The sequence below is a fragment of the Emys orbicularis genome, chromosome 6 (genome assembly GCF_028017835.1).
Source record: "Emys orbicularis isolate rEmyOrb1 chromosome 6, rEmyOrb1.hap1, whole genome shotgun sequence".
NCBI lineage: Eukaryota > Metazoa > Chordata > Testudines > Emydidae > Emys > Emys orbicularis.
The window spans coordinates 93,844,868-94,133,225 of NC_088688.1; the positions used below are offsets into that span (position 1 = coordinate 93,844,868).

Genomic DNA, 288,358 nt, shown 5'->3' on the forward strand with positions numbered 1-288,358 from the left:
CAACAGTCTAACATTAGACAATGAACATCTCTAGTTAGCACAAGTTGTGGAACTTTGCACTTCTGAAAAAGACTTCAGAGACTTAACTCTTCAGCTCTGCTTTTATTTCTGCACAATAAATCTTAGCTATCAATCTGAGCTAGTAGTGGCTCCTTATCCCATTAATAATCTCCTTGGATATCTAGTATCAAGAATTTTTTTAATAAAGTTTTATTATGTGAATAACCTATACAATCTCTTATGCTGTAGTAATTAAGCCATTTCCTTCTGTACAGATGTTAATTAAGCTGATGAGTTGATGGCTTGACAGGCTGAAAGTTGTAGTAGTGCATACAGTATTTGACCCAGTAACTCACTGCAAAGTGTTACTGACTGTGCTTAAGAGAGTGGAAGTGACCTGGGAAACACCTATCTTTGATACATTTTCCCCCTTGGGTATTGATCGGAACTAAAATTAGCAAGAGCCTCAGAGTCATGCCATTGGTGACTGAGCTGAACATTGTGAACACAGAGATAGCAGTACTATCATTGGCTGAGAGGTAGCCTATCTGGGAACAATCTTCTCAGCAAGGACAACCACTTTGAGATGGTGATTGCACTGCAATATACATGGCTTGTTTTAAGGTATATTACAGTCCTCAGAGCCTCAGTGTAACAAATGTCTCCTGAACTAATGAGGGAATTAAGGCGTTGGCCATATTCTAAGGGAGTGAATTTCTTCTTCTAATATGAAGCATATTTTGTAAATTGTAGGATGCAAGTTTACATAATCTTACATACAGTTGCCTAAATCCAGGCACAAGCCATTAGAAGCAGGTGCCTTCCCACCTAATGTTGATACTAGAACAAAATTCACTGGTGCTAAATAAAATAATACTATTTGCAATAGTGTTCCTATTTTACATTGGCAAATCCTTAGAAGGTGAGGAACAAGTCTTTTCATGACAACAAATACAAGGAGGTGGGGAAATATAGTGTTTCTCCTGACACTTTTCCAACAGTAGTGTAGAGATTACTATGATTTCAGTGAGGCTCTGCATGGGCATAGAGATTTGCCTGTGCATACCTGCTGGCAGAAGCAGCTTTAATGATCACTTAACCTCAGAAATTTCAATGTCATGCCTTTAAAATATCCCCCCCCCCCCCCCCCCACACACACACACACAGAGCTACATAGTGATATTGTTTAGAAGAAGCAGTAACAGCAGATAAAGTATCATGGAATAAACAGAGTCCAAATAATATTTTTTTTCTACTGAAGAGTTTGTCTTCTCACCTCAAGGGGAAAAAAATCTTTTTTTAAATGGAAGAAAAAAGTTATTTGTTAACATAAGTGAAAATATACTCTATCCTCACACATACCCTTTTTCTCTATGCCTGCCTTAGACCGAGTTCCTTGGAGTAGAGATTGTGACTTCCTTTCTGTTTGCGTGGTGCCCAGGGAAATAGAAGATGAGATAAGAAGCAACTCTAGGCCCAATCCAAAGCCCATTGAAATCAAAGACAAAGTGATACTTTCGCACTTTGATTGACTTTGGATCAGGCCCTCTGCCTTCAGATGAAAATTTCTTGGTCTCAGCTCACAACAACCATCACTAGGGAAAGCAACAGATTACAGGCAGAAAGATCACAAAAGCCATAATCTACTTGGCAGAACTGTAGACTTTGCAAATCTATGGCTGGTGTGGTTGGTTGCTTTCTGAAAGCATTTCAGGCTTTTCACATTATACCCTTATCAGAGAAGCAGTGACTGAATCTCAGCTGCTTGCACTGATGAGGACTGAAAGATCATCTGGGGCAGGGGGAGGGGGTCCCTCTCTCTGCTGAGATCAGTAGTAAAAGATTTTCAGAGAATAACCTTGGAGTTTGTCTCTTGAAACCATGGCAACTAGCATTTCTTCCTGTAAAATAATTTCTTGTCTCACAGTCAGCCATTACATGTCTCCTTCAAACTCTGAAGTTGATTCTCTTTAACAAAAAGCAAAACCTGCTTTAGCAAGTAAATCTTCCATTGGTTATTCTTAATGCTAAAGCCTGAATTAATCAATTGAACAACATTACTTGCTAACAGCTAAATAATAAGCCACAGACCAGCCTTTGCACTATGGTCCCTCATTTTTTTCTAGATTACCATGATTAAGCCTGAAATAAATGCAGACATTCTTGGTGAATGACTGTTTGTCTTTTTAATTAGAATCTGACTGTGGATGGGAAACAGCATTCAAAGGTTACACTGGATGCTTTTGTTGTCTAGTTTGAGAATCACGAACACTTATTTCCCTTTTCTTGAAGGCATATGAAGGGGACAAAGGTTATCTGTTCTTCAGTTAGTCAACCAGTGTAATTCGCAATAGCTTCCCAAACTAAGGGCCATATTGTGCCCTCAACCTATGTGAATAACTCCCATCAGCATCAACATAGCAGTTGTGCACGGAAAGAAGGACCTTGTATGGCCCTAAAAGTTGAAAACTGAGTCTGTAGCAAAGAATTTATAAAGACTGGTACAGTCTAAGCAAGGGACCTGATCTTCAGATGCAACTTCTTCTGTGCTGTGTAAGTGAGGTTTTTTGCCCACGAAAGCTTATGCCCAAATAAATGTTAGTCTTTAAGGTGCCACTGGACTCCTTGTTGTTTTTATAGCACAGAAGGCCAATCTCCTTTCTTATTCCGGTGTACTGCGCCTTTAAATGTAATGGAGTCTCCATGCCTGCTGCAGGGCAACCTTTGAGGCATCTGCCATTTTGTGTTTCGTGTCACATGCAGAAAGTTACAAAGGAAATCACTGTGCTCTTTCATGAAGGTTTTATGTTTTTTATTTCCTTAATCTGAAATAAAAAGTTGTCTAGAGTGAAAAATTACATATTTTGCACTGTTAGGTAAAGACCCTCCCCCCCAGCCACAGTTTCAAACACTCCACATGTACCCAATCACAGTTTCAAACATGCCACCCTGGCCCTTTTGACTCTCATCTAAAATGTGTCTCCTAACCAGAGCAGCCTATCTTTAATCCCACACCTCCATGCCAGATGACTCTGCCCCTCGCCTCACCTCCCCACCCAGTTCACTCTCTGGTTGGTCTGCCCATTTAACACATCCCAGTGGATGTTAGCTGAGTGGCCACGGTCATCATCTTTCAATCTTCCATCTCCTCCTCCCCATGTATGAAGGCTTAACAAGTCCTGCTTTGAGTCTTTCTCCACAACATTTTGAAAATCCAACCCTTTCCCTAACTGCTAAGATACTTGTCCATGGTGATCTACCAGTTTGGTTACTGCAGCCTCCTCCTCTTTGGCCTTCCCAATATTCCCCTTCTCACTTCCCTATAATCCAGCCAAAACTCAGGTCCTAAAAACTATCTTCCTCACCCAGCCACCAGATGACACCACTTTTCCTTCACTCGTTCCCTTTGCCAACCATCTCTTCTTTCAAAATGGTAGGGCCTTGAAGGTAATCTCATTTCTTATTGTGTCCTCCTTTGCCCCTCAAGTCAGCTTGCCAGCACTGTCACCCTTTTCATTTCCTTTTTTCTTCTGCTGTCTTTTTATGCTGCCTTCCAAGCATAGACTGACATGTCATTTCCAACACACCAGAACCCCACCTGTTGTCATCCAAATCCCTTATGAAGAATCTCTCTAGCCACAAAGCCCATAAACACTCAGGTCAGTCAAATGTCTTTTCCTCCCCAATGTTACCTAGCGGAAGAATATGTGTGTGTGTGTGTGTGCGCGCGCGTGGTGGGAGGGAAGAGAAATACACTAGCTTAACAACTTTTTCTGGGTCTCCCCAGTACATCTTGCCTTATCCGTTAGATTGCAAGCTCCTTGGGACAGGAGTTTTATATATTTTTTCCTCCCTCATGCCCCACTAAGCACATCTCTGGCATTTAGTAGTCTGTTAATCCCCTGTTCCAATGGCCATCATAGGAGCTAGGCAGACAGATGGGACAGTGTTACTCAGATTTGACATTCCTGCATGTTACCCCAGAATTTAACTGTACAGCAGTCAGCAATTTTGTATGGTTTTCAGCTGGCTGTGGCTGAACAAACAGCGCATAGATAGGGGAAAAAAAAAATCTTAGGCCCTGAGAGGCAAGGCCAAATAACAAAACTGCAAACATGCAGTTATGTTATCAGAATGGGAGGATGGGATAAGAAGTGAGTGTCCTGTGAGAATAGAAAGAATGTTTGGATGGCTGACCTTGGTCTTGAGTGCTTCTGACATGCAAGATATTATTGTTATGACTACTCATTATCTCTTATCATTAAAACATTTCTAGTTTTGCTGAAAGTAGAAGAATTGGTGACCTATTAGGGGTTACTATGGTGACCCACTAGGAGTCACTATAGGTTATGTGCTTTGTTTGAAGTTAACTATAAAAGATTAGGTGAAAGAATTTGCTTTGGACCAGTCCGAGGAAGCTTTCTTGGGGCAAGGATCTGACAGCTGAGTTCCGCAGCGGCTAGATGAAAGGTGAGTCCCTCCCGCCCCTCACCCCAAAGACCAGCTGCTGAGCCCTTGGAACCATTTCAGACTTTTTGGGTAGCTAAAAATGTTTTGAAATGCTTTAGCCCTATTGTGACAACGTGTGTGCACCTAAAATCTAATCAGAAAGTAGTTTTAGATGAAAGCAGTCTTGCTTGTACCAATTATTTATCAGACAAATGAGCTGTGCCCCCATTGATTTATTCTTGGCAATGCCTGGAGAGAAACAGTAACGTTGCCACTGCTTTGGGTTCTGAAAATCCTGGGCAACAACAGATGGGAGGTAAAGGTAGTGTCAGGAGCTATCTGACACCTTCTTCACTTCCTGATAGTAGTGGGAGTACTTCTGAAGTCTGGATAAGTGTTTGGACACTTGCTCCACCTAGCATTGCCTGCTTGCCTCATTTCTTCACTTCTACCCCTTTCCTCTGCAGGCCAATCAAAGATAAGGGGAAGGGACATTCCTCAGAGACAGTCTTCTTGCTGCAGCAGAAAAGCTTCTGCAGAACCTCCATACATACCTGAGCACCACTGGAGCTGCTGACAGTGCTGAGATAAAATATATGGTCAGGAGTGCAAGCACATTGCAAGATCCTTATGGCTAATTTAATTTGCTTTCTTTTATCAGAAAGAAACCTCTCCACAACAGACGTAAGTATGATTCACAGTATTATTAGTGACAATTAAATGCAGTACTTAAAGAGACAAAATAAACTTCCATTTTATTGCAGGTCTATCTTCCTGGTTGTTTGGCACTAGTGCTGACTTGTCCTTTCTGTATTAAATCATCATTACAAGGCCCGCAGCTAAACAACAGTAGTTATTCTCTCAGCACTGGGGCTCCTTATCAAACTACCAGTGTCTTCAGAGAGAAATGCTATAAATATTCAGTTCTTCCTTCAGGAGGGGAGAAGGGACTAAGACGTTAACGAAAAGAAAGAGGTTTGTAATCATTTTCAGGGACACTCGTGTGCTACTACATAATCTAGCCCTGCTTTGAATAGCTACATATAAACTATTAGATCACCAAGTGACAGTTAAGGCAATGCTGCCAAAGTCACAGCAGCAGGGGGCCCACCAGCGCTCCTGTGATGTTTGCTGCTTGTGGTCATGTGCTGCATTGCGTGGAGAACGTACTGCCTTGTACAGACAGAGGTGTCTGGTGACAATTTTTGCTCTCCAGGGAACTGACTTGCCTCAGCATGTATGGTGTCCTTGGCTGGGGCACACCACAGATTCATCCCTCCTCTTTAAACTGGGAGCCTCTCATTCACACCCTTCTGAACCCATCCTCTTTCCCCAGGCTCACATGGCAGGAGGAGAGTCACATGCTGAATCTTAGTTCTTTCCATCAGGGTGGCCTCAACTGAATGGCTTTGCAGAGGGCCACAGATTGTTCCTGAGGGCTATTTCTAGCCAACTACACTATGGTCAATACAGTGACATCAGTGTAAAACTAGCATCGCCAAGAGGAGAATCAGACCCACTGCCTGGACTGTTTGCCCTAGTGACTTTCAAGGAGGGGGATGACTGTTAGCTTATGAATGATACAAAGAGAATCACAAAACACAGTGAAATCTTCATTAGGACAGATCAGGCAAACACATTTTACCTGGAATGATCACAGAATAAACATCCCCAACATTTTGGGGGTCACCTGAAATGGACTCCAGCAACACAATACTTGAAAATGAAACAGAGCTAGAAAAGAATTTAGAATAGTAGCATGTACAGATGGATGGGTAAAAAACCAAAATAAGAAGAGAGAGTCAAAAAATACAACAAGCAGATATGAAGTGAAAAATGGATGTTACAGTGTTATCATGGACAGGTAGAATAATAAAATAAAGATAAACATACGGAGATGAGTAGAATATGTTAGGGGAGGGAATGAAGCCAATATGTTCTTTCCCTTGATTTCTACCAATTACCAAAGCAGAACAACGTGGTATAGTATGGTTGGTAGGATTATTATGAGAGGTGACAAGAATAGATAAGAAATGGATATAATAGACTAGGGAGTGTGCAGGGGGAGGGGGAAGAGATGAAAATAAATAGATTTAAACTCAAGAAACCAGACTTTACAAGAAAAAGAATTATAGTGAATATCATAATAGAGACAGGAAAATATGCTATATTGGGCGGGGGAGGGGGTTAGTCAATGTTTTAAAGCACTTTGAAATTATGGGGGGGGGATACAAATATTAAATACAATACAGAATAAGAGAGAATATATGGGAGGAAGAGAATAAGGTAGGTTTTGAGGAGGAGATGGTAAGATAACACAAAAGAGAGAAGAACTTATGACAAGAGGAGAGATGGATGGAAGAACAATAAAGCTATGGAGAGAGTTGACTTTAGTTTTCACATTATTTACTATCCACTTTTGACCAGCGAATCTTTAAGATGTACAGTGCCTAAAATAATCAGGTCAGTCATCTCTGGACACAGATCAGGCTCTGCTGCACCATGTAGTATGTTTCACATAGAGGCCATGAGACTGCATGGCCACTACACTGTCACTGACAGAATTCAGGACAGACTGGGTTGAAATAAACTTCCATCTAGAGCGATGCGGCGCACCCTCAGATGCCACTGAAATTAATGGAAGATGAAAGCACTCAGCATCACCTTGCAGAATCTGATCCCAAGAATCCTCCTCTTATTCATAGGAGTTGAGAATTACTGCAGAATTCCATTGACTTCAGTGGCCAACATGAGTTAAGTGTGGTACAGTGAGCACTTAGGCCCATTCAAACATATACTTAAGTCCCTGTTCAGCAAAGCACTTAAGCAGGTTTTCCTTGCAACACAGGTTTAAGTCCCATTGACTTAAAGTTCATATGTCAGTGCTTCTCCGAATAGGAATGGATTGCTGAACCTAGTAATTCCTATCCCTTCCACAAAGCCAAAATATCATTGTGGGTTCTTAAAAGAAAATCCTCCAGATTATGTGTCATGCTAAATAGTTTTCTATATATGGAGAAATAGATTCTTTGGGCCTCAGTCTGCTCTGATTTAGACTGGTGTCAACAAAGAGCAACTCCGCTACAGTCAGTGGAGTTATATCAGTGTAAGTAAGAAGCGAATCGGGCCCTTTCACCTACCATCTGGAGGATTTGCCCAAGTGCATGAATCAAAGGCAAACTGTCAGCCTCACATATTCATTTTTTTTCATCCTGAAAGATAATTCAAACCTAGAAGAAGGAAGCAGGTTGAGTTTATATTGGCAGCAATTTAAAAAAAAAAAAAATGCTGCTACTAGGTTTTAAAATCACTTCACAAAACGGCTGACATCCTGTTAGTGCTATCAGACTACAAAGCAGCCAGCTACAACCTCTAGCTGCAGTGTCATCAGATGGCACAACATGGTCCTACTGAGGAGCAATACTATATATCCAGAGACATCACAGAAACTGTTACTGAAAATAGAAAAGAAAAATGAATCGATTTTCATTTTTCCCCATGCAAGATCTACAGGGTTGCCATGGTGTCACTGAGACTCAAGAGGGTTCCCCTGAACTCATGGTACAGGACCTGCAGTAATTGGGGTATATGCGTTTTTTCAATGGACTTCATCCTTCTACTATATCAAGGATGCATTTAAGCTCTGCATCATCTTCTCAGAAGCCACATTATTTATTTTTTCTTTGATTTAAAGTGAAAGGCTAGGAGACTTGCTAGATAGCAGCAGCACAAAGCAACAGCATGAGTGGAATTTAGATGACGTTTGACACAAAATCATTTCTGTGGACATTCACAGATTTTATCATCGCTATATAGAAAGTCCTCTGGTCTTGGATGCAAATTACTCTGAACAAGCTCTATAACATTTATTTAATACAGTGGTCATGGTTAACATTTTCCAGTTTCACCTTAGATTGTGGTACCTCAGCATTTGCAGTATTTAGCTATATTTTATATCTGATCTATTTCAAACATTTCTTAAAGTGCCTAGAGCCAAGGATATGTGCTTAAATTATAAAATGAAACAAAAAAACAAAAAAATAGTATAGGAAATACCTCAGTAATTGCAGCATTTCTGAATTCGCAGTATTTCTGAATTCACATTATTTAGTTACTTAAGACAATTGTCAAGTTTTTATGCTCAGCCTCTGTACATCTGCTTATTTAGAGGAGGGGAACAATATCATACTTTATTATTCACATTCACCCCCTCCCCCAGTTTATATTAAATATAGAAATACTACTTATTTAAACATCTTCACTTGTGATCTCAAAGAACTTTACAAAGATTAATAAATTATGCCTCTCAACCACCCTGCTTACTAGGTGAAATTTACCTAGTCTGTGAGGTGTGGTAAGGATGTTTTGAGATCACAAACTGCAGCCACCTCATGGGTGTACCGTAACAGCTATTTAACAACGCAAAGCAAAACTACATGACAGTTTAGGACAATAATTGAAGGAGAATGTTGTATCTAACTAAAATCAAAGGGGAATTTTGAAAGGTAAAAATGTAATTACCTGAGAACTTGCCACTACACTGGCACCTCCAACCCCAGTACTGATTCAGAGGACATTTGTCACCTATAGAATCACAAGCATTACTTCCTGCAGCAAATGGGTGTTCACTGGAGGTCTCAAAATACTGTTTAAAGATTTGCTTTACTCACTCTGGGACCAACTAGTACCAAAAAGTCTTTCTTGTCCATGAAGCCAGTGTCAGATTAAATACCCGTTGTTTTATATACCATCCGTGCTACAAATAAATATTACTCTACATAATACTTCATACACCACAGCATTTTTGTTTTAGACCTTAAAAATCATACACAATTGAAGACTAGTCTTCAAACTTGAATTTCAATGTGATTTTTGAGGCTGTTATTGCAACACCTGATACAAGAAGAAACCAGTGCTTTCATGTAAGTAGAGCCCTGCGCGGATGCAAATTTTGGATCTGCATCCATTCGCAATCTGCAAACATGGTCTGTGGATGTCTGCAGATTTGCAGGGCTCGACATGTAAGATTCATATATTACATAGCATCTCTACCAGTAACAGCTGGGCTAATGCGGTCTACTAAAATGTCAGAACTGAAGTAGAATAAACCAAGATGCTAAGCAGAAAGAACTAGTTTTTAAATCATGACTATTCTCTAAATTATAGAAATTTCTTCAATTTGGTTGTTACATCTCAATAGTTCCACCAAAACAAAACAACCCCACAACCAACACAAACAATAGCTCAAGGAATGAAGACAATATCAGAGAAACAAAATCTCCCCTTACTTTCTTTGGACCATTACAGATAGCGTCAAGCCCTGACAAGGAAACCGCTTAAGAATTCAATACCTTGCAGGATTGGGGCCTTTATGGGCCCAGTCCCATAGCAGTTCTGTACTGGTGGATCCCTGCACCTATGCAGAGCCCCATCAACTTCAACAGGGTCTGTGAGAGTGCAGGGATTCATCTGCCTGGGGCAATTTGCAGGATTGAGGCCCAAAATAACAGAATGGGATTTAAGCAGCCTTTCAGATTTTGATTCATAGATTCAAGGACTGGAAGGGACCTCGAGAGGTCATCGAGTCCAGTCCCCTGCTGGGAGAGGGAACCACAGCAAAGACCCAAATATTGGTTATTTAACTTTTAAAAATGCTCAGTATTTCTACATTGTTTAAATAAAAATACTGGAAGTGATTTTGTCACCTGCTGTTGGTGATTTGGAAACCCTTTGGTGGGAGCAGAACAAGTATTTGCAGCATGAGTACACTTATCAAACCTGTGATCAGAAAGAACAAAAAAGATTCAATTATGCTTTCCAGGGCAATGGATGTTTGGTATCTTAATTATGGATCAGCAGGTTGAGGACAAGACAGAAAAATAAGTCATACACAAATACTAGGAGAAAAACAGAAATTGCTACCTACCCCTTGAATACCTCTGCTATTTCTACCCTGAGAGGCTGTTGTTAATCTCAGGTCAGTACCTATAAATTTTCTGCCCCTACTCTGCAGCAGGTCTGAAGCAAGGGGAGTAGCCAATCCAAATTTTCTAATTCAGCCCCCTCTGCTTGCAGGGCAGATGTCATGGAACAATTTTTGTGAGGTGTCCAACTGTCTTGCTGCTACCCTGGTGCAGGGCTGATATTAACCTCACAGAGCTGTGCCCTATCATGGAGGGCAGCGGCAAAATTCCTTACAATCCATGGGAGTCTGGAAGGGACTTTAACATGCTTATTCACTTAAATTTAAGTCACACACTGAACTTTCTGCTTTGGCAATTTGAAATCACATTTTTTCCCCTTCCGCTCTGGACCCTGTTTCCAGCTAACCTTACCTTTAACCAAACCCCAAGATGAACAAGTATCTTTTCAACTAAGCAGCCAATTGTATTTTGTGTTAGTGTGAGCAGGACTCAGACACTGCCTAAATTTGATGAATTTTCGTGCCCACTTTGGGACTTACAACTACAAAGCCATTATGAGATGCTAGGAGGTATAGTCTCTCTTGGGAGGAAGACAAGTCACATAGGAAGCATAAAGACCCAGAAACGGCTGTAGGAGACTGGATGTGAAAGCAGCAGGCGCAGCTGCTCAGCACACCCAAGAGAGACTTTTATTTGTACTTTTAAATATTGTTTTAGGTTAACAGTTTGCTGCCAAAGTTGACAACTTCTTTAAATGAGCAACGTGCTTATATCATGCTAATAAGGGGTTAAGCCCCAGCACTGTTGTTCCCCAAGGTAGCATAGCAAATTAAGTGGGCTGCATTTGCAAAGCCGTACATCAAGCATTGAGTTCTCCTGTGGACTTTCCCCTTTCATATAAAGTTATTGTGTATTTGAACATCTCCTATTAATTAACTGAACACTCATGCCTGAAAGGGGGCCTCAGAGAGCTTTAACAGCAATTTGAGAGCTTGTCTGCCAAGAGGGTTTTGCCAATCTAGCATTACTTTAACAATTCCAGGCAATCAAAGTCTAATGGAACTGACAGAAGAGAGCAGGGCTAGAAAAGAAACCCTGGGAGTAATGTACAGTAACTGGCCCCATTTCACTCCACGGCTAGAACCCAGATTGCAGCCCTGGGTGCTGCAATCCAGTTAGAGGCAGTGAGTAGGGATTACAGCAGCTGGCTTTAGGCACTTGCAGGATGCACTGGAAAGCCTCTGCTAACAGGGCTCCACTGGAGCCCCAGGTGTAGTTTAAAGCTTCTTCCCTTGCAGTCGAATCCCTGGGAGACATCAGTGAGTCTAGGGATGCAAATTGAATGCACCTATGTGTGTGTGGGAGGCGAGAGGGAGGAGGATCAAGAGTTGGATATGGTAAACTTCATTACCATCGGGCCATCCTGCCCTCAGATACTCATCGGCAACTCCTATCGACTTCAAATAGAAGTTTGAAGAAATTAGTTCAGTTCCCTAAGTTAAAATACTGTGTGAAAACAAAGAGAGAACAATCCACTACATCTTTATCACAGTCAGACAATACTGGAGCATACTGGTATGGCATAGCTTCACTGAAGTCATTAGAACTATGCTGATTTACATCAGCTAAGAGATTGTGGCCCATTATTTTCCATGTGTTAGAGACTGCTGGTGTAAGTGCTAGGTGAAATAAAGTCATAAATGGGACACACCATTTTTCACTCATAATAAGTGGATTATAACCTGCCCCCCAATTTATATAGGCATTACACACACCCCATACTAGAGCTGTAAGACCACAAACTGTTATACACCTCACCAACATTTGTTAATAGCATATGAAGTTATTTAATTTGTGTTCCATAATTTGAATGCAAGAGAATTTAGATTTTTAGAATAGCTCAACCTGTTCCCATTGAAGTCAATTGGGAAATTCTCATTAAATTTAAATGGGGGCAGTATTGGGTCTACATTTTTCAAATTAAAAGGGTAAAGATTGTGCTACAGTGATTGTACTAAAAACAAAGATTTTTTTTTTTTTAGAAACGGGAATAGCCACTGTCAGGTTATTAAAGTTTATGGACATATTTAGGAGATAATGTTAATAGCACATGCTAGATTAGCACAAAGGAAAAGCTGAAATGTTTATTTTCAAAGCATAAGACACAGATCCTGTGTTATCCAAAGACTGTATTTACAGCTACAGTAACTTAAAATAGAATCAGTTTTCTGACAGATGCTAGTGCAGCTGGGGGAGATAGCCCTATTGTCTGATGCACCCCATGCTCTATCAGTTTAACCATCTCAGTAAAATCCTAGCACCAGCCAGTAAAAATAGATTGTTTCATAGACGTGGTATCATCAGAAGGTTATGCATGAAATGGTGTTTTAATCAACAGGAGTGTGGTATGCAAATGGATTCATATTATATTCTGATTGTCAGAGTAGCTACTATTTCTCATCATCCACTAATGGCAATTCCATAAATGTCTCGATCTCAAACTAACTATTCCTCCATCCTCTGTTCTGTGAGATGGTAGCGTATGATGCTCTGTGTGTGCATTGGACTCTGTGAGCCTATTTCATCCCTGATATAACTCAGGTTCCAGCTGAGTTATACTCCAGCAAAGAATCTGGTCTAATATTTATCTCCACTTCTCAAAATGCATACATTTTACATTTGAAAAATGGAAAAAAGGTATGGTTTAATGAAAATAGCATGAAATTATTTTGTTGCTCCTTTTCATTTTGTTTATGATGGTGAAAATAAAGCATGTTAAATGGATTAAGAACTGACTCACTGACAGATCTCAAAAAGTATTGGGGAAATCATCATCAAATTGGGGTTTTTCTAATGAGTTCTACGCCTGACACTATTCAACATTTTCCATCAATGATCTGGGAACAAATATAAAAAACACTGCTGATAAATTCTGCAGATGACACAAAGTTTGGTGGCTTGGTAAAGAATGAGCAGCACTGGTCACTGATGCAGCGTGATCTGGATCACCTGATAAACCGGGCCCATTCAAACAAAATGCATTTCAATACAAACAAATGCAAGGTCATCTAAGAACAAAGAATGTAGACCATACCTACAGAATGTAGGAATGTATCCTGCAAAGCAGTGACTCTGAAAAGCATTTATAGGTCATAATGGACAAACAACTAAACAAGAGTGCCCAGATGTGATCCAGTCGCAAAAAAGGGGCTAATGCAAGCTTTGGAAGTATAAAGAGGGGAATAGCCACTAGGAGGGGAGAGGCGATTTTACCTATATAGCTTTGGTGAGATCGATACTGGAATACTGCACACAGTTCTGGTGTCCACATTTTTGGGAACGGGAGAAAAAAGAAACAGTGTGCAAAGAAGAGCCACAAAAATTATTCAGCGGGGGGCGGGGGAAGCCTTATAGTGAAAGGCTCTGTTTAGCTTATCAAATTTAAAAAAAAGTGGTGATCTGATTACTGTGTATAAGTAACAGGTTTCATAGTGGTAGCCGTGTTAGTCTGTATCAGCAAAAACAACGAGGAGTGCCACTAGGACTCCTCATAGACACAAAAACAAAGTACTTTCACAAAGAGAAAATGCCAGGTACTAAAGGGGCTCCTTAATCTAGCAGAGAAAGGCATAACAAGAACTCATGGCTGCAAGTTAAGGCCAGACAAGTTCAAATTGGAAATGAGGCACACATTTGTAACAGTGAGAGTGATTAACCATTGGAACAGACCACCAAGAGAAGTGGTCTTCAAATCAAGACTGGATGCCTTTCTGGAAGACATACTTAGTCAAAACACAAATTATTGGGCTCAATACAGGGATAACTGGATGAAATTCTATGGCCTGCGATTTACATGAGATCAGACTAAATGATCTAATGGTCCCTTCGGGCTGAAAAGAAAAGAAAAAACAAACAACCCACCCACACAAATATGAAAACCCTTGGATATCTACCAAAAAGCCATTTATCCCACAAGGCCCACAAGCACTAATCCACATTGGCCAAATGCCTAACATCACAGAAGAGAAAAAGACAAACAAAAATGTCAAAGCTGAACCTCTTCCTCTAGGTCCCTGGCATGAATCTTGATTTATCTGGGTCTATCCTGAAAATGGTAAGCTGTGGAAGGCAGGAACTGTGTTTTATTTGTAAAGACCATTCATGGTACTTAAATAAAAATAGTATACAAGTATGTGATGTTGGCATTGCCATTACTGGACCAGGGACACTAAGAGAAGGATATTAGCTCCCCTGCCCGACTTGTTTTACCTGGATATGTCAGAGATAATTCAGATGCTGGCAAGTGCATTTAACTTCATTTATAAATTGGACCCAAACCACCTATAAACATAAAATGCATCAAGTTAATGTGTTTTCAGCATGACTGGTGACCTTCAGCTTGCAAACAGAGGTGTGATGAAAACAGTTACTGGGGAGTAGGGATCTCCGTATGCCTGAGGAGCATGTATATGTTGGCCTTACCACTGTAAAGTTTACAAAGAAAGGCTTTAGGAAAGCATGGTTAGTCCAAATTAGTGGCTTCTCTTGAAAATTTGGCATCCTCAGTTTCTGGATCCCCAACTTTAGACACCTGCAGCCTGATTTTCTCAGGTACTCGGCACCTGCAGCTCCCACAGACTTCAGCTGGTGTTGGTAGCATCCAGCATCTCTCAGAATCAGGCCTTAAGGGCCAGACTGTCAAAGGAATTGAGGCACCTAAGCATTCCTCATTGATTTCAAAAGTGCTAGGTGCGTAACCTGCCTAAGCACTTCTAAAAATCCCATTCAGGACATCTACTCCTCCACAAATGCTAATGGAAATGTACCACCAGAATAAGTAACAAACAGAAAGCATGGCAGAATTTCTGTACTTTCATCTAACATGTAGATGGTATGGAGCTGTCAAAGTTTGTGCAATTTATACACCATCAGGCATCAAAACACTTATGCAAAATAAACACTTATTGAATCTGTTACATACAGGAGAAGCCAAATTTGGTTTAACTTTCTTGGGTCAATGTTTTGAATGATTATTTTCCAGCTTCTCTCTTTCCTGAGTACATGATACATAAAAAACATGCCCATGCTTGTAATGTAGCTGACCCAGTGATACTTTACATGGTTTGATACTCAACTAGAGGGGCTTCCTTGGAGCTCCAGGAATGGCTGTAACAGCCACGTACAGGAATTAACCAGATTCAGGAAGCAGAGTTAGCATGGAATCTGGTGAAGTTCTACAGGACCCCTGAGGGGAGGAGAGGGCCTGACAGATCTCATTCACACCAATGCAATTTCAATTTAATGATTCAATTCCAGATTTACACAGAAGTAACAAATATGACCTTAGGGGTTCAAATCCCACAACCATCTCTGTGCTTTCCTGCATCGTTCCCCATTCCCTTCAACAGTGACTCAGATGCTTATATCAGCCTAACAACATTTTAGTAATAATAATTAAAAAAAAAAACCTAATAGGAACCTTACAAAAACAACTGCAGGATGTTTTGTGTGAGCCTGCTATAGGGATAGGGGAGGGTTATCTTTATCATGCCACATCCAGCCTAGACTGTAAGCTCACCTTTACATTTGGTCTGATTAGTTGGGAGCTACATGCATTGTTGGGTTTGGGCTGACAGTGAACTTGCAGACATAAGGGACCTCTTCTTTCAACCTTCCACTGGGGTTGGACTCTGGGACAGATGGCATAAAACAGATGATTTTGCCCTAATTTAAAAACACCCAACAAAATTGAAGAGAATGCTTAGAAGGATCAGAGGGCATGGAAATAGTCTAGAGACAATAGAGACATTGGGTCAAATTCACCCAATGCAAACACGAATGAACAAGTGCAATGCCCATTGAAATCCTGGATTCAACATTAGTCACATTGCAAACAGTGATGTAAGTCACACATCAATTGTAAGGGAGTCAGTAAATTGGTGTATCTCACAAAATAATGTAACCTGATCAATTTGGCATTCAGTAGGGGTTAAACTCCTGTTCCACTGACTTCTATGGGACCAGAATTTGGTTTGACTTGGACCAGAAATCCCTGCCTTTCTTGGAGGTTATCTTCCCTCTATCCTGCCTGCCTTCCTCAGGACAGGAAGGTTACCATGGCCTTATGGAATAGACTGACAAAATGCAATAGGGATGAAGACTAAGAACATATAGAGTTTAATAGACTACTGAGCCATCCTACAAAATTCAAATGTGGAGATATAATTCTACATTAAGTTCTATAGAATGTTTAAAAGAAACCTGGGTGAATCTAACCAGCCAATTGGAAGATAGCACTTCTAACCCATAATATTTTAATCTTAAAATCCTAAAAAGGACCTTTTCAGACACTGTCAAACTCCCCCAGGTAGCAGAGATAAAACATTGTGAAGATTGTGGTATAGCTGAAAATGCAAAAAAAAAAAAAAAAAATGTAGCAGTGTAAGGCTGTTTGAATTTGCCACCGTGGAGGGATTATCCTATCCTGCAGGACTGACTAAGAGGCAGTGCTCTGCAATGTGGAAAAGTCTGGTGATAACGTTCACCAGCTCCTTGGAGAGCTGAGCATGAAGCCTGATTGGTCACCAAATGCTACGGTGGCCAAAGATGCCACATGAGATGACTTAATCCCTAAGACCTCTTCTCAGGAAATCCACATGGATACATCAGAGTCAGAGTTAGGGCAGGTTGGAAGTGAGTCTAAGGAGCAGGGATGGAAAATAAACTACTTATAACTGAATGCTCATTAGTAAGAAAACCAAGCCCCTACCTATAATACTTAATTGGAAAACCCAGCTTGCAGTAAAAATATGGTGTTACTGTGGGCCCCAGATGAGCTGGAGGGCAAACACTTAACTGCATTTCTTAATCAGCCAATACCTAAGGCTCTCTAAATAAACACCTAAGGCCAACGTTACAGAGAAAGAACCTACAGACCTCCAAGGAAGACTTTAGCAGGCCCTAAGGAATGGACAAAACAAGCCACAGTGACTTGATGCAACCAGGAATACCAAAGAAAACCAAACATAAAAAATAATGGATCTATTTCTTTCCAATAAAGACCAATTAGAGAAAAAGGAGGGCTCCCTTCCCAGTGTCAGCAAACTATTCCAGGAGCTGAATGGTAAGGCCATTTTATTATACCTGACTAAACCTAAAAATAACCTAATACTAAATGAGGCTCGGTGGGAATGCAAGGGTCTGCCTGCACAGATCCATTGGCACGGTTGTGACCTTCGACAATTGTGTTCTCTTCAGGGTAGAAACTGTGTCTTCATATGTGGTTGCACAGCACCTAGCACAACCCAGCCCCAATTCTGATTGGGGCCTGTGGGCAAAAACACCAATAAACTACACATTATGTGATGTGAAATAAGCAGAGGCATTCAGGAGCAGCCTAGCCACATTAACCCCAAACTTATCAGCCACACCTAGAGAAAGAGCAGCTAGTAGCCTGAGACCAGCCTATGATTGACATAAGCAAAATGCCTCCCAAATGACACAGGTTCCAAAATTTGGCCTTTAGCCAAAGACTGGATTTTGGGACTCCGGCAGCTCCCTACTACCCACCCTTTTTCTACCTTTATTTCCATAGAAACAGAAACTAAATCAGTGAAAACAAGGTAAGGGCTTCTGAAAGCTGATGTATTAAAAACAGTGCTCACTTACCTAATTTTGTAGAAAGGAAATAGCTGAATGCAAAGCTTTCCACTATCAGATTCATCTACTTGTGTAGCTGTGAAAATGCTGGTTTCCAAAACTCAGTCTGTAGTTAAGTCTCTGGCATTCCTTAAAGAGTTAATTAGAAAAAGGCAGCTTTCATTAAGATATTAGAAAGTGTCAGACCTCAAAGCATGATCAGCCAATGAGAGTTCGTTATCACAAATTCTGATAATGCATAATTACTTCCTGCTTGTTTCATTGGTGTAATGTGTTGACACATGATATTCTGTGGGGAGTTTGCTTTCTCTTGAAACTCAAATACCCTCCAGCTGTGCAGTTCAATTAAACTTATTAAACTCAGTTTTGTTTTCCCTTATTTCTGGATATATATATAATTCTGGAGTAATTATAATTACTCCAACAAGAGCAAACCACCACTGAGGATGTGAGTGCCCAAGGGAGAGAGCTATAAAAGGCTTAATGTCAAAAAGTATTTTAATTGTAAAAGTCCCAAGGTAAAAAAGGGAAGGAGACCGCAAATGCAGGGTGCACAGAGTGTATTTCCTCCTTCCTCTTCTTATTTCAGAAAGTAGAGACCTGCACACTTTCTTATCTTGCCTCAGTTTTTGCTGAACCCAGAAGAAATCAGCAACGTTTGCTGAGGATCTCCATTTTAAGTCATGAATGAGAAAGCAAAAGCTTGGGAGTGTTGATATTTATACCCTCATACTGCACCAGCTAGTGACAATAATGAAGCACAGGTTTCAGAGTGGTAGCCATGTTAGTCTGTATCAGCAAAAACAATGAGGAGTCCTTGTGGCACCTTAGAGACTAACAAATGTATTTGGGCATAAGCTTTCGTGGGCTAAAACCCACTTCATCAGATGTGTGGAATGAAAAATACAGTAGGCAGGTATAAATATACAGCACATGAAAAGATGGGAGTTGAAGCACTGCAACTTCTCATTGGGGAGTGGAAATGGCCCAGTACTACTTTGTGTTTTGTTTGTTTCAACTCTGCTTTGTTCTGGTTTACAGGGGTGGTTGTTGGTGGTGGCTCCTCGACGTTTCACAGCAAGAAGTAGTAAGGTGAGCAAGTGTTTTTAAGTTACAACAAAAAATCAAATACAAAAATGAATGACTCAATCAGTCCATCAAGATCAGCATGGTAATGGACTAGCCAAATCCAAAGAGAAGTGGTATCAAGGGACTACAAAGCGGATCTCAAGCACCTAGGACCTCAGCTCAGGTCTGTTGATGCTCTTTTAGACTTACACCTGGGGTCTTATGAAAGCCGTGACTTTATACTTATCTTTTGTTACTGGAAATTTATAAATCAAATGAATAAAGTTTTAAAATAAAGTCTCCCTTTCTTTATACTTAGAACAGACTACTGTCTTCTTCCTATCCTTCCTTGCTGATTTTTAGACAGCCAACACCTCCGATGCCAGACCAGCAATATCATGACTCAGTAGTACCTTATGTTCAGAGGTGGGGAAAATGAAAACACACACACAGAGGTTTATTACAAGTTTAATGATTTAAAGGGAGAAAAAGAGTTCCAACCTGTATATACTGCATATCAGCAGAGCTCCTTTTCAGCTACACAAATGCCTCCTTACACAATACCAATTATTTATTTAATCTCTTTTTGAGGTTATTGCGGTTTCCAGGTGCTGGGGTATACTGGGATTCAGATTACATTATCATACTTTCATGCACTCAAACAGCAAGAAATGACTCAATTGCCACGGCAGGGGTGTGCGCAGACATACAGAACTCAGTAATGGGATAAAGAAAACTGAACAGTTTTGAGCTTCCAGAGAAGGGCTTTAGTTAGGACATTGTTATAAGCTGTGGAAGAGATTTGCAAATAGCAGTTATTATTATTTGTATTACTGTAGCACCTACAAGCCCTAACAAGGATCATGATTCCATTGTGCTAGGTGCTGTACAAATGCAAAACAAAAAGATAGTCTCTGCCCCAAAGAGCCAATGGCAGCTAACTGCAGGTAAAATGTGTTTCTAGTATTTATTATTTATATGATGGTAACACCCAATCAGGAGTGGGGGGCCCCCCCAGGGCTAAGTGTTGTACAAACATGTCAGAAGAAACACTCCCTGGTCTGCATAAAATGGATAAAAAACAGATGAAGGGTGAGGGAAGGGGGTAAAATATACAAGTGAAATGCTCAAAGGGGTGACAGAAAACATCTTGGTTGTTTTCCAGTGCATATAAAGCAACTGAAATGTAAATATCTTTTCTTTGCTCACAGGCTGACACTTGTGGTTTATTCCACATTTTCTAGTGTTCATTCCCTTCATGTTTTTGCAGTTCTGCCATGATTCTACTATTTTCTCTTCACCTCTGATAGTCCCTAGTAAGCTGACTTCATGGCTTTAATATTATTGCATTAAGAAACTGAATTGTCTGACCTATTGATATCTCTATCAGATCATCCTGGGCTATGGAGCCGCAAAGAATTTCTGGCTGCTTGGGAAAACCTGACACACTGAACCAGCACCTTGTTACCAACTGGCTCATACAGCTGAGAGAGAAAAGCAGATCAATAAACAGCATTAGCCAAGATTTTGACATTTGTAAAAAGTATATGGGAGCCTGAGAAAGGAAATTAAAGGAGAGCAATGGGTGGGAGAAAAAAATGAAAGGGGAACCAAAAGGGGACTATATCTCCTTATAAAGATCCACGATGCAACAGAATGATTCTATCGTCTGGTAGACATGAAAACTTAAAGTATCTTTAGGCAAACAAGTAAGCCAGCTTTCTATGTATGAAATGTAGTTTATATTTTCCTGTCAAAATTATAGTAATGTCTTCATTCTGTTCCTTCCAAAAGTGGCCGGAGAGCAGTGCTTTTCCATGAATCCTTTTTCTAACTCTCTGAAAAATCCTGTTAATGCTTTCAAATGTTGAACAAACTTTGGACATGTGCAGAACTGGAGTTTTGGACCAGCCTATTTTAGAAATAGAAGCCACCTGCAAAATTTGGATCCTGATATGAACTACCTCCAACGCTGGGTGAGTGTTCAGTAAGGTTTTGGGTTAGTCAGAACTGGGTTTTGGAGTACAGTTCTGGAATGGTTTGGCTGGCCAAACAGTTAGAATTGAGTTTGGCCAAAAGTCTGAACCTTGCCTAAGCACAGTTGGTTTAAAAACTTTATATATGGGGCTATAAACAAATGATAAATCCCAAAGAAAGAAAAATAACATAGCTGACATAGCTGCTCAGGTGTGATGTGATTCAAAGAACTAGTAGCTCCACTTCTACATCTTGATACAGTGCCAGGTAGACAATTCTGCTGTGTTGTTTGTCTAAGACCACTGTGCAAACCTGACAGGTTCAGAAATTTAACATAAAAGTGTAAATCAGAGATTCAGCTATAGCAATGTCTAAAAGTTGCAGAAATCCCTTTTAATGTTATAGTACATACTTATTTTGGAGGACTATAGTTGGTGGGCTTCATGGAAGAAGTGCATTTTCAGAAAGGATTTGAATGTATTCTGTCTTTCTTCTTTTCCAACATTAGCTTAAGCAGCCCTCCCTTCATCTGTCTCAAGCCTGCCATCAGATCTAATTCTTATTGCTGCCAGTACTACAGAAGTCTTTCCAGTTGTGATGTTGAAGTCCAGACTCTGCCATGCTACATTACTAGTGATGTCAGTGTGGAAGCAGCCATTAGGCTGAGAACTGGAGGAAACCATTGTTCAGTAAATACTAAAACAGGAGACTAGGTAGCTCAGAGGATTGGCAATAAGCTATGAAATCCATGACCTATAGGTTGCCAGTTCAAATTTAGCCCAAGTTACAAGGGACAAAAGTTGAGCTCAGGCGATGCAGACAAGAGTTGTTACCACGGGACATCTGTTTTATCAGCTACATGACCTAACTTGCAGCATAATTGCAACTTCTAGCGAACAAGTGTCCTCACCACGGACTGAGACAGCCTTGGCAGTCTAAAGAGACCAGAGACTGAAGGGGCACAATGGATGTTCTACTCTTTTATCCTATGGGTGTGGTTTCTCCGGGTCAGATTTCAGACTCTTTCGTAAAGTGACATGGAGAAGCTGGTTTCTTGACTACCCGTGCTGTACTTGCCAGTGAATAAACAAGATTTCAAGTCAATCTGGTATCTTACACAAGCAAATACATTGTCTGCATTTTTTTTCTTTTCAGTAATCTATGCACGCACTATTACCGCCTGAATAAACATGTCCCTAGATTTTATTTTGCATTAATTTTATCCACCAGTCTCTCAGCTTGGAGTCCCACAGGCTTTGGAATTCATGCTGGGCTATTCAACAGCATGTGCTACCTGATCTGCCTGTTCCATGGCCTGTTAGATTTACTCCTCCCCATCTCCACCCCTGCTATGATAATATAGCTCCTTTCTCCAGCACAGAAAACACATGAGAGTGTGGCAAGAGGAGATTTCCTTTAGTCAATTTGGAGGTGAACAGGATTCTTCAGAGATCAGTGAAGGAATGTTTATTAAACCCATCATTGATATGAAATAAATCTGTGCCTTACAGATAGATTGAAATGCTTCAATACAGATTAAAAACAGGATTCTCAGTCATGTAAACAGATATGCTATTCCAGTTGTAATATTTTTTTAAACTTCCTACTCATTGATTTTTTGTTTTAGTTGAAAAGCCCCTCAAGACTTGCTCTTAAGAAGGTCACATTACCCTTGCCTTGTAAAGTCAGGTGACATTTAAGAAACATCTGAAAGGATACTGCTTTTGACATGATTTACTAAATTGTAACCTTTAGTATTGAATACTGAGCATTTCTAAGGCCTGGTCTACACTACGAGTTTAGGTCGAATTTAGCAGTGTTAAATCGAATTAACCCTGCACCCATCCACACAACAAAGCCACTTACTTCAACATAAAGGGCTCTTAAAATTGATTTCTGTACTCCTCCCCGATGAGGGGAGTAGCGCTGAAATTGACATTGCCGGTTCGAATTAGGGTTAGTGTGGACGCAATTCGACGGTATTGGCCTCCGGGAGCTATCCCACAGTGCAACATTGTGACCGCTCTGGACAGCAATCTGAACTTGGATGTACTGGCCAGGTAGACAGGAAAAGCCCCGCAAACTTTTGAATTTCATTTCCTGTTTGCCCAGCGTGGAGCACACAGGTGACCATGCAGTCCAAGAATCGAAAAAGAGCTCCAGCATGGACCGTTTGGGAGGTCCTGGATCTGATCGCTGTATGGGGAGATGATTCCATGCTAGCAGAACTACGTTCCAAAAGACGAAATGCCAAAACATTTGAAAAAATCTCCAAGGGCATGATGGAGAGAGGCCACAATAGGGACTCACTACAGTGCCGCGTGAAAGTTAAGGAGCTCAGACAAGCCTACCAGAAAACCGAAGAAGCAAACTGACGGTCCGGGGCAGAGCCGCAGACATGCCGCTTCTACGCTGAGCTGCATGCAATTCTAGGGGGGGCCGCCACCACTACCCCACCCCTGATCGTGGATTCCGATGAGGGGTTACTCTCAGCCATGACTGAGGATTTTGCGGACGGGGAAGATGACGAGGAGGAGGAGGAGGAGGAGCATCTTGCGGAGAGCACACAGCACACCGTTCTCCCCAACAGCCAGGATCTTTTTCTCAGCCTGACTAAAGTACCCTCCCAAGGCGGTATCCCGGACCATGACGCCATGGAAGGGACCTCTGGTGAGTGTACCTTTGTAAATATAAAACGTGGTTTAAAAGCAAGCATTTTTTAATGATTAATTTGCCCTGAGGACATGGGATGCATTCGCGGCCAGTACAGCTACTGGAAAAGTCTGTTAACGTGTCTGGGGATGGAGCAGAAATCCTCCAGGGACATCTCCATGAAGCTCTCCTGGAGGTACTCCAAAAGCCTTTGCAGAAGGTTTCTGGGGAGGGCAGCCTTATTCCGTCCTCCATGGTAGGACACTTTACCACGCCATGCTAGTATCAAGTAATCTGGTATCATTGCATGACAAAGCCTGGCAGCGTATGGTCCCGGTGTTTGCTGGCATTCAAGCAACATCTGTTCTTTATCTCGCTGTGTTATCCTCAGGAGAGTGATATTGTTCATGGTAACCTGGTTGAAATACGGGAATTTAATTAAGGGGACAGAGGTGGCTGTTCCTACTGGGCTGTTGGCCTTTGTCTGAAAAGAAATCCTTCCCTGCAGTTAGCCAAGTGGGGGGAGGGGGGTGGCATTGGTGCTGAGCTGTTTGCGTTTGGCTAGCAGGGATCTTCCCTGATACCAGCCACACGGTGGGGGGAGGGGTAAAGCGATCATCCCAGAGAATTGAATGGGGGGGGGGAGTTTGGTTTCTGCTGCTGCTGCTGCACGTTAACACGAAAACCGCAGCACTCAACGGGCTTTGGTTGGTATGGGAAAGGAGGGCGCTGCTTTTATGAAGGTTGCAGAAGCCGAAAGACAATGCCTTACCATGGCCGCATGCAAGCTGAATTCTGTTGCCTGGACCTGCGTCTGTGATCTCTAACACCAAAGCCGCAGGGGGAGGGGGGGTTGCTTACAGGGAATGAGTCAATCGGGGGGGGGGTTCATCAAGGAGAAACAAACAGAACTTTCAGTCATGAAACTAGTTTTCAAAGCTTCTCTGATGCGCAGCGCTTCCTGGTGTGCTCTTCTAATTGCCCTGGTGTCTGGCTGCGCGTAATCAGCAGCCAGGAGATTTGCCTCAACCTCCCAACCCGCCATAAACATCTCCCCCTTACTCTCACAGAGATTGTGGAGCACACAGCAAGCAGCAATAACAATGGGAATATTGGTTTGGCTGCGGTCTGAGTGAGTCAGTAAAGTGCGCCAGCGACCCTTCAAATGTCCAAATGCACATTCTACCACCATTCTGCACTTGCTCAGCCTATAGTTGAACAGCTCCTGACTACTGTCCAGGCTGCCTGTGTATGGCTTCATGAGCCATGGCATTAAGGGGTAGGCTGGGTCCCCAAGGATAACTATAGGCATGTCAACATCCCCAACGGTTATTTTCTGGTCTGGGAAGTAAATCCCTTGCTGCAGCCGTTTAAACAGTGTTCCTGAAGACGCGAGTGTCATGAACCGTTCCCAGCCATCCCACGTTGATGTTGGTGAAACGTCCCTTGTAATCCACCAGTGCTTGCAGCACCATTGAAAAGTACCTCATGCAGTTTATGTACTGGCTGCCCTGGTGGTCCGGTGCCAAGATAGGGATATGGGTTCCATCTATCACCCCACCACAGTTAGGGAATCCCATTGCAGCAAAGCCATCCACTATGACTTGCACATTTCCCAGAGTCACTACCTTTGGTAGCAGCAGCTCAGTGATTGCTTTGGCTACTTGCATCATAGCAGCCCCCACAGTAGATTTGCCCACTCCAAATTGATTCCCGACTGACCGGTAGCTGTCTGGTGTTGCAAGCTTCCACAGGGCTATCGCCACTCGCTTCTCAACTGTGAGGGCTGCTCTCATCTTGGTATTCTGGTGCTTCAGGGCAGGGGAAAGCAAGTCACAAAGTTCCATGAAAGTGCCCTTACGCATGCGAAAGTTTCGCAGCCACTGGGAATCGTCCCACACCTGCAACACTATGCGGTCCCACCAGTCTGTGCTTGTTTCCCGGGCCCAGAATCGGCATTCCACGGCTAGAACCTGCCCCATTAATACCATGATCTCCAAAGCGCCGGGGCCCGCGGTTTGAGAGAATTCTGTGTCCATGTCCTCATCACTCTCGTCGCCGCGCTGCCGTTGCCGCCTCCTCCTCGCCTGGTTTTTCAGTTTCTGGTTCAGCATAAACTGCACGATAATGCGCGAGGTGTTTACAATGTTCATGACTGCTGCATTGAGCTGAGCGGGCTCCATGCTTGCCGTGGTATGGCGTCTGCACAGGTAACCCAGGAAAAAATGCGTGAAACGGTTGTCTGCCGTTGCTTTCATGGAAGAAGGGAGGGAGGCCTGATGACATGTACCCAGAACCACCCGCGACAATGTTTTTTGCCCCATCAGGCATTGGGATCTCAACCCAGAATTCCAATGGGCGGGGGAGACTGCGGGAACTATGGGATAGGTATGGGATAGCTACCCACAGTGCAACACTCCGGAAGTTGACGCTAGCCTCGGTACATGGGTGCACACCGCCGAATTAATGTGCTTAGTGTGGCTGCATGCACTCGACTTTATACAATCTGTTGCCAAAAATCGAATTCTGTAAAATCGGAGTAATCCCGTAGTGTAGACATACCCTAAGGCAGAGAGCTAACACATTTAAGTGAAGTAGACTGGGTCTTGTGTGGGTCCACACCACTGAATATGGAAATGCAATAGCTACTGAATGCGTGATCTTTACAAAGCCAGTGAATATTGCCTCCATAAAAGTACATTTTTAGACTCATATCTGAAGATCAAAATCCACTTTGGTTAAAAATACCCCGAGTAAATCTTCCAGTTTCCTTCTCTTTTTCAGCTACACCCTATGGATGTATTATATATGTCCAACAATGCAACAATCAGATCTCCCTACTGATATCAAGCATGTACAGTCATGTCAACTTTCATGCCCTTTGAGGACACAATCACTTCTTGTGTACTAGGTTCAACCTAAGCAGCTAACTAAAGGAGCTACTCTTGCAAATTCAACCGGTCATGACGCTTATTACACAAGTAGTCTCACTGAATTCAATGGGATTATGTACAATAATAAGCACTATGATCAGGCGTGTTTGCAGGACTGGCTTACAAATGATATGGAATACAAGATGGAGTGGTATAAGGGTTTTACTGGCATGTCTTAGGGTTAATAACTTTATTTTGAGTGATGACACTTCGAGTGAGTCATATGAGTCTTCTCAAATGAGGAATCTCCTACTTCCAATGGGATAAAGCTCCCATTTGTGGGCTCGCAGAGCTAGGAAAATGTGAATTTTAAAGCTGTGACATTTATATTTACAGAGAAGCTGTCACTCCCCAGGACCGCAGTTTGTTCATCCTGTGCCTGCGTAGGTGTAATTGTTGAAGGAGAAGGGGGAAACATTTCTCTAGCAGGCTGATTCTTTTTAAAGATGAGTCTTAGAAGTTGCTCGGGTGTTTGGAATGTCCAAATAAGTCCATGGCTTAACAACTGGTGAGCAGAGGGCAGGTGATATGGTCAAAAGTGAGTAAAAGCATTATTTCATACGTCTCCAATAAATCACATGCTTGTGCAATTTAACACTTTGTGACATTCCCCCGGGTACTATCTGGACTGCTGAACAGCTGTCCCCCCTCAATTCTCCAACCTGTGGTGCCTTTCACACTGCTTTGCTGTGAGAACAACCACTCCTGGCCTGTTCACACACAGCCTCTAGCATGCAAAATCACTCCCAGCTGAATGATGTGAGTGCTCTAGCCAATTACTCCTGAATTATATTGCAGAATGACACCAGCAAATTCCCAGTCCCAGACTTGTCCCCAGAAATTTGTGCCTTATACTGCCAAGCTCTTTCTCTCTGTGCAGTACAAGCTCATAGAAAGTCCGTCATTTCATTAGTAGAAAATGATATGCACAAGCCCTGTTATCTCAAATGGAGTTTGCAGACACTTCAATCCACACACGCGCATTTAGATAAAACAAAATAATTGACTACAGAAAAATTTTAAGTGATTACAAGTAATGAGGCATAAAATCAGAATTGGTTACAAAGAAATAAAAGGTAAAATGCAAACTAATACCTAACTCAACAAGATAAATGAATTTAAAGCAAAAAGATTTTTCTCACCACATGATCACAGCAGTCTGGATGGATATTTTCACTACCACATACTCCCCCAGTTCGATGATGCTCCTTTTGTCTTTCAAAAGTTGTTGATACCATGATTAGAGATGAGTGGAGAGAGGTGATTTGTGTCCTCTATTCCTCATTTTTAGATCTTTCCCTCCTCTCTGAGAATCATCTCCAGCTGGGGTTCAGGTGACAGCCACAAGTCTGTCTGCCAAGATGTAAATTTCTCACTCACGCCCTTCTTCCTGCCAAAGAATGGCTGCTTAACCTGGTAATAATCCACTTGATTATGTTGACACCCGGCTGAGGTGCTGGCTCACCTTTTGTCGCTGAGAAACTGGTTGGGGCTGCTTTCCTAACATGAAGCATGTCTCAGCAATGTCATACTGTAGAATCTTATAACTTTACGTACAATGTTGCTACACACATTTTATCAGGACAATAATGTTCAGTGGATGATGAGTTTTCAAATGATACCTTACACGGCATCCTTAGTACAAAATTTATCATGGTCTTTTAAAGTGGTGAACATAAGGGTACAGTCTGTCACATATGTATCATGTTCACGTTATATGTGTCTGTCATGCAAGACCCCAGTCAGTGAGTTAGCAATGCATTGGGGGCAGTAGTATCAAAGATTGCTTACATATTTAAAAGAATCATGAATATCTGTCTACTGTCCATCGCAGGGAGGAAGTTGCAGTTGTTCTTCTATAGCCCGTGCAAAAGGCGGAATCAAAGAAGTTAGACAACTCTGTATGTTACAAGAGTTGTCTCACCACAACCTTTTAAATAAGCTTTCCCTTTCAAAGGGAAACAATAGTAGCATGACGTGTTAGTGCAATCTGTCAGACTTTTATATTTCCTGCTGGTCAGTCTCAGTGAAGCTGCCTCTATACAGGTGCCTATATAGCCCTCATTACTAGAGTATCTCTACATTTAACAGTCATTCCTGGATTGTACTCTTGACACGGGGGGCATGGATCAGCATTCATGTCGTGCTCCTCATCAGTACCCAACCCAAACTGGGGAAGCTAATGAGCAAACCAGGGGACCAAATTCGATGATGAATCCTGGTCACGTGCCACCTAAGGTACGTTGCGCATACACTAAGAAGAAAACACTTGCAACATCCCTGTGAGATAGGGAAGTATTATCCCCATTTTACAATTGGGGAACTGAGATACAGGATAAATTAAGTGACCTGCCCAAGGTCACACAGGAAGGCTGTAGCAAAACCAGGAATAAAACCCTCTTGAGTCCCCCCCATCCCTCCCAACCAGTGTGTTATCCACTAGACCATCTCCGTAACCCCCGGCCCTTTACCACAGGTGACTGGATCTGAAAGAAAGCTTAATATTATCATTAAGAGGGCAGGGGGATCACACACAAAAAGTTAATGATCAGTGGGTCCCACCTTTCTAGATGCAGCAATGTCTGTGTAAATTGATTCAGTATGGCCATCCAGTCAGGTTGAGTGTTTCTACAGAAGTAAGGAGGTCATATTTTGATGAGAGTGTCCCTCATATACAATTGCAATGTACTGCAAAGTTTTAAAGACTTCTTTTAATTACAGTTTCTAAATGTTTATATGTACTGACAGGAGCACTTATAGTTCTACATGCACCTGCTCAGCTTCACTGCATTTTCCCTTGACCTTAAGATTTGTTGGAAGGCGCTCCTAGAACCATAAGAGTGCGCAAGCCTCACTGGGGTTACAGCCAACAGAAAGACATTACCACTAACAGCAATGTGTGCTGGTCTCAGAAAATGAGAAATGTTAAGTGAATGGCAAACGGGGGGTGGGAAGGGCATTTTTTCCCTTCCTCCTCTTCCATTCAGTGGACTGCTAAAAGGACACAGAGCTGCAGGTGTTGTGTGAGGCAGAACTGAACATTTTGCAGTATTAGCTGTTTAATTTCCAGAAGAACAAAGAGAGTCTAACACCCCTTGACATATCAGAAGATATGTCTGATAAAAACACACCTACTGTGCTGTTGAATGTCTCTGTGATTGGATAGAACAAGAGAGAAAAGAACAACAATGCCTAGATCCCTGAAGGGAGAATCCTACAATACATAATAAATCCTACCAATGTAACATGAATTGAAAAGGAAATTACTGAATAAAATCAGATTTAAATTGAGCTCAGCCAGAGACTGTTCCATCTGCTGAGAAAGAAAATGAACAGGAGCACTCAGCCAGTTTTATTTCCTTTGTAGTGGACATCACTAGCTATCTACCTGTCTATCTATTGCTTGCAGTGTTGTTGTAGCTGTGTTGGTCCCAGGATATGAGAGAGACAAAGTGGGTGAGGTAATATCTTTTATTGGACCAACTTCTTTCATGGACAAGGGACAAGCTTTAGAGTTTCACAGAGCTCTTCCTCAGGTCTGGAGAAGGCAACCAGTACGTCTAAACTAAGAACATAGTGGGACAGATTGTCAAGCACAAGGGGTTCACACATACCATAGGGGACCACTTAAAATAAGTGAGCACTAAGGGTTTGCAGGCAGTAAGTTGTGTTACAAACAGGGCCGGCTCCAGGCACCAGCTTAACAAGCAGGTGCTTGGGGCGGCCAAGGGAGAGGGGCGGCACCTGCAGCAATTCGGGGGAGGCAGGTCTCTCACTCCCTCTAGGAGCGAAGGACCTGCCGCTGAACTGCCACCGCCGATCGCGGCTTTTTTTTTTTTTCCAATTGCCGTCGCCGATCGTGATCGCGACTTTTTTTTTTTTTTTTTTTGCTTGGGGCAGCAGAAATGCTGGAGCCAGCCCTGGTTACAAATTGTTGTAATGAGCCATAAAGACCAGTGTCTGTGTTAAGTCCATGGTTTTTAGTGTCCAAGCGATCTTATGTGTGTAAGGTATGTGTCTTGGACATTCTTTTTGAGGTATATTCTGTGGTATCTGAGTGCCTGGCTATAGATAACAGATTTTTTGGTATGTCTGAGGTGGTTGCTGGATCTGCGAAGGTAAGTGTTGTGATCCATGGCTTTTTTTGTAAATAGTCATATGTAAGGTTTCATTATTGAAGCTAATCATGGTGTCCACGAAGTTGATGCTGGAATGTTCTAGAAAGAGTTTGATGGATGGGTGGAGGTTGTTGAAGTTGTGGTGGGAATCTAAGAGGAAGTTTAAATAATCTGTCCAGAAGATGAAAATATCATCAATGTATTTCAGGTATATTGTTGGTTTTGTGGTACATTTTTCCAGAGATTCTTCCTCAAGGTGGCCCAGGAAGATGTTGGCATATTGGGGAGCCATCCTAGTCATAATGCATGTTCATTTTCTTATCTCCATCTGTTAGTAGGAGGATATAACACCTACTGTCTGGACTGTCACATTTAGATGTGAGAGAAAATGCAACACAGCAGATAATTTGGGAGGGCCAAACACAACAGTAGATAAAATAAAGCAACAACAGAGAGTGTATGCTGAAAGGCACCTGACACTGTATGAAATGGTGGCCTTGAATATCCAATACACATTCAGGCACCAGCTGTTCAGGTCTGGAACAAGTTATCACGGAAATCTATTCCTTCAAGCTGTGGTTTTCCAAACAGACTCTTTGACTCCTTTGAGGGCTGCAGGATTCCTACATGTGCTCCTTGTGGGTCATTCTTCTCCAACACACATAGTATCAGGCTGGGTGAAAAAATAATTTACGGTCTTCAAGCTGAGCAGAATTCTGTTCACATCATCTCAGGTATGTGGATCCATAGATCAAATAGTTAATTGATAAAATAATAATAATGCAATATAAACATTAACTAATTAATACTCCCAACAAACCTATGAGGTTGGCATTCTGATCTCCTTTTACAGAGAATGTGAGGCACAAGATAAATTATCTTACCCAGCAACAGTGTCAGAGCCAGGCTGAGAATTCTGCTGTACCTTGTTCCTAGTCCAAAACTCAGCCGGCTGGAATATGTCTCTGTGTGTGTCACAGTATAATGGACATTATGTTCTGGTCCGACTCCTACCTAGCTCCAAAAAGCAGTATCACTGGAATATGTAAATAGATTGTTCAAAATATATTCTCATAACAAAATGCTTTAGGCTAAGTCAGCTATGGAAAAAATTATCAAAGCAGGGAAATTATTAACTGGCAATTGAATGTATTGTGGTCTTCTCTCATGCTGCAATGGAAGAGACACAAAGAGTTATGACTTCACCTAATGGAAGCAAGGAAGCAAAGATAGTTTATTTGTAAACACTAGCACCTCCCCTTCTGGCTCAGCTAATCAAAACCCCCACAAACATATATGTAAGAAAAGAGGCAGGAGATACAGAAGGGAGGATAGAAGAAGAGGGCCTCTGTTACTATATCCTACAATGAAATGGACAGAGACAGCCAGCGGGGCAAACAATAGGACAGAAAAGGGGAGATGAGTTTACATGGGGCACAGATTGCAGCAGCATCTGGATTAAATCCTCTTGCGACATGAGTGACAGGTCTGCCCAGCAGTGGTTGATGAAGAAATAGGAGAGGTCCAAGTGTCAACACTCATGTTTCAGTTGGTGCCACAGCCCTCCCTGCCTGTGAGGTGTTCGTACCCCTCACAGTGTGTCCTCTGATCAGCAGAAAGCTGATTCTGCAGGCTGTTTGTGTCCTTGATTAATATTGTCTTTGGCCCTATTGATCCTCGACATCTTGGAGTCTGTATCCCTTCTTAGGACCATAAAAGTGGAAACATTCTTGAATCTCTTTGTTGAGTATGAGCCAAATGACTGCAAAGGTTCAGAATATGAAACCTGCTCATGCTCAGGTTCCACCTCTTTTGTGTCACAAGTCTCAGGAAAATCCGGATCTGGGGATGCCTATGACCAGAGACCTTTCACACTAGAATACAGCCTGTGTGGAGGTGCTGAATGGTAAAGCAGATCTCTTGGAGGCGATGGAAGGTTTGGCTAGCAGAAGCCACAGAGAATGAAGGAAGGGAGTCTGAGCAGGAAGGGTCTAACCATGGAACATTGGGTGGGCAGCAACACCAGGGATGGAAAGAGAAGAGGCAGGCCAAGACAGATTGCTTAGCAGCACGCTGAGAACTCAGAAACATAGAATCATAGGACTGGAAGGGACCTCGAGAGGATTAAATATTATCTAGACCATTCCTGACAGGTGTTTGTCTAATCTGCTCTTAAAAATCTGCAATAAGGGAGATTCCACAACCTCCCTAGGCAATTTATTCCAGTGCTTAACCACCCTGTTAGGAAGTTTTTCCTAATGTCCAACCTAAGCCTCCCTTGCTGCAATTTACACCCATTGTTTCTTGTCCTATCCTCAGAGGTTAAGAAAAACAAATTTTCTCCCTCCTCCTTGTAACATCCTTTTATGTACTTGAAAACTGTTATGTCCCCTCTCAGTCTTCTCTTTTCCAGACTAAACAAACCCAATTTTTTCAATCTTCCTTCACAGGTCATGTTTTCTAGACCTTTAATCATTTTTGTTGCTCTTCTCTGGACTCTCTCCAATTTGTCCACATCCTTCCTGAAATGTGGCATCCAGAACTGGACACAATACTCCAGGTGAGGCCTAATCAGCATGGAGTAGAGCGGAAGAATTACTTCTCGTGTCTTGCTTACAACATTCCTGCTAATACATCACAGAAGGATGTTCGCTTTTTTTGCAACAGTGTTACACTGTTGGCTCATATTTAGCTTGTGGTCCACGATGACCCCCAGATCCCTTTCCGCAGTACTCCTTCCTAGGCAGTCATTTCCCATTTTGTATGTGTGCAACTGATTGTTCCTTCCTAAATGCAGTATTTTGCATTTGTCCTTATTGAATTTCATCCTATTTACTTCAGACCATTTCTCCAGATCATTTTGAATATTAATCCTATTCTCCAAAGTACTTGCAACCCCTCCCAGCTTGGTATCATCCACAAACTTTGTAAATGTACTCTCTATGTCATTATCTAAATCACTGATGAAGATATAGAACAGAACAGAACCCAGAACTGATCCCTGCGGGACCCCACTCGTTATGTCCTTCCAGCATGACTGTGAACCACTGATAATTACTCTCTGGGAACGGTTTTCCAATCAGTTTTGCACCCACCTTATAGTAGCTCCATCAAGGTTGCATTTCCCTAATTTTTTTACGAGAAGGGCATGTGAGACAGTATCAAAAGCTTTACTAAAGTCAAGATATACCACATCTACTGCTTCCCCCTCCCGCATCCACAAGGCTTGTTACCCTGTCAAAGAAAGCTATTAGGTTGGTTTGACACCATTTGTTCTTGACAAATCCATGCTGACTGTTACTTACCACCTTATTATCTTCTAGATGTTTGCAAATTGATTGCTTAATTATTTTCTCCATTATCTTTCTGGGTACAGAAGTTAAGCTGACTGGTCTGTAATTCCCTGTCTTGTCCTTATTTCCCTTTTTATAGATGGGCACTATATTTGCCCTTTTCCAGTCTTCTGGAATCTCTCCCATTTTCCATGACTTTTCAAAGGGAATCGGTAATGGCTCAGATATCTCCTCAATCAGCTCCTTGAGTATTCTCCTCAGTCAGTTCCTTGAGAACATGCCAAGCAAAAGCAGCTTAAGAGTGGGGAAGGGAAAGCCAGAGGGAAGTTCCTGAAATGGCTCTGCCCTCTCTTGGCTAGGAGACAGCACTGTATTCTGGTACAATCCACTGTCCTGAGGGAAAACTGATCAGGGATCAAGAAAGAGGAGGACTCCAGGCTCCCAAGAAACTGCTTAGTTTGCTGGAACAAATACAAAACCTACATGAAGATGGCTGGTCAAATGGATCCAGCACAATACTTGCTGTACTGGGCATGCATCTCAGGAGTCTTTCTTCCCCACGACTGGGTGGTGCCAGCAGGCCAGACAAGCTAGGCTGCAAGCACTGGTTTCCTCCTCTCCTGCTAACTCTGTGGCTGCTGCCTGCTTCCTGGGAACAAGCAGACAGATACAGTTTCAAACTAATGATTCCTTGCTTGTTACCGCCGCAAGGCAAACTGTCATGGGGCTTTTGTAGTGAGAGAATACTCATCTTTAATGATATTACACTGAGTATGAATATCACCCTTAATGTATAAAGACTAGAGTGTGAATTCTGTCTGTCCAGGTTCTCCTGCATACTGTGGTGCCCAGCTCCCACCTCTTCGCTGTAAAGAGGAAAAGTCAACTGTCCCGTGTTTTAATTAGTCCCAAATCATTTCCTTTTAGCTACAGCTTTCTTCTCACTTATTTCCCTTTCTACTTCCATCTAACAATGAGTTTCTGAGTGGGCGGCTTCTAAAGTGCTACAGGCTTTGGCTGCAAAGAAGTCAACCGCACCCCCACCCCCCATGCACGCGTGCGCACACGCACACACACACGTGCACACACACTTCCTGCCGCTCTCCTGAATTTGAAAGGATCTGAATTGGGAGCCTTAAACCAGTGTGAACGTAGGCCCTTACAGTAAGTGCTAGGGACCTGAACTGGAAGGTGGTTTAAATTTTTTAGGAATTTCAGAAATTAGGTCAGCAGAGGATGCACAGTGGGGAGGGAGAAACACAGCTTTAAAATCTCTCCTATGAACCTTTTCCTCTGATCCTTCTGTTAGGAACCATTTTTAAGGCCCTCTGTTTTCAGTTTTTTTCAAATTTCTCCCCCAAATGACCAGCTTTTGAGAAAGCAAGTATTTGGGGTTTGCCAATTTTAAGCTGCATTTTGAAAGAGCTGAAATTCTCCAGACTCAGCTCCCTGTTCACAATCCCTGCTGGACAGCACAGTGCACATGCGGGTAACTGCTGGTTGGTGGCAGCTGCTGCTGCACAGTGTGGGAGCGAGACAGGCTGGGAGGTGGGTTCTGGCATATGAGAGGGACTCTCTGCCCATTCCACTCTCCCTTCACCCAACTGACTGAGAGCCAGGTGATAGCCCTCATCTGCTTTCCCTGCAGGAGAGAGCCCCCTCCTGACCCTGGCTCTTCAGCACCGCCCCGTCCGCTTCCCCTGCACAGTAGGGGAGTGAGATCGTCAGGGAGACCACCAACTGCTGCAGTGTCAGGCCCACAGGGAGCAGAAGGCTCGCCCCCCTCCTGCCACCTCCTGTGAGTACTGGGCACCCTCACCTTCCCCTCGCCCCCGCTGGTTCTTTGTTTTCAGTTTTCATCGATTTTCTTTCTTTTTTTTTTTTTTAAACAATGAAAGCACTGGGAGATTTTAAACAAAATAAAAACTAAAACCTAAAGGGCCATAACTATTCTGTGCAGCAGAAGGGTGCATTACATAACTCCCTTCCCCACCACACAATAGTTTAGATTTTAATTCCCCCCCCCCCATGAATGAGCCATATCCTACTAGCAGTAAATCCCACCTGAGCGTACAGTGTGAATAAAGCCATTGGTGCACTTCTCAGGCAGTTGACAGCCTGAAGCAAAGGCATCAGACGCATGCACCACTAGCCTACTAATTGCACACCATTTTGTGGCTTATTGCTGTATCAGCTGTGCCTTGTGCTTCATAGTGCATGCAAGCTGTCGCAGTATTCACTGTGACACACCCTGTCATGTCTCACCGCCTAAACAACAATATACATTGCCAGCTACAGGCAGGAGTGGAGATTATACTTGGGGGAGGTGGGAATCCTTGTAGTCTTAAAAAAAAAAAGGATATAATGACAGAGAAAATGATTGTAGCAAATAGGTAGGAAAATCCCCATACGAGTCTGAAAAATAATCAAGACATTGCACAGGTGGCTGGACACATTTAAAAAGGAATGTTTACATGCATTAAAGCAAGTGGTTTTGCATATTCTTTGTTTCTTTGAGAAGGTGTGAGAGAAAGGAGGAGGAATATTAATCTGAAATATATTAAAGCCTTAGAAACGTTATTCATCTGACCCACTTACCACACTGTCTAGCTCCCAGGAGAGGCAGATGCAAACAGCCAATCTCCTAGCAGTTCTTTCGCTTTGCTTGCCTCCCACAATGCCCAAGCCAAACTGCTTCCAGTTTTATTAAAAAGGTTTGTTTCATATGTTAGACATGGTAATTCAGGCAGGAAATCAGCTAACTTCCTGCCTTTATGGGCTATCACCTGTGGAAGCAAATGTGTTCTGGATACTTTACATGTCTTGATTTCGTATTGGAAAAGGAATGTTATAGGAAGGGTAGACACTGACACGTTCAGCATGAGTTTTTGTTTACTACATACACAAATCAGATTTGCCTCCTCCCTTTTCTATAAAGAACTAGGAATATAATATTCGATTATGCTATCCCAAGGAAAAACCAGGGAAACTCATTTAGTATCTAATTTACTGATATGAATAGAAGATTACAGAGAAAAGGTCAGGAGCTGAATAAAGATAATGGGACTTGCATAAAAAAAATGGAGCGGTAAGGAGAGAAAAAAAAAAACCCAATGCTGGGGAAAGCACGATCTCAAGTCCCCAGGAGAATGAACAAGACCAACCCCAAAGGGGATATACTAATGGTTTAAAATGCCAGCAATAATTATAGGTTTTTCTTCAAACTCCTGAGTGTGTGAAATGGAGATTACTTACTTGTAACGGGAAGTTCTTTGAGATGTGTGGTCTCTATCTGTATTCCACACGTGGATATGCATGCCCTCCATGCGTCTGAGATTGAGTTTTGTAGCAAAATGTCAATTAGTCCGGGCCTGTGCAATTGCCCTCCTTGTGCTCTGAAACAAAGGTGGTCTCTCCAGCTTCTTCTCTTTGTGCGACTCAGATAAAATCTGAAGCAGAGGGGAAGGAGGGCAGGTAGTGGAATACAGATAGGGGCCACACATATTGAAGAACTTCCAATTACAGGTAAATAACCTCTATTTCTTCTTCCAGTACTGGCTCTTATGTGTATTCCACATGTGGGTGATTGGTAGGTAGTATTCAAACAAGGGAAGAAAGTGAGCATGCAGTTAGTATGGATGTCTGTAAAACTGCTGTCCCCACAGTTGCATCTGCAGATGAGGTCTGGACTAGAGCGTAATGCTCCCTCAAGGTGTGGATGGAGCTTGAGAGAGCCACCTTACAAATGTCCAGTATAGAACTTCATGAAGAGGTGCTGTAGTCCAGGGGTTCTCAACCTTTTTCTTTCTGAGGTCCCGCAAACATACTATAAAATCTCCATGGCCTACCTTTGCCACAATAACTGGTTTTCTGCATATAAACGCCAGGGCTGAAGTTAAGGGGTAGTAAGCAGGGCAATTGCCCATGGCACCATGAAGCTAAGTTGCTCAGGCTTCTGCTTCAGCCCCAGGTGGCAGGGCTCAGGTCCCCAGACTTCAACCCCATGCAGAGGGACTTGGTGTTAAGTTTGCAAATGAATTGTAGCTCTGCAGTTTCTCTTTGAAGTTTGTTTTTGAAGTTTTTTTTGTTGAAGAATGGCTACTTTTAAATCTGTTATTGAATGTCCAGGGAGATTGAAGTGTTCTCCTACTGGCTTTTGTATGTTACCATTCCTGATGTCTGATTTGTGTCCATTTATCTTTTTACATAGAGACTGTCCAGTTTGGCCAATGTACAGGGCAGAGGGGCATTGCTGGCACACGATGGCATATAACACATTAGTAGATGTGCAGGTGAATGAGCCCCTGATGGTGTGGCTGGGTCCTATGCGACACCATCCAAGAGAAACTGCAGAGCTACAATTCATTTGCGAACTTAACACCATTAATTTGGGCTTGAACAGGGACTGGGAGTGGCTGGCTCACTACAAAAGCAATTTTCCCTCTCTTGGTATTGACACCTCCTCATCAATTATTGTGAGTGGACCACATCCACCCTGACTGAATTGGCCTTCAACACTGGTTCTCCACTTGTAAGGTAACTCCCTTCTCTTCATGCGCCAATATGTATTTATGCCTGTATCTGCAATTTTCACTCCATGCATCTGAAGAAGTGGGTTTTTTACCCACGAAAACTTATGCCCAAATAAATCTGTTAGTCTTTAAGGTGCCACCACACTCCTTGTTGTTTTTGTGGATACAGACTAACATGGCTACCCCTCTGATACTGGGCAGATGTTTGTCCACGAGATCGCTCAGCTATAGTGACAAATTGGTTCATGTGAAACTCAGAAGTTACTATGGGGATGAATTTTAGTTGGAGGCGAAGGGAGACTTTTTCCTCTGTGAAACAGGATGTACAGCGGGTCAGCCATGATTGCTCCCAGTTCATTCACTCATCTGGCTGATGTGATGATGACCTAGAAGGCAACCTTTATGGAGAGATATGACATGGAACATATGGCTATCGGTTCAAAGGGTGGTCTGGTAAGAACTAAGAATACCAGGTTGAGGTCCCATTGTGGTGTGGGTTTCGCTATTTGTGGGAAGCTCCGAATGAGATCTTTCAGGAAACAAACTGGTTGGGTGGGTGAGTGAAGACAGAATGACCTTTCACTGTGGGATGGAAGGCACTGACTGCTGCCAGATGAACCTGCAGTGAACTAAGTCCTGGATGTCTTGAGGACAGGAGATAGTTTAAAATAGCAGGCACACCTGCCAATTCTGATAACTGTTTCTGTTGTGTTCAGGCAGAGAAATGCCTCTATTTAGCTAGATAGTATTTCCTGGTGGAGACTTTTCTGCTGTTATTAAGGACATATGGACAACTTCTGAACGTGACCATTCCAGGTCTAATGCCCATCCAAATAACAGGCTGTGAGATGACGAGGGCCTTGTTGGGTTGTCCGATCCTGCTATTCTTTTGAGCTAATAGATCCAGAAAAGGTGAGATATTGATGAGAGGATAGAATGACATTCATAGGTCTGGAAACCAAAATTACCTGGGCCAGTTGGGTGCCTTGGCCCTGTCATGGCAAATTTTCTGCAGAATCTGAGGTAGAAAGGGGATGGGAGGAAAGGCGTACCTTAGGCGGTCTGTCAAGGATAACAGAAGTCTTGGCCTAATGCTGCTCTGGAGCAAGAGGTTGAATTTCTTGTTTGCTTTGGAGGCGAACTGGTTCCAAGATGGTGTTCCCCACCCAGTGAAAATTTCATTCAAGACAGAATTCTGTATTTCCCACTCACTATCTGTGGAGTGGTGCCTGCTGAGATAGTCTGCCACACTATTCTGCATGCGTGGTAAGTATATTGCCAGGAGTGTATGTGATTTCTGATGCACCAGTTCCATAAATTCACTGCCTCTATGCACAGAGAAAGAAATTTCACTCCACCCTGTTTGTTTACATAAAAGATGGTTGTCATATCTGGAATTATGTGACTATGACAGAACTGTATATGGGTAAGCTCCAGGAAACTGATATGCATTCTGGCCTCCTGGAGACCAAGTGCCTTGTGCAGTGTGATTGTCCATGCGGGCTCCCGATCTTATGAGGGATGCAGCCATAAATATGGTTATGCTGGGTATGGGTGGAAGGAAAGGGCTTTGGGCTTGCACCTGTTCTGGTTCTGTCCACCATATGAGAGAGGTCCTGACCTTTTGGGGAATTGTTACTTTGGTATTCATAGTGTCCCTGTGAGTAGTGAGTAGACAGACTGGAGCCAGCCTTGCAGCAACGGAAACGAAGCCAGCGAACAGTGTTTTTTATATATATATATATATACACACACACACACACACACACAAAACACACACACACACAGAGCCACGTGGCCTACTAAAGAAAGGCAGACCTGGACTGTTGTGCAAGGTCTGAAGGTGACTTATGGACTGAAATCTGTCCATAAGAAGATAGGCCTTTGCTGAGGAGGAGTCTAACATCATGTTTATGAAATGTATAATTTTCATGGAAGTCAAAAGTGGACTTTTCATTGTTTACACAGATCCAAATTATGTCCTAAGGTGGAGTAAGAATAGGGTCACGAACTGGGTCTCCTGGACGAAGGGCAGGTCGAACCAGATATGGAAAGACAGTGTAGCTGTTGCATCTCATCTGGGCCGACACCACTGCAACGACCTTTTTGAAGGCCCTGGGTGCTGTCACCAGCACAAATGGGAGTACTCTGACCTGGTCGTGCTCTTGTTTAATTCAAATCTGGGAAACCTTCTGTGTGACTGGGGACTATCCACAGGAAAGTCGGCATCTTTAATGTCAAGAGCTGAAAACCATGTGTTCTCCTCCAGGGAGGGAATTATTGATGCCAGTGTCACCAGGCAAAAATTTGCTTTGTGAATAAAGATATTTAGTTGGTGTAGATCAAGAATTGATCTTCTATCTCTGTTCTTTTTGGGAACTATGAAATATGGGGAGTAAAATCTCTTCTTCTGATGTTGGGATGGCACTCATGCTATGACCACTCACTGAAGGAGAGTCCACCTCTGGATGAAAGATTTCTTCATGAGAGTGGTCCCTGAGAAAGGACCAGAAAGGGGTTTTGTGGTGGGGAGGCGAGATAAACTTGATTGTGTAGCCAGAATGGATGATTTTTAGTACCCGCTTGTCTGTTATTGCCCTGCAGTTGTGGGCAAAGTGGGCAAGATGGCCACCAAAGATTTGGAGGGCAGTCTGGCATTGCATCAAAACTGGTATGCGGTTCTCAAGAATCCCATCAAAATAAACCCCTGGGTGTTGGGTGGGGTTGAGCAGCAGCAGTAGGGATGGAGGAAGCTGCATAAATGGGTCTTTGCATCCTTTGTTGTTTTCAGGGGAGTTTGTAAGGGCACTGGTGGTAAAAATTCGGGGAGGGGGCTGGGGGAGGAGGATGGGGTCTGGACCTGTAAATTTGTTTGTGGTGTTTTCTCTTCAAGGCTGAGGTGTAAATGCCCACAGAGCAGAGGACTGTCCTAGAGTCCTTAAGAGAGCATAGAGATTCGTTAATCTCTTCAGTGAGAAGACCAGACTCAAAGGGCAAGTCCTTGATGGTATTATAGACTTCCCTGAGGAACATCAAAGAATGAAGTCACGATTTACACCTCACAACTATGGCTGCGGTGATGGCTCTAGACACAGTACGGATGCATCCACTGCTGCCAGGAATGATGTCTTAACAACCAGACTGTCCTCATCGATAAGAGCTTGGAACTGAGCCCTGTCTGCCTGGGGAAGTTTGTCTCTGAATTCCACAAATTTGGAATCATTTGTGAAATTGGACTTTGCTAACAGTACTGGTGATTGGCAATTCTGAACTAGAGGACCATTCCGAAAATACTTTCCTCGCCAGAAGAGCAAGGTGTTTGGCACCCTGGTCAGTTGGAGAAGACTTATGGTGCTTTATCCTGGACTTTTCTGTAGCCATCTGCATCAGTAAGGAGTTGGGTACTGAGTGGGTAAATAGAAACTCTGCCCCTCTGGGTGGCATGAAATAGCATTTTTCAGCCCTTTTCAGGATAGAGGCACAGGAGGCAGAGGTGTGACACACAATACTGGTAAAAACAACGATTAGTCCTTGTGGCACCTTAGAGACTAACGAATTTATTTGGGCATAAGCTTTTGTGGGCTATAACCCACTTCATCAGATGCATGGAGTGAAAAATACAGTAGGAAGATATAAATATACAGAACATGAAAAGATGGGAGTTGCCTTACCAAGTGTGGGAGTCAGTGCTAACGAGGCCAATTCAATCAGGGTGGATGTGGGTTGGTGTAGCGGGGTGGTTACCCTGCTCCTGCCTGGAAGGGCTTAAAACAGCTCTGGCATAGGGCTGCAGCTCTAAAAGCTGGGCTGATTGTGGAAGTAGCCACAGCTGGGCCATACCCCAATCAGGCCACAGCTGGCCTGTATAAAAAGGCTGGGAGCCAGGAGCTCAGCAGTCTCTCTCTGCACTCAGAGAGAGGCTGCAGGGAGCGAAGATAGAGTACCTGGGTGGAGCAGGGCTAGGGACAAGCTGGGGAACTCCATCCTGGATAGCCCCAGGCTGCGGCCTAGTAGGAGGCCAAGGGGTACTGGGGGTTGCAGAGGGCAGCCCATGGGTAGGCCAAGGCAGCAGGTCCAAACCCAACCTTGCCTGTGATGAGTGGCCTGTACTGCAGTCTGCCCCAGGGAGCGGGGGCTAGTTGGTGACTGGCAGTGGCCTTATTCTGAGGCGAGGTAGGGATAGTGGGCGGGGGTTCCCGGGGGAGGGGAGACCCTAGTACTGAGGGGTGTACTGCCAGGGGGCAGCACCCCAGATACAAGGGCACAGGGGTCCAGGCGGGACATGGGGGCCAGAGGACAGGAGGATCACTGGCCTGCAGGGGGTGCTCCAGGATGCTGGAAGAGCTAATTCCCAGAAGAGACCAGCAGGAGGCGCCGCAGGGGTGAGTCTGCCCCTCTACAGTTGGGAATGGACCACAAGGACTCCTCGTTGTTTTTGCTGATACAGACTAACACAACTACCACTCTGAAACATAATACTGGTGGGTTCCAAAATGTCCTCGTTCACTGGGAGAGCCACCCTACTAGGGCCAGAGGATTGCAGAATGATATGGACTCTGAAGGTCAGCTGCCGCTCTCTGCAAAAGCGACTGGTACTGCCTGTGGTCATGAGGTGCTAAAGGGATGATGGAGAAACTGCGTCATCAGGTGATGAGGATGATATATACCTGACAGAAACCTTGGGGCTGGCTCAAATTCCTCCTCTGCAGGCTCCGATGGAGCCAGTTGGTATCACCTGGGAGACGAGAACTGCTGATTCCTGCACAGATCTGGTAAGCATGTTTACAGATCCCATGGAGCCCAGTAGGAAGGATCAGGCATCTTGGTACCCAATGCCTTGCCTTCCAACTGTCCCCTGGGTAGGAGGGAAGCAGCTCCAAGGCCTCCTATGGGATCTGTCTGGGCTTCTCCTCCTTGGGGAGAAGCCTTGTCTGAAGCATCAGTTTTGTCTGATGAGTAGGTAGGCTCATTTTTATTTTGTTTTTTATTTGCCAGTGGTGCCACCAGTACCAGTGGAAGAATGCTCTAGCTTGTGGATGCTGTAGAAGATCCTCCTCTTCTTCTTCTTCTTGAGGTGTTTTAGTCCGGTGTTGAAACATCTCTGAGGAGGATCAGGCCTGACAGAAAAGGAGTGTGTGGATAGGGTAAGGTGAAAATATCCTCCAGTGAGGTAAAAGTTTCAGTCCTTCACATCGTTCGACATACAATCTTTAAACTCAACATCTATAGCTGAAATCTCCAGGTAGTATATGGTGAAGAAAATGAAGAGACATCAATGGCTGGATTGATTTCCTAGGAAATCTGCAAATTCTATTTGCTCCCACTAGACACAGGGACATTTTCTAAAAGAAAGGAAGCAGCGTTTTTATTTTATTGGGCAGTATCAAAACAAGCTTTGTCGCTTGAGTCCTTGTTAGCATTTTGAGTTACACTAATGTTTTAGGTTATGGTTTTTAATATACTGTATTTCTTTATACAGATATTTCTGCCTAATGCAAATAAGCTCTCTTGTTGTTACCTGTTTAGAACAGAGTAGCTTAGGTCTAAATACTAGGGCACTCATGCAACATAGTAAAAAGGTATTTTTATGGTCTTCTGCACTCATAACACAAGGCACATATTTACAGAGCTAAATTATTTCTTTATTATGAAAGCACCAACACCACATTCTTCAAAATTACTGGAATTTTATTTGCCTCAGGCTTATGACTTGCAACCAAAGACATTGTGCAAAGAAAGCAAAGATTAAGTACACTTTAGGGAAAAGGTAATAATCCACATTGGTAACATAAAAGGTCAGTTTGATGAAAGAAGCCATCCATTACACTATATAGATTGCAATATTCAATAGCATTTTTCAACCCAACTTTTTTTAAAATCAAGAGAGAAAAGCAAAGTTTACAGTAGACATAAATGTTATAGAATTTGAAAAGCATTTTTTTCTGGAGATAGAGCATAAAGTGAAAAAAATGTATATGGACAGGGTGGGGTGGAGGCTAACTACTGTACATTTATAAGCTTTTAAACAATGTTGCATATATGTACCACAGTGTAAAAAAAACAAAAAAAAAACAAAACACACAGAACAAATAAAAACCTTGAAAACTGCCTGATGAAAAATAAAATAACCAGCAGCTCTTCATGGCTTTTCCTGGTTATCAATGCTACAAAAGACATATTTTTTCGTCTTTCAGATGCCATTCAAAAGCATCTCATCAAATGATAAAACCAGGCACAATCAAACCATTACCAAGCTAAACCCAAACCCATAGAAATATACTATCAACCCACATTTTTCCATCAAAAGCTTTTTTTTTTTTAAATCTTTTGAGGCCCATTTGGTCACAATATGTTACAATTTTTTTTCCTTTTTTACACCATGATATCCATAAGTTTGTCTGGCACTACCCTAAAGCTAGTTTATAGAAGATGAGACTACAGAAACAACCCAATGTCTATCTGACAAAATGAATTCACTGGGTATAAAATGACAGAAGGGAAGGAGAGAAGAGATTAAACTCTATGGATCACTCATCGTCACTTCCACTTGCTTCTGACTGGTCCTGGAAGTAAGAGACAAAACAAAAAGGTCAGAGATTCTTTGCCAGCGATTCTTTGGATTGTAATACAAAAGGAAGAAGAAAAGATAGTTAAATTGACAAATCAGGATTGCCTTAGGAAAGGCGCCACACTGTTAATATTTCTGCTCCATGACATTTCATGCTCATTGCTGTGAGTCTCTTCAGAGAAGGGAAGAGCTGGAGAAAGCAGTGTCAGGAAACATTAGTTCCTTTCTGTCTGCCCAGCAAACTTGTTAAAAATATTCGGCAAATTTTGCCCTAGTGTGTTGGCATGAATAGAAACATCTATGGTAAATTCATAATCTTTAGCATTTTGGGGGTAAGGGTGAAAGTGAGAAAATCTTGTGTGCCCCATTTTTGAATTTTAGAAGTGCAAAGGAAAGCCTGAACATCTGAAAAACAAGCTCCAAAATAGCCTGTGTTCAGACACTTCTGTGCCTTCATTATTTAGCACTAACTCCTATTTCCAAAGGCTGGTTAAAAGAAAAAGTTGTAAAGGACTCCTTTGCAAGATTCACAGCAAAGTTCTTTTTCTCACTTCAGAGGTTTTAGTGTAAGTTCTTTGTGGATTTCTTTTAAGTCTTTTTAGAATTCAGGTGGCCCAAATCTCTCTCTCTCAAGCACACTTTGATGCACAAGTTTGCTTAATATTTCTATACACAAAGAATCGAAAGTTGTGATTATGGGTAGAATGGGGGAGAAGGGCAATAGCTGCAACTATTTCCACTGCCTTAGTGACTAAAACTTACATTTTCATCCTGATCCTCATCACTGTCATCATCGCTCACGACAGGCTTGGCTTTTACCCGGCTCTGTCGCTTCTTGCCTTTCCCTTTGTCCCGGCTTTTCTCATCCTTCTTATTCAGCTTGATTTTCACTTTCACAGATTTTGCTGCAAAAATAGACATGAATGTAACAGCTGTCATTACAGTAGAACCTCAGAGTTACGAACACCGGAGTTATGAACCTCTTTTGGAATTGAAAGTACACAATCAGGTGAAGTTTAAAAAAAAAAGATTTGACAAAAATAAAGAAACTGTTTCGGTGCTTTTTCATTCATATTAAGATGGTTAAAAGCACCATTTTCTTCTGCATAGTAAAGTTTCAAAGCTGTATTTAGTCAATGTTCAGAAGTAAATTTTTGAAAGAACCACCATAACGTTTTGTTCAGAGTTACGAACAACCTCCATTCCCAAGGCGTTGGTATCTCTGAGGTTCTACTGTATTTTCTTCTCTCCCCCTTTTCTCATTCAATACAGAAATTAGCTGTCTAGGACCACAATACAGCTTCTTAACACAATCTCTCTGTTCATGAACATTCTCCTCCTGTAACAGCCTGAAAAGATCCCTTCCCCTCTGTGTTCTTTATCATGCCTTTGGAATATCTGAAGTAGAGATATTTGCTTGTACTTGTATTTTCCCTGATAGTTCAATAAAAAATGTCGTTTCCTTGAGCTGATTAGCTTCATCCTCGCTATGCAATTAAAGTGAGTGGGGTGGCTGCAGGCTGCATTTGGTTCTGGGATCACTCTCTGATAACTGCTGTGCAACAGAATACATTTTATTTTCAAAATCATTTTTCTCTGTGGACAGAAAGTATCTGCTTTTAGTTAGAGCCAGGTAGTGCTGCTTTAAATCACACAAATACCAGATAGGGTAATTGGCCATCTTCAGGTAGGTAACTTTCTGAATAGAGCACTAGGGTCTGACTCCAAAAGATAAGCTCATTTCCAAATGGCGGAATCATCTCCTCTTATGTACTGTAAAATAACTGGTTGTTGCTAAAGGCAATGTGTTCTAAGTAATAAGGGTCCTATATGGTTAGCAGAGCTGTGATTAGAACATGTGAGAAGAAGAGGTTTGTATGCAAGCAGTAGCCACAGGGACATGCCATTACAATGGTCTGCACCAGAAGCTGGCAGTTTGCTAATAATTTTGGAAGTCATCCAAAAGTATTTCTGCAGAGAGTTTCAACTCTGCTTGGGTCTTCCAACAGCAGTTCGGGCAAGGAGCATATGTTTACAACCAACTAAACAGAGAAAGGTTTCAGAGTAGCAGCCGTGTTAGTCTGTATCCGCAAAAAAAGAACAGGAGTACTTGTGGCACCTTAGAGACTAACAAATTTATTAGAGCATAAGCTTTCGTGGGCTACAACCCACTTCTTCGGATGCATATAGAGTGAAACATATATTGAGGAGATATATATACACACACATACAGAGAGCATGAACAGGTGGGAGTTGTCTTACCAACTCTGAGAGGCCAATTAAGTAAGAGAAAAAAAAACTTTTGAAGTGATAATCAAGATGGCTCAGTACAGACAGTTTGATAAGAAGCAAGTGTGAAAATACTTACAAGGGGAGATAGATTCAATGTTTGTAATGAATCTATCTCCCCTTGTAAGTATTTTCACACTTGCTTCTTATCAAACTGTCTGTACTGAGCCATCTTGATTATCACTTCAAAAGTTTTTTTTCTCTTACTTAATTGGCCTCTCAGAGTTGGTAAGACAACTCCCACCTGTTCATGCTCTCTGTATGTGTGTGTATATATATCTCCTCAATATATGTTTCACTCTATATGCATCCGAAGAAGTGGGTTGTAGCCCATGAAAGCTTATGCTCTAATAAATTTGTTAGTCTCTAAGGTGCCACAAGTACTCCTGTTCTTTAAACAGAGAAAGAAGAGCACACAAGGAATACTACAAGGAGGTCAGTCAGTGGCAAGCTGGTTCACTGTATGGGTAAGTCCCCCCTATGGGCAGGTAGGAAAAAGGAACATTTCTATAATTTTTGTGGGTTTTGGGTTGGTTGGGTGGTTTTTTTGTTTTTGTTTTTGCCTAGAGATGCTTGAAGTCTTTGGCACAGTTCTAAGAGATGTGGCCAGAACAGAGCAGCCAGCCAACAAAGTCAGGGTTGAGAGAACCAATATAGCAAATTTGGTAACAAACTGCTTGCATTAAAATGGCCAATGGAAAGTCTGTAACCAGTTTCCACATACAAACTGGAAAGACTGAGTACCAAGTGAAACCTGCTTCCCTCTCTCAGATTTGAACTGGTGACTTACATTCTGACTCTGACTCATCTTCCTCATCATCTTCCTCATCGTCATTGCTTTCATCCTCGCTCTCATCCTCTTTGGCAATCTTCTGTCGGGCACTCTTGAAGACTGACTGGAGAACAATAGAATCCTCATAAATCTGCAACATGAAAGCAAACCTATGTCAGAACTGAAAGCCAAGCTTCATCAAAAATTCACAGCATGGAACATTATTTTCTATGCAAACCCACAGAGAGGGTGGCCCTTTTTTTCATAACAAGTAACAAAGCTTGTTGCATGAATTTTACAAGAAATGCCAACGTTGAATTTTTCATGATCCAAATGAAGAAGCCTGCTGACAGTGCATCACAAAATATAAGTCCCTCAATGTATTAACTTTTAAACGTCCAATTAGAGGGGGAAAAGTCCATCCTAGCACGCACGCATTCATTTTTCTTTTTATTGTATATTGTCATTACTACTCTAACTATAGTATATTTTCCGTTAGATCATAACTATTTTGGGAAGCATTCAGAATGAGTCTTCAAATACAAGCTCCCTAACTATGATCCGGATTATAGTCTAACAATATATTTAATGGTGACAAATGTACCATCCTGATACTAATTATCTTTAATGGTTAAGAAGTCCAAGCTGACTAATAAAAAGAATCTGTGCTAAGCAGTTTACTCCTTCCTATTGGATACAAAAAGACTAAAACATCAATGCTCATTTTTAAAAGGCTTCTTTATTAAAATTTCTGAGGCTGCTAAGCATCTTTGGTCCATCAGCTTTCATCTTAACCTTGTCTAAAGAGCATCTATGAAAGAGAGGAGCGTGTCTTACTTGTAATATTTTTATCAGAGTAACACAACAGAACTATCAATCTAAATGGCTTGCAAAAGAAGCACTGAAACTTCATAATCATCTTTGCAAATGAACTCGTCCATGCTGCTACACAGAATTTAGGAGTGATGTATTAGACAACTGAATGTATATTTCTACACTAGCTTGGATTATTCAGATAGCTCAAAGGTACTTTAGAATCACAAACATTTATCCTGACTAAACTTAAAACCAATTACTATAAGATTATATATACAAACATCTATTGTGGGGGTGTATTGGGTTTACTAATCATAATGATTGAGAGCCTTAGCACTCTTACTAGTTCACTGTATTATTTAACAAGTCCCTCTGTATGGGACAGGGGCAATTTGTGAGCAAGACAAAGCAGACTTTGGCAGCCATCACAACCCCTACTGTTTATGAACTGCATCACTACACAAAAGATCACCAAAGCTACATAATTCTTCTCTAATGCTTCAAATGGTTCTGATGCCAAGTGGTAAGGATAACCTGGATCATAATCTGTTACATGGAAAGATAAAATGAACCTTGCTTCAAAACAAATTACTACCTTTGGGCCAAATTCTAAATCCCCTAAAGTCAATGGCAAAACTCCCAGGGAGAGAGGAACCAGATTAACTGATTATAAAGCCAGAAAGGACCAATGTGATCATCTAGTCTGCCCTCTTGGATAACACAGGCCATAGGACTTCCCTGAATTAATTTGTGTTGGAACTAGAATGTATCTTTAGCAAAAGATCCAATTTAAATATTTCCAGTGATGTAGCATCCACCACAACCCTTGGTAAGTTGTTCCAACAGTTGTCCTCGCTGTTCAAAATGTGTGACCTATTTCGAGTTTGAATATATCTAGCTTCAACATCCAGCCATTTGATTTAGTTTAGACCTGTGTCTCCTAGACTGAAGAGCCTTCTATTATCAAATTTCTATTCCCCATGTAGGTGGTTACAGGCTGATCAATCACCCTTTGCCCAGCTCTTGGCTGAGCTCCTTGGGTCTATCATTAGAAGGTATGTTTTCCAATACTTCAATCATTTTTGTGGCCCTTTTCTGCACCCTCTCCAATTTATCAACATCTTTCTTGAACTGTGGACACCAGAACTGGACACAGAATTCCAGCAGTGGCCGCACCAGTGCTAAATACAGAAATTACATAACCTTTCTACCCCTTCTCAATATTCCCGTTAACACATCCAAGGATCTCATTAGTCCTCTTAGCCACAGTGTTGCAGTGGGAGCTCACGTTCAGCTGATTTCCATGACTGTCAAATATGTTTTAGTTACAGGTTGGGGGGACTCTATCCTGGGAAGCAGTAAGTATGGCCAGCATTATTTGTTTCTAGATTTAACACTTTACATTTGGCTGTATGGAAATATATATTGTTTGCTTATGCCCAGTTTACCAAGTGACTAGATTGCTCTGTATCAGTGACCTACCCTCTTCATTATTTACCACGCCCCTAAACTTTGGCCCATCTGCAAATTTTGTCAGTGATGCTTTTGTGTTTTCTTCTACGTCACAGATAGAAATATTAACTAGCGTAGGGCCAAGAACTGATCCCTGCGGGACCCCCACTAGAAACTTATCTGCTCAGTGGTGATTCCCCATTTACAATTACATTTTGAAACCCATCAGGTAGCCAGTTTTTAATCCATTTAAAGTGTGCCAGGTTAGACAGTACCAAGTCAAATGCCTAAGAGAAGTCTAAGGGCTTGTCTACACTGGCACTTTACAGTACAGCAACTTTCTTGCTCAGGGGTGTGAAAAAACACCTCCCTGAGCGCTGCAAGTGTCAGCACTATGAAGTGCCAATGTAGACAGTGCACTAGCGCTGCACTGGTAGCTATTCCCCTCGTGGAGGTGGTTTTTTTACAGCACTGGGAGAGCTCTCTCCCAGAACTATGCTGCGACTACACAAGCCATGTGCTTTAACGTTACTAGTGAAGACGTGCCCTAAGTGTATTTCATTAATACTATTCATCTTATCAGCCAAACTTGGAATCTCATCAAAAATATATCAGGTTAGTTTGACCAGATCTATTTTCCATAAACCCATATTGATTTGCATTTATTATATTATATTTCTTTAATTCTTTTATTAGTTGAGTCCTGTATCAGCAGTTTCATTATTTTGCCCAAAATTGATGTTAGGCTGACAGGCCTTTAATTACACTGGTCACCCCATTTACCCTTTTAAAATACTGGTATAATAATTTTCTTTCCGTCCTCTAGAACTTCCAAAATTTTCCAAGATTTATTGAAAGTCAACATTAATAGTCCAGGGAGCTCCTTTTCCAGCTCTTTTAAAACACTTGTATGTCAATTATATGGACCTGGTGATTTAAAAATATTTAACTTTAGTAGCTGCTGTTTAACATTCTCCTGAGTTATTGTTGAAATGGGGAGTATTTCATCATCATCATCATGACATGAATACATCCTACTTTTTGCCCAAATACAGAACACAAATATTTATTGAGCACCTTTTCTCTTTTTCTGCATTATTTATCATGGACATTTCTACCATTTCCATCTATTAATGGACCAATACCATTGTTAGGATTTTGTTCAGTCCCAATATACTTAAACTCCTCCTTATTGTCTTTAACTATGCTAGTCACTGAGTCTTCCTTGTGTCCTTTTTTCCATTTGTTGTTATATATAAAAACAACATTTATATATATAAATGTATAGCTGCTTTAACTTTTCCTCTAAGCCAGAATGACTTTTTAACAGAGTAGCTTTCTTTCTTAATTATGGCTTTTTGGGCCTCTAGTAAAATATTCCTGAACAGTTCCCAATTTTCATACTTTTCTATTTAGATTCTTTCTCCCAGACAATTTGGCTCAAATCTGTTGTTAGCTTTGAGAAACTGGCCGTTTACATTTATTTATTTATATATATATATATGTATATTATTGGTTTGTACTTTATTCTGTTTATACAAAACAAATGTAATCAAGTCATGATCACTAGCATCTAAGCACCACTAATGTTTAGATCTGAGATCAATTCCTATTAATCTGTCAAGAATAAGTTTAAGACAGAATTTTTCCCGGTATCGGATGCAATACTTCTGAGTTAGGAAAATGTCATAATTTTCAGAAATTCCAAGGACATTTTAGTGCTGACAACACAAGACATCCAGCATTAGACCTCACATTGTAATCCCCCATAACAATGCAGCTTTCCCCCCTACACACTATAGATCAGTGGTGGGCAACCTGCGGCCCATCAGGGTAATCCACTGGCAGGCTACGAGACAGTTTGAGCCGCTTCCCGCAGCTCCCATTGACCACGAATGGCGAACCGCAGCCACTGGGAGCTACGGGCGGCCATGCAAATGTAAACAAATTGTCTGGCAGCCTGCCAGCGTATTACCCGAATGGGCCACAGGTTGCCCACCACTCTTATAGACAGACGTTTAAGGAGCCAGTGTGAATTGGTGGCCGATAGCAGACACCAACTTGTACCCCATATTGTGCCTTATCTATTAGTACACTGATTCATAAGCATGCAAGATAATTTGCTTATGAGCTGTCAGTGACTTGGAAACAGGTAATGCTATTTTGACAGAATGCCTTTCTGTCTCTTTTTCTGCCCATTTGATCCTAAATAGGAAATAGTCAGTGATTACATTTCAGTCATGCAACTCTTGCCACTAGTTTCAATAATACCAACTAGGTCAAATTTATGCTCACAAATGAGTAATTCTAATTCCTCTTTTCTCTTACCCAGGGCCCTACAGTCGGTGTATAGGCAATTAAAAATTTTCTTCTCTTCATGTCTCTTGGTGCCTGGATTAATTCTCTTCTCAAGATCTTGATTTTGTTCTAAACGAGTGCTCATTTGTTCCCCCCTTTTGCCCTTCCCCTTTGTTGTTTGTTTTAATGCCCTCCTGACTAGTCTAGGAAGCCTTACCCCCAGAAGATTTGGCCCTTATTGTTTTATAAATGTATCTCACATCGAATTAATGGAGTATTTCAGTCTTCTCATCTGTCACCCAGACTTTCTGTATTCTTTCTACTAGGATCACCATTTACCTTTATGTCTTGCATTCATATGGCAGAACACAGACCTACGCATAAATCCATACCCAGCCAAATCCTGCATCCTACACCTGCCTGAGATGAGAGACCTATAGAATTGTCATAAGTGATCTATTCTCTGGACTTTAGCAATTCAGGGAGAATTCATTAATACAATCTTTCAAAATGGATGTCCTTCATCAACCAGCAATATCAGTAAAGGAATATCTACACAACACAAATTTACTGCAATGTACAGAGCCCACAAAGCACATAACTCCAATGGCACTAGGTGGCCATAAACTGGTTTTCCTCAGCAGAAGATTCTTCCACTGGAGGGGTGGGGATGTAGTGCCAGCTGGAATGAATCTGCTGCTGCACCATTCCTCTGCATCCTCGCTGCACTCTGGTAATCCCAAGGTGATAAAAGGATCCTTAGGGACACAGCCATTTAGTGTAGATTAGAACAGGCCCGTGACTGTTCTAAACTATGCCAGGGACAGCACAGAACTGTACCCAGAATCAGGGAGCTACAACCAACTCCTTTGTGGCCCTTTTCCTCCAGTTGTATCCAGTGCATACTATATGCAGTAGAGCATTTGGGCCTCTGTGTCTATCACAATTCAAACAGAATTTTAACAGAGGTCTTATACACAGAGTTATCACTGAGCAACAATAGAAATTCCATGATAAAGCACTAAAGACAATGGAAAATAAATGAAAAATACATGTATGCTTAATTTTAACACAAATGCATATGTGGTTTCAATCAGACCTGCGATCCCTCCAAGTTGAATGTCTGAGCATTGTGACACAGCAACATGACATCTTTCTCCAAGTCACCAAGGCTACGGTACTTATGGTTACGAATTCTTTCCTATTGTGTTTTTTAAAAAGGGGAAGAAAAAGAGACAAACAAAAGACAGGACAATTGGTTAACACTGTGTTGTAATCTTGAATACAAATATGAATGCATTAATATTAGAAATCCCTACTAGAAATGTCATAACTATGTGGAATGACACATATTGCCTGATTTTATTTATTTACTTATTTATTTAGAAAGAAATGTCTAAAACAGTTCTAAGTCGTGTAAGGTCCAAAAGCAAAGTAAAGTTATTCAACTGCTGTGTGGAGCTGAAGGGACAGAAGCAGCAGAGACTCTGCACTGCTGTGTGTAAGAAAAGAGATTAATACCAGGTATCTTTAGCTCACTAGGGAGATGGGAAACGGGGAGGGAATTTGTGGAAGTGCCAGGGGCATGGATACAGCATATGGATACAACATTGATCCTCCTGGCCACAGAGGTTCAATGGATTGCATACACTATCTCCCCACATACTCAACAGTATCTGGATGTAGCCCGGCTACTCCAGAAGTTGATTCAGATTTAGAAGGATGATATTCCGGAAGGTTGCCAGTGTTCCAGAAGAGGAACAGAGATGGCTGAATGAGAAGGGATGCTGGCTGAGACTGCGAAACTACAAGAAGTGGGATTATCAGAGAACCCTGAGAGGAGAGACTGTGAAACCCTAGGACAAAGGGTGAGCTGAGGAATTGTTTTTGTCTGTAATAGGCTTATGTTTGGACAAATAAACCTACATATAGGAGACCGGGCTTATCAATGAGTGCTTGTTCATCTGAGGAGAAGCCCCAGTGCATCGTGTACGGTGGAGAACACAGGCACCTCAATTGGCCCCGAAACAAGGGTGAGGTGGATCTTTGGTGCCCAAGGAAGAGGGGGGGAAACTGAGGAAGGGTGCTGCAGAGCAACCTTTGGCCACAAGGTTTTGGCCACTATATTAGATGGCAATTCCGTGTTTAAAATCTAGGCCTCAGAACATATGCCAATTTGTAATGTCCAAAAAGATCACAATTGGACAGCCCCAATATTTCTACGTCCAGAAAGAAAAGGTATGAAGAAATGCCCACTCCCAATTAAGATGCCTACCTTTATTTTTTTGAAGTCCACTGGTTTCCTAATTAACTCATAATATTCTGGTAATTCTTTCCTAGATGGGAGCTGAATGAAGACTTCACTTAGCTGCCGTCCTGAACTGTTGAGAAAAACAAAGACACAGTGCAGACAATTACTGTAGCTTTGCAGTGAAAGAAAAATGTACACAATAGCGATCACCAACCATAAAAAATAAGCACGCTTTTCTTTCAAAGGATCAAGGATCAGTTCTGTTCAGAATAATCACCAAGTTCAATCATCATGGATTCGTGATTTGATACTGTCCAATTTTTATGTTCTCAGCCATTGTGACTTGACAATTACAAGAGTCCCTGCCCATTGTGATATTAGAGGTAACTCAACCAATCAACACTCTTACTCTACAGCTAATTAAACAATTTAATTTGCTGTACAAGGGAGACTGCACAGATGGTTACTTGGCTCAACTACCTCACTCATGCAACATAAAATATCCTAAACACATGTAGCCCTTCGCCATAGCACACACCCTTCATTTGCCACCCACGCAAATCAACACTATCTCCCAGCATCTCCCACCCACCCTCTCTCCTATTTTCCAGAAAGCCAGAAACTTGAGCAGCAAAGCTGCAAGTCATCACTACTATCTATTAGCGCTTCTGTAGGTATTTGATAGTGAGATCAGAGTGGAGCAGCTAGTCTCCATAGGACAGTCTTCTGCTAAACCTGAAGCTATATCTGTCAAACAAGTCCACTGCAAGTCATTCTGTCATGGACCTGGGGGAAGTGACCTGGGGAGGGGGAAGAGAGATAGTGGGATAGCGGGGCACTGTTCTCCTTTGATGCCCTGTAACCAATACAGATATATGAACAACTAGATATCTGTGTTCTTGGGGGTTAGAGGATAGAATCCATTGGCTAGGGACCTCATGTTCTAAGGGAATGATGAGGAGTAAACAGTTTCTCACCTCTGCTTACTTTTACCACATGGTCCCAGATTTCTTAATCAGTTTGCTTTCCTCACACCTACTACTCTTGTGTCGTTGCACTCTGACACCCCTCCCCTTTTATATGCGGAATTTGATAGCGAGAAAAAAATAAGAGATATTCCAAGCACAGCTTCTTATATCATGGAAGAGAAAAGAGACCAAGACTCCACCAAGTCTACTAGGAACTTTACCAAGCAGACCTAATTTACCTCAGAAGCACTTAGATACTACAATGACAGGCACTACAGAAAATCTTAAAATGGACAGACAGATAATTCTATTCCAAAGTCTTGTTTTGACTTTGGGAGAATAACACTGAACTGTATTTAGCAGTTGCATGCTAAAGGGTACTAGTCTCACTGTGATACTCAGGATGGGAGGAAGAATTGCATGCATTTATAAGGGTTATGAGCACAAATCCTCTACGAGTTGCAGCCACCCATGGATCCATCCAATGAAAGTTGACTTCTTTGATGAGGTCAAAGGCGGTAAAAACGCACCCAGCAACAAAAAATACCTTTTAGGTTTACGTGTAGGGATTTTTTGGAGGCAAAGTTAGAGAGATTGTAAGAAAAACTTGATTGATGCCTTACTATGGGGTTACTACTACATTCTCATAAAATAATATGATGTAATACAATTAATTTACAATTATTTATATACATGTATAAGACCCTGGTAAGGATCCCATAGAGGGCATCAGACAGGCTTCCATGATAAAAACCCATTTGTCTGTATGTGCATATTATAGGCAGCACTAGTAGCGCTGCCTATTATTAAGGTTGCCTGACAGCTCCCAACGCTATTTTCAGTTACTTATAATTTTGTGAAACGTTAACCATTTGGGCCAAAATTTTCCACACCAGGTGTCTGCCTCAGGCTGATTTATTTTTATTTTTGGGGGGGGAGGGAAGAGATTTCAGCCTAAATGGTTCAACTGTTTGAGATTGAGGATAGGAAAGGATATGTTGTTTTTGCCCATTAAAATTTCTGGCAATCTTTTATTTGAAATGCTTTTCTTCTAAATTTGGCAGGAGGTGGCCTTTGTGTCAGAGGTACCTTTGCTGTCCCCATAAATATCCACCCCAATTTGGCCAAGTGTAGTGAGTCGGTGTGGCTCCCCTCCTGCCCAGAAGAGGGAGCACCCTTGCAGGCCCCCGAGTGGGCGGAGCCATCGCCGCCTGTTCCCGCCCCCCGGAAGTCAAGGGGCGGGACAGGAAGTATAAAGGCCGGCCGCCGGAGCTCAGTCTGGGCCCAGCCACCGCAGGGAGCTCCTGGCCGGGAGACCTCCAAGGCCCGAGGCCATTGCCCTAACTGGCCGGAGTTACCCCGGGCCCACTACGAGGAGGAGCCGCCGGAGCCCGTCCCCTCCCGTCGTTGGGAGGAGCCCGTGGAACTCCCCCACACAAACCCCGAAGACGAGACCGTGCCGGAGCCCCTCCGCCCCTGCTGTTACCCGGAGGAGCCGCCCGAGTGCAATTGGCCGGATTTCCCGACGGAGCTGCCGGACCTGCCACCAAGCCCCGGCCGAGAGGAGCCCATGCTGGTGGACTGGACCGGGCCCGGTGCCACGGACGAGGTAGGCCCTGAGGGGGATCTTGGAAGTAGCCCGGGGGTAGCCGACCCCGGTCAGGCTGCAGATGCATGTGAGCCAATGTCAGTGTGTTTCGGTCAGGATACCCCACTGACCGGCAGCGGCAGTAACCGCTGCTAGGGCCCCGGGCTGGGACGCAGTGGAGTGGGTGGGCCTGCGTCCCCCCCTGCCACCCCCACTCACGGGTGGCAGGCTTCCCCCTCACCCAACGCTCAGGTAGGAACCTGGGCCTGATTAACTGTTTGTTTGCTCAACCCCTGCCCCGCCCTGACCCAGGGCCTGGGCCCCTTAACTGCTTGTCTGCTCAACTCCTGCCCCAAAAGGGTTTGAGCTGTGATTGTTTGCCTGCCCAGCCCCTGCACCAGAGGGCCTGGGCCCCTGAACTGTTTGCCTGCCCAGCCCCTGCACCAGAGGGCCTGGGCCCCTGAACTGTTTGCCTGCCCAGCCCCTGCACCAGAGGGCCTGAGTCCTGAGCTAACTGGTTGCTTGTTCTGTCAGTAGGGAGTCGGTGTGGCTCCCCTCCTGCCCAGAAGGGTCGAGCCCCGGCACGAACCCTTTACACCAAGTTATAAACTTTTTTTGGGGAAAAAAAAAGTATAGTTTGTACCTACTCAGACACTTGCTGGAGCTTACCAGCTAAAATCTCTAAAGAGTCTGTCCTCACTGAGCATACTTGAGCCTCTCACAGCTCCTAGTACTGATCAGATAATGCATGCACCATCCCAGAGAGTGATGGAACATGCTCCAGCCCAGCAGTATGGGGGGGCAGAAGGACATTCCCTGTAATGGCTGCTCCAGGCTGGGTGCTGGAACTGAGAGCAGGCTGTCCCTTCTGTCCTCTCAATGACCTTCCTGCAGGCACCCAGGCAGCACAGAGGAGGCAGCTGTCTGATTCAAATGCAGAGGGGACAAAAGCTGGACCAGAGGGGAAAGAAAGGAGTAGATTGGGACAAGGAGTCTAGAGAGACTGGGAAGTGGATTGGTGGTGGTGGGGGCAATGGAAACTGCAACTGGGAGTTTGGGATGTGGGGAAACTGACACTAGCTGGGCAAGGAGATTGGAGCTGGCATGGAAGGCAGGCTGGGCCTGGGAACTAGATGACTGGGAGGATGACACACTGACATTGGACAAGGAGCTGGCAGGAGGGGAGAGATTGGAAATGGCTAGGCAAAGAGACTGGGACAAGGAGCCCGGAAGAGGGAGTGGGAATGGGAGAGACAGATTTGATGAGGAGCGCAGGGAGGGACATTGGGAGCCAGCTTGGGGAAGGGGAAAGAGATTGGACAAGGTGCTTGGAGAAGGAACTGATACTGGCTGGACAAGGAGACTGAGACAGGTTGGACAAGACAGGGCAAAAGGGGTCAAAGCTTGAGGGAGAATGGGCAGAAGAGTCTGTGTCCCCTAGAGCACACTCCCCTCCAGAGCCTAGAATGGAACCCAAAATTCCTGAGTCTCACCAGTTATCTGCTGTGAGCAAGTATTTGTGAACTCCACAGTCAAAGTGACTCATTCCCTCTGGAGCTGGTCCATATAGAGAATGACAAACTACTATTGCTATCAGTTACTCCATTAGCTCAAGTGGTACAGGTCTATGTGGAGGAGCTAAAGGTTCCAACCCTGGTGATGACCCACAGAGGTGTCATTATGATATCACATGATAGAATTTATATTGTTTCCAGTTTGTTTTTATACACCTAGGAGATTACACACACAAAAACTAAGAAATCTTTACAAGTGGCCACAAAAAGTGTATTCCTCATTTTTTGAGTGCTTGACTTAAAATCCTGGTGTCTAATTTACAAAAGTGCTAAGCACTCAAAGCTGCAAATGAAATAGGACTTGTACTTTGAACATATAAAATGCTGTATAATGCTAAATCATGAAAAATCATGACCTAGTGCAGGGATAGTCAATTATTATAGTCATGACTGGAGTACAGGTATTGAAGGCTATGTGCTGTTCAGGAAAGACAGAAATAAAGGCAAAGGTGGTGGAGTAGCATTGTATATCAGTGATGAGGTAGACTGTAAAGAAATAAGTGATGGAATGGATAAGACGGCGTCTGTCTGGGCAAAAATAGCATTGGGGAAGAAAGCTACTAGAGCCTCCCCTGAGATACTGCTTGGGGTGTGCTACAGACCACCGGGATCCGATTTGGATATGGATGGAGACCTCTTTACTTCATTAAAAAGATTAAACACTAATGGGAATTGTGTGATCATGGGAGACTAACTTCCCAGATATAGACTGGAGGACAAGTGCTAGTAATAATAATAGGGCTCAGATTTTCCTGGATGCGATAGCTGATGGATTCCTTCATCAAGTAGTTGAAGAACGTTTTGGTGAGTAGTGAGGACCTCATAGAAGAAATGGTTGTAGGGGACAACCTTGGTTCGAGTGATCATGAGCTAATTCAGTTTAAACTAGATGGAAGGATAAACAAAAATAGATCTGGGACTAGGGTTTTTGATTTTAAAAGGGCTAATTTTAAAGAATTAAGGAAATTAGTTAGGGAAGTGGATTGGACTGAAGAACTTGTGGATCTAAAGGCGGAGGAGGCCTGGAATTACTTCAAGTCTTACTTCAAGTCAAAGTTGCAGAAACTATCAGAAGCCTGTATTCCAAGAAAGGGGAAAAAATTCATAGGCAGGAGTTGTAGACCAAGCTGGATGAGCAAGCATCTCAGACAGGTGATTAAGAAAAAGCAGAAAGCCTACAAGGAGTGGAAGATGGGAGGGATTAGCAAGGAAAGCTACCTTATTGAGGTTAGAACATGTAGGGATAAAGTGAGAAAGGCCAAAAGCCATGTAGAGTTGGACCTTGCAAAGGGAATTAAAACCAATAGTAAAAGGTTCTATAGCCATATAAATAAGAAGAAAACAAAGAAAGAAGAAGTGGGACCGCTAAACACTGAGGATGGAGTGGAGCTTAAGGATAATCTAGGCATGGCCCAATATCTAAACAAATACTTTGCCTCAGTCTTTAATTAGGCTAATGAAGAGCTTAGGGATAATGGTAGGATGACAAATGAGGATATGGAGGTAGATATTACCGCATCCGAGGTAGAAGCCAAACTTGAACAGCTTAATGGGACTAAATCGGGGGGCCCAGATAATCTTCATCCAAGAATATCAAAGGAACTGGCACACGAAATTGCAAGCTCATTAGCAAGAATTTTTAATGAATCAGTAAACTCAGGGGTTGTACCGTACGACTGGAGAATTGCTAACATAGTTCCTCTTTTTAAGAAAGGGAAAAAAAGTGATCTGAGTAACTATAGGCCTGTTAGTTTGACATCTGTAGTATACAAGGTCTTGGAAAAAATTTTGAAGGAGAAAGTAGTTAAGGACATTGAGGTCAATGGTAATTGGGACAAAATACAACATGGTTTTACAAAAGGTAGATCGTGTCAAACCAACCTGATCTCCTTTGAGAAGGTAACAGATTTTTTAGACAAAGGAAATGCAGTGGATCTAATTTACCTCGATTTCAGTAAGGCATTTGATACGGTTCCACATGGGGAATTATTAGCTAAATTGGAAAAGATGGGGATCAATATGAAAATTGAAAGGTGGATAAGGAACTGGTTAAAGGGGAGACTACAACGGGTCATACTGAAAGGTGAACTGTCAGGCTGGAAGGAGGTTACTAGTGGAGTTCCTCAGGGATCGGTTTTGGGACCAATCTTATTTAATTTTTTTATTACTGACCTTGGCACAAAAAGTGGGAATGTGCTAATAAAGTTTGCGGATGACACAAAGCTGGGAGGTATTGCTAATACAGAGAAGGACCGGGATATCATACAGGAAGATCTGGATGACCTTGTAAACTGGAGTAATAGTAATAGGATGAAATTTAATAGTGAAAAGTGCAAGGTCATGCATTTAGGGATTAATAACAAGAATTTTGGTTATAAATTGGGGACACATCAGTTGGAAGTAACAGAGGACCTCGGAGTATTGGTTGATCACAGGATGACTATGAGCCGCCAATGTGATTTGGCCGTTAAAAAAGCTAATGCGGTCGTGGGATGCATCAGGCGAGGTATTTCCAGTAAAGATAAGGAGGTGTTAGTACCATTATACAAGGCACTGGTGAGACCTCATCTGGAATATTGTGTGCAGTTCTGGTCTCCCATGTTTAAGAAGGACGAATTCAAACTGGAACTGGTACAGAGAAGGGCTACTAGGATGATCCGAGGAATGGAAAACCTGTCTTATGAAAGGAGACTCAAAGAGCTTGGCTTGTTTAGCCTAACCAAAAGAAGGCTGAGGGGAGATATGATTGCTCTTTATAAATATATCAGAAGGATAAATATCAGGGAGGGAGAGGAATTATTTAAGCTTAGTACCAATGTGGACACAAGAACAAATGGATATAAACTGGACATTAGGAAGTTTAGACTTGAAATTAGACGAAGGTTTCTAACCATTAGAGGAGTGAAGTTCTGGAACAGCCTTCCAAGGGGAGTAGTGGGGGCAAAAGACATATCTGGCTTCAAGACTAAGCTTGATAAGTTTATGGAGGGGATGGTATGATGGGATAGCCTAATTTTGGCAATTAATTGATCTTGATTATTAGCAGGTAAATATGCCCAATGGTCTGTGATGGGATGTTAGATGGGGTGGGATCTGAGTTACTACAGAGAATTCTTTCCTGGGTGCTGGCTGGTGAGTCTTACCCACATGCTCAGGGTTTAACTGATTGCCATATTTGGGGTCGGGAAGGAATTTTCCTCCAGGGCAGATTGGAAGAGGCCCTGGAGGTTTTTCACCTTCCTCTGCAGCATGGGGCATGGGTCACTTGTTGGAGGATTCTCTGCACCATGAGGTCTTTTAAACCACGATTTGAGGACTTCAGTAACTCAGGCATAGGTTAGGGGTTTGTTACAGGAGTGGGTGGGTGAGATTCTGTGGCCTGCGTTTTGAAGGAGGTCAGACTAGATGATCATAATGGTCCCTTCTGACCTTAAAGTCTATGAGTCCATGAGTCTATTTTTTGTTAAGGTCCAAATTTCTTGGTCAAGGTATAGTCAAGGTCCAGACTCCAGAGAAAATAATAATACTAAAATAGCAAAAATGATAAGTAAATAAAAAGTTTTTAGGGCCCATTCAAAAGCATCTGGCAGTCCGGATTTGGCCTGCGGTCCGCCTACTCACTACCCCTGTCCTAGTATCTCAAATTGAGCACCCCAAATTAGTACATACTTTTGACCTTAATTAATCTGTGCCAAAGTTCCCCGTATGTAAAATGGGATAATGCCACTCTTCTCACAGAAGTGTTGTGAAAATCCATTATGTTTCTGAAGCACTAAGATACTACAGTGATGAGCAGCACAGAAAAGCTCATGAAGAAATTAAGAATTCTGTCTTCAAAGCAGGGTTTGAATAGAGTGCAGTAAATAAGGCCTAAGGCCAGACATTAAACAATGAGGGTAAAAACAAAATACTGAATAGCTAGCTCATTAATTGAGCATTATCCATCTGGTGCGGAAGAAAAAAAACCAGTATATGATTACATAATCAAAGACTATTATAATGCATATGCAAAAGGGGCCCAATTAAAGTTGCACAGGAAGCCTTACTACGTGTGTGTGTGTGTGTGTGTGTGTGTGTGTGTGTGTGTGTGTGTGTGTGTGTGTGTGTGTGTGTGTGTGTGTGTAAAATATACATATACTACACAGTAGGCTAATTTTCAGAGGATGCAACAAGTTGCTTGCAAAATGGCATGTACACCAGATAAAAAGCAAACAAAAACCTGCAGTTATATGTACAAAATTACTTATTTTGTGTAAACAAGTGTGCGTTTTCACAAGCTAACAGATGTGTGCCATTTTACAGACATACTTGTTATATTCTTGTTTAAAAATCTAGCCTTTTCACTTAATTATTTACACAATACATGGGGAGGGAGGGGCAGATTCCTTGTTGCAAAACAGTCATAAAAAGTTAGTAGCTTTAGCATCAAATGCTGTAGTTCACCACAGCCACACAATTACATCATACAGTGAAATACAGCCTTTTAAAGTGCTGAAAAAACCCAAACAGCTATTATTGCTAGCAAAGCATACCTGTTGTTCTGCCATTTAAAAGGTATGGCAAACCAAATTCACAACTCCTACCACTCCTCAAAACTGATATCCTGGATTAGCTCCTCAGAAGGAGTGAGTCTCACTGCTATGTTTGAAACTTTAGAAGCTTCGTACTTCAATAGAAAAAAAGTCTTTGAGCAGAGACAATGCAGTCCCGAGTTCAAAGTGAAACATCAAGCTGTTTTCATAGTGGATTGGCCCCAACTGTACTTCAGATTCTGACAGCAATTAAAAACAATTTGTAGTGATATCCTTTAAATATAAAGCAAAAAACTACTGAATAATCTGTGTTCTGTTCACATTGTAAACCACTCAAGCTTCTCTCTCTTGCTACTGTACATAAGAAAAGCCCTTTGATGCCTGTATAGCTTTTGTGTGTCATGGCTACACAAGTATATACATAGACAGCCTAATATTCACTAATTATGAAATTAAATAGTAATAAACTAAAATCCAGTATTTTGAAAAACAAGCTGGGGTAGAATTTTATCTATGGCTTTGGTCATAGATTCTATTTATCAAGCTAGAAATGCAACACAAACAATGAATTCCTTTGCAATTTGGCACAACTAATTACTACAAATTATTTAAAGTTATGAATAGGAAAAAGCATTAAGGACTGAAATATGCAGCAGATACAAAAGACTAACATCTGACTTAGTCTACCTAGATCAATGAGAGCACAGAGTTTTACCGTTTTTAACTGAACCTCCTCTCACAGAAGGATTCCATTTCCTATTCCCTTTGTACATGTATATCCATACCATAAATGGACAGGGTTAGAATATATTACAAAACACTTCTTTTCTAGAGAAGTCTCAAATGTCTGTGCTGTGGGTATATTGGAAGAAAATTGTTAATTACGAATGCCAGACTCCTGTTTTAATCCATATCCCCCCACTTTTATAATTAAAAATAATAACCACGACAGCTTCCACATAAAAAGCCTGCACGCAGTAAATCACTCCTGGTTGCCTAGCAACTAGCAGGATACATGCTGAAGAGGAAGAGGGACCTGCATAAATTAACAGAATCGATTGTGACAGAAAGAGGAGTGATAGTTCACTACTACTGCACTAGGCCACACATTTTTGTCCATGTGGGCACGCATGCAGATATAGATCATATATCATTAGAGAAGCGGTTCTCAAACTTCACTGAACTGCAATCCCCTTCTGACAACAAACATTACTACATGACCCCATGGGAGGGGACCAAAGCCTGAGCCCGCCCAAGCCCACGCACCCCAGGCGGGGGGGGGGGGGGGGGGGGCAAAGCTGAAGCCCAACGGATTCACCTCAGGGTGTGGGGGACTGTAACCTGAGCCCTGCTGCCCAGGGCTGAAGCCCTCGGGCTTTGACTTTGGCCCTGGATAGTGGGGCTTGGGCTTGAGTCCCAGCAATGGGGCTCAGGCTTTGGCTTCAGCCCTGGGTCCCAACAAGTCTAATGCCAGCTCTGGTGACCCCATTAAAATGGGATCGAGACCCACTTTGAGGTCCCGACCCACAGTTTGAGAATAAACTTAGACTTTTTTTTTTTTTTTAAAGCCATTCTGCTCACTGGTTGTTTTATTTCCATTTACCTTGGGAGGAGACTAACCTCCCTTCATTTTTTAAATTGATTAGAGAGGTGTTTGTATGTTTATGTTTGCAGAGTTACATCAAGGAAGAACTCGGTCCTATTTGTATGCATATATTGTGCCAGTTTTTTTCTCTTGGCAGAACGTGGTCAAAAGGAACAGGCAATCTCCCTTCATTGTCATGAGAGCTAGAAATAATGAGGTATTGACCTATCAAACTCCTCATCATTTCAGATATTTGAAGTTGAGGAAACCAGACAGGAAAACAAAAAAGTTGAAACTGCTCATATTTCTTTGAAGACTTTCACACATTTTGACAGAACAGGACAAAAATGACATTCTGTATATAGTTGGCAGAATGAGAGTCCTGAATGCTTGCATTGTACCCTGGAAGACCTCAACATGCAGCACAATGTGCTAATTACAGTTCCCTTTCAAGTGTAGCTCTGCTTATAGAGAAGCTGTCCTTATAAAAATAATACTTCATGGTAAGAGTGCGCCTCTGTATTTTATAAACTCCATGCATTAGTCCAGAGAAATAGACAGACTATGCATTTTTGTGAAAAATGTTTTAATTATTTCCTTGCAGACTTTGACTTTGCCAATAAACAGTGTGCTTTCATCTATTACTGAATCAGGAAGTACAATTTCTATTAATTTCCACTGTTGTCATTTGAATATTTGGACCACAATCTTGGTCAGAAGAGCAGACAAAGTGGTTCGTGTTGTGTATTTGAAAACTTCAGAATCCAGCATGGTTGATTCTGATAGGCTGTTCACATTACAAAACAGCTATAATTCACTCAAAAACACGTAATTCAAGGAAACTCCTTAAGCAACATGCATCAAGTCTTTCAATTTAAATAAAAAAAGTTTCTTCTCTCCCTAAGCTGAGTCCTGCTAAAACTGGTGTGCTAAAAGCACTAGCAAATATTTTCAATTTTTTAAAATAAAAAGTGGCAGTGCTAAAATGTTTACCAGGTACCAAACATAGAAAGCAACAGAAGTATTGGGAGCATAAGCTTTCGTGGGTAAGAACCTCACTTCTTCAGATGCAATTCTTACCCACGAAAGCTTATGCTCCCTATACTTCTGTTAGTCTTAAAGGTGCCACAGGACCCTCTGTTGCTTTTTACAGATTCAATCTAACACGGCTACCCCTCCGATACCAAACATAGAAAGAGTCCCCAGCACAAGCAGGAACCATGGGCAGTGTGGAGAGACCCTACCTTCCAACTTTCAGATCAGTCTTGGTAAATCTAGTTAGCAACCCTCTGCTGAGAGAATGAAGCACTATGAAACTGCCAACTACAGCCCTGCACTCACTTCTGCCTGAACCATACAGGCTGATCATCAATCACAGGAGCCCACCACTTTATACAATGGATGTGTACTGTAGCAAGCTCTGGTAAGAGTCCATCCCTATTTTCTATGAATCTTCTCCTTCTCTAATATGCGGCTGCTAACACACAGTTTCTGTCCCACCACTAAGTGAACAAAACATCCTGATACAATCTGACACAAGCAGAACAAAACATCTAATGTCCTTAGCAAACCCCTCCAAAAATTAATTTGTCTGTAACATAGGCCTGTAAAAGGGCCTGTTTTTCTTCAAGGACAGTCAAAGTCAATAACAAGCTCATCATTAAATGTAAAATAACAGCCCAGGGCAGAGTTTCAGATTCTCATATTTTTTGTTTAATACATAGAACTCTGCAACCTTTGCCACTGGCAAGGCAATGTAAGAAAAAAGGGAGAGAAATTGCTCTGAAGCTGTAGTTACTTCTTGGTGACAACACATTTGAGAGATTTTATACAGACTTTCTGTAATGGATCGCCACTTCAGGCACACATGCAAGTTACATAAGCTAGTAACAGATGTGACCAACTCTTAACCACTCAAGGCAGTTAGTGTGGCAGTGAGTTGGAGCATTCATTTTTTTCCAATTCTGAAGATCACGGTTTAACTCTTGTTTTAGGTAGTAGGTAAAAAGAAAAACGTAGAGATGTATTAATAAAATAATAGTTATAAATAGCAATGATAGGGATAGCCTACTTTCCATTCACCTACATCACCTTTCTACATAATTCAGCAAAACTGGCAGTCTTCATTCAGGCAGGGTCATCGCTGGAACAGGAATTTGTTCCAGCCTGATAGCACCTGTCCTGGACCATGAGGTCCTCGTTTTCAAAAGTTTTAACAGACATGATGGAAAAATTCTTTTCTCATTAATACCAGTGTAAATCTGGAGTATCTCAGCTATTACAGTTGTCCTACTAAGAGTTAACTGGTACAACAAAGCAGATTTCCCCCTCACACTTTAAAAAATAAAAATAAAAATCTCCCTCTAACACTAAAAACTGAACATCTTACACATATAATCTTTCATCAAAGGATAGATTAGCTCAAGGATCAGCCTTTCAACGGTATGTAAGTAACAAGTGGCAAAGAGAATGAGGCTTAAGTGAAAAAGGTTTGCCTCATGGCCCATTGCTTGAAAAATCCACTTGCCCATTGCAAGTAGAAAGCTTCCCCTGGTGAGTGTCATCCACTTTACAAAACACTTTCAATTTAAAAAAAAAAACAAAAAAAACCACTTCTAGCCCTTATGGTTGCAAAGAAAAAACATTTCAAATGTGAAAAGAGCAGAAACCAGTGCACTGCAATCTTTCCACATCTGCAGACAGACAGCACCAATGCCTGTGCTGCTGTTCAGAGTCCTGCCCAGATTCAACAGAGTGAAAAAAACAAAAACAAAAAGAACAGTTACCTTTTCTGTGACTGGTGTTCTTCGAGATGTGTTGCTCATGTCTATTCCACAATAGGTGTGCGTGCTCGCCACGTGCACTGGTGCCGGAAGTTTTTCCCCTAGCAGGACCCGTAGGGGAGCGCCCTAGCGACCCCCCTGGAGTGGCGCCTCCATGGCACGGTATAAGGGGCGCTGCGCGCTCCCCCGACCCTCAGTTCCTTCTTGCCAGACAACTCTGACAGAGGGGAAGGAGGGTGGGATGTAGAATAGACATGAGCAACATATCTTGAAGAACACCAATTACGGAAAAGGTAACTGTCTTTTCTTCTTCGAGTGATTGCTCATGTGTATTCCACAATAGGTGATTCCAAGCTATATCTGTTGAAGGTAGGAAGGAGTTCACGAACCCTCGGGACGGAGAACGGCCCTGACGAACCCGGCGTCCTCCCTGGTCTGAGAGACAATCGCATAATACTAGGTGAACGTGTGAACTGAAGACCACATGGCAGCCCTACAAACGTCCTGAATGGGGATATGGGCCAAAAAGGCAGCCGACGAGGCCTGTGCCCTAGTTGAGTGCACCCTCACAATTGGTGGCGGAGGGATTCCCGCCAGGTCATAACAGGTCAATGCACGAGGTGATCCAGTTGGAGAGCCGCTGAGTGGAGATGGGCCAACCTTTCATGTGCTCGGCCGAGGCGATGAACAGTTGCGAGGACTTTCTGAACGGCTTAGTCTGCTCCAGGTAAAAAGCCCGAGCACGTCGCACATCCAGCGTGTGGAGGTGGCGCTCCTCACTGGACGCATGGGGCTTGGGGCAGAGGACCGGCAGAAAAATGTCCTGATCCATGTGATAGGTGGAGACCACCTTCGGGAGGAACGAAGGGTGTGGACGGAGCTGGACCTTATCTTTATGAAAGACCGTGTACGGGGGCTTGGAGGTTAGGGCCCTGAGTTCTGAGACCCTCCTAGCCGATATGATCACAACCAGGAATGCCACCTTCCACAAGAGGTGTGACCAGAAGCACGTGGCTAGCGGCTCAAACGGGGGCCCTGTGAGACAGGCCAACACCGGGTTTAGGTCCCACTGAGGGACTGGGGACCTAACATATGGAAAGAGACGATCCAACCCCTTAAGGAATCGGCCAGTCATAGCATGGGAGAATACCGTATGGCCCTACACCGGCAGATGGAAGACTGATATGGCCGCCAGGTGCACCTTGATTGATTAGGGTGCCAGGCCCCGGGCTCTAAGATGAAGGAGGTAGTCCAGAATAAGCTGGATCTGGGCAGCCACCGGGGAAACACCCCGCTTGTCTGCCCATCTGGAAAACCGAGACCACTTTGTCAAGTAGGCTCAGCGCGTGGAGGGCTGCCTGCTTTCTAGGAGGACACACTGAACTCCTTCCACGCACGTCCTTTCCTCCCTACCTAACCATTGAGTAGCCATACCATGAGGTGGAGTGCCGCTAGGTTGCGGTGGAGAAGGGGGCCCTAGTCCTTGGAAAGCAGGTCTGGGTGGGATGGCAATGGCCACAGCGGGGCGACCGCCAAACCCGTGAGGGTCCCGTACCAATGCTGCCTGGGCCATGCCGGGGCAATCAGAAGGACCCGGGCCTTGTCCGTCTTTCTCTTTTCCAGGACCTTGCTGATCAGCGGGAACGGGAGAAAGGCATAGAGAAACTGGCTTGACCAGGACAGGAAGAAGGCATCGGAGATAGCGCCCCGTCCCAACCCCCCGCTGGAGCAGAACTGGGGACAGCGACAGTTCTGCCGAGTCATGAACAGGTCCACTTGGAGAGTTCCCCACACTTGGAAAAGTCTGTGCACCACCTCTGGGTGGAGAGACCACTTGTGCTGAGAGGAGAAGTCCCTGCTCAAGCAATCTGGGCGCCCGGCAGATGGAAGGCCTGTAGCAGATGTCGTGGGCTATACAAAAGTCCCACAGCCTGAGGGCTTCGCTGTAGAGGGCAGAGGATCGGGCCCCACCTTGCCTGTTGATGTAGAACATTGAGGCCGTGTTGTCCGTGAGGACCCTGACCTCCCGGCCCTCCAGGTGCGAGTGGAAAGCCATGCACGCCAGCCGTACCGCCCTGAGCTCCTTGATGTTTATGTGGAGGGTCAGATCCTGAGCCGACCACAGACCTTGAGTCTGAACGTTCCCCACGTAGGCCCCCTATCCCAGGTCTGACGCGTCGGACACCAGTTCCAGCGACGGGGCCCTGCCCCTGAAAGGGACCCCTTGGAGCATGTTTCTCAGGGAGGACCACCATGGTAGGGAGGTGATCACTGGCTCGGGCACCGTGAGGACTTTGTCCATTCTGTCCCTGGCCTGGGAGAACTCCGAGGCCAACCAGAACTGGAGGGGCCTCATCCTGAGTCTGGTGTGACCGACCACATACATGCACACCGATATGTGACCCAAGAGCTGGCTGTTGTCACTGGAAGCCTTATGACCGTGTTGATGAGCCCCTTCAGGGTCTCGAGCCTGTCCGATGGGAGGGAGGCTCTGGGCGACGAGGCGTCCAGGACCGCCCTGATAAACTCTTGGTGTTGTTTACCAACATGCCCAAAGTGGTGCACATGGACAGAAGGAGCGCCACGTGATCCCGCACCTGCGACCGGGAGCTACCCTCAACCGACAAGTCGTCCAGATAGGGGAAGATCTGGACACCCCCCCCCCCCCCCGACGCCTGATGTAGGCCGCCACCACCAACATACATTTCGTGAATACCCTGGGGGTAGTGTTCCTGCCCCACCGTGAAACAAAGGAAGCGTCTGTGCCCCTCGAATATATGAATGTGGAAGTATGCGTCCTGCAGATTGAGGGCGGCGTACCAGTCCCCGGGATCCAGGGAGGGGATGGAGGAGGCCAGGGAGACCATGTGGAACTTGAGCTTCACCATGTACTGGTTCAGGCCTCGCAGGTCCAAGATGGGCCTGAGCCCCCCTTTGGCCTTCGGGATAAGGAAATAGTGGGAGTAGTACCCCTTACCTTTGAACTCCCCCGGTACCGCTTCCACCGCTTCTAGGCCCAGGAGCCGCCCCACCTCCTGCTCGAGCAGAGCCTCGTGCAAGAGGTCTCCCAGGAGGGACGGGGGCGGGGGATGGTTGGCCGGGGAGGAAGTAAACTGGAGGGTATAGCCCTGGGAGATGGTGTTGAGGACCCATCGGTCTGAGTTCAGCCGCGACCACTCCGGGAGGAAAGCACACAACCGATTGGAGATGGGAAGCTTTATTGAGGGTGGATCCCTGATGAGAACTGGCAGGGGGCCCTGGGCATCCCATCAAAACCGCCTTTCCCCGCTTGCTTGCCCTTGGAGGACCCAGGCTGGGGGGCAGGCCGAGACTGCCTCTGTGGGCGCCTCTTATAGTCCCACAACTTCTTATAAGCGGTCTCATATTTTGACTGGGTGGCCTGAGCAGGAGTCTGCTGCGGCTTGAACTTAGGTTTAGTCGGAGCCAGAACATAAGAGACCCAGAGTCCGGAGAGTTGTGCGGGAGTCTTTCAGGCCATGCAGCTTTGTATCCGTTTGTTCCGCAAACAGAGCTTTGACGTCTAACAGAAGGTCCTTCAGGGAGGTCTGCGCCTCGCTAGACAGCCCAGAGAGCAGGAGCCATGACTCCCTTCTCATGGACACCATGGAGGCCATGGACCACGCGGCTGTGTCTGCTGCCTCCAAAGCTGCCTGCAGGGTTGCCCTGGAAGCTGCTGTGCCCTCCTCCACCAGCGCTTTGAACTCCTTCCTGTCGCGCTCCTGAGGGAGTCCTCAAACTTGAGCAGGGAGCCCCACAAACTGAACTCGTATCAGCCCAGGAGAGCCTGGTGATTCACCACCCATAACTGGAAGCTCGAGGACTAATAATTTTTTTCCCCAAATGAGTCCAGCCTCCTTGAATCTTTATTTTTCGGGGTAGGGGCTGGTTGGGCCTGCCATTCCCTGTGGTTGACCAACTCGACCACCAGGGAGTTAGGAGCAGGGTGGGTGTATAAGTATTCATGCCCCTTGGCAGGTACAAAATACTTGCGTTCCGCTCTCTTAGAGACGGGGGCCAATGAGGCCGAGGTTTCCCACAGGGCATTTGAAATTTTCGCCACCCCTTCGTGGAGAGGCAAGGCCACCCTGCCTGGTGCTGAGGAGGACAGTACATTAAACAGAGAGTCTGAGGGCTCCTCCATCTCCTCTGCTTGGAGATGGAGGCTTGATGCCACCCTTTTAAAGAGCTCTTGGTGGGCCTTAAAGTCCTTCTGCAGGATGGAGGGAGGAGGGGCTGTAATCGCCTCACCTAGGGAGGGTGAAGAGGCCGGCACGGTACTGTGTGTGTCCAACAGCACTGGAGGGTCCACCACCTGGTCGGTCTCTGGGAACGGTGACGAGGATGTACGTCCCACCGACTCCTTCCTCGGAGGTCTGGAGAGGGAGGCCGATGGTCCTTCTGAGGCTCCAGGCACCGAGCGAGCCCCCACCGGGGGCTACGTCGGGAGCCACGGTGCCCACTGGTACCATTGGGCTGGCAATGGGGCCCGGTGCCACAGCACCTGCTGTGGCACTGGCGGAGCCAGCTGTTCGGCCTGGCTGGCCGGGCCCATAGATGGACGACTATGAAGGGAGGCCGGACTCACATACGACCTGCCGCTGTCCCTGGACCGGGAGGAGCGGTGGCGCCGGGAGCGATGCCGACCACGGGACCGCGATCCCGACGTGGAGGACTGGTACCGTCAGTAACAGCTGCTCCATGATTGGCTCCGGCGGGCGGACCTGCAAAGGCGAGACGCCAGCGATCGATGTCCGGGGCTGCAGAGGTGGTGTCATGGCGGGGTCCTGGAGTGGGATGACAAATGGGAACTACGTCGACGTTTGGGCCGTGACCGGATGCAATAGCCCCTCCGAGACGAGGACCTTTGGCGTCGTCTGCCTCAGTCCTGTCAGTGTTCGCTCATTGAGGTGGAGCGGTGCCGAGTCTCGGTCAGACAGAACCCAACCAGACAGCCTGGCGGGCGTCGAGGGTGATCCATGTGGACTTTGCCCTGAATGGATGCTGGGTGGCGAACGGTGTCGGGAACGTTCCCTCGACCGAGACGGGTGCGACTGCAGAGATCCCAGCGGCGGCGGCTTGCCTCTGGAGCGCGGGGCCGACATCGGCGGTGCTCCTGGTACTGGCATGGACATAACGTCCCGGGCCGCCTGCAGGGCCTCTGGTGTGGAGGGCATCCGGGGAGGCCTTCTCCGAATGGGCCAGGCTACTCCACCCGACTTGAGTCGGAGGCCTAGAGGCCGGTGGGGATCGAGGACTGCCCAACATGGGTCTAGCCTCTGTCCCAGGTTTACTCTGGTGCCGCGGCGAAGAAGGCCTTTTCCTAGCCTTCTTGGCATGCCCCGTGGACAGGGAGCGGTGCTGACTAGTCGATGGTGCCGAAGGGTCGCTGTGCACCAACACCGCGGTGCCTGGTGCCGACTCAGAGCGGCGCGCCAGAGCTGGGGTCAGCACTGACTCCATCAGAATAGGCCAGAGCCTGATGTCCCTTTCTCTCTTGGTCCGAGGTTTAAACGACTTGCAAATCTTGCAGCGATCGTTGAGATGGGTTTTCCCCAAACAGCATAAACAGTCCGCGTGCGGATCACTCACTGGCATAGATCGCCTACAAGTGTCGCATGACTTAAAACCCGGGGCACGGGGCATGCCCTGGCCCGGGCGCTCTAGCTTAACTAAACTAACTAAACGTACCATACACTGAACGAACAAGCAGTTTCAGGGACGAGCTACAGCAAAGCTGGAGCAGAGCAGTTCCGAAGCACCTTCACTGGTGGCAAGAAGGAACTGAGGGTGGGGGGAGCACGCAGCGCCCCTTATATTGCGCCATGGAGGCGCCACTCCAGGGGTCGCTAGGGCGCTCGCCTACAGGTACTGCTAGGGAAAAAACTTCCGGCACTGGTGCACATGCCGAGCACACACACCTATTGTGGAATACACATGAGCAATCACTCGAAGAAGAACTGGACACTAGCCAGTGTGACAACACGTTTCTATCTGAAAATTATATACCTACTATTATCACAAGTAACCTCTAACGTTATTACAACTGAAATAAACTAGTTTTATTCACCGTATTTTTCAGTTTGTGAACTTGACAGCACTTGTGCAAGTTTCACTGTAGATGGTCAGTTGCACATCCTGACTCATGCACTAGCATGTTAGGGTCCCTCTCACATACACTGTTCCCCAAGCCCTGAAAGAGGATATTTACAAGTAACAAAGCAGTAGCGCGGCAGTGGTGTCCAAGTTTGGGTGTGGGAAGGAGTCTTTTTCACTGAGCCCCAGCATGGGATTGAGGAGCCGGGAAGGGTGCTATAGGGTCTTTCCATGAACAGGGCCAAAGAGTAGAGGGATCATAGTGGAGGTGCCAAAAGAACCTCTCTTCACCCTTCAGACACATGCACGGGGCATGGGAGCCCGAGGAGCCTTGATGGAGGGCCAAAGGAGCCACCCTCTTCACACCTCAGGCCTCTGCTTGAAGTCAAGAACAGTGGAAGCTTGGCATGGGGTTGGTTTTACACTCGATAGGTTTGCAAAGGAGAGGGGAAAAAATTTCTCTAAATGGAAGTTTAGAATTTGCAGAATATGGTACAATGCAGTGAAAATTGCCAGCAGACCCCACAGTTGCAGGACGGACATTTTATTTTATTACCTGTCCCAAGATTTTTAGTGGATTTCATTGTGCGCATTTCACTGAGAATCTCCTTCATGCAAACTGCCCCAGCAGTAGCTTGAGAGCAGTGCTCCGAGTCTGCCTAGCCACTGCTCAGGCTAGGCACAGTGGACCAAGATGATGTCATAAAAGGAGTAGGAATTTATTAACTGATATTTATCATAGATTCCCATAAAGCGTGTTCAGAAGTGATTTCTCAATAACCTATAACTATTTTTAGTTGTTCCCTTCAATCTGTTCCCAATCAAATAAAGGCACTAGTCTTTAATGACAACTATGTCCATGCAGAGTTTCCAACTTGAACTGTAATTTGCCATAGTAGTGTTAAAAAAGGGAGATGGGGGTTGGGAACGTACCTTTCTTACTTCACAGTACTTCAAAAAACAGCAGAAACAAATTTGCTCAAACTTAACTCCACTGACTTCAGTGCAGTTATACAAGCTGAAATTTGACTCTCACACATGTGCACACACAAGCACGGGACAACTCAAATATGACATTTCTGTAACAATGCCAATTTTAAGAAATAATAATATTCGGTGTGTGTGGCTGTGATGGGAGAGAAGAGATGTACCAATTCTTAAAGCAAGAACACCACAAAAAAAACAAAAGCTACCTCACACTTCATTTCTTTTTATGCCAACTGGACACAGACAACATTTCTAGGGAAATGTTGGCTTCATATATTCAAAATTCAACTATACAATATATTAGGGGGGTTGTATTCAAAGGCTTCAAAATAACCTAGAGCACTGCTAGCCTCCTATTACATCTTTAGCAAGCTCCACTGGATAAGAGATCTGTTTTTTAATACTCTGTCAGGGGACCAATAACATTATTAGAATTTTATTATGCATAAAGCCAGAGGGGAGTATTTGTGCACTACTCACATCACTCATCGCTGTAATTAAGATGTTCAAATTCTCAATCCTGCTCCTCTTATTTTGGTTTGGCAGAACGTACAGTGAAGGCAGTTGCCATTGATTCACTTCTGGGATGACACAGTTCATGGCAACTGGAAGCCATTTATATCCAAAAGGAATAATAATTAGAGATATTAAATCCTGTATCCACAGTGAAGAACATGGGGCTTAGTGGGTCTGAGTAGCACAAACATTGAGAACACATACCTGAAAATGCAGGTTGCTTACATGATCCATAACTGTATTGTTGAGTATCTGCCAATATTTTTCTAACAATTTTAAAGTTCAGATTACTCCAAATGGGAAACTATTTTAGATGACAAATACTGCAGTCTGTTACAGTACAGCCTTACTTACATAGAGGATTTGGGAGACATGCAGTTCCCTTTGAAAAAACAGGGTTTCAGATAAGTTGGTAATGGTCAGAAAACCCAGAACACATTAGAGATAACTCAATGGACACGCATGCTCACCAGATAGCTTTATAGAGGTTGTGCTAGTTGCAACTCAGTCCCTGTGAAGGCATTAGGCAAAACTTGACAGCACTCTCATCCAAGAGTCTAAAATCTGTATATTTATACAGCCCCTATAACACAACTGTGATTTATTGGGTATTGGTTGCACAGTTAACTTAGTGAGGGTGCATGTAATGGGACATGGAAATTATGATAACCCGTGTATTCTCTGGTGTCACTTCTCTTCCTTAGCACTGCTCCCTATTGTCTATGTAGTTAAATCAAAACTGAAGATGAAAACAGCAGCTCATTTGAGGGAGAATGGGGTGGTTAAAGAGGCAGAGAAAGGGAAAAGCAAGTAAGCTAAAGCAACTGATACCTAGTTGTTTTGTAATTCATCTGAGGCTGGATTCCAGCTTTTTCACCCCAAACCCATTAACCAAAGAAAAGACTCTTGGATTATCTTGGGTAGTTAGGTTGCTGCCTGCTCTGGTTAGTTCCTGCTTAAATGCCCTGACTAGGCTTGGATAATGTTAAATAATTTATAGACACCTTTAACAGAAGCTAAAGTACAAAACAGGATTTACTGTGTTGACATTTTTCCAGGTTTTTCCTAAAACAAAGAATTCATGCCAACATTTGCCTAAGACTTCCACTAAACACTTTGTGTGTTTTGTGGTCCTTTGATGGGTTATGTAGCAACAGCTAAAATAAAAAACAAAACCAAAAATCAAAATGTCGTCACCGGGGCCTTGAAACAGGAGATGGTGGGATGCTTCTGTCCCTATACTCCTTCTCTTGGCAATAACGAATTGTTACTCTATAGTCTAGATGTGAGAAGGGTTTTGTACATCTATCTCAAAAAATCCTATAGGTCCTGATAATTTCTTATGCCTCAACAGGAACCCAAAAGGAGGGATACACCTATATTGCTAGGTGGGTACAGGGCCCCGGCCCATATTACCAGAGCAACAGTTATATCATGGGCAGAAAGGAGATGAACGTCCCCACTGGACATTTGCATGGTAACAAGCTCAGTCTCCCTGTTTACTGTGCAAATCTCTCAAGATACCTTTGTGAAGAAGGCTCTATATGCTGCACTCAAGTGAGTTGTTCTACCACCCTCCAAAGTGCCTCTCAGGGCCTGCTGTGTTAAGTCTAGGGTAAGTTTTGCTTTGAGACATTCTAGATACTGACCTTAAGAAGGTGTATAATAAGAGAAAGGGGAATTTATCACAGATTTAATTTCTCCTAGTCCTTACCAAATCATCTTAGACATCCACTTGAGTAAGGAGGCTGCGAATCACACAATTGCTCCTCACCTGTAGGTTTTCCATTCCTTCCAACCCTCACTTAACCTGCCCTTTTGACTGTCTAGCTTTTAGGACATTTGAACAAGCAGGCAAACATCATAGGTGTTGGTTCCGAAACAAAGTAGGGGGAAAAAAGGCATGCTGCCTTCAATTTCATTTAACAAAAAAAGGACTATGGCAGAGCAAAAAACAAACAAAAAACCCCAGAAAACCCAACTATAACCAAATCCTAAAATAAACGCCCCAAAGAAAAGGAACAGTGTGTACCAAGTGATGAAAAGAGAAGTTGATGATACTGCAAACGATGGAGAGCAGCTTAAAAAAACAACTGATATTTAAATAGCATTTGATAGTGTCTCTTTATTACTGTGGTACAGGCATTATACACTGCAACAGGCTATTATCCAGCTTAAAGAATTGTATTTATTTCCAATTAAGCTCTGCTAACAGCTAAACCTCTTCCCACAAATAGAAAGGTTGGAGAATGCATTCCTTGCAAGAATGGACGTCTGAAAGTAGAAAATTATGAAGAGGGCATTTGGTTTGAAGCATAGCAGGCCAAAGGGCACCATTAAGTATTTACAATAGGTGAAGTAAGGGAAGTGACATAAGAAATTACAGGTGCGTGAATGGTATAATTTGTGTTAGTATTTCCATTCTATAATCCTCTCACAAAACAGGTTTATAGAACTCAGCCATAAAAAGAGTTCTAGGCTAGAAATTGGAATTAGCTGGCCAGTTATTAGTCCATGTATTATTTAAAAAATAAATCACTTTTATAAAATATCACCCACTCCTTCAAGGAATTATTGCACTGTGAAGCCTGGAAGAGAATAATGATATCATTTGAAGTAAACATACTAACTTCTATTCACAATGCCAGCCACAGGTTAATATTGCCTTTCTCCAAATCTGGTAGGTACATATGCAGAGGTTGGGAATCAGGGAAGGAATCTCAGAAGCCAATTAATGTAGAGAGCAATAGCTGAAATGGAAAGTATTCTCAGGAAGTCACAGGTTTATTCTCTCAGTGCATATGCTTGACTGTCACTAAATACACTAAGGAAAGATGTATGTGTGGATAAGGCAGAAAACTGACCCTCCCCCCCTTCACTGCCCCACCCCCGTGTACATGCATTACAGGAACACCTAGTCTTGGCTTGTTCAATGACATTAATAATATTGAAAAGCCAAACATCACCATCACCTTCATTCTGCCTTAATAACCTAAAACATTTTTCAACCACTTGAAAATATTGTTTTAAAAAAAAGGTATGAACTACCAGTAAAGATGAATAGCTGAAAGAGAATAATAAAAATCCTGAATTTGAGTTCTAGGGTAGTGCCAGCCACGTGTACAATGGAAGGACTATTGAAGTAGTTATTACTTAAATACTGAAATTTGTCCAAGTTCAGCCTGTGGCCTCATCCTGATGACTACAGCTGAGGAGCTCTCTGAACCATGGAATAAGAAAGGGCTCATACACCATAAAAACAGCTTTGCGGTCCTGGTAAATGGAGGTACTTCCAAACTCTCCACCTATCTAAGCTGCAATCCTGAATCACAGGCACTGGGAATCAGAGAAGGGGGAAACTGAGTGGCAGGTGGAGCAGTCGATTAGCTGGCTTGGAGTTAGGAGCTGAAGATGAGTGCTGGCCCACAGGGATTGTGAATGACAAGAAGAGAGGGAGAAGGATCAGAGAACGGTCTGAGTCGGTGCAAACCAAAATTTTTGCACTGAAGGAAACAGCACTACAGATTTAAAACTGACAATTCTTTTCTCTCTCTTTATAAGAGCCATATGAAAAAAATGTAGTTAGAATGTCCATTTCAAAACCACTCCTGGAAAGCTCTACACCAAGTGAACCTCTTGCTTTCTTTTTGGGATGGAACTTTTCAACTCCCAGTGTTGAGGATTTATCACTTGTCAAATTTATTCAGAGGCATAAGTAAACTGATTTTGTTTTTCACATTTTAAATGAATGACACTCTTATTAGCAGTTATCAGTTTATAATACAGTATATTAACGTCCTAAAAGCAACCAAAAAGCCAGGGCCAGAAGGTGAGGTAAAGAGACAAATTTATTTTGACCCCTGCAGATGGAGTTTGGGTGTGTAAACACTATTTGCCCAAATGGATTTGTGCATGCAAATGTTAAGATTTGTGTGCTGATGGAGAAGAACTGAACATTCAGAAATGGAAGCCAGGGTCTGTGAAATAAGGTTTTTCATTCCACGCTTCTCTTCCCCCCTACCTAGAATGGGGATGGCACTACTCACTTACCCTAAACCCCCTGCAAGGTGGAGGCGCAGTAAAAAGCACCAGGCAGTGGGGGACAGCAAACATGATTCCTGTATCCTAGCTCTGGGGTGTCTGACAGAGGCTGGGGGAACCCAACCCATCAGACACAAGACTGACAAAAGCAGTGCTTAATTTGTAATGAAAGAGGTGCCAGGGCTTAAGCAATTTTTTTACATTCATAACTGATGCTGCAAGCCCAGGGGTGCCAGGGCTATGAACTGTCAAGCTTAGAAGTGCCAGGGCTCAGCCCTGGCACAAATTGAGCCCTGGACAAAAGAAAGTATGGATTAGTGGGAGGAGTAGGAACAGGCCAACAGGCAACATTTATTTTGATGTCTCACTATTTGGAAGACAGTAACCCTTCATTGTTCACACTGAGGCCATGAGGAGAGGGGAGAGAGTAAGGAGCTGGTCAACCATTCATGTAGGGCTTCCTTCACCTTGTACAACAGATTATGCATGCAGTATGTGGATTATGAAAACTGTATGTGCACAGTGTGGTTTCCTGTTAGATGATGCTCCAGCATTAGTTCTTCTCCACCTCTCCCTGTCTTAAGTGTTTTCTCCCAAAGGCAAGGAATACTCAAGCCCAGGAAAATCTAATGAAGTTAATATTAAAACCAGCTACCCAATTGGCCCATCCCCCATAGAAACCAATGCTTTCCTTTAGAAAGCAAAACAGACCGTAAATGTCCACCTTGGGGGAGGGGAAGAGAGAGAGAGAGAGAGAGTATGAAGACAAAATCAGAAAGAGGAACACACTTTTCTGACAAGTTGGTTAAATAAGTCCAGAACACCACAGCTTATCTTAAAAGCTGCTGCCACAGAACTAAATAAAAACAGCGCACAATGCTACTACACAATCCTGTGGCCACTTCCACCCATTTTCACATTTCAACAAATAGCTCAAAATAGTTGATGGGAACAGCCAATTATTCTTTAATACTTGGGAGACTACTCATTCTCCCCGTTATGGTTCTGACCCAATGTTTCTCCTTATACATAGAGCTCTGTTGCAGGTTCAGACAAATTCTTCTGAGCTAAAACTGCCAAAGGTAATACAGCATGTCAAACTAGACAGGTAATTTTTTGTCTTTTTATGAGAAAAGTTATCCACTGGAAAACAAGCTGAGACTGTACTGTAATCTTAATAACCTTAAAACTATGTCAGATTGTTACCCAAGCAGAACTATACCCGATGCCCCCAAAATTTAGTTCATTTAATTTATCACAACATTGCAGCCCAGATGTTTCCAAAAATATTCATTTACTATATTGGCATTATAATATACTGAAAATGGACCTCTTGGATAAGAAATGGACTTCTTCAATCTCCTAGTACTTTATTCTGGCTTTTCTATATATATTTTTGAAAACTTAAGGGGACAATATTAAAGCTAGGCATACAGTGTTAGCCAGGTAGGATGACAGTGATGAATGATTATGAAACAGTGGGAGAGTCACTGGATAACTTAACTGCACATTGCCAAACATTCTAAAAAACCACTTACCTATCTGTACTGTAACTGCTGTTCTTTGAAATGTGGGGGCTGATGTGTATTGCCCTCAGGTGTGCATACACCCAGCATACTGAAGCTGGAGATCTTTGCTCAGCAGTACCCATGAGGAGGTGCTCATGCCCTTCTGGGCCTGTAGTCCCTCCCATTGTCATTTAAGGGCAGTGCTGCCCCATCCCACCTCAGCTCCTTCAGAACAATGTCAAGAGTTGAGACCCTGATGCAGAGGGGATGGATGGTGGGTCATGGAATATAAATTTGCACTCACATCTCAAAGAACAACAGTTACAGTACAACCAGGTAACAGTTTGATTCTTTGAGTGGTTACAGACGTATTCCACTCAGGTGATTCACAAGCTGTACTGGTAAGAGGTGGGGTTCAGAATCTACTTAAAGAATGGCAAAACTGCCTTTCCAAAGTTTGCATCTGATTTAGACACAGCTGTAACAGCTTAGTGGCATAGGAAGGACAGAGAACAGGTTGCCAAGGGCTCAAACAGAGGTCCCACAAGGGCAGCCAGCACAGTATAGAGGTCCCACAAAAGAACTGCCTCTTTCACTGGTGAAAAGAGACAAATGAATCCTCTGAGAAATCTCACTATCAGAGTTGAAGAAAGGTGACTTCCCTTGGATTGGAGGATGGAACGCTAACATCACTGTTATGTGGACCCTCACTGAGCTGAAAGACAGACCAGAGGAGTGAAGATGTAACAGGTACTCCAAAATGTCCTGAATGTGGGCTAGCATTGGTTTTGAGCATTTGGCCTGCTAAACCCAGGGTTGTGAGTTCAATCCTTGAGGGGACCACTTAGGGATCTGGGGTATTTGGTCCTGCTAGTGAAGGCAGGGGGCTGGACTCGATGACCTTTCAAGGTCCTTTCCAGTTCTATGAGATTGGTTAGTAGCCAGGGGAATTACCTAACTGAAAACCATTCCCTCTTGGCAAAACAGATAGTCCTAGTGGAGGGCTTTCTATTATTTAGTAGTACTTGTCAAACAGCTTCTGAACACCATTTCTCCTTATCTACCCATGCAGCATCCACCCCGTGAGATACAGACTGCTCAGAACTGGATACCAAATCTACCTGTGGTGCTGAATCAGTAGATCAGGATAAAGAGGAAGATATGGGAGGTCAAACAGATAGACTGAGAAGGCTGGAGAGCCAACATTGTCTTGGTTAAGCTGGTGCAATGAGAATAAGTTTGTCATGATCCAGCTTCAGTTTGAGAATAACCTGAGGAAAGAGTGGAAGGGGGGAGGGAGGAAGGCATACATCAGTGTCAATCCCCAATTCAGATAGAAGGCATTGATTAAGGAGCCTGGACTGAGACCTGCTCAAGAGCAAAACTGATGGCACTTCTTGTTGTCTTTCGTTACTAACAGGTCAATAACCAGAATGCCCATTCTCCAAAAATGGAGCTCAGCCCACTGCTCTTCAGAAACCACTCATAATTCTGTGAGAAATTCTTGCTGAAGTTATTCACAGCAGGACCCCCACCCCCGCCAAGTGAGCCGCTGTGGGAATGTTGTTCTCTTTGATGCACTACTGCCAAAATTTTATTGCCTCCTGACAACGCTGGTTGAAGCGGGCTCCTTCCCACTTGTTCACACAATACATTGAAGTGGTAGGGTTGGCAAATACATGAACCACTGTGCCCATGATCTATGCTCAAAAAGCCCTGCATGCATTTAAATGGCTCAGAGCTCCCGGACATTGATATGAAGGGAAGCTTCTTGTTCTGTCCCCAGATGTGCTCCTCAACATATTGTGAAGACATCAGTAAGTACAGTTCTGATCTGAACCAGTCATTGTGATTCAAAGCAGAAAGAACAACAACTAGGGTAATGACCTGGAATACCATATTTCTGATGTGCTTGTTGAGACCTTGATGATTGAGGCCTCACACTTCCTTTTGATTCGTGGGGCTCAAGAAATACTGTGAGTAGAATCTGTTTTCTCGATGCTGCAGGGGAACATCCTCTACAGCTCCCAAAGCCCGCAGAGTCTGGTCCTGCGGGAGGAGCGGTGACTTGTGAGAGAGGTCCCTGAGAAGGGACAGAGTAGGATGGTGGAAAGGAGAGATGGACAGAAATTGAATGGCATAACCTGATCCCACAGTGCTTAGGACCCACTTGTCTGTGGTTATCATTTTCCAAGCACTGTGGAAGTGAGACAGCCTGTCCCCAAAAGGTGGAGATATGGCCAGGATGTTCACAAGTGGAATGCTGCTCTTGATCTGCCCATCAAACTGGCTGCTTAGCCAAAGGACAGGCAGACTGTTTAAAATTGGACCTAGAAGGCCTTCTCTTCTGTGACTTATGTTCCTTCCTGGGGAAGTCTTGCTGCCTAGCAGGCTAGGGTGACTGCCAAAAGTACTGTGGGAGTGGTACTGTTGCTGATCTCCAAGAGAGATGTCATTCATGGTTGAGGTGTAAACCCCCAATGAAGTTCTAGTGGCCCAGCAGTCCTTAAATGAGTGTAATATCTCATCAGCTGTCAGAAAATAAAAACTGACCATTGAACGGTAAGTCCTTTATAATCCACTGGACTTCAGGAGCTATGTCAGAGTTCTGCAACTATGAGGCTCTTACTGTACTAGTGGAGGCCATAATTCTGGAAGATGAGTCCATCACATTCAGTGCTGATTGCAATGACATCTTAGCCACAAGACGGCCTTCCCCAATGAATGCCTTAAACTCTTCCTTGAAGGATTTAAGCAAGTTATCCACAAATTTGTACATATCCTCCCAATTTACAAAATCATATTTAGATAACAGAACCTGCTGATTCGCAATAAGCATTTGTAATGACGAAGCTGAATACATTTTTCTCTCCATCAAATCCAGCCTCTTAGACTCTTTGTCCTTAGGAATGGACTTGTAGCTTCCCTGACAATCTCTCATTTGTTACTGTTACCATGGGAGAGTTTGGGGCTGGATGTGAGTAGAAGCTCTCAAAACCCTACATTGGGACATAATACCGTTTATCATTATGTTTTGCTGTGAGTGGTAAGGAAGCTGGGGTATGCCACAAAGTCTTTGTAGGTTCCAAAGGTGCTTCATTTATAGGGAAAGTTACTCTCCCAGAAGCAGAGTACTGGAGAATGTCCACCAATTTATTCTCTCTCACAAACGTGGCCTGAATGCCCATGGCTGAGGCCAAGCACTTCAGGACTGGGCTGAGGATTTGGACCGTGCAGATCAAGGAACATTCCAGTGGTTCCAAGGAGGCCAGTGAGAATACGGATATGGCACTGATGGCCCATAAGCACTGGGCCAAGAGACTCTATCCCTACTGGGGGAGCAGTGCTGATCTCTGTACTGGTGGTGATACCCAGGATGTCTCAATGACTGAAGAGCAGTCCCTCAAAACCGATGGAGGGGGAAGATGTCCCCAAGCCTGACAAACCTTCCAAGTTGTCCAGTGGCAATGAAGCTGCCACAACAGAAGGAGCAAGCAAATGTCCAGACTCATCGAAAAGTCAATAGGCAGGTTGCATTGGTGCCCAGGTGACACCCTGAGTACTGGAAGGGGCATCACACTCCCATTTGGCACCAGAACAGACCTCTGCATCAAAGCTGGTGCTGGTACTGATCCCACAGACGTGGTCTGCACCAAAATCATCGTTGGTACCAAAGATATTACGTGTGCAGACGTAGGAGGAGGAGGCGGCGGCTGTCTTCAATTCTGCACTCAAAGTTTAGACAGTGTGAAAGATAGTGCTGATGACAGAGAGAATTCTGTGACCAGTCCAGGAGGCACCAAAGACTCAGCAGAAAAGCTACAGCTGCTGAATGCTCCTGAATTATTGGAGAATCAGGAACAGAGAGGCAGAGCAAGTCCCACGATGCCTAGAATGCCAATGGTGTGGAAACAGCCTGAGCACACTAATGTTGTCAATACCGGATTCAATGGGCATCCCACAAATGGTACCAAAGTTGCTGGTATAGTGTCCAACTGATCCCATATTGAAACCAGAGAGTGGTTAGACAGCCCAAATCACAAGGTTATGGGATATTCTGGGATGGGTTTCTCTCAGTCTTTCCTGTTGAAGCTGTTCCACTGCAGATAAATAATTAAAGAATCATTGGACTTGAACTTTTGTCTTCTATAACTGAGGGGACTGCCCGAACAACTAGGCTAGAGAGTCATTCTCTAGTCCACTATTTAATACAAAGTGGAAGGGATTCAACACGAGAGATTCACTCAAGAATATCGCATAGCCCTGTGAGGTAAGAAATGTGAATTCAAATCCCTGCTACATTTCAGGCAGAGCAGGGACCGAAGCTAGTTTTCCCCACACACTGGGTGAGTATGCTAGTCACTGGGCTAAAGGTTATAAGTGCAGTGGTAGGATTTCCTTCATTTTTTCTGAGAAAGGGCTTACACACTTAGCTCCAGAAGAGGATTCATGGCTGTGAATCCCAAGTGGAGATAGGCCCCTACCTCCCTTTGAAGAGCGGGGTTTAGCTCATAGCCCTCTCCTCAGCATTTCCTATTGGCTAGTGTAGGTAGCTCCCTGCTCAACATGCTGGTTTTTGTGTATCCAATTCCTAGGTGCCTAACTCTCCCCAGGCACTGAACAGAGTGGCTGAGTGCCTAGCTCAGGGCTGTCGATTCCATTAGGCAGCAGGGCGCCAAAATACTAGGCATTGCAACAGTGAGTTGTGAATCTAGCCCTTTTAAATGAGTTTGACAGTGATTTGCTATAGTTTAAGTTAAATTATAGATTTAGGATAAATTGATACAAAGCATTCAAATCGAAATCAGAGCATCTACACAAGACGGCTGCACTGATTTAACCAAATCGCAAAACTTTTGGTTAAAAATTGGTACAACTTCCTCATATAGACACCGTCTAACACACAGTTTCTTTAAGCAATATAGCAAGATCGCTGGTTTTCCAATTCTCAGCAGAAGCCAGACAAAGGAAACAGGAAAAAAACAAAAACACTTCCTCTTTGCCTCTTTCTGCCTTTCTGTGCCTTCTATTCATATCGCTGCTCGAATTACTCTTTGTTAACCTCTTCTTCCCATTTTAGCATGCAGTTTATATTAAAAAGTTGTTTCTATTATAAATCTTTGTAATTTCACTGTAAAAACACTATATAAAATAAAACAACAACAAATACAAATCTGGCGTATGTAGGCAAAGCTAGTTTAAAAATCCAAATAAAAAGTGATTCTTATCTTAGGAGGAGGTTTCGTGTGAAATATCAGGGGCTTTAGTTATTTGAGGAAGTTAAGAGAGGTGGCATAGCTTCAACCTCACTGATGGTGGGTTATAGTGCCATATAATATTTCTATAGCATATTCTTTGTCAGTTCAGATGCTCCTCATTCCATCCCTAAAGAGGCTGGAGAATAGTTTTAAGTGCCAACATGAGAACTTGTACTAATAAAACAGTAGCCATGTGTTGGAAAGATTTATAGCTAAATCATTAAGGTAAGAGGCTCCATTAGGCTAAAGGAATAGGCTGAGCCATCAGGAAGACTCTTCTTTAGAGCCCGTGGCTTCGGGTAGGAGTCAGGAAGTTAGGGCTGAAGAGATCAACAGAAATTAAGAGAAGGGAGAAGGTCAGGGATGTAAATGGAGTCTAGAAAATGAAAATATTTTGTATCTGGCTTGTGCTATTTGATTATTAAACAAACAAACAAACAAACCCCTGAGGTTTTGTTGGGATTATCTATATCTGGTTAATGGAGCGCATTGTACGAAGAAATACTTCTCTTGTACAGGGCAGTGGAATTTCCAAACAAAGAGGTTATATGCCTCTCTTGTAAATTAAAATCCATTAAAATCCTAGAAATGGTTTGTCAGCAACCCAAAAAGACTGGGAAACAACAAAGAACCAAGCTACAAAATTGAGAGCTCACCTGTCCTTGTAGTTTATCACAGTATCGATAATGGCGTTCATCTGTTTTGTTAGTTTAGGGGGGTTGGGTGACAATTTTTCTGCAGGAGGTCTGCCTCTTCTCTTCTTTGCCTTTTCTCCATCTTCTTTCCCAGAATCCTTATCCACATTTCTTCGTCTCTTTCGTTTTTTAAGCCGGACTTCCTCTTCCATTTCTTCCAAATTGCCGTCTTCGATTGCCTGACAACCATGGAGTCAGAAAAATTATATTTTTAAAAAACCAAAGATGCAAAGAAAAAAAAAATCACATTTTAAAAGACCAGCCAGATGTAGACAACTCAACACAATAAGTCTATTTATAAACAAGAGTTCAAGAGAAAAATCAGTGAGTGGCAATCAATAAGACACTAAACTTAAAGTAATTATAAAAACACCTTCACCACAGATGGACTCATATTAAACTGAACCCTCAGTTCCACCTTGCAAGTTACAAGTCCATATCTCTGAGGGCCTGTGGCAGTACACTGCAAGACATGCATTAATTTCTTCATTGTAGTAACAGTTATGTCCTAAAAAAGATTTTAATGTGAGTGTTTGCAGACAGGACAGTCCACATTAGGTATCAATGTAAGAAAGTAACACAGCTTTTCCTATACTTTCTTTTTAAGTAGGAGCACACTAGATTCAGCCTTCTCTTCCAAAAGAGTTTTCAAATTAATTTACAAATCACTTAAGAGTTAAAACCATCTCTAAAATATTGTGCAATTTTCATTCAATATAACAAGTGAAGAGGCAGAAGCAGTGACAATATGATGTTTTATAGTAAAGAGCACTTGTATCATGGCATGGAAAAAGAAAAACAAAAGCACAACCACAAACAATAAACACTAGTTCCAATTACCTGCAAACGTGTGCTTTTAACCAGAGCCAGCAGCACTATGCAGAGAGATAATAAAGTGTCTACAAAAACAAACCAGGTACAAAGGGAACCTGCTCATATACTGACAGATCCATGTGACAAAACAAGCTGAACTTTTTTTTGCTTTTGAAAAAATCTCAAAGCCCCCCAGAAAACAAACCCCCAATGGAGAGGGGGAGTGGGAGAAACAACTCCAAAATACCTAAACACAAACTGATTATAAGAAAACTGAAATTAATAAGGTAGTATAAAAAGAGACTACAAAAAATATTCAAAATCTTAAAATTAGGCTTTAGGATTAATGCTCTCTCAGAACATAACTGATGTTGATATTTGTCTCTCTTGCCTCTCAATATTGCCTTGAGTACATGCAAATGCTAATCAATCCTTTCTTGTAGCTGAAAGAGCTCTAATCATAAGGCAATTACCTTCATTTTTCCACAGCACCAAACATGGCTAATATTTATGATCATGTGAGTATAACAATCAATATAAAGAGAGTGATTACAGCCCAGACATAATTTCTTTCACTTGTGTACAATGTCTCTTGAAAAACGTTTTGTGAACAAAACCTGGTGCACAACACAAAACAACCTGGCATGTTAAAAACGCCAGTGGGATTTCAAAATCTGTTTCCTATGCATCCTCCGATGTGCAAATCCATAGAACAAACATGAACACAGAATCCTGAGGGACAGCCTGAAACTAGGCCTTAATAATCAAAAGACAATTTCCATCATGCTTCCACAGCGTTCAGATAACCATTATGAAGGAGGCTTGATCTGATGAGTTAGGAAGAAAAAGGAAGGAAAAAAAATCTGCACACAAATTCATTAATATTCATTTGGCTAAAGCAGGACACCCACTATATACCACTGCAGCTAGCGAAGATTACGAAAAGGAAATTTCTCTGTAAATCTTGGAAGCTAGAAAATGCTAATAATAAATACAGCATGCAAGGCTGTCAACAGTTAATGTTATTGCTCTCCTTAAGCACTCAGTTGCACACAGAAATACGGAGAACACCGGCTTTTGATGTGTTACACACCTACACATGCCTGTGATGTAGTTCTACTGAATCTTCAAGACAGCAATGAAAAAGGATATTTACCTTACCACTATCAGCAGGCCGGCTATCGGAAATCACAGTTAGTGGGGATAAAATTAACAAGCCAGCAAAGCAGCGAGCTGCTAGTCTCTTCATCAGCTGATCAGGAAAAAAAAGAGAGCTGGGGAAAGGCTATGTTTTCATATACAAGTAATTTTATTTTACTGAAAATTTAATACTGAAAGAATTGTGGATACTCAAATCTGCTGTTTCATTCTACCTACTACAAGGCCCGAAGCCTTCTTCCTTCAGCCTGCTTTAATATTGACAACTACTTATCATATTTTCCCTTATTATTCCTGGCATCCAAATAGATTTTTAGCTGGGCAGTTATTGATTCTTGTAATAATTAAAATGCTAACCACAAAACTGAACAATTTCACATATAATTAAAAAATGTGTGCATTTTAAAACTGTACTTATTACACAATGCAATTTTATTGTTCTCATATGAACAGATAGGTTCAGGTTATTGAGACAGATTATTTTTTTTAAATTCAGAGTAGTTTTCATAGTAAAGAGGTAAATATTCTAATTTAATTTGCTTTAGAAAATGGATATTTGTTAAAAATGAATATTTTGCTTCTAAAACAGGACTTTGCTTGCCAATCCTTTTTTTTTTCCCCCCCTCTTAAAACCCCCCAAACAAAAGCACTACCTCCATCCCAGAACCTCCACATACCTTACTTACATTTGCGCCTTTAATTGTTGCTCAGGGTATCTACTGTTACTTTTTAGGGGCTGATATAAAGGGTAATGGTAAAAAGAACATTTCAGTACATTTAAAGATACATTTTCAATCCCATCAAAACCAAAAAATAAAAACACAAATAAGCAAGCTGACATTTCCTCTTATGCTTTGTAAATCTGATTAGCAGACAAATGACAGCGAATTAATTGCCAGTACAGCACAAGTCTGCAAATGAATATTAAAAAAATGTACTTCAGTACTAATGTATAGGAAGCTGTTATTAAAATTAGCTCTCAAAATCATGTGCAAAGACATGTAAATTCAGACACTCTTTTCCTTAATTTAAAGCTGTAGTGCAGGCACCAGGAAACCAGTGTTACACTAATAACAGTCAAATACTGTAGCTAATGTACAAGTGACAACTAACTTTAACAATAATTTACAAATGGTAAATTAATATCTTGATTATACAGTAAAATTCAAAGCTAAAATTATGATTTATGCTGCCCAAAAAGTTGAATACAACTACACGTAAGTCAAATATCAGAGATATTTATAATCTTTTAAAATATATATTATATATGAATGATGATAGATTGATTAAACCAGTGCAGCTGACTGAGTTCTGTGCTAGAAAACCTTACTACTCAGGGCTAGAGTGCCAGATCAAACAGAATGCCCTTCCAAACCTTTACCAGCACGGTAATGAAACAAATCCCAGAAGCAAATCCCCAGTTTCTGACTGATGACGTGTTGCGCAAGAGTGCAAGACACAGCACAAAGACATCTCCCATGCTCAACTGCCTCTGGATTAGTGAGGTAAGTAGAAAGGGAGTCAGGAAAATAGTGTACAAATAAGAGTTTAACACTTTCCCTGCCTAAAGAAAATGAGATGTGTGACTACAATTAAGCTTGGACCCTATTATATTAAAAGAAACCTGCACCAAGCTCATACAGAGCCCAACTCTGCAAAGAGCTGAGCACCTCCTGAAAGGCACAGAGTGCCCTCGATTCTCAATGAAGCCAACAGAAATTGTGAGGACCTCAGCAGCTGGGCTCATACCGAGGAAAAACCTTTCACTGTTAATAACCATGTACTTATTACAGCAGGCAGTGCATTTCTGCAAGAAACCTTTCCTTGCTTGGGAGCCAAGACCCTGAGACTGCTCAGGCACCAGAATTCTAAGGAGATATGATGATGTAGATGTTGAAAATGGATGAAAGGGAAAAAACTTAAAATTGTCCTTTATGGAAAAAGTTTGGCCAGATATATCTTACAGTGTTTTCTAAAGGCAACCAGACAGAAGTGAGTAATAGACAAGTGGGCCTGCCACCAAAATGGCCTGCCCAATACTGTTTGGAATTTCATTTCTCTGATTAAGAAGGGCATTTTTAATCTCCTCTTGGTGGAAACAGCATACAAGCAAAATATGGAAGATCAAACCAGTTTACATTTTGTTTCATCCCTTTGGACAATATGCACATTATGGATGTATCCTCAACATTCACTTAGTTGAGAGTCTGGAAAATTTGAACATGTGAAGTGTGCTGAGAAAAATGGGCACACACTTTCACTTAAGAATTATGGCACCAACAGCTAGTAACATATATAGTCCTGACCCCTTCCTCAGGTCACTCCCATAATATTCAAGGGAATCCTGCTACAACAAGATGCATCCATCAGGCAAAATTAGAGTTTAAAAAACAAAAACACACCATGGGGAGACTATCAAAGATATTACATTAAACAAATTAAAGCTGGGTAATGACATACAATAAAATACTAAATACTTTTGTATTTACATAGCACCATTCATGAAAGGCTCTCAAAGCACCATACAAATTAATTAAAATTTAGAGCAGTAATTTTAGGTAGTGGTTAGACTAATTTTATGTCAAGCATAGATCCAGTAACTTGACTGAGATCCCACAGTGAATCAAAGGCAGAGTTGAGTATAAAACTCAGTAGCTTGACTTCCAATCCCTTTCTGTCATCATTAAAAGTCACTACCTCATAAGAGATTTGTCATGGACCAAGATATATAGTAACTTCCTTTGCTCTGAGATCACCATTAGGCACAGTTACTAGAAAATTAAGTGGCACAAAAAAACAGGACCCTAACCCAGTGGTTCCCAAACTTTAACAGCCCGCGAACCCCTTTCACTAAATTGTGAAATCTCGTGAACCCCCTCCTAAAAATGAATATTTTCAGGGATTTAAGTTTAAAATTTCCTCAGTGTGATGGATGCCCCAACCGCCCACCCCACTCTCCCTGGAGCTCGGGCTGCCAGCCCCGCGCAGAGCGCTGGGGTTTGGGCTGCCGGCTCCCCCGCTGACCGCCAGGACTCGGGCTGCCAGCCCCAACTGCCCGGCCCTGCTCTCCCTGGGGCTCGGGGTGTCTACCCTGCAACCGGGTCCCACCTGCTGTCTCCAATGCCCGGGGTCCTCTGTCTGCCATTAGTGAAATTTTTCTGGTGAACCCCCTGTAACGTTCTGCGAACCCCCAGGGGTTCACGAACCCCAGTTTGGAAACCACTGCCCTAACCTGAAATGGTGGGAACCTGCAAATGTCTACTTCAGTCATGGCTTAGTACCAATGTGATAAGACTCCTTGATAATGCTGAACACACTGATCATCAGGCAGCCTTTTTTGGATTACATGAGAAAACTGCAGGGAACAAGTATCTCTTCTAATGTCCCACTCTCATTCTCCCTTCAAGGAATACTGCTATAGTTGGCTCATTTACCTCCAGACATCAGTGCCTGTCATCTCTAAAAGCCACATAAAGAAATCCTGCTGCTATGCTAGAACATTAGTTGTCCAGTTAAATATTTTCACTGAAGGTGCCAAGTATCAGAGGGGTAGCCATGTTAGTCTGTATCCACAAAAACAACGAGAAGTCCGGTGGCACCTTAAAGACTAAGATTTATTTGGGCATAAGCTTTTGAGGGTGAAAAAACGGACTCCTCGTTGTTTCACTGAAGATGTACCAAAGGACAAGCAAAACAGAAAAACTTCAGGTCCTCAGGCCAAAAACAAAAATCTAGCCTGGAAGCACGGGGAAACCCTTCCTTCCAAATATCGATATGCCAATGATTGACTGGTCCTAGAGATTCCTCTTCTGCTGTGGTCTTACGGTGCTGCTTATGGCATTATTTTTGTTTTCCTCCCACCCCACTAAAAGCTTCTTTTCTCATTTGTTTGTGGGTGGTTTTGGTAGGCAATAGTCCCAACAACCTCTATGATGCCAGGAAGTAAGCTGGAGTACTAAAGAGGACTCTCTGATCCAAGGTAAACCATTGCTGGCCAGGACACAGACCCTTCTCTTGGGGCGTGTGCATTGTCAGTCAAGTATCTAGAGAAACTCATCATAGAACACTATTTTTTAAATAAAGCCTAAAAATTAAAACTTTTCAGAGGCCCATCAGAAATTTGATATGATCCTATGCTTCAATCAATAAGAAATTCTAGGGTTTTGAATTGGGACTTGGGAAAACTGAAGACGTCACTGTTCAACAAAAAAAGTGGGATATTAATGAAGAAATATCCCACTTAAAACCCTTCACTGGCTTCCCCTGTTTTTCCTTATTAAGTTTTCTAATTTATAATATTTTAAAACACAATAAAAAGGGTATACATGCAGAAAAATCAGCTATTCACGGATTATATACTTTGATATATTCTGACAGTAAATGAAACATCCATCAGAAGAGTGTTTCAGAGAAGGTATCCAAAATAGATATTTAAAGTATAAATCAATAATCAGATAACACAAAGGAGGTAGGATTGTGAAACCATCTGAGCTTAAAAGGGTAAAATCTTTCATAAAAGCAGAGAGTGGCTTATCCAGGTATTGCACCACCTACTGGCATAGAGATACTAAGCACTTAATGACAATGGTTTTAAAACACTTACCCAAAAACAGCATGACAAATGCCAGCATCAGGCATGAAGGTACTCAACAAGAAGTTATTTCTTCAGAAAACAGGACTCATTACCAATTTGGAAGAGGTGGCAGGAGAAGAGGACCCTAGCTATGGGAACGCCTTATGCCAAAGTGTAAGCCCACCTCTGGTTTTCCACATCAAGTTTATATCATTTGTCTTATCTTCCACACCCAGTGCAGCTTTCCCAATGCCGACACCTCCACTCTTTCCCCATAGGCCCTTTCTCCTTCCCCTCTCCATTTATGTCTTTGTTCATGTTGCCTTCTATGCCTGATAATGCCTCCAACTTCTTATGTGCCAAATGGCTTCCTTCTTTTTAAAATCCACTTCTGTTACTTGCTCTCCCAGATGATGTCTGCACCCTTTTCTGTGCTTAATGTAATTGTTTGTATATTTCTGAATTCATTTGCTAGCTCCTTGGGGCAGTACCCTTGTCTTAAGTGTTTGGAAAATTCTGTTTACATATATGGCACTATATTAATAAATCAAATGAAGGAGAGTAATGACCCTAGAAAGTCACCATATTCCAGGCACAACCAGACAAAACACAACACACATAAAATATGCTGTTGCTAGTACTATGAATAAACTTCTAAAGTTCATATAAGGATTAAAAGGATTATTTTAACGGAAATTCACCTAGGTTGCCTTTGTTGTTGAATGGCATCCTGCAATGACTAAGTAAGCCTGATTTTGCTGGGAGTAAATTAACAATATTGCTTTAATTCTACCACAAGCAAAGTTTTAATGGATGAACCTAGGCTTTTCTTGCTTCTACTGCTGACCCCACCCTTTTGTGGATAAGCTAAACTGACCAAAGACCTCCCAGATCAAGGAATTGCTTAAAAAAATCTCCTTCCAAAACTATGGTAGGTGGGGAGGAAAGAGTTTGAGGTTCCCCCCCCCCTTCACAAAGACAATATTGCTAAGCAAATGCATAAGCTATATCTGTAACCCACATCGCCTTCTTCCAGTATATTGAACTTTCAGAGGTCAAGAAAGCTGAAATACTTCAACCAGGCTATACTCCACCATCAAGTTTTGCAGTTTCAAGACAATAGGACTTGTGCTTCTATGTTGTGTTTGGGGGTTTTTTTTTTTTTTTTTTTTTTTTGCGCTTTTGAAAATTCCACCAACAGGTGCCTAAATATGGGTTAAAATCTAACTTTAGGCTCCTAAATTTGGCTTGTGTGTACATAAAATTTCACAATAACTTTATTAGTGTACTGAAAGTCTAAATAACTTTTCATTATTAACGCTGAAGCATTTTGCTTTGAAGCGACAAAGATTTTATGCCATGAAGAGAAAGTTTGTAACAGAGATACAATATTAGCCCTTGGTGCTCTAAACACTTGTGCACATGCTTACCTTTAAGCACGAGTGATCCCATTAAATCAGTGGGGTTATACCCACTTAAATGGTTGCAGGATCAGGGCCTTAAATTTCCAATATTTTGGTTATGTCTAAAACAGTTTTGTAAACGTCAAACAACAAACCCTCTATTAGTTGTGGCACATTAAACAGCATTTATAAGTTAGTTCATGATAAATATTAATCTTAAATTGCAATAGCACAAGTTTTCAAGTTAATTTTACAAAGCTCAACCTAATTTGATTTTTTTAAAAAAATCATGTGATTTAAGCACTGATTTTCACCACGATTTAAATCACTCTACCCTGATCTAGCAGCTGAAAGAGTCATGCAATATCCATTTAAAATTTTGTCTGAGTTGGAGAGAAAGAATAAGGTCAACGTAAAACTGAGCAATTTTTTTAACACCTTATTAAAAATAATAAAGTTAAACTCAATGGCCCATTTCATTCTCAAAGAGGAAATAGTAAGAGAGGAATTAATTTAACCACCTAATTGCAACATTCTGCAAGTTATTTTTAGGGCTGTCAAGTGATTAAAAAAATTAATCGCGATTAATCGCACTGTTAAACAAAACTAGAATACCATTTATTTAAATATGTTTGGGTGTTTTCTACATTTTCAAATATATTGATTTCAATTACAACACAGAATACAAAGTGTAAGGTGCTCACTTTATATTTATTTTTGATTACAAGTATTTGCACTGTAAAAAAAACCAAAAGAAACAGTGTTTTTCAATTGCCCTATTGAAAGTACTGTAGTGCAATCTCTTTATCGTGAAAGTTGAACTTAAAAATGTAGAATTATGTACAACAAAAAAAATGCATTCAAAAATAAAACCATGTAAAATTTTAAAGCCTGCAAGTCCGCGCAGTCTACTTCTTGTTGAGCCAATCGCTCAGACAAACAAGTTTGTTTACCTTTGCAGGAGATGATGCTGCCCACTTCTTGTTTACAATATCACCTGAAAGTGAGAACAGGTGTTCTCGTGGCAATGTTGTAGCCAGCATCGCAAGATATTTACGTACTAGATGCGCTAAAGGGTCATATGTCCCTTCATGCTTCCACCACCATTCCAGAGGACATATGTCCATGCTGATGATGGGTTCTGCTCTATAACAATCCAAAGCACTGTGGACTGATACATATTCATTTTCATTATCCGAGTCAGATGCCTCCAGAAGAAGGTTGATTTTCTTTTTTGGTGGTTCAGGTTCTGTAGTTTCCGCATCGGAGTGTTGCTCTTTTAAGACTTCTGAAAGCATCCTCCACACCTCGTACCTCTCAGATTTTGGAAGGCACTTCAGATTCTTAAACCTTGGGTCGAGTGCTGTAGCTATCTTTAGAAATCTCACATTGGTACCGTCTTTGCATTTTGTCAAATCTGCAGTGAAAGTGTTCTTAAAATGAACAAGCTGTGCTGGGTCATCATCTGAGACTGCTATAACATGAAAAATATGGCAGAATGCGGGTAAAACAGAGCAGGGGACATACAATTCTCCCCCAAGTTGTTCAGTCACAAATTTAATTAACACATTATTCTTTTAACAAGTGTCATCAGCATGGAAACATGTCCTCTGGAATGGTGGCCGAAGCATGAAGGGGCATACGAAAATGTTTAGCATATCTGGCACATAAATACCTTGCAGTGCTGGCTACAAAAATGCCATGCAAATGCCTGTTCTCACTTTCTGGTGACATTGTAAATAAGGAGAGGGCAGCATTTTCTCCTGTAAATGTAAACAAACAGGTTTGTTTTAGCGATTGGCTGAACAAGAAGTAGGACTGAGTGGACTTGTAGGCTCTGAAGTTTTACATTGTTACATAACTGCACTCAGAAACAAAACAAACAAACAAAATCTACATTTGTAAATTGCACTTTCATGACAGAGATTGTACTGGTATGAGGTGAATTGAAAAACAGTTCTTTTGCTTAGCATTTTTACAGTGCAAATATTTGTAATAAAAATGATATACACTTTGATTTCAATTACAACACAGAATACAATATATATGAAAATGTAGAAAAACATCCAAAATATTTAATAAATTTCAATTGGTATCCTATTGTTTAACAGTGTGATTAAAACTGCAATTAATCGCAATTAAATTTTTTTAATTGCGTTTAATTTTTTTGAATTAATCGCGTGAGTTAACTGTGGTTAATCGACAACCCTAGCTATTTTTTTATCAGTCAGATAGTGAGTTCCACATTGCCAGACCCTTTCTACTGTTGTGTTTATCAATAAGGAACATTGAGAGAGGCAAAGTAGATATTATTCCTTTAAATGGTAGAAGTATCCAAAAGATCCTACCACTTTACAGTTAATCCAGTCAGGTGCTGGGTGAAGAACAGACAGAGGAATCCAAGATGCCACAGGCTCAATGGCCTAAGAGGAGTTTAAATGGGGTTTCTTCTCAGAGGAACAGAAAGCACAGTGCGATGACAAAGTCCACTAGGAGCAACAACGTCCTTGCAATAAGCAGCCAAAAAGGAGCACCAACGCTTTGAGCTCCATCTTGAGATGTCTCATTAAATTTAATCCAGAGATAACTCAAATGAATGTCCAAAATACTAGTCTTCCATTTCTCCACCATTTCTAAGATGTTAGAATTCTCTCAATTTTAATTACAACATAAAATTCTAAAACTAATCTTGTTGATCTTTGGAACAACTTGAGGAGAATTTTAATTCTTTATCAACAAAATCATATTTCCAGGGTACAATAGACAGAACATTCTATTCATTTTTAGTACTTCAAGGTGAGTTAGAGGTTACATTTTTAAGAGCTCTCCCAGTTTTTACTTGCCACCAGATGGTTTTGGCAATTGTATCCATCTTGATGAGTCCAGTTTTTAACAGTGTTTATGCATGTTTGCCAATTGTATGTTTTTTATTGTTATATACTGGGACAAACAAATCTTGTTTATATTTAAATTACCCAGTAAGGCCCTGATCCTGCAAAGTCTCAAGAATGTGCATAATTTTACAAATGTGTACTCCCACTGTTTTTATTTTTCAGGTTTTACTGAAGTCCATAGGGTTGTGCTTGTGCACCGAGTCCCACCCAAGTTTGCTGGATCAGGAGCCCATGTGTTCTGCTTGGAAAACAAAGGTATAAAGGGTGCCTGTCTGCTTTCAAGACACATCACATTAAAAAAAGAAAGCCATTAAGTTGGTGCTAATGGTGAAGTAAAATATTGAACGTTTCTCTTTTTGCTACAGACTGAGGCTTTGTCTTCACTGCTGAAAGAGTGAAGTTTTTTACCTCCAAGTAACTAATATGCATGAGCTACTCGGAGATAAAAACAGAGAAGACCAGGCACTTTAGTTTTACCATGAGATGAACTCAGTAAGGCCAAGCCTGGAGGGTCCTAGGGCTGTTTATCTTGGGGTAGCTCATGCGTGGCAGTTACCTCAAGGGGAAAAAACAAAACAAAAAACCACATCTCTCTTTTGGCAATGAAAACAAGGCCTGAATGAGTATTTGTGGCCAAAACACATGACAAAAGCTGCTTGGAAGGTTATATGTAACCTCTTTTATAAATTCAAATCCAGCCCAGGAAACCCAATACTACTCAATCACTGTTCAGAACCCTAAGAATCGGTGGTGACAGTTCTGGTCCTACTACATTATAAAACCCACCATCATAATTATCAATACTGTTTGCAATCTCAGAGAAGCAAAAGATCCAATGATACAGAGAAAGAGGTAGCCCTCCAATATTGATCAAGGTCCATTAGCAGACACAGTGAGGCAGTTTGCATTGCCATTGCTTGTGCTGTCGTTATTCTGCAGACACATCTTAATTTCCAATGCCATAAACCCAGCACTTTTCACAAGCACGAAAATGCACTAATTAAAAGATTTTTTAAGAGGAGTTTTGCACACATTCTGAAAATCTAGCTTTCAAGTGTTTGTTTTTCTGACTCAGATCACAAAATACTATTCCATCTTTGTGTTTTTTAAGGGTTTAATGAGGATTTTCTCTTTATGGAAGTCTGGGAAAGGTTTAACAATAATTTGAGCACCACTGTTTCAGTAACTGTTTTGAATTTCAGTGTAAGCAATACCATCCCAGTTACCTAAATTGCAGGCTCAGATAACTGAGGGTTTCAAAATTTTGCCTGAGAAGAACTGACAGTGAAAATCTTGTCATTAAAACATAGAACTTGTAGTTTCAGTTCATGTTGGCTGGCTTTTAGAAACTCAACCTAGCAAAATAAGCTATCTTAAAAACCTTGTTCTAAATAGGTACGCAGCTCACTTTGGCTAAGGTCCTCAACAATGCTGCTCACAATGCTGTTGTTAAAAATACCAGAGGATGTTTGTTATTGCGCATTCCTTACCCGAGCACCTCCCTGTGGCGTTGTGCAGTGTAGCAGCCACTCAGCATCAGTTTCCCAGTTGCTCTTCCACTGCTCTGCCCAATTTCCAGTGCCCTCTGGCTTTGCACAGATTTAGCCCTCCAGCTAGGCCTCTTACAGTTCTACCCTTTCTGGGGCACTCGAAGTCAGAAACAAGTATGCAACAACACAAATTTAAACACTCCCCTTGCTCTGGAAGATCTGCTAGGCACTAGTTTTTTTAGTTCCTAGCCCTAGCCAGCCTTCTCTCTCAGTAAACCCGCCACATCTGCTCTTCTGCCTGCTCCCCTCCAACTGGAGGGTGGCCTCTTATTTTTAAGCCCTTCCCTGGAAGCCTGCTTCCTGCTCCAGGTGTCTTAATTTTGGTTAATTGGGCCTTCAGTAGCCCATTATCCCCTTCCTGCCTTGCATGGAGGCTTGTGTGCCCCATTACACATTGTTGCCACATTATTAGCCTAATGTTTCCTAGAGGAGAATGTATTCAAGGCACCAGTAGAAAAGAAAATGGAAAAAGAATCCCATTAACAAACCATAAAATGTTTTACTGCTTTTTGTTTCTCCTGAATGGTCACTCAGAACTTCTCTTTTCAAGACTTCCCTCCATAAAACCAGTTTCTTGGGACTCTGGATCTGTTTCCTGACAGCACATCCTAAATACAAAGCAGTATTTCAAGACTTGTTTGTTAAGTCCCAACATTGTACTTTTGGTACTGCCTCAAAATACTTACTGCAGAAGGTATCCAGCAGAGTAAGGACAGTTTATTTGCTTCAAAACAAATATTAGGCAGATAAACTTCTCTGGTTCTCATTCATCCTTCAAACTCACTATTTTCTAATGGACTCTTAAGGAAGGAAAGCTCCCTTCATCTAAAGTGTATCATTAGTTTTAATTTCATTGTAACTTAGAAGTAGCAGTCAGGACACCTCATTTCCTTATATTTTCTGGAATTGTCACTCAATGGAATTTCTTTCAACTGCAGCTAGACTTCAGTACAAGTAATATAAACAACTACTCAGGCTCCATGCAAACTTGCAAGCCATGGGCTAGCTTAATTTCCTTCCTCAATCTGCTATCAGTCGAACCATAATGGGAGAAGACCTGCAGTACTCTCCACCAGAGGGAGGGCAACATATTGTTCAATAGTCCCTTCTGCCAGTGGGAAGTAACTTACACCCAATTTCTGCTGCTCTGACAGATTGCAGTCCCACAGGCAAAAGGCTCAGTTTCCTATATTGCAAGGCAGGTTTGGTGCTTGTGATTTAGTGACTTCTATTCTGGAGTAATGGGTATCCATGGATTCAGGACACTGGGTCAGAGGGACACATGTTTGAAACAAGATAATTTTTTTGTAAAAAGGTTAATAAATTCAATCAGATATGCAATAAAGTACTTCACAGCACTCCATTTAGTTTGGAATGCATTTTTCTTCCAGTGCCCTGGGCAAATAATCACTTATTTGACTATTAAGTAGATATTCAGCAAGTCACTGAACTTTGTGATACAAAAGGAAGTTATGCACTGTAACCAGAAAGGGGAGAGGAACAAGGGAAGAATAGAAATCAGAAAAGATTCCTGTATAGAGTGTGAGAGGATTCTGCAGACAACAGCTTTTACCCGATTTTACAGATATCTATCTTTTATCTCCTATATCACAACCACCAACAAAGCTTGGGCAAAATATTAGGATTAGATAAATATAAGAGCCATTAGATGAAAGGCTAAATTGGAATGAATAATGGAAATAAGGCAGACACCCCACTGAGCAAATCTGTATTACCTAATCAAAACCACTATAAAATCAAATTAAGAGCCCTGGCTACAAAATGGCTGCTGGCCACTGGCTACAAAATTATACCTTAAAAATATCTTATTCTGACTGAATGTAAAAGTAATATATACAAAGTTCCCACATAAAAATAAGCCCTTACACAGCCTGATTTAAAGCAAGGGTGATCTTGGGGAGCCACACCCATTGTGAGGCAGATAAACTGGAGGGAAAGGAACTATGGGGCATTCTTCAGCTGCCAGTGATTGACAGGTCTAGTTCTGCCCTCATACTGCAAGCAGACTGAAGTATTTATTGTAACAGATCCGTGGGAGGGAAGAATGCTAAAGACAAAATGTCTTTCTTAATTTAGAATTTACTGGATCGTGTATATTTTTGGAAAGACTTAGTGTTACTTTGAAGCAACTTATTGGCTACAAGTTCTCATTAGCAAGAAACGGTTGATCTAAAATTTCTGTCCAATGTGCATGCGATCATGTTACAATGGCAATGCCTTGAGGGTAAAGCTAATTATAAACTCTGGTAGCTGTATATATTTAAAAATTGTCATCTCATCATCTATAATCCCCTAGGTACTCCAATTCACGGATGTAGGAAAACTTTATTGCTCAAATAAGAGGCAAAATTGAGTGGAGAACACAACACATCTCTCTCCCTGTCATCCCCCACACGATAAATAGTAACTAGTCAAATCAAAACTTCTAGTAATGAAACACTTGAGAAATAAAATGTATCAAATGTCAGATGATTCAATTTCCCAATATCCACACTAATTGGTCAGCTTTTGAATATAATATGCTCACGCTGGCAGTGTCCACTGCTGCTCTTGTTAGTCACACAGGTGTGCAATTTTGATACTTTAATAGATCACTGCCTACTTACTCAAGTACAGTAGGTATGTATATGCAGATTGCTGACTAAAATATACATTTTATCAATCCTTTCTTGGAATTCTAGTTGAGAAAAGAATGCTAAAAGTCTCTTATGTGGTTTTAGAAACACTTTCTGAAGATTAAACGTCAACTCCCTACCACCCTCAGAGAAATAATGATCTACTGAAAGGCTATATGCATTGAAGATTATTAGGTGTGTGCATAGGATGATAGGGAAATCTCAAAAGAATCAGAGGTGTGGTGTGAATAATCAGCTAAGTTTGGATTCTTGAGCCAAGGCTCTCTCCCCTGGAAATCCTGCAATAAACAGTCTCTTTTGGAAGTTTTCTGATCTCACTGGAACCAGGAAATGCACAGACACGTGGAAATGAAAGAAGTGTCAGAGATAAGACTTTTCCAAAGTTTTCTGGATTTCTAATTAAGCTCAGTGTGTTTTTGTGTCTTGTTTTATCCCACAGTAATCAGTGGTTTGACAGACAACATGAAAAAGCATCTGCATCACTGAAAAATTACAATAGTATGTGAGTGAAAAACAACTAGATCTATGGCAATAGAATATTTGCAACACAGAGAGCAATACTGATTCCAGGTCTAGCAACAGTGCCTGGTTCCAGCAACTTAACTTATATTTTTAATTCCACACATTCCTCTAACTCCAACTTTGTAATCATCACTGACAACCCCCCTCTACCCAAAAAACCAATACCAGCTGTCAGAAAGGAAAAATGTGGCACATACCCTGAGCCACTGTTTCTCTGTGAGAGCATCGCTGTAGTCCACATCTCTGCGCTGACGGGACCCCCTCCCAAATATTTTTTCTTCCTCTTCCTCACAGGTGAGCCTTTCCACTTCAGCATCATCTTTAATAATCCAGGATGGCAGATCATCCTCCTCCATCAAGCGTGGCTTGCGCTTGGGGTTTCGGGCATCCTCTCTGCGACGATCCATGTCCATACGCTGCAAGGGCAGTCATACAGTGGTTAAGACCAGTGGGGGAAAGCTGGGTATTTAATACTGTATTAAGTTTTACATAATGTTCTCTTTAAATCAGTCTGACTACATTTCCTCCCCAATTCTCCATACTTCTATGGAGTATTTATAACGAGGAATATCCATACATGATAATTGGTCATGAATCTTCAATTCAGGTTTGTTATTACACAGTGGCTTCTATTTCTGAGGTACTGAGAATCTACAGTTCCCACTGAAGTAAAGGGGAGGAGCGCCCCTGAAAATCAGGCCATAACAGTAGTAGGATAGTTACTGTTTAAAATGCTGTCTCTACTTTTGCACATATTTTATAGTGTATTATCGCTGATATAAGTGATTTACAAACATTAAAATTGTTTGATAACAACCCTTTGAGGTATTATTCCCATTTTACTGAAGGGAAAAACTATGTCCAAAGCTGCAGAGGGAATTAGAATAAAAAAGTTCCTAAACCTCAATCCTATTCAAAGGACACCTTGTTTCTTTGTTATCAGAGCTAGAATGCTATCCACTTGGAATGTTGATAGCTGTTTACTGGAACACCACATATAAATTTTAACCTCCCCCAAAAAACACCAGATTATGCTACTTAAAAAGTTAAGAATACTAGAAGTATCAGACTGTGTTACAGAACTAATATTTTTATGACTCAAAGAAATGCCTGGTTTATTTTCATACTTGGCAAGTGCTTGTTCCATAAAATGGGGTACACTGCTCAGATTATTCAAAGCTGCATATAGGATTTGGATTCCCAATAACTAAGTAATTGACCATTAGGTGGTTGCAAAATTTTTGGACTTCATATTTTGAAAAAACAATAAGAAAAAGTTAAAAACGCCAAGGTACTGTAACACTGAAAGCTGCTACAGCTGTGGTCACTGACTTGTTACAAGCCTTTTTACTCACAATCTATTCTTACCTCTGTTGTGGCTACGCACTATACTATATCTAGTGCAAATTGAAGAGCATCATCCTTTCACCCCTCTGGGATAACCAAAGCACAAGTGATCAAGTTGCCATCTTGAACCTCCTTACATTGCATGCATTTTAAATAGAACTCTACATTACACAGACTTTTGTATTCCCCTTTTTAAATATGGCAATTTCTGTATTAACTAACTGGCAACCTAGCACAGGTTTCAACTGTTGGCAGGTCTGGCAAAGACTGTACAGCTATAATCAGAGAAAAGGCCTCAACAGGCCTGTTTTGATTACTTAGTAGCAAGGATTAGTAAAGTACACTATTCCCATAAGTTGCATAGCTCAGCATCCTTTAAATAATTGACTTTTTATCCTTGTAGAAGTGCTTGATTTGCTATTTGCAAGACATGGATTGAAAGGCTAAGTTAAAATGCATATTAATTATGCTTCTTTTCTGAGGTAAAACGTGAGAGGAAAAAAGTTAAGCCACTCTCCTTGAGCCTGACTACAAAAGATTGCAAGTGGGGATTCTGTTCCCCCAAAGCTACTCATAAAAGCCCTTGTATTACTGGGACACCTACGATCAAATCTTCCTATACGTCAGTGACAGACAGATAAAACAATTAATGGTTCTATCTTGTGTCACTGTAACTCTGGTACTATACAGAGGTTATATACATGCACCCACAGCAACCTCGATTATGCCTGAAACTAACCTAGTGACTAGGGCTACGTCTTCACTACAGGGGGGGGTCGATTTAAGATACGCAAATTCAGCTACGCGAATAGCGTAGCTGAATTCGACGTATCGCAGCCGACTTACTCCGCTGTAGGGACAGTGGCAAAATCGACCTCTGCGGCTTCCCGTCGACGGCGCTTACTCCTACCTTCGCTGGTGGAGTAAGAGCGTCGATTCGGGGATCGATTGTCGCGTCCCAACGGGACGCGATAAATCGATCCCCGAGAGGTCGATTTCTACCCGCCGATTCAGGCGGGTAGCCTAAGGCCCCTATGCTGCAAACACATCCAGGTAAGTAAAAGTTGAGCATGTACTTGTTTGAATGATCAGGGCCTAAAACCGTCAGCTTCAAAAACACCCTGTGACCTATGAAACAGACAGCCTATTCCTTCTATATTACGACTGTGTTGGTCCTAAAAAGGAGCAACAAGGGGGAGGGCTCTCATCTGGAGCTTACAACTACTTATTTTTAGCATAAGGATAAATAATATACTGCCATTTTGGTTTTGAGAAGGAAAATTAATTAAAATAGCACAAATAAAGTATCAACTCAAACTTTTTGGGTCCTAGAATCCTATTTCAAAGGATGATTTTAGATTAGGAGTCCTTACTTAAGTTAAAAAATAGCACTAGACACGGCTTTATTTATATTATACTTTAACTAGAAACAAGTTTATATTTTCCCTTATTTTGTTTATCAAGTAAGGCAGGAAAAGTTAAAGATTTGTTGCAACACACTAATAAACATTTCAATGACACAGCTAATTTTCACTGCTGATTTTTTCTATTCTTGCTAGTGGTGCAACAAGAAAATAAGGTTGCTATCACTTGCAGCAAGTGACAAGAAAAGTCAATAATAGATGAGGGTTAGAGATTGTCCACAATATTCACAATTGTTAACTATCACTATGCACCCAGTGATATCACGCCACTGGGTGCCTGGGAAAAGGGAAGGAAAACACATAATTCTATCATTGTTGAATCAGGGGACAGATGTGCTTGAAAGCACTTGATGGGGCCCGAGTTACTCCAGTTTAAGTAGAAAACTTCCATTCCCTCTGTGTTGTTTCTCCTCCCTAAATTCAAGGTAGGTTTTGATCAGATTTAGGAGTAGTTGTAGTGGGTGGGTGGAAGGGAGGGGAATGAGGGGAGGGAATGAAAGAGTTATTTTGAATGTTAAATAACTGAAGGTGACACTAGACAAGAGCTTATTGATAGTAACCTGAAACTGAAATGTAGAGAATGCAGAGATCCAGTCATTTAGTTTCACAGACACCTGTCTTGAAGGCTGGACAGAACTCCAATGAGTACTGCATGTGTGTATACATTTATTTATTGAAATGTACACACACAAAAGCAACAAGACTTTGGCATTATTATTATTTTTTTTTAAATAAAAAAATTTCCGGCTGACGCCTTGCTGGCCATAAACTCCAGTTTAAGAATCGCTGCCCTAGGCAACTTCTTTAATATCTAATGCCATGTCTGGAAAAAAACCTGACAAAATGCTGGGATTTCTTTTTATTTGTCCATACGTACAAGTCCTTTAAATACCTGTGTGTAACGGAATTATAAGTAAGCACCCAAAAGCAAGAAAGAATTTCAATTTATTACTACCTTTCAAACACAAAGCAAGCATTTGCCTTGAAATCTGCCTATAAATCTTTACGCTGAACACTGAAGGAGGATTAAATGCAATACTTCTTGGCCTAGAAATGGGAAGTGCTTCCTGCTACTGACTCGGGAGATCCAGGTGGAGTGGGGAGGCTTATAGTAAATCTCAAAGACCCAACAGGTGGGTCTGTTTGGAATTCATGTCCTAAGCCTTTGGGCAGGCAGTGCTACCTGTGTGTGGAATAAGGAGTTGAAAAGATTCTAAAAGGATAGAATTATGGGATAAAAAGGAGGAGAGGCATTCCATTGATTATTGCAGCATACAGAAATGTTTATAAGACTTGCTACAGTGATAGTATACTACGGAGAAGTATTTATGAATAAGGTAAGGTAAGAATATCTCAGACACAAATATCTTGTTTTCTGGTGCTAATGACTTGGCTGTAAACTTGGCTGTATTCTTACTTAATACCAGTACAAAGGATATTTTCAACATAAAGGCCTGATACTGGGATGCAATGTGGCTGGGCACAGATGTACTGTTGTGTAACTGATTATGAGAGAATCACACCAGGGAGCTCATTTGGTTTGCTAAGTAGCTTCTATGACCCTGTGCACCACTGCCAGCATAGGAGGTATGGCCAGGAAAGTAATGTGGCTGCAGCTTCTTTACATCTCACTGATCACTAGTTGCCATATCAGCCCCTTCAGGTTTCTCTAAGTTATGCCGGAGGGCTGGCCTGGCACACAATTAGCCCTAATCAGGAAAGCAAAAGCCACTTTTGCACATCCTTTCCTGGATGGTTTTGTATGCTCTTCAGCTGCATATGAGGATTAGGCCAAGGAACAATTATAATCTGAAAATCGAGTGTACAAATGGTGCCTTCTTGCTAAATCAGTCAGCTCCCATCTCTATTCAGTCTGCTCACTTTCATGACTAAAATACATTACTACCTTTTACTCCTCGTAGCTCAGCTAAGACTGGCAGTTAAATTCTATTCCTTCTTATGTATCAATATAGCAGTTTGTTAAATTCCACTGTGCAAGCCCACTGAAGGGAACAGGATTGTACAGGCATCAGTGAAAGCAGAATCTTTATTACTGGTGATGATGCATGAGAAGAAAACCTTCTTCTTCCCAACTTGACTGAGATCTCAAGGCTGAGTATACAGGGCTGGCAGACAGAAAACAAACAACTTTTTCCTTGTTAACAGAGTATACCTAATATTAAAATTACTGAGAAAGCAAACATGGAACCCTCATCCCCAATGCTAATATGAGCATAACTTTTCAGACTAGAACTGCATTTCAATGTGTCTACCTATAATAGGTTACTTTATTAACAATTAAGCATTTCCTATCCACTAACGCTTGCCTTAACTCCTTGGGTTTTGAAGGATGTGTTAACTTCATTTCCAGACTTCTAACACTTAGTGTCAGCTCCTTACTTTCCTTCACAGCAGATAAAAATTGATGCATTTTTGAAAAAGAGAATCTGATTTTTATTAATGAAATCATGTTTTTGGTTTTGTTATTTAAATTATAATAAATTTAATTATAAGTTTTTCTTTTTAAAAATGAACTTTAACTGAAATCTGAATTTAATACAGAATTTGTTGGTCTAAACTTATTATAACCTCTTAAAACATTTAAATAAAAAAAAATGCTGAATCCATGAGCCTCTATCAAAAACTTTGAATAGAAGGCTGCTTTTCTACACAAAGAAAGAATATGGGGGAAAACATTCAACTTTTGAGGTCAAGCTTTTATGGCACAGTTGGTCATATACTGTATTAAGGGCTTGTTTGGTTTAATAAAACTAAATTTTATATGCAAGCAACGTCAATAGCATTCCTTAGTGGACACTTGTGAGTCTACTTAGGTAACTCTGGAAGATGCAGTAATGGCATAACGGTTCATAAATGTATGGATGGATGACTACACAGCAGCTCTGCAAGTGTCCAATATTGAGAAGTCACTGAGGAATGCTATCAATGTTGCTTGCACTCTTGTGGAATGAGCTAGCACCCTATGAGGGGTTAAACTGGCCCTGCACTGGACAGGAAGGGGTTAACCCCTTACCATGGGCTGAGGAAGCCATGCCCCCTCACCCTTGCTGGGCATGCTCCAATTGGAACCACAGTATAAAACGGAGCAGCCCAGCTCAGCCTGGGCTGACTGCTGAGGAGAAAGCCTGCCTGTTGCAAGCTCCTACTTGGGAGCTGCTGAAGCCCCAGACTGCAGAGGTCAGATGTGTCGAGACCCAGGCAAATACCAGGCTACCTACAGAAGCCATGAGGACAAGGAGTCCTCAGGATCTTAGCCTGCCAACTGCCCCGGAGGAACAGAGACCTACAGATTACGGAGCAGGTAGGAAGTAGGTCCTGGGGACCAGACATTGGTCTGGTTGTGGAACCGAGAACAGGGTCAGCATGTTTCAAACAGATCCCCACTGACCCAATGGAGAAAACTCTCACCGCTGATAGGGCCCTGGGCTGGGACTCAGTGGAGTTGGGAGGGGCTTGGTCTCCCTATCCCAGCTGCCAACCCACCCTCTTCCTGGCTTCTAGGCCCCACCACCTTGCGTGGAAGGGCAGTCCTACAGGCTCTGGCCGCTAGGCCCCGCCACCCTGTGCGGAAGGGCGGGCCTATTGGCTCTGGCCGTTAGGCCATACTGCCCCTAATCCAAGGACCATCATCCTGACAGGGTATACCCCATTGTGACACACCCACTGAGGAGGTGTAGCTGAAGCTATTTCATATGCAGTCTTCATACAGGATGTTATCTTTGAAGAGATTGCTTGACCCTTTGTGCAATCTGCATATGACACAAGCAGATTAGGCGAAGCAAGAAACAGAGAATTGTGCATAAGGAGGCTCTTGCGACTCGTACAGTCCTTTTGTGAATATTATTGCTACCAGGAACACAGTTTTCTGACACAAAAGAGAAAGGGACAAAATACCAGGGGCTCACACGGAGGTCCCATCAAAGCTGCTAGGACTGAGTTATGGTCCCACAGAGGAACCAGCTGTCAGAATGGAGGATGGAGAAAAAGAAGCCCTTCTAAGAATCTTGCTAGCATGGCCCCGGAGAAGACTGATCTTCCATGAATGGGGGATGAAATGCCAAAATCACTGTCAATGAGCTACGTACAAGTCCTGACGACTGAAGGTGCACCAGATACTCCAGGATGTCCTGGATTGAGGCCAGCGTCAGTTAGCGTCGGTTGAATTCCACTGGCCAATGACCACACTGAAAACCGCTTCCATTTCGCTGAATAGGTCATTCTGGTAAAGGCCTTTCTACTGTTGAGTAGGATCTGTTGAACAGCCACTGAACACCCTCTTCCTCCTCATTTAGCCATGAAGCAGCTTCACCGTGATTCTCTGTGAGATGGTCAGGATGGAGAAGGGGTATGCGAAGCTGAACTGACAGTGTGAGAAGGTCAGAGAACCAGCACAGGCCTTGGCCATGCTGGGGCAATGAGACTGAACTTGGCCCAATCTGCTTTCAGCTTGAGGATGACCGGTGGGATGATCAGGATCGGGGGGAAAGCATACACAAGAGCTGAATGCCAACTGAAATGGAAAGCATCAGACTGAGGCCACGTCGAGAGCAGAACAGGTGACCTTTCCTGTTGTCCCTTGTAGCAAACAGATTGACTGTTGGCATGCCCCAAGCTGTGAAGATGACCTGGAGGATGATTGTCTGCAGAGACCACACGTGACTCAGGGAAAAATTTCTGCTGACATGGTCCGCGAGATGATTCTGGACTATAGGCAAGTGGTCAGCTATAGGAGTGATACTCTCCTCAATGCAGGACTGACACAAACTAATTGTGTCATGGCAGAGCATCCTGGGGCATGCTCCCCATGGCTTGTTCACATAATACATCATAGAGGTATTGTCAGTAAGTGTATGAACCACTAATATGGTCCAGAAAAGTGTGGTATGCATTGTAGATGGCCTGATGCTCCAGCATGTTGATATGCAGTGAAGACTCTTGCTCCGACCACACACCTCAAACTATCAGCAACCCCCGGTTTGCTCCCCAACCCATAAGGGAAGCATCAGTGACAACAGACCTGTTAGGTAAGTGCTGGATGAAGGGAACACTCTGGCAAAACGTGCTCTGGACATATCCACCACTGCAGGGAGTCCAGGACCAGTTGAGGAAGACAGACCAATCTGTCCAGGGGGTGAACAGTCGTACAGTAAACTGTCCTGAGCCACATTTGGAGTGGGCAAAGATGCAGCCTTGCAAACTGTACCATCTGTGTGCAAGAGGACATATGGACCAAGAGCCATAGGAATATCCGAACTGCTGTGGAAGGCTGAGACTGCACACTGAGGCTAAGGTGGAGAATCGACTGAAAACAGTCGGTTGGCTGAAATGCTCTTGAACTTACAGAGTCTATTAAGTTGAACTCAATTTTCTGAGTCGGAACCAAAGCTGACTTCCTGGTGTTTAAGATGAAACCCAGAGGGTCGAGCAAGGGCAGTGTAGCATTGACATGAGCAAGATCTTCCTTGTTGTGACTACCCCTCAGTAACCAGTGTTCCAGATACTGGAAGATGTGGATTCCTTTCTTCCTGAGATACGCCATCACAATGACCATGCATTTGGTAAAAACCCAAGGGGCAGAAGAGAGGACCAGTGGAAGCACCGTATACTGAAAATGGCACTCCGCTATAATAAATCAAAAGAATTTTCTGTGCTCCGGCAAAACTGCCGCATGAAAGTAGGCGTCCTGGAGGTCCAGAGCAGCAAACCAGTCATTCATGGACAACACAGGGAGAACAGTCAATAGAATCACCACTCAGAACCTCATGTATCTGATATTTGTTAAGGCCGCAAAGGTCGAGATGGGTCTTACTCTTCCCTTGAATTTGGACACCTGAAATTACCGGGAATAGAAGAAGTAAACCTGGTGTTCTGGTGGAACCTCCTCCAGTGCTCCCTAAGCCAGTAGAGAGAAACTTGCGCCCGAGCAGTATCTTATGAGAGGGGTCCCTGAAAAGGAACGGGGAGGAAGGCTGAGGGGAGTGATGGAGAGGAACCGGATAGCACAGCCTGATCTGATACTGCTTAGGACCCAGCTGTCGGTGGCGAATGAGCCCCAAGCATTGTGAAAGCAGGCTAGCCTGTGCCCAAATAGAGTAGACGGGGAGAAAGTAGCAGTGACTGGAATACTGCTCTGGACCAACGAGTCAAAATGGGTGCTGGGAGGGTGTGTGGACTGTCCAAACCCAGGACCTGACTGTCTTGTCCTAGAGCAGTGGTTCTCAAACTTCATTGCACCACAACCCCCTTCTGACAACAAAAATTACTATGCGACCCCAGGAGGTGGGACCGAAGCCTGAGCCTGCCTGAGCACCCCCACCCTAGGTGGGGGTGCCAAAGTCAAAGCTCAAGCTTCACCACCCCAAGCTGGGGTTGGGAGGACAAACCTGAAGCCCAGGGCTTCAGCCCCAGCAGGGGGCCTGTAACCTGAGCCCTGCAGCCCAGGGCTGAAGCCCTTGGCTTGGCTTCGGCCCCAGGTGGTAGGGCTTGGGGTTCGGCCCCGGGCCCGGCAAGTCTAACAATAGCCCTGGCTATTGTACATGCTGGTGGTGCAGAGGTGCCACTAGTGGTCAACAGTGGCGGCAGCAGCAGCAATATTGTCTGCAGCACATATTTGAGCAGCCTTTCCTGCCCCAAGATAATGCGACTACCCCAGAAAAGCAGGGTTGCGACCCACTTTGGGGTCCCAACCCACAGTTTGAGAACCCCTGTCCTAGAGAATCTACGCTCTATTCTGGGGTAGTCGCATTATCTCAGGGAGGGAAAGGCTGCTCAAATATGTGCTGTGGATGATACTGCTGCCGCCGCTGTTGACCACCATAGTGGCGCCTCTGCACCACTAGCATGTACAGGACTGTAGGGTAGTGTCTGAGTCCTTACGGAATGGAGTCTCTTGTCCGTCTTTCCCACAACAGTGCTTGGCCACTGAAAGGCAAATCCTCTATGGCCTGCTGCACATTGGGAGCAATGCCTGAATTTTACAGCCAGGAAGCCCTTCTCATGGTCACTGCCAAGGCCATTACTCTGGCCAAAGTATCTGGGACATCCAGCATGTACTGCAGTGAAGTCTTAGCCACCAAGCAGCCTTTGGTGACAAATGCCCCAAATTCCTCTCTCGGTGTTTTGGGCAGCTGGTCTGCAAATTTAGAGATAGCTGGCCAGTTCACAAAGTCATACTTGGACAGCAATGCCTGCTGGTTAGCTATCTGCCTTTGCAAGGAAAAGGAAGTATAAATCTTCCTGCCCATCAGGTCCATTTGTTTAGAGTCCTTATCCTTGGGAATAGACTTAACACTCCCCTGCCAGGCTCTTTGTTCACTGCAGTTACAACCAGGGAATTTGGGGCCGAATGGGAGTAAAAACCCTCAAATCCCTGCACCGGAATGAAGTAGCAGTTTTCCATGTAATGTTTTGCAAGTGGTAACAAAGCTGGCATGCTCCAGAGGACTTTTGCGGGCTCAAGGAGTGCATCGTTAATAGGGAGGGCAGCTCTCCCGGGACAGACAGCTGCAGGATATCCATTAACTTGTGAGCGTTCTCCTGCAGGAACTCTGCTTGAATACCCAGGGAAGCAGCCACACATTGCAAAAGGTCCTGGTACGCCTTGAAATCCTCCAGTACCAAAGGGGAGGAAGAGGCAGGCACTACTGAATCATCTGGGAACAAAGATGAAGTGGTTAACTCCGCCAGAGCCGGATCATGCTCCAGGACTGATGGACTTGTATGGAATGACTCTGGTGGCTCCATGAGGTAAAGGCTCACCGGTGCCTGGGCCAGTGCCAAATTGACGGTCACTGCCACAGACCTGGTCGGTGATCTCACCTTCAAGCGAGACGAGGAGTGGAACTTCTGCAACTGAGAAGCATCCCACACATTCCATGGAGGCTACTGGCATGGATAGGGCATAGGTGGCCTGTAGGTGCCAGGCAAGGGCCCCTCAGCCCGAGCGTGAGACAAGCACCAATCCTGGTACCCATAGTTCTCCATGAACGGCCCCTGATGCAGGTCAGGTAATGGAAAGCGAGAAGAAGGTTCCATTCTGGACACCAAAGAGTCCTGGCCTTCAGGGGATAAAAGTGGAGCCAACCCTGAGTGTGTGAGCAACTGGTCTGACTCATTCGTAGCCCAGAATGACCAAGGAGCTGCTGCTGATGGTGAACCAGCGGCATCGAGTATGCCTCCGGCGTTTCCGGAGTTGGAAGTTGTGTCAACCCTGAAGTTGGCAGCGGTACCGAGGTAACTGATGGAGGCTATATTTAGCTGCAAATTAACACATTTTCATGGTTATATTAACCAATGAGAATGTACCTTTCTTTAGAAAGTAAGTGAAGTGGAAAAGTTGATTAAAATTGATGATTTAAATCGAGGCTTTTCACTTGGTGATTTAAATAGCCTCGATTTAAATCCTACTTTCCACCCTACTTTCCTTTAGAGGTTTTTAGGTGCATTAATATAGATAGTATGATTTAAGCACAAACAATGGCAAAACTGTCATGACTCCTGATCCCCTCCTTTTTGGTTGTTTTGTGATAATGCTCAAGCTTAATCCAAATAGAGAAAGCTTCAAAACCTTGTTGAAGTTAGCCATGAATTCAACAATGAGGTTCAACCTGCATTCTGGCTCCTTCCTTCTGGGCTGCTGGAATTAAGAAGCTGTTTCAGACAACAAATCTGCTTGTGTTGCACAGTGAAAAATACATATTTAAATTTCAGTCTTTATCTCTGATACAACAGCACCCACATCAATCACCATTTATCTTGCAAAGTCAACTACTCAGCTTGAACACAACAGGAGCAGCAGGAAATTGCACCAGGTATACAAAAATGTGTATCTGTGATGGAGAGCGGGAAGGAGCCATTTAGTTTACTACCATGGTATGTCACTATACACTTGACTAGCAGTGCTGGCAAATCAAACATTCTCCTCTTGGTTCCTGGCCTGCCAAACTCTTCACACCTGACTCCTATTGTGGGAATGTTTAAATGACAGAGAACTCCTGAACAGACCCATTCTCACATATATCACTTCTTTCAAGTCTTAAATGCTTCTCCGGCAACGTTCAGTAGAGCATAGCAGGGCTCGGCTGGCAGTTTAATAGCAATATGATGCATTGCCACATGGGGGAAATGTTGCCTCTGCCATCTGAAGTTTGGTACAAGTGACAATTCACACTTGTGTACAGTGCTTTAAGGCACATCCCTGAGCAAGATGTGGTGTGCAGCTGTACTACCCCAGGGATTGTCTCTCAAGCTACTACAGTCCCTCCCAGCTTTCTGGATATGTGTCTTTCTGTCTGTCAACATCTTAGAAAATGCAGTGGCCTGCTCGCTCCCCCAGTACAGGAGGGGCAGAATGCAATGATTCCACCTCCACACTTCCCCCTTTTGGGTGTGTGCTCCAGGGGCTGCATGAACACAGGGTCTGGGATTGTGACAGGCCCTTCCGTGTGAAGGTGTGGAGGCTCCCTTCAGCAATCCCTGCCTTGGATGCTCACAAAATGGCAAATCCAATAGCTGTGCTTAGGCAGACTTCTTAGCAATTCTCCCAGCAGCACAGCTTCCCTGCTACTAACAATGATGGAAGTGCTAATGTAGACCAGATGCTGGCATTTGTATCTCTGTATTATCTAGTCCTGCTTAAAGAATTGCTAAACTTTCTCAGTGCAGACAAGGCAAACTGGACCCTTGACATCACCCTGTGGCAACCTCAACCAATGATAGAAGCAAAGAGCACCACCATAAGCTCCTAACATACCACTGGTTAAACTATTGTATTTGCCCCCAGCAGAAACCCAGTAGAGTAGAGCCATTTAAAAATGAATAGTGTCAAAAAATCAGAGCCAGAAATAGTGACCAGCTGATATGCACTGTCTGAATTCTTCCAAGGCAACTCTGAATCCTCTTTCCCCTATAGTGTGTGAGTTAGAATGCAGTGGACACTACTTCACCTTACCACTCTTCAGGACTTACCCCTTTTTAGTCATCCAGTGAAGCTGCTCCCTTTTCAATGGAGATTACATTCTCTTTCAAATAGGGAGCAAAATAAGTAAATGCTCCTCCCTCTCTCTCAATACCATTCTATAGTTTGAATCCCAAGAGAGTAGCAGCTCTAGCAACCAAGTGTTAACAGGAAAGGACTACGGAAGAAGCTGTACTACTTATTGTCAGAGTTCCCTTACCATGAAGAGATCAAATTCCTCTTCACGTCGCGCAATCATCTGATTCAGAGTCTCGTCATCAGGAACTTCATCTTCTTCCTAGTGACAGAGAGAAAAAGATTTATGGACATGCAAAGCAGTGGCAGCTCTGACGCATCCGTTCTTACCAGGTCAGTGCTGCCGTGACCTTCCTTCTCCCCAAGGATGACACATGGGAAACACTCAAATTAAAACTAAAACTGAAAGCCTCTAGCTGATAGGCTACTCTGAGGAAACAGAGGCTTGACTTCATCAAAGACGCAAGTGGGACTTATTACCACCTTCATAAGTGTAGTATGAAGAAATGAGCAAACGTGCAACCAGGAAATTTTGGTTTGTGGTTTTCCTGGGTCACAAGCACAGCTTGTTATCAGCTCATTTTTTCAGTTAATGTACATATTTCCCTTTTGCTAATGTACAATATTCTCTTCATGGACTCCCCAGAGATGCCACTTCTCTCCCATGCTCTCTTTGCTGCCTTAGCAAGGCTGAAGGAGGAGAATCCTAACACAACAGTATTGCTAATCACAGAAAAAGGAACTGGCCAAGCTTTATTTCTTTAATCCAATGCCCCATCACAAGTTCTAACTTAAAGTTTTGCCTTCTGCTACTTGACAAAGAAGTTCCTTTATAGAAACATACCAAAAAAAAACCAAACAAACAAAAAAACCACCAACCTAAACACTGTTCACTGGTAAAATCTAGAATCTAGTATTCCATTCAACATGTTCTACTTCTGTACAGTCACAACACTCACTTTCAGCATGATCAGGCTCTTCAGTGCTCAGTTCTCTCTCTAAATATATTTATTGTTGTGAAAGATGTTGGTGTTCTAAGTCCACTTACTGGCTGACAAGTCTCCACATCAGAACTGGCAACCTTAATAGCAGTCTCAGAGGAGAGGCCACAGACTGAACAGGCTTGGAGCCCAAACTACCCTCTTACAGATGAAGATGGCTCCTCAGAGTCAAACTGGAAGAACATTCGCAGAGCACTGTGAACAAAGCTTGTACTGCCCCTGCTATACCTGTTCTCCAAAGAAAGGGCGTCATTCTCAAGAGCTTTCAACATGGTGGCTTTCAAAAGTGGTATGTTTAAAAATATAAAACTCTAGGTTTACACCTTATGCACTTTCATGGCTGAGCTGGTAACAACTGCATAGTTCCTTCAACAGGAAGCAGGTCCAATTTCCTTCACGGACCTTGGAAATGCCAGTATTTAATCCAATGGCATTGCTATAAAAAATTGTGCATTTAGCAACAACCCTTCCAGTCACAGTTTCCATCTGCAACATCCAGAACAAGGACACTAGCACAGATAAACACACTTGTATTGAACGTTAGTTTCGCCTACAATGTCACAGATTGGAAAATGAAGCTATGAAATACTGTTTGATTCCGATCTGTGACCTTAAACAGCTTTAAGACACTTCCTGCAGCTCCCACTGGCCGGGAACGGCGAACTTCAGACACTGGGAGCTGTGTGGGGGGGGGCAAGGCGCGTGCCTGCAGATGGTCAACGTAAACAAAATGTCTCACGGCCCGCCAGCGGATTACCCTGTTGGGCCGCATGCCGAAGGTTGACGACCCCTGTTCTAGGCACAAAATAGGAACCTAAAAGCACCACTGTCCATGGAAACTGCCTCCATAAGCAAGGAAGCATTAAGATGCAATAAATGCATCCCTTCTGCCATAATATATCCACATCCCTCAAATTTATCGTCTTTAAATCAACAGTGATGTGAGCCCTACACTGTACTGAATAGGACCACAGAAGTGAAGTGGCAATTAAAATACAAAATAGTTGTGGCGGTAAATTTAGGGATACCATTAATAGAAAATTACCACACACATGGAGCACAGTGCTACTGCTGCAACTGAGAAAGGATCCCACATATAGATGCTAAGTGTGCTTAGCTCTGGAATATGAATTAGGTCACTCATATACATTAAGAAATTGCTCGGTATTTGCATTTTATTAAGTCTTCAAATCCATATCTGCAAGACAAAACGGTTCTGGTGTTAACTATCATCTACAGAAGTCTTTTCTTTTTTTTTTTTTGGGTAGTCTCAGCTGAAATAGGAAATAGACTGTCTTTTTTTAATTAAATGTTTCCAGGTAGTTACAATGGGAGATATGGTGACCAGTGCAGTGCATGTTGCCCAGTAGCTTCCATTTTCACCTCAGTTTCAGTCACTCATAACTTTCCAAAACTTTCATCTTTTGGTCAGAAGTTCTCCATGCTTATTCTCTGCACAAAGGAAACTGTTAGTGGAAAGTCTGAGCAATTTGGGTGGTGGAGGAAGGGGGAGAGAAGAGAGGTTTGAGAGTTGGGGAAAAAAAAAAAAATCACAAAACAAAAAATCCAACCATACACACAAACAAAGCCCTACGTTAAGAGAACTACAAAGTTGCATAATTAAGCACTCAAAAACTCAGGATCGACCAAAGACAAACCTTAACTCTGCTTCCATGTGTATACGTTACAATAGTTTTGAATTCTACAATGACATACTATTTCTCAAAGTTTTGTTTAATTTTATTGTAGTCCTCCCTCTCCCCTCTCTCCCCCAATGTCCACAGATATACAGAACTACAAGATGGTTCAAGTAGATTCTGTGTGTGACAGAAAGAGAATCCATGAAAGTGATTTATAAGAGAAGTATACAGTAAATGGTACTTAAATGACATATGCTACATTTTGGTGGAAGTTTTCCAAGGATAAGATTTTCAATGACCTGTTTCTAGGAATTCCCAGACTACATCTCAGCTAGGCCCCAGTCTTGCCAACACTGTGTGTAATTTTATGCATGGGAGGAGTGCCACTGAGTTTAATATATTTCAGACCATGGAAGTTGTTGTATGAATATATGTAGTAAATTTTGAGAAACAGTGTGTGATCATATAATTCAGGTCTGTACTTAACTTAAACTCTGCCACTTGTGCATATTCACTTGTGTACATAAACTTCAGCATTTCCTGACTTTTGAGTGTTTAATGATACAACCTTATGTTCACTCAATATATTTTTATGGTAGCATTTTGGGAATGGTTCTTGTGAAAATTTGATTAAATACAGTTAAGATCAATATTTTAAAAGTTTATTACACACTGGCTGAGAAATGCAGGAAGTTTAACACTTGTTATGACGTATGCCAATTCATTATGCCACGGCATTGACTTTGGGGAGGGGTCTGAGATTTGTACTCATAAGGAAACACTCAGTACCAGACTAAAAGGAGAAACAGTTAAAGTCGATGTCCTACCCAAATGTTATTTTCTAAATCAGTGGTTTTCAATCTTTTTTCATTTGTGGACCCCTAAAGAAATTTCAGCTGGAGGTGCAGACCCTTTGGAAATTCAACCTGTGGTCCACAGCCCCTACCATAGAAGACTTAGACTGAAAACTGACTCTACAGAATGTAACTATAAATGTTGCGCATGCTTCGCATAGTGTTTGACGCAGCATGAGAAAGGGCACTAAACTGTGGGCTTCTACGGTAATGACAACACTTCTGGGTTTTGACCTGTAGGTGGGGGTATTCACATACTTTTGATTGATTAGAAAAATGGAATGTCTTTTCTGGGATCTGAAACTTTATTTTCATAAAAGTCACCTTTCACAGACACCTTAGAGACAGTCTGCAGACCCCCAGGGGTCCGCTGACCACAGGTTGAAAACCACTGTTCTAAGTACTTACACAACCACTACTGTTAAGTATTGGACTGTAGTTTGGACTCTTATTAAAACATCCATTCCCTGTACATTTTCCAGATATTACAGTAACAGTGTGGCAGGATGGCATCCAGAGAGCATGTCTTCTCATAGCACAGCATAGCCCTGCAGGCATGCCAACCTCAGTCTCCTCTTGCTTTTCCCAAATTACTTGTTCACAGCCAAAAGCGTTTAAACTAGTATTTCCCTTCCTAGGGTCCCATTCACTGAGACTTTATAAATATACAGCTTCCTTTGGCCCCTGGGGCCCAAACTCTCCTCCCCCATTACGATATTCCATAGCCCTCCCTTCTGGGGCTGTACAATGTTTCAAGCCAGCTTCCCCAGCCCACAGTACCCAGGTTCCAGCTCTGCTTCATGGAGCCGCTCTTCTCTCTCCCCCAGAGTCAACTAACAGCTGGTGTTTTATCATGTCCAGGAGGTAGCTCCCTGATCACCACCTAGCCACCATTCAACAGCTTGTCTATTGCTCCCTTAACACCTATTCCTTACAGGGGCCATGTCATGGAATAGGATCGATTAGTCCTGACCCTCTTATTCTTTAAAGGGGCCAGACTATACTTTGTTACATCAGATTATCATTTTCCTTCTTAATTATGTTAATACAGGGAAAGACAATTTACTGTTCTGCCCCCCACTCCACCTTCTTTATTAATTATGAATTGATCTGAACTATTCATTCAATTAAAACAAGTACGTATCTTCATTATTGACTCAGGTAACTACTTCTCATTCAGTTCTTTTTCTAAAGCTTCCATGAAGCTTGCTGACACATTTTACAGTGTCTATGCACGCTAACTGTATTTGTCTAATTCTGTTTATGTGCCAGACTCTTAACCCTGAGGGACCGGGCAGCTGGTGTGTACCTCACTCTTTTAGTTCTAATGCCTAACAGCTGCAGGTTCCCTGGTCAAAGTGATTATTAATAAAATCAGAACCAAGCAGAACTTCTTTACAGAAAAGGAAGAATAATTTCGAACAAAACGAAACAAAAAGAACATGTGGAGGTTAAGTTTGCAAAAAAAGAGTCCATGAGGCAGATGCTCAGCTGGTATAAATTGTCATAGCTGTATTGAAGCTAATGAAGCTATGACAGTTTACACCAGCTGAGGATATGCCCCCATATGTATCAGATGTTTGGCTACAGTCACATTAGGTTTAAATCTGTATGGGCAACTGTACAGCAGTTATTTAACTGAACATGACTGTTTTCTAGCCTCCTTCCTCCTACGGTTGTGGCCTTTAAAAGTTTATCCTGCAAGACAAACTCATTGCATAAGCAACATCGTAACATAATGATATTGTGCTGGGCCCAAACAATATTTTGTGACATTACTAGGTTGGCCCCATCCACCACAAAAATAATTTCAACTGAAATTGCAATTCAATTTTTATCCCTCTAATTTTTATTCATAGGCAGCAAGAAAAAGCCTAAGAAAGGGGAAGGTTGGATAATCTTACAAAATTCACTTGAGGGAAGTCTTCGGCATGAGTTCTCAATGAGCAATTCTGATAAAGATTTTAGGTTACCCAGTTATGTGTTAGAGATTATAGACAACTCAACAAAATACTCTAGAAACATATTTGCAATCTTCATATCTGTAACTACATCATCAATAAACTAGATTATTTAAAAAAATCCATCAAAACTATGACCTAGCCAAGCATAGTCTTGTGAATGAACTTCTTTACAATTTCATCTCTCTTTTGGCTTTAGATCAATTGGTTCAAACAGTAAATTACATGCCAGTAAAGTTTGAAACTGAATACAACCTCACAGCAAGACTGACTTTACTCATCTCACGATACTGTCTATAACCCAACATAAGCAGAGCCCAAGAAGTTCTAGCCTCCGTGCTGTGAGACCTGGTTTCCTACCACAGTACTTTACAAACCTCAATTTTACTATTAAGCTTACCTGCTTTTTGAGTAATATTAAAAACAGTTGCAGGTAACATGTTAATAGTTGCTGTTACATGACATGCGAGAGGTTATCATAATGAGAAAATGTATGTATTGTGGGATGATTAAAAAGCTAACGCACACACACAAAACTCCTACTGACTTTTGTCTCAAATTTCAGAATTAATAAGGACTTTAGAATCAGACTCTTTATGGACAGTAACCTGCACAGTGGTGGATTACTAGTTACTAGAATAATTTTCTGTTAGTAAAAGGAAGTAAGTGTAGCAAACATAGATGATATATAGTATCTTCACACAATAACATATTAGGTAGATCATTTTTAAAATAAGATATTAATTGTTGACGGTCATTTTCTAGTATTAATTAGTTATTTTAAAAAAATGACTCAGAGATACTGCAAGCAAACCTAGACCAAAGATGTGCACAACTGTGCTTAATGAATAAGAGGGAGATTTTTATTTAATTGGTTGCTCCAAGGGTCATCTGTCAAAGGAAGATATCCAGGAACCCTGAACGCCAGCTATGCAGCCAAACCCAAACCCCTACTATAAGATTTCTATTGATATCAATCTACTCTACTCATATTAGTTTTAGCTTCTTCGGTGGATGCTATTGACTGGGTGACTACTATATTGTTACTTCACTGTGAGTTAAACCGAACTATAATTGCACTGTTGAGTTAAAAAGAAAACAAAGGATTATTATCAAAACAACGTCATTGTGTGCAACCCCTTTCACATCTGTTATGTAATCAGTTTGTTGACAACCCACACAAAAAAACCACTCCCGCTTAATGACATACTAGCTTTTTCTAAGTGGTATATACCATTGATAACAGTTTATTAAACTAAGTCTAATTATTCAAGAAGTAATTTCCCTGACCATTGAGAAATCATGAGGCCTCCTGGAGAACCATACTTGCATGTTAATGAAAGCAAAGACTATAGGAGATGCTCTTTACTCAAGTACAACCCATACTCAGAAGCTAGTAAGAATATTTAAAGGGACAGTTTAGGCTTTTAGAGCCCTACAGTCTCTGACCATGTAGGAGGTTGTTATTGTTTTTTGGTGGTGGTGAAGTCACTGCAGAATGGAATTATTGGAAAAAGTGTCACGGATCTAGTATTTGTACAGAGTTCTGTTAGTGTGCGCAGTAGTTACTAACCTACTTAAAGGGAAGGGCGGAATAAGGTTTCCTCCACTCTGTTGCCACAATTCAAAAGGGGGTGGGGGCAGAGGCAACTTTCTTCTAATTTACTATTACACTTCTATCAATTAAAAGTAAAGTTTTGGAAGCTTTTTGCAGCAACCCATGGGCCCTTGTGGAGGCAATGCTGACAAGGAAATTTACAAAATGCTCTGGAATATCGAAGCTTCAATGTGACAAGGTATTACACTCTAGTGCCCTGCAGAAAGGAGGAGAGCTCTTCTGCTGGCTCACCCTGGGAACACATGAAGGTAGGGTTTGTTACTTCTGTTCAGGAACATAGAAGACAGAAGCAGCTATGGGCAGAGGCAGGGTCCTGCATTCATGAACATGCAAAGCTGCTGGGTTCTCAGCACTTTTGAAAATTAGGCTATTTAGGCACTTAACTATGGATTTAGGAGCCTCACCTTAGACACCTACATTTGAAAAGCGTAGCCTGTAGTTTTAGGATGTCTACTTCCCTATCGTCATGAAGGAGGGGAAGGAATGTAAGTTACAATCTAATTCTGAATTGAGGTGCTCTGATTAGCATTATAGGTACCCAGGTGATAATTTGACCACCCAAATGCAGTACTTGGAAGCCAAATTTGCAAACTGGGCCTGGTTTCTTTGAATATGCCTCATATTCTTATATTCTAGCCAATTTACTTTGAAAACAACCTCTCCTCTTTTTGGAGCACGTAAACAATATTCCAAGTACAGTACCTCATTTTCTTCCTCATGTTCCAATATAGCCTGTAGAAAAGCCCTCCGTTCATGGCTTGAAGATTTTTGATCGAACATGCCGGCCTGAATGACTTTCTGATCCACATTCAGTTTATACTTGGCAGCAGCAAGTATCTTCTCCTCCACACTGTTTACAGTGCACAGCCTCAGAACTCGAACCTCATTCTGCTGACCAATTCGGTGAGCTCTGTCTTGTGCCTGCAAATCCTGTTTGAGAAAAATACACTGCGTTATATACAATGCCTCTGTCTGCTATGCAAACCAGCTGTCTGGTCAGAGAAAACAATTCTCTTTAAAAATGTCTATGAGAATAAAATACATTAGTAGAAATGGGTCTGAACCAAACTCCTGAACTGAACAACGCTCTACCTGCCCCAAATTTTGGGTGCAAATATGAGGGCAGAAGAGTGAGAGAGTGAAATCCAGGCAGGAATGTTATATCTTAGAGAGAGAATATTGCTGAGACAATAGTATGGGCACTAGTAAACAAACACAATCATGACTAAAATAGTGCAGTGGCTTAGGCCACCAATCTTTTGGCTTTGGAAATGTGGGTTCAAATTGTCTAAATTTGGACTCAAGTGACATGAATTTCATGGTCTCAAATTAGAGATGCTGACAAATGTCTACTAAAAACTAAAGTAGCCTTTTGATTGGCAGCTCTACTCACTAGTCCCAGTCCCCGAGAGAACACAGCAGGACAAGGATTGAGGTTAATTTTATTTATTTAGAATTCTATTAAGATACTGCAATCCTATCAGCTTTCCAGAAGTCATAATCTTACTACAGCGGAGTCAGATACAAACAGTACTAATGGAGGGCAGTTAATCTAAAAGTGCAAGCATTGTACTATCACAATGTAGTGTTTTTTTACATGAGCTAGGCCTCTTAAAATAAGGATTAAAAGTTTTTTTTAAAAACCAGCCTGTTTCAATCCAGATGTTTGGGATTGCAATCACAAAGCCCTGCCTAGGCATTTTTTTGCTCTGGGCACTTTAAAATTAATAGAATGTTTTGAATTAAAGGCATATTTGCAGCCAGCGGTGGATAAAAGTGAACATAAAGTCACAGTATGAACACATTCATGCAATTCATTTACAGACTGGGGATCTCTAACAAATATTATTAGTATCTTCCTTTTAGCACATGCCTAATTAAAGTTAACATATTGCTTCCATCCCCAAGAGAAAAACAGAAATTGAATGCTACTTCACAGTTTAGTAGTTTGTTTACTTGGCACTCCAGCAAAATAATATTTACGGTTTGTGCATATTGCTACCTGGGTGCTGCACATACAGTGATCTGTACTATAAATGTCACACAACTAACCCAATGGAAATGTGAAACCAGAGTACAGTACATTTTGCGTTGCTTTCAGAAACCCCAAACTGGGGTCTCAAAGTCCCAGCCCGCGGGCCACGTGCAGCTCGAGAACCACCCCAGTGCAGTCCGCGGAGGAGAGACGAATGCAGTAGGGTGACCAGATGTCCCGATTTTATAGGGACAGTCCTGATATTTGGGTATTTGTCTTATATAGGCACCTATTACCCCCCACTCCCATCCCGATTTTTCACACTTGCTGTCTGGTCACCCTAGCATGCAGACATGCTGCTGGCAATGTCTGCTGCAGGCGCCGTCCCTCGCAGCTCTCATTGGCTGGGGGAGAGGGACAGAGACACTAGTCGCCGGGCAGAGTCAGCTATGGAGGCAGCATCATTAGTTGCTGGGCAGAGTCAGCCAAGGAGGCAGCATCACTTTTTTCCACAATGAATACAAACAGGTCAAAACACCGAACACAACTATCTGATGTACACATGGCTGCAATCCTGAAGGTTTCAACTGCTCAGTCACTGAGGCCAAACATCAACAAACTGACAGAAGGGAAGTGTTGCCAGATGTCTGGCAAACACTAAAAACTCTCTGGCAGGCAAATAATTGTATAAAGTTGTATGACAGTTTTATTATTTCTAAGAAATTTGAAATAAAAAATATAATATAAACGTTTTCTTTTCTGAACACCATCTTCAGTGACATTATTGGCCCGCTGGGAGGATTTCAGGACTGGCACTGGCCCTAAGGTAAATTGAGTTTGAGACCCCTTTTCCAAACCAACACACACAAGCTGTGAATTGTTCCAAGTTCCTGTTCAGGATCTTGAGGTTTCTGATCATCCTGATCTTTGTGCATTTGTGACAGTGCTGTTTTAAAGTTTTAAATAAACAAAATCTTTTCAGCCTCTCTCAAGGAATCCCTCCACTTAGTTCTGCATGGGGCACTTGACTAGCTAACTGTACATGCTATAAAATTATAAATATAGGCTTCCAATTCCATTCATATACAACCTCTACTTTTAAAAAATGTTTCACTAAGAGACAAGCACAGAACACACTTGCTTCTACTTGCTTTTTTGGCTAGCATGAGGTATTAGTTTGAACATCCTCTATCTGTACTCACTACTACCCATCTCTAGTTACTATGGCCACCTGTGACAGGGTGTATAAACCCCACGCTGATGAGGAAGGTGCCAGATAGGCCCTGTGTGCAGGGCTAGTCCCACTGCTCTGGTCCCATCAATCATGTATGGTAGGGAGGCGGACTTTAAAAAGGAGGAAACTGCAGTCAACTGGGGAGAGAGATCTGCCTGAGCAGGAGACTGCTGGAGCTACTCCTGGAGCCATGAGGAAACTCCCATCCAGAAGGAGATCTCCACCCCGACCCTACGGGGAGTGCGGTGAACTCCCAGGGAAAGCCTGACAGAGTGAGCCCGATTCAGCAGCCCAGCCAGAATGACTTCTCAAAAACCGCTATGCAGATGGCCCTTGAAATAAGAAGGTACTGCTGGCCTTTTTTCCTCTTTGAGGGGCTCTAGGAAGAAGTTATTCTCCGGTGTGCTGGACATTTAACTTTCCTTTTGATCCCCTATGAGAAGGGACTTAAGAAGGTCCACAAAGGGAAGGGTCTCCCTTGCAAGAAATAAGGAACTGGGGCCTGTAAATAACTGGGCATGACCAGAGTCTCCCACCATCTGGGAGGAAAACATAAGAGGACTCTTTTACACCACCCTTATTATGAAACTGCAAAATTGCTGTGGAAGTATTGCAATTAGCCTCTTGAGAGAGGGAATGCCTTGTACTCACTCTACTGCCACACTTCTAGTTGTTTAAAAGATCAGGATTCATATGCTCCAAAGGGAGCAATTTACTAGCTCCTTGACTAAGAGGATGAGGATAGCTACACTGTGGGAGTAGGAGACAGAATCCACAGAGCTCTGACATGGCAGGGCGGGGCGGGGGGCTCCCTGGCAGATGGAAAAACCCATATCACTTTACTGCTTTAAAACAAATAATTATTTACAAGTAGTTGTTTGGTGATTTATTCTCTACAAAGTGGCACTTGGAGGTACAGAGCCAATTTGTTTCACTATAAAATTTCCCAAATTAAATCAGGAAGCCCCAAAAGCATTTCCAATTCTCTTTGTACACTGCATCATTGATAAGTAAATAAAAATAACCTGGTGAGGATTCCAATCACTGTCAAAGATAATGACAGTGTCAGCAGCTTGAAGATTCAGGCCCAGGCCTCCCGCTCTTGTGCTCAACAAGAAGATAAAGTACTGTGACCCAGGCTCATTGAACTTCTTCAGCAGAGCAGCCCGATCCTCTGATTTTGTTGTACCTGAAAAGATATGCAAAGAAATCCCATGACACAGATCTTGTTCAGAAGTAATCCGCAAAAGACACAAGTTGATGAGGAAGCATGTGGGAGGCAAACCACTTCACTTGTCCTCAGACATCCTAGCTGCACTTCACATTGTGTAGACTCATTACTGCACACGTGCGCTTTGGCCAACTGTCTAAGTGCTAGGATGCTGGACAAAGGTTTCCACAAATGAACAGTGAATTTAACTATACTATACTATACATTTCAAAAGGAAGCTTCAACCAATCAGCCAGTGTTTCATGGCTATGATAAACATAAATATACATATATAAAATCATATATGTTTAGCTGTCCTCCCTCCACCACACTCTTTATACATTGCTTGAAACCAAAGAGAAAGAAGGAGATTTTTAGTTATCCAATACACACATATGAAGAGGAGAAAATCTGTCCCTTGTAAAGTCACAAACTGTTGACCAAAAACATTTGTCATTAAGAAACAGAGTGGATGTGAAGAAGGTGACACAGGAAGAGCGGCGGAAGGAGAGAAATATGAGATTTACTTTTGAACCATATTTCAGCCTGCAAGAATGTTTTGCCATGAAACTGAAAATGAAGGAAAACTGGAGTGTATAATAACATTGTCATCTTAAACCCAATGAATATTAAACGCAGCTTATTAAACAACCTGAATAACAGAGACAAGGTGAGTGAGGGAATATCTTTTCTTGCACCAACTTCTGGTGGTGAAAGAAACAACACTTTTGAGTGATGCAGAGCTCTTCTTCAGGTCTGGGAAAGGTACTTAAACACATAGCTAAATACAAGGTGGAACAGATTGTTTAACTTTAGTTAAAACATATTCTATGGGACAATTAACACCCCTACAGTCATAGGACCAAAAAAAAAAGGGGGGGGGGGGTTTAGTATGTTACAGATTCTTGTAATAAGCCATATATCTAGTGTCTTTATTAAGACCATGACTTTTAGTGTCTAGCAAAGTTATGAACTTACGCTCCCAGGCTCGTCTTTTGGAGGTGTTGTGAGCTTTCCTTTGAAGATGAGGACTGAGAACTCAGAACTCAGAGATGTCTGAGGACAGCTGTAGAGAAAGTTTTGGGGAGAGCATTTGCCCATGGGTGATTGTGTGTTTTATCATTTTTTTGTGAGAGTTCATTTGAGAGCGTAGTGATTGTCTGGTTTCATGCACATAGCTGTTATGGGGAAATTTATTGCACTGGCTGAGGTACACCATGTGTTGTGATAAGGTTGTATAGGAACCAGGGATCTTGAAAGGTGTGTTTTGGTGGGAACTGATTATCATAGCAGTGGAGATATGTTTCTATGTCCTGCATCTGTTGTTCTGGCATGGTCTGTTGCCGTTTTAAGTTGGTGAGTCCTGGTCTGGGGAGCTTGCTTCTGATGATAAGCCTGGTAAAGTTGGGGGATTGTTTGAAGGCCAGAAGAGGGAGTTTAGGAAAGATTTCTTTCAGGATGTGGTCCCCACCAGGTATGAGTTGTAACTGTTTAATGATACCCCATATGGGTGTGGGGTGGTAGGTGACAACTAGGGGTGTACGGCCAGAGAAGGTTATATTTCTGTATTGAAGCAGGTTCTCTTCGGCTATTTGGATTGCCCATTCCATTGTACGATCTACTTCTCTGGTGGAGTGTCCTTGTTTGGGGAAGGTGGTTTTAAGTGTGTTAAGGTGTGTATCGCAGACTTCCTCCTCAGAGCATATTCTGTGATGTGAGTGCTTGATTGTAGATAACAGTTGGTTGGGGATTGAGCAGACCTTGGTTGCATGTTGCATCGTCGTTGGGCTGGAACCCGGAGTGGTGGATGGACCGAGGTTCCCCTACCAGCCACTGACAGAGTGGCAGTGCCTGGACAACGGATCTGTGACTCTATATCCAGAAGAGGAAAACCCATAGCGAACTGGCTGGAGGACCAAGATATAAAGAGGAAGCTGCTGCTCCTGGAGTGAGATAGTGGCCGCAGAGCAAGGGAGAGGACAACGGGAGAGAGATCACAACGGGAGGCCTTGGACCTGAAAGAGAGCTATTCCCCAGAGCAGCCAGAAGGAAGCGCTACCTGTGGTGAGTGAGTACCCCGTGACACTGTCATTGTGAGGGATGCTGGTGTATAGGGAGATGACATCCACAGTGGCCAGGACGGTGTTTTGAGGGAGGCTATTCATGTTGCCAGGTTTCTGGAGGAATCTGGCCCTGTGTGTGGTGAGTGTTTTGAGAGGGCTTTCTATGAGATATTCCTTCAGTAAGAATGCCATGGCCAGATATAGAGTAAGGCTACAATTTAGTTATGAGTATTTTTAGTAAAAGTCATGGACCGGTCACGGGCGATACACAAAAATTCACAGGCTGTGACTGGTCTACGACTTTTACTATAAATACCCCTGACTAAATTTAAAGGGAGTTGCTGCTGGGGGTGGGGTGGGGTGGGTGGGCATCTGGAGAGGCCGCTGCTGGGGGGAGGCATCCTGGGCGGCAGCTGCTGAGAGCGGTGGGGGGCAGCCGGCAGCGGTTGCACCAGCCACCTGGGCACTGCTGCCCCGGACCTCCTGAGGAAGAGGCTATTCCGGCCGCCTGGGGATCATCAGCTGCAGTTGCACTGGCCACTCCGGGACCACTGCTCAGGCGGTCCCCGGAGCCAGCCGCACCGGCCGCTGCTTGGGCGGCCCTGAGGTCAGTCACACTGGCCCCCGCAGAAGTCACAGAGGTTGTGCAAAGTCACAGAATCCGTGGCTTCCGTGACCTCCATGACAAACATGGAGCCCTAGTAATGGGTCTGCCAGGGTTCCCTTAACTTGGGAAACATAACTTGGGAAACACGAAGATCCTTGGGGTTGGTTTCCGGGGGATGAGGTTATACAGTTTTTCTTGGAGTTGTCTGGGGAAGGACTTGATGATATCCTTAAATTCCTGGGTGAATTGTGGTGTGGAGTCTTCTTTAAGCTATGTAGTCTTATATGTGCTGGAGAGATTGTAATGGATGTGATGTTCACTAAGGAATACAGACGATGCAAATCAAGGTAATGATCAAGTGTGTGGTTCCATCCATCCACCGTGGGTGTCCGGCCAGATGACTCTTTTTTCTTATGACTGCTGGTTGTAGCTATGGGTGGTGCCTATCACAAAATGTTGTATACCTCATCCAGTGTAAAATGCCCCAATAATAACTATGTGGGTGAAAGCAAACAATCACTACGCTCTCAAATGAGCTCACACAGAAAAATGATAAAAGACAAAAACACCCCATCACCCATGGGTGAACACTATTCCCAACATGATCACTCCATATCTGACCTCCGAATCCTTGTCCTCAGAGGAAACCTGCACAACACCTTCAAAAGATGAGTGTGGGAGCTTACATTCATAACTTTGCTAAACACGAAAAGTCATGGTCTTAATAAAGACACTGGATTTATGGTTTATTACAACAGTCTGTAACCCACTAACCCCCCTCTTTTGCCCTATGACTGCAGGGGTGTTAACGGGCCACTTCACCTTGAAAGGTCCCTTAGAATGTGTGCACTAAACCTTCTATTCCGCCTCGTATTTAGCTGTGACACTTTAAGCACCATTCCCAGAGCTGAAGAAGAGTTCTGTGTAGCTCTAAAGCTTGTCTCTTTCACCAACAGAAGTTGGTGTAATAAAAGATGTTACCTTTCCCACCTTGTCTCTCTAATATGCGGTCTACCACACTGAAAAATGACAGGACTAAATGGTACTTACACATGTATGTATTTTCAGCAACATTCTAGCATAAGGAAGGATTAATTCTAAAGTAAGTAGTATACAGTGATGTAAAATGTCACAGCTAAGTCTGCTGTCTTGGCTGGCCACAGTATTTTGTTGGGTTTTATTATGTCAAAGGTAAAACTGAAGTCAATTGCACAGAGAAAGGATAGTCTTGTAGTTAAAGCACAGAACTGAGTATTGTTCCCAGCTTTGCCCCAGATTTCCTTTGATGCTTTTGGCAAGTCAACTTTTGTGCCTAAATTTCCCTATCTGTACAACTTACCCTTACAACTTACCCTTACCCTGCAGGGTATCTTGAGGCTATGTTCATTAATGTATCATTAAATGGAAAGTACTAAAGAAGTGCTTGGTATTAATAATACTTAACCCACCTGAGGGATGAAAAGCTTTGAATCAACTTAAAATTTGATAATGTGAGTACCCAAAAGTAACTTGAGCATTGTTGGCATTGTTCGTTATATTTCCCTATAATTGCTATCTTTTATTTGACTGAACACACTGTCCCATTAAATATTAGAGAGACAAAATGGGTGAGGTAATCATTCATTGGAATGGTGAGAAGAACAAAAGATACTACACATCACCCATCCACTCTCTAAATCCTGGGCCCAACATGGCTACAACACTGCATTAAATATTGTCACATTTGACACTGGAAGTAAGGAAGAGCCAACACTCAACTTGTTAGTAAGAGACAGAGGTTGTTACTGCTGCAGAAGGTTGAAGATCACTCTAAACATCCTGAATACTGTCATATGCTGTTGACAAAGAAATTATCTTTCAAATTCTAAGTTGATTATTATGCATTTCATCCCCTGAGTGGGATAAAACAGGCAATTTTTAGTTTTATGTTCTTTTAATACTACTACATTACATTTCTATATCAGATTTCATTCAAGGATCATAAAACACTCACAGACATTAACTAATTAACCTTCCCAACTCTCCTGTAAGTTAAAGTTATCTAGGTATCACTTTACCTGTCACAAAAATACAGCAATCCCAGTGGATAAACAGGAATGGGAATTTAAGTAGGTAGAAAGTAATTACTTCAATTGGAATTTGGCCAGAACAGTGTCGTTAACACCCCTACTCATAAGAAAATTGCCACAGGGACTTCATTTCTGACAAATGGTGCAAACCTTCATTTTACATCTTATCTGAAAAACAGTGAATTAGACCAGACCTGATGGATCACTAGATTAACTGCATCCTGGTAATGGCCTCAAATATGTTCCCAGTGTAGTATTTTGAGTGCATACAGACTAAGTATTTTAATATTTTATTATTAGGTTAGTGAGCAGAGGCACTAGCCGAGACTGAAGCCCTTTTGTGTTAGGTGCTGTACAAACTATAGCTTACAGTCCAAATATATAAAACAAAAGAATGGGAGGAGAAAAAGAAGCACAGAGTGGTGAAATGATTTGCCCAAAGTCACACAGCAAGATGGCAGCAGAGCCAGGTAGAGAACCCAAGTCTCCTGAATCCCAGTCCAGTGCCCTATCCCTTGAATCACACCACCTTCCAGTTTATTGTCTGTGCTTTGTTTCCTCTCTCAGCTTACCGTCAAGGCGAAGGTAAAGGAAATTTCGAAAAGCAAAATAGTCCTCCATAATGGTCATGAGGGATGTCATTTGACAGAAGAGAAGCACACGGTGATTAGTGGCTCGCAACTTTGGTAGAATACGATCAAGTAGTTCAAACTTCCCTGAGGCCCGATAAAGCTCGGCTCTGTTTAAGAGAAAAATAAAACAACACAATAAAAACCTTAACAAGCCTACTTCTAAAACTGTGTTTCTAATAATGCTGGCAGGTGTTGAGTTGGAGAGATTCCTTTATTCTGCCAAAGCAGAATTAACAGTACTTTTCTCTCTTTACAACTGTTATTGAAGGAATGCCGAGATCCCAATTATGTCTTCTAGCATTGGTTTTTTTAAAAAAGGAGGAGGGAATTATGTGAATTTTTGGAAAAAAAGAAGTTTCCCTTTCTTAAAAATTCAAAGCTCATTAAAATGTCAGCCAGATCCAGTATCTTCCTTTATATAAATCCAGTACTTTGACTAATTTTTCTTCAAGCAAGAGACATTTCTAGAGTAGGTAATATAGTTTCATAGGTAAATAAGTGCTTTCAGTCATTGACAAGCCTGCAGCCATAGGTCAAATTCACAGGCAATGTGTAATGTCTCCCTTAGTCATCCTAATAGCAACATACCAACGTGTAATCAAGCATAAGTCCAAACTGGTGTAATTTACACTCAGAGGAGCTGGAAAAGGGCTGAGGAAGGTGTAAGTTAAAAAAGGGGGCAGACTCCTTTAACCTGAACATCCTTTTATTACTAGACTCCTTTTGTCAAGCCCCTCAGCAAGTGACTTGCAAGTCAGATTCAGCGGGCTGAATCCAGAGTTTGTGTAAGAAGGGTTTAAGCTACATGTCAGTAAGAGGGTGAGAGTCTAAGTGCAGACCACAAGTTACCAGGTCTTTTGAGGCCTGCATATTGGCCTGTTGCACAGCTCCTATCTATTTAGAAGGCAGATGAAACCAGTGTGCAAGACAGGAAAAGCCAAATGTCACTCAATGCAGAAGCAGGAATCACACATACTTTTTGGGACAGGGAGGGAGTCAAGTGGAAAATGTAAATGAGCTCTCCAACCCTTACGCAGTACTAGACCATGTTCCGGGTCTGTTCCTCTGCTGGGGATATGCCAGGCATAAACATTAGTATCCTCTTTGTGTTAGGATAAAGAACAGTTACTTATCCTAGCCCACTGTGGTTCTTCAAGACATTGTACTTGGTATGGATCCTACTGTAGGAGCCCACGCACCTCATGCATGCAAAACTGGAGGTTTTTTTAATAGCAGTGTCTGTGAGAGCCACACATGCACCCTGTACTGACTCATGATTCCATACGAGGGCATAAAGATGCCATCCTCCCTCAGTTCTTTGGCAATCCTAAGTCCCTGTTGTTGAAAACTCTGAAAAGCAGGGATGGAGGGTGGGTCATGGTATCCACACTGACTATATCTCAAAGAACCAGCTATTGTAGGATAAGTAAACATTCATTCTTCAAGTATGTTTCTGTGTGGATCCCACTGTAGCCAACTGGCAAGGAGTATCTCCTCAGGAAAGTGGGCACCCAAATGCTCTCCCAAATTTGGCATGCAGCCTGGTTGCCACATCAAGTGCAGTCTTGAAACCTGGCTGTGTGTCAAGTGTTTAACAAAAGTTAGTGGGTTGCTCCATGTAGCTGCCTTGCAGATCCCAAGAAACAGACGGAAGATGCTGCTTCTTGCCCTGATGGAGTGCACCTTGATGTGTGGAGGGAAAGGTTCACAAGCCAGTTGATAGCAGGTGGAAATATGTGTGATCCACTTGTTGCAGAAAATCTCTGCAACAAGATCACTTAGCCTTTTGATGCACCAGATATGGCCACAGAGAAGTGGGGAGACAGCCTGAAAGACTTGGCCCCATTGCAGTAACAGAGAAATGCTCTGGAGATGTCCAAACTATGCATTGTTCAGTGCTGTTTTGGCAAAGAAATCAATTTATTTAGGTGGCACTTCCAAGACCACCTTAGGGATGAACTGGGGGTGTGATTTCAGCACTACCTTATCCCAATTAGAGGGCTTCTCATAGATTAAGGCCAGAAGGGACTATCATGATCATCTAGTCAGACCTCCTGAACATCACAGGCCACAGAACCACTCTTCTTATAGACCCACAACCTCTGGCAGAGATAATGAAGTCCTCAAATCTTGATTTAAAGACTTTAACTTACAGAGAATCCACCATTTACTCTAGTTCAAACCAGCAAGTGACTCATGTCCCACACTGCAGAGGAAGGCACCAAAAAAACCCCAGGGTCTCTGCCAATCTGACCTGGGGGGAAATTCCTTACCAACCCCATATATGGTGATCAGTTAGAGCCTGAGCATGTGGGCGAGACCAATTAGCCAGACACCTGGGAAAGAATTCTCTATAGTAACACAGAGCCCACCCCAGCTAGTGTCCCAGGATGTGTAAGGCTATAAAGGCTGACTGTGCAGAGGTGATGGTGACAAGAGAGACCATTTTGATGGTACGGTAATGTGCTGAGCACTCCAACAGTGGTTCAAAGGGAGACTTCAGGAGCTTTAAAAGGACAGCATTGAGGACCCATGGGGGAGTTGGATCTCTGACCAGAGGACAAGTGAGAAGGAGGCCCATGAAGAATTTTAATATTGTAGTCTGTCATTAGTTGTCTGCCAGCCAACATCCAAACCATCAGGTACAACAATTGCGGGTCTGGGGCCTGGTCTACACCGGGGGGCTGGTGGTGGGGAATCGATCTAAGTTACACAATTTCAGTTATGTGAATAACGTAGCTGAAGTCGACATACTTAGATCTACTTCACTGCGGTGAGTCGACTGCTGACGCTCCCCAGTCAACTCCGCCTGCGCCTCTCGTGCCGGTGGAGTACAGGAGTCGACAGGAGAGCGCTCGGGGGTCAATTTATCGTGTCTAGTCTAGATGCGATAAATCGACCCCTGCTGGATCGATCGCTGCCCACCGATCTGGCGGGTAATATAGACATACTCTGGGTGAAATATCTTACTCTGGTTCTGAAATACTACATATGGGAAAGCCAGGTGGTATATGGGACATCTGTAGCAGGTCTGAAAGCCAAAACTGTCTTGAACACACCATGGAGCTATCATGATGATCAAAGTATTGTAGCGTGAAATCTAAGCTATTACTTTAGGGATCGGGGCATTGGCAGGAGAGCATATATAGTCCTCACCAAAGAAAAAGGGGTTAGGCTGTGTGCCTGGGTTCACTGCTCTCCTGGGGCAGATGTTCAGACTAGGGCTGTCAAGCGATTAAAAAAACTAATTGTGATTAAAAAAATTAATCGCAATTAATCATGCTGTTAAACAATAATAGAACACCATTTATATAAATATTTTTGGATGTTTTCCATATTTTCAAGAATATTGATTTCAATTACAATGCAGAATACAAAGTGTACAGTGCTCACTTTATATTTATTTTTTATTATAAATATTTGCACTGTAAAAATAAAATAGTATTTTTCAATTCACTTAATACAAATACTGTAGTGCAATCTGTTTATCAAGGAAATTGAACTTACAAATGTAGAGTTATGTACAAAAATAACTGCATTCAAAAATAAAACAATGTAAAACTTTAGAGTCTACAAGTCCATTCAGTCTACTTCTTGTTCAGCCACTTGCTCAGACAAACAAGTTTGTTTACATTTGCAGGAGATAATGCTGCCCGCTTCTTGTTTACAATGTCACCTGAAAGAGAGAACAGGCATTCGCATGGCACTGTTGTAGCCGGCGTCGCAAAATATTTATGTGTCAGATGTGCTAAAGATTCATATGTCCCTTCATGCTTCAACCACCATTCCAGAGGACATGGGTTCTGATGATGGGCTGATGATGGGTTCTGCTCGATAACGATCGAAAGTAGTGCAGACCAACGCATGTTCATTTTCATCATTTGAGTCAGATGCAACCAGCAGAAGGTTGATTTTCTTTTTTGGTGGTTGAGATTCTGTAGTTTCCGTATCTGAGTGTTGCTCTTTTAAGACTTCTGAAAGCATGCTCCACACCCCGTCCCAATCAGATTTTGGAAGGCACTTCAGATTGTTAAATCTTGGGTCAAGTGCTGTAGCTATCTTTAGAAATTTCACATTGGTACCTTCTTTGCGTTTTGTCAAATCTGCAGTGAAAGTGTTCCTAAAATGAACAACATGCTGAGTCATCGTCCGAGACTGCTATAACATGAAATATATGGCAGAATGTGGGTAAAACAGAGCTGAAGACATACTGTTCTCCCCCAAGGAGTTCAGTCACAAATTTAATTAATTAACACATTATTTTTTTAATGAGTGTCATCAGCATGGAAGCATGTCCTCTAGAATGGTGGCTAAACCATAAAGGGGCATACGAATGTTTAGCATATCTGGCACGTAAATCTGCAACGCCGGCTACAAAAGTGCCATGCGAACGTCTGTTCTCACTTTCAGGTGACTTTGTAAATAAGAAGTGGGCAGCATTATCTCCCGTAAATGTAAACAAACTTGTTTCTCTTAGCAAATGGCTGTACAAGAAGTAGGACTGAGTGGACTTGTAGGTTCTAGTTTCACATTGTTTTGTTTTTGAGTGCAGTTATGTAAAAACAAAAAAATCTACATTTGTAAGTTGCGCTTTCACGATAAAGAGATTGCACTACGGTACTAGTATGAGGTGAACTGAAAATTACTTTCTTTTTATCATTTTTACAGTGCAAATATTTGTAATAAAAATAATATAAAGTGTGCACATTACACTTTGTATTCTGTGTTGTAACTGAAATCAATATATTTGAAAATGTAGAAAAACATCCAAAATATTTAATAAATTTAAATTGGTATTCTATTGTTTAACAGTGCGAGTAAAACTGTGATTAATCGTAATTAAAAAAATTAATCGCGATTAATTTTTTTTAGTTAATCTTGTGAGTTAACTGCGATTAATCGACAGCCCTAGTTCAGATACTTGGTATTGAGCTTTGTGGTGAACAAGTCTATGACACGAGTAATATTGGGTTTAGAATGGTTTTCTGTATCAACCGTTTGTGGTTGGACACCTTATGCCTGCTCAGGAAGGCTGCTAGGTCATTGCTGACTTCTGGAAGATGTAGAACTGTAAGGGTCACTCTGTGTTGACACCATGCCCAAAGTTTAATGACTTCCTGGCAAAGAGGGGGACAATCGAGCACCCCTTCCTTGTTTGTATATTGCATCACAGATGTGCTGCCAGGATTTGCATCATGGCGTTTCACAGATGAGCAGGAATGCTATGCAGGCCAGTCTGATGGCTCTACATGGGAACATCATGGAGCTGAGTTTCAGATCGTCCCAAGACCACGTGCCTTGCATCTGCAGATTGTTCTGGTGGACACCCCAGCCCGTCTTTGATGAGTCCCTGAGAAGAATCATTGTTGGGGAGGGGACTGAGAATTATGTCCCTTTTCTCATGTTCACCAGGGCTAACATCAAGCAAGGTCTCATAGAACTTGAAGCTACACTGTGATTCTCCTGTTCACACGATGTCTGAATGGGATGTCTACAGACCTCAGTCACAGCTGTAAAGTCCCTAGATGAACTCTGTCAAGTGGTGTTGCATATGTGCATGCTGACATGTGACCTAAAAGTCCCAGACACAAACATATTGTCGTCAGTGGACTTGTCTGTAGGTCGTTTACCACTGGTTGCCCTCTGGCAGGTAGGCTCTTGCCAATCTGGACTCTATTAAAGCCCCTATGAACTCTAGTGCCTGTGATGCTGTGAGAGACAATTTCTCATAGTTTAGAAGGAGTCCTAGTTAAGAGAACAGGGACAATACATATTGTAAGCCTGTCAGTTTCCTGAACCTGCCCCGATCAGCCAGTCATCCAGGTATGGGTAGGTGTGGATTCCCTGTCTTCTTAGATGCACTGCCACTACTACTAGGTATTTCATGAACATTCTCAGTGTAGAGTAGACTCCAAAGAGTAGAACTATGTACTGATTCCCAGTGGGGCCAACCATGATCTTATGTTCTTCCTGTGGTCAGGGTGGATAGCTATGTGGAAGTATTCATGCTGTAAATCAAGAGCCAAAAACCAGTCTTGAGCTTTGAAAGATGGAATGATGGAATGCTGGAGGCGAGTGTTACCATCCTGAAACTGAGACAGCCTATGTATTTGTTGAGTCTTCTCAGGTGTAGCATGTGATGAAGAGTCACTTCCTTCTTTGGATTGAGGAAATCCTGGGAGTAAAAATCTCTCTTCCCTTGAACTCTTTTGTGATCTCCTCTACAGCTCCTAGAAGAAGCAACAACTCCACTTCTGCTTGTAGCAGGCCCTTGTGAGAAAGGTCCCTGAAGAGTAGCCATGGGCAATGATCTCTAACACCCATCTGTGTGATGTCAGGGCAGACCACGCTGAGTTGAATGGAGTGAGGTGGCTTCTAAAGGTCATGCTCTCTCGACTGGGAATAATGTGGCTCTCTACCATTTTGTCATATCTGCTGATGCGTCAAAGTAGTGAACTGTGTTGCCAAGGAAAAGAGAGGCTGGCACCTCTTGTTTGTATCTCAGATGCTTTTTGGCATCATATTCTGTCTGTTTAGGGTGGTAAGTGTGCATTGTCTCAGTTGAGGTGAAGGACAACATGAGCCAAGGTGTAAACCCCCAGAGTACAGGATAGCTTTGGAGTCCTTCAGTGCATATAGAGCACTGTCTGTCTTCTCACTTCATAGCTGTCAGCCCTCCAAAGGCAACTCCTCAATCATGGCCTGCACCTCTCTCATGATGCCCGATGCTTGGAGTCACAATGCTCAGCACATGATCATCAGAATGGCCAGTGTCCAACATTTTCATCATCACCTGCAAAGACATCTTGACACTAACTGCCCTTCCTTAATTATGTCCAAGCGTCTCTCTGCTGTCATGAGGGAGCTTTGTGAGGAGGCATGTTAGCCAAATATGACTTCTAACGTGGGACAAGGTAACACGGTATGGCAGTTAGCATGCAGCCATAGCAAAGCTGAGGAGTACAACGTCCTCCCAAACAGATCAAATTGTTAGGGTTCCTTGCTTTTGCTTGACCTTGACTTCTCTTGCATGATCAGTACAACTAAGGAGCCCTGAGTGGGATGAGTGCAGAACTCAAACCTCAAAGTGTGTACCTGGTACCTCTTCTCAACTCAATTCACCATGGTGTTACTTTAGCTGATATCTACCACAAGGATCTGTCTGGATCGAGCAGCCCCTCTTTAATAGGGAGGACCTTCCTAGCTGGACCAGAGGCTGACAAGATGTCTAACAGCTTATGAAATTTGTCTAGGATGATCCATGCCTCAGTCTCCAGAGTTTCAGTAATCCTCACAAGGAGCTACTGAAATGCTTTAAAGTTGTCTTGCACCGGTACCAAGGATACCACCTCATCTGTCGATGAAGCAGAAATACTTCAGTGTGAGATGGGCACTGATGTTGCTCTGCTCCTGCATCTGGCTCTTCCTGGTAGTGAGGAGTCGAAGGCAGGGATGCCACTAGGGAGAGAGATCTTCCTTTTCCTCCATGCCGACAATGGCAGGTCACTCCTTCCCTCCGCCCCCACAGTAGGGCTACGATGGCATACCGTAGGAGTATGGTTGATTTGCTGGGTGTCGGCCAGTCAGTGCCAGCCTCGGTGGACTGATCAAGATAGAGATCTGCAGGAGAAGCCTGTAGGGTTGTGGACCTCAAGGGAGAGGGCTTTCTACTTGATGATGGGGTGAATGTGTCCTGGTGACATGAGGAGGAGTAAATCCCTTCCTGGGGTGGTTCCAACATGTAAGGTGCTCTAGGTGGGAGAATCTGTATAGATGCAGGTGACTCAGTACTACTGGTGGGCCACATTCAGCTGCAGTCCTATCCCCTCCATGAGGCTGGGGTCAAGGCTGAGGACTGCATCGCTGGTACCAGTGGAATTTGCTGCATCACAAGCTGCTCCTTCCCCAAGCCTTCAACACTGGGCAAGGATTGGTGGACTCCTCCCCAGAGGCTTTGATGTTTGCTCTTATGAGAGGATACCGAGCTCCTTCTCAAGCTTCTGCTTAAAGCAGCCCTCTCTGTGACTGACTTCAACACCAGAGGTGTCCATTTTGGCTTCAGCGTTAATGTTGAGATCAACTTTGATGTTGAAACATTCCTCGATGCCCTCTTCTGTGCTAGTAGGAGACACTGCCTAGCAGCTCGATGGCACACTCGATGATGCTGGCTTCTCCACTAGTAGGGTTCTGGAACTCATTTCTTCAGGGTCTGAGGAGACATGCATGGATTGCTCCAGAAGATGGGGTTTCAACCTTGCATCTCGCGATTGCTATGTAAGCATCTGCTCAGAATATGCAATTCCCTCAGGCAGAAGAGATATCTACTATGTCCATCCCTCAGGGGTATTAGGCACTGCAGCATGGACAGGTTTTGAAGCTTGCAGGTTTTAAATCTGTCACAATAAGGAGCTCGGTACAGGGGGGTATGAACAGTAGCGTTCGGTCCAGATAGGTTGGATCAGTTCATGGCAGTTGAACATAGTAGATTAGAAGTGGTTCTGAAGACTATGGAAGATACCGAAGAAGTTTAGCCTGAGCTAAAAACTAGTTGGTTGCACATTTGCTAGGTCCTGTCTTGCAGCCACGGATGGTAAGAAAACTGAGGGAGGGTTATGGCTGCCCCACTGTTCATGCCCTCATACAGAAGCACAAGGAGGGACAGTGTACATGGACGGTGCTATTCAAAAAACTCCTATCTCACATTCATGAGGCATATACACAACCAGAGTAGATCCACACTGACACATACTCAAAGAAGAATGTTTGTAAACAGATACAGCAAGGAGCAGAAATCCTTTCCACCCTACTCAATCCTTGGGATTTTTGTGGCGGAAGAGATCCTACTCCCAATCACTTGTCTGAAGTCAATGGAAATCACACACACTCATTGCCATGAGGAGCTCCTCTTAATCATTTGCCAGGCTAAACTCCATCAAGTACCCAGCCATTGGAAGTTATCTGCAAAACACGAAGCTCCTTTAAAGTCAGTCAAGGAAAAACCTGCTCCTTATTTAGATGTTGGAGTAGACATTGAGCCTGCCCTGACAGTCACAAAAACCAGATTGGAGCCTGGGAAGTCTCTAGTTACTACACGAGTACAAAAGCAGCTTTAAATTGCTGCTTCCAAGAAGGAAGCATCCCTTTGGAATAAGCAGCAGCCTCTGAGACTGCATAACTCCAGATGACATGAGGAACCATTTAGAGTACAGAGAAAGTTTTTAATTGACCAGGGTCTATAAGATACATTACTTCTAACTGTAACATTGAATTTGTTTTGCAAACTGCTTAGTTTTGATAACACAACTATTGAAAATAACATAAAACATCCTGCGCAATGGTTTCATTACAAATATACAATGAAGAAAAAAAAAAAAAAAAGATTTACCCATTGATAACACCACTTGAATAGCCCAAGTGTTCAGCAAAGGACTCCTGCAAATAATATAAGTGGATTATTAGACACTGAGATTATACAGTAATCCGAGAACAGTTATCTTTATATTGAGCACTATAATTATCTGTTGAATGCTAGGGTTCAAGCCTCATTACCACTCACACACCTTTGAGTCTGCCTTATGGTACAAGGGCGCTGTTAGAAAATGCATGGCTTGTAGGAATGATTTCCCTCAGTGTGCAGTTTACCAGATTTCAACTATAGTAGAACTTAATTTGCACTAATTACTGGGAGACCCATTTGCAAATTATTGAATTTCGTGAATTAGCAAGTGAGCAAACAAAAAACCCAATGATAATGTATCACAAGATGTACTTTGTTCATTTACTTTGTGAACTGTCGCTTCATTTTAATTATTTATAATAATAATTCATAATGTACTAGTACATTTATGTTTTGTAAAAAGAACAAAGGCTCAGTAATGTGACACCTTACTGCTGCACGGCTATTACATTTTTGCTAAACAATGGGGAAAGACCACCTTTTTTGGTGTGCCTTATGAAGGATTAGCAGAGTGGAATTAGTGAGAGTCCAGTGCAAGGGCATTTAAAACCAAAACTTGTATTTCCCATTTTAGGCAAGTTCACATATACATTACATATAACTAATGGAATGCAGTCTTGGAATCATATTGAATACAGAAATTCCCCCTAATAAGATGATAGCCCCCAAAAGAACAAGCCCCTCATAAGTCATTTAAAGATCCAGCTGAAAATCTGGTGACTCCACTCTTTCCAGTTATACTGCTGATCGGCATGCTGTTGCATCCACATCCACCTGTGCTGTTATGCCTACATAATCATGTGTGAAAATAAATCCAGAGAGGAGGAAAGATTGAGTGGACAGATGCACATTTGGCCCTCTTGCTAAGAGCACTTAATTTTGTATCATGGGAAAATTGGGATGTAATATATGTTGGCATCCATCAATCACATTTTTAAGGAACTAGCCAGAGCTCTGAAGCTGAATCCTTCCAGGCAGATATACCATAGGTCCCTGAGTGTTTTTATTTCTCTCAAGTAATGTAGCTGAGATCTGTAGGAACTCCAAAGTTGAGAGGACTCTGCGGACACCGTAGAAATACTGCCTAGCCATAGTGGTAATCAAATGAGTACATTCCCCAAACTTGCCACTTCCAGAAAAGTGACAGTGGCAGGAGCTTCTCCTACCACATATGCCTCAAAATCAAGAGAGAAGAGTGTATTTATTCAGTAGTAAGCACCAAGTTTTAGAAAGTTTCAGAACCCCTCCTCCTTTAGTAAATTGCAAAGAATAGATAAAAATTAAGTCTTGAATATGGCCTTGGTTAGACTTTCATACATGTGTAATTCTCTAACCCTGGTTTTCTATATCACTAGCGATCCATACAGAAAAGACTAAGCAAACTGAACATGACAGCCTTACCTCAATATGCTGAAACATATATGGGTGATTGCATATCTTTCTCAATTGCATGATAGTGTTCATAAGAGTTTTCGCCCCACCTTTTCCCTAAGGGAGGAAAAAATATAAGTCAAATGGCAAAACTGAATTGCTGGTAACTGAAGATTTTCAAAAATCTGAATTTCTAGGGAGGCATTCTATATTTCTACACCAAAGTTGAAGGCCATCTCATGCAATGAAATCTCAGAGTTGCACAGGAAACTCCCTGAAGAAGCTATGTAGTAAAATGAAGTTAGTTGTCCCCTCAAGTCCATGTGCAACCTCCATTGTCAGAGGTGGTGTGGTCTAAGAGAAAAAAGTATGGAAGATCTGAAAGAAATCAATGGAAGCGTACTGGGGTCTGGGATTTGTATCTAATTACAGTGGTTGAGTTGGGAGACAATGTCTGTCTGCCACCTAGATTTATGGGGCATATAGATTATGTGATGTCTAAACCCTACATGTAGGGCATGATTCTGTTCAGCTGCTTTTCACTTCTACAGTGCCTTCCTTTGGCAGTTACCTGAATCTATCTGCTTCTCTGTCAACCACAAGAACAACACATGGTTCTAAGCAGCTAAAATGCTCTAGAGGTAGCTAATAAGGGATGATAAGTCTTAGGTGGGGAAGGGAAACTAGTACTGGAAGTTGGAGGGAGGAGATTAGCACTGACTGAACAAGGAGCCTGGGAATCAAACGGGAAGCAGGAGGAATTAGAGAGTCCAGAGGAGTGGGATTATTATTTTTGGTGTGCTTTTCAACACTTTTAATAAATAACCTGATGCAGCCAATGTGCCACAATCGCAGTTATTTTACACAGGATTCCCTATTAGGTTTCAGCCTCTTAGGGAGGTTTTGTAACACTGCACCCAGAAATGCATCTTTACAATTATATATCAAAAACAAGGTCAGGTTTTGCATTGTGAACAGAGAACAAAGACAATTTTTGCTCAAACATTTCAGTTGTGGGCAAATTCTTACCCCAACTGACACATCTGCAGTAGAATATCCCAAAAAGTTTACTTCTTTTTTTAATAAGCAGGCTAGTGCGGGCAGTCATGCATTCAGTAAACACACCACCATAATGTATTGTTGTTAAGTATTATAGTTCCCTTTGTACCTTCTTGTCTTTCTCAGAGCCATCTGTGAGGAGGATTCCCTTCGCTTGCATATGGCGGTAGAGAATCTTCTGAAGAGCTGACATGTCGCATTTGATCACATATTCAACCTAGTGTGAAAAATAGCAATAGATAAATGGAGCACAGAGTTTTGCCAGGCTATAATAATGTTAGGATGATTTAACGACAGGTCTTTCCCCTCATAGGAACACCTATATCCCAGCAGCATCTTACATCTCCCAGGGAGAAAGAGAGAATTGTAAAGTGGCCACCCATACTCTTGGAATCCAGATCCACTCATTGTAATGGTTGTCTCCAAAGTTTATCTTTGGGTTCCATGTCTACTGTAAATTCTTTGGTCTCGCTGAGCATGAGCATTCAATGCTGTTCAGCAAAGCAGCCAAAAAGAGAGATTTTTATATTTTCTCTTTCTATAATTATACAAGAGCTCTCAAAATGAATGGCCAATAACTTGTGAATTTTCTTTATTACACTTGCAAAATATTTTTAAAAGATCAGTTGTGGTTGTATACCGGTCACAAAATAAATGAGGTTCACATTCAGCCCTAAGTATCATGCCATTCACTAATGTTTGGATGGAAATATGTTTTTTTTTTCTAAAACATACAAATAAGAATGAGGGAACTGTTTTCAATTATAGTAAAGTATGCTGTAACCCCAAAAATTCAACTCATGTAACACTGGCTGAACTAACTTGTCTTTAGTTTGTTCTGATCACGTATCAGCCTCAAAGCCAGTAATACAGGGTGTTTTTTTCCTATATAATTTTAAACACACACACTTTTCTACAGATTAACTCATGCATAAAATCTGGCTTGGTATATGCTCTCTGTGTTTTTAATAATTAGACTAAAAATCATAATACACACACAAAGCCATATTAATGGCTAGAAATCTTGAAGGATGTGATTAAAAGTAAATCAGCAAGCCACCTAATGTTTAATAAACTGATTAAAATATGATTGGGTTATTTTCAGCTCAGAGGATCAGGAGGATGAGGTCACAGATGAGAGGGAACTGAATATTCATTTAGTAGCTTCTTTACCAAGAACCTGTCAGACAAGATGGAACTGTCATTAGCCGTCTTGTGTCAACAATTCCAATGCACCACATTGGAGTTGAACACTGTTGTTGTTTTTTAAATAGGGGGATACAACCACAACTACCCTAAACTAACACTGTTAAGCATTTTATCAATCCCTCTTTTTTAATAAAGCTACTGAATATAGTGGCTCTCATTGACAGTCAATGGGGAGAAATCTGAACTGCAATACAAATTTAAATAATGGGATTGTACTGGTAGAAATTCAGTCAGGTCTCAAATCTGAGTATGTTCCAAGCTAAAATTAATCAAAAATGTTGCAAAGGAGGCTTGTATGAAGACTATATGTTGGGAGGGAGGAGGGCATAATTGCAATAAAGTTCACAACACTTAATTAAAGATGTGTATTATATGCCCCTTTCATTAAATAAATTCTACTACTGAGCTGGTTTATATCTTCAAAATGCTGATCCAGGTCAATGTTAGTACAATGTCACGATAAAAATCATGTAACAAAATATCCCTATTACTACTTACCTCTAATTGTTTTGGGTTTAACTGGGGAGTCAAATATCCCCCAACCTCCACATTTGAAGCCAGACCTGAATTTTACAACTGCCCCCTCTGTCTACAGTGGGACAAATTAAAACCCCGGATGCCTTCTCCCCACAACTTTCATCTGGACTTGAATGCTGTGGTTCTCACCTATTTCTCTTTCAGCATTTGTGCTGTTTGCATTTTGTTCGGATAAGACAGAGATTGTTAGACTGCCGCCGGCCAGAGAGGAAAAGCACTGGCAAGCCCCATTTGGTAGCCGGAGATACATAAAGGCTCTGCCTATTTCTTGTAATTAACACAGTACGTACTGAAATAAATGTGCCAAGCAATGTATCTAACATAACTAAATACAATGCCTCCTTGTTGCTGATTATTTGGGAACTAAGGTCGAATCTTGCCAGTTTTTCCATGTACTTCAGTGGGAATAGAACTGGGTCCACAGTAAGCAAGGGCCCACTGTGTCACATTTACAACATGAGACGCTGGTGGAATAACAAAGAAAATTAACAGAAAGACCTTTCCAAAATCTTCATGTTCTGTTTTGATTGAATTCATCCATTTGCCTCTATATTTACAGAGTTAAGTCTCGGGAGGCTGGAAAGCAATGTAAGCAGGAGTACCCCTCTTAGCATCTTGACAATGGCCTGGAGAAGCTTGTGCCAGACAGTCACGCCAGAATGGGCGAGCAAAATGGGTATAATTCAGGACTCCCTTATGCTTCCAGGCTACCTGGCACATATTTTGCCCTCCTGAAGGCTGGCTTCCAGGTCCTGGAGCTCTCTCATTCCCAGCACAGTATAACAGATTGCTAGGGTGAAATTTTTTCTGAATCACATCCTATATTTACAGGTTGCACATAGCATAGGAATGCTTATATAGGAACTGCCTGTGACTTTTCTGCTTCCCAGGAGTTAGATCTACCTCCTGCATAATGCTACTTAGTTTTCTGTGTGTGTAAGATCATTACTGAGGAAGTAAATGGAGGATTTACACTCTACCTTGAAATTCCCTCGGTATTTTAACTGTAAGAGCCTAAGATTCATGTTCTAATCAAATTGAGCCTTACGTATTTTAAAAGAAACGTGAGGAAGCAAAGCCAGCCTATAAATTGCTACTCTGTAATTAAGTCCAGGTTAGTTCTGTATTCTCAGTAAGGTAATGGAGATACTAGGCCACAAATTGCTAACTGCTGTGAAGTTTGGTTGTGACATATCCTCTGCTATCTGCCACATTGATCTTGTGTAATGCAGGAATGGCAAAATATAGTTTTCAAAGTTCACTTAATATCGGTGCAATGCTGTTCCTTTTTATCCACCTCTCTCCTCCATTGATTTGACTCCTGAATGTGCTTTCAGAGAGCAGAATTTTTGTATGTTTCAATCATATGCCCACTCACACTGACAGAACAGGTTTAAGGGAAGGGAGAAAGTCTAGAGTAATTGTTTTCTTTTGCAATATATTACTTTTTAGGCTTAAATTTTAGCTGTATATAATTGAAAGGACAGAACTAGGATCAGCATTTGGCACGGGCTTGGTGTGTCAGAAAGGTACAAATGGTTTGATTCCTGCATCCTCCAAATTCAGTTTGGGATTCTAACAAGGTAAACTTTGGCACTTGCACATTTATACAAAGATAAAGTAACCTAGAGGGTTTATATATGTCTCTTGTAAAATGTGAAACAAACCCTTCCAACTGCAGAAGGAGCCAAGTTGGATTTTTTTTTAGTTATCTGGCTCTGAAAAATTCTGAGATGCATGACAGCCTGGTTAAAAGTTGTGTGTAAGATTCAAAAAACTCCACAAGACACAGTGTTGGAAAGTTTCTGACTCCCTAATGCAGAATCAGTCTGTTACCCTGACTAACATGGTACTTTATGAGTTTCAATTATTTCAGTGCAACTACCAGAGGGAGTAAAAGTACTATTCAGGAGAGTAAAGGTGGCAGAATCTGACCCTCAGTAATCAGTCAGGCTGATTTTTATTAATGCCCTGAATATAAATACTGTGGAAATAAACATTTTATGTAAACCAGTTTTAGCAGACACGGTTAGCTTTAAGCTGTACTAAAACTATATTATGGACTTTAGTACTGACAGTTTTAGCAAAAATTGTCAAACACAGGATTTGGATGAAAGACTGAGCACACAGGAATCCTCTGCCAACTTCAGAAGTCCTCACTTATAGCTTTTTCTTCTTTGTAAAGGGAAATCTTAGTTAATTTAAAGATTTTTCTTAAAAATTAGCTGGTGGCTCTAGGATAACCTGAACAGCTACATTGTATGGTGGTTTAAAAAATAAAAAATTGTACAAAAATCCCAGACACTGGGGAACACGTTTTTCATGAAATCCTCCCTCCACAAACCTTTTCTGGCAGTTGAGATTCAACCTCTTTCTTCAGTCTCCTCAGCAAGAAGGGTCGTAACACTTTGTGGAGACGTCTGATGATCAGAATAGTCTCTTCCTCGTTTAAGTCCACCTTCACAAATGTAATTATAAGAGTTACTACAAGATAAATCTGTGAACTGTGTCATATTGTGACTATGTGGGAGCTTATACCTCATTACAAATACATGTGCAATATTTACCCCATGCTGTACTCTTGTATTTTATTATTAAACAGGACTCCGCGTCCAGAAAGAGAAATTTAAGTGAAGAATTGTAAAGCTGTAATGAAGGTGACTGTTACATTAGGATGATAATTCTGTGAGTACAAGGGACAGTTCAGACGCTATTCCTACATCATGGGTTCCATTTTGTTTTCATCCTACTGTTTATTTCTGATTAGATTTAAGCAAACCGTTCCAGTACCCTTTCTCCAGTCATGGCAAATGGAGCATTAAACCACTGTTCAAAGGTGCTGCAGCTCTTGAAAATGGTGGGGAGGAGGAAGTTGAGGAGAGCCCAAAGTTCAGGCAACTTGTTCTGCAGTGGTGTCCCAGTCAACAGAATCCGTCTAGGAGCCACGTAGTGGGTGTTCAAGACCTGAGTCAGCTTGCAGTGATGGTTCTTCATTCGATGGCCTTCATCTACTATCATATACTTCCATCGAATCTGCAACAGGAAAAAAATCTGGCCAAGTTAGTGAACTCAGGGAAAAGCGAACCTTTGACATGGAGATGAGACACTACCAGAATTAGTGCTAAGTGCTTTCCACCAGCATTAAACAGGAAAGAGAGATTGGGTCTTGGCTATTTTAGCTTTAGGGGTAGTGCTTGTTGGGGATCAAAGTCCAATATAGTGTTATCCAGGCAGCAGTGACCTTGTACGTAATGGAGGAGGAACAAATGGTTGCTAGGGTACAACTGTATCTGAGCCTGCAACTGTTAACAGCTCATTCCCCCATTAGGATCTTTCACAGGGTGGTGTCCTTAGGAGACCTAATACTGTAGGGTCAGGGTAGGAGTTATTAGGGGAATTGGAAAAACCAAGAACTCTAAATGAAGTTGTCACAAGTAAAAACTCAGAAGAAGCAAGTACACGTTTTCAAACAGGCACATAAGATAGCAACAATGCGCATTCTTTTAGTTCAGCCAAATCCTTCCATCTAACTTAAATGTGAGGAAACAAAACTGGACAAAGTAACCAGGGCATTTCAGGCACTGGAACTTCTTAATGAAGGCAGCCAGCAATGGATGTCACCCCAGGAAATTTCAGCTCCCACCATGAAAGATTTAATGCAGTCAGAGCAGATGTTGAAACATGGAGACCAATGCCATCTACAGCCTAAGAGCTGAAGACAAGGAACAAGAGTGGGCAAAAACTGGGGGACAGAAAAATGCTGCAGACACAAAACAAACTGTTGGGATTTAGTATTAATTATTTTTTCATGCATGCAAAGATGTACTAGGTACCTCCCCAAATGAGTCCAGGCAGCATCTATGCTCCAAAAAGCATGTAAACTACATTGAACATGACAAGTCAGTCTTAAACATACAAAAGAATGAGAGGAAGGGAAAGGAATGACAGGGTGACAATAAGATCACAAGGTCTCTCAATGAGGCATTTATGCACCTTGTCAGTCTGCTTTATGTATATCGAGAGTACTACTGATACCTTAGTTGCACATTTTCAAAATACATCCACTACCACTGAGGCATCAATATTCACGTTAGTTTGAGAGTTTTTAAATAATAACACCACAAATACTTAGGAGACATTTAGATTAAGAAAACTGGATCCTTAGGTGATGTAAAGTTTTCTGGATATCAAATTTTAGGCATAAGTTATTATGTGGCCACAAATAAAAAACACCACATAACCAGAAATTTTGTAATGGGGTCAGTCTCTGCCCAGAAACACAGAACTGGAATAGCAGAGGTCACAGATTGAAGATCAGGATAAATACTATTACAAAGTGTAGAGAAGATCCAGGGACTTTGCTTTACAGAACAGAGGAACAAATATGATCACACTTCTGGGAAAAAAGAGTTCAGGACAGTTGGTAATTTTTTAAAGAGACATTATTAAGGGTACCAATGTATAGGAAAGATAGTAGTATGGTAAAAGGCCACCCTGGCTTAATCAGGAGACCTAAAACTCAAAAAAGAGACGTAGAGAAAGTGGAAACTAGGTCAAATTACAAAGGATGAATACAAAACAATAACACAAGCATGTAGGGACAAAATTAGAAAGGGAAAGGCACAAAACAAGATTAAACTAGCTAGGGATATAAAGGGTAACAAGAAAGCATTTTACAACCACATTGGGAAGCAAGAGGAAGACCGGGGACAGCGTAGTCCAATTACCAAATGAGGACAGAAGACAATATCAAAAAAATGCAGCAATGGCCAAAGTGTTAGATGCCTTTTTTATTTCAGTTTTCACCAAAAAAGATAGCAGTGATTGAACAACTAACATAGTGAACATCAGTTTAAATGGGATAGAATCTGAGGCTAACACAGGGGAAAAAACGGTTACCTACCTTTTCGTAACTGTTGTTCTTCGAGATGTGTTGTTCATGTCACATTAGGTGTGCGCACACCACGTGCACGAGCATCGGAAACTTTTCCCTTTGCGGTACCCATCAGGCCAGCAGGACCCCCGCCTGAGCGGCGCCAGTGCGCCATGCATATATACCCCCGCTGGCCTGACCCCCTCCAGTTCCTTCTTGCCGGCGACTCCAACAGAGGGATAGGAGGGCGGGTGGTGGAATGGACGTGAACAACACATCTCGAAGAACAACAGTTACGAAAAGGTAGGTAACCATTTTTTCTTCTTCAAGTGCTTATTCATGTCCATTCCACATTAGGTGAATCGCAAGCTTACCTTTGGAGGAGGGTAGGAGTCACGGAACATTTGATCGGAGGACCGCCCTGCCAACCGCCGCATCCTCTCGGGCCTGCTGGTTGACCGCATAGTGGGTCGTAAACGTATGCACCGACGACCAGGTGGCTGCTCTGCAGATCTCCTGGATCGGGACCTGTGCCATTGGGTGGGAAAACACCGAGCCCCCTGAAAACCCTGGGTGGAAGGCAGAGATGGCCGCCAGATGCACCCTGATCGAGGATGGGGCCAGCCCCTGCTGCTTGAGGTGCAGTAGGTACTCTAGAATGGTAGGCACCGGAGCCTGGCATGGCTGAACCTGTTGAGGCCCACACCAGCACGAGAACCTCTTCCACTTGGCCAGGTAAGTTGCCCTGGTAGAGGGCTTCCTACTACCAAGTAGAACCTGCTGCACAGGGAGGGAGCACTGGCTCTCCAAAGCGTTCAGCCACAGAGCTTCCACGCCGTTAGATGCAGTGATTGCAGGTCAGGGTGGAGGAGCCACCCTCCATCCTGCGTGATGAGGTCCCGGTGTAGGGGCGGGGTTATCGGGGCTTCCACCGACAGCTCCAGGAGCGTGGTGAACGGGTGCTGGTGAGGCCAGGCCGGGGCGATGAGGATGACCGCTGCCCCGTCCCTGCGCACCTTGAGCAGGACCTTGTGCACCAGAGGGAGCGGGGGGAAGGTGTATTTCAATTCCACTCCCCACGGGATCGCGAACGCATCTGCTATTGAGCCTGGGCTGTGGCCCTGGAACGAGCAGAACTGCAGGCACTGGGTGTTGCCCCTGGTGGCAAACAGGTCTACCTGGGGAAACCCCCACTTGCGGAAGAGCAAATATACACGACATCTGTTCTGAGCGTCCACTCGTGCATGCGGTACGACCTGCTGAGGTGGTCCGCCACTTCGTTATGCACCCCCGGGAGATATGACGCTTCAAGATGAATGGCGTGGGCTATGCAAAAGTCCCAGAGGAGGAGAGCCTCGTGGCAGAGCGGCGAGGAACGGGCTCCGCCCTGCTTGTTTATGTAAAACATGGCGGTCATGTTGTCCCTCAGAACTGTCACACTGTGACCACTCAAAGTGGCATGAAAGGTCTGGCAGGCTAAACGAACCACCCTGAGCTCCTTCACATTGATATGGAGCAACCGCTCCGCTCCTGACCACAAGCCCTGAGTCTTGAGGTCCCTTAGGTGAGCACCCCATCCGAGGTCTGATGCGTCCATCACAAGCGTCAGGTCTGGCTGTTGTGCAGCAAAGGGGATGCCTTCGCAAACCATGGTCTGGGACAGCCACCACCGCAGGGAATCTAATACGTCCCCCAGGGCAGTCACTACCAAGTCCAGGGGGGTCCCTGCCTGGGCGGTATACACGGGTGAGCCAAGCCTGCAGCATCCTGAGTTTCAGTCTGGCATGCCTGACCACATGCGTGCATGCTGCCATGTAGCCCAGCAGCGTCAGGCAGCATCTGGCGGTTGTAGTAGGAAACTGGCACAGGGAGTTCACTGCTTGCTGGCTGGCCAGGAATCGTGATACTGGGAGGCTCGCCTTTGCCTGTACCACATCTAGAACCGCCCCTATGAATTCCACTCTCTGCGTTGGAATGAGGGTGGACTTGGGGACGTTGACCAGGAGCCCCAGCATGCGGAATAGTCTCAGGGCCACTTGCACGTGGGACCAAACCTCCTCTTCAGACCGGACCGCCAGGAGCCAGTCGTCGAGGTACGGGTAAACTCGGACCCTCTACCTCGTAGGAAGGCCGCCACTACCGCCATGCATTTTGTGAACACCCGTGGGGCCGCAGCTAGGCCAAACGGGAGAACCGTGAACTGGTAATGTTCTTGGTTCACAGTGAAGCGCAGGAATCGGCGATGCGCCGGGTGGATGGCGATATGAAAGTATGCGTCCTTCATGTCGAGGGCAGCGTACCAGTCCCCGGATCCAGGGAAGGGATGATGGTGCCCAGAGAGGCCATGCGGAACCGGGCCTTGACCAGGAACTTGTTGAGCCCGCACAGGTCCAGAATGGGTCGAAGGCCTCCTTTGGCCTTGGGAATGAGGAAGTAGCGGGAATAGAACCCTTTCTCTCTTAGGTCCCTCGGTACCAACTCTACCGCCCTCGCCTCTAGGAGCGTGCGAACCTCCTCTTCCAGGAGGTGCTCGTGAGAAGGGTCCCTGAAGAGGGACGGGGAAGGGGGGTGGGGGATAGGCAGGGAGGAGAACTGCAGCATGTAACTGCCTCGCACCATAAGTAATAGCGAACGGTCCGACGTAATGCTGGACCACGCCCAGGAGAAGCGGGACAGGCGATTCAGGAAACAAGGGGATGGATCCGGTGATTGGTCTGGTACGCTGTCCTCGAGCACACCTTCAAAAGCCTGGTTTAGGGCCGGGCTGAGACTTATGCTGGCCTTGGCTCTGGCCCGGCCTATTGGAGCTATTGTTATTATTATTACGCCGCCTCCGGTTATCCCCATTTGGCCTGCGGTAGGGCTCCTGCCTAGGACGAGGTTGGTAGTGACGCTGAGGAGGCGGCTGTGGCTTGAAGGGCTTTCTTTGGGTTGCCAGGGTGTGCACACCCAGCGACTTGAGTGTAGCCCTCGAGTCCTTGAGGCTATGCAGCTTTGCGTCTATCTGGTCCGAAAAGAGCCCGGACCCTTCGAAGGGGAGGTCCTGGAGCGAGTTCTGGCTCCTGTAGCCACGCTGAGCATCGCATGACCACGCCAGACGCGATTGTCCTGGCCGCCGCATCCACCAAATCCAAGGATGCCTGGAGAGAGGTCTTCGCTACGGCCTTGCCTTCGTCCACCAGTGCCGTAAACTCCCGTTGGGAACCCTGCAGGAGGCTGTCCTTAAACTTCCCCACAGTTATGTCTGTTGAGGATGGCCTGTTGGTTAGCAATCCTCAACTGGAGGCCCCCTGACAAACAGGTCCAGGCGCTTCGCTTCCTTGGCCTTAGGGGTCGGGGCCTGCTGCCCATGGCGCTCTTTCTCGTTTACTGCCAAGACTACTAGGGAACATGGGCTTGGGTGGCAAAACAAGAAGTCATACCCCTTTGACGGGGCGAAGTACTTGCGTTCCACACCTTTGGCTGTTGGAGCGCTGGAGGCCGGGGTCTGCCATATAGTCTTATAGTTCGACTGTATGGTCTTAATGAGCGGAAGCGCTATTCTGGATGGACCCTCTGGGCTCAGGATGTGCACCATGGGGTTCTCCTGCTCCATCGTCTCCTCGGCCTGTAACCCCAAGTTATGAGCAACCTTACGCAGCAGCTCTTGGTGGGCTCTGTGGTCTATTGGTGGCGGTCCTGATACCGCTGTGCCTGCCACCGCTTCCTCTTGCTGGTCCCCTTGGCCCCCTTCCCCCGAAGGAGGAGCTTCCAGCTCAGGCCCAGACAGCTGACCCTGGGGTGGCACCGGACTCGTTGCCGGTTTCTCCAGTCTCTCGCTCGGCGACGGTGCAGGTGGTCTGGACACCGTAGCTTCCTGCACGGAGGAGCGTCGGTGCGGGGACCGGGACTGGTGCACCAAGTAGCTGGCCCTGGAGGGAGCCCCTTGCGGCTGGTGGTAGGCCCAAGGGGTCCAGAAGGGCCAGTGTCCCGGCGGTCCCCACTGGGGTTGCCACCCAGCCTGGTATTCTCTGCTGTCCGGTGCGGGTAACTGTATCGGCCGGATTCCGGCGACGCTGAGCACGAAGGCCACGGCGGTGCCGTCGACCTGTGCTGGCGGGAGGCCGACAAGCGGCTTCTTGCCGATCTGGAACGGGACCGGTACCACTGCTCGCGGGACCGGTATCGGTGCTCCTGAGACCTGGACCGGAACCGGTGACTTCTGGAAGCCTTCGGCGATGGTTGGCTTGCCTTCTCCTGGTGCCGGTCTCTGGAGGGTGCCGGAGAGCATCGGGTTCCTTACACTAACCCCGTGCGCTGACTCGTCTCCGGTACCAAGGCTTCCTTCTGCGTCAGGGGTAACAGAGTCCACAGTCTCGACGCTTGACTGGGACCAACGCCGGAAGCGATGCCGGGAGGGTGTCCTCGAACAGCGCACCACTGCCGGCTTTCCCCTCGACGACACCGCGGGCCCAGGTGCCGGAGGCTTCTCCCTGATCGGGAGGGGACTCACCGCCAACAACCCGATGAGGTCCTTCACCGCCTCAAAGGTGTCAGGCGTGGAGGGCTGATCTATTACTCCCTCGAGCCCATCGTCCTCACTGAGTTCACTTAGGGCTGGACTCAGTGGGACCTGTGGCACCAGTGCCATCGGTGCCGGCCCCGGCACAATGTCCATCCCACTCTTTCCAGTGCCTGGGCCCTTAGATGGCACCGGTCTCCTTTGTGGGGAACCTCCGCGCCCTTCTTTTGGTTTGGTCTTAGGCCGCACTGTGGAGGATGAGCGGTGCCGTGGCCTACTTTTCTCCAAGGCCGACGGCTTGCGGTGCTTATCTGACACCGGGTCTCTTGACAACTCCGGGGCACTCCGCACTGAGGAGGCTGGAGCCGGCGTCGGGTGCTCCAGGCCCGATGGCTACAGCGCTGCCTCCATCAACAACTGTTTCAAGCGAAAGTCTCTCTCTTTCTTTGTTCTAGGCTTAAACGCCTTGCAAATCTTACACCTCTCTGTTTTGTAGGCAACGTAGACAGGAGTCGTGGGAGTCACTAACTGGCATGGACTTGCGGCACGTGGCGCAAACCTTAAACCCCTGGGCCTGCGGCATACCCCGTGGCCCAGAGTGGGTGCTGGAAGCCTCCAAGCACCTAATCTATTAAATGTCCACAACAATAGAATGCTAACGAACTGATAGCAGCTAAGTACTCTAAAGCTAAGGGATTGCTTCTCCTACGAGAGCAAGAGGTTGTTCCAACATCGCCACGGACAGTAAGAAGGAACTGGAGGGGGTCAGGCCAGTGGGGGTATATATGCACGGCGCAGTGGCGCCGCTCAGGCGGGGCCCCGCCAGCCCAACAGGTACCGCTAAGGGGAAAGTTTCCGATGCTCATGCACGCAGTGCATGCACACCTAATGTGGAATGGACGTGAACAAGCACTCAAAGAAGAAGAACAAGTTAAGAATTACTTCGACTAATTAGAAGTCTTCAAGTCAGCAGGGCCTCATGAAATGCATCCTAGAATACTTCAGGAACTGGCTGAAGAGATCTCTGAGCCATTAGGAATTATCTTTGAGAATTCATGAAGAATGGAAGAGAGACATAAGAACTGGAAAAGGGAAAATATAGTACTTATCTATAAAAAGAGGAATAAGGACAACATAGGGAATTATAGACCAATCACTTTAATTTCAGTATCCAGAAAGATAATGGAGCAAATAATCAAGCATTCTATTTGTAAGCACCTAGAAGGAAATATGGAACATTCAACACAGATTTGTCAAGAACAAATCATGTCAAACCAACCTAACATCCTTCTTGTGAGTGGTGGGAAATGGTAGAAGTCACATATTTTGATTTTAGTAAGGCTTTGAAACCATCTCATATAACCTTCTCATAAACAAAACTAGACAAACATAGCCTAGATGAACCTACTATAAGATGGGTGCACAACTAGCTGGAAAGAGTACTCCGAGTAGTTAGCAATGGTTCACAATTGAGCTGGAAGGGCACATCGAGTGGGGTCCTGCAGGGATCTGTTTGAGTCTGGATCTATTCAATATTTTCATAAATGACTTGAATAATGGCATAGACAGTACACTTATAAAGTCTGCTGACAATACCTAGTGGGGAGGGGTTGCAAGCACTTTGGAGGACAGGATTAGAATTCAAAATGATGTTGACAACACTGGAGAAATGGTCTAAATTAAATAGGATGAAATTCAATATGGACAAATGCAAAATACTACATTTAGGAAGGAATAATCAATTGCACAAATACAAAATGGAAAATGACTGCCTGAGAAGGCATACTGCAGAAAAGGATTTGGGGGTTACAGTGGGTCACAAACTAAATATGGGTCAACAATGTAATACTGTTGGACAAAGCGAACATCGTTCTACGATGTATTAGCAGGAATGTTGAAAGCAAGACACGAAAAGTAATTCTCCCACTCTATTCAGCACTGATAAAGTCTCTACTGGAGAACTGTGTCCAGTTCTGGGCACCACACTTCAGGAAAGAGGTGGACAAATTGGAGAAAGTCTACAGGGGAGCAACAAAAATTATTGAAGGTCTAGAAAACATGACCTATGAGGAAAGATTGAAAAAAACTGGGTTTGTTTAGTCTGGAGAAGAGAAGACTGAGGGGGACAGCGGGGGGAGAGAGAGACACACACACATAATAGCAGTCTTCAAGTATGTAAAAGGTTGTTATATAGAGGAGAGTGATAAATTATTCTGCTTATCCACTGAGGATGGGACAAGAAGTAATGGGCTTAAATTGCAGCAAGGATGATTTAGGTTAGACATTAGGAAATGTCTAACTGTACATGTCATTAAGCACTGGAACAAATTATCTAGGGAAGTTGTGGAATCTCCATCATTGAAGGTTTTTAAGAACAGGTTAGACAACACCTGTCGGGGACAGTCTAGATAACACTTAGTCTGGCCTCCAGTGCAGGGGACTGGACTAGAAGCCCTATCGAGGTCCCTTCCAGTCCTACATTTCTATGATTTCTATGGGCAACATAATAAAAGTTTCATGCAAGACACAGTTTGGTGACATGGAGGAGGGTTTGCAGTTAAGAAGGGAGAAAAATCAATTTTTACCTTAGCAAGAATGTGTTTATCCTTTATTATGTATTCGTAAGTAGTTAAAAGAACATTAAATTTTCCACTTCGAAGCTGAGGAACAAGTGAACGACGCATGGCAGGTGTCCCCTGAAAGAGAAGAGAAGAGAAAATAAAATAAAGGATGAAGAAAATAATTGTATATAGTCCTCTGCTATTTCTTACAATCACGGGTTAGCAGAGAAAAGGTGTTTGTATGAGTGAGTTAAAAAGCAAAATCAAACAATGTATTTGACATATTCCAGATCCCTTCAGAATGGTTTCCCCAATGAAGACCATGGGAGGGAGAAGAGAAGAGAAAAATTACAGTAACCTCATACCAGGAAACTAGCTGCTGGACTGCAAAGCTCTGTTTATATGGAAGTAGCAGCAGTCAGTCTATCTAGTCTCCTTGGTAACTGCTTGACTTTATAGGAATAATTGGAAACACAGTAGCCTAACATTAAAGTATTCAGCAATATACAAAATGTGTCTTATCATTTGTATTACTCTCATCAGAAACTTCGCAATATGATCATTAACAATTTTCTTCTGCATTTCACCATTTGAAAATTATGGTTTATTATAGTAATCTATTTGGGATGATTAACTGTCACTGTTTAGTACATGATGCACATGACAAAACTTTACAGCCAAACAGAGTTTACAGATTAGCTTGGGAAATGAGGAAGAGGAGGGTCTATTTTTCACTCTTTCAATTTTGTACACATAGAGAAAGCAAATCAAACCTTGTAAGAAATTTTCACCACAGAAGGAGCCCATTTGTCAAATTCATATGTCCAGTTGGATAAAGTCCTAGGTAAGAGATTAAGAATATGAACAATTCAGTATAATACCTAATTATCTGTTTAAAACTAAGGTATTATTTATAACTTTGTCACCATAATACCTCTAATGAAAGCTGAGTCCCCAACAAACTTCTTACTTACACCCACATCTTTGCCTTGAACATGTAGACTGAATATTAAAAAGAAAACATGCAGATTTTGATATGCTATATGAGCCATCTTCATTTGAGATGTAGGGGAGAATTGATTTGGGGAAAATGTCTTTAAGTTTTATTTAGAAGTCTGTTTTGGCCCTGATTCAGCAAAACACTTAAGCACATGCTTAACTTTAGGTTCATGTTAACACACCTACTAAAAAAGCTAGAATAGATGGATCTGCACAGAAAAGACATATCTGTCATCTCATGCTGCTCAGCTGTAACACGTAAAACTTGCAACTTCTCAGATATAGCCCCACAAAGTCCAAGGTAAAAGGTACCAGTACTGTTAACTTGTGATGATGAGCTATTAGCACCCAGCACCACTGCTGTGTCAGTCAGCCACTTATGTACCTTCATTTTTGCACTATGTGATTTCAACTGTACTGAATAGTCGTAAAGAAAAGCTAACGGAACTGGTAAAATACTCAGGGGAGCTCCTCCCCTTTATAAAACTTAAAAAAAGACAACAACAAGTACTTTAAAAACATCAAGTTTCAAGTCTCCGTTGTACTCTTGAAAATCAATTGCACCACTTCCTTCCCCTTGGAAACACTGTTTTAATAACAAGGCTCTCTCCCCAATCATGCATTTCTTTTTATGTTTGAGCCCGGCATCACTAGTGTCGGTAGGATTGTACACAGTTCTGGAAGTTAGTTAATGGTTGCTGCAGCAGAGCCAGAAGGTGGGGCACTTCAAAGTAGACCACATAAGGTATAATAATAATTAATATAACTTGTATTGTGCTAACACCTACAGACACCACCAAGCCCCAAATAACTGGTAACTTTCTTAGCCACCTTCTAATTAGAATGCCAAAGCCACTCCACAGCCAGTTGTAAGATATGTATCACTTAGGGACAAAAAAACACTACAGAAGTTTTACAGTACTCGATAATGTCTCTTTAAAACAATCTGTTTCAAGAAACCAAAAACCAATTCCTGCAGAGACCAGAGTAGAGCACATTCAGAAAAATCACAATAAATAAAGGGAACAAAATAAGACAAATAAGAATACACTGGGCAGAGGTTGGAGATCAATGGTTAGGGACAATAAGCAACTCCACATCAGACAGTTACTTATACTATACTTACAAGAAAATCCAGTGTTGTTAAAGCACAATTACCTAATATTTGGTGGGGTGCCTTTTAAAGATCTAATAATAGGCTGAAAGTAGCACTTTAAAAATTGAACAGGGAAAACTGCAGCATGTAATATAAAAGAGAAGAAAGGTACATTTCCTCTTTTGTGGATCACGTCAGGAATAAGTTACATTGAATAAGAGATACCATATAGTTGCCTGCTGAGTGGACAGCAAAACTAATGGAACTAAGTGCTTTTATCATCCATCTGGTCATCCTCGCAATGCCAGCCAATCAGTGTGGCAAAATAATCAAGACTAGATTGAGAGTACATACTCAATGTAGTCCCTCTGCGTGCTTCATCTCACCATTAAGTGAAAAACAAGTGAGTGCTGCTAATAAGCCAATTTGCAATGCATAGAAAGATAACAGTGGAATGAATTTCTTTACTTACGAAAGGGGAACAATGATGAGATAGGGGCCATTGAGTCTTTTGTGCTCCATCAGATACGTGATGAGTGCAATAGTCTGTATGGTCTTTCCTAGCCCCATTTCATCAGCTAAAATTCCATTCAAATTGTTATTATAAAGTGAAACCATCCATTCCAGGCCCTGGATCTGAAATGAAGAATAATCGCTTCAATTATCTGAGAGCTGCACAGGTAATTAATTCTAGTATTACTGAAGTAAGGCTTTCACTTCACTTACTGCTTTGGTGCTGGGTTTCCTTCAACAGTGGATGCACTGGGAACCACCAGCACATAAGTAATATCCCATCATATCTGCATGAAAGTCACTGCTGATATTTAGGTCCAATATGGACCAAGCTTCAGAGTTCTATTTTGTACAAGCAGAAGATTTTTTATATTATAGGCAGAGTTGGTAGCAATGCCTACAGTTGAAGTTGCCTAATACTTTCCATTACAAGACTCTGTTTTTCATTTGCTTACAACTAGAGTCCTGTGTTTTTTGCAAATGTGAAATAACACAAAATAAAGAAAAGCATATAAGATGAAAAAAGCCTCTAAAACTCACCTACAGCATCAGCTGCTGCCCTGTGCGGCAGGCCTGGCTCCCCACTCCAGGTGTTGTGACCCAGCACATGTCAAGCACCATTCAAGGTTTGTCCCGGTCACTCCTCCATCACAATGGAAGAGGGGAAGCTGGGCCAAATCTGAGTGGGCAACATGCACCAGGTCACAACACCTGTAGTGGGGAGCACAGGCGCTGGCTTCCTCCTTTTCCCTGTGGGTGCTCAACCCTGCTCAGTCCCAGGCCCCTCCTCCTTTCCACCCCCTCCCCCGAGCACGCCCTGTCCCAGCTCCTCCCTCTTCCCCCAGCACTTCCTGCATGCCGCAGAACAGCTGATCGTGGCAGGCGGGAGGCGCTGGGAGGGAGGGGGACGAGTTGATCGGCGGGGCCACCAGCGGTGGGAGGCGCTGCGGGTAAGGAGGGAACTGGCTGCCAGTTTTTTTTCCATGGTGTTCCAGCCCTGGAGCACCCACAGAGTCGGAGCCTATGGTGGGGAGCCAGGCCCAGCCCTGCAGGACAGGATCTGCTGCTGCGACGTGTGTGAGGAGGGCTCATTTTGCAATACCAACCCACAGGGCCTCTCGATCTCCTCCCCCAGGGGCAGGACCTAACTCCCCCACCACATGGCTAAAATGGATAAAACAAAATCAAACAAAATTCCCGAAAAATAAAATGAAAAATTATAAAAAATAAACAGTTTCGCAGGATTCCATTTATAACTTAGTCAAATTTGAACTGTTCAGGCTGAAATATTTGCAAGAATGAGATTACAGAAAAATATACTGTGTTGTCCACAATAAAAAATTCTTACAACTGCTTCATTGAGAAGCTCTACCATTCTCCATACTCTGGAGAGGGAACTCGAAATTTGGTGGAGCAAGGACTTGAAATTTGGTTATGGGGAGGTGACTGTCACCCTGGTGTAGGGATGTGACTTTTGTTGTCCCCATGAGAATTCATTAAAATTTGGCCAACTTATAAGTCTCTGGGGGGGAAAGTCATAGTTCACACATGCCCAGTAGAGACTTAGTGGAGTTTAATTGCTACATTCTCAGTCTTTACTGAGCCCAAGAGCTGCAAAGGCTGAGCAGGACTTTGTAATTTCTTTGCCTAGCTGCAGGTGGCTGCTGTGGCAGCAGAACGAAGAACAGGAAGAGTCACTCTTGTGTTCTCCATTGCCCACAGGCAGCATGAAGAAAGAGGAAGTAGCCTGACTGGAATACAGAGAGGGCAGGGGCGGAGGGAAATAGGAGCAGAGTGGTTCAGGGAGAGAGACAGAGAGGAGCATATGGAGGAAAAGAGGAGGGAGAAGGACTGGGGCAGAAGGTTCTATATCCACTAAGGCAGACTCCCCTCAAGAACCTGGGATTGAACCCAGGATTCCCGAGTCTCACCATTCCTCTATTGTCAGCAAATAGCTCTGAAACTCACTGGCAAAGTGTGCCTCAGTCCCCACTTGTGCTGGTCCACAGAGAGAATAACACCCTACTTGCTACAGCTGCCAGTGACAGCATTAACTCAATCAGTAGAGGTCTGTGCTATGGATCTAGGCCCCAATCTGACATGCTGGAATTTCTGAGTTTTTAGTTTGCATTTTAAAAAAACTACAAAAAAAGAATTTTTGCAAAGTCGATCACTGAAAAGTTAGGATGTGTAAGAATTAAGGTTGCCCTTCCTTCTAGTGTTCTATGAACACTTTAAAAAATATATATATATCTTCACATCATCCTTGCTGTTTAGATAAGAAAGTAATAGTCTCTATTTTTCAGGCAAGGAAACTGAGAAAGAGCCAAGTGATCAGATTGAAAACAATGCTGAGCACCTGCAGCTCTCAGTAATCTGCTAGGGAACTACAGATGCTCAGTGCCTCAAAAAAATCAAGCCACAAATGACTTTTCAGAGGCCACAGGGAGTCAGTGGCCACAGACTACGCAAAGGTTCCCACCCCCAAGTCCTATCCTCAGAGCACAATTCTCTCCATAGCCAAGCCAACAGCATCCAGAATAAAGAGGTTTCTGGATTCAACCGGTTAGTGCACTGAAATATTAGGGTGGCATTTTATAAAAAGTACTTCACTAAAACAATAAGCAAAAACCCAAACTGGATCACTACTGTTCTCCAATGAAGATGATAATTACAGGTACACTGAGAGCTGATATTATTATACAGGTGTCATGTGTGACATTTCCATTCGGAAGGCAGAATACAATCTTCTTTTCCAGACAATTGTTTTCTACCCAAATGGATATCTTGTGATTCAATGCAACACAAATCTGATCCACTCAGAGATGAAAGCATTTATTCCTACATACCTTCCTAATGTGCATAAACTTTTAAATATTATATTATAACATGCTTTACTCAATAAAAGCATATTATACAAATACCTGGCCATCATTATGCAACAGTGCAAAAGTCATGTATAAAGCAAGGGTTAACTGCAGGATTATAGCTGGCCATAAACTGAATTTTACAATTTGAGAAGGAAACTCCAACTAGGTTTCTTACCTGATAATGTTTTAGTGATCCATTAATAAGAAGAGCAGACTGTTTCTCCACCCTCTCAGCGATTGCATGAGCGACTGTATAGTAGGACTGAGATCCTCTAGCACTATATTGCATACTGTATTCATCATCCACATCTTGTTTGGCTGTCCTAGAAGATAGGTAAAGCAGAGTTATGATGTTATTCACACTATACCAATTTGTTCAGTGCTCTGAACCATCACTTCTTATTCAAATGCTCTTAATAAAAATAGGGGGGGAGGGATAGCTCAGTGGTTTGATCATTGGCCTGCTAAACCCAGGGTTGTGAGTTCAATCCTTGAGGGGGCCACTTAGGGATCTGGGGCAAAATCAGTACTTGGTCCTGCTAGTGAAGGCAGGGGGCTGGACTCAATGACCTTTCAAGGTCCCTTCCAGTTCTAGGAGATAGGACATCTCCATTAATTTATTAGGTAACACAGCTAAAGTTAAAGATAGGGTGGAGAAATCCACCTCCTACCCCCAGAGAAGGCATCCTAAAGTACACTCACTCAATGATCTGCTTAGCATCCTTCTCAGAAACGTCTTCACTGTTAGGATCCAGGAGTATTTTCTCATCTACTTCTTGTCTACTGGATTCCTCATCATCATCCTACAGAGGAGACAACAGAAAAACAGGAGAGGGGACAGAAAAATAGGAAAGTATCATTTTTCTTGGTCATAACATCAGCCAGACTTCATTCAGGTTTTTATCAACAGTTTTCATTGGACACTGCTCTACAACAAAAGAAATCCTAACGAGAAAAAGTTATTGACATCTCTTCTCTTCTGTCAACTGCAACCTTCTTGCTGTGATGTAAGTGAACCAAGGTAAAACTGCAAAACACTTAGAAAACGAATTTTCCCATTTTAATTCCATCATATTTGAAACATCTCTTCTTTTCCCGTTCATTGAGTAGATCATATATATACCCTTCTTCAAAACATACTGAAGATTCATAACATACACTCTATTCATACAAAAAAGCCAATCAAACTGACAAGATCCACTAGGTCTCAGCTGTTTTAGTGTTTGATATATTAAAATTGTCTTTAAATAGATTAAACTTTTTGTTCCTTATTTATTATTTACCTTCTTTCCAATTAATATTGCAGATGATGATAAATGGACTGAAAGGTTTTCAGATCTTATTGTGGTTTCTCCAAGAATCTCTGTTCCCTTTGAAGTAATGCTATTTTGTAACAACTTAAATTCTTATCAGTTAAAACAAATATCCCTATGCCTCCTGTAGGCAAACTACTTTTAGAATGATTTCTCCCTTTCTTTCTGCTTGTCACAAAACTGTACCAGAATTATAGGCACATCCCTTTCTACACAGAGAGTAGATCTTATCTAATTCTACATCTATGTCTATACTACACTACACTCAAGGCCCAGTATTGGGAGGTGCTGACAGCCCTTACCACCTACTAAGGTCAATAGAAGTTATCACTTTCATCACACCCATAGAGTTAGGTTATTAGGTCTCGATCTGCAAAGTCTTACACACATGCTTAATTGGACATACTGTGACTTCACTGGGACTACTCATAGTACATAAGACTAAGCCGGTGTGCAAGCCTTCGCAGGAGCCACACTTTAGTGTGTATTGTTAAATCAAATGTAAAAAAACAAACACTATTTTAAAACGTACACAATGCAATTCTATTTGCAACATATGTAGGCTGAAGAAATATCAACTAAGCATAATCTTAGCATCTTGCAATATTTAATTCAGGACCCTGCCAATATTTTCTGATTCTAGATTAAAATAGGATAAAAACAATATTCAAACAACTAACATGCTGAGTGGTGAGTGAAAATTCCACCATATCACCACTGCCTGCAATCCACAGAACTAAACGGAAAATATTTAGAATTGCCCCTCCAAACACAAGTTTTTATTTTTAAATATTTAATTTAAATAAATAAATAAATAAAACTACTCTAAGGTGAATTTATCCCCGCTACCATCGTCACATTTGCAGTAACTGAAGTCGCATTGGCCTCCTTATCCCTAGAGCACACCCAAGATCTGGTGATACAAGGTAGACAAATCAACATATACTGACATGTCATTGCTTTAATCAGCCCCCCTTTACAGTCTGTTGCCTGAAAGGTCACAGCCAACTACTCTCATTGAAAGATTACCAAGAAGAAAACAACAACAACAGCAGCAACAACAAAATCAGGCTAAATTGCCAAAAACTTACATTTATCTATAAAAAACAGATCTGTGTATGTGTTCTACCAAATGCTTTTAATACAATTTTGCTTATTACTGAATCAAACACTTGATTACCACAAACAGCAAATTTGTCTGTTCTGTCCTCCTCCCCCTAAATTGGTGGCTTTTTAATAATAGAAGGATTAAGAAAGTATGTCTCTTAATAGAAATACAAACCTACGCATATGGAGATAAAGTGGATTTGACAGATACAAGGTATCAGTTTATTCGGAACAGAGTCACCATATCTCCTGTCATAGAATATTGTTATCAAAAGGAATCTCCTTGTTTGTTCTGAATTACGATTATAAATAACCAGAAATGGATCACATACTCCTCTCTCCTCCTATGTTGCACTAAGGGCTAGTTTTTCTTGTTGGCATTATAGTCCCTCCAATTGTTTTCACGTGTTGCTCCTTTCCTTTATGAGATTTCCCCACCCCCCTTCTCACCAGAGAGAAAAACAAGGTTTTCCCCTCATATGCTCTTAGACATGAAAAAAGTAAGTACACATACCTCCTCCTCATATTCAGAGTCACTCTCCTCCTCACTGTCAGACCTAGGAGCTACTTCATAGCTGATCCAGGAAGACAAAAGGATAGGAGGTTAGAAAAAAAACACCACTTAGATTCAATATGTTTCCAAATCATTTTATAAAGAGCTGAATAAATGAAATGAAATAAGGTTGGGTAATGAAACAATATTTCTCTTGTTACAAGTATCAAAAGAAGTGAAAGTAATCCTGTTATGTTTATTTAGCTACTTACCCAGGATTCATTTCTAACCAAGCATCCAGCTGACTTGCTTTTGGAGCTTCTGGTCCAAGAAGAACTTTGCCTGTTTCAGTGTGAGTCACTTTGACTGGAAGGTCACTCATCTGACTGCTCTCATCAATGGGCTAAAAGTGAAAGCCAATGTCACAGTATAAGACATCTGGACTTTCTTTCCAATAGCGACAATGACAGCAAACAACAGTTTGAAAAGTTAAAGTTTCAAAAGAAAAACAAACTGAAAACCACAGCAAAAGTTTCTTGGTCAGCACCTGGGCCAACAGTAGGTCACAATATCTCCACAAGTATCATCCAAAGGCATATCCCAATATTAAGTGTAACTGAATGAGGAGACTATGGAGCCAGAAGTATTTACTGGCCTCTCTGAAGAGTTTAGTGTCCAAAGAACATGATGGGAGAAGTTTTCATTTGCAATTATTTCTGACAGACAAAGGAGCCATCACGACACAGCACATTTTATCCCATACTAAGAAGGAAACGGATGTGCTTGTCCGATGTAGGCTTATTTCCTACTAATGTGATAATATAATGTGCTATGCTTACAACCATAGTTGACAAATAAACTGTGTACTACACAAAGTCTTGGAGCTCAAGAAATCCACTTTTACACGTAGATGTGCACAAGCTGAAAGGGGTTTTCAGAATACTCAGAGATATATACAATGCTCCAGAGACTAGGCTTCAGACCTTTTTTAAAAATGGCTTGTACGGGAGGATAGTCAAGCTGGATATATTTTCTCCTGGTTATAAAAATGGATCTTTTTAGGCACTTCTGGGCATAATTTAAGAAGGAAGTTATAGTGACAGTGCATCCTATCTCACTGCAAATCCCTGCTCTAGGTACCTGAATGGAGTGGGCCACAAGTCTAGAATACAGATTAATCTATTACAGCTAGTAGGAGCCATAGCAAACTTTGGGAAAAATACAGGAAATCAAATTACTTTATAATAAGTTAAATGCTCAAATAAATCCTAATTTTATATTTTGATGTTCATTTTATTTAAAATGACCAGATCATATTTTATAAAGATAAGCTGGGATGACATATTCATCATAATTCTACAGTATGAGTTCCAAACACACTTTACTTATACTGTGAAATATTATAAATTGTGTCAATGTGTATTCATAAACTATATCTGCAAATACCCATGAGCCTGATCCTGCGACCCTTACCAATGCAAGTAGTTCCATTGTACTTAGTCCCTTGAAGTCAATGTGATTATTTGGGCAAGTAACGGTTCTGGGATCTGGCTCCTTGATATTTAACAACCAGCAATAAATAATGTGATTTATTTAGTAGGATCTACTCCTTTGAGAAAAAGGCTTTTAAAATTTTTACCTCTCCATCAGGACCAAGATCAGATCCCATTCCCTCTGCATTCTCTTCTGCCTTCTGAAATGAAAACACAGACAAAAATGTTAAGTTCAAACTAAGATGAGTATAACCAATCATGAATGATAAAATAATTTTCATATGTTTTGCTGTTTGTTGTTCCTAAAACAGCTTTGGCTTCCATACTGGAATCTTAGCAAAAGCTATTTCACTCTGAAAAGTGACTAGAAATGGTATTGTGGGGTTTCTGTTAAATATGTCTCAATAATTCCAGATCAGAGTCACTCAATTTACAATAACAAGACTGTAGGGCTAGCAGACAGAAAAACTGACTCCCAAGTCAAACTGGAATCTACGCTTCCCATGCATCACCACCAGTAATAAGCATGCTGAAAGTCAAATCATGCCTTAGGCTACCCCACTTAAGGCAACAGGGCAGCATGAGGGTCAGTGAAAGGCATGAATTGCCCCTGCACTTAGAAATTGGCTAACAATTCTATTCATGATGTGCAAGAAGAAACAGAATCCAGCTCCCTCTCCTGTTGCAGTGTTGGCTGTGCACTGCTAACAGGAGTATAATTTTGCCTTTGTCTCTACAGAAAGCAGATTTCACCTAAAATGCACAGGAAGAAGATCTTGTTAGTAAAAATGGGCTATTTTGACAGTCACTCTTTATAAGCTAGCACCTTATTTTAAGTAATGTGTGTGTTTAGATGGCAATGTGGGCTAAAACAAGAAAAGCTAACTTTTCTTTTTATAATTATAAAGACATTCAAGATTTATCTATCCTTCTGAACACTATGTTTACCCATCCTATCCTCAAATTGAGCCTGTTTGTTCAGCAGATTCTGGTGTTTCAAAGGAGTAGAAACTTTGAAGAAAGAAATAATGGTAGAAATACCTAGGTAATACCATGTGGGGCAAATTCTGCTCTCACACCAGTGTAATCTCAGTTCAGCCCTCCCGGGCAGTGGCTATTTGTGTTGACAGGAAGAATCTGAACGGTGCACAAAGAGGAGAGTTTACAGAAAGCAGGGAACAGGGTGATTCATGATGGCATCAGGATGATTCATGGAAGCACAGGTTTGACCTGGACTCCTCAAACTGCACTGGTTGACTAGGTTCTCCCCCACCCACTTGAAACAGTGTATTGGGGTACACCTGGAGTGGAAATGCATGATGGCAACTGTGTGAGGAAGATGAATCAGTAGATGGGAGTGGATGGAAAGAATGAAATGGAGAATTTAAAATTGTGACTGTTATTTATGTAGCACCAAAAATTTGCAGACAACAAGATGACATGGTCCCTGTGCCAATGAACCTACAATGTCAAGAGACAATGCACAGATTGGAGGGATGGGCTGCAATAAAATGGAAAGTGACACCACAGTGAAGTTCAACATGAGTTTTGCTAGTCTACATACATTTCCTACTGACTACTGAGAAACATTTGTCTGAAGAGGGACCAAGCTCTACAAGTCTCTCTGGACGTGTTTTAAGGAGTTACTGGGAGAAAAGAGGATCAAGGAGTGGTTGCCAGGCATCGGTGGCTGCATGGAAAAAGAGATGGAGACCAGAGCGAGAGAAAGGCAAAGATGGTGGTTAAATGCATGGCTTGGGGGGGAATGAACAGTGTACATAAAAAGAGATAAGAGCAGACATGTAGACAGGAATCATCATCATCTTACCTAGGAAGAAACTCTTTAATATTTATATGGTCTTGATCAACTCATTAAAGCCAATGAAAAGAGACCCACTAACTCCAACAGGAGGCCTTGCACAGCACAACAGATAATCAGTCACTAAGCCTCAGTGTCATACACTGTGTAAAGAGTAGTTTGTGCACAAGATAGCAGAGCCATTTACAATAAATGGTTCCCAAGGATTTGGATGTTGAGTGGAGGAAGCAATATGTAAATGTACTGGAAGAAAAAAATTTATTGCTAGCACTGTGCAAATCTATTATTTAACATTTATATCGTGGTAGCATCTATAATTCTCAGCCATGTCACAGTCAACTTAGGCACAGTAAAAACATATAGTAAATGAGAGCCCCTCCCCACAAGACATTGCAGTCTAACATAACAGGTAGATGAAACAAGCAAACCAGCAGGATGATATACAAATAAACAGGATTTTTTAGCATAGACTATCTGTGTGCACAACTTGTAGCCAATCAGCAGCAGTAATTATAACTTAACACCTGCCAAACTATTATCAGATGGCACAGATGCGCACATTCAGGATCAATAAATTACAGCCCACATAACCAGAAAACTCTCCAGACAGGGACAGAAACAACAATGAACCTAAGCAATGGTCCTAAAAGAGGGTATTCCATATTGGTTATTCAGTTATGCCACAGACAAATAGAGGATGACTTGAGGGGCGATGACAATTGTATAGAACTGAAGTATTTTTTCTTCATAACTATGGCTGAGAACTTCAGTGGGTGTAGTGGGACTAGGAGAAGGACTTGGAAACAATGTCCATCCTTGACAGCCAGTGATATGGACTGTTTATAAAGAGGTGCTTCTCAGCTGATCTCAGACACCAATATGCTTACAGAGCAGATGTCCCATTTACTATTTCATAAAGTAATGCCTCATCTTAGCTACGCTCCTGGTTATTCTGGCTCTACTCTATCTGCGTCCTCACAATACAAATGGAAAGCTGTGTACATGCAAACATATGAGAGGGCAAAACAGTGACACTCATGTACTTCATACTGAAGACATACTCTGCCTACATCACATATGTGCTTGGAGTATTTGAGAAAGTCAGCTACAGTCCTAAACAAAAGACTACATCATGAACTTCTCCCGTCTGTTTCCCTACCACTTGTACCGTATGAACTATCTACAGAACTTGAAAAAATCTTGGGCTCCTATCAGAAGCAACTCCACTGAAAGTGAGTGACCCAGTTCTGCACTTGTTCAACAGACCAGAGCAGTTCAAAAGGAGCTATTCCAGACAAGTGCAGAATTATAGCCAGAAAAAAAATCCAGAACCCTATTTCCCCAAGAGCACAAAATGGATTCTTTGTAACCAGTCTGGCCTCTTGGGTAAATAGGCTTCATTTCCTAATTATAAATAGTGAGGCTGAAAAGAAGTACTTCTGCACCATCCACTTCATCAGTGTTCACCCTTGGGAGCAAGCCTAAAGGACTTTTGTCCTGCTCCTATGTAAGAATGGAATACTTAATTATGTTTTTAATTGATTAAACCATATTTTCAATTGATTAGGTAATATAAGAACAGAGGTATCCAAAGTATATGGCTGAGAAACACAATGACAACTTGCTGGGTGACTGTGGGTCAAACTTAAGTAACAAATGAAATCACAGTTATAAATCAAAGCACAAACACAGCCATATTTATTAGGACTCATCTCTTTCTTTATAGATGAGCAAAATGGCTTGATGGCAGAGTTCACTAGCATGAAGAGGCTGAAGATGATCAGGGTAAAGCACAAAATTTTACTGCTAATTTTCCTTTATGTTTTGAGCTGGGCAGAACACATTGCATCAGATATTTATGGTCTGTCTGGACATGATTTTTCAGCATTAGAGACTTATGAATGCATTGACATCACCAGAAGATGCTCTCATCTGAGCACAGACTTATGCTAAGAAAATACTGGAATAGGGCCATTCACAGATACAAATGACACAAGAGTGTCAACAGAAATACTAAGAAACACTATGTTTATACCACTGTATAAGCCAAGCACAGTGATGCTGTGTGATATCTGTGGGGAGAATTAGGTGTGTTAAAATCAAATGCTGCTCTTGCCATGACTGTAGGCCAAGTACCCTGAAATCTGATTTTTATTTTTATTTTAAGATATTGCCTCCTCATTTTGGAGGGCTGTGGGCCCTTTCTGTTTTACAAAAGAATTCTTAAAGAGGCACAGCTGACATTTTTTGGAGGGGGATGGAGGGGAGGAAAGGGTACTTTTGAGGTCTGTCATCCTTAACATTGTCCAGTTATTATATTTTGGTGCTTGTTACTGTACTTAGCATGCTCTTACTCTATGTGGAGAAACCTAAACAAGCATTTCAAATTCTGCAAGGGTAAATTACCAGGAAAATTAGCAGGTGCACTCTTTGTTTATGCAGAACAAGCAAATAAAGTTCTGAGCCATTATTTCTTCTCTCTCATATTAAGCAGACTCATACCATGAGAATTACAGATAGTCATCTAGAAGGTCATCTTGTCCGTCCTTCAAGGTATGAAAGGAATTGCGGGGTCATGAAAATACCAAACTATTATTTAATGACTTCACTTACAGAATTATTTTATTAAGTAAATAATATTGCTTAACTCCCAGCCATACCCTCTCTGACTAACAAACAAATGTTTCATAGCATCCAAAGTGAATTTTAAAAAGGCTTATACTAAATGGTCAGAATGCAGATAGCCTGGAAATAGTGTTGTTTTCTATCTATTTGCACAAAATGGGCCTAAACAAAATGCTCTCTCTGGCTCTGTCCACTTGCCCTGTCAACTAAGTATAGGACTGAGCTGAGTTCAGAATTGGAAGGTCCAAGATAACTGTTCAGAGGGCAAACTGGCTGCAGGTTATCAAGAAGGAATATTCACTTTTTGTGCCTCCAGGTGAAACACTGCACAATTAGCAAGCACTTCATGGTGGTGTTTTCAGTCTCTCTCTGAAGCACATTATCCACTGCTAAAGCCACCTGATTTGATACACTAATGGTCTAGTAGTTCACTATGACAAATCCTATGTTACTACAAGAGACAAGGTAGGTAAGGTAATATCTTTTATTGAACCAATTTCTGTTGGCATAAGATAGCCCTTCTCTCACCTTCCCAATCTATAGAATTTAAGAGACATACACTTTATTGCTAATTGATAGTAGGTTGGCTAATTCTTGCCTATTGAATATTTATTAATAAATCAAGTTGATAACCCAGTGAAATTTTCTAATCTTGTCCCCCTTCCAGTCTATGGAATTATTCATGTTGATTAGTAAACTGACACTTAAAGAGCTAATTCAGTATTTGTATAGCATAAACCACATGATTTCTTATGCCAGACTTTTGGAACAAAAATGTATACTCATTTAATGTTAGCAATTTCATAGTTTATAAAATTTCAAGCAAGCTCGGATACATAAGACCAATGCAGAGTTTAGCTTAACAGAGAAGGTTCAGGGGTGACTTGATTCCAGTTTATAAGTATCTGTATGGGGAACAAATATTTAATAGTGGGCTTTTCAATCTCGCAGAGAAAGGTATAACATGAGCCAATGATTAGAAGCCCAAGCTAGACAAATTCGGACTGCAAATAAGATATATATTTTTAATCATGAGAGTAATTAACCATTGGAACAATTTACCACGGGTTGTGGTGGATTCTCCATCACTGACAATTTTTAAATCAAGACTGAATGTTTTTCTAAGATGTGCTCTATTTCAAAAGGAATTATTTTGTGGAAGTTCTATGACCTGTGTTATGCAGGAGATGAGACAAGACCATCACAATGGTTTCTTCTGGTCTTACCCACCAACAGTTACATTAGCAGGGCGGAGGGGGGAGATGTTAGTTGTAGCTCAGTTCTCTACTTGCCTTCTTTCTTCTCCTCCTCTTTTTCTTTTCTTTGGCAGCTTGTGCTTGCTTGTGCTCCCAAACCAGATTAGTCAGGTTGGCCACATACTCATCTGTCTGCTGCAGCAGGTATGCCAGACGTCTGTCTTTCTTCTGGTCAATCAGCTTACGGTAGCCTTCTTCATCTTCAGCCTACCAACACAGAGAAAAACAATATTCATGGTCTAGACACTTACAGAGAAGAAACACCACCACTAGCACTGGAACTATAGAAGTGTATTTGAAATGTCTTCGATTCCCATTTTTGAGGTACAGGATAACTTGAGGACCTTCTACAAAAGAAATGGGTCAGAAAGGGAAGAATTGTATACTTTTTGACACACTGAATGGGTAAGGCCCTAGGAAACTCACAGCCTTACAGAAGGCTGCAAAGGGGAAGATTTTCAAACTGTTCAACTCAAAGTGCAGTTAGGTACATAACTCCTATTGAAAGGTAATGAGAGCAGGATGTCTAATTCGGATTTGTGCTTTGGAAATCTCACCCAATATAAATAATAATCTTTGAGTATTATGAATTAGGAGGTGGATTTCCTGCTAGCATGTTTTCAAACATGACCATTTTCCTAGTCTAGACATGGTCTTTGAGGGGAGAAGAGACTTTTTAGTTTTTAAAAGATAAACTTCTTGGTATATAGGGTAAAAGATAAGTAAAAATGCCACTGATTTGGGCTACATTTCAAGAGAGGAATGAAATAACTACATAGCATAGGCCTGACTGACACTTAAACTTATATACATAGTTATGTTGGTCAGAGATGTGAAAAAACCCCAAACCCCCAAGCAACACAGCTATGCTGACAAAAAACCCAGTGTGGAAACAGCTAGGTTGACAGAAGAGGGCATCTCTTGGCATAGCTAACGTCATTTGGGGAGGCAGTCTTCCTACCCCAGCAGAACTCCTTCAGTCTCTGCTAGGCGGCTTTTCTGGTATAGCTATGCCAGCACAGGCTCTGTAGTGCACACACAGGCCACGTGTGCTCAACATGCAGTTGTGTCCTCACAAGACTTCAACTGTGAATTTGGTAAGCACTGGGGTAGTAATACCTGAAGTGTCCCTGACAGAAAATCTGATTGAAGATGACCCTCAAGTGATTTGTCCTTGAAAACAAAGATGACAACTCACAGTCCACAGGTAGATGGCCTCAGGGGCGAGCAGTGGATATTAGCATTCTGGGCATGTCTGAGGGTACATCAAGATGGCCGCTGCCCCTCACTTTTATTAGCGTTGACTTTGGACCTACGTGCTCCTAACATACAAATCCTGGACTGACATCAGCTCATTCACCTCAGGATGTAAAAATGTTTTTAAAACAGCGAGAGTACCTTTTTTCATCTACATGTTTTATTTCTGATAATTAACATGGCAACAGTTTGAGCAGCTAGTCTAAAGGATCTCTATAATGTAGATTGGTATATAACAGGGGTGGCCAACCTGTAGCTCCGGAGCCACATGCGGCTCTTCATAGGTTAATATGCAGCTCCTTGCATAGGCACTCACTCCAGGGCTGGAGCTATAGATGCTAACTTTCCAATGTGCCGGGGGGTGCTCACTGCTCAAACCCCTGCTCTGCCCCAGGCCCTGCCCCGACTCCACCCCTTGCCCCGAGCCTGCCATGCCCTCACTCTTTCCCCCCTCCCCACCACAGCCTTCTGCGCACCACGTAACAGCTGATCACAGCGGGCAGGAGGCGTGGGGAGGGAGCGGGAGGCACTGATTGGTGGGGCTGCCAGCAGGCAGGAGCCACTGCAGGTTGGAGTGGGGGGAGCTGATGGAGGGGCTGCTGACATATTACTGTGGCTCTTCTGCAATGCACATTTGTAAATTCTGGCTCCTTCTCAGGCTCAGGTTGGCTGCCCGCGGTATATAACCTTGAGAAAGGCCTCAGGGCCAAAAAATTTGTTCTTTTCCTCTGCAAATCCTTCATTTGTATTTTGCATGTACTTGTATTTTTCATTTAGTGATTTAAAACCAATCTAGTCAGCCCTTATAGTTGGTAGTGACAGATTTTGGACAAGCATTGAGGCTTTGCCCCATATCTTCACCCAAATTAGACATTTACTTGCTCTTTCACTAATGTTGTGCCTACAAAAAGTGTGTCACTCAAATGACTGTAAAAATTGAGAATAACTAATTTCCCAGTCATTAGATTTACTGTTGGTAGACCTCAGTGAATCCTATTGTTAAATAGAATTAGATCACAAAGTTACCAGATTTCTACTAATATTAAAAAGAAAATATTAGTCTACTCTAAGGTGATAACCATGACCAGCTAACACACTTCTAAACACAACTTGCCTTGTCTACGTTAGGTGCAAAGTCCTATATAAAATTATCTTCGTTAAAATGTGTTAATTAAGATGTTATAAAAACACAAGCTATTTTCCTAATCTAGACATGCCTGCCAATCAGTTTGACAGCACTCTGAAGAGACATGGTCACATGGGAAGCCGTCCCATCACACTTTCCCCTCAAAAGAAACGATGAGTAGTACTATTGTGAGGTGGTGGGGAGGAGGGAAAGAAGAAGAAAGATACTCTTGCTGCTAGCTTTCTTTGGACCATAACTCTGGGGATTAATGGTCAGATGGAATTAGTGTCGCTCTTAGACAGTCACTAATTCCCAGAAAATACTGTATTTATCATCATTGCTTAAATACGTATATTTTAAAAAGCCAGAGTGGGCTAGAAGAAACAGTGTGAAGAGAGGAGAGAGAGTTACTGCTACTAACTGAAATAACCTTTTTCCCTTTAACTTTTCTACAAAAATAATTTACACAGAAAATGTATTCTTTGGCACATAAATCATAATCAAACTAAGTTCCTGATGAATATTGCAAAAAAATAGAGGCATAAGTAGTTATTAGAACTATAATGAAAAGGTTAGAAAAAAATACATGGTATTCATGTGGTGAATATACTAATGAACTTTGCCACATACCTGCACTGTTGTAAAAAATGTTTGAAATATGAAATTAGAAAGATTAGGTGATTTAATGGAGGTTACAAAACAGCAGTTATACTGTCACGAGCAGATTACCAGTAATGAGGCTAGACAAATATACACAAGGGTAAATATGGCTCAAACAAAAGTAAATATGGCTCAAAGTGAACAAAGTCAAACAAATAATGTCACTACCACCACTATAAAGCACATACAACTAATCTCACAGGTATGTTTAGATTCATATTAGTTAAAATCTAATTGATCAGAGAGCCCTTATCATGCAAAGGAAGTATATGAGTCCTTGAGAGTATATATCAGGTATTAAATAGATACTGAATTTATCTAATATATACTTAGCAAACAGGCTGTTTGGCAGTCAAATCTGAAGACTGCAACATTCAGTATTTGCAGCAAAGTTTGATCAGCAATGCTCAGTTACAAAGTAACTTACACAGTGGCCTTCCTAATCCTCAGGAGCTCACTAATTTGTTTTTCCTAACACTTTCCAATAGTATAAAAAATATGCTACATCTTAATACAACACATTACTATCTCCCCACTCTCATATCATTAGAATTGTTACTATAGAGCATGCCAGAGTTGGCATTTTACCAAAAGACCCCTTACCATCAGTCTTCTCATTCTTTCTTTCTCAATTCGCTCAGTTTCCTTCTTCTGCTCACGCTCAGTATTGGCATGCCAAGTTGCCACAGCTTTAGAAAGTTTCTGAATTTTCCCAGCCACTGACCGGTGGTATTCTTTAAAATCTTTAGCATGCTGCAATATGCTGTTCAGATATTCCTAGAGAAAGAAAATAATAAAACAGCTGAGACATTGTAGTATAATTGACAGAACACAGTATTTAAAACTACGAACACCCAAATTCTGGACTCTTCCGCTTGCTTACTGTATCGCCTCTGGTAAGTCATCTCTTTGTATTCTGGGATCCCTAAATATAAAACGGTGATAGCTGGCCAAGCAAAGCAAGGTCTAACACTTACCTCAATGACATTTCTCTGTATCTGGAATACATTAATTTTGGAATAGCAGAGATTAAAATACCTGGTGCTTCTGTCTACGTTTTCTCTCCTGTTCTATTTTCTGCTGTTTCTCAAGCTTTTCTGTCATGCGGGCTTCCCTCAGAGTCTGGCGCTTGCTGCGCTTGTAGGCTTTGGAATTCAGTGCTGTCTCCAGTGTTGTGTCACGGCGCATGCAGGCCACCACCTCTTGTCTTAGCTACCAGCAAGAAGAGACAAACTTAAAAAAACCACCATTCTGCACACACAGAAGAACAATTTTAGTCACTAATACAGCATACAAAGATAGAAAGTTAACTTTTTCATGAGCTCTTCAATCCTGCTTCTCCCTTTCACTTTCCATTGAGATACTGAAAATTTAGATCCTGTAATCCTCAGATGCAGCAAGAAGGTGAACATCATCCTAAAAAGCTCTTCATTCTTTGTAGGATCTTCCTCTTTCTATACAGAGGTATGAACTCCACTTATATAAGCAGGTCCACAAGTGGTGTGTCTGATATTAGGGGTCAAACATGGCAGATGTCACACTCCTTCCTCCCTCACAAGCTGGTGTTGAAAATGATTGTCCTGCTGGCATGGAAGGGGCCAACCAAGATGAAAATCCATTTTAACAAAGCATGGTAGAACAAGATGACCTGTGTTCTGTTTTAAATCTGATGTTGAACTTGGTTGACCCCACACACATCGACGGGACATTCATTTTCAACATGAGATAGTGGGATGGCGGAAGCAGCAGGGAATTACTAAGGCTGAGAGAGGCATGGCCACACAGTTCTAAATGCACAGAATGAATAGCATGCTGCTCCTGAGAACTGGCCTCAGACAAGACTCTACCATAAAGGAATCAATAGGGGAGTGGGGAGGAGGATACACATAGCATGGTACACACACTACTAAACTGTACTAGTCCCAAAGATTTCTTCCAGGAACCAATTTTGGCTGGCCAATAGGGGCAGGGTCAAGAGCAGCCAACTGACACCCCTGCTGCTCTCAGGCCAGCTGGGAGAGCCAAATGGCAAGGGTCTAGGGAGTCTGGCACAGCAAAGCCCCTTTGCAAAATTCTTATGCTGTGCCTGCAGCCAAGATCTGAGCAAACTTATATCTTGGACATGCTCTTGTTGGGCCTAGCTGCACAGCCTGCACATTACCACAGGCCTTTTGAAAATAGGGGTCACTGTGAGGAACACACAATAATCACACACATGTATCACTGAGAACATGCAACTGGTTCTTAGAAAAATTTGACCCACTAGGTTTTAAGACTATCAGAAAAGAGACATCTATTACGATTTGTATTTGAACAAGGGGTTGTGAATTACTCTCAGTGATAATCTCACTCTCAGTGAATTATCCTGTCCTCCTTTTTGATCTGTTTGTGCCATCCCCATGATCTCCCTGAAAGACTAGATCATAAATCTAGGATTTTAAGGACTATACTGCAGGATTAAACAGGAGGTGGGGAGGGAGAGAGAGAACACACGCATTTTCAGTAATAAATGAAACACAAGATACTGATCATGTACATTTGATGTTTCTATGAATAGCGTTTTTCAGTTAAGTTTGCTCAAATATTGACATTCCTCTTTAAACTCAGTACTTTCGTAAATGTCTATTGCCAATATATCCTGTGCTGAGGAAAGATCACTTTCGATTGTGATCACTGTAAAAATTTCCCCTCAGTAAAAGGCATTACCTGGCGCTGAAAATTCAGTAACCTAAGTGCCTTCAGCTCGACTGTAGCTTTGGTTCGCAGATCAGGAGGCAGAGAGCCAGGTAAATTCTCCAGTTCCTGGATTCTGTGAGCAATTCGAGCCTGAAGTCTAAGATGATAAAGGATGTGGGAAAGATATCAGGAAAGATCTGTCAGTAGTTATCAATATTATATGGTAACATAAGCAATTTCTAATACCCAACTATTCAGTCAATTTCTAATACCCAACTATTCTGAATTAACATGCATTTCTAGGAATGGAGAGAAAATCAGACTTACATTTACTCTGCAGGAATACCCTTGATAACAAACAATGAAGACTCTCTCTCTTCCCTCCTCCCCTTAATTTTAGCTATTAGTTGTATCGGAACAGCAACTCAGCAGATTTATTCTACTCATGCTTTCAAGCATTTTGTGTTTGCAAGCCAGTTTGTTAAGCACAAAGAAAAATATTTTATAAAATAATTGAGTATTATTTTAGGTCTCTTTATAGTGTGATTGCAGTCAGAATAGTGGTTGTGTAAGAATGGGACATTCTTATTTAGCAGAACTGTTTCTTGTTGGTGATTAAAATCCTATGTGCTTATTCTACTGACAAAGTTTAAGTTTTCACTTTCTTTATTCTTTAAACAAACTGTTGGCATTGCAGAGCTATTACTGTGCAAGCTGGATTCTATTCCAGCTCACTCAGCCCCTACAGAATTAATTTCCAGTTGCAAACTCTTTTAAGACCAACCATGGTGCACAAGCCAGAAAGAACACACCTTCACTTTCAAATTCCAAACTGAGTTTGTAGTGCTGGTACTGTAGTTATATAATCTTTCTAAAGTGGCATTTTGTTTTGTTTTACTTGTAACTCGGCATATTTGATCAGGCAGTGAATGACAGACAAACATGGACCCCAAAATGCTACTTTTAATAACACTATCTACGTGTGGTTTAATATTCCTTTTGGCTTTTTGGCACTTTTACAAATACAGTGCTGTCTAACTTCAGTGTAATTTCAACCATGGAATTCTTTCAACTAGATAAAAATGGATTATAACCAATAACCAGTGAGAATTTCTGAATGAATTCTAAGTGGTCCAGTCGTTAAACATTTTGGGCCATGGTCTGCATTGCAATGCAAGTGAATCAACAATAGGAGCCAGAGGAGAGAATTTCTGTCCCCATTTTTTACAAAGCCATGGAGATGAGAATTTATCTAGTCTACTCATGCTACATGTGACATACACACTTCTGGAGATTTATAAGGGAAGTCTGATTACATAAATTAAAAGGCTGATCCTACTCCCTCCTGAAAAGGATAACAGACTCATAGCCAAACCTATACTATCACTCATCTTCTCTCCATCACAATATAATTCAGGTAAGAAATTGATAATAGCATTAATAGAGTATTTGGCAACCTGGTAAATGAATTTGCTAACAAAGCAAAACGTTAAGGATATTGGCTATGTCACACCAACCAAACTAAAGAACCGCTTACACCTAAAAAGCCAATTGTAACTTATGCTTTTTAAAGCCACATACACCATTCTATTCTACATCACCCCTGCTCCAAAATAATACATAAGAACAGCCATTCTGGGTCAGACCAATGGTCCATCTAGCCCAGTATCTTGTCTTCAGACAGTGGCGAAAGCCAGGTGCTTCAGAGGGAATGGACAGAACAGGCAATCATCAAGTGATCCATCCCCTGTCATCCACTCCCAGCTTCTGGCAAACAGAGGAACTAGATAAAAATGGATTATAATCAATAACCAGCAATATTTTCTGAATGAATTCTAAGTGGTCCGGTCGTTAAATATTTTGGACCACAAGCTGCATAATAGGTGGTGCAACCAGCCCCACGTATAATACTTTACAGGCACCCTGATGTAAAAAGGCAAAACACTAGCTCCAATTCTGGTGCCACTAAAGTCAGTGCAAGTTTTACCAGAGACTTCAATGGGAACAGGATTGGACATATTGACAGGTCAATTTTCTGCAGGCCCCAGTTTCCATGAAACTTAAGCAAAGCAAAGCAAAACAAACAAACAAAATACACTTTTTTTTTATAAAAGGTTTTTAAGGAAAAAATATTCTGCTGATGTGTATACAATCCAAACATTGCAATATTTTGCTAATACAAAAAAAAAAAAAAAAAAAACAGAATAAATCCCCCCCCTTTTTGGGGGGGAGGGGGTCACATAATAGTTGCTTGGGCAATCTTTCATTGTAGTAGTAGTATACAACATTATGTATATGTCTACGTTAAATAAAAATGGAAACAATGAAAAAAGTATTGACTAAGGAAGCAGATACAGTGGTGATATAAGTTAATTCTCTGTTGAAGAGTGCATTTACAGAATGAATAATCTATTAATGGTACTGTAGCAGGGTGGTCACCCGCTCCTGCCTGGAAGGGCTTAAAACAGCCCTGGAGAGGGCTGGGGCAGGGGGAAAAGCTGGGCTGATGGGGAAGCAGCCGCAGCTGGGGCCACACCCCAAACAGACCCAGCTGGCCCTATAAAGGCCAGGAGCAGAAAGATACTCTCTCTCACCTTTGGAGAGGGAGGGACTAGGTTGCCTGGGGAGCTGAGGAAGGTACTGAGGGTGGAGCAGTGCTGGGGAGCTCCAGCCTAGCAGAGCCCCAGGCTGCAGGCCTAAGTAAGGGCCCACTGGAGGGTACTAGGGCTGCAGAGGGGCAGCTCCGCTATAGGTAGAGGCAGCGGGTCCAAACCCAACCTTGCCTGTGATGAGTGGCTTATACTGCAGTCTGCCCCAGGGAGCGGGGGGCTAGTTGGTGACTGGCAGTAGCCTACGACTGAGGTGAGGTGGGGATAGTGGGTGGGGGTTCCCCAGGAGGGGTGATCCAGAGATTGAGGTGTGTACTGCCAGGGGGCAGTACCCTGGCGTGCAAGGGGCACTGGGTCCGGGAGAGACATGGGGGCCAAGGAAAGCGGGACACTGGCCTGCAGAGGGCGCTCCAACGGCTGGAGAGCTAATTCCCAGAAGGTACCAGCAGGAGGTGCCGCAGGGGTGAGTCGTCACGCATTGTTACAGGTACAGTTCTACATTATCATGCTATAAAATTGCCATTCATAAATATGTCACCAGAGAAGATTTCTTTTTTTAAAAAAATCCCTTGAAGAGATCTTAACTAGTCTCTTTGCTGTACCTTGTGTTAAATTAGAGTGGAAGACAATCACTGAACCCTAACATTACATAGAGAAGTAGTGAGATATTTTGAGGGCCTTGAACACTGGACTGGTGTTAAATTTACCTTTTGTTACAGTAAATTACCACAATCCACAGAGTTCACTGACCATTAATCTTGCACTTTCATTTCTGTGGTATAGTGAACCAACCCTGGCAGTCTGTCCATTACAACAGGAAGGCAAATATCTCAGTTTGGAAGGCCTGAAAACAAGTAATCTGTTAGAGTACTGGGGCTATTGGGATATACAAAAGCAATGATGACCCCAAAGTACCTGCTTCTATATGAAATGGACTAGAATCATACAAATGCTGACTGAGGGCATGTGGCCCTGGCAAAAGCACTCTGTGCAAAGCACTACTGCAGGTACATTCCTTAAAGAAGTTACCAGTTAGAACAGTGATGGTGGAAAAGGTGGGTGCTGCAAAGGAAAATTAGGAATCATATTGCACATGGATATATTTGGGTCAACCTCAGAAAGGGCTGGACTACATTAGAATTTCCCAGATACAGAAATGATCATATTCAGAGGTGAGTTTAACATTGGTTTGGGGTTTTTTGTGCTTAATATCTATATTTTAAGCACTGTTCCTCTACATACTATTTTGTCTCAACATCAATAGGATACAATAAGTAGTGTGATAAAGAGATACAAGATTTGAAACTTCCTGAAACAACAAAGGCTGGATTACTGCATAACTGCAGGAGACTCATTTAGTGTCCTCAAGAGTACAGAAAATTGAAGCAGAATTAGGTCAGTCAGGTTTTTCATACAGATTGAACAGTAAATCAAGAGGAGTTACTGTTCTGGCAAGAAAGAGTTCCATTAACGGCAACAGATATTTGTTCAGGTCCAGAGGAGAAGATTATGATTCCTACAGGAGAGTTATTTATTCAGAAAATAACACTGGGAGATTTTGTTCTTTCAAGTAACTATATGACACTACAAAAATCCACATTTTGTACAGCTCTAACTCTAACTGGACTTAGTGATTGCGAGGGAATTTCAGTGCTGTTACAGATGAAAAACAACTTGAAAAGTCTAGTGCAGGGGTCAGCAACATTTGGCAAGCGACTCGCCAGGGTAAGCACCCTGGCGGGCCGGGCCAGTTTATTTACCTGCTGACGCGGTAGGTTCGGCCGATCGCGGCCCCCACTCGCCGCGGTTCGCCGTCCCGGGCCAATGGGGGCGGCGGGAAGCCGCGTCCAGCACATCCCTCGCCTGCGCCGCTTCTCGCCGCCCCCATTGGCCCGGGACGGCGAACCGCAGCGAGTGGGGGCCGCGATCGGCCGAACCTGCCGCGTCCGCAGGTAAATAAACTGGCCCGGCCCCCCCGCTAGGGTGCTTACCTTGGCGAGCCGCGTGCCAAACGTTGCCGACCCCGGTCTGGTGGCTTCCCTACCTCCTGCCCTTATAAAGGAGGATTAGATTGACTATTGCACATCCACACAGACTAGCAGCTGATAGATGCATAAAGAGACTTAGGGCTCGTCTACACTTCTAATGCTGCAACATTGCTGCTGTAGCACTTCAGTGAAGATGCTGCCTACATTGACTGGTACGTAATCCACCTCCCCAAGAGCTGATAGCTAGGTCAATGGGAGAATTCGCTCATTGACCTAGCGCTGTCTAATCTGGGGTTTAGGTCAGTTTAACTGCATCGCCAAGGAGTGTGGATTTTTCACACCTCGGAATGGCATAATTATATTGACCTAATTTCCTAGTGTAGACCAGGTCTATAGTTCTGAAATGTTCACAGATGCCTGGTGCTTATTCTCATACTGATGAGTCCAGATCATAGCTATGATTTTTCTCAATCTCCCAGTCCCAAAATAGCTGGAATGTTTCTGCTGAGGCAATCAGCTATGAAACAGTTAAAGTACTTACTCTCTTTGGAGTCAATATGACTTCTGCTATGTGTGCAATGACACCTCCCCAAGCTATTGTTTTGACTTACTCAGTAAGGCATCTGAACAGTGTTTGCAGCCATGAGGGCTAAGGGCTTGATCCTATGGTCACTGAAGTCAATGGAAAAACTCCTACTGAGTTTGATGCTGCTGGATCAGGCCCCAGATGCTTAACTTTTAGTTTAAAACACAAGCTTAAAACTATAGGAACCAATAGGGACACCAGAGAACTGACACCACAGAGTATTGATATGCATCAGCTTAGCCAGACCCCTGGATGCATCTTCAATTTACTGAAAGGTAAATACTAATCTGCTAAATCTTTGAGTATTTTGGACTACTGCCCTGCTTTCTGACAAGTGAGACCCAAAAATGGGGCCAGCCAGCGCACTTAGGTGGAAACACATAATTTTTTCAAAAAATGGTTTGAACAGTTATCAATGGATGCCACCCAATGCACCTTCTCTGGAAGGGGTATAGTAACCCACGTCTTAAGTAGGACACAGGAATACCATATTGGATCAGACAAGTGGTCCATCTAGTCCAGTACCCTATTTCCAAAAGTGGCCAGTATCAGATGCTTCAGAAAGAGTTTATATACACCTCTACCTCGATATAACGCTGTCCTCGGGAGCCAAAAAAATCTTACCGCGTCATAGGTGAAACCGCGTTATATTGAACTTGCTTTGATCCACCAGAGTGCGCAGCCCTGCCCTGCCCCCCTGGAGCACTGCTTTATCGCGTTATATCCGAATTCGTGTTATATCGGGTCACGTTATATCGAGGTAGCGGTGTATCTCTTATACATTTAAAAAAAACACACACACACAATCCTATCTAATTTAACTGTGAATGTTTTCATTATCCATACCATCTTCATTTTCTTGCATCCCACTAAGTTCTTGGCCTCACTGATATTTTGTGGCAATGAATTCCACAGGCTGGGGATTTCTTGGTGGCTTTTTGTTTCTGTTTGTTTTGGGGGGAGGGGGGGTTATTTTTTTAAAAAAAAAAACACACAATACATAATTTATTTCCTTTTATTAGTTTTAAATCTGTTCTCTTTTAGCTGCATTGACTGTCCCTTGTTCTTGCATTACGTGAGAGGGTGAACAAAAAAACACTGGTTTACCTTCACTATATATCACTAATTATTTTGTATAACTGCAACTGGTTGGCAGGGTTTCTCTGACTTTCCCAGTGACCAGGTTGTTAGAACTGTAGTGAGACGCTGATTGATTCAGACCAATTCTTTCTGCCCGGCCTGAATTGTTAGCTGCACCCTAGATATAAAGAAGGTGGGAGTGGCTCTTTGGACATTTGCTGATCACTTCCTTTAATGCTCTCTGGGCCTGATCCTATTTTTATATATTCTGTATATTTAGATAGGTTGAACAGATTGAACTTATTCCAGGTAAGGTGTGCTTTATATAAATTAATGGTATTATAATATTTTCATCATCATTTTCTGTCCCATTCTTTAAATATTCTAACGTCATCTGTTTAATGTGGTGAAGTTTAAGAATTTTTCACTGAGCTGTTCACAATGATACCCAGGTCCTTTCCCAATATGTAGGAGTAGTGAAGAGGGGGAAAAAAAGAAACAGAGTGGGAGTTTGCTGGTAATTATTTTTCCATGTACAGCAATATTAACTTTTTAAAGAATTTTATGACTACCAGTTTTCACCTAAAGCAAATGCATCAGCCTTTTCTGGACCGTGCTCATCTTCTAATCCCTCGAACTGATAAAAATATATTGGACTATTCATCTTTTCAGGGGAAAATGCTAAAGGCTATTAAGTCATTCATTCATAAGAGGGTCAAGAAGAAAACAGCCTTTTTCAAGTGCTTGAAGTACTTACTAACCCTATTTAAAGGATACATTTAATTAATCTCTGCAGTTCAGCATTTTATCTTCATCTATACAGAACATGGCTATTGCATTACAAACTGAAGATAGAGATCTCCTTACAAAGTAGGTGATACTTACCTCTCCCTCACCAATTGGGGGTAACTGCAGAAACTTACCAGAGCACTGCAGGCTGTATGAAATGGATGCCAGGCAGCAAGCAAGAAAGCTTTATAAAAGGGAGACCCTTTTCAGGTAATAAAAGAAATCAATTTGACATAGTTTGCAGTGATCATAAATTAAAGATGCTGGAAAGTGCCATTTTTTTAATTAATGCTGGTGGGAAGGAGAGCCATTCCACCTAGTGGAATAACGTTAAATTACACTACACATTATTAGTTTTAGACATATTCATTAAGATTAAAGCAGCACTTTATTTCCAAGAAAGTATTAAAATGGAGTTTTATAAAATGGCCATATTTCAAGTAGCACAGCAAATTTAACAGCTCAACACATAGTAGTAATTTAAACTTTTTATAGCAATGGGTATTTTAAATATCCAAGTTTCTTTTAATCTACCATTAGTCACATAGGGATTAACAACAATTATACCCCTGATTTCATCTCACAGCAACATATGCTGCAAGAGCTGCTAGACACCACCAACTGAATTCAGTGGCAACATCAACTCCAAATTTTCTTGCTTTTTTGTTGATTTAAGCCAAAGCTTTTTAATGTCAAAATGTGGTGCTTTGGGGGGAGAAAGGGGGAAATCTATTAAAAGGAGAGTCTCCCCTTGACATGTCATCAGTTTCAAGGCTTCTTCGGTCTCAACAATATATTAATGAATCTATTACTGCTCCTCCATCTGTAGTGGTCCATTTAACAAATGGCTAACGGAGAAGAACGCAACGCTGCACCTTTAAGTGCCTACTTCGAGGAACTGTCAAATCAACCTGTATACCTTCCTACTGGAAAGGAAGTCCAAGACACAGGAATTCCAGTCACTGAGCAGATTAGATGCATTTCTTCAATGTAACAGCAAATATTAAAGAAATGTTTCATGTTTACATCATTCATAAAAAGATGACATTAAGTATTAGTTGCACAGTTAAGCACTCAAGTCAAGAAAGATGTGCGCAGCAGTACATATCCTATCCTGTGCAACTTTGGAGGTCTGCAAAAGCACTCCATCAACTTCTTACAGGGTGCACATGTGCTGAGGCTTAGTGCCCACACATACTTTCAGGTCACTTTTCAGTAGGCAGTTACATCAGCCATGAATGCATGTGCAGTATGACGTTCCTTAGTGTTACACTTCACAACCTAAGCAAGGAGAGCCCGTACCTGAGGCTACTGCACATACACAGCAGGCGATTACCAAAGCTTATAACTTGGTTACACCACAGGCACATATCCAGTAGGGATATATTACCGACCACCTGACCAGGATGGTGATAGTGACTGTGAAATGCTCAGGGAGATTAGAGAGGCTATTAAAATAAAAAACTCATTAATAATGGGGGATTTCAACTATCCGCATATTGACTGGGTACATGTCACCTCAGGACAGGATGCAGAGATAAAGTTGCTTGACACCTTAAATGACTGCTTCTTGGAGCAGCTAGTCCTGGAACCCACAAGAGGAGAGGCAATTCTTGATTTAGCCCTAAGTGGAGCACAGGATCTGGTCCAAGAGGTGAATATAGCTGGACTGCTTGGTAATAGTGACCATAATATAATTAAATTTAACATCCCTGTGACGGGGGAAACACCACAGCAAGCCAACACTGTAGCATTTAATTTCAGAAAGGGGGACTACACAAAAATGAGGAAATCAGTTAAACAGAAATTAAAAGGTACAGTACCAAAAGTGAAATCCCTGCAAGCTGCATGGAAACTTTTTAAAGACACCAAAATAGAGGCTCAACTTACTATGTTTTTTTAATTTGGAGTATACATTTAAGAGAACCAAAAAAGTGCCACCGTGGCCGAACAACAAAGTACAAAAGCAGTGAGAGTCAAAAAGGCATCCTTTAAAAAGTGGAAGTTAAATGCTAGTGAGGAAAATAGAAAGGAGCATACACTCTGGCAAATGAAGTATAAAAATATAATTAGGAAGGCCAAAAAAGAATTTGAAGAACAGTTAGCCAAAGACTCAAAGTAATAGCAATTTTTTTCTTTCTTTAAGTACATCAGAAGCAGGAAACCTGCTAAACAACCAGTGGGGCTTCTGGACGATCAAGATGCTAAAGAAGCACTCAAGGAAGATAAGGCCATTGTGGAGAAACTAAATGAATTATTTGCATCCGTCTTCACAGTTGAGGATGTGAAGGAGATTCCCAAACCTGAGCCATTCGTTTTAGGTGACATATCTGAGGAACTGTCCCAGACTGAGGTCATTAGAGGTGGTTTTGGAACAAATTGATAAACTAAACAGTATTAAGCCACCAGGACCAGATGGGATTCACCCAAGAGTTCTGAAGGAACTCAAATGTGAAATTGCGGAACTACTAACTGTAATTTGTAACCTATCATTTAAATCCGCTTCTGTACCAAGCAACAAAGAGTCCTGTGGCACCTTATAGACTAACAGACGTATTGGAGCTAAGCTTTCGTGGGTGAATACCCACTTCGTCAGATGCGTCACATGCGTCTGACGAAGTGGGTATTCACCCGCGAAAGCTTATGCTCCAATACGTCTATTATAAGAGAATGGAAGGACTTTCCTCATTGTAGAAAAGTATCTGAATATTTCAGTGGAACATAACATAAGAACGACCATAATGGGTCAGACCAAAGGTCCATCTAGCCCAGTATCCTGTTCTGTTCATTCCCTCTGGGGTACCTGGCATTGGCCACTGGCGGAAGACAGGATAGTGGGCTAGGTGGACCTTTGGTCTGACCCATTATGGTCGTTCTTATGTTATGTTCCACTGAAATATTCAGATACTTTTCTACAATGAGGGCTAGATGCCAAATTTTAAGTTTTGGTACTTGATGTCTGGAGTGTAGAACTGGTAAAGAAGTGGCAAGAATCTTTTTTATTATGAGGAAAGTCCTTCCATTCTCATTACCAAAAAAAGATGAATGAACTGGTTTTTACTCAAACGTTTAACAAAACATTTAAACTTCAGGCACAGACCAAACTAAATACCTGACCATTTCAGAGACATATCAGCAATTACGATGGGTTCTGAGAATGGGAATGCTTATACTACCTTAACTATAGCGGTCATGTCCTGCTCCCATTGTGCAAAAAGGCACATACACTTTATCTAACGATATCAAATTTACCAACAAATTTACTACAACAAAACAAAACCCCCAGCAGCATTCAAGAAAAAAAAATACACAACTCACCTACAAAAAAAAAAAATCCTTTCCAACCTCTCCTCATTCAGGGCAGCATACTCTCAGCCCTCTCCAAAAAACTATAAAATATGTCTTTGCAGATTACCCAAAAGATACAAAGTGAGGGTATTTCAAACTAAGCAGCCTTACAATGGATAAGATGAAGCAGTTGTTCAAGGTTCCTAACACACTCTTCTGTCCCTTGCACAAGGACTAGTCGCAGTCATATTCCTTGCACTCCAGGCTTAAAAACTGGGTGGAGCTAGAACTACCAGCCACCCTAAAGGCAGAGAATGGGGTCACGCCCCCCTCTTCAGAACTTGTACCCGTCAACATTGTTGACTAGCTGTGAAGAATACATGCCACACTCTTCATATCTTCCCATTCACACTGGGGAGTTCCCAAGGCACAATGCCTCTCTGAGGTCTTGCTGGGGTCGTGTGACTATGCAGCACCTTCAAGACAGGCCAGAGTCTTAAAGGCATGGTTTGAATCCAAAGAACACTACACACTAGCCTCTAGGTAGACACAGTCTGTTAATGCACTGCTAAGAGATCCACATTCAAATCCTGGATTAATTCAGGAAAAAGAACAGCTATGTGATCTCCTGTAGGTCCCCATTTGTATACATCCCTAAGCCATACAATCTGGCACAAATAGCAACCTCTGCTTCTGGAAGAAGCAGGGTTCAAAGAGAAGAAGCAGTTACAGATGAAGGCTGAGGGGCACCATCACTGATACATGAAAGTGTGTGTGGCACTGGCCCATAGGATTCCTGGCTCATGTCATAGCTATATCCCCTTCCATAAGAACAAAAGTTAAATTGTACTAAGCTTTGTATATCATATATGTTTTCTGAAAATGCTGTTACACTACAATAACCCTACACAATGAAACAGATAAGGCCATTCCAAGTTAAGGTAAAAGTGATGCTAGTGACTAGGGACTCAATCCAGCAAAACACTTAATTGCACACTTAATTTAAGCAAAAGCTTGACTGTTTTGCTGGATCAGGACCTGAAAAAACAGTTTAAAAAGCAGTACAGAGTGTACCGTTAGGCCTGTTCTTAATCATTAGTAAGATACTTTTTGCTTAGCATCATTACAAGTGTCATATTATGCAAAGTACTACAGATACTAAGTAGATCTTTGAGCAGCATCATAACTCTTAGTTGACAGGGCAGTTCTGTCTTACACGCTTATATACAGCATTCTAAAGTACCTCTAAACAACCTTCAAGGCAGTTAAGATGCAATAATGCAGAATCATGCCAGATATATTGTCCTCTGCAGGGTATTCCTAGGGAAGGTCTTCCCTATCTCTGCACTGTTTTCTAGTTTTGCTTAGGGTACTGTAATCACACTAGCCGTGCCCACCAAAACTGGGCTATTTCATCATTGTGTCTCTCAGAAATCAAAGCTTGGGACAAAGCAAATCCTGGAACTGCATCACAAAAGAGGAGTTATGGCACTCTAGATAAAACTAAGTTACCTACACTGTAGTGGTCTCTTCTAAGCAGAACATTAGAGTCCAAATCATTTTATTGTGGACACCTCACCCACTCACTAGCCCCCCTTCCTAGCACATTGCTGCTAAACATTTCATATTCCATAAAAGTTCATCTCAATCATCCTCCCTCAGATATCTATCTGTAAAGTTTGAGCACATTCCTGAAACAAATGTCATTAGATCCTGCTTTCCATTTTTATTTCCTTAGGCCTTTACCTTTTCAGTAATTGGAACATAGGCACTGGCATTCCAGATCGGACAAATGGAACATCTAGTCTGTAGCTTGTCACTGACAGTGACCAATATGAGAGGTTTAAGAAAGGTGCAAAACCCCTATAAATGGGCAACTGTATAACCACCACCTTCCCAAAGGGGAAGTTTTTTCTTAACCCTAGGTAGGCCCTGAAGACACCTGCCTATCATGCTGACCATTACTGCCATCTTGTTTCCTTATACTCCCCTGTATGTTGGTCTGTCTGCACCTGTCGTCTCTTGCCTTAGATTGTAAGCTCTCGGGGCAGGGCACAACTTTTTATTATGTATTTGTACAGAACCTAGCACAACTGGGTCCTGGTCCATGACTGGGGTTCGTTGGTGCTACAGTAACACAAATAATTAAATATTAATAATTACGTATGAAGGCTGATATGCTATTATAACAGACACTCCTGGGTCCTCAGCACTTTTTAGTCAGGACACTTTTATTTAAGAGCCTAAATATGAACATAAGGACCTCGTTTTTGGTATTTTTTTAAATCTTCATTTTGGCTTGCTTGCTTGTGCCCTTTACTCCCTGGTGGATCAGCCAACCCACATTCCATTGGACAAACTTCCTGTTTTTTATTTGGCTATTTGTTTTTTGACTTCCATCCTGGCTCTCCTAATTTCCATTTTACATTTCATCTGTTAAACCGGGTTCTCAAATGGGGGATCGTGACCTCTCAAGGGGTCGCAAAGTTATTACATGGGGGGTTGCGAGCTGTCAGCCTCCAACCCAGACTCCAGCATTTACAATAGTGTTAAATATTTTTTTTAAATGTTTTTAATTGATAAGGGTCACACTCAGAGGCTTACTGTGTGAAAGGGGTCACCAATAAAAAAGTTTGAGAACCCGTGTTAAACCTTGTTCCTTTCTATTGGAATCACTTGGGCTGAATGCCCACTTGTTGGAAGATATACTTGAGTCCTTGGCACGTAATGATCCCCCTCCCCCGTCCCTGGATTCCAGCTGTCTTTTTTTCCTTTGTTTATAATTCTGAATACTTTTTGTGACTGATAACCTTTGCTAAAATAACCTCCATGTTGATTCTAAGGATTTTAGTTTCATAACCTGAGTCCTTTCAGTCCTGATCCAGCAAAGCACTTGGGCACATGTTTAACTTTAAAGTAAACTTTAGAATCACCCTTTAGTTTGATGTCCTTATATTAGTTTTCACTGTGGCCCCTCTCAAAAGAATTATGTTAATTATGACCATTATGAGCTGCAATTGCAAGAGAGACCAGCTAGTGTCCACAAACACAACACTGAAGCATGTGTGGTTTAAGTCTCATGTATCCCTCTTTACCTGTATTCACGCTCCTGGAGTATTTCAACAGGATCCAATCCTTGTGGCTTCTGGATGGGGCTGATACGGTTCTGTTTTTGTTGCAGCTGGACAATAGGTGAAGGCTGTCCAGGTGTTGGCTGTGGTACAGAAGGACCAGGCATGGCTGCAGAAGGCTGAGCAGCAGGAGGGGCAGGTGAAGGCCTTCCACTAGGAGGTGGTACAGCAAGCTTTTGTGGTGTACTGGCAACATTCATATCTGGGCCTTGACCTGCGAAACAAGTAATGTGGCCATGTGAAAAACAGAGCAGCTTTATTTTGAACACAAAAATCTGCAGCTAGGCACCTAAGGCAAACTTTCAAAATTAACAAAAATACACACTGAGATAGGTTTCAATTCCCACAGAGGAAGAACATACTGTAGTGGACATTACAGAAAGTAATCCAAAAATAGCAATTGCAACTAACAATTTATTAGGGCTATATTTTCATTTCGTTTTGGGGTTTTTTTTAAGTGTAGAGTTTGTATCAGCAAGAGATTTCTAACACTGGGTAGATCTAGGCAGAGGATCAAACTCTGCTCTCTTATGTGGGCGCTGTCTCCATGTTGATTATGAAAATACACCCAGGAGCAGAATTTGGCTAGCACCAACAGCAAGCTTCTTTCCACAGCTCAGCCAGAAAAAAAGTCAACAGTATTCACTTTATTAAAACATCCACTTTTATATACTTTACAATATTTTAATATACTTGTAAAATTACATTTAAAAAAAAACACACACTACCCCAGATTAAGATAGTAATATAAGTAAATAAATATTTCAAGTATGGGGTGCTTGATTTTTCTTCTAAACTGTAACACTCTCCTTATTTCAAAAGTTTAATGCATCACTTAACATGAAAGTAGCATCCAATAGAGATAAGATAGGGAAGTGCTGCAGTTTATGGCCCTCTGTGCATGGACGAGTAGTTACTGATTTGATGGAGATGTGGGAGAGAGACATTGAAAACAACTGATATCTGCAACAATAAAGCTGTCACTGTATTTTTTGAACGGGTGCGGGGGTTGTCGTATAATAATTCAATTGATGAAACACAATCTCAGAATCTGTCCTCAATCCCAGGATCAGTTTACTTCAGATCCAGGACCCGAAATCTATCTGGAGAAGATGGCTCATCTTCAGAGCTCAGTTTGTTGGAGCACTCAAAGGAACGTAATGCTACAACTGATTAGACAGCGGCATTTTGTCTCTTTTTTAAAGAGAGCAATAAGTGTCATCTGACAACATTTCTTTTTAGGATAGCAAACCATCATTTAGTCCCCATTTCCTCCAAGATTTAATTCCCTTTAAGCACTGTCACAGAATAAGGACCTTTTTAATAGGAGAAATCTATACCGTATCAGTGTCTGCATTAAAAAAAAAAATTTAATCTTTGAACAAAAATGTTCCAGACAAAGAAACATTTACTATTAAACTGATATTCTTAATTCGCCCATCACCTTGCTTCTTTTGCTCCATTTTCAAGTAGGCGGGGACCAAAAAAAACCCCAAACAGTTTTTAAGTGTATTCCCAGAAGATCAGATTGTAAAGCAGATTATCTAGCAGAACAATGTAACATTGTTCTCTAATCCTTGAAGACTAACTTGTACTTTAAAATTTAGTACTTGTTTAAAAAGCAAGCCTAATTTTACCCATTGTATGAAAACTTTTGTTTACAGTAGCCAGAAAAATGGTCTGAACAGCTTGCTGCAATTAAGCATGCTCAGAATGTAACTACCTGTTTATTAGGTTTTACGCTTGTCCCTCAAACAGCTTATATTTTTCATTCTGATTGTAGAGAGGGGCTTCATGTTCAGGCTGCCTAACAGCAACAATAATTTCATCTGCCCGAGTCATTACCGGTCTGATCATTTGTAGGACACTCCTTGATATTTGTGCGTGAGGCAAAGTAAAGGTTACACTATTTCTTCTTTATGCCTTTTTATCTCCCCACTTCCTTTCCTGTCCCTACTCCCAAAGCCCTGCCTACACAGTTTAACCTTAACTGTGTAGTACAAAATTATTGTTGTACTCTCCTCTACCTTCTGCCCAAGATTTAGGGGTCATGGCAGCTGCATGTCCTGGCACTCCTGAAGCAGGTCCTGGCCCAGTTGGGGGACCAGGAATTGAATGCACCCCAATACCTGCAACTCGACAGAGGAAAGAAACGTATTAAAATACACTGCATTTCTATGCATTCAGAAATCACTCCACTTTCTTCCACACAAGTCTATATATGCAAATACAGTTTGGGGCATTAAATACAGATTTAAGTGGATTCTGCTGTGTGAAAAATAAATGTAATGAAGTGCATTTAAATCAAATCTACTAAAAAAAGACTGGAAGACAAAGCCATGTGCATTGAAATAAAGTGACCAACAGTGTTGTTAAAATTGTTATTAACAAGAAAAAATAGAATCATTTTAACCCCCAATTTTTAACTATAGAAAAGTGATTTGGGATCAATTTTACTTGACTAGCATGTAAGGCAAACACGAACATATTTCATCCACAGATAGTTCATAGAAATCTTTAACTCTTTAAGAAATTTGCATATTTTGAAATCTGTTCTTGCTACTATTCTCTGCTTAAAATCATAATCCTCTGTTTGGTAGATACTATGACGTCACAAACAGAGGATAACTTCTTACGGTGGGGAATAAACAGCAGGAGGAGATTAACTGTTAAAAACAAAGATTAAGTTTTTATAGCCTCTAGTAACAAGAGAGAGACACAAAAGCAATAGATAAATGATACTTAAAACTGTCTCTAAATAATTTGGTATTTTCTTTTTCATAAGGCGTCATCAAGTCTTAAGGGCTTCTAAACCCAAAAAGTGATGTACAGCTAAAAATACATATAGGTTACTTCCTTAAGGATACAGCTATTATGAAAAAAATGCACATAAACTTGGATGGATAAACTTTTTTTCCAGGGGATGAGGATGAGAAGGGTGGTGATGATGGACCATCACCACACAGTGGTTCTGTATGTGAATTACAAACAAAACAAAAAGACCCACACCCCCAAACTTGAGGAGTTTTAAGCAAAGACCTGTTCAAAAATACAAAGGGTTTTTCTGCAGTAAGTGTGTTTAAAGATTCACAGTTTAAGAAACAAAAAGCATGCTTCTGTCTAAAAAGTGTTTACCTACTATGTTGCTTGTAACATCTAAGATCACTATGACAGAAAAAAAGAAAAAAATGTTTATATTTTTCAGTTTACTTAGTGCATTTCTCAGTACTCTGTATATAGCCAGTTTCACTGTTTCCCTTACAGAGTCAGTTTCTCCTGTTTTTTGTTAGTCAGATTTTATGTACAACAATAAGGGTGGAATATAAGCACTTAAAAGAGAATAGTAAAAATGTGATTATTTTTTAACACCACAAAAAAGGTAGAGAGTACCAGGGCAGCTGAAGTACATAAAAATACTTTTGTCTCCATTTTTTTTTTAAATTAACTGGATTTCAAGTTTACGGTGTATTTTTAATGCAGTGGTTTTATGCCACTCTTAGTCCAACTAATATAAAGCTGAAGCTCGTTGTTCATACTGAGGCCAAAATCTGGCCCTCACATGCATGCACACACCACCACCGATCCTGATAGTTTTGCATTGGTGTAACTGATGGCAGAATATGACCCACACTTCATAGCCCACATTTACTTACCAGGTAGTCTGCTGTAGTTAGCAGGAGCCTGTTGCTGTTGAATCCCAGGCAACGTCCTCTTCCCTTGAACAGCAAGTTGCAGGTTTTCAGGTAAAGGCTGGCCTCTAGCTAACATTTTGTAAGCTAGAATCTGAGCCCGGAGCTGGTGCAGCTGGACAGGGCTAAAAGGTGAAGGACCCCTGTTGGGTTGGCTCATGACCTGTGGATCTCCTGGTATCATGGGTCCTGGTTGACTTGGTGGCATGTGGGGTGGAGTTGGGCCCCCTCCAGACATTGGGCTGGACACATGTTCTGGTGCTCCCAAAGGAGATGGGTGAGGAGACATATAACCTGGAATAGTTAGGAGGATCACAAATTTACTTTCCCAATTAATTAAGTCTTATGAGCCACAGAACTTCTGTTACCTTTACGAACACCCAAATCATACACATTTTCTCATCAGATATTATAGCGACAATATTTTTTGTGAAGACAGAAATGGAGATCTGGAGTTCCTTGGGGCAACTAGAAGGCTACCAGAACTAAACTTGCACCAGGTATCATGGTTCTTTTTAAATAACAACCCCCCATGTTTTTTGGGGTAAGGCATCTAAAACCAAACTGTCTATCTTAAACACAGTGCCTCCAAACAGCATGGGAACTCTGACCACCATGATGGGGCACTGGCTCACCGAAGAGGTGGGGGAAATTTTCATCTGGAAGATTTTTGAAGTTTGCCTACTATACAGTTTATGCAGATTGCATAATGTTTATTTATTTTGATGTATACATATCTCCCCTGAAAAGAATCACTTGCCCATTACTCTAGGCATTCCTATAAAAACAGACAGTTCATAAGTCACCCTTCAGTAATTAGATACAATTGCGCCACCTTATGCTGATTAATGGCTAAAGTTTGCCTAAATAATACTCAATAATCCTTCACTATCTGGACACTGGAGAAATTGTAAGAGCCATTTCTGAACAAAAACTTTTTTTGAAAAAGCCAATTGAGGTGTTGGTGCTCTGTGAAAGATCTGGTAGAAAAAGCACAGGGCTAGGGAAAAGGGGTAGAACTTGTGTATTCTAATCCCACCTCTGACTTTATCAGTGTGAATTTTGATTGCACTGTACAAATATTATTTATTTACATCTCAGATCATCTCTGAAAAGTGATAAAGTACCACTAAACCCCAGCTTTCCCATATGTAAAACAATGGGTGGCAGAGTTTGCTTGATTTCATGGGAGTGAGGCACTTACCCTGCTTATGCGCTTTTGAAAATCCCACTGGGCTCCTATCTGCATCTTTAGGCACCTAAATACCTATGAAAATCTGGCCCATGATGACCAGAAACAATTTGCCAATTCTCTAACTACCATTAATACTTGGTGTTATAGGGTGCGTTGCCTATGGGCTAGAACGTCTGGGGCTAAACCAGCCCAGATTACAAAATGCCACCTGAGAGGAATCAGGTGATTCCAATATAAAACAATATAAAAGGCAGCAGAAAGTTACTGGGGAGCTGGGTGGAGAGATTGTCAGAAGCAAGCAGTCTGGCAGTGAGTTGGGGAAGCTCAGGATAGGAGGCTGGTGGAAGAAGCAGCTCTGAGGGGCAAGTCTGGCACTTGCAGAGCCCTAGCAAGGTAAAACCTGTGACTGGAATTAAAGAAGGGAAGATGAGCAGTGGGTTTGTTTTGAACTCTTGAGTTCTATTTTTGACAAACTCTCTTGCCACCCTGAGGAGAACTGGTGAAGAGTGAATCAAAGGATTTGAGCTTAGAAGGTCACTGGAGAGTGAGTTCTTAAAGGGACCTGGATGAAAGGGAAGTAAAGATGGGATGACCCCAGGAGGGGGTACTCAAGAGGCAGTAAGTAGTCAAACTGCTACACTTCCTTTGTTTAATAAATTGGTTACCTGTAAATGCAAACCAGGTTTTGCTAAACTTATTTTTTTCTTATGTATTAGTACATTTAAAGAACACAAGAATTTTAAAATGCTGGTATTCTATATTTTAATTGAATTCCAAATTTCTATCCAAATGCAGCTTGACACAAACCCTAAGAAAAAAATACTCTAATAAATAAAAAGCTTCCTTCACCATTTAAAAATGTAAAAACTAAGACTCTGAATAACTGCATATTAAACTTTGTTTAAATAACTGCATATGGCTGTAGAATATCCTGCTGCTTATCAAAAAGAAATACCAAATCTAATGTTAAGGCTATAGTTGGTTGCAAATCAAGCTCTTTTAATGGTTATACCAACCAATGAGAATGAACCATTCTTTAGGAAAATCACTAAAGTACAAATGTGCAAAACAAGATGATAAAAAAAAAAATCAATGATTTCCTGCTTGCTGATTTAAATCGCCAATTTAAAAATCAATGCACCCTACCTATATCCGATTAACAATAATGTAATAATACAAATAAATGTAATAGTCCAGAGAGACAGACTTTGAGGAAAGTCTGGATGAACTGAATACATAGCTTATCTAGATTACAAGTAAAAGAAAGATACAACAGATATCTGCAGATATGTGAAAGGTGCCAATACCGAAGGAAGGAAAGAATTCAGTATGGGCTGAGGCTGTGTCTACACTGAGTTCTTTCTTAAAGTTTCCCATTGTCATTCTAATATCTGTGCAACTCCACTAGTTGTAGCAATGGTGGGTACATTAGTGTACATTGGCCTAGGCATTGTTACCACTGTGTCATCCACATAACATGGTGAGGGAAATGCTTCTGGGCCATTGACACTAGCCCTCCCATCATGGCTATCTCTGATGGAACTGCATCAGTGCTACAGCAATGGCAGACTTTTACAAAAAAGCTCACTGTAGACAAGGCTTGGGGGAAAAGGGGTGTTGATCTAGGAGTAATATGATTAACTTCAAATAAAGGGTTAACTTAGAATGAATAACACTTCACCCACCACTGAAATGCAGCCACCATGGAGAAGAAAACAGGTGTTTCACAATGCACAGCAATATTCCCTAACAGCTTAGAACATGTGGTGAAGAATGCCTTAGCCAACTAAAGCTACAAGGAGAATTTTTGGTCAGCAACATATGTAAGTTTCCCAACTGGAATGTGGCCAGGATACTGGTGCTAACACTGACTCTTATGAAACTGCTGAAGGACAGGGGTGGAAGTCCCAAGTGCATGAGTCATTCACTCGCTGGTTGTCGTGGCTATTGTGGTATGCACAGAAAATATTTGAAGAGTTATGTAATGTAAAATATTGTTACAAACCTGCCGGAGGTCGTTCTCAAAGCTAATGCAATCAAGAGTGGGAACACCTGACCTCTTTCAACCCACTCCAGCCAAGTGTTCACAGTCTAGTCAATGTGTGAGCTTGGACCTTTACAATGCACAAAAGATACCAAGACCTTAAATTGTGGAAAAATCAGGGCGAACTGAAGTTAACAAAACACCCTCGTTATGAAGGAGACATGGTGGTGTCCATTAAGAAGATGATACTCTGCCAGCATGAGTGTCATAAAAGTGGATCTCGGCTCTCTTGAGTGTACAATCACTGTATGGAGTGACCATTGGTTGAGAAATACCTTATTAGTCAGGAAAGGAACTTGTTAATAAGTACAGGCTCTAGACTGCATTTTGCATTTATCTGTAACCATGTTTCCAATCCTTATACTTCTATTTTCATCTTAAGATCTGCCAAATAAACTTCTATTTGGGTTTACGATAAACATGACTAAGTGCTGTGTGCTAAGGAGAGTGTTGAACTGAGGTGAAGCTAGTGAACTGGGGGGCACTGCTTCCATGAAGGCAGCAAATCTGTGTGCTGTGTGGGTGTCCAGAAGATGAGGGACTGGGCACTCCAGCGTAATGAAGTGGGCTGTACAGACAAGAGGGAGGGACATGTGCCCCAGGGCAGAGCAAAACTCTAAGGGCAAACTACCTCCATAAAACTTAGCCACGGGTTATCTCTGCTCTGACCCAAGGACTCACTTAGGGAGCCTAAGGGCTGGGGTGTGCAAACTGCTAGCCTGCACAGGGAAAGAGCGGGGCTTGCAGAGTCTGGAGTGGGGTCCTTATATTGCCAGCAGCTGGCATCTTTGGGCAAGTTCCTTCCAGTATGCACAGACAAGGCTCCCTTGCACTATAAGCAGACAGTAGTGATTCACCCTGTATCCCTTGGGTAATGTCAAAAGTGTCACAGTGCTTATGTTTGCACTTGAGTTATTTAATCAGCTGTGAGCAGGGCACTTGCAAAATATTCTCTTCTACTGGCCTAGCTTTCACTGACACCAGGATAATTTTGTATATGGGTTCAAAATCCAAGGCATGCATAGTTTGTGTGTTTCAGTCCATGCTTAGCCTTTTGACTTCTCTCCTATCAAAAAACCACAACTATTTGAGTCCTCTGGTTGTCTTCAGGTTTCCCCAACTCCTGAGGTGGAAGGGATGGAGAAGAGGTAGGATTGGGATGACTTAATTTTGATTCTTTACGTAGCTCTGCTTAGCAGTTTAACAATCTACAGCAAGATCCAGTACATCTAATGCTAATATTAATACTGTCTGCTTACATTAACATACTGTGATGAATGTTGTTGCTAATGCAGTCTAAATTCAGTTAAATGTAGCTGTTTATATAATTTCATTTAATATGAAGCAAGAGAAATGCATTTTCCTGTTATATTAATAAGTTAAATAGAACAAAAACAAAGCTACTGAGATTAAACAGAAGCATCATGTAATCACAATAAGTTCAAACCTTCAAGAGCAAATCAGTCATTTGAAATACTAAGGAAACAAACTTAACTTTTGATAGCAGGAGAGGAAGGGGGAACTGTGGGGGAAAGAGATACCAATTCAAGAGTCTTTTTTTCCCACCAAATTAATGTCAGATTTTTGTAAAATCATCCTGTCGCAGTATGACTGCATTAAAAATGTGACAGTCTGTCTCAGCTAGTTAGAGATTCTTTCTGCATGACTAGCATTCCACTAAATCTAAGGAAAAACAGAATCTAAATAATGAAGCTGCATAACTTATTTTTGTAATTATCTTTAGTTTTAAAACCCCCAGAAGAGCAAATGACTTTGAGACAGTGGATAGACATTTATCAGCAGGATGGCAAAGTAGTTGCAGATTTAGCTTTTCAGAATGATTTTGATTTGCTCATCAAAAATACGCAAAAAAGGCAGTTTTCCTATTGCAAGAAATGTTCCTCCCATGATACTGTACCAAGCTGCCTTGAAAATAATCTTGCTGGCCAATAAATACTCCGGACTTCATTTCAAGACCGTGCATGCAATTACATGCTTGCATTAGGCATATAATTGCCACAACCGCACATGAAAGCAACCTGTTATGTTTCTAACTGTCCTCCTGCATCTGTATATACCTAATTTATTTACACAATTCTACCAATTGCATACTATAATTCAGTGCAGAATTATATATCCATTTTTGAAATTCAGACCTTCTCTCCATCCCCCATTGTCATATTTTCCGAAAGGCTTTTCAACTAACAAAATACACTTTAAAAAAAAAAAATCCCCTGTATTACTTGAAATTTGGACATTTAAACTAGTCTAGTTTGAAATAAATGGTCTGTGTGAGATTTGATTGTAAACTCCTTAGGGTAAGGACCACATCTTATGTGTTTGTCACTATTGACACTCAACAAATACAGTAATTGTCAGAGAAGGGAAACACTGGATAAAATCTATTTATTTTCCACTTTCAAAAACTAAAACATATGGTATATGCCTATGTCTGAACACTTACTCTCTTACACTCCCAGTTTGTGGTTATAGATTTTAAGGCCAGAAGGGACTGCTATGATCATTTTAGTTGGACTACATGCATAGCACAGACCAAAAACCTCATCTTATAATTTCTGCAACCCCATGACTTCTGTTTGGGCTACTGAATATTTTTGAGTGACATCCAAGTCTTAATTTAAAGACTAATTAATGGAGAATCCATCACATCCCTGCACAAGGTCTTCCAATGGCTAATTACCCTCACTGTTAAAAAAAATTATGCCTTATTCATAGTATACACACACACACACTGACATTTCCACTGATGATAGAAATTTACAGTTAAGCAAAGAAATGCTGCTTAAGAACTTAGTTTTGATTTAAGAATATTTACTTTGTATATTTTGACTTGTGATATTGACACATTATATCTTAATGGTGATAAATTGTAAAAAAAAAGATAAAAAATTGAAAAGCTTACCAATAAACATTGATATGTCAATTATTTTAAAAAAATGAATCCTGTCAATCCTATTTACAGTATGAATTTGTTTACTTTTAGCTTTCAACTACTGAATCTCATTATGCCTTTTTCTGGTAAATTAAAGAGCCATCGACTAGAAGAAATCTCTTCCCCAGGTAAGTACTTGTAGACTATGATCAAGTCACCTCTTAGCCTTCTCATAGATAATGTAGTTTAATTTTTTTTCCCCAAGTATAAAGGCCTGTTTTTTCAGCCTTCAGGTCATTCTTGCAGTTCTTTTCTAAACCCTTTCCAATTTCTCAATATCCTTTTTGAAGTGCTGACTTCAGAACTGAACAGTATTGGTCACACCAATGTTGCATACAAAGATATACCTCCTCCTTTATATTCCCTGCTTATATATCCAAGGATTGTTTTTGCCCTATACTTAGCTACAGCAGAGCTCAATTTCAACTGGGTGCTCACCATAACCAATCACTTTATTCCAGGATACAGCTCCCCCACCCTCCAACTCCCCCTCCCCCCCATCTTGTATCCCCCTACATTGACCTGCTTTGTTCCTTGATTTAGACAGCCAAGTGCAAGGTCACATGTTGTTCAAATAAGCTCACCTTACCAAGCAATTCAGATCAGCCTGTATCAGTAACCGTTTCCCCATCATTATTTATCATTCCACTATTTTCAAATTTTACTAGCAATAATATTTTCTTCCAGATCATTGATGAAGACAGTGAATAGCACTGGGCTGAGAACAGATCACTGGGAGCCCCCACTAGAAACAACCCATTAGAGGACAACTACCCATAAGAACAGTCATACTGGGTCCGATCAATGCTCACTCTAGCAGAGTATCCTGTCTTCCGACAGTAGCCAATGCCAGGTGCTTCAGAGGGAATGAACAGAACAGGCAATCGTGTGATCCATCTAGTCATCCACTCCCAGCTTCTCAGAATCAGAGGCTAGGGACACCCAGAGCATGGGGATGCATTTACAATTAATTTTTATGAGCTAGCAATTAGTCAGTTTTTATTTTTATTTTGTGTAGATTTTTTTTTTTAAATCAATGTTATGTGGAACTAAGCCAAACTTTTGATCTCATCAAAACATCACGTTTGCTCGACAGCACCTATTTTCCATAAAACCATGTTGACTGGCATTAATTATGCTACAAACCTTTACTTCTTTACTGACTATACCACATATCAGCCTTTCCATGGTTTTGCCTGGGATCAGTGTCGGGCTAACCTGCCTACAGTTACCTGGGTTCATTTTGTTTGCCCTCTTCTAAATATCAGCACGACATTAGCTTTTTTCCAGTCCTTGAACTTCCCTAGCCTTCCAAGATTTGTTAGAAGTCAACATTAATGGTTCGGATAGCTTCTCTGCCAATTTTTAATGCTCTTGGGTGCAAGTTATCTGGTCAAGCAGTTTCATGCACACCTCAAATGCCCACTAACTTCAATGGGCATTTTGAGTAAAACAATACATCAGGTCACATGATGTATGGAGTAGGTGGCCTGCAGTATTTCAGGGACCAAAGCTAGAAAATTATGAAAAAGTGGACACACTTGCTTCAGAACCCTTAAAATGTCCTCAGAGAAAAGTACAATGAATATGGACAACCTTCAGATCACTTTAACCACTCCAGTATTAGGACCAAGTACACCTCTACCCCGATATAACGCGACCCGATATAACACGGGTTCGCATATAGCGTGGTAACCCCGGGGCTCCGGCAGCGGGGCTCGGGCGGTGCTTTAAAGGGCCCGGGGCTCCAGCTGCTGCGGGGAGCCCCGGGCCCTATAAATCACTGCTGGAGCCCTGCCACCACTACCCCGATATAACAGGGTTTCACCTATAACGCGGTAGGGATTTTTGGCTCCCGAGGACCGCGTTATATCTGGGTAGAAGTGTATAGAAATGTAAGACTGGAAGGGACCTCAAGAAGTCATCAAGTCCAGTCCCCTGGGCTGAGGCAGGACTAAGTAAAACTAGATCATCCTTGACAGGTCCAACCTGTTCTTAAAAACCTCCAATGATGGGAATTCCACAACAAACACTTACACATGTTTTAACAGTTCCTGTTGACTTCAATGCTACTTGTGCTTAAACAAATGTCTACATGGTTTTCAGGATTAGATCTCTATTTGGGAGGATACCAAACTAATTCTAACTTAACCAGCTACTTACAACACAACTTCTGGATAAAATGCTATTAGCTAATACATATATTCTTACTGCCTACTTAAGTTCAAAGCCTGCAGCCAAATGGTCAATGAAAAAAAGAGATCCTTCCCCCGCTACTTGTCAGCTTCCAAAAATCTTACTGTGTCACCCATCTGGAATCCTTTCCCCACATGTATATGAGGCACATTCTACCACCACAATCTTCTTTTTGTGGAGGTGAAGAGAGAGGACATGCAAGCAAAGAACATTAAAGAAGTTCATAGTAACAGATTTAAAGAGGATTTCTGAAATAAAGATGGAGTGAACCTCTTAAACTGCCGAGACTAGAAGTCCAGCATTCTGTTTCCCCTGTAACATACACCAAAAAGAGCAGAAGATTCAGTCTGACTTAACTGCTAGTAATGCAGTCATCTGTTGTAGAGCAAGCATGGTCCTGAACTCAGGCTCTAACAAGTGGATGAAAGAGGAAAATGACTTTCAGCTATTTAGATGCAAAATATTTGTAGTTTAACCATGTTATGTTTAGATCTAGCAGCTTTGATTTTAGAAGCAACTTTTCTATTCATTTTAAGGGGCAAGCTTCTTTACAAGCCAACAATGTGACAGCATGCACCCTTGGGGAAAATTTTTCTCTCAGATATGCATTCTTGGGTTCCACTGAGATCAGTGGAAACTGTGCATCTGAGGCAGAATCTGGCCCGTAGAAGGCCCATTCTATTTTGTTTTATGGTAGTTACTCACTCAAGGGTAAAACTGGGAGACAAGTGTTGTCCAGTGGACAAGGCATTGGACTAGCATGCAACAGACTAGAGTTCTATTCTCAACTCCCCCAAAGTCACATAGCAGATCCTCAGCCAAATCACTTCTCCAATCGTTTGTTTGTCTTGTCCATTTGGTCTATAAGCACTTCAGCACAGGGACCCTCTCTTATGTTTGTACACTGACTAGCACAATGGGGCCCCAATCCTGATCTTGAGGTGCTATTGTAATACAAGTAGTTGTATGACACATTATTAAGCAGCTAAGGTCCTAACAGGTGTTGTCAACTAAATCACTGCATACAGCTGCTTATATAATACGTCCCCCTTTAACATGTAAGCAGAGTGTCCTTTCTCTGCTACAAGTTGATGGAGGAGCTGGCAGGGCTGAGGGAAGCCACCACAAAAGCCTCTAAAATCAAATGTTGGTGATACCAGGCCAAACGCTAACAAAAGGGCAAAATGCCCCCCCCCCCAAGCAATTTCATGAGCACTGCAAAAAAAATAATATCAATAGGATATGCACCCACTTTCTAATCAAGTACAATTTATGGGGTATTTAGGTAGGACCACTGCCAGGTTAGAAGGGAGAGGTGGATGTACAAAACACACCAACAATGTTTTCTGACCCTTGGCTCTTTTCCCAGCACAACTCATGATGCACTGCTTCTGCAGGACTTGGGTGAAGCTAACTTCCATCCTGCATGCCCGTTGTTGGACACAGGTTTTCTGGCAACTGCCTATAACCAGCTCTTGCCAGAATTTGGCTTCATCTGGTAGATATTAAACGTTGTTCCATCCCTCTCGCAGATATTATACTGCACCCGTTACCCAAGCATCTTAGAATCTACCAATCTCCATGAGGTAGGAAAGTAGTACTATCCTACTTTACAGAGGGGGAGCTGAGGCACAGAGCCTTAGGGACAGGCTTAAGGTCACACAGGAAGCTGTGGCAGAGCAGGGAATTTAACCCAAGTCTGCCAAATTCCAGGGCTGTATCCTAACCACTAGACCACAGTAGGTATCTTAGGTGAACATTCAAAGGAGCAAGAATTTTAAGTAGTTTTCAAAAGGTCACAATTCATCATGTGAAAACTGGCAAAAAGAAAAATGGGAAACCTATGACAAAGGAGTTGTGGCTCTGAATGTCCTCTACAGAGCTGAAAAACACATCACATGAATAACATGTATCAACCTTGGCTATGCTGATCCATTGGACTCTGTGGTGGGCCCATTCCAGGGTGAGGCGGTCTCATATTTGCACTCTTCATGGAGCTACAATGCATGTCTTCAACCATTCCTTTTTCATGCAAGCCATCAATGGACTGCAAAATTAAAAAGAGATTTATACAAAGATATTGCTTTATGAACTTTCAAACTAGTAAGAGAAGTTAAAAGCTTACACAAATATATAAAAATAGACTAAAATGAGAAAAAACCTCTACATCTTCTTACTGCAAAAGGGTACAGTGGGACTCTTCCCCTTCGCTCCCGTCTATTCTAGAGTTAGACCTCTTGAGACCACAAATTCGGGATGTTGGTCTTTGAAAGACCCCTCCCTTCCTCTTTCTCTTCCCCCTTTCAAGTATTCATTGAGACATCTGGGTAGTTCCAAGTACTACAAAGTGAAGGCAAGTAGTACTTGGTACATCCAATCAGAGTTGATCTGGGTGGCCCTCGTTTATAAAGCTGTGAAACAAAGGCCACTTATGAGAGTAAACTCTGCAGCTCAGGATGGAATAAGACTAGTTATTTTAACCCACTCTCTTCCTTTTAGTCACTGCTGTAATGGAATATCCCAAATGCCGTTTCTCTTTGAACATGAAGATTCCAATGCAGAAGGCAACCTCTTCTTGACCCATTCAAACGCTGGCACCCTCAAGAATCAGTCACTCACTCTTCACAACACTTCTCACCTGTATTTGGAGGGTGAGCATGGCCAGGGTTCTGGCCCCATCCCAAACTGGCCAAGGCAGGGAAGTCAACTAAGGGTCAGAGAGATAATGCTGGGGGAGAGACTGGAATGGGGGCTAGAAGGGAAACATCCCTCTTTTTTTTTATGCTCCATGTCATGAAAGAAAGGCCAAATCAGAGATAAGGGGCTTAGGAACAAATTAGACACTTGAAAGCAGGAAATCCGACAGGTCACCAGTCGAGAAGATATATTCCAATCTTTAACTGCATGTGCAGGGCTTGGGGTGAGCAAAGAAAAGGTTATCACCTTGCTCTGTTCCCCACCTCCCGCCCCCCAGAAGAAGAGAGAGGCGCTCTTTCCTCATGAGGCTGAACTCCTGCAATTCTTGTAGGAGCCACCCTGGACACAACACTTGCCATCGGCAATTTTAAACTCTCAAAATGCATATGGATTTGTGGGTAATTTTTTTTTTTTTTAATTTGAGGAAAATTAGCCTTAGGGAAAACAGACTACTGAAAAAGAACGTAGGGAAAAAGTGCAGTAAGTTATAAAGAGAGAAAAGGAAAGAAAAAGACAGTGTAAGCATTTCTTTATAGAAAATCTGCTTTATACACAATGTGTTTAATAGAGCTGGCCAAAATAGTAATATTTTCCACACAAAAAATGCAAAGGAAATGAAGCCACTTTCATTTCACTTAAATTTTCACAAAATTAACCCTCACCTGAAAATGGGATTTTAGAAAAAATGACAAAAGGGAAGGGGAGAAGGAAAAAAAAATATTTTTTCATTTTGAATCAAATCTCTTCATTTAGAATGAGGCAAATATCTCTTGCAAAAAAATTAGTAGTTAAAGCTATTTTTCATTAAAAAGCTTGGGAACAAATTCAACTAATCTCTAAGTCTAAAAATGAGTTTTGGCTGTTTCTAGCAGAAGAAGTTAAAAAACACAAACCCCTCTCCATTCTGAAGCATGCAGCCCCTTCCCATGCTATGGGGCACCCTCTTCTGGTTTTGGAGAATTCACCAACATTGAAGAGGACAGAGTTCTAGTTGCAGGTAGTCCACATGTTGCATACAGTTGCTACACTGACACGTGTAGAGTTGGGGCCAAATTCATTTCTGGTGCAACTACATTAGAGTCAGAGTCACACCGTGGTTGAATTTGAGCCACAGAGTTTTTAAGCTAAAGAATCAAAGCTCTAGTCCCAGCTTTTCAGGTGGACACAGGGTGATTTATACTGGAAATTGGTCTCATCTGCAACACTTGGGTCCATTATAGCATATGCTCTGGCGTGAGTAGAGTGATTTCACTGTATTATACTAACAGGCTGCAGCAAGGAAGGTTCCGTGACAGTTGGTAGGTCAGTTAAGAAGAGACAGCAGAACCAAGAGCCCTTTGAACAGGTTCCCTCCCCACTCCCTAATTAAAAATAAAATAAAATACTAAAACACAGAAAGAGAGGATTGGTACCAGGGGAGAAACAAATGTATAACCAGAACGCCCCTACGTCAATTACGGAGTGAGGGATTCACTTGTGGAACTGCAAAGCAACTTCACAGTTAAAAGGATGCTTTCGGGGGCAAAGTGACCCAAAGAAATTGCGGGGGGGGGGGGGAAGTAAAAGAAAAGCTTTTGCAAAACCTACGGCCAATACAAATATTTCCACAACTTTTAAACACGGGGGGGAGAGGAGAGTCTATAAATGACAGAGGGTTTGACAGTGAGGGTTTGACAAATGACAAGTGTAAGCAACCCAAGCATTATGAAAGTGAAATGTACTAGAAACTGATTACCAACACAGGTGAATCTGATTGATCTATTTTTTTAATTGTCCAAGCTATGAGAAGTTAAGATTAAAACAGCATGGTGTTCCTAACTTAAATGAGAAATTTGTGCTTTTAAGTATAGTTTTCAACCTGACAGCCTCTATTTATAGAACAACCCCTAAGAAAAAGTTCTAGAAAATGTAACAGGAGCAGAACCCAATAGGGGTCTACAAAAATTAAGTCAAGTTACATATCTTTTCTATAGAATCATTGTATAGTTACATAGCAGGAATATAACCAACTCCATATAATAGTTAAAAAAAATCTTACAGAAAGGATCTCTAACCCTACCTCACTCCTACTGGTCCCATACCCATTAAATTATATAAAGACTCTTTTTTCCATAACGAATTTGTTGGGGAGAACAGTATATCCTATAACAATGTAATGGTGCTACTCTGCATTTTGGGGGACGGAGATAATATTTCACTTAAGTACTAATTATCATAGGAAATAATGAGCATTAGAGTTTAAGGTTTTTATTAAATGATCCTTTTTAAACACAGTTATTTTCCATTGTTCTATATAAATAAGCATTTGTGGGGACAGGCTGTATGTCATAAATTGTGTTTTTGGAAAATTGGGGGAGGCCTCAATTACATGCAGGGCCACATGACATTCTCATTTACAGAATTCATATTTTAGGCAGTGGCTAAGCTTATGGAATATATCTTTTAACTACACTGCCTTTATTGTATGTTTAAGTAACCTCATTAATTCACAAGTTGCATTGCATCACAATTACTTAAAGATCAAATCTCCTTAGTTTACAAATGAAGAAAAAAAAATTCTGACAGACCTGCAGCCTCAGCCTGGGATCTGAGAGTCAAGCTGGGTTATTTCTATTTATACACTGTCACTAGTGAATAAAATTTCTGCAGGCCAAATGTTGTTCAGTTATATACGTGCCATCAATGTAATTGCACTGGAATAATTGAGGGCATAACTGGAGGACAAGGGAGATGTGCACGTAGCCCTGGCAACTGGGTCTTTGCCAACAATTTTGTTGATCGTACATGAGCCAAAGGAGAATCCATTTCACTCTTCCAGAGGTCTGATTCTTCAAGGTTGACAGTAATAAGTTGTTTTTTCCCCACTGTTCCAGAAAAGTTAGTTTATTGTATTAGTTTTAACTATAAGTATTATATGTATACTATTGATTTATAGAAAGAATAATACGTTTTCTTGTAGGCAGGATTTCCAGTTGTTGGAATGCATAACTGTTATTTTTCACATCAGCATTGTTGTTAAATATACGAACTGTAGGAGTTATGCTTTTTTAACACCAACTGATAAATATTAACATGTGCTTTAATACGTTCTTTTTAATTTTGTATAAGGGTTCTATTATTCACTGCAAGTTAATGACATGTCCAAATGGCAAGTGCATATTTATATTTCATGTGTATAAGTATTTTTTTTTAAAACTCCACATATGGATGGGCCAGGCACACGTTCTCCAGTAGCACACTTCTATGGCACTTTTTCTCACAAGTAACTTATTGTTGCGTTTGATCATAACTGAAGAGTCATGTTAGCTTACACAATACCAACCACTACTGACTGGAATCACAAATAGGTGACGTGATGCTGAATTAGCTGGCACAATGCTGGATATGATATTCTTTTGGAAGTTTTACCCCAGGTCCTAAGTGCCTAAGGAGCCCAAATCCCATTGGCTTGCAATGAGACTCAGGATATGTAAACAAATCGAGAACTGTATACGGGCTACAGCCTACCCAAGCTAGCTCAAATCTAGCCAGCATGAGTAACAATAACAGTGAACACAGTGCAAGCTTCAGAACAGGTTAGTGAGCCAACTATGTAGCCAGGAGACATGCCAGGCTTACACTACCCATGCTGAAGCCCGTGCAGTATTATCTGTACTGCTATTGTTACCAAAGCTAGCAGGATTTAAGCTAGCTCAGATAGGACAATCTTTGCTGCTTAAACATCTGCTACAGCTTCCAAGTGCCTAAGTCACTTTTGAAAAATGAGACTTAGATGCTTCTGAAAGTTTTACCCTTGGTCTATGCCAATCAGTCACCATTGTGTCAGCTATCTAGATTCTCCACAATCATGATCAAACACAATAAAATTTTCTAGCAAAGACAAACCTAAAGATGCCCGGGACAGCAGATCTGCTACTGTGGTCCACAAGAGAAAAAACAGCAGAGACTCCTTCCTCTCCTGTGAAGTTCTTGAGCTCTATAGAAGAGGAGAGCATGGAGTTTGTGTGGTAAATGCTCTTTCAGCATTTTTAAAAGGCACTACTAGGCGACCGGGAAGGGGTGGGGGCGAATTTAGAAGCTAGAGACACATTGTGAACCAAAAAATACTATGTAAATGGAATCTGTAGCTGCTCCTCTGCTGAACTGCTGATGCTTTCCCTCTTTTGCGTGCCTCAGGACCTCTCAGGAGACAAGCAGCAGTCAGAGATGGGGGGGGGCTAGGCAAGCAGCCCAGGAGCCCTTTGGAGTTCAGCAGCGCACTGATAGCAAGGGGCACTATATTGACACTACAGTCACTGACACTACAGACAAAAGATTGTAAGCAGTGTTTGTGGAGAGAAACAGATTAGAGCTCAGCTAATTTAATGCTTCAAGTTTTATGTGCATAAAATTTAAGCACTGAACTGACTAAGCCGTACATCAGCTTGCCTCTTCAAACATGAAGATTTCAGAAGTTTTTACAATCAAGGACACTCCAGCGACCTGCCATGCTCTTAAACTCCACAGGGCACTGGCCCCAGGCTTCTCTCCCCCCCAGGTGGTGTTTGTTTTATGAATGTTTTAATGACAGTTTTTCATGCCAAAGATTTTAGCCAATGTCACGTCCTTGTTGATAACTTTAAATGGCATCCTCACCGACAATCCAGTCAGCATGAAAGCTGATAATTTCGCTTTAAAATGTTTTTCCTTCAAAACTATCACATACACGATCATGAGCAGCCAAACATGGAAATTGGGACAGCTGAAGGAGAATTTAAAAAAAAAATTAAAGTTTACTTTAAAGGGGTAACTTTTTAAGTTGTAATTTGAAAACTGTTCTATCTACCCCTAATTCGGAGCACAATTCTAATTCCCTTAGAAACAGTCACCAAAGTAAGTCATACTTAAAACATTTTACAGGAGCAAGACATAGGGTGTCTATATGGGAAACTAAGCCTGACAGGTGAAGCTTTATTGCAACCTTAATGCCATAATAATTTTGCTGCATAATTAGAGGTTGGAACACATGGGAGAAAGTTTCAGGAAGAAATCCCAGACACAAATATTTTCAGACAGCAATGATTGAGCAAGGTATTTAAGCACATGTATAACTGTAAGCACACACATAACTATAAGCTCATAAGCCCCACTGAGGTCAGACTAGTCACCTGCTTTAAGTTACACATACATTCAAGTGTTTTAATGAGCTGGAGCTTATGTAAGTTAACTTGGAAATAAAAATTTTCATCAGTGTGGAAGTTCTTTAAGCATAAGCCTTTAAGAGGCATGAATTCCATTTTCATGAAGTTTCCTTCTGCAATAATAAAACAAAAAGGGAGAAAAATCCATTAAAATGAACTATGGAAGCAGAACATTTCCAAATGGACTTTTAAAAAAAGAACCTGCCCTAAGATGTAATGTGTGGTATAATTAGAAAGATTGCCAGGCTGGCCTTGTGATGCTCCATATTTATTCTCTAGTGAGGACTCTACCATGTCAAAATGTGTGCAGTTTACATGTCAGGTGACAACTTGTTTAACTGCCAGCAACTGCAGGCTTGAACTGATGTCTGGGGGGAAAAAAAAAAAAAACAAACATAGTCTGCACAATCTGAATTGTGCATCATCTCCAGTAATAAATATGGAATTTAGTTGGTAGTTTCACTGGTGAGCCACAAAATAGAACACAGGGCTGCAGGGGAGGACAATATAAAAGTATGCTTTTACCAGTAGATATAATTCTGAGAAACATAGTGCTCACTTGCAGATACAATTACCTTGTGCATTTGGTGCATGCCTTCCTGTGGATAATCAGTGGGCCCCATACTGGGCAGTGAATGTGGAACACTAGGGGGTCCAGGACTCGGTCCCATCATGCTGTGTACTGAACCCGGAGAGGGTCCTGGTCCTGGGCTAGGTCCTAGAATTGGTCCAGGTGATGGGCCTGGCCCCGGGGAAGGGCCGGGATGAGGCATTGCGCCAGGATCTGTTGGCGTGGACATCTATTTTCCGTCTCTTTTCCGATCAACAGAGCAGCTCTAATTTCAAAAAGAAACAAAACAGTATTTCTTACATAACATGAGGGTTAGTGGAATATAGTCAGTAAGAAACTATGCTTGATAAAACAATTTTTTTGACTAGCATCACACACACAGGTGACTTGTCATCAGCAGAAAATGCTTCAATGATCCTTAGTGTGATGCATCAATTTGCCCATCCTTCAAAAAGGTCATTGGAAGACTAGAGAAATGAGACCGTTCAGGCAAGTTCTGGATATATTTATAAATCATCCACAGAAGCAAGATGGATAAAAATAAGCAATTTTTTAAATTAAAAATTGGATTTTATTTATTTAAATTAAATACATGTTTATTAAAATGAACCGATTTAGAATGTAATTTAAATTGACAATTACAATAATTTAAATACAAAAATATTAAGCAGTTCATGTTTGCTGCCAACATTTTAAAAAAGTAAAACTACTGAACTGGTCAAAGTCACTGGCTAAGCACCCAAAGCCAGAGTTTGTTGAAGTGCTAAACCAGCTTCTGACAGCAGTAGCCTCTTCTGCAGGTGCAAAGAGAATATTTTCTTCAGTTTATTCAACTAGTTCAGTTCAATGACTAGTTCCTTCAAAGTTAAGAAACCAGTTGGGAGTTGAAACCAGTTAAGAGAACTTGTTTTCTCCTTCCGGTCTATAAATAAAACTGAGTGTGAAAGGATGAGATCTACTAGTTCTAAAATTTTCAAGGACAGAGTGACCAGAAACAATCAGTTTAATTCACAAACTACAGATAAGTTTTGTTTAATAAATCAGTTAATTTTAAATGCAAAACATATTTTCATAAACTTTTCTTCTTATGCATCCAGCACATTTAAGGTAGTTTATGTAATGAAAAAAATGTGCATTTTAAATTATTTGGATGGAAATTCAAATTTAAAGCTTGACACAAAATGATTAATTTTTTATTTACAGTGATTTACTAGATACTGCATCATTCACTATTTTCTAACAAATATAAAAATTGTAAAAATAATGTTAAGCAACATAATTGCTCAACTAAATGTGTATAGATATAGATTTATCCTCCTGATTAGCAGAAAGAAGCACTAAATTCAGTGTAAAGGTCATACTTAGTTGTAAATCAACATGTTTGAACGGTTATCAAACAATAAGAATCAACCTTTCTTTAGGAAAATAACTGAAAGGTGCAAATGCAAAACACGATTAAAACCGATAAATTAAATCATAGAATCATAGAATATCAGGGTTGGAAGGGACCTCAGGAGATCATCTAGTCCAACCCCCTGCTTAATCAGTGACTTAAATCAAAATGACTTAAATCATTCCACCCTGCACAGAACAGCATATTTGATAGGCTACAGAAAACAACACCTGGAGAATATGACTGTAAGTAACTTAACTCATTAACACCAAATTATATCACATGGAGTTAGAGGGAAGATTGTTAAAGGCACGAAGGACACTTAGGGCTAGTCTATACTAGAATTACTACATCTCTCCCATCGGCATAGTAACTCCACCTCCCCAAGCAGCGGTAGCTATGTTGGTGGGAGAACTTTTCCCACCAAAATAGCACCAGCCACACTGATGCTTAGGTCGGTGTAACTTACATCACTGGCAGCGGGGAAGAGGGGTGAAGGGGGGGGTATTTGCACCTCTGAGCAACGTAGTTCTACTGAAGTAAGCGCTAGTGTGTACAAGCCCTTAGGCATCTAACTCACATCTGTGAGTTTTGAAAATCTCTCCCTATGTGCCTCAGAGGTGACTGGAGTGAAGTTCTTACTTATAAAAATAATAATGCACAAAAAAGTAAGCATTTTATTAATATAAAATCTTTACACTAGACAGAATTAAAAAAAAAACACAAGACATTAATTTAGAACTTTTATTACCTCGGTGTGCAATAGTGATATCAAGTGAAATACACAAAGGACAAACTGCTCTGGAGCGAACAGAGAGTTGTAATTCACTTGAGGGGTTCTGCTGATGTCAGAAACCATGAGAATGCAGCTCATGTGACTTATAAAATGACAAGAGCCCAGAGAATGAATTAGAGGCCCTCAAACTCGCTGGAGAGCCAACTATTTTATTTATTTCTGTGTACTTAACAAAACAAATGGAAGCAGGATACAAGCTGGGATCATTCTTCATCTCTCTCACACTTAAGAGTTTTGTCAGTGACTAACATTTAGAACTTTTAGTTCACCAGTGTCAATGAAAGACTCTTGTAATGCAAGAGAACATGGATGTCCTCTAAGTCAATGAAAGGAAATGATTACGTCATTCCCTGTCATGGTTTGCCAAGAAATAATAATAATAATTAATTTATCTAAGACTACAACAAAAAACAATTACTTATTTCTAAATCAGGTGCTTTAAAAATAATAATTCTAGTTTTACCGTATGGCATCAAAATATAGTAGAGTTAACAGAGTTCTGCAGGAAGAGTGGACGTGTCAGGGAACTGATAATGAGACACAGAAACGTTCATCTCCCAGATCTAGAGCCAAAGACACGCAAATTAAGCCGTAACACAACCACATTATCCTCTAGTGGCTGTTCAGTGACGTATATGAAATAAGTCATCTCTACCCAGTTATTAGAGGACAGGTGTAAACCATCATCGTAATTTGTCTACTGGTTCTGCTAGTTGGTTGCCAAGGACTGAATGGACATAAAAAAGAAAACTACCCTACAGTCATTCCACTAGGTTAGACAGGAGGCCCGTAGGCAAAGCAGGATGGGGAAAGTTACACTGCTGGCTGTTTCCTACTGCTTCTGTTCTGTGCACATGGAATTCGAAGTTTACGGTATTTACAATCTTGCTCCTTTCAACAAGCTGTGTGTTCACAAAACCAAATATTTCAAATAAGAAAAAGGTCTACTACATTGAGAGCATTCCCTGATTTCTCCCCATTACCTAGGTGTTGTCAGGAGTTAAAGTTTTCACAAGCTTTTATTTATAAACTCTCTACTATTATGTTTTATTATTTATTTCTCTACTTTGATTCAAAGCAACAAATGGGAACAAGTGCTGTTGAACTCACTTAAAATAAACTATCTTGGGAGCCCACTCCTTGCAGAGTGAGACATAGTGATACCTCTGAAGCTTTACTCTTCAAAACAAAAGATAACAACAGAACACCACAGGGCCTAATTAGTCCCCCTGCAATCCCATGGCATCCCCACAAAAGGAATCATGTTTTTAAATGATCACAACTGTATACAGCTTCTTAGAGGCCTGCAATAAGACTGTTCTTGGAATCAAAGACATTTCCACACAGCAAAAAGAGTTTTTAAGGGATATTCACCATGCTGAAATGTACAGCAGCATTACAAGGACCCTTTTATAGTTGTCTCTCTATATCATGGAAGTCAAACACATTTTAACAAGGTAAAACCTAGCAGCACCACCACCATTAAGGCTGCATTTAACAGAAACTATGCAATCAATGTGAAAGTACAATAACTATTTTCATTGCACAGCATCCTGAAATCCAATATCTCATGCATTACTTGTACCTAAACCTGTCCATTAGAAGAGATATCGAACACTCCCTTTATATGCACATTTATTTCAAACTTAATTTTGAGTTTTCATAAAAATTAACTGGCCTCAGTTACAGCTTCATGTAAACTGCAAGATAATTTATATGTACATTAGAAAGTTCATGTATGCGAACTTGGAAGATTCAACATTCATTTCTAATGAGGTACCAACTGCCTAAGCTGTAAAAACAATCACTACTGGGGTGAATCCTGCATGCCTTACTCCAGATCAAGCCCTTTAGTTTTATTTCTGTTAAGAGGAATAAACTCACCCAATCTTGTAGGATAACATTGTGGAATCTTCTTAAACCGATTTATATTCAGAGATTTTATTTTACAAAGAACACAATTCTTCTATACCAAGCAGTAAATTATAAAAGCTAACTTCTTGGAGAAATATAAAAAAATTCAATGACTATGGCTATGAGCCACCAGCAAGTTCTGCCTGAGGGTCCACAGGATTGAATAGAGGTGAGGGTCCAAACTACTTTCTCCGACAGAAGTGGTCTGCAAAATGAAAAAGCAGAGTGCCACTCTATAAACCAGAGGAGTTTATACACTATTCTACCAAATGAGGATCCGTTGATAAGGCAGAACTGTTAAAAAGATTATGGCTTAATAGGTTTGAAGAATATGGGTATATGTTTACTAGGATCATCAAAGAGACTTAGGTGGCCAACTTTTGAATTTCAAGGGAAGTTGAGTACGTAACTACTTTAAACTCCTCTGAAAAATCTCAGCCTCAATTCAAATGCAAAATTTCACCAAGAGATACCAACTACAATGTTGGCAGAGTGTGGGTCAAATTCTGTCCAGATTACACCAGCATATCTCTGGCTAGCATTTTGCCCTGTGTATTTAGATAAGTAAACAAAAGAACACTATCATAGTCAGTCTTGGTCGATTAGTTTGGACTGGGAATTTACTTTGTTACAGATATGAGAAGAGCATTTCCAATAGTGGTTTAAGGATTATATTAAAAAAACAACACATTTCTCCTGACCCATATAGTCAGGACTAAATGCCCAATCTTGCAGTCCTCACAAGACTTCATTGAAGCCAAAATATTACAGTGGCTTCAAAGAAAGTTTGCATCTGTTTTTTAACTGAATCCTGAATTACATTCTAGAATCCCTTTACATCAAAGGGAAAGTTCCCGAGCCAATGGCTCATCAGGTGGAGATGGTTACGGCACTTCAGTTTCATAGCCAACAGTACACCAGCAAGTGAGGTGGCCAGCATCACATCCAACTGCCTTTGACTACCCTAATGGATCAGGTACCTATTTTGCAGCTATGTGAACTGGAAGTGGCCTTTCAGTGTGAGACTGAGTGAGACACAAACCCACAATCTTCAGGATTGAAGTCAAGCACCTTAACCACGCAGCCACCACACCTTGGTACCTTTATATCAGGGTCCTCAAATTCCTACCAGGAAGAGCACTAAACTGCATGGACTGCAGACACAGGAAGGGCTCTGCTGGGTCCATATGTGTGTGGGAGAGAGAGTCCCCCTTGTGTATGGAAGAGGATAGAAAGGCATGTGGTATCTCTCTGTGTGTGGACTGAGAGAGAAAGCAATCTGGCTTTCTTTCCCACACCTATATGGGCCCAGGGGATCCTTTTCTGTGTCTGCAGTCTATACTGGGGGAGCAGGTGGTGACTGGGCTCACCCTGGGGATGCATGCTATCCTCCCTCCTGATCTTACATTATCTGGATCTCCCACACCATAGGCCAGATCCAGGAAGGAGTTCATGTCAGTGTGGCTCCAGTTAAGCTACATGAGGACGGGAGATGAGGGAAAGCCCATGGGATCCAGAACTAAGGCAAAAGGCCTCCTGGGGATCTCCCAGTTTTGTGGCCAGATCCTACAGCCTTTTCTGGACCAGTCATTGTTGAGTGGGGTGCAGAATGTTCATATTCTGTAGAATTTGAATGAGTTATCAGAGCCAGATAAATACCTTGACCACAAAATGTTTGACCCTACTGCTTTGTGTGTCCCCAGAAGATTTCACTGAGGTGCTTGTAACAGGGTGGCTGGAAAGCCTAGGGCAGGGGTAGTCTATTTTTTGTCAAGGTCCAGATTTCTTGGTCAAGGTATAGTCAAGGTACAGAGAAAATAATAATAATGATAATAAGTAAATAAAAAGATTTCATGATCTGTTCAAAATTGTTTGGCGGTCTGGATTTGGCCTGTACTCTGCCTATTGACTACCCCTGGCCTGATTACAGGACACCTAGGTTGAGTCAGGTGATCCCAATGCAAAAGGCAGCAGGAAGCCACAGGGGTGGCTGGCCATTCCTGCAGTGAGGGAACTGCAGAGTGAAGCTGCAGGGAAAGAGGGTCTTCCTGCAGTGGTCCCTGAGGAAAAGACAGTTCCTCAGGAAGAAGGGGCTGTGCCCAGCTTAAGCCTGGGTGGAAGAGTGAGTGTGTGTGTGTGTGTGTGTGTGTGTGTGTGTGTGTGTGTGTGTACTTTGTTAATTTAATAAAACATCCAGGCTTTAAGAAGGGCTGTGACTGAAAGAGAGATTGTGGAGTTTGTTGCAGGAGAAGGGGAAAACAAGGGCAGGGCACAGCAGAGGCACCTCTAGCCATGAGGGGGGCATGTGGTCATCCCTGTTACAAGTGCTCTTGGTTGCTAAGTACTACTAAACAATACATAAAGAACAATGCAGCAGTTTTACTGGCATTTGGGTGCCCACTGGTTTGATTTTTAAACACCAATAGCAGCTGAGCACACTACAGAATATATACAGCACCACATTAACTTAAATAGTCCACACCAAATGTCACAAATAGCTCTCACCCCCTAGTGCCCTAACCAAGCATAAACCTGGAGTTACTCATATTAAGCAAGTGGTTGACCAACACAGAGGTGTTTCATTATGCTCTGAAGGTCAAAATCTGGTGGACCAAAGAAAAAAATTCTTAGCCAGGAATGCCTCTACTTCCACATCCCCAACGTCTGTCAGCTGATCTCATTTGGAATGATGGCCTTTGAAGTAGCCAGATCTAAACCACTTAGGGCTTTATCTATCAGAAACAAGACTGAATTGCTCCAGAAGCAGAGTGGAAGCTACTACAGTTCAAAGAATGGAGGTGTAGTATGCTTACACTCTAAGGGCTTGTAAGGTGTAATCTACAATCCACTCTAAGGGCTTGTCTACACATGAAAATTATACTGGGATAAGGTAGGATATGAAACCACTAGTTGTTATACTGGTGTACCTTCCCAAGTAGACACTCTTATTCTTGAACAAGAAAGCCTTTTCCAGTTTAGCTCATGTGGCTTTCTAAGCAGTTTAAGCTAAACCAGAAAAAGCCACTCAGACCAGAATAAGTGTCCACCTAGGAAGTTATAATGTCCTGGGCAGACAAGCCCGAAGGCGATATGCTTCTGCATTCTACCCTAGGTGACGCTCTGAGGTGGCCTTTAAGGTTAACCATAGATACTGAACAAAGTAGTATTACCACCTAGAGTTAACAGATGCATGGATACTTGTTGCTGTTCCACTTCAGGGAAAGGTTGCAACATCTTGGCTAGATCCAAACAAAATAAGCAGAGCAAGCCACCGCTATTACCTGGGTAGAACATTTGGGCACCCCAAAGGACCCTGAGACTGCAGACCGCTTTTTCATGGGACAGATATACTCTAGCAACAGACGGAGCAATCACACATATTTTCAATTCCTCTAGTTGTTGCCCCTCACCAGCAAACAGAACCTTGATCTTTTCCAGACCAAGTCAACCTAGATTGGGTCTTAGCCAGATAACGCAAAGCAAGGAAACTGCACCATGAGGATCTCATGGAAAGACAATGCACAGCTGAGTGTCAGCAACATGCTGACAGCCCTGCAGCCCAGAGTGCCTCACAATGTTATGATATTACAATATTCTGATGTTATCTATTGGGAAATAATGACCATTCAACCCATCTCCAGACTGAAGTCATGGCCAGCAGGTGTTTTTAAAGGATACAACAGAAATTCAGGATACTTTGTTACTGAAAGCAGAAAACAGGGGTGCTTTCTGTGTCAATACGGAAAATAAGAATTACATTACTAACTTTTCATAACATTTGCTTAATTTTTGTAAATAAAAAAGTCACATTGTATAACTTAAACCAAAAAATTCTGAAAGTTCAAATCAGAAAGTAATGAAGGGAAATTATATAATAAAATGAATGAACCACATTTACAAATAATTCCAATGTATTATGCATCTGTTAAATTCTTACAAAATACCACAGCATTAGACAACATCTATTAGAACACTAATACTGTTGTTTAATCACAAGTGAGCAATTCTGTGAAAAAAGGGTACATAGAACATTAGAAACCAGTAAAGGTGAAGGACCTTTACATCAACTCATGTAAACAAGTGCACTTCCATTTATATCAATGGTACTAGACACATTTACACCAGCTGAGGATCTGGCTTCACATATTTAAGGAATTCATGACAAAGATCATTTTTGGAAGGCAACTTGCAGCAGTACAAACTAGAGGAGTTAGAAATAAGTCCACTGAACTGCCTATCCTGGTAATAACTAAGATCAAGTCCTCTCCCCAACAAGTCTGCCTGTGAAGTGAGTAGCACTCTTCAGTGCTACACATGTGGATTTTACTCTGCTTAGGGGGACTGAAGACTGACTCAAGGCTTTTCTGATTGGTTAGGGATTAAATTACTACACTGTGACCTTTTCTACAGGCATTAATCACAGTTATTGAATGTCCTCTTCATGTCAGATTCTGAAGAACACAAGCCCATCCATTAGGGTGTGGGAGAGGGAAAACAAATCATTGTATTATTTAGGGGCACAGATTGACCTTGTCTTCACAAGGGGAAAAAAAGGTGTGTTCTTAACCCAAGTTAGCTAACTCAAGGTAAAATCCTAGTGAAGACAAGTTTTGTAGTTTTCACATGAATATCTAACTTACACACCTTGAGCTACCTAAATCAGGTTAAGAACACAACTTCTTTCCTAGTGAAGACACAAGCTGTATGAGGTGATGTGTACTCCCCCAAATCTATTTCTAACATTATAGTTAGATACCCCACCCTTTGAAAATCTGGTTTTGCAATAGCCCCTTCTACCCTACAAGGATAAAAAAAGAAAGAAGATGGAGGGGGAAGAGAGAGACTTTTGAATGGGAAGAGGGGACTTTAAATGTGTCAGACAAAAAAAATTCCATTCACATCCCCAATTTCATTGTCATCTCATGTTTGTAAACTACCCAACGTGTGTGTTAAAATGAGGACTTGCTCCTTCAATGTTCCATTCTCTATTTTATCTTGCTAATGAGTCATAAACTTCTGCCTGCCACCATTTTCATGACAAGTGATCTTTATGTCACAATCCTGTGTTTCTTACTTCAGTGGGGGAATCAATCAGAAAGAAGAAATTGCGCTGAGGTGGGTGGAGGTCTAGGAGGCTTTCTTTACATGCAATCATCATCAATAGCAGCAAAAAATACACAAAGAAGTGTTTTAATAATTTGTGGAAGGCGTTCTCATTTGCTCCCCTGTGACAATTCCCCTTTAAAAAGGGATCACATCAATATTTTATTAATCAGGACCATAATGTGAGAAAGAGTCCAGACATATTTTTTTTTAAGTTATTACTGTGCACCTTCTGATCTTAACTTCAAACAAAAACTGAAAATAAGATATTTGCAGATGTTAATTTTAGTTACACTTCTGTCAAGAATATATTAAATAGAATTCCAACATTCACAATATAAAAGTGCTAGGTGGGTCACTTTTTTCTTGTCAATCTCAAGCTTAGGTATTGGTCAAAGCACTTTTCAGACTTGACGAGAAATGCTCACAGACCACTTTAGAAATGAATAAAAGAAAAAGATCTAAGACTGCTTTGAACACATTCTTATGGTGCATATTTTCTATGAAACACCACAGTAATGCCAGTCCTGAAGCTGAGACATAACTCATAAGAGAGATACTGTATTTAACAAAGCATTACCTTCACCTCTGTCAAGTCCACATGTGTTACACGATATGACTAACTTTGAATTTATTTAAAAATGCTCATTACTGGTATGATCTTTTTGCCTCATACTGCTGATGTGTTACATATGGGCATAAAACCAGTCTCTAATCCTGTCCTTTTGGTACATCATTTTTTTTCTTTGATTAACAAAAGGACTCAAAGAAAAAAAGTCAATGAGAATAATAGGGCAATTAGGTTCCCAAAGAGAAAGTGTGCCTTGATTTGCATAACAATACACTAACTCACACAGCAAAAGCTGCCCCACCTCCTAACATGTAATTGGTATATACTACTAAAGGAATGGAATTCTGGCTTAATATTCATTGTCCTACTCCAGACCTCCGGGGTTAGTGGCTGGAACTAAAGGATACTAAAGTAAAGGATTTTTTGATTTTTTTTTTTTTAAAATGCAAAGAGAAGAACAATGCTGTACGTGATATACCTGGAATATGCCTTTTTAAGAAAAGAAAAAATAACCTCCGTATTTAGTTTGCTATAATTTTCAAACCTTTGTATCTCTTTATGCAAATTACTAACCAGTTATCTAAAATCTTTATCAAAATAATTATAAGAGAATGGAACCCTCTCAAACGTTTGCAAATTGAGATAAATAAAAATGAAGGGTAAAACTGCAAGCACAAAGGAAAACCAGCTCAAATACACTCTATATAACCACTAAGATTTAATCAAAATAAGCATTTAATAATATAGTGGCATTGATTTTTTTCAACCTAGTTGTTTATTGTAGTAAAAACCTAATTCACCAACATCTCTTTGCTGTTCTTTAGTATTTGTTGTTACACTATCATTCTGTTTGGAAAAACAAAAAACAACAATATTATAAATTTCCTCTCCTGTTAGCTAAGTAAAAGCTTTCAAGAGTTAATCTAACGTGGAGCGTGGGGGAAGAAGCACCAAGCATTATACACACATACAAACTTCTGATTAAAAATATGAAAAGGAATCCAAACTGAACTGTCCCCAACCCTAGAGCTTGAGATAGTTGGAGAACAGAAGTTTTCTCACCCGGGTTTTCTTCATTAAATCGTAAGCTTTTGCCTTTAAAACCCCACAGTGAATCTTCCGGGAGTTTTGCATAGGCCTCAAGTTTCTATCTAGCAACACACCCTGGTGCTTCAAGCCACACACACAGAAAAGACACTGGCACTAGCAAGCACATTTAGTAGAGCCATATTTTCCCTCCTCCCTTTCTGGAAAGTTTTAGACCCGATCGACAAGACCTAAAAATCCATTTTGCAGGAGCCAGCCCCATTTCCTTCTTTTACTTTACAGAGCAATGGCTGCAGTCAGAGCTTTCCCCTGCTGGGTTAAGAGACCTTTACCTTAATGAAGTGGCACCAAACAACAGATCTAGGCACGCACAAGGGGGTTTAGAAGCCAGATGCACAGACTGAGAGCATGTTTCATGGCAAAGCTAGGCCTGTCTCTCCCCTTCTTCCCTCCGTCATCATGTCATGCTGATCAAACATGTCTGTGTGTGAGAGAGCGAGCGAGAGTCTGTATTTGGCGGCTGTGACTTCCTGATTCTCTGCTGCTGATCACACACACAGGGAAAAAAAATCCCCAACCACCACTAAACCTCGCCTCTTCCTCTCTCCAAGCAGACACAGAGAAGCTAGCTCAAAGCTGCCCTCCTTCTTCTCCCCCAGACTCACTCAAATGCACAGCGACCAGCAACAAACTGCAACATTTGCTGCAAGCCCCCCTCTTCTCCTCCCCTTCACTTAATCATCAACAGAAAACTTTTTTTTTGGTAACCAAAAAAAAAATTCCCCCTCCCATGGTGTGGCGATGAGGCTCCCGTCTCCCTACACAATACAAATCTACGCGAACATGAATGTGTATACACAACCAACCCCCCCCCCCAACACCCCCCAAAAATGACTGACAGATTTTTCTGTGCATACCGGAAATAAAATGCTTTTTGCTTTGAAGGTGATTATAAAAATTGGAAGCGCATGTTATTCCACTCTCTGCTTCCTAGGCTGCTGCAAAAGGGGGGGGGGCTGCAGGAGAAGGGGGGAGAGAGAAGCTATTTTAGGAAGTGAATCGCGACACCTTTCAGCAGAAGAGGAGAGACGGACTAAAGCGTTGATGTTTTGTTTTTAATTGCATAGAGACCCTGTGACTAAACTGTAAGGCAACAGGACCTGCAGCCCCGGCTCGTGAAGTCCCGGCCCCCACCTTCTTTTTCTCTCTTCTACCCGCCCTCCCGGGTGTGTGTGTGGGTAATGTTTGTGACAGTCAGACAGGGAGATTATCCGGATCATGGCCTCCTTGGCTTTGCTGGTTAACGCTGCTACTCTAACAAGCACACCCCCCCCCATACCTCCCATCTTTTTCCTCCTCCACCCCCCCTTCCTCAGCCACGTCTATTTAAATATTTGCATTAGAAGAAAAGGACCCCCCCACCCAGGCAACAAAGCCCCTGCAAAACACCTACAAACTGCAACGCTTGCCCTCCCCTTCCCCAGGGCAGGACACAGTGAACTTCAACATGCACCACTCAGCAGCAGCCAGGCTGCTGCCGCCCTCGCCACATGCACCAAATCTAACCCTCCGGCCGCTGCCGGATCGGGGGGGGGGAGGGGGGGTGTTGTGTGTGTGTGTAATCTCCCTTCCCCCACCCCCTCTTTATAGCCACCAAAACATAGCCAGAGCAGTCAATGGGGAGTGGAAGAGGCGACCAGCCTAGCCTACCGGCCCCATCGCAGCCACTGAGCTGCTCCTGGAGGGGCTGTTGCTTCTTGGGATCTATTTCTGTCTCTGCTGCTGCTTGCCCGGAGCCGTTTTAAACGCTCGCTTCAGCAGCACCCCCAAAGGTTGCGAGAGCAGCTGATTACTGTTATTTATTGCTGGCTCGGTTCGCCAGTCGCCTCCTCTAAAATGCATAGATTGCAAGCAACGTCCCCTGTCCCCTCCTCTGCCAGGCTCCCTCTCGGTGCAGCTGACTCCGAAGTCAGGAGCCGGGCTTAGGGAAGGTTTTAATTATTATTTCCGAATTATTTTGATCCAAAACTTTCTTCGCTCCTCTGGGGAAGGGGGGGGGGGGTCGTGACTGGTCCCTGGGGCCAGTAGCGATTATATTTTTTTAAACGAGGGAGGGAAGGTGGCTAGGTGCGTGCGTGTCATCAAATAACACATTCTTTCCCAAGGAGCCTGACTAATGGTGCAGGTTCAGAGTGCGTTGGCAGGAGGCGGCGGGAGTGCAGGGGAGAAATGGGGTCAGAGAGGAGTTATAAGTTATATTTACCTTGCTCCAGAAGCGTGGCGTGCGGGAGGTCTCCCCTCTCCCTCTCTGAGTCACCCAGAGTACAGCACCAGAGAGAGAGGGACTAGATTATGAATATGACTTCATTGATGACAGCCATTCCCTCCTCTTCCTAAACTCCTGCCCCTGACTCCTCCCCCTGCTTCCCCCAGCCCTGCACCACCGCTCAGGAAGCGGCTCTGCTACTGGCTCCGCTCGGAGCGAGCTCCCGCCTCGTCTGCAGAAAGGCCGATCGCATTGGTGGCTGGGGCCTGTCACTCAGCCTGCTGCCAGAGGAGGAGGAGATGTACAAGAATGTGGGGGGAGAGAGAAAGTGATGCGTGTGTGTGTCTATAAATGTGCATGCTACAGCCCCCCTCTGTTTGTGCATGTCTCAATGGGTGTGCAGGGGCAGGCTGAGTTTCTTGCACCCTTCCCCTTCGCTTGTTCTGTTGGCATGTGTTTGGGTTGGCGCAGAAAAGACTGACGGGCCCCAGTGTGAGAGACAGGGACTGTGTAGTAGCAATCGTGATGATAGTAGTTTGGGGGTAGGTGAAGAAGGTGCTGGAATTTAACTGTGCCTGTGCCTGCCAGTGCACGCCTGCAGAGAGCGAGGGGGAGGTGAGGGTTGGGAGGAGAGATCTGAAGGCTATTTGTAGTACCTGGTGTGTGTTTGTTTGTTTGTTTTTAAAGGGCACCGCCAGGCATTGTCATGCATGCTGAAACTTTTTATTCCCTTCCTAATCTGTGATCATAGACCCTCCTTTTGTGAAAAGAGGAAGGCTGCAGAGAACATTCCAGCTAAATCTGTCTGTCAATCAGTTGGGCTTTCAACTTCCAAATGCTTGTTAATGAAGATGTAGCACCAGCCGTGATATACTATTCTTTACTAAATATTCCTTCAAATGACCAGGGGGTTGTTTTGTCATTGGTCTGGAAAAAGCTATTAAACTATTCATCAGATGTAATCTGCATGTAAAAAGGCTGCAACTGTACTAGGAGGGAAGTTGAGGGTGGATCTGGTTTTTAGAGATAGGAAGAGTAAATTGTGTAGTTCTGCAAAAAGAACAGGAGTACTTGTGGCACCTTAGAGACTAACACATTTATATTAGAGCATAAGCTTTCGTGGGCTACAGCCCACTTCTTCGGATGCATTGTGTAGTTCTGTTAACTCCCCTCTCTCTACCTGCCTTTCACCCTTAAAACTTGCAATACTTGCTCACTTACATGCTGGTGAGATAACTTAATTATGTAGGTGTTGTTTCCCCTTCCCCACACTTACCTGGTTCGCAGTCTAATGCAAACCTACAGATCTATCACAATATTTCTAAAGAAAATAGCTGTTTTTATGCAGTGTTAATAGTGAATACATTAAAAGGTTGTTTATTTATTTGTTAAATTGTCAGGCCTATTATTATAAACCCTGATTAATGTGGATGCTTGACTTAAAATTAAAGCTGATCCTATTTGATTATATTAAAAGTATGATTTATTCCTTATTTTGTAATGTAATAGGCTGAATTAGGCATTCCAATTGCAGTCCAACTGTTTTTGGGGACATTATTTTCTGCCCTGAAGTAAAATCTTATGTTAAGAGAAATTTCACAATTAAAATTACTGACTATATATTTGAGCAATGTTGTTTGAAATGCAGGTCCTTTACTGGTCTTAGCGACCAACTGTAATAGTTAATAAACTGAAACAATAGGACTGTACCAAGTGCTCCATATGGATTAAGTGACAAGTATTGTTTACATGGGTGGACTTTTGCTTCTAGTATTCAGATCAGTAATGGCCCGCCTGATTATAATGCTAGGTATACAATGCTAATTATCGCTGATTCTGTGGTTTTTTCCAAGATCTTATTACTTGATCATTAACTTCAGCTCCTTAGCTATTCATGAGTATCAAAATGATAAAAGATAACTGCACCAAAGAGAATCAGTATTAAGCTCCAAGCAGCCAATAAAAAAGTTATTCCTCAAAAGAGGAAAGTGGTATTGTCATAAGCTTCAACATTGCCTATACGGAAAAGACTTACCTGGGAACAAAATTAGTGAAATGGTAGTGCAGAATGCAAATATGAAGCTGTGAATAGGTAGGAGAAAAGCGATGATAAAATATTCAATAAATGTACATGTTAACCTTATTTTAATCTAATTAGAATGGGACATCGAAGTCTTAGCTTTGTGTCTCTGACCGTGATTTACAATCCAGCATTTTAAAGAGATAACAAAATTAACACCTTTGTGAGGAGGAGAAAAACACAAATGCAGTGAATTGGTGTTTTGCACGTCCCTCACCTCCATTATACAGTCCCCTCTTTTGTTCAGGGCTAATGTGCAGGCCTTCTGCCCTTTATCTCTGCAGAGGAGAAAACAAGTCTTGCCTAGGGGGGAAGCTCACATACAAGACAGCTCACCTGCATTGGCCTTGAACTCAGCAGAAATCAAAACAAATGGTCATTCCTTTCAGTAAAAATGATACAAAGAGGGCAAATAATATGAAATTAATCTTCCAGGCACAATAAAATGTTCAACTGATGTTAGGGGTAAATGCACTGATTACTTTTGTTTGCGGGAATTCATACAGCAGCAGATTTTATTTGAGACTATAGAGACTCCAGTATGTTGGATGGATACCTGATACCATATTAACATGTGGAGAATTAAAATAATTCTTCTGCGGATTCTGCCTCAAAGAATTCTTTCACACAGTGATGACACCACTCACAATTACCATGTCTCACCAATACTCATAAGAGAAAAGAGTCATCTGACTGGACACCCCAGAGTAGACAAAACTACACTCGTGATCCTTACATTGGTTGCTTCAAGAAAAAAATTGACTATGAAATCCTTAACAAACATCACATCCACCACAATCTCTCCACTGCTGAGAGGATAGCTATACAGGGCCTGAAATCCAATCTCCAGACAGTGATCAAACCAGTGGATGGGGGGTGCCATCACAGTCCTTAACCACAATGTCTACATTAACGCAGCCAACTGACAATTCTCTGACACCATCTACTATAAAGAACTCAAAGACGACCCCACACTACAGTTTACCCAAAAATTTAAGAATATCATCAAATACTCCCACAAATAATTCCAAGAGAAACTCTACACCCTCATCCCCCATGAACCCACGCCATGATGCCAGCGACCTTCTACATGCTTCCCAAAATATACAAGCACAGTAACCCAGGAAGACCCATCATATCTAGCCACGGCACTCTTACCAAAGGAATGTAGGAAGCCATAGAAACCATCCTCAAACCACTCACCAAACAAAGGGCCAGCTTTCTCCAGGACACTACCAACTTCCTCCAGGAACTGCAACATTAAAAACCTCCTTCAAAACACTATGCTTGCCACCACGGATGTCACCTCCCTAAATAACATCATACCTCACAATGTCTGCATCGCTGCTTGCCTCAAATATTTACAAGATAATGGTTGACACAGATATCCATCCAAAACACATTGCCAAACTCATCCATTTTGTTCTCACCTGTAACAGTTTTACACTCAACAACAAATACTTTGTCCAAACCATGGGAGCAGCCATGAGTATGAGGATGACTCCCTAATATGCCAACCTCTTTATGGACCACCTTGAAGAAGAATTTAATGCATCATTAAACCAATGATATAACTGAGATACATCAATGATATTTTCATCCTCTGGAAAGATGACTTAAACACCCTCATAGATTTCCATCACAACTTCAACAACCACCATCCATCCATTAAACTCTCTCTAGAACATTCCCACACAAGCATCAACTTCCTGGACACCACAATCAATTTCAGCAATGGAACTCTACAGACAACTTTATACAAAAAACCTACAGATTGCCACACCTACCTACACAGACCCAGTAACCACTCCAAACACACCAAGAGATTGGTTATCTACAGCCAGGCACTCTGATATCATGGAATATGCTGAGAGGAGAAAAGGTATAGATCCCAGCCTAACACACTTAAAACCACCTTCACCAAACAAGGACACTCCATCTGAAAAATAGATGGTGTCTTGGAATGGGCCACCTAAACACCCTGAGAAAACCTGCTTCAATACAGAAATAACCCCCCCCAACCGCACACCCCTAGTTGTTACCTGCCACCCTCCACTGGAACCCATACGTGCTGTTGCCAGAAATTACAACCCATACATGATGGGGACCACATCCTGAAAGAAATCTTTCCTGAACCTTCAAACAACCCGCCCAACTCTCCAAGCTCATCATCAGAAGCAAACTCCACACAGACTAGGACCCAACAACTCAAAGCAGCACCAGACCATGCCAGAACAACAGATGCAAAACCTATAGACGTATTTCAACTGCTATGATCTGTACCCCCCCCCCCAACACACCTTTCAAGATTCATGAGTCTTACATATGCCTGTCACAGCATGTGCTGAATCTCATCCAGTATGGATGGCCCAAGTGCAGTGGTGAGCTGGAGCCGGTTCCCCCTGGTTCACAAGAACAGGTTGTTAAATTTAGAAGCCGGTGTAGAACCTGCTGTTAAAGGGGCGGGCGGGTGGACAAACAACTCCGGTCCACGGGCCATATCCAGCTCGCAGGACCGTCCTGTCCCCAGCCTGAGCTCCCAGCTGGGGAGGCCGAGGCTCCCCTGGCCCCTCTCCTGCTTCCTTCCCCTCCCCCCGCAGAGGCGCAGCGTGCTGAGCCGCCGGCGCCAGCGCTTTGGGCAGCTCAGCTCCTGCCGCTTTGAGCGGCAAGGTAAGGGGGGGGACTGTGAGCTCCAGCGGGCCGCACGGCATGACCTGGCATCCTTACACACTGCCCTGAGCAGCATGGTAAAGGGGCCGGGCCAGGCCGGGGCTTGGAGGAGGGGTTGGATAAGGCAGGGGCCAGGCAGGGAGCGGTTAGAGGGGGCGGAGGTTCTGGAGGGGCGGTCAGGGGCCGGGAAATGGGGGGATTGGGTAGGGTGGGAGTTCTGGGGGTCTGTTGGGGTGGTGGTGGATGGGGTCAGGCAGAGGTGAAGCCGGTACGCCCCAGTTCGGCGTACCGGCAAGAGCCGGTGCACCATACCGGGGTGGCCCGGCTTCCCCATGGGGCAATTTAAAGGGCCTGGGGCTCCCAGCAGGGGCTGGAGCCCCAGGCCCTTTAAATTGCCACCAGAGCCCCACGGCTGGAGCCCTGGGGTAGGGCTGCGGGGCTCTGGGGGCTATTTAAAAAGTCCGGGGCTCCCGCTGCTTCTACCGCCCGGCCCTTTAAATAGCCGCCAGAGCCCCACCGCTTCCCCAGGGCTCCGGCAGCTATTTACAGGGCCAGGGCGGTAGAAGCAGGGGAGCCCCGGCCCTTTAAATAGCCCCCGGAGCCCAGGGCTGCTGCTGCTACCCCGGTGGCGGAGGGGGAGAGGGGAAACTTGCCGGTTCTGAGGGGGGCAGTCAGGGGCAGGACGTGGGTTGGTGTCGGATGGGTGGGTGGGTGGGTGGGGGGGAGACAGACACGTGGGGCTTGTACTCACCGCATGGTTCCCTACCGGGTCTTCGGCGGCACTTCAGCGGCGGGTCCTTCACTCGCTCCGGGTGAAGGACCTGCCGCCAAAATGTTGCCGAAAACCCGGAGCGACTGGACCCGGTAGGGAACTGGTTCTTAGGATTTTGGGAGCTCATCACTGCCCCAGTGGCCCAATAACAACCATGTATGTGAAACAAACAATCACTACATTCTCAAATGAACTCAAACAGAAAAATAAGACAAAAACAGCACATCACCTGTGGGTGAACACTTTTAACAAAGTGATCACTCTATATCTGACCTCTCTGCCCTCGTCATCAAAGGAAACCTTCACAAAACCTTCAAAAGATGAGCCTGGGAGCTCAAATTCATAACTGTGCTAGACACTAAAAATCATGGACTAACTAGAGACACTGGATTTATGGCTTACTACAACAATAAGCAACTAACTTCCCCCCGCAGCCCCGATTTCTCCTCCCCCCACCACCAGCACTCGATACGCCCCAGGACTAGAAAGGTGTTAACAGGCCATTTCACCTTGAATGGTCCCTTGAAATATATGTTAACTACTTATGCTAAACAATCTGTTCCATCTTGTATTTAGTTGTGACACTCTGGCCTGGTCTACACTAGGAGTTTATCTCGAATTTAGCAGCGTTAAACTGAATTAACCCTGCACCCGTCCACACAACGAAGCCCTTTACTTCGATATAAAGGGCTCTTAATATCGATATCTGTACTCCTCCCCGACGAGGGGAGTAGCGCTGAAATCGGTATTGCCATTTCGAATTAGGGTTAGTGTGGCACAGGTAACCATGCAGTCCGAGAATCGAAAAAGAGCACCAGCATGGACCGTACGGGAGGTACTGGATCTGATCACTATATGGGGAGAGGATTCAGTGCTAGCAGAACTACGTTCCAAAAGACGAAATGCCAAAACTTTTGAAAAAATCTCTAAGGGCATGATGGAGAGAGGCCACAATAGGGACTCACTACAGTGCCGCGTGAAAGTTAAGGAGCTCAGACAAGCCTACCAGAAAACCAAAGAATCAAACGGAAGGTCCGGGGCAGAGCTGCAGACATGCCGCTTCTATGCTGAACTGCATGCAATTCTCGGGGGGGCTGCCACCACTACCCCACCTCTGACCGTGAATTCCGAGGCGGGGGTAATCTCAGCCATGCCTGAGGAATCTGCGGACGGGGAAGATGAGGAGGAGGAGGAGGAGGAGGACGAGCTCGCGGAGAGCCCACAGCACTCTGTTCTCCCCAACAGCCAGGATCTTTTTCTCAGCCTGACAGAAGTACCCTCCCAACCCCCAGACAATGAGGCCATGGAAGGGACCTCCGGTGAGTGTACCTTTGTAAATATAAAACATGGTTTAAAAGCAAGCGTTTTTTAATGATTAATTTGCCCTGAGGACTTGGGATGCATTCGCGGCCAGTACAGCTACTGAAAAAGTCTGTTAACGTGTCTGGGGATGGAGCGGAAATCCTCCAGGGACATCTCCATGAAGCTCTCCTGGAGGTACTCCAAAAGCCTTTCCACAAGGTTTCTGGGCAGTGCAGCCTTATTCCGTCCTCCATGGTAGGACACTTGACCATGCCATGCTAGTAACAAGTAATCTGGTATCATTGCATGACAAAGCCTGGCAGCGTATGGTCTCGGTGTTTGCTGGCATTCAAGCAACATCCGTTCTTTATCTCGCTGTGTTATCCTCAGGAGAGTGATATCGTTCATGGTAACCTGGTTGAAATACGGGAATTTAATTAAGGGGACAGAGGTGGCCGTTCCTACTGGGCTGTTTGCCTGTGGCTGAAAAGAAATCCTTCCCTGCAGTTAGCCAAGCGGTGGGGGGGGGGGGAAGGGGGATCATTGGCGCTGAGCTTTTCGCGTTTGGCTGGCAGGGATCTTCCCTGATACCAGCCACGCAGTGGGGGGAGGGGTAAAGCGATGGGGGGGGGGGTTAGTTTGGTTTCTGCAGGGATCTTCCCTGATACCAGCCACGCGGTGGGGGGGAGGGATAAAGCGATCATCCCAGAGAATTGGATCGGGGAGGGGGGTAGTTTGGTTTCTGCTGCTGCACGTTAACAGGAAAACCGAAGCACTCAACGGGCTTTGCTTGGTATGTGCGAAAGCAGGGCGCTGCTTTTCTGAAGGCTACAGAAGCCGAAAGACAATGGCTTACCATGGCCGCATGCAAGCCGAATTCTGTTGCCCGGACCTGCGTCTGTGATCTCTAACACCAAAGCTGCAGGCACTCACTATTAAGATGCAAAATGTGACCTTGTACCGAAATCACATGTGCTATGTAATGTGAATAGTGTTGTTCACCGTGAAAGAGTATAAGCATTGTTCTGTAAAATGTATCTTTTTAAATACTTCTCTCCCTTTTTTCCCTCCCTCTCGCAGCTGCAAATTTTTCAAGCCTCCCTCCTCCGTCCCGAAGGCTATCTCAGATAAGGAGGCGAAAAAAAAGGACGAGAGACGAGATGTTCTCTGAAATCATGGAATCGACCCGCAATGAAAGAGCTCATCTGAATGAGTGGAAGGACGCGGTTTCAAAGTACAGGAAAGAGGCCAGTGAACGTGAGGACAGGAGGGACCAACGTGAGGACATGAGGGACCAACGTGAGGAAAGAAGGGACCAACGTGAGGAGAGGAGAGACGCTCGAGATGAGAGGTGGCGGCAGGAAGATCAGAGGAGGCAGGATGCAACACTGGGGCTGCTGCGTGAGTCTTTTCTGCTGTGAGTTACCAAATGACATTTTGGTATCCAGCTGGCACCCATCATTTGTTACATTTTTACTGAGTTCTACTTTTTTCTAATTATAATTAGGTAATTCTACTCTCCCACTACTCCCCAGACTTAATGAGTAGATCTCAAAAACAGTTAAGGTGCCAGACATCTATAAGCTAAAACTTAATTCAGAAAACTTCTACCGAACTGAGACCAATGCATGATAGGAAAAAAAGGTGAAAGCACTTCTTACTTAGTGGAGTAAACACAACCATTCTTCATCTATACTGGCAATTCTTGGGCAATCTCCCACCATTGTTCTAGCACTTATGCAGAAAGCAGTAGGAGTTCTAATGTGTCAGGCCACAAACCTTTCAATCATAGGCCTGGTCTACACTAGGCGTTTATGTCGAATTTAGCACCGTTAAATCGAATTAACCCTGCACCCGTCCACACCACGAGGCTATTTAGTTCGACATAGAGGGCTCTTAAATTCGACTTCTGTACTCCTCTCCAACGAGGGGAGTAGCGCTAAATTCAACATGGCCATATCGAATTAGGCTTGGTGTGGATGGAAATTGACGCTAATAGCTCCGGGAGCTATCCCACAGTGCACCACTCTGTTGACGCTCTGGACAGCAGTCCGAGCTCGGATGCTCTGACCAGCCACACAGGAAAAGGCCCGGGAAAATTTGAATTCCTTTTCCTGTTTGGGCAGTTGTAATCTCATTTCCTGTTTGGACAGCGTGGCGAGCTCAGCAGCACTGGCAACGATGCAGAGCTCTCCAGCAGAGATGGCCGTGCAATCCCAGAATAGAAAGAGGGCCCCAGCATGGACTGATCGGGAAGTCTTGGATCTCATCGCTGTGTGGGGCGATGAGTCCGTGCTTTCCGAGCTGCGGTCCAAAAGACGGAACGCAAAGATCTATGAGAAGATCTCGAAAGCCATGGCAGAGAGAGGATACAGCCGGGATGCAACGCAGTGCCGCGTGAAAATCAAGGAGCTGAGACAAGGCTATCAGAAGACCAAACAGGCAAACGGACGCTCCGGATCCCAGCCCCACACATCCCGTTTCTACGAGGCACTGCATTCCATCCTTGGTGCGGCCGCCACCACTACCCCACCACTGACCGTGGACTCTGAGGATGGGATATTGTCCAGGGCCGGTTCCTCGGACATGTTAGCGGACGGGGAAGATGAGGAAGGAGATGAGGAGGACGAGGCAGTCGTCAGCGCTTACCAAGCTGATTTCCCCGACAGCCAGGAGCTCTTCATCACCCTTACAGAGATCCCCTACCAACCCTCCCCAGCATGTAACCCGGACACAGATTCAGGGGAAGGATCAAGCGGTAAGTGCTTTAAACATATAAACCTTTATTTTGTACAAAACTTGAATATTAATGCTAATAACAATCTTTGATTCATGATTTCTTCCCCCTGGGCGCTTAAATAATCAGTAACAAGTATTTGTAAAAAAATCAAACAGTGTCCGGTTCTGCATGAGTGTGCTGCCCAAGCTGCTCCACTCTTTTGTCGCTGCTACTGCAGCTAGATGAAAAGCCGGTCTATATGTCCGGGGATAGAGCAGTAGTCCTCCACAGACATTTCAACAAAGCTCTCCTGGAGGTAAAGGGATAGCCTGTTCATCAGGTTCCTTGGGAGAGCGGCTTTACTTGGTCCTCCAAAGTAAGAGACGTTCCCGCGCCAGGAGACAAGCAGGTACTCAGGAATCAGTGCCTTGCAGATCATGGCGGCATAGGGCCCCGGTCTCTGCATGCTTTCTTGAAGCATCCTCCGGATCTCGTTGTCAGGGATCCTCATGAGGGTGATGTCGGTCATGACAACCTGCTTTGAATTAGGTAGGGGACTGTTAGTATTGGGACTGCTTGCAACAAGTTCCTTTACAGAACTGTGACCGCTGGTTTACAGCCACGCGGTGGGGGCAGGAGAGGGTCAGCATCCAGGGATCTTTCCCTGGCACATCCGCGAGGGGGTGGGACAGGGCCACAGTTCTTGCTTGGCCGACTGATGGCAGCACAGACTGGCATTGCTTTCAATGTGAAAGGTGGCCAGTGGTACTCCTAAAGTTTTAATCTGCAACAAGTCTACGGCTTACCATCTTTGCCTGCTACAGAGAGTACCGTGTCCTGCCCCGGTTCCCAGATCGGCAGTGCAAAAGCCCAGGCACTGAAGGCGAGGTTCGAAAATTCGACCTTGTCCTCAGTGCGCATGTGATAGGTGTGGTTCATGGTCTTGTTCACGGAGAAAGACTATGTTCTTGTGAATCAAGGTTCTTGATTCACAACTACATTTATCTTTCGGAGGAATTCACTGCCTTTTCCTCATTCCCACAGCCACATCTGCAACTGTCTCCCAACCCAGCCTGGAATCACACTCCCAGAGGCTAGCGCACATTAGGCGGAGGAAGAAGAAGACGCGAGAGGACATGTTCTCTGAACTTATGGGCTGCTCCCGAGCCCAGGCAGCACAGCATAACCAGTGGAGGGAGAATTTGTCCCAAATGCACCGGATACACATGGACCGTGAGGAGAGGTGGCGGCAGGAAGACCAGCAGGCGACTCAAACGCTGCTTGGACTTCTGAGGGAGCAAACGGACACGCTCCGGCGCCTCGTTGATGTTCTGCAGGAACGGAGGCAGGAGGACAGAGCCCCGCTGCAGTCTATCAGGAGCCGCACTCCCCCGCCACCAAGTCCCATACCCCCCTCGCCCAAAGTCCAAAGAAGGAGGGGCGGGAGAGTCCGTGAAAACTCTCACTCCACCCCTGCAGACTGCTCAAGCACCAGAAGGCTGTCATTCCCCAAAATTTGAAAAGTCCTTTCCTGGCCGCCGCAAGCAAGCCCCCGTCCAAGTTTCACCCCCCAGTTTCATGTGTGGTTGTTAATAAAAAATAAGTTTTTGTTCATTACTGTTTCAGTCATGCTGTTTTGAGGGAGAGTCTGTCTGCAGGGGGGGAAGGGGCTTGGTAATTGGACAGGACATTCACCTTTAGCAGGCTACAGAGGCGGGGGCAGGTCCAGCAGCAGGGCACATACACAGTGCACTGACTAGTTACCCTGGTCAGTCTGGGAGGTGGTTTTCATGTTCTGTGCGTGGGGTGGGGGGGGGTGTTGCTCTGTGACTTTGTGGCGGGGGAGGGCAGTTACAGATGTTATGCAGCGGTCCTTGTTCTGGATCACAGAGCCACGCAGCAGGGGATCTGTAACCCTCCTCCCCCTGCCATAAAGTCACACAGCCCCCACATACACGCAGTCCCGCTCAGGAGGGCTGGCAGGCTCCGTGGAAACAACCAATCTGCCACTGCGATTCCTGTCATTCCTGGAGTTTAGAAGGATCATTTGCATCAGTACACTACACCCGCTCCCCACCACAGTCTGCGTCCCAGGTTTAAAACATTCCCGCGAAAACAGTAATAAAGACAACGGTGTTCATTAACAAAATAAAACTAAATTTATTTTTTTGGAAGGGGGTGGTGGGGGTCTGTAACTGGAGAGGATAGTCATCCTTAACTGGGTAAAGAAACGGGGGCAGGTTCAGCTTGTCTGAACAGAAACTTTAAAGTCACTGGTCACCCTGCTCAGTGTGGAACCAGGCTTTCAAAGCCTCCCGGATGCACAGCGCGTCCCGCTGTGCTCTTCTAATCGCCCGGCTGTCTGGCTGGGCGTAATCAGATGCCAGGCTATTTGCCTCAACCTCCCACCCCGCCATAAAGGTCTCCCCCTTGCTCTCACACAGATTGTGGAGCACACAGCAAGCAGCTATAACAATGGGGATATTGGTTTCGCTGAGATCACAGCGAGTGAGTAAGCTTCTCCATCTCCCCTTGAGACGTCCAAAAGCACACTCCACCACCATTCTGCACTTGCTCAGCCGGTAGTTGAAGAGTTCTTTTTCAGAGTCCAGGGCGCCAGTGTAGGGCTTCATGAGCCAGGGTATTAGCGGGTAGGCTGGGTCCCCAAGGATGACTGTAGGCATCTCCACATCCCCAAGAGTTATTTTGTGGTCCGGGAAGTAAATACCTTCCTGCAGCCGTCTAAACAGACCAGAGTTCCTGAAGACGCGAGCGTCATGAACCTTGCCCGGCCATCCGACGTTGATGTTGGTAAAACGTCCCCTGTGGTCCACCAGTGCTTGCAGCACCATTGAAAAGTAGCCCTTTCGGTTGATGTACTGGCTGGCCTGGTGGTCCGGTCCCAGGATAGGGATGTGAGTTCCATCTATAGCCCCACCGCAGTTTGGGAATCCCATCGCGGCGAAGCCATCTATGATGACCTCCACGTTTCCCAGGGTCACTACCTTTGAGAGCAGTACCTTGACGATTGCCTTGGCTACTTGCATCACAACAACCCCCACGGTAGATTTGCCCACGCCAAACTGGTTTGCGACAGACCGGTAGCTGTCCGGCGTTGCAAGAGGACTTCCAGAGGGCTATGGCCACTCGCTTCTGGACAGTCAGGGCTGCTCGCATCCGGGTGTCATTGCGCTTCAGGGCAGGTGACAGCAACTCACAAAGTTCCAGGAAAGTCCCCTTCCGCATGCGAAAGTTTCGCAGCCACTGGGATTCGTCCCAGACCTGCAGCACTATGCGGTCCCACCAGTCAGTGCTTGTTTCCCGTGCCCAGAATCGCCGTTCCACAACATCCAGATGACCCATTGTCACCGTGATGTCCTCGGAGCTGAGTCCCGTGCTTTGTGAGAGGTCTGTGCCCCTCTCAGAGTTCAGGCCCTCACCGCGGTGCCGTAGCCTCCTCGCCTGGTTCATCTGCATCTGCCTCTGGGAAAGGTGGATGATAAGCTGCGAGGCGTTGAGAACGGCCACAACTGCAGCGATGGTCGCAGCGGGATCCATGCTCGCAGTGATGTGGCGTCCGCGCTGTCACTGACCCGAAAAGCGCGCGAACTGATTTCCCGCCGGCGCTTTCAGGGAGGGAGGGAGGGCGGTATTGACAGACGGATGACGACAATTACCCAAAAGCACCCTCGACCCTTTTTTTTTACCCAGAAGGCATTGGCGGCTCGACCCAGAATTCCAATGGGCTGCGGGGACTGCGGGAACTGTGGGATAGCTGCCCACAGTGCACCGCTTCCAATGTCGACGCTTTCCCCGTTAGTGTGGACTCACAAAGTCGAATTATTGTCCTTAGTGTGGACACACAAGTTCGACTTAGCAATATCGATTCCACATATTCGATTTAAGTGAAATCGAAATACCCTCGTAGTGTAGACATACCCATAGTGTCTTCTAACACGGCTCAGAGCAGTGTTAGAAGAAACAGCACTAAAAATGCTAGTGCTTGGTTAACACTAGCGCTCCCCAGGGCCAGTGCAAGGAAGTTTCGCGCCCTAGGCGAAACTTCCTCCTTGTGCCCCCCCCCCAGCCCTGCGGCAGCTCCCCACCCCCCCTCCGCAGCAGCTCCCCACCCCCTGCCCTGAGGTGCCCCCCCACGCGGCAGCTCCCCCCGGCCCGGAGAGCCGTGCGGCAGCTCCCCACCCCAGTTCACTTCTGCTCCGCCTCCTCCCCAAGCACGCCGCCCCCGCTCTAATTCTCCTCCCCTGCCAGGCTTGCGGTGCCAAACAGCTGATTGGCGCCGCAAGCCTGGGAGGTGGGAGAAGTGGAGCGGCGATCGTACGCTTGGGGAGGGGGCGTAGGAACGCTGTAAAAAAAATTGGGGGCACCGCTTTTTGGCGCCCCCAAATCTTGGCGCCCTAGCCAACCGCCTAGTTTGCCTAAATGGTAACACCGGCCCTGGCGCTCCCACTGTTGCTAGCACAATTAGAACTGCACTGATTGTACTGCAACAATGGAAGATTTTAAAATTGCCAGTGTACACAGTTTCCTCATATGGCAGAAAAAGGGCACAACTGTTGGGTTGGGAGGGAAGAAAAAACAATGAATTCTTATTGTATGCCTACAATGGATATGATGATTAAACATACACAAGGCAAAGATGAAACACTGAAGGTCTAGTCCTCCCCTGAATTACACCTGAATTCAGTGGGGCCCAACTCTACCAGCGAAGGGAGAATCAGGCCAGTAATGTTTGAATTAAATAAATCAATTTGCAATTCAGAATTATGAAATGAGATGGACTTACTTGCATGAAGTGGCTATTGTGGGCTTTGGAAAGGGTGACAGGTAGCTTAAATCTGCATAGATCAAAGTTACACATGACCTGACCTCCTGATATGTGGCAGTTTTGTGATTGTTCTGCACATCAGGGTGACATTCAAACAAATACACAACATAGAAAAGTTAGATGGATTGCTACACACTAAAGGCACTAGCCATATACTGCACTTTTGTTTTGAAATACATTTCACCCTTCTTCCAAACTGCCTTTGGGAGTCATGTGCTATGCATGTTTGCTCATCTAGGTTTAATGGCTGGATTTTCAGCACTTGCTTTTGTCCTTGTATAGTTTCTTATCTGTGTGTGTTTTTCTCCACATTGTGCCTCCTTCTGGTTTTCAAGTATGAATCCATTTACCCAGTAAGATCTGTTCCTTCATCAACATTGTCCATGCCATTGTTACTGTTATTACATATTTCTGATGGTAGCTCCCAAAGTGGAACTAGTATTATTTAATAACTAATGTTCAGCTTATTAGCAGTCTAACGCTTGTCATTCACATAAGAATCTAGGCCCAAAAAGAATATTGTTTCTAGTTCTGAGACATGCAGCTAAATTTATCCCAGGTATAAACCTGGTTAAGCCAATAGATTTAAACTAGAAATTGATTTGGCCCATAATATATAACCTTTGACCAGGATGGCTCACTAATTATTAGATAACACAGGTCTCACAAACAATGTGTGACTGATGCTGGTCCTCTCAAACAACAATCAGTTGCCAATGCAGACATGAAATGTATACCTGCTAAGTGTGTGTTTTCTCCTACTTAGTCCACAGCACCAAAGGATGAGACATCCTCCCACCGGGAACCTGAAAACAACAACAACACTACATGGAGAAAAATTGCTCCAGATCCTGCTGACTGAAGAGAAGAGGGTGAGATAAAGATATCTTTGTGTGTATACCTTATCATTTTGGGAGACCATCATATTCTACAGTGACAGGCACTCTATAACCTAGATCGATAAGTGGTAAACTACAAAGAAACCTATAAATAGGAGAGGGCATTTCCAACCTTCTTCCCAAGAATTTCTTGAGCCAACAGTAGGATTTGTTTACCATCTTCCAACCTCACCATCTTTTTTCAATGTGAACAGCACAATAAATCAAGGATAGGCCAGAAATTGTGTTTGGAAGATTTATTAGCACATTCCCCCCAAACCAGCTCAAGAAAAATGTTTTATGTTAAGAGGCAGAGTTTGCTTACCTGTGGACCCCTCCCACATAAAAGATTTAGATCAGCATAGAACTTTAGAGGAGTTACACTGGTTTAACTATGGACACATCTTCACTGGCAATGTTAAAGCGCTGCCGCGGCAGCGCTTTAACGTGGCTTGTGTAGTTGCAGCAGCATTCTAAAAAAAACACCTCCACGAGGGGTGTAGCTACCAGTGCTGGGAGTGCGGCTGGTGCACTGTCTACACTGGCACTTTACAGCGCTGAAACTTGCAGCGCTCAGGGGGGTGTTTTTTCACACCCCTGAGCGAGAAAGTTGCAGTGCTGTAAAGTGCCAGTGTAGACAAGCGCTATATCAGTTTAAATTCAGGCTTTTAGTTAAACCAATGCAACTCTTCATGTAGACAAGGTCTCAGCAATGCTTCTGTGACATTTGGAGAAGTCACTCAGCCCTCTGCCTCACTCTCATTATGAGTAAAATTTGAATACTACTACTTTACCTCATTATGGGTTTTGTGTTGATTAATTAGTGCATGGACTTTTTCTTCTTTTCTATGTAGAATGTCTTGGGGCAAGGACTGGTTCTTCCTCTACTCACTTGTACAGTGACACACATACTGATTGTGCTCAATAAATAAAAATATTTGTGAATTGCTACATAAATACAAGGTATTATAATCTTCAGGAGTTAGCCACTGGGGTGTAAGCCATTATTCTGTGTTTGAATCTAAGCATTAAAATGGCAAGGGGAGAACAAGCATTGATCAGATTCTGTGTCTACTCAACATAAAAGCTATCCAGACTACTAAGGGAAAAGGAGAAGTTTTGAAACACGTATAGACACTCAGAAGCCTGAACAGACCAGTAGAAGACCAAAATGAATGGCTGAAACTGGTGGAAAATAGCGGAAATTGAAGATGTAGAAGGAGAAAGAAAGAAGTTCTGTATTACATGGCACATCTGAGGAAGGTTCTTGTGTATTGTTTATTCCAACAAATAACTTTATAAGGGAAAGGATGGTGTTGTGATGAAGGCATGGAAATGGGAGATGTGGATTCTACTGCCAGCTTTGACAGAGACCTCCTGTGAGAAGTTACTAAACTCTTCTCCACCTCAGTAGAACGGGAATGGTATTCCTCTGTGTCACAGCTTTGCTAAGTTGTAAATCTTTCCAAAGTGTAAAGCACTTTGTGAGCTTCAGATGGAAGGGACTATATATGATAAAATTATCATGTTCAAAATATTGGCTCTTGATCCTCCTGTTTCATATAGCAGAATATACAAGATGTCCAAATGTAGAAGTCTACAACCTTTTTGCTCCTCATTTTGGTAGATTTCCTATCACAAATATGGAAGACATGAATATGTGACCTGATGCTCTTTTTTGGAATATAGCAGAATACTGTCAGAGCAACAGTTTAATGCAAAAAACTGCTCTTAGTGTTGCAGGCACATGGATTATTACACTTTGTGGAGCTGAAAGAGCAGAATCAGGTCCATAGTTTGTACAACCTTGAAATAACCCACTTCTAATCCAAAAAACAACAGAGCAAGATGGAGCTAGAAAACTACAGGTATTTTTTAATGGTTCTGTTAGAAACTATCATGATTAAATTTAGTGCTCTGCTAAGAGTGGAAAGGATTTTCTTGCTTTTCCTAGTTTGTGTGAGGTAGATATTGTTAGGGAAAAACCTCTTACATTTGAGAATGTTACTGATTCCTGGAAATGCCTGACTCTAAGATTCCTGGTTCAGATGGCTTCAGTGAAGATTTTAGTCTGAGTTATGTGTAGAATAGACTGCCAAGGGCAGCAACAAAGAAATGAAGCTATGAACCTATTCAAAAACAGGCCAGAAAACAGGATCTGGGAAACATACATTGTAAGTTTGTTACACAATGCAGTTGTGGTCCTCAAGTTTTTAAAAGATCATTCAAATATTGGGAGAGAATTTAGAAAAGGGCAACAACATTCCTGAGAGGTATGAAGGGGAGATGACACAGTGTCTTAATTATAACATGCAAATATCTAAGGGGGTGGGAGTGTTATACAAAGACCCTGGAATTAATTTGTTTAGGTTAAAAGATAAAAGCATGACTCATTGCCATGAACTAAAATAGACTAAGAACAGATTGTTGTTAGATATTGGAAAGGGCTTTATCAACTAGAGATTTAAATATAGTGGTGCCTGCTAACATCAATAAAAATAAGAGAAGGATAGATTTAAAAAAAACTATTTATTTATTTAGGAAGTATTAATTAACAGGTTTACAAATCCTAGCCATGCAAATATCAGATACAAAACGATAATCATTTCAACAGTGAGCATTTGTTTAAAGAGACATACAGTAATATATTCATCAGAACTCTGCATATCAGGATGTTACAATATTGCAGAGTGAGCATCATTACAACACCTATCTGTAGTTTCTAGTGATTTTATTAAACCAAGATAAATCTCTGATTACACATTTAACACACCAGGCATGTCTATTAAATGTTAATATTCAAAAAAATTGGACAGGTGCGCTGTTTTCTTTTTTTCTTCTTTCTTTTTTTCCCAGATGAATGTGCTTCATCTGAGTATTGAATAAATGGTAACCAAATATCTATGTATCCGTTTGTCCTCTATTTTGCTGAATAGGTAATCAGTGCATTAATTTTTCTGTAACAATAACCTTCCATATTTTTGTAATCATTCCTTAGATAGATGTACTTTTAGAAACATCATTTCTGGATACAGTGTTCAAATGTGCCATGAGGCAGTTCATGGACGGTAATGTGAATTCATTCTTTCCTTTACTATAGTATATATACACATATAAATATATATTATTCTCACAGCAAATAAGTTAATAACTTAGTGCAAGTTGATAACTTAATTGGTTAATAACATAGGGAAATCATCCTGATTGGTTAATTATTGCATCACACAGTGTTTTAATATCCTGTGCTGCAAAGAGCCATAGGAGACACATTAAAGAGCCACTTGCAGCTCAGATAACTTCTTTCTACAACTCTTCCATAACTTGCCTTATATATCTTGTTAAATATAAAGGTCCAGAATTATGTCACCTATATACACTAGTCTTCACTTCAAACATTGACACTGAAATGCTGGTCAAGGTCATGGATGCTACAATAGATACAATATGTTACACTGTCAATTGTTCAGCAAGAAGAAATAGAGCTAATAAGACCTATTATATCAATGGTCCAGATGCAGAAGTGGAATTGCTAAACCTGTACTGTTAAACCCACAAGTTACGTTTTCAAGGGTGTAATTTTAAGTGTGACAATGTGGTACAGAGCTTGCAAATACAACCCAGGTACAATACAAGTCCTAACCACCAAGAGAGGGGGGCAGAAAGATGGGATTAGCAGGCTAGAAATTTTGCACAAACCAGCTTGCACAGTGTAGTAAGGAAGCTGATCAGAAGCACAGCAGAAAGTGCTTGTGACAGGCAGGGAGATAAACTCAGAGGAAACAAGGCAGAAAGAGCAAAGGGAATCCTAACAACTGCTGAGGTCACTACCAGCAGGAACCCCATAGAGAATCACACAGAGCAACACAGACATATGGGATAGATACTATATAGAAGAGATAGCATCAAATATGTTGTTGCCATTGAAAATACATTATATAACTGAATCATTTTCATGTTAAATACACAGACTCCATTGAAAAAGATACATTAATCATGGGACAAACCCTGAGTTCTTCACTCCGGCCCTCATCCTGCAAGCTTATCTGCACAGGCAGACCCTCACATACATAGCTCCAGTGAATTCAATGTGGTGGGGAGGAGTCTGCTGACATGTATCAGTTTCCTGGTTCCGTTTGTATTGCACTCAGTCCTTAAATCATGCAAGCCCCCGCTTAGGCCAATGGCCTGGCTTGAACTTGCTCAGAACCAGGGGGAAGACATGTCTAAAAGAGGCAGATACCCCAACAGTATACAGAGATACATTTTCACCACCACTGTTTTTTCTGCTGCTTGCCGCTAGAAGCAGCTGCGGTGCAGAGCTGGGTAGATACCACATTCTTCTTTGTCCTTCGTTCCCCTAAAGTCTAGCAAACCTGTGGAAAAAGGTAGTGATGGGGCATACTGAGTGAGAAAGAATGGCACTGTAGATTGTTCCCCACTCAACACACCTCAAGTACCCACCATTTCTCTCTCCTCTGCCTGAAGTCCCCCCATCACTTTGACCGTTCCTCAAACATACAGTTTGTGTCATTCTGTGTGTCTGTTTGGTTTGGTGCCACCACTTAGGTCTGCTGGCTGAGGTCTCTTGCTCCAGGCAAGGAGAGCAGGACCTGGAGGTGACCTGCCTAGCGTTCCATGACCTGGGCCCAGGATATCTAAAAGATTGACTAAAGCTCAATTTGACTCCTCTGGCACAATGAAAGTTTCTACAGTAAGGATAGCACTCATCAGTAGAGGAGACAGAAGTTTCCTGAGGGGTGGTCTGAGACAGTGGAATGAACTCCCACAGGAACTAAGGACCATCCCAAACTTCACCACCTTCTACTCCAAGTGGAAGGTGCATTTTATTGGATCTTGCCTTCTATAACATAAATGCATAACAGGTATATTTAAAAAAAACAACTCCCCTCCTCCCCAAAAAATCCTCAACCAAACCAAACAAAACCTTCAAACAAAAATAACCTACCAAAACAAGCCACTCCACAGCACACACTTTTCCCTGTAATGAAAGGATGAGAGAACAAACAACATATGACAGATGTTAGTCATGTTGCTTAATGCACTACTGGAAGGTGCTCAGATACTACAGTTATGAGCACAGTCCAAGAACCTATATAGGATACAACAGAATCTGGCCTAAATGCCATGACAAGTAAGCCTAGTTCTGCATTTCTGTTCAGGTCCTAGCACTGGCCTTCTTTCACACATTTCTAGGACCAATGTGGCCAGGTTGACACAAGAAGGTGAAATTTGCCACTTCCAGTAAGGGTAAATGTAGATCCTAAGTGTTTCTATGTGTATATAGTATGTGAAGATTAATACTTTGAGTGCCTTGGTTGAATGGCACTTTGTAAATACAAAGTGCTTTATATCATTAATTAAACCCACAAATCCCTGTGAGGTTGATCGGTATTATCCCAATTTTAAAGGCACAGAGAGGTTAAGAAACTTGTTAAGGAGACAGGTATAGAACCCAGAAGTCCATTCTAAGTCCTGTGCTCTAACCACTAGAGACACGAGATCTTTGTTGATATCTTCCTGGCAAATGTCTTCTTGGCAACTGTCATAATTGCATGAAATGTGTTGATATTGGAGGATGGTGTTTTTATGCCAGATGGTTGTAGAGTGTTCCACAATATAGCCACTTTGAACAAATGAAGTAACAGAGATTATGACATGTATGTTTTACATATTGATTTTCCTCACTTGCACTGTTCAGGGTAGAGTTAGCAAAAACTTTCTGCACCTGTTAAAAAGGCTATCTTCAAGACATTTAACCCATAGATAAAGATGTTTCCCATTGTTAAGAATGAATGTGTGTTTTTAAATTCTGTTGATGTCACTCATCTATTTCCATTTTAGTAAGGTATTCTTCTGTTTCAAACCACCCAGGACTGAATAATGAAAATAAATGAGTTCTGTTTTTAACTTATCCTGCAAACACCTTGTTGAATAACTTCACACATGTATGTTAAGTGTTTGTAGGATGATGACCTTTAGATTCCAAATATTAACAATAATATTATGAATGTTATTCAGATCATTATGTACATAACAGCTTTGTTTATGGATAGAACCTATATCAAGACTGGTTTATAAGTAACCTATATCAAGACTGGTTTATAAGTAACTGAAGGAGGAAGCTCATTTTTTACAACTAAAATACTGTACAACCAGCTACTTTAAAGGTATGTCAAACTAAGAGACAATTTCCTTTTAAATCACATGGAAATTGTTACATACCTTCCAGCTGCATTAAATTTTGCATTAAAAAGTTCCAATAGGCCCGCCTCCAAACTAGCTATGGCTGCAGTGTCAGTTTGTGCCCATTTGGCATGGCAGCTGAATTGCTGATCAGAGAAATCTGACTATTAGTCCTGTTCCATGAAAGTCAATTTTAGTTTTCAATCTGTACCTTTGACTAACGCTCATGATCCACTGCCTTCAGTCAATCACAACTGCTCTTGGCATAATCTAAGCCTAAAAACAAGAGACCAAATAATGGCTGAGTCACCTCTGTTGTGAGCCAGCAAATCACTCTTTTGCTGATTGGCCACCTGCTTTAGGTTCAGATTATGTCAGACCAGGAGCTGCTCCAGCTGGCCAGACATTGGGGAATATGAGCTGTAGTCAAGGATACCTGCAAAGCATTGGAAGCTGCAATGAAGAGATTTTTAAGAGAGAGACAAAAAAAGACAAATCATGAAGAAGAGGAGACAAAAAATAGAGGCACAGCGCTAGTTTCTGATCTCAGTGACACTGGTGTCACAGATCAGAATCTGGCCCTGGGATTGCTGATGAAAGGAGAATAGCAACAGATCAGAGGAGAAGGTGAGAGACAAGCAGAGGTGACAGAGAGGGGAAGAGAAAGATAATTAATCATGTCTCAAATGCAGTCTTAATGACTGCTCTGCTATAACACTTTTAATGCCTCTTACTCACCCAAGAGTGCAAAATTAATAAAATCCTTCAAACAAAGGACTAGCATTTCTGGCATAGCCACTGTGCTAGTGCTTTTCTGCAGTGGCACACTCAATGTGCAGGTCCACCGAAGGAGTAACCGGCATAAGTCTAATGCAGAACTGGAAAAGATTTGTCTCTCCTTGTCCTTGGCATGAAAATTTACAATAGTGGAGTTCCTCTATTCAATCTCTAAAGATTTTCAAGGTTGCTTAACTTAATGTCCACTAGACATGGATAATTTCTGCAAAACATTCCTGCAAAACATTTGTACACATTTTTCATCTTATTCATTTCAAACATATGTGTGTTCCTTCTGAGGCAAGGTTTTCTGCAAATATTCATGCATTTGAGCTCTAGTGGCAGGAAATTTTAGGAAACAAAGTGTATGGTTGCATGGGTTAGTATTCATGGAACCCACATTTTTAATTTTCCAGTATTTTCACTAGAAGTGCTTGTGCTCCATCCAGTCATGATGAATAACAAATACATTTGAGGAAATCTGAATCTGCTTGTGGATATCCTGCGAACCAAAATAGCAGTTACATTTGTTGAGTTATTTGTTGCAAATTATTCACCCAGATTGGCTGTATACCACATTCTTCTGTTACATGAACGTTTATCCCAAATGAGCTTATTCAGCTGTAGGCAGGCTATCAGAGTGGCTTGAAGATGCAAACTCCAATTTACATTGTAAGGGTTAAACCAATTGCCAACTTTGTGTCCGTGGACACAGTTAAAGGAAAACTGAAGGGCAATATAATATTCTAGTCACAATACTGAAGTAGGAAGGCCATGGTTCTCTAAAATGGGGCTTAAAGTTTGTCTTATTTAGGCATGTGAATAAGTGGCCTGATTTTCAAAAGTGCTGGACACCCAAAATTTCACATTGAAATCAGTGAAAATCAGACCTCTTATCTCATTTCAGTAATTTTGGTGCATGAGGACCTGATTCTGAAAACACTTATGCACGTAACTGTATTATTGCTTATATTACAATAACACCTAGAGACCTCAGCCCATTGGTCTAGGCACTGTACAAATACATAGTAAGAGATTGACCAAAATGCACAAAATAAACAAATTGGAACAGCGGATTTCTTTTTCTAATAATTTCTGAGTTGACAATCTTAGATATTACTGAAACCATAATAGGTACAACCTTTTCACACAGAAGTCCTTTTTTTTTTAATTAAGTGTCTTTTTAGCTCACCTTTTGTTTTCTTTTTAAATTATGGAACTTGCATTTAAAAGAAGTTTGGAATACCCTGATTTCCAGTGGTTACTGATGGGATTTGGACTTTCTTAGTCCTAGTCTGCCTCTTTAGACTGAGTTTCCAGGTGGGAAGCACTTCACTAAGGCCCCAGTCCTGAGAAGACTTGAGCATGTGCTTAACTTTGTGTGCTGAGTAGTCCTATTGGCTTCAGTACGATTACTCGCAGTGTGTAAAGTTAAACACATGCATAATACTGTACTTTGCAGGATTAGGGTTAGAATCTAAATGAACCAATTCCACACTTAGAAAAACAGGAACCCCAATGGCTAATTGTTTGAATATACGGTGCAAAAATATATGTATGAATATAGGGCCCAATTCAACTCCTATTGAAGGGTCTGATTCTGTTCTCACACCAGTGTAAATTAGAAATAACTCCATTGAAGTCAATGGAATTATACAGGTGCAAAAACTGATGTAAGTGAGAAGAGAATGAGTCTTTTCATTGATTTGGGGCCTTCCACTGACTTTGGTGGGAGTTGGATCAGGCCCAAATCATTTAGTAAATATTTATCTAGGTACCATATTGTGCCTTTAGTATTATAACTGATCATTGCTGTTTTCCTTTGTGTATTCAAGTTGTGCAAAGAGAGTTGTCCAGCTTTACAGACACAAAATGAGCCATCTATCCATTCTGTTGCCTGAAATTGTAAAGTTCACTTTTCTAATTTGGAACTATGTACATTTCATATTTCTACTGAAAGACCAGGGTCCGCAAGGAATCCTAAGAATAAAATGTTTTATTATTGTGCGTTTAAAATATTTTTTAAAATGTTAGTGTGATTCTTTTGAGCCAAGTGTTATAAAAATTGATTGCTTTTTTGTGTTGGTTTGTTTGCTTCTGATTTATCTGTGCTTATCTTATCACAGATAGTGCTGTTTCCCTTTAAAAAAGATAAAACTCTGAGGCAGAGTTATGCTGCACCTGTCACATGTATTGTTTGTACAGAAACTTGTCCAGGTATCATCCTTAGATATAGAAGTTTGCACTAAGGTATCAGTATTAGCACCAACTTGTCATACATATTGCTAGTCAGCTTCCTAATAATCTCCATTACAGAAGGCTATTCTTGCAATGAGTGTCACTATGGGCTCTATTCTTCTCCTATTGAAGTTAACAGCATTTTTGAATTCACTTACATGGGAATAGCATCAAACCCAGTATCTGATCATGAGAGGTGCTAAACACTTTCAAGCCCCATTACGTCACTGGGAGTTTGTCGGTCCTCACTTAGGCAAAAGTCCCATTGAATGCAAGTGTGGGGGTTTTTTAACAGACGAACATATGCATTATTGGGGCACTATGCAGAACACCCACCCACCCCTATATTTTGAAGTGTATCACATACCTCAGCAAGTTCCGAGTTGGAGATGAAGCCCATTTAGCACCACTTCAGTCCAACACACCCCTCTTAAATCAATTTCAGAGATAAGCAGCAGGAACAAAGCTGATTATACAGTTTCACCTGTAAAATGCTGGTGTTTTCTAGGCTGTCAGCCATATGAATGCCTAAGAGGATGCATATCAACGATATATGTCCATAGTTTCCAAATGGTTACATTCGCTGACAAATACTCTGGCAAATCCACCTATGTCTCTGATTAAGCATTCTTTGATATGTTGCTCTAGTGTGAAGATCCCATGATACACAGATTGCAGCCAGTGATCATGATGCTATATAAAGAGCTCTTAGGATACGTGATGAAACCTTCAGTCATTACTGAGATCAGAAAAATCCTGCCTCTGATGTAACAGCAGCAGATTTTCTCAAGTCTAATGCAGATTTGTTTATTATGCATTACGTTATATAATCCAGTGCAGATTAATTTGCTGCTTCTCAAATAGAACCTGAAAGTTACCATACTATATGCTGAGGTAAGGGGATTGTATCAGAAGAACCTGGAGGGCATGAACCAGAAATTCCTCCTTAAAGATTCTCTGCTCAATACTTTGGTTGTGTTTGACCTGCTACAAAGGATGGAATTTAGCATCTCCAGGACAGAAACTCCCCCGTAGAAAGTGCCTAATATTCTGAAGAACAGACTGAGGACGTGTTCATTTTATGCCACTTCCATTGATCTGTCTACTCAAACATGCATTCTCTCTCTCTCTGAAAAATAAAAATGGATACATTCTTACACCAAGCTTCCTATCTGGCAGAGCCAGTCACCGAGCAACCACAATTCAGACTGCTGCCACAGGTAGAAAGATATGCTTTACTTCTCCCACATAATAATGCTTTCTATGCAAGCATATTCAGCATTGTCAGAAAGTGACACATGAAGTCCACAGTTCCATGGGAAAAAGAGTGGAGAGGCATGTTGTCTGCCGTGCTTATGTAGATCAATTTGGTATCAGAAACAACCCTCTACTGCAAAACTCAGGGCACGTCTACACTGGCAAAGTTACAGCGCAGGCAGTTACAGTGCCACTCAGAGAGTGCTAGGGTTACCAGACAGCAAGTGTGAAAAATCGGGACAGGGGGTGGGGGGTAATAGGAGCCTATATAAGAAAAAGACCCAAAAATCGGGACTGTCCCTATAAAATTGGGACGTCTGGTCACCCTAGAGAGTGCAGAAGGGAAACCGTTGTTGTGTGTTCACACTGACAGCTGCCTGTGCAATAGCGTGTTCACACTTGCGGCACTTGCAGCGGTATTCGGAGCGGTGCACTCTGGGCAGCTATCTCACAGAGCACTTCTTTCTCTTTTGCCGCTAAGACTTGTGGGAAGGCGGGGGGGGTGTGTCGAGGGGCATCCTCGGTCCTGTCCCAATGCCCCATGATGTATTGCTTCACATCCCAGCAATCCCTGTGCTTCCATCCGAATTTGGCGCCATCTTTCAATGGTTTGCGCCCTGCCTCTTCAGGCTGTAGGAATGGATCCTGAACTGCTGACCAGTATGCTGCTCGCTCTGACCAACATGTCACGAGTGGCAGTGGAGTTATTCCTTAAACTACAAAGACAAGAGGAGTGCAACATTGATCTCGCCACGTGTACTAGCTACGACACTAGATTGCTTGTGGCATTCACGGAGGTGCTGACCACAGTGGAACACCGCTTTTGGGCTCGGGAAACGAGCACTGAGTGGTGGGATCACATCATGATGCACGTCTGGGATGATGAGCAGTGGCTGCAGAACTTTAGCATGAGGAAAGCCACATTCATGGGACTGTGTGATGAGCTTGCCCCAGCTTTGCAGTGCAAGGACACGAGAATGAGAGCTGCCCTCTTGCTGGAGAAGCGTGTAGTGATTGCACTGTGGAAGCTGGCTACTCCAGACTGCTACCAATCGGTCGCTAACCAGTTCGGAGAGGGGAAAGTCAACCGTTGGAGTTGTGTTGATGGAAGTGTGCAGGGCTATTAATAGCATCCTGCTTTGAAAGACTGTGACTCTGGGCAATGTGCGTGACATTGTGGATGGCTTTGCACAAATGGGCTTCCCTAACTGCGGAGGGGCGGTAGAGGGCACACACATTCCAATTCTGGCACCAGACCACCTAGCCACCGAGTACATTAATCACAAGGGGTATTTCTCAATGGTTCTCCAGGCACTTGTGGATCACCGTGGGCATTTCATGGACATTGACACAGGCTGGTCCAGAAAGGTGCATGATGCACACATCTTTCAGAACACTGGCCTGTTCAAGAAGTTACAAGCAGAACTTTCTTCCCGGACCAGAAGATCACCGTAGGAGAAGTCAAAATGCCCATTGTGATCCTGGGAAACCCTGCCTACCCCTTAATGCCGTGGCTTATGAAGCCATACACGGGGCAACTTGACAGCAGCAAGGAGCAGTTCAACAACAGGCTGAGCAAGTGCAGAATGACTGTTGAGTGTGCATTTGACCATTTAAAAGTCCGCTGGCGATGCCTGTATGGGAAGCTGGACCTTGCCGATGACAATATTCTTATGCTTATAGCCGCGTGCTGTACGCTCCATAATATTTGTGAAGGGAAGGGTGAAAGCTTCACTCAGGGCTGGACCACAGAGGCTCAGCACCTGGAGGCTGAGTTTGAACAGCCAGAGACCAGGGCTATTTGAGGGGCATAGCGTGGGGCCGTAAGGACCAGGGATGACTTGAGGCAGCAATTTGAAGCTGAAAGCCACTAATATTTGTTGCTATGCTCGGGATTGCAGTGCTTGTAATGCTAGGAGGTGATTTTTGCACATGATGCAAGAAGGGGGCTTAACATAATTGTATGTTGCTTTACAGTGCTCGTTTTGCTTTTACTTAATAGAATAAAGATTGCTTTCAAACCAACACATTAATTTTATTAAAAGACAACAGCCGTAGGAGAGAGTCAAATGAAAAAATTCATCAACAGGGAGGGGGATAGGGGATGAGGGAAGGGAAGGTCTCAATAGGCGGAGGGGTCCCGGGGCGGCTACAGATTTGTGTATGTCCAGGGATCATACCCAACCTTCTCCTTTGGAGTACAATGCAGTGGGTGCTGTACTTCAGCAAGGCCAAACTGCAGAGGGATGGGTGTTGAGTGCAGTGGGTAGTGGGAGTCCACACTGCTGGCCTGTGAGGGGGGAGGAGTGGAATGCTGAGGGTACAGACTGGAGCCAGGAGGTTGATAACAGTGTGTTGGCCGTGTGTGTGTGGGGGGCGCATGAGAAAGAGTTTTGCGACAGCGGCTGCAGGGGAGGGCAGGTGCAGAGCTGCTCGGTTTGAAGAGCTAGTATCGCCTGGAGCGTGTCCACTTGGCACTCCACAATGTTTAAGAGCCGCTCCGTGGCTTCTTTCTGGTGTGCCGCATTCTCCTTTTGGTCCCTCTTCTTGCTGTCCCAACACTCCTTCAATTCCTGTTTCTTGGCGGCGGAGTGCATCATAATCTCACAGAGAAAGTCCTCCTTAGTTCTTCTTGGCCTTTCTAATTCTGCGCAGCCATTCTGCCGCCGATAACAAAGAGGGAGGCTGGGCTCCCAAGGTCATCTCTGTGAAGTTTAAATGCAACTTTTTACAGAAGCAGTATGGTTTGCAACACAGACAACACTGATTCAGTGCTTTAAAACACAGCCAGTACTCACACACCTGTCACTAACTGGCTGACCCCAGGCAAGCACACATGAGGCACAAGACCCCCAAAACGGTGAGTAACCGCAGGGGCAGGGTAAATCATTCTTTCCGGACCCTGCTGTACACTGGGCACGTGGCTCTTGGGGAGAGCCAGCACTATATGGGGGGCCTGATAATCATTCCTGTCCCCACACTTTCCACAGGGTGTGTTCATTATGGAAGATATCTCGCTGCTGAAGGTGAGCAGGGAATCAAGGGAGGGTCTTCTCCAAGCCTGCGACTTCTGCCCTGGCCCCTATGCAGCTCACCTATGTGCAGCAATGGTCCGTTCCCCCCACCCCCTGTAACGGCAAAGTGGCATGGGGAAATTACCATTAATGGGGCAAGAAACAAAGCAGCTCTGCCGATACATATATAAAATGCATCCAGTTCCATGTTTTCATCTCTCCATGGCTTGATCCAAAAGAAAAAATCAACAGCATATAAAAGTTTGTCCTTTGATGTACTGTAAAATTTTCTTTGATTTCATTGCTGGTATTGTTACAAATAAAGTTCTTTTAGCTAGTCACTCTGGTCATCATATCATTTTGATTTAATATGCTGCAAAGTTGATCAAATATTATTTGGAGCCCAGAAAGCCAACCATGCTGAAGCCTTTCTACTCTCAACTTCACTCTGATTGGAAATAAGCAAGAATAGTTTGCCTTTTGGAATTTATCAACTACAAGTTCCCAGAAAAAGTGCAAGATGCTTATGATGTACGACATATGTTTATACAGCTCCCAGACATCTCCAGGCAGTAGATTTATGTACTAACATTCATAAATAAACTGACCATGAGCCACAACTCACTGGTTATTTGTAGCTCCTTTGGCTTATCCAGGACTTGATTTGCAGAGAGTGTAGGTTCACTTATGCAGGTCAGACTATTTTGTTATTTTAGTGATCCGTATAGCATTCTGTGTCCCATTAAGGAGTTGTGTGACTTGTATTAGTGGAAAATGATTACTGTTGTTTTATAAACTAAGACCAAAGCACTTGTATGATTTAAATAATTCTAATTCTTCTTCTAGGAACAATAATAGTTTGACTACAACAAGGTCATATTTAAATTGTCGTAGGAATCCCACTATTAACAACGTTGCAATATAAACTGCTGTACAAGATGTCCTGTATATATCCTACAACTTGAAGACCGTAATGTTTTTCAACTTTGCCCCTCTCAGACTGATTTGAAAGTCAGAATATATCATATGCATATGCGTTGTTCTTTCCTCAGTGCATACATGCAGCTCCCATTAACATCTGACAGTTCTGTGTGAAAAGCAGAGAGCCCACAGTGCCCAATACTATAATTTTAGTCCCACTTATAAGATGTAAATTCTCTTTTGTTACCTGCCTGTTACTGTCTGTGAAGAGAGTCCAGACCATCCTTTTTTCTGAATATGTCATGCTTTTGACACCTGTTTAGCTTCCCCTAGTATAGCAATGGTTGGGAATGATAGTATAGACAGGGCCTCAAAGGGTTAACAGTGTTTAAGCACCATGTTGCTGAAAAATGTTCAGAGTAGGTATATACAAAATGGTGGCAAGGCAAGACAAGACCACCAGAAGGCAGTGATGCCTTGTCCAGCCTAAGGCCTGATCTACACCTAAAACTTAAGTCTTCTGTTGACCTAGCTACTGCCTCTCAGAGGAGTGGATGAAATACTGCGATGGAAAAATCCCTTCTGTAGTTGTGTAGAAAGTATGTGCTAGAGCAGGACAGCTGCAGCACTGTACCCACACCACTGTTGTGTTTGTAGGGTAAACATAGCCTAGCACTACCACTGTTGCTCCCACCCGTGTTAGCAAGGCTGGGACATTTGTCAGAAAAAAGCCTAATTTAGACAGGCTTAAGTGCAAGCAGATTGGCAGCAGCAGCATGAGGAAAACAGTGCTTACCTTTTACAGCTACTACAGTACAGCAGTGTGGTATTATAAAATGGGGACTTTTGTGTTGAATTACTACAACTGGTGAATGCTGAATCCGGAATAGTTTGTTGTTATAATAAAATAACAGTAGAATATTTATTAAGATAGCACTTGGTCTTTCATTCTGCCCTTCTTGAAATAGCAAAATTCTGCTATTTTGTCTGTGGATGTGCAATCTATGGCATGTATGATTATCCATGAATGTGTTGCACTTGTATTTTCTTGGTCGCTCCACGTTGTCACCGGGGTTTCTTTTAATCTCTGTGCTCCAAAATGAGAGAAAGGAGGAGCTTTCTTTCTTTCTTCTCGTTAGGAAAAGCACAGAATACAGATTTAATTTAAGATTTCAGGTTCACCACAGCACAGAGATGCTGACAATAACTATTCAGGTGCTGCAGAGTCAAGGCTTGCTGCTGTACAGTATGTACAGCAGAGTGATACAGTATTATTTATAAAAGAAACTTCTCATACTGCAGAACTGCGAAGGTCAGAGCATGAAAAACCAGGTGGTGCTAAAAGAAAACTGCAACATTTTGTTGTGAATCTAATGGAGCCCATTTTGTGTTCTTAAAAAGATGTCAAATGAATGACCAGTTGCTGAACAATTGACAAATAATACATTAGCTGAGTAACCCAAGCCACCAGCTTTATATCCTCAATTACTGAAAGCAATACAGTTTTCTTGATTTTAAAAATGGGAATATATTGATAATGAAACCATAGGGTCCAATCCTAAAACTTCATGCAAGTAGAAATGTTGGTTCTAATAACACTACTTACAGGAATAAGTGTGGAAGGGTGCTGCTCTCAGTTACATTGGTCTAAATTTGAGAAACTGGCATGCCTAGAATAGACTTTGGTCTCCAGGATCAGACCCATAATGTGCTTGAAATTTTTCCTGCTTTTTTCCCGCACCTAAATATAAATCTCTGGGAAATATGAATAATAATTTTTTGAACTCTTGCACGAAAGTTCTGCTACCACCAACTGGTTAAAGATTTTTTTTCCCTTTAGCAATAGCAGCAGAGAATTCTGGATTTCTGTCATATTGGCATCTGATTCTGAAAAAGGGAGAGTGGAGAGCAAGGGAGTCTATTGCCTAAAAAGCAGAAACATCTGCTGGAGTTATTAACAGCTTTTTGGCTGAGTTCAGCAGCAGGGCACCTTGTGGTTGATAGATTCTTCCCTCAGCAATTCAAAACAATGCAGTTAAAGCAAATTTCTCATCTTCAGAGAAGCAGCCTAATGAGGCACAAACTAATTTTAAAATAGTTTCACTTTACAAAAATGGTCAATTGCAATACGGGCAATCAGTAGACACCTTTGTTACCATAATTAGTTGTTAGTTTGCCTGTGTTATCTGCCCTTAGGTTTACTTGTGGCTGTGTAGCTAACCCACATTTTAACTCACTTCACATTATTTATGATGTTTACACAGATTGTCAGTCTGTAGATATTGGCAAATTTCTTCAATACCCCCATTTCTCCCTCCTCCCCTCCCCACGCCCAAAAAAAGAGAGATGTTTGAGCTCAGAACAGAAGTGCAAATTCATGAGAGGCTCTGGGGGCAAACATTGCTGGTTTAAGGCCTCTCTCCTGAGAACCTATTTAAGCTGAGCTGGCAAACTATTCAGATGAAAACCTGTAAACTATGATTCTTTCATCTCCTTTCTGTTGTTTGTGGCAGTTTAGGCGGTACTCAAGGGAACATGCACAAATGGTACATGCACAAACAAGCTGTAAGGTAAAACACTGGCAAGTCTGGGGGTGGCACGAAATAGTTGTACTGTATGCTGCAATGCATCCTCAACAGAGATTCGGATTTAAAAGAAGTCTCAAATTATGGCTAAGGTGTTTGAAAATGAACAGTGATTTTGGGTGCCCAGCTTGAGATGTTTTCCCATAGGGTCAGCCTCGACCAGCTAAATTGAAGTAAAATGTGTTAACCTGCATCTACACTAGGCAAAAGCTCTAAGGTGGGTTGGATTCACTAAAATGTGTTTGCTAAGCACAGCCTAACCTAAACCAGTTTCTGAGTCTAGAAAACCCCCAGAGATGTGGGCTGTTAGTATCCTTGTACTGAGTCATATCTAGTATTTGTTTCCCATTAGAGTTCGGTCCCGATCTCTGGATAGCAGGAAAGACACTTTAAGAAGGTATGTGTCACACAATACCTATGTACATATGGTATCTTCGGTGATGTGATTGAATCTCACATACCAGGGACTCCAGCCAGTAGCAACAGCTACAGAAGCAACTAAAGCAGGGACAGCTGCACTGGAGAGGAGGGGGTAAAATGAGGCCCAGCAGTCCCCACTCTCCCCAGCAGAACCCTCAGACCCATAATCTTATGGAGAAGGACCCCCCACACACACATTCTGGGAAAACTAGGACTCAGCTGGTCCCCCCTCCCATCCCTGTGGCTTTGGAGACAAACTGCAGAGAGGAGCCAGCCAATGACTCCAGCTGGTAGGAGCAGCTGCAGAAGAAGCAAAGCTTTGGACATTTTCAGAGCACCTTCTACAGTTCTAACGGGACTTTCTCTGCCCTGTGCTGATTGGCTGCGGGCTCCAACCCTCCCACACAGTGTCAAGTTTCATTCCACACCTACCCTTCTTACGCTTTTCTTCCCTGCCATGTCCCCCTCACTCTTCCCTTCAATGGCCCTTCTCCTTTCACTTTTCTTTCCATTTAGTTTATACCCTCCCAACTAAACACTGTTCCCCCCTCCCTGAAAAAAAATATGGAACTAATATGACTTTTGCTGTGTGTTCCCTTTGTTTATGAGTTACACCTCTGCCCATACCCTGTGTCTGTCTTGTCCAGTTAGCCTGTAAGCTCTTTGGGGCAGGGACTGTCTACCACTCTATGTCTGTACACACCTAGCACAATGGGGTCCCATACTTGATTCATCCCTAGGCACTACCATAGTAAACATGTTTCATAATAATATAGCAGGGCATAAAATAGTGTGCACTTCAGCATATTTTGGGTACTAATAGACATACATGTGTAGTAATTTGTTGAACATGTGCAGTCATAATATTAATTTACTGCTTTTGCGAAATCTCACTCATGGATTATAGAGTACATATAATACATAACAATTTTAATATTTTTCTTTATTTTTTTCTTCTTTCTTTTAATTTCTATGTCATATAGCACATCAGCAGCAGAATGAGGAATAGTACCCACAAGACCTACTCCAAATCCTGTGGTCTATTAGACACCACTTCCTCACAAAGCAAACCTCTCCACTCAACACAGTGACAGTACTTCTGAATTTCCCCAGTCTTAGGCCTTTTTGATCCTGGGGAGTATGTCCCGATTACCATTTTGATTGCCAGTCCTGATTGCCAGTACTGAACATGACTAGCTTACATGCAAAGCTGCTATTTGTCCGGGTGGAAGTTAGCGTGTTTCAAGTAGGTACAAATGGCAGTTTTGCTATATCTACAGTAGGGGTTTGCACTGGCACAGCTATACCAGGGACTGAAATCAGTGTGAATTCCCTCTGTACACAAGGCCTTATTTCTATAGATTAGTTGTCAGAGTACATTTTTAAAAAAACCAAGAAGTGAAATAGTTTCAGGGGCCAAATCTTGGAAAAGTGTGTAAAGTCCCAGAAAACAGATTGTATGACCCAACACCACATGCTTGAGGGATAAAATACTCAGCCCCCAATCCAGTAATACTTTGCAAATGGGTCACAATTCCCACTGTAGAGTGTGGGGTGGGAAAGGGGAGGATGGGGTGTGGCCCACAACCCCCTTCATATAGGTTCATGTGGATCCACACCATCATGTCCTTTCCATTCCCTCCCTGTTCCAGCACAGAGAGCACCTCTGGTGCCTAATTTATATTGTATTTTGACCCAAAAAGCCACTGAGGACTCAGCTCATGGAGAAGAGGATAAACTCATGATTGTATTCATCAAATGCTAAATATTCTTAAATCTGAGAGGTGAAAGATGATAGGTAGAAAATGTGTTTTTCTAAATGTAGTGTGGTTACACTGGTAATAAAATTCATTTAAAGTTGAAGGTAAACAATGCAGAAACCTACTCCAAAACTCTCAGGGCTATTCAGTCACACTATTAGATAGGCCCAAACATAAAATAGTATGTGCCTGTATCTTGAGCCACTTTAACCCCAGCACAGTGTACTCAGGAAAAGTGGATACATGCAGGTCATGTCCCAGTCCTTCTATATGGGATATGCATCTCCTCTGAACATGTTAACACTTTCCTTCTTCAAGAAATCATGAGCTTTTCATGAAGACTGATTTTAGATGGCAACTATTGACAAAACATTTTAGATAAAATCAAAACTTTGTGGTTAGTATGTCTCAGCATTCTTTTTTTTTTAATCGGAAGTCTTTATGTAAATTATTATAACATGGAATAGACAAATCATGCAACTCATTTGATTAGAGACCTACCGACCCTCATAGTTCATGAAAGCTGGTGGGTTGACAACCCTGCAGACAAAAGTCCTTTATTTATCCACCAAACAGGGTACTGCTCTGGCAGTAGCCCTGTAAGCATCTGCATGCTGCCCTGCCAATGTGGTCCTACTCTGGCTCCGAAACTCATCTCTAGAAGTGAAAACGCAGCTCAGACTCTGTCTATTCTGGTCTTGGCCTATCTAGTAAGGCTGCCAACAAGGATTCCTTTTAATGCGAATTATAGACTTTAAAGCCAGCAGGGACCATCATGATCATCTAGTCTGACCTCCTGTAATAGTGTTTTTATGATGTCCATTAGAAATTGGACTGAGACTACCAAACTCTTTTCACGTGTGTCCCTGAACAGCTATCAGATGGCAGCAACTCACAGTACTGACCTGGGCTAGATTCAAACTAGTAGCTCAGCAACAAAAGGCTGACTGATGGTGCTCAGATACCACAGCAATGGGCATTTTATAGACAGGTAGCTAACCAAGCCCCTGAGCTGTCCGGTTGCCCAAAGCTATTGATGCTTTGAACATTTTGGTAAACGTTATTGGGTAGATTTAGGCTTGTTGTAAACAGTAGGAATAATTTCACTGATGGGGACAGTGGGCCAAACACCTTTAAAGTAATTGGAACTGCATCTGAGTACAAACATTTAGAGAGAAGCTATTAGGTAGAACTAAACTGGACAAGTTAAACCTATTTGTTGCAGTTATGATAAATGAACTGGAGACATAAAGCTTTCTAACTTTACTGTTTTATTAGGGTGTGAAAGTTGGAAATGGCTTGGGCACTGGTGAATCCCTGATGAAAGCTGCAGTTGGTTAAAGAAAAGAGTCCAAAATAGGAAAGAAGGGTCAAACCAAATTAAAACCAATTACAAGCTATTGGCATCTACCAGTTCCTAAAAAAAACAGTTACTCACCTTCTTGTAACTGTTGTTCTTTGAGATGTGTTGTTCATGTCCATTCCAATCAGGTGTGTGCGTGCTGCGTGCATGCCAGCTGGAAGACTTTTCCCTTAGTAGTGTCCGTAGGGTTGGCCTGGGCGCCCCCTGGATTCGCGCCTTCATGGTGCCCAATATAGAGCCCTGCAGACCCCCCACCCCCTTAACTTTAGCACTTAACTTTAAGCATGTGCTTAAAGCTCTTAAAAATCAATAGGATTTAAGCACATACATAAGTGCTTTCCTGGATTGGGGCTTTTATGCATTCAGAACTTAGCGTGTGGAAGTGATAAACTAGTTGAGCTATAAGCCAGTAGTTAATTTACTTGTGCAAACATAGAACTTTTAGCAGTTTAATAGGATCTACCTTTCTCTTGGAGTGCACTGCAAAGCAAGGCAGTTCCATAAGGTCCCTGCACTCCCTGGCTCCCTTATTTCTCATCACCTGTAGGTGGTGAATGATAAGTCAGTCTTTACACTGCACATTCATTGACAGAGATCCCATTAGGAGTGAGGGAAAATGTTAATAGTTTTTTTGTTTCAGATCCATCCTCAGTGAGAGGGGGCTGAAAAATCATGAGATGATTTGTGAAGAATTTTAAAAGTAGTAATTTCCAAATTGCAAATACCTTGAAAACTATTTGAAATACTTAGCTTAAAAAAAAAAAGACGTTCTCCCCAACATTGTACACATGTGTTTTCAGAGGGAAATGTTTAAGGGAGGAGAAAATACCATTATTATTATATATATCAATTACATTAGTACTCACAGGTCCCAGTTCTTCAAATGGAGCCATGCAGATGGACCTCTGTACTTGTGTGGAACCCTACTGAAGTCAATGGGGCTCTGCTTTAGTGGATCTGGCTGCAGGGTCAAGACCCAAATGTGCTAAGCTCTGTACAGATGTATAGGAAGACATTCTCTGACCCCAAATACTTACAATCTACAGCCCCAAACACGTATGTATATGCTTAACTTTAAGCCTGTGACGGGTGATGTCAATGGAGCTACTCAGAAAGTCACATGCATAGAGTTTGCAGGATTGAGGCCTAAAGAGACAACCAACAGAGGAAAGGTGCAATATTCAAGCAAAGTGATCAGGGTGAGGATTGGCAGGACATCTTAGTTCCATTTTATATCTCTGTAGATATATATTTACACCCTCTCACACAAATGAATTATTCCTCACCTTGCTTTCCAGTTAGCCATCATTACTTTTGTGTGTGAGCTTTTTTCCAGAAAAAAGCCTAGTTGTAAGTTTAACTATTGAGTTGTGTCCAACACATCCATAATGACAGCGTGTGATAACAATTATATTTCTACTGGACTGAAATTTTACAATATTCAGGGCACTAACACATTTACATTATTAAAGCCTTTTAATATTTTACCACTTATTGACATTTACCACTCTGTGGACAAAGAGTAGCTGGGAAAACAAACACTCCTTGCCCTCCCCTTTTTGAAAACAAAGCCCGGAATTTTTTTACTCTAATTTATTATAAGATGCAATTGCTGAATGAGCGAATTCTGGGATTTAACTACCTTCTTCAAGTTCTGGAGAGAAGCCAGTGGTATTTACTTTAAGTACAGTGCAATCTTACCATAATAAAGTACTGTATAAAAAACATTTCCCAATAACTGCTTACATTAGTGTGTTATGCAGTTAGCCATTAATGCACTACCTTGGGTGCACTATATCATAGAAAACACTAACATTTAACTATTTCCTTCTTGGGGAAGCTAAGAGATCATTTTACCCTTATTCTGCTTCTTGGATTAATGTGCTTTAGTCTACATTCTGTCAAATTGCCACTGAATGCAGATAATACTGGCACATAAGTACAGTAAATATGCATTTCAGCACTCTAAAGGAAAGGTAACGTATGACTAGCTTAGCATGGACTACAAATATTAAGTACAGGAAATACCTCTTCAGAGCTGCAGACATTGCTTTGTTAATATCTGTGATTATTTTCATATGGTGTGCTAGGGTTGCTAAAGCACAGCTGCCACATATCAGACAGTACTAGAAACAATCTTAGGACAACAGTGTGGTTAAATGGCAGGTAAATGAATTATAGCAATACACCAGTGATGCTGGATGGCTTTCATCATGTAATTCAACTTCAGAGTGTGGAAAATAGATCAGGAAAAAATTAGAAGCAGTTTGATAGTCACTGGTTTTAAATCATGTGTTCAGAACGGAACTAGAAATATAGGGAATGTCTGCGCTACAATTGGGGTGTGTGATTGCAGCACATGTAAGCATACCCAAGCTAGCTTTAATTTAGCTGGTGTGGATACCAATAGCAGTGAAGCTGTGGCAGCACAAACTTCATGCAGACTAGGTGTCCAAGTACATAGCTGGGCTCCCTGGGTAGTCTGTACTCTGGTGGTTCACCTGTGCTAAACCCAGGCTGCCACAGCTCCAAGCTAACTGCATTGTAGACATACCTACAGATGGAGTTTAAAGTTTTTCTTTTGACCTATAAAGCCCCAAATGGCCTGAGACCTGCCTACCTGAGAGATGCATCTTCCCCTATGCCATACTGCTGCAGCTGAGATCAGCTGATGCACTTGCATTGAATTTGCTTTATAAGAGACAGGGCTGCTGGCAGAGTAATTTCCACTTTGCTTTCAGTCCCAGCCCCCTTGGCCTCTAAGTCTGTAAAATCACTTCTTTCTGATTACTGTCTTGCTCTCTTACCCCCACACTTCATTCTTGACATACTGTGATTTTAGCAGCCACCCTTTATTAAACAGCTTGAGCTAAAATCAGTGCTAGTGTGAAAATTTGAAACAGCAGCTTCAAAATGCCTCCCTGCTGAAAGCAGACACTTTCTATTCTGATAAAGATATGTCTGCTTACTTCAGGGGTAGATTTGAAACTGTGGCCCTATTCAGGAAAGCATTTAAGCACATTCTTAACCTTAAGTATGTGCTTACATCCTACTTAAGTCAACTTCTGAAACCAGCTGCTAAGATTATGTCACAAGTATAGTGGAAAATAGGCAAGACAGATTTGGAATGAAGTCATTTTAAGGATTGACACTGTGCAACCTGCCATGGTTATAAATGCTGTGGTAGAACAATACAAATATTTTCAGAACCAGTTTATTTTTCTAAGCATTGTTTGAGGACCAGAAAAAAAGATTAGAGTTGGATCAGGCAAACCAGTGCTTCCTTGGTAATTCTGCTCATAGACAATGAGCTAGACTGTGCCCTTGGCAATCACCAGCATTGTGCATGAGGGTCAAGTGGAGGGTTCATGCCTGAGGGTCAGATCGCTAGTAATGGTGGCCAGCTCAGCCAGAATTCCTCTTAGGGACTCCTAGGCAGCAGATACCTGCATGACAGCCACAACACAGGGCGCAGGAGGTGTCCTCACTGATGTGAGGCCAGCTCTGCTGGAGAGCAAGAGGGCATAGACTTGTCCTCAGCTGCTTTGCTTCAGGCAGCTAGCACCGATGAGGGCACTAGGGTGGAGCAGAGCCTGCATTCCTAACCACACAGAGGCTGGCCTCTGAGCACCTTTCCCTCCTTGTGCATTCACAGAGCAACCAGATCTAAATCTGGCCCCTGGTCTTGTGGGTTTTAGTTTAAGATGAGCTTTTCCTGCCAATTCATTATTGGATATGCATAATGTATTATAAAATGTCAGGATGGTATTTGAAGACACTTTATGAGTAATAAACCATGTTGGGTTTTTTTTAAGGATAATAATAATATAAACCTTTTCTGTTAGCATTCTTTCTCTTTATTACATTTCATCGGGTTAATTCACAATGGTGCCTTATGATTGCTTTATATTCCTAACATTTTAAAATACAGCACACTGGATCAGGTATGACTCTGACAGTGTGACAGGTGCCTGTGTTGCAATTTCTTCTGTATTTACACCACCCACAAAATGCTATATTCCTATAAGTGAACTCTGCAATGCTAGCTTTTCTATCAGCACACCCATACCTGATAATGTATTGTACAACTGCTTTGGATATGATAACAGTTCATGCAGAAAGTACTGGATTAACTTAATCATATCCACAATGAGAGGGGACAACATAAATGTGCACTGGATATTATTACCAGTAATTATAGTGGTACATGCAATACATTTTGCCTGCTGCTCAATCAGTTATTCCCACAGTACAGGTTTTAACAAAAAGAAACTCAAATTGTCTGAAGATAACCATAAATGAAGCACTGCTATCAACAAAGAACTTGCTGAACATTAATTAATATTGAGAGTAAACAGCAGGAGGGATTTTTCCACATAGAGTTACTATCATACATTTTCTTTCTATTTCCATTCCAGCTTCTTTTTTCCCTTTGGATTGGTACTGGCATCATTCCCTATAATATATTTTCTCTCTATTATTGTGTCCTTGGCCTTATTAATCCATCATTTTATGTGGCCCTGCTTTTCAAATGTTAGAAATGAGCTGTGATATTTGTCTTGGCTATCAAAATAAATAGGTTCTGAAGAATCGCTCAAAATGCTTTATTCATGGATCCTTCTACCTCTTGAAGAGTAACCTGGTATAGCTGCCTTCTCTCTGATTTAATTGTTCTTTTCATTTTTCCTTCATCTACAGTTCTTACAGAAACATACTGAAGGATGTTTAATTGTTTCCATATTTGTGAAGGACGGAAGACTCTTGGGATGTAGTGAAGGGATCTACCAAGTAAAGAATGTCAACATGTAGGCTGTGTGAATGCACATTAGTGCAAACACACATACTCAAAAGGTGGCAGTTCATGCTGGTCATAGACAATGGACCATATTCTTCTCTCAATTCAACAGGGATAAATCTCCACTCAGCCAGCTGAGTTACTCCAGATTTATATTGCTGTGTAACTAACCGAAGAATCTATCCCAATATAATATTAAACGCAATATTTCAGTCATGAGGTTTTCTCACAGCTGTTGAAACTGATCTGATAGTATTTCATCTTACACCCCAAAGAAGGGCTTATGGCCAGAAATGACAAGTCCCAAAGGCTGTTATTAAGCTGATGACCATAGAGTAATAGAAATAGCAACATTGTTCATTACTGAACGGCAGAGAGATAATTGACATTATTTTTGCAGACTAAACCAAAAAGTTATGCTTATATCTATTACATCCTGTGGTAAGAAAGAAATAGACCATTTCAGAATTAGGTTGAAACCTCCCATTAAATTGGGACTAGGATTCCCTGGTCATTAATTGACAGGAATGTTATTGTAAATAAAATAAAATAAAGACCCAGGTGATAGCTGCTGCATCTTTTTGCAAGGCAAACTGATTCATGCAACTCACTCATGGTGGGGCTGGGAGTGAAGTTAATTGTTCAATGTGATTTTCATTGCCAAGTAAAGAAGCCTGCAAGTGCCTACTTCAGCCAAACAAAAATAGGGTAGGTAGTAGAAAAATATTAAAAGACATGGAAATAGTGTATCCAAACTATGGTTACAAGTCATTTTGCAAGGCTTGGGAATCAACACAATCACAGTGTTGATCCATGCTCTAAGTTTACCAGTGAGGCAAACAGATGGACATGAGCTTACATCTGGAGAGGGAAGCTAAAATTACCACTTTCAAATATAACCCAGACCAGGAAAATGGACCTGGAAGTTTGAGCTAGACCCCATATTAAGAATTAGGTATCCCAAATGAACAGTGCACCCATAAATAAAATAACAAGATTTTTGGAGAGTCAGAGGAGACAGGGAAATAAAATGTACAATGATGAAATATTCATAGCCTTACATTTTTTAGAGCTCCAATATTTCTTCCATGATTTACACTATTTTTTGCATGCAGAAGTATGGGATCTGCTGCAAAATAATAAAGGCTGTATTAGAATGCAACTGCTTCTGTGTCATAGAGCAGGGAGGATTAATCAGAACTCCACAATAACTGTAAACAGCTGAGAATACCAGTAAATATAGGTAAGAAGCACTGTTTTATGCACTCCATCAAAGACATATGGAAATGGGAAAGCTGAGGAATAATTACAAAAATGACAATGACCATCACAATTCAGCATCTTATACAGACCAATGATTACCCTGAAGGTTCTTGTCTGTCGAAGCTATCTGCAAGTGTGAACAATGGAAAAATCAGTCTGGCGCATGGAGAACAATGTTGCAATACTGCAGATAAATAAGAATTGGACTCCAAGATCTTTGTCTTAAAACACTATTCACTTATATGTCTTAAACACTATTTAAAGTTATTGTACCATATAAATGTTAAATTAATAATGGGCACCTTAGGAATGCATGTAATAATAAATAATAATAATAATAAAACATTTTCATGACAGTAACTGTGCTAGCCAAGTCTCTTGCCTACCTGACCTTAGCACACTAAGGATGGTGGTTTACTGAAAATACATAACTATAAGACAACAGCACACAAGACAGTGTGGAGCGTACTGGGAAACCCACATGGCTTTGGGAGGACTGTGAATGAATGAATAAGCTGAATTTCAGGCCAAGCTGAGTTTCCTTCTGAATTTCAATTCCTGGAGCAATGTGGCTACATATAACTGTACTTCTTCAATATGTTGTTGTTTTTTATAAAATTATTTGATATGTGTAACAATTGCCACCTAAAGTCTGAGTTGTTCCATCATATTGAATATTATGCACGGAGGGCCAGATTCTGCCCCTTTACTCACACTAAATAGTATCTTCTCAGATAGTCCCATTGGTTTCAGCATAAATAGCGGGGGACAGAATCAGGCTGATAGATACTAAGGTGATGGGCACATTATACTTTTGATAAGACAGACTTGCATTTCCTCAGCATTGGTCAACCAATGAGTTGGCACCCTCTCTAATGTCTTCTTAATAAATGTAATTATTAATGTTAATCAGTCATTATGAGGTATCACTCATATATAATAACAATGATTTAACTTCTATGGTGCCTACTGTGCAAGAATGCCAAGGTGCTTAAAAAAACCCATTAGCCAATGAAGTGTGTGGGGTAGAAAGAATGTGTAAACTGAGGTACATATAAGGTATGTGAACTTGCTCAAAATCAGAAAGAAAATCTGAGGCAGAGCCAGGAATGGAACCCACAAGTATCACTTCCCAGTCCTATTACTTAAGTACAAGAACACTGTAGCCTGAGTAATATGTAGACTAAAATCCAGGAGGCAGATTCTAACACCTTTTCACTGAATAGTACCTCCAATACAGTTAATACAGTAAGGTGCTACTAATAAGAATAGGGACATCAGAATCTGGTCCCATGAATTCACTTTTTAATACTTAATTCAATTTATCTTAATTCACTTTTTCAGCTAAATCAAATTAAGGCCACTTTAATTCTGAATAAGAGTAGCTACACGGGGATTTCATACAGTTTAACTAATCGACTTTAAAATTAATTTGGATTAATTTTTCTGAGTGTTCCCATGCAGAGGAGCCCTAAAATCCTTTACTTTCCTATGGTTTGCAGAATTAGGGACATACAGACACTCCCCGACTTATGCAAGCATTCTGTTCCGGAACGCCTTGCGTAAGTCGAATTTTGCGTAAATCGGGAACGTATCGCCGACAATTACGCAAAAAACAAACAAACAAAAAAACTTACGGAACTTTTTCTGTAAGCGCAGATTTCCGTAAGTCAGGTTTGCGTAACCTGGGGAGCATCTGTATTTAACTTACATCAGTATATAGTCACACTGAAGGCAATGGGATCACTCATGCATAAGTGTTTGCAGAAGCAGATCCTTACTGTCAAATGTTCACAGAGTTTACCTGTGATGTTTTTTAATCATTAAATGTAAGGTCCCATTCATTCCTATTAGTAATAAAAATATATTTTCATATGTCATTTAAAAAAAATCTAAACATTTGTATTCTTCAGAACCATGAAAGCATCATTCCTGGGCTCTAAGTGAACTTTTCAAAGGAAAGAAATGTGAAACGGTAAGTTTTCCCGTGTTCTATCATTCCCATTGATGTCCTAGCCCTAGTTCATCACATCGTTGGCCAGATTGTATCTAAACAGTATCTTTCTGAGGAATGCATGTTGCTGATGAAAGAAGATTTGAATTGTCCCTACAGCACAGTACATACTGTACTGTGGTATGCTCAGACTGGAGGTGTGAAATCAGCTAATCTTAGTGCTTAATTTGTGCCAGGGCTTGCAAGGGCAGAGCACCGGCACCTCTGGCCTTGGCCGTTCAGAGCCCCGGCACCTCTGGGCTTGCTGCATCAGTTATGAATGTAAAAAAATTACTTGAATCCCAGCATCTAATTGCTTGAGCCTTGGCACCTCTTTCATTACAAATTAACACTGACTTATCTTCATCATACTTTGATTTGGGGTCATAAATAAAATTCCTTATTACTGAAAGTGACTATGCTGTTTTCAATCATCTGCAGAAATAATATCCTGCAAGAGACGGAGCCTGACCTCAGTGGGAATGAAGAGCACTCGGAGATCAAACCAGTAATTCCCAAATAAGGGCACAGATCTATTCCTTAGACTCTTCATCCAGCCCACACTGTTGTTTTCCTCTTCCTTTACAATTTTAGCATTATTCCTCTCCTATCTAATTTAGATTTTTCTCAGTAGCCTTCTTTAGCTACTGTGTGATGTTAAATGCAGCATTATCAGTTCTCACAATTTTGTCAGAAATCCTGCAATATTTGATATTTTCCCTGAAAGCCCCAGCTCCTGGAGTCCTTTCTCAGCTTTCATTTAAAATTAAAATGTAGTTTCTAGCCTGCACAGTTGTGTGAAAATCTTGAAAACATGACCCAGCTGCACCCTAAAGTCTCAAAACCCAAATGGCAAGTAAAAACATCCCCTTATTATTATTAAATCTCATAATCTTGGGGCTGGCACTATTGTAAATGCAGTGAAGGCCAAATCCTTCTGTCTTTACCCAGGGAAAACTCCCCCTGACTTTAGGCCCAGTCCTGCTCCTGCTGAAGACAATGTTAGGGCTTGTCTATACTACCCGCCGGATCGGCAGGCAGCAATCGATCCAGCAGGGGTCGACCGCTGAGTGCTCTCCCGTCGACTCCAGTACTCCACTAGAACGAGAAGTGAAAGCAGAGTCGATGGGAGAGCGTCAGCTGTTGACTTATCGTAGTGAAGACACCACGGTAAGTAGATCTAAGTACGTCGACTTCAGCTATGCTATTCATGTAGCTGAAGTTGCGTATCTTAGATCGACCCCACATGGTAGTGTAGACAAGCCCAGTGTTGCCTAAGAAGTGACTTGGCCCAGAAGCAATACAAGAGGGTTTATGGCTCCAAAGTTTGCCTGTAGTCCTAATTCTTAATTCTAAATGCAGACTGGATCGGATTATGTAGGTAAATAAATGAACAAACAATTTACTATCCCTCCCGATACCTAGATCAAAATATATGAGGGGAGCACTGCACATAAAGGGAAATGATGAAGCCACAAATTTCAACTCCCTTGGAAATCAGGAGAAGAACTTAGAAGAGTATAACACAAAAGGAGAAAACCCCTGGTAATAATCTGTGGCATCTCTGTTAAATGCAATGAAAGTTTATGGGGAAAAATCAGTATCTAGGAAAGGGAGTGGGGGGAGACAATAGACCCCTAAAAGAGAAATACATAATATTTTTTCCTTTGTCCAGTAGTTGAGCAAAAGACTGGGTGTCGGGAAACCTAGAAACTGATCCTGTGACGAACTGACCATTTCCTGTACAATGCTCAGCTCATATAGGCTGCTGGGCTCTATGCAACAGCCAGCCTGTGCATTCTCTTCCTGACTCTGCCACTGTTTCATAACCAGTAAATGATGCTGGGCAAATCACATAGGGCAAGTGACATTATGAAGCAGCTATTTCTACAAACAGTCCCATGGAAGTCAGTTGGACTCTTCCTGTAACTACTCACTCATGTGGGTCAGGGGTTCACAATCTGAACCTTAACCTTTCTGGGCCTCAATTTTCCCATCTGTAAAATAAGGGAATAATACTACTTACCTACCTGCATAAAGTGCCTTGAGATCTTTTAATGAAAGATAGTATAAAAGTGCACCACATTATTTACATATTTAACCTGAAGAGTGTGAAGTTTTGTATAATTTATAGGGAAAATGCCCAACCCTTTAGGCCCCAAATGTAAGTTTTGGTTAGAAAAAGCAGATGAAGGAGGAAAAACCATCATATGAATAGAAATGTTTTTGAGATTTAAAAGAAAAATTGAATATAGTTTTTTTTTCTCTTTAAAATTGAAAATAATCAGTTTAATTCACCATCCAACCTCAGTGGAAAGCAAAAGGTAAACAAACAGTATTAATGGTGATATGCATGTAACTTATTGGTCCAGGAGATGTGCATCTGTTAGCGCCTCTAACTATAGCATTTGGCTTTTGTAGCTCAAACTGTAGAGACTTATGCTTTCTAACTCTGTAGTTCCCTGCTTCACCCCTCAGTGTGGGCCAAGATGGTGGCTGTCACATAAGTGAGGGGCTCTTATATGATTGGAATTGCTCCGGGCCTCAGACCCTTGGGTTGAGCTTCCTATGTCCACAGGAAGTATATAACCTACTGGCTGGTGTATATAATGTGTCTCCCCCCCTCCCTCCCGCCGTGCCTGACCCACTAGGGATACAGGTTTCTTTTAGTTAGATAACCTGGTGCTAAAGCCATAGAGTTTCTTGGAAAATCTCCCATTCAATTATTGTTGTGTTGACCAAGATGGTGGCCCTCACACAGACATTTGTTTTTTAACATGCGTTTCAGTTTTAATAAATTCAGTGGAATATGTTGTCAATAAAGTAGGTACTGAAGTTTTTACAACACAGGCTTCTTTTTCCCCAGCAGTGTCCTTTTAAACAATATCTGTTGTATAAATAGTGTATGGAGATCATCTTAATATGTTAGATAGAGTGATTACATAGATAATGTAATTCAGTTTATCTTGGGATGGAAACAAGGATTAACTGATTCCTCCCATGGTAATTTTAATTAAGAAACCTATATCCCACTAGAGTCTCTCAAATAATTTAATCTTCTTGCATTTAGTATAAGTCATATAAATCAATCCTATAATATTTATAATTGTCTCTTTACTGTTTTGGATCCCATATTTTCTTCTCTCAACTCCCAGCTTGTCTTTGGGGACAAAATAAAATCAAAGTGAAAAGGCAGAAGGAATGTTGTTGCTTTGTTGTGTTGTATAAAGATGTAGGGATATGATATGGAGATTTTCATCTGTTGCACAAGTTTAAAAGCAGACATCATATTCTGACGGTGGGTTTCTAAGCTTTAAAGTAAAAAAACTTTTTTTTTTTTTAAAACTACTGGCTCATCATGCATTGAAGCAAGAAAGTTATGCATCCCACTGGGCTTCCAGTGAATGTGATAATAAATGGTGAACTAAGCTGACCCATACATTAGCATCTTGTGGAAGGTTCAGCTTACTTGCAAACAAAGACATAAGTTGATTTCTAACAGTGAGCCCTAACATCTAATAAGATAGATAGATAGATAGATAGATAGATAGATAGATAGATAGATAGATAGATAGATAGATAGATATAGAACATTTTTGAAACACAGTAAAATATTCATACACTGAAAACAGCTTGTAATTTCTCTCAGTATTGAAGGTGCCCATCTTCTACTCCTACAAAAGTTGTTCTGTTTATTCATTTACTCCTGTCAGAGGGGAAACTTAAGATAAGAGACTCACTTTCTTTGCAAGTCATACAAGGGGAATTTTCTTCTGAGCAGGAAATTGCCAAACATTATTTCTCTCATGTAACTTGCCCATTGCCTAAATAGTGTATAGAGAATGTATGAACAGAAGTGTTGAAGTGGAGTTATGATGGGCACAGAAAAATGGCAGGTTTGGTTATGGTGGGAAAATAGAGTTATATTCCCAGTTCCCATTGCCATTCTTATGTGGGCAGAGTAAAGGCTGTGTGGCTGTATTTTGGGGCAGTGTAACCTTAACACCAAATCAGATTCAAGCCTGATTTGCCAATCTCCTGCTTTTTCTAACATTTGTAGCTTATTTTTCTTTTAATGTTAATGATTTTAGGGATAAGTAAGGACTTTAATATTGTATTTCCTGGCGTTGCAACACTTGAGTTTTGGGAATTACACTCTTCTGTACTGAAAGGTATGAGGAACACAGGGCAGTGTTGAGCATCCACACCTTTAATGCTACATTAATGAATTTTTTTTGTATGTATGTGAATAGCAAGTCAGCCCATGATACATGAAACAGTAAAGAGAGACCTCGGATACTAAGCAAGGAAGGGGGAGATAAGGAGAGATGCAGTGTGGACAAACTGGAAGGATTTACCATCATAATAAGATTCTGTTATGTGTCCCTTGATTGATGGAATTTTCCCCTAAAATGACCCATGTCAATTAAGCTTAAAACCATGGGCCCAAAATGTGATTCCAAAATCAACCAAAGAGCTTTGTTTCAAAAAACATTTAAAGTTGCTCAGTGACAACATCTTTTACAAAGCCCAAGCACTTCAAAGCAAGGAAATGAATAGTTAAAGGACATCAAAAATCTTACATGGACTACAATAAAAAAACCCCATATACATTATTGTTGTTATATATTGTAGCACAGCGTGAAGACACACATTTTAAAACCTGTAAATAAACGGAATGGCCAGATCACCAGATAATTAAATTAAAAGAATGATTGCCTACACCTTGACCACTGGCCTCCCCCAGGTTCACATCTGGAGGGTTATCTTTACAATCATAAGACTGCTCTCTGCCTCAGCCTAGGTACTTGAAATGGAGCCTCTGGGCTACATGCTGTTTTGTTACCAGTTATCTGATCTCAAACCAGCATTAATTCAAAGTAACACTACTGAATCACTCCAGTCTCACGGAGAACAGAACTCCTCCTTCCCGTTCCTTCCCCCTCCTCTTTCTCTCTTTGACACTTTTGTTGGAAGTGTGCCCCTGTCTGCCTCAGCACTTGTCTGGATTAAAGAAACTAGCACTTTTGTAACTATGTTGATGAAGTACTCTGGGACAAACTCCTCATGTTGACAATGCCTCACCAATGCAAAATGGAGTTTGCCAGTAATTTACCAGGGTAATTTGCGCCAGTGCAACACATCTGGGATCATTGGTGCAAACCCTCCCAGTATACACAAGGCCCCATTCGTCCCCATTCTATCTTTACATGGGCATAGCGGGACTCAGACTCCCAAGTGCATATTAGACTTTTAGAATCCAGCCCAGCTGGTTAACAGTTTTTTCCCCCTTAGGCAATTTCCCCGTCAAGGTAATTAAACCACCCAACAAGCAGTAACTATGTCTGCAGAAACTCTCCCACAGACATAGTGCTGTGCACACTACCGCTTATGCCAGCAAAACTTATGTCGGTCCGGGGGTTGTTTTTTCACACCCCTGAGCAACATAAGTTTTGCGGAAATAAGTGATAGTGTAGACATGGGCCTTAAATAGTTAAACAGGCAGAAAAAACTGTGTGTAGACCAGCCTTGAGGTGTGCTGTCACCTGGGAATAGTTTTGTTTGTTTCTTCTCCAGGATTCAGAGTAATTATGTAAGGAGGACCCTCCTCTTTCCATTTTGTTTCCAGAACCATTGTCATATACGTCTCTGTTTACTCCCTCATTTGATTCTTCGGGAGGTGATACCTAGGTCTGCAGAAGAACTGATGAAACTGGACTTCCTAAGAACAATTAGCATTCAAATAACCCCATATTGCTTACAGCCTGGAAAAATCCTGTCACACACCAACCTCACAGAGGTATCGAATTTGTAAATCCTCCTCCCTTGACAATACAGATTATCATTTCTACTGCTAAAAATCCTAAACACAAATACATTGTGGAAAGAGTCCCCAGTGTCCCCCCACCCCCCACCCCAGGGCTGGGTTGCAAATGAGTGTGTGAGAGAGGCTAGGGAATGGGAATTGAAACAAAATTATTTTGGGTGAGTGAGGCTTCCTGTCACTAGGTCTGGGGGAGGCAGGTGCTGGTGTGGGGACTCAGGCTGCATTTTGGTAGAAGGTTTAACACAATGTGGTCTTGCCTCATTCCTTCAGATATCCCCGTTGTGACAATATATTTGTAGCAGTCATCCAAGAAAGAAGGGCAGAAACAGTACAACCAGGATGAAATTCTGGAAGATAAATTCATAGGGCTGTTGGATAGGTATCTATATGGCAGCAGGAGAAGGGACATCATCATCTTGCAGCAAATGAATTCAAATCCATGGTCCAGGATGTGTAACTGACAGGTAAGGGAAGGTGATGGCTGTGGCATGAGTATATGGGCAACGGTGGGCCTCAATCAGCATTGTACACCATATCCAGAGCCACTTGAACTGCAGGCAAGTATCCATGATTGCCTCTGCAAGGAGAGTGACAGAACTTGCTATCCATCACTGTGCTGGCAACAATCAAGCAGTATCACTACAAGTGATAGTCACTATGGATCATACCAAACGGCGATCGCAGAAAGCAAGCATGGATGCTGTCCCAAATTACAGCATAACTCTATGGGCAAAGGACACACCAATGAAAACAGATAAGCACCAGCTTTTGGTGCACAGAATGAGTCAATTATAGATCACACCGATTGCTGTCTGGGAGGCGGTAGCCATGAAATGGGGCTGAGTCCATTTCTTCAGAGGGAGTGGTGGTGCACATCATCACTGCATGCACCTGCATAACTCTGCCTCATTTTTTTCACAGGCTCACGTGTGCTTTTACTCTTATGCTGGTCCATATAGTTCTGCTGTTAGAGTCACTTCTGCAGATCTGCTAGTAATTTGCGTAACTTTCCCCCTGTATTAGTAAATGACGTTGGGAAGAAAGGGACTATACCCTACATTGCTAATACATCCATCACCCTAGTAGCCAGGTGTAACATGCTACATCAGTTATATTTATTATTAATAATAATAATTAAAGCAGGTGTTTCCAATAGCTGACTGGGCTAACTGGATTAAATGAATTGAGGAGGAGTGGTCTAGTGGACAGATACTCCAAAGACCCAGGTTCAATTGCCATCTCAGCCACAGATTTATTTCATGACCCTGGGCAAGTCACTTAACCCACCTGTCCCTCAGCTCCCCATCTGTAAAGTAGGGATAATGCCTCCTGACTTCACAGGGGTGTTGCTAGAAGTAATTCCTGTTATGCTTGTGAGGCACTCAGATACTACAGTGATGATGGCTATATAAGCACCTAGATAAATAGACGCTAAGATGATTTAAAAGGCTTTTTTGAAGGAGATCCACAGCAGAAAAGCCTATAAGAATCCTTCATCCAACAATCAGTGCATCCCATTTGGGTACAAAATAGATTCAAGCAAGATTTTCCCCAAATAATCTCCTTTTCTCCATGTCTGGAGCTCGATTGGCTGCATTTTTGGTTCTCAGACACTTTATAAATAGGGCACAATGCAGGCAAGAAGCTATTTTTCCTACCTACCAGACTGGAATCCCAAAATAAGGTGAATTTATCAGCCTCAGTGCCATCCCCAGTGAACAGCGCAGGTCTACAAAGACAGAAAACAAACATGTAATTGTGCACGGTATGGCATGATTAAGATTATCTCCATCTTGTCTTGTGCCCCTGGAGGAACTGACTTTTGTTAGGGGCAAGAGATAATTCGCTCTCCATGCCGGCTCACTCCTGGGCCTTAGCTGAGGAGAAGCTGTAAACTGTGTCAACCTGTAGTGAATTATTCATGATTGTTTTTTTGTGGACTACAGTAGTTCAGTGGGGACTGAGGCTGGGAAACACGTTTGCACTTAGGATGGATTGTACTTTGTCTACTAAGCCACCAATGTCTTCTTTTCTCCTCCCCATGCCACAGCCCCACATCTAGGTACTTGAATATAAACTAAACTACCTAATTTTTTTTCCTACAAAGAATTTGTTCCATTGCAGTGGGAAGCCACAACATTTATTACATCTCTGTCTAAAATGAACCTCAAAGCAAGCATTTCATCCTCTCTCATGTAATCATCATAAGGTAGAAAAATGAAATTTCCCAAACCTAAAAGCATGCTGCAGAGAGCTTCAGGGCACTGCATGTCAGTTTTTACTTTGATGTATGCTAAGTTTAAAAAAAAAAAAAGAGAGAGAGAGAAAAGATGCTCTGAGTCTCTTCCTTGAAATTTCCTCAGTATTACTTAACTCTTTAGGTGGCTGCCGGACAGATTGATGAAGGAAGGAAAATAGTCTCTCTCCACTGGATAGTTTAAGAGTTGAAGTATTCCAAAGATTCACTGTAAGAACTTTATTTAACTACATGGATGGGTTCACACTCCCATCTTGAACCACATGCCATCCCAGGATAGCAATGCAGGTATATCATTTTCAAGACAGGATGCCAGGATCAAGCGATAATGCCAGCAAGTGTGTTTTAGGACATAATTAAAAAAATAAGCGCCCGAGTCAGACTAGTGACTGAAAGGTAAGAAGGAGTCCCCGGGAGCAGGGAATTATTGCATGTATTTAGCTATGGTTCTGAAATCTCAATTGCTGTTTATTTTCTAAGAGAGCAGAGTGGCGCTCCTAAGGGCAAGTGCAGTTGAACATATTGATCTCTCTTCCTCTCTCTGGCCTGTTTAATAAGATGTTAAACACACACTGTACCATGCTCAAGAGGCAAAACTGGATGTTTTTCTCCCACTGCTCCTCTGTGGCATTGAATCCTCCTCACCTTCTTTCATCTTCTGGTTGCATTTTCAAAATAAAAGCTCCTTTTTCATACACTGGTTTCCTTGGGCAATCCTAAATCTCTCCCTCCTCCCCTCCGCCATCTCCTATTTACACTTACTACTACTGTCACTGTCAGCTGTGCCTACCATCTGCTTTCAGAATATTACAATCCTGAGATCAGATGACATTTTGTGATTTATTCATACAAGTCATAAGACTTTTCGTTGTTGTTGGTGGTGGATTTAGGGTTTGTGAAAGCAAGGGTCTCACAGCAGAGGCTTTCTGAACCAAGCAAAGCACAGGGAAGATGCTGAGCTAAATTCTCCAGCCTGCTTGGCCAGCTCATCTCAACCCTGACCTGCAGGACTTCTGCTATTCTGCACGTAGGCCTCTGTTGAGCAGAGAGGCTAATCATGCCAGATTATTTGTGATTTAGTCAGGGGCTTCTGCGTGGGCCAGGATGAGACCAAAGTAATTTTTCACTTGTTAGCTGAGTCACAATTTGTACGCAGTATGGAGAGAGCAATGACTGCAATAGTCACCTCCCCACTGTCTAGTCCCCTAAATAATGAGGTTTTAGCTGCAGCAAATTCTTTCTTCACCCTCTTTGGTATAGGGACTGCCTTCTTATACGTGTCTACAGCACCAAACATAATTGTTTGGGTCTCTAGGTGCGTCTGGGATACAAAGAGTAGTAATAATAATAATAATTTTAGAGTGTAAAATGGGGTGTTAACCAGATTTCTCTTATGCTACCTGTGCAGTACTAGTTCCCCGCCTCCTTCAAACTCCTAATACAGTAGCATTGGATGTTGTAAAGCACTATCCCCTGAAATGTGGGATGTCAGTTCTTCCTCCTTTAACACTCCTTCTCTGTCCCCTTTCCCTGTCCATTTCCCCTGTGTCATCCCCACTTTTATTTCTGTGCCCTCCCCCCTTTGTTCTTTCTCTCTTCCTTATCTTTGTATCCCTTTTTCTTCCTTCCATCTTTGTCCCCTTGTCCCCTTCGCTCTTGTCACTGCCACCTCTCTCTCCTTGTTCCTGCCCTCTCTTCCCCCTATTGTGTGAAAGTCTTGTATTCATGCTGCGCTCTCACACTGCCAGCCATGCTGTATTCCATCTCTGACCTTGGCCCGTAAAGTGGCAGCAGAGTGGGAGAAGGAGCGCAAAAGCAGTCCTGAACGCTGTGGGGGAGCACATTTACAATCTGGAATTTAGTGGCAGGATGGTGGGACATGGCCAAAAATGGAATGTGTCACCAAATACAGGATTTTTGGATGTTTCACTGTAAGTATGTTGAACAAAGGCATTGATGTCATTTCTGGAAGAATCAGTACTTGAACAGAGGTCACCATGCCATTTAATCAACATTTCCAACACTACAATATCAATCTCAGTAGTACAACCAATGGAGATGGTTCTTATAGGAACTGTCCATATCATGATGTGGCAGAACATTGTTCAGAAAGGGTATTTAGTAGTACAACTACTGCTGTTAATTTTTAATTCAAATTTGTGGGCCATATTCTGTCATTGTGTATAGAACACAGCAAACCTAATGGTTTTCCAGGTAAATAATTTAAATAAAAGGAACCCATAATGTATCACTTGTAAATGTTTCCAAATCAGTATTCTGCCATTTTGGCAGTCCCATGCATCTTAAAATACATAAAAATTAGGCAACTGGGAGAGTAAGGTATATTCAGGAAAGAGACCAGCGATCTCATTCAAAAGGATATTACAGTGAATTAATTCATATTCTGCTTTCCATAAACAAGCAACAGTGTAAAACAAGTGCTACACAATCTATGTACTGATATTACCTTATTTTCCTACATACCACATCACACAGAACACCCTAAGCCCTGAGATCAAGTACCCAGCTGTGTGCTCAGGAGAGGTTCAAGCCAATGTTATGAACCATGAAACCAAGTGAAACTTTCTGAGTTTCAGGTTCAGATACAAAAACAAAATTTTCATCAAAACGAAGAGTAACTTTTTGCTGTACCTAGTTAGGCATTGATTTTTGGAACTTGAGCATGGTGGGTTCATTACAAAACTTCATGCTAGAAATCACATGGTACAGGGGACATGCTGTCTGATTGGCCTAGCCAACGCTTCTCCATCAGGGAGACATAGTCAAGATGCCATTTGCAATACGATTCTCACAGGAAATCTGTTTAGCTGATCTTTGTAAACTTTCCAAGACTCACTTATTTAGTGTGAAATTCATGCAGTTGGGATTAATTTTAAAACAGCTTTAAAAGATTTTACTCTTGCAATGGAAGATATTGTACTGTGTTTCTGTGAGACATTTACAACGCCACCACTTGATCTTCAATTTCCAACAGCAACCCAAAATATGTAAAAAGTTTTATAAAAGATCTCACATGGAATCATAATCTTTGTGTTTTTAGGGAGATCAGCAGAGACAGAAGAGTTTTTTCTTATATAACTTAGGAAAAACTCCCAACATTCATTTCTTCTTGAATGAAAGATTTTGTATAAGTGTAATCTACTAGATAAGTAGTAACTGTAGGCAAGCCTGAGGGATATGAAAGTGTAGTATTTCAAGCCTACTGTTATTTTTTTAATCTAGGGGGAGATTTTCAAAGTAATTAATGAGAGTTAGGCACGATACATTCTGCCAAGAGAAACAACATTTCCAAGGGGCAGGGTGCATAGTTAGAGACAATAGCTTCTTCATTATTGCCTACCCGCCCACCAGCTGGTTCCACAGTACTGCTAGTATTATACTGAAAATATAAGACAGCTGATGCAACGAAGTTTAATTTGAGTTTAAAATCCCTGCCAAGGACAAAGAGTAAGTCAGGAAAGCAAGGGTGAGAGTCAGCTGGTGCACTGGTTGAGATAGATGCTGCTCATGGTACTATATCACCTAAGGATGACAATGAAGCTGATGAAAGGGCAGATATGGAAGGGATCAGTAATGGCAATAACAATGAGAAGGAAATATCAGAGACTGCAGAGAGGCTACAAAATATTACTACCCAAGATGAAAAGACTGAAACTTTGTCCCATGATCAGATAGTCAACTTTATTGTCCTGTTGTATGGAACAGCAGCCTAGATATGGAAATGCTGGAGGAAAAGGTAATAATCACTGTAGGATTGGGAGCTGAGGGGAAGCAGGTAGGGCAATGGAGGATGGTGAAGGGGAGACTGATTCCTTGTGTTATGCTTTCATGAGGAGACTGCGGTGAGTGAACTGCACTGGAGTGGGAGGTAGAACTTGCCGATACCCTACCTCAGCATCAGGGAACATTCCAGATCACAGACATTACGTGTGCATGTGTATGTGTGCGCGCATGCAGATGCTCTTTTGTAATGCTGATTCAAATGATCCCACAAAAGCGAGTTGCTTATGTTTGCAGTAGGTTAGCCGAGGTCTAGAGCAAAGCATGCAAGCAGCTCTGCTTTAGCCAACCACCACCAGGGCAGATGAGCCTTATTATGGCTCTAGCCTGGGACTCAAGAGACCTTGGTTGAATTTTCTGCTCCACCACAGACTTCCTGTGTGACCTTGAGCAAGTCAGTTAGCCTCTCTGTGCCTCAGTTCCTCATCTGTAAAATGGGGATAATAGTAATACACTACTTCACAGGGGTATTGTGAGGATAAATACATTAAAGATTGTGAGGTGCTCAGATACAATGAAAAGGGGGACCATATACGTACATGGGATAGATGCCTTTGCATGCACAGATTCATGGATTCCAAGGCCAGAAGGGATCACTGTGATCATCTGACCTCCTGTAGCGGAGCCTCCTGGCCCTCTCGCCTAGGGACCGGACCTCTGGCTGCTTCCTGGGTGCAGAATGGGGCCAGGACAGGTAGGGCCTAGCCTGCCTTGGACTCACAGCACTGCTGACTGGACTTTTAATGCTGCACTGCTGACTGCAGGGCCGGCTCCAGGCACCAGGCAACCAAGCACATGCTTGGGGCGGCACCCTGGTAAGGGGCGGCCAATCTTGGGGTGGCGGGGGGCAGCGCGGCGCGGCACGGCATTCCGCGGGGGGGGCGGGGGCGCTCCGGCGGCGCGGCGCTCGGCGGGGGGGCAGCGCGGCATTCCGCGGGGGCGCTCCGGCGACGTGCTGCTCGGCGGGGGGGGCGGCGCGGGCCGCGGTGCTCGGGGGGGGGGGGGGTCCGGCGGCGCGGCGCGGTGCTCGGCGGGGGGGGGCAGGCTCCGGCAGCGCGGCGCTCGGCGGGGGGGCGGCGCGGCGCTCGGGGGGGGGGGGTTCCGGCGGCACGGCGCTCGGCGGGCGGGACTTGGGGGGCGGCGCTTTTTTTTGCTGCTTGGGGCAGCAAAAAAGTTAGAGCTGGCCCTGGCTGACTGGGAGCCGCCCAAGGAAAGCCTGCGCACCAACCCTGAGACCCAACCCCCTGCCCCAGCCCTGAGCCCAACCCCCAAACCCAGAGTCCCCTCCTCCCCGGGCCCAACCCAGAGCCTGCACCCCCAGCCAGAGCCCTCACTCCCCTGCCACAGCCCTGATCCCCCTCCCAACCTCCAAACCCCTCGATCCCAGTCTGGAGCCCCCTCCTGCACCCCAACCCCTTGCCCCAGCCTGGAGCCCTCTCCTGCACTCTGAACTCCTCATTTCTGGCCCCACCCCAGAACCCGCAACCCCAGCCCAGAGCCCGTACCCTCTCCCACACCCCAACCCCCTGCCTCAGCCTACAGCCCCTTCCTGTACTCTGAACCCTTCAGCTCCACCCTTCCAGCCCATTCCTGCACCCCAAGCCCCTCAGCCCTGGCCCCACCCCAGAGTCCGCACCCCTAGCAGGAGCCCTCACCCCCTCCCGCATCCCAATCCACTGCCTCAGCCCGGAGTCCCCTCTTCGGCACCCTGAACTCCTCATTTCTGGTCCCACCCTGGAGCCTGCACCCTCAGCCGGAACCCTCACTCCCTCCCACACCCGAACCCCCTGAGCTAGCCCAGTGAAAATGAGTGAGTGAGTGAGTGAGTGAGTGATGGTGGGGAGAGTGAACCCTCTCCAATTTAGCAATACCCTTCTAAAATTGTGTGCGCCAGAAGACACAGTATTTTCCAAAGAACCGGAGCTTTATATATGCACCATGCAGGTTCTGAGGTGGCTGAGGAGGCAGTGAGATTACTGATGACCCCAGGAAGCTGAACAACACATACTGCTGCCTCAGCCGCCCCGGAACCTGCATGGCGCATAATTATAAGCAAAAACTTCCCCCACAAACCTCGCAACCAGCGGCCACAGCTGCACCAGGGCAGGCTTAGCCTGCCATGGCCTATTATACCCACCACCTATGGCTGGGACACACTACTTAAGCCAGAAAGGAGGGACATGAAGTTGCCTGAACAACTAGGTGTAACCCTGGCTGCTACTATGGACCTTGCCTACTTCTCAGACTTCTGAGCCATGCTTCCCAGCCTGTTCTGGGTTCCTGCCTTCCTTATCCCAGATCTCTATTTGGCTCCTGACTGCAATCATTAGGCATGACTACCCGCGCCTCAGTCCCTACAATGTTCAGCTGATTATCCACCGCAATTCCCAAATCTTTTTCCAAGTCACTGCTTCCCAGGATAGAATCCTCCGTCCTGTAAGTATGACCTACATTCAGGGCCGGCGGTCGCCTAGGGCACCAGGATTTGTGGGGGCGGCATTTTGCCGCTGTCGGTGGCAATTCGGCGGCGGGGGGTCCTTCCGCACTCCGGGTCTTCGGCAGCAATTCTGCGGCGGGTCCTTCACTCGCTCCGGGACCCGCCGCCGAAGTGCCCCGAAGACCGGGAGCGCGGAAGGACCCCCGCCTAGGGCGCCAAAAACCCTGGCGCCACTCCTGCCTACATTCTTTGTTCCTAGAGGAGTACAGTTACATTTAGCTATATTAAAACCCATATTGTGTGCTTTTGCCCAGTTTACCAAGTGATAAAGATCACTCTGAATCAGTGACCTGTTCTCTTCATTATTTACCACTCCCCCAATTTTTGTGTTATCTGCAAACTTTATAAGTGAGGATTTTGTTGTCTTCCAAGCCATTGATAAAAATGTTAAATAGCATAGGGTCAAGAACTGATTCCTGCAGGACCCCATTAGAAACACACCCTTTTGATGACTATTTCCCATTTACAATTACATTTTTTGACCTAACAGTTAGCCAGTTTTTAATCCATTCAGTGTGTACCATGTTAATTTTATATCATTCTACTTCTTTAATCAAAATATTGTGTGGTACCAAGTCAAACACCTTACAGAAGTCTAAGTATATTACCTCAACACTATCACCTATATCAACCAAACCCATAGTCTCATCAGAAAAATATGTCAGGTTAGTTTGACAGGTTCTATTTTCCATATACTCATGTTGATTGGCATTAATTATTTTACCCTCCTTTAATCATTATCAATTGAATCCTGTATCAGCTGCTCCATTATCTTACCTGTGATCGATGTCAGGCTGATAGGTCTATAACTATCTGGGTCATCCCATTTATCCTTTTAAAATATTACCACAACATTAGCTTTTTTTCAGTCTTCTGGAACTTCTCCAGTGTTTCAAGACTTATTGAAAATCAACATTAATGGTCCAATTAGCTCCTCAGCCAGCTCTTTTAAAACTCATTGATGCAAGTTATCTGGACCTGCTGATTTAAAAATGTCTTTTTTTAGTGGCTTTTGTTTAACATCCTCCTGAGATACTAATGGAATGGAAAGACTTATCTTTTTTCCACAAATACAGAACAGAAATAATTACTGAACACTTCTGCCTTTTCTGGATTATTATTGATAATTCTATCATTCCCATCTAGTAATGGACCAATATCATTGTCAGGATTTTTTTTGTTCCTAATATACTTACAAAAAACAAAAACAAAACCCAACCACTCCTAAAGGAATATTAGAGAGAAAGCAGAGCCTAGTGGAGCAGTCTCTCTGGAAGGACTAGCAGTGTATATTCTTATCGTCCAAGCGCAAAAAAGGTGATTTTTTAGAAAATATGTTGGCTAACATGATTTACACATAGCTTAGTACCAATTTGTAGACAGGGTTTTAAACCTTTAAAATGTGTTGGCTGGCCATGCTCTACCATAGACTCCTCCAAGTATAAACCAATGTGAAACAGAGCCAAAAACCAGGTGTCAAACTCCCTATGAATTTAAACTACTGGTTTTCACACAGCCTCAATTCAGTTGTTCCTTACACTTGTATTGGTGAGTGAAGACATCACTTGAAGTGATTATTGCTCTGCACTGGGAAATGCAATTTCCCATTAGGAACACGATGGAAATGATTTCTTATGCACATAATGCAGAGAAACACTGGTACAGCTCTTTGGGTCACAGAACTATAGATATGGCTCATAGGATGTAATGAGATATGTAACCATTCACATATGAGCTGGTGGTTCAAATCCAGGCCAGATACCAGGGACTGTGACTGAAAATTATTATCAACTGCTGGCTGTTCAGTGGCTTAGGTGAAATGATTTGGTGTTCTCAATACAGTTCTTACTAGACAGAGGTCCACAGGGCCCCCCAATTTCAAACAGCACTAATTAGCTATGTCAACACATCAGCAGAGGAGTGAACTGACTTAGGGCATGTCTACACTGCGAAATTAGGTCGAATTTATAGAAGCCGGTTTTATAGAAATCAGTTGTATACAGCCGATTGTGTGTGTCCCCACATAAAATGCTCTAAGTGCTCTAGTCGGCGGACCGCGTCCACAGTACCGAGGCTAGCGTCAACTTCCGGAGCATTGCACTATGGGTAGCTATCCCACAGTTCCCGCCGCCCATTGGAATTCTGGGTTGAGATCCCAATGCCCGAATGATGCAAAACAGTGTCGCGGGGGGTTCTGGGTACATGTCATCAGGCCCCTCCCCCTCCATCAGAGCAACGGCAGACAATAGATTCGCACCTTTTTACCTGGGTTACCTGTGCAGACAACATACCACAGCAAGCATGGAGCCCGCTCAGCTCAGCTCACCGTCACCATATGTCATCTGGGTGCCGGCAGACGTCGGACTGCATTGCTACACAGCAGCAGAAGCTAACTGCCTTTTGGCGGTAGACGGTGCAGCATGACTGGTAGCCGTGGGGCTGGCAGCCGTAGGGCTGCATTGCACCAGCCCCTTGCCTTTTGGTAGAAGATGGTATATTATGACTGGTATCCGTCGTCATCGTACTGCAGTGGCTATCAGTCATGCTGCACCGTCGGCTGCCAGCTTAAGATGTAAAAAATAGATTTGTTCTGTATTCATTAGCTTCCCCCTCCCTCCGTGAAATCAACGGCCTGCTAAACCCAGGGTTTTGAGTTCAGTCTTTGGGGGGGGCCATTCTGTGTGACAGTTGTTTGTGTTTCTCCCTGATGCACAGCCACCTTTGTTGATTTTAATTCCCTGTACCTGTACACCATGTCGTCACTCGCCCCTCCCTCCCTCCCTCCTTCCCCATGTCCGTCAGATACTAGTTTCGCGCCTTTTGTCAGACCAGGCGCCATAGCTAGCACTGGGATCATGGAGCCCGCTCAGATCACCGCGGCAATTATGAGCACTATGAACACCACGCGCATTGTCCTGGAGTATATGCAGAGCCAGGACATGCCAACGCAAAACCAGGACCAGCCAAGGAGGCAATTGCAGCGCGGCGACGAGAGTGATGAGGAAATTGACATGGACATAGACCTCTCACAAGGCACAGGCCCCAGCAATGTGGAAATCATGGTGTTTCTGGGGCAGGTTCATGCCGTGGAACGCCGATTCTGGGCCCGGGAAACAAGCACAGACTGGTGGGACCGCATCGTGATGCAGGTGTGGGACGATTCCCAGTGGCTGCGAAACTTTCGCATGCGTAAGGGCACTTTCATGGAACTTTGTGACTTGCTGTCCCCTGCCCTGAAGCGCCAGAATACCAAGATGAGAGCAGCCCTCACAGTTGAGAAGCGAGTGGCGATAGCCCTGTGGAAGCTTGCAACGCCAGACAGCTACCGGTCAGTCGGGAATCAATTTGGAGTGGGAAAATCTACTGTGGGGGCTGCTGTGATCCAAGTTGCCAGGGCAATGGAAGACCTGGTGATACCAAGGGTAGTGACTCTGGGAAACGTGCAGGCCATAGTGGATGGCTTTGCTGCAATGGGATTCCCAAACTGTGGTGGGGCGATAGACGGAACCCATATCCCTATCTTGGCACCGGAGCACCAAGCCACCGAGTACATAAACCGCAAGGGGTACTTTTCAATGCTGCTGCAAGCCCTGGTGGATCACAAGGGACGTTTCACCAACATCAACGTGGGATGGCCGGGAAAGGTACATGATGCTCGCTTCTTCAGGCACTCTGCTCTGTTTCGAAAGCTGGAGGAAGGGACTTTCTTCCCGGACCAGAAAATAACCGTTGGGGATGTTGAAAT

At 42.5% G+C, this 288,358-nt stretch overlaps 1 protein-coding gene across 1 annotated transcript; it reads right to left on the reverse strand.

Moving 5' to 3' along the window:
- Positions 1-44,921: 44,921 nt before the first annotated feature.
- On the reverse strand, positions 44,922-226,517 carry SMARCA2 (SWI/SNF related, matrix associated, actin dependent regulator of chromatin, subfamily a, member 2). Its single transcript, XM_065406865.1, has 35 exons — positions 226,372-226,517; positions 215,937-216,036; positions 213,289-213,549; positions 206,754-206,883; positions 196,413-196,742; positions 194,787-194,888; positions 192,724-192,973; positions 179,319-179,445; positions 177,651-177,824; positions 177,216-177,389; positions 173,606-173,776; positions 168,016-168,069; positions 166,649-166,779; positions 166,398-166,458; positions 164,166-164,266; positions 163,639-163,786; positions 160,553-160,716; positions 158,759-158,825; positions 158,010-158,120; positions 148,841-149,083; positions 148,395-148,508; positions 144,414-144,521; positions 143,276-143,362; positions 141,803-141,849; positions 132,358-132,524; positions 126,862-127,025; positions 123,330-123,557; positions 115,738-115,815; positions 102,968-103,186; positions 87,162-87,379; positions 55,076-55,181; positions 53,900-54,001; positions 48,253-48,385; positions 45,936-46,078; positions 44,922-45,168 (listed from the first exon to the last, which is right to left on the reverse strand). Exons 3-35 carry the CDS (start codon positions 213,511-213,513, stop codon positions 45,133-45,135), a joined length of 4,713 nt encoding a protein of 1,570 aa, XP_065262937.1. The 5' UTR covers positions 213,514-213,549; positions 215,937-216,036; positions 226,372-226,517; the 3' UTR covers positions 44,922-45,132.
- Between the last annotated feature and the right edge of the window lie 61,841 nt (positions 226,518-288,358).

Coding starts and splice junctions, on each gene's coding strand:
- SMARCA2 (XM_065406865.1), bottom strand. CDS start 213,513: ATGTCCACGCCAACAGATCCTGGCGCAATGCCTCATCCCGGCCCTTCC. Junction 166,780..168,015: donor ATCTTGGTCCTGATGGAGAG/GTAAAAATTTTA, acceptor TTTCACTTTTAG/CCCATTGATGAGAGCAGTCA. Junction 115,816..123,329: donor AACATGAGGAAGAAAATGAG/GTACTGTACTTG, acceptor CTCTGTCACTAG/GAAGAAGATGAAGTTCCTGA.